This window comes from Tauraco erythrolophus, chromosome 2, assembly GCF_009769465.1.
Source record: "Tauraco erythrolophus isolate bTauEry1 chromosome 2, bTauEry1.pri, whole genome shotgun sequence".
In the NCBI taxonomy this organism is placed as follows: Eukaryota; Metazoa; Chordata; class Aves; order Musophagiformes; family Musophagidae; genus Tauraco; species Tauraco erythrolophus.
This window is the reverse complement of record NC_141466.1, coordinates 25514825-25803182: the sequence shown is the minus strand read 5'-3', so window position 1 is coordinate 25803182 and position 288358 is coordinate 25514825. Positions and strand designations below refer to the sequence as shown.

Genomic DNA, 288358 nt, shown 5'->3' with positions numbered 1-288358 from the left:
TATGTGTCTCCTGACCCTTTTTCTGTGCGTTGCAGTCCAGGGCAGAAATTCACTTCTTCTTCGGTGTGTTGGTAGCCCCTGGAGCGGCTATGTCTCAGCCCGTGTCTGGACCTTCCAGCCACTCGGGTCAGAGCCGTATTACTGATGAAGAGTTTGGATCTCTAGATGTATTTTCCTTTCCATATTTTTCTTTCAGCAATGGGCTGTCAGTAACTCTGAAGAGCGAAATCTTTACGCAGGCTCTGATTATCTCCCATCTTACTGGAGGTAGCTTTTCTACCAACCTTCCAAGTTCTCACCTGAGCTGAATCAAACACAGTTTCTATCTCAGACTTTGCTTTAGTTCAGAGAGATTTGAATTTGGGAATAAGTTAGCATCCACACAGTAAGACTAGAAGATTTCAGCCCATGTTATGTTTTTGCTGCTTATCTGAGGTCTCTGAGCAACCATGGTTTCCATCAGTTTCAAATGTGGATGCTCAGTAACTTTGGAGAAAAGTAGGTCTCTAAATTCAATAAATTTCATTTGAAAAGCTGATATAAAACTGTTCTCTTTAAAAATTCCCAGTAGTTTTTGCTTCTAAAAGTCTAGGTATACTTAAAAGGATGGTCTCTTCCCCCATATTTTAGAGTTGCAGGTGCTGGCAAACACCAAAAAGTGCAGATAGCTGGGACAGGGAAGACAGTGATAGACTGATGCTTTTACAAGTTTGGCAAGGAAAGTGAAAAAGTCGTCACAGTAAAAGGACAGAAAATATACAGTGAGTAGATAAGATATCTCACCAGCCTTACAGCATTCGTAGATAAAGGGTTTGCAATCTAGCCTCATGGTATTCATGTGGGAAGTATTGTGTAAAAGCACTGGCATCCAGCTATAGACATTACTGCACAAGTGTTACTATTAGTACTGTTAAGGCTTGTGTTTATTCTACTGGAGGAAGGTAGCAGCTCCAATAGTTAAGATTGCAAACGCTGCCCACTTTAACCCTTTTTTAAATCTCTTTTCACCATTATTTTTCAGACACCATTTTCCATACTCATTTCAATACCTGATTCCATGCACATACTGGACAAAAATGGTGTTTTGGTCAGCCCATTGCAGTAATCAGTAAGTATGAGAGGGTTAATTTCAATAATTCAATATAAAATATATCTGTAAATCATGCAGCCTTCTTCACTTTAACATTTTTAATCTACGTGCTCAAATATGTAATTCTACATGTAATTTTGTGTGTTTGCAAGTAATTGTCATTCTATTTTAAGGACTGTCCTGGGCTCTCTGCTGTCACAAAGTGTCTCTACTTTGTGGCATCTGGAATCACCTGGCATTTTGCAGTAAAGAAAAGGCAAAGACATAGACACCTTAGAAATAACAAATTCAGAAAACAATTGCAGCCCTAATGAGCCCTGGTGCCCTCATTAATGTTCACTGTGTGCTTTTGCAGGTAGGAGAGATCATCCATGGACAAAGCTTGCTTCTCCATCCGGGGCAATTCCGTGGCACCTGGAGGGCATGGCCGCAGCCCCAGCAGTGCGTGTCGCATGGGGCGGGAGCAGGCTCAGCCTTGTGAAATTTGCACAGTGATCAATGGCTTCAGCATCCTGAATTACTCTGGAGACGGTTTGTTAAGAAGAGGCCTTAGGGAGCAAGAAATAGAAGCAGAGAGTAGACTCACAGTTAAAGAAAGAGTTGTTACAAGGCAATTTATAGGTGAAAATTCAGATCCCCTTCTGAATTTCCTAAAAGCTTGAGGTGTTTGAGTCCAGAGCTTTGCTCAGGGCCCGCCTCTAGAGCTGATGTGCAAGTAAATCAGGCGCTTGTACAAAATCTCTCTAAATGTGTAAGGCACCATCAATCAAAAGGTGTAATCAGCTTTCCCCTGCTCGGTCCCTGCAGAGCTATTCTTGGCGTGCTGCTGGAAGAAAGCAAAGGCAGAGAGATGCTTTTTTTTTCCCCTCCGAACGTGGTCCAGGCGAGATGGCTGCCCCGTGTGAAGGATGCAGCCAACATCCCCTGTCTGTAAGCCGAGTTTCACAGTGTGTCATCGTCGCCTCTGCCAAGGTGATCGATTCCTGGTGTCTGGGATTGTCGGGTCAGTGTCTGGTCCATCCCCATCTACAGATATTTCTACCTCATTTTGACTGTCAAAAGCTTCTTTCTCGTTTCTGGAACAGCATTACCAGACATGCCCTAAAATTTCATGAGGGAACTACAGACCAGCTCCTGCCTCCCCTCTCACGTACCTTCAGCTCCTCAGAGCACCGGAAGCAGGGAGAGAGAAGTCACATCCCCTCACATGTATGGCTGTGGAGCAGGACTTGGGAGCCACCATGTTGGAGTTTTATGTGCCTTCATCCTTAGCAACAATAGAAAAGGTTGGTACATTACTGCCACAGACTTTTGCTGTGGCTCTTCTCCAAAACAGGAGCTTTACACTGGGCATCAGGTAACCTTGCTTATATGCATACACAAATGCAGAGATATTTTGGTTAAAGAAATGGTTTTAAAACAATTTAAAGGATGTTTGTGGAACTAGGAGGAGATATAAAGGCAGTAGAGCCTCTCAGGAAAGCAGATGGGAGAAGGAGGCCTGGGAATCACCATACCTGGGGCTGCAGCGTGAAATCCATCCCCTCCACCCTCCTGGGCACATGGCAGGATTTTATGTCAAGGTTTCCCACACTGACATTAACCCTCAATCCACACATCAATGCCTGTCTCCCTACTGGAACGATTCAGAAGATATACTGACAAACGAAGCCTTTCAGCAAAGAGCACGGTGGGGAAAGCAGATTGACCTCAGAAATTTTCTTCCTTTTTTTTTTTTCTGCTGTTATACAAAAATCTTGCATAAGGGTTACCGCATATTTTGCAATGCCAAGATGCGTATCATTCACACATAAAGGTTACACAGGTGTCACTGGGAGAATGTATCCCTTCAAGAACTGTTCTAATTAGTGACTTGAGCTTTCATTTAATTACACTCTTTAATACACATCTTGGAATTACAGAGGTGGGTGTAATTTAATTAGCCAAAATAAAAAGGCACGTTTATATTCCCTTAAAATATAGGTTACACTTAAGACATGATGGGGATGACACAGATTTTTTCCCCAGGAACTGGGTCCGTACGCCTTCACCTTGAGACATGTTCGGAGGCAGCCCTGGGCACGAGAGAGTGAGCGTGGCTGAGGGCTGACAGCTGCTCATTAGGGTCTGCCGGGGGTCTCGGCCTGGCTCCTGGTGGACAGGTGGCCACATGACAAATGAAACCCCTCACAATTAGCACTAATTGACACTCTTGTGGCCCATCTCCAACCAGAGGTCAGGGAGCGGTTGAGCTCGGCGGCTGAGCATCCCGCCCTGGCAGCCAGGGTGCCGGGAAGGGCACCCTGCCACCGCCGCTGCTGCCACCACCGCATTGCCATGTGCGAGCACGGGACACGGCGCCAGTGTTTTGACAGCCCTGGCACTCACCGGGGCCTCCTGACTTAAACTGTCCCTGCTTTTAGCTCTGCTGCGAACACCTCCGCCTGGCCTCTTTCCTACACCAGCTCTGGGAATCTGCCCCATCCTCCCTCCTCCCTGTCTTTCGTCGCCTCCCCACAGAGGCACCGTCTTTCTGGGGAGCAGATGTGAGAGTCTGAGTTTGCTGCCGTTTCCCACCTTTTCTTTTTTTTTCATTTAGAAACATTTCCACATTAAAAATGTGCAGTAAACTGACCAGCTGCCACCCCTTGATGCTTAATCCTCTCTAATCTGGTCTGGGAACACTGAAACGTACAACTTTCGTTTATTATGCAGCTTCCAAAAATAATTGAACGTAGCAAGCAGAGAGGGTAGCAAGCGAGGAGAAAAGGAAACTGGCCCCTCAGCTGTTTATTTACCGTTTGCTAAGGGTGTGCATGGCACGCTCACAACACCGAGAGCGATGTTCATCTCCTTAGAGGGTACATACACTGCTCAAGTCGTGGACTGAAAAATGCCCCCCATCCAACACAGGCCCTCTCCGCCCAGTAAAAGAGAGCCTGTGCCCCGTAGACCTTGCAGTCTAACAGCAAACAACATGGTCCTCAGGGACGGAATTAATTGGGAGTTTGGCTTTTATACTAGTTGGCTTGATTGGCTTCATCCGAGGCCTCACAAAAGCAGTAAGTCTTTCAGAGGGGCTCCCTATAAATTTATGGCTCACAAGGCAGGAAAAAAAATCTCATGTAAATTATACCCTTTGAAAATGATCATGAGGTATCTAGATGGCCCAGGGGACTGGGGAGGAAGCCTGAAGTTTCATTTCTGGCTCATTTAGCATAGGTAAGTAGCAATAACTCATTGTTATTCTCTTGAAGTGATCTAAAAGCTTAGGAAAAACAAGTTGTTTTATTGGTCTGTTTATACCATGCCCAGTACCCAAATACATTGCTGTCTACAACCAGGTGTCTGCAAGCTTTTCCACATGAAAACCAGCAGGTCTCAGGACTGACTGGTGGGTAGCTGTAGAGTCAGACTGGTCCTCTCCTTTCTCCGTGGATAGCCTCTCCTCCTTTTGATGAGGAGCCTCAGTCATACCTAGATATTTTTCGTGAAATGACAATTAGGAAGCCCTGCCGCATGGGGAGCGGCTGAAACTGCATCTGACATTGCCACTGGCATGTTGTGCCATGTTGCACCACATTGAGCCTAGGTTCACCTGGAGCCCCATCATCTAAGTCTTGCCTTTAACAGCCTCTATGGCTCCGGTCATGATTTCTAATCCAAACATCTGACATGACTTTTTCTTATGGTGCCAATAGCTTTTTCCCCAACATACAGCTCTTTTTCTTGACAGAAATACAAAGCCTTTTCCTTCAGAGAAAGGACTTCTCTCAGAATCTCACTAAGTTGTATAGAAGAGAGTTCCTGGCTAAAGGATCTACAGAAAGCAAAGTATTTAGTAAAATTCAACTTTAAAAAATTATTTTCCAGTCAACTGTACCCACCTCATGTCTCAGCTCTGAGAAACACTGAGCCTTTGCTTCTACTCAGCCTGGGTAAAAGCTTAAAAAAAGCAATATAGAAAGCTCGGGAGGTCAGGGTCCTCTCAGTCATCTGCAAACCGTCTAACAAAGTCATCAGTTCTTAACAAAGTGCTGTATTAAGAGCATATTGTTTCACACATGCTGCTTATCATTTTCCACTTTGAAACAAGCAGCTACAAGCTCTTCTAGAGGGACATTTTATTTCCAGCAAAGACAATCAACTTGGAAAAAGTGACTGATTGCTGTAGTGCTAGTTTGCATTTCATGTCACCTTGCTTTCGAGTTCTCATTAGTTACATTACATTAATTAATTAATCCTGATAGCACACCTGTTGTTAAGAATTATCCACACTTTATAGTTAGCGACACCATAAGAGGGCTATTAAGAGGCTTGCTTAGGGTCTATATTAAAAATAGAAACTCTAGTCTAGTTTTATACTGGACCCAGATATAATCTGGGTAAATATATGCCCTCTCTCTAACCTTTCCAATTGTATCCGAGACTTCCCAACTTCTAAAAATAGAGGCAGCATCAAAGGAATCATGCTCTCCCTTTCAGTATGCAAGAGAAACCTTGATTCATTTATGGGGCTTTACATGTGCAAGAAAATTATTGCAAAAAGGCAATAATTGCAAAAATGCCTTCATTTGCACTCCTTTTCTACTCTGCTCAGCGAGGGCAGATCGAAGTGGCTGGCCCTTGATTTATGCCTGGTGCCTGAGGACCTGCTGGAGGGTACACCAGGTGATGGTTATGGCTGGACCAGCCCTAGGCACAGGTGGAAAAGGCAACTGGTGGAGGCAGCTAATGGCCAAATCCTCACTTGTCCTTTCCTTTTTGCAGTGCAGAGGGTGGCAGCAGTGCCCGTGGTCTCAGGAGTCGGATCATGCTCCCCTCCCCCTCTTACGCTTAGAGTGACAAAGGTGTAGGAGACTCCGGACTGGCCGGAGAGCTGTACTTCCCTCCTCCACCCATCTGCCCAGTGCAGCTCAGCTTTGCCTGTGGCCCGGGAAGTCCTGCCACGAGCTATAGCACTTTGTGCCAGGCGTGTTTCTACGGGACTGCCGTTTCATTCCTAGATAGGATATGATGTCACAGCCAAGCATCAAGCTGATGAGGACACAGCCTACCATGTCCCCATCTCTGCCTGATAAGATGCTTGATAAGGGATTTCCTGGTAACTTCCTTCTGGGAGAATGGTGTGTTAAGTAGACAGTGATGGCTAAAATCCCTTTGAGCTGTGACCCACCTTAATGTCAGAGTCTGTGTCCTCAAAAGGGTCCGCATAGCCCTTCCTCACAAACCAACCAACCAACCCAGGAAAACCAAGACTCCTTGCTCCTAGGCTGGATACTGAAGGGTGTCCTCACATCTCATGAACCTCAAACATCTCAGTTTCTCCTCTTTCCTGATTTCTCCCTCCATCTCATTTTGTTGTACTTGAGGAGGGATTGGGTCACCCTGATCATTCCTGTTGCCCAGGTGACTCCTCAGAGGCAGGACAGAGGTGAGGGGAGGCTAGTGCCAGGCATGGGCTGGATACCACGTCCCTGTGTCCCTCTTCCTCTCCAGCGTTGCTCCGATCCTGGCAACTGAGTACTTCCCAGAGAGTTATGTGTGAAAAGAAACGGTATCAATAAAGGGGTGTGCAGCAGTAATTCTGTCGTTCGGCTTCAGCTCCGCGCAATCACACTTCATTTTTAGTCTCCAAACAATAAATAAAGATAAAATGAACACTGGCTTAAACAGCATTTAGCAGGCACAAGCTCCCAAAGAGCGGCATGAAAGCAGGATCCGTTGCTGCTTTTCCTTATGAGAATCAATAGGAAATGCCGAATGAGTTAAGAAAAGTGAAGAATAAAAAAAAAAAATTACTATTAGAACAGGGGGCTCTCTGCACCGCTTATGCTGTGTATCCATGATCCTTTTGTGTCCCTCTTTATCCTACCCTGGAATGGAATTAGCTTTCAATCTTTCCTTTTTTTTTAAAAAAAAAAAAAGAAAAAATTTGATCTTATTTAAATCAGCCCCTTAGCAGGTTGGCTGAATTCTTGAAAGCCTAACGCAGCCTGCAGATGTCTGTCTGTGCAGCCACATGGCAGAACCAGGCTTTGGGGGTCCCCAGAGCATCACGCGGGACCGGGAACTTCTTGGTGCCGGTTCCAAAAATCCATATCCCTTTCCAGTTCATTACAAACGCCTATTGTTTGCCATATTTATCTGCCATCACTGCTGTTTGTTAGCAAATGGAAAAAGAAATGCCAGGACTAAATTTCAGCCTGCCCTTAGAATAGTGGAAAGGGGCTACAGGAATTGAATGACAGATGGTCTTTGAATGATATACAGAACCTCTGCCCCTGGGCCTGCTTTGGAGGAGCTGTTTTGGATTGTTGCTCAGAAGAGTGGGAGGTTGTTGTGTGATATGTGATTATTCCATAATAATTTTAATTATTTTGCCTGTTTTCAAACAATAGTCTCAGCCTTTTTTAATTTTTACACTCACTGAGTTGTGACACGAGCATTCTTTCCTCTGTGTTAGCAGGGATTAAAATCAAACCCTGTATCCCTTCCCTTTTTTTTTTTTTTCGAATAATCCATGTTTAAATAAATTACCTCAGCCTGGAAAAGTGAGTTATAGGGCATTCTCCTGACGTGCGCGGCGGAGAGAAAAGCGAAGGGCTGGGGAGCAGGGCTGGGGGGATGGGGAAGGCTTTATTGTGTTTTGCAGGATGAGATTGTCACCGTAACAAGTTTCAAGAAGAGGCTGCTCTTTAACTCCTCTTCCTCGGCGCGGAGAGCACAGCTCAGGGAGCCTCATTTACATGCATATGGGTATCTGATTGGATCTGTTCAAAGGTACAGTAGGAGTCAGTCAGATTGCATATGATGTGCATATAAATGAAGTTCCCAAAGTGAGGTGTGATGCTTCGGGAGAGACAGGGAAAATATGCTGCCTCTGCTTCATCCAAAGTCCAATAGAAACTTGGGCATTTCTATTTTTTTTAACTGGCTTGAGCCAAGCAAGGGTGCAAGCCAAAAAAAACACATATATATGCACATATATATATATGTATGTATATATTTCCCCCCTCCCAATTTTCTGAATTTACATTTTAGACCAAACGCAGCTCGTCGCTGAAACCCCATAAATTACGTTAGCTCTGCGTTATCGGAGTGCACGTTTTTTGGTTTCCAGGATGACCGCACATACACTCCTCTGTGCGGGTAAAGGCGCAGGGTCCAGCTCCTCTGCAGAACACGCTCATCCCGGTCGGCACGCCAGCATCGCCTGCGCCTCCGTCCCTCCTCTGACAAGCAGGGATCTGGGGAGAGCTGTTGGGTTTTGCTGGGTTTTGGTCTTTCTGTCAGTACGGCAGATCCTGCCTAGCCAAAGCCACAGCTCCAAGGGTTTTTGGGTAACTGCAGGGGGCACAGGAGCTCATGGCTTTAGCTGAGCTTTGGGTGCAGGTAGCAAACACAGGGAGTGCAGGGGACAGCTAGAAGTGTCGGGCAAAAATGTTGCTCAGGATCACCCTCGAGCTGATGTGCTCTAAAAGGGGTAGGGGTGCTCAGAAAAATGCAGTAAAATTACATGATAAAGGACTGTAGGAAACATTACCCCCAGTCAAATAATCATTAAAGAAAGCTGCATTTTTGGGCAACACTGAATTTTAGTAACACTGTGGTGCTAACCCAGGACAGGAAAAAGAATTGTACCTACAAACCAGGACGTCTTCAGTCTATGGGGTCTCCTGGCTCACATAGTGTGACAGGAGCTGGGATAGGACCCTGTGACACATGGGTGCACGCTGGATCCCTGGGAGAGCTGCTTAGTCCCGCACTCTGTTCCATCCCTGCCAGCATGGCTGGGGTAACAGGAGGGCCCTGCCTCCTCCCCTGAGCCAGCTGTATGGAGGAATACAGAGACAAGGAGGTGTCCAGATGCCGTAAGGATAGGGGTTTTCCCTGAGCCTAACTCCTACCCCAAGATGCTGCACCTAAGGGGGTGGAGAGGGGGCTATGGGGACGACACAAGCTGTAGATGGGGGGATCCTGCACCTCGGTCCAGGGGGACAAACTCTGTAACACCTGCAGTTTCATTTTCCTCAAATCTCAGACTGTCTCTCCACAGAGATGTGTCTCACTGTCTCACTCATCCCCCAGTCAATGCCAAATTGAAATTCAGACTACTCTTGTCCCACCAGAGGAGAGCCTGGGAAGTGTACTCTGCCTTTCTGGGTATACATGCCGGTGGATGAAGCCTAACCAGTCCCTATAGAGCACGCTTGCACCATAGACATCAAACCAAGTAAACACATATCTACTCACGCAAACAAAAGTACTCTGTGTTCCTATCTCCTCAGCATTATAGGGAGACCAGAAGAAGTAGCTTAAATAGTGATGAAGATGATCTGGCAAACATCAAGAGTCCCTTGAAGCTAGATGCCATGGTTTCAGAACCTTAAAACCACAATGCACATCTCTAAGAGAAATGTTTCCAAAGCAGTCTGGGAAAAAACAAACAAACAAACAAACAAACAAACAACTTAAGATCTCTTTTTCTTTTCTTTTTTTTTTTTTTTTTTTAACCTGACAAGACTTGTATTCTGGTCTAGGTGTTTCTCATAAAACATTAGATGATATCAAACACTTCAAGCCATCATTAAAAGGAATTTACTGCACAGCTTTAGGGATACTACCAGACATAAAAGGAGCCAAGCAGAACACTGAGCACAGGTGAATACAACAGAGAGACATTTCCAGTTCTGCAGCTTAAAAAATATTTGTTTCTGTAATTTTGGGCTACTTCCTATTTGCAGTTAAGAATCTAAACAGCTTTGCTTTGCCTTTGCTTTAAAGCTGCGCCTTGAACTCCTTTAGAAAGAAGCTGTGACGAGCAGAGCAGGCATCAGGTCTTAATAACAGGGCTTAAATGCTGGCATTTGCAGGGAAATACGAAGCAGGGTCACTGCAACAAGAGAGGGCTCGCAGGCAGGAGCCCATTTCAATTTTTATCAGCAACCTAGATGATAGAATGGAATCTTGTAAAACTCAGCGATGACACGAAGATTGGTGGAGTGGTAAACAAGGAGAGCAGCTTATTGTTACAGGCTGACAGGAATTGCCTGGCTGGATGGTCGCAAGCCAGCAACATGCATTTTAAGACAGCTGAATGCTGCCTAATTCAGGTAGTACATTGGGGATAGGACAACAGGCTCTGCCTGGGACCACGGGGCCTCAGAAAAGGATTTAGATACGCTAAAGACAAGTGCCTCTACAGAAGCTCTCAGAGCAGTGGTATTGCAGAAGGGAGCGGGGTGGTCTTTGAATGCAAAAGGGAGGATATCTGGTAGAAATCGCAAATTATCTTGTCTCCACAGTCCCAGATACCATTGTCCATCTCCGGGGAAGATTGTGACAGAGTCCATATACATACAAATGAAACACGAAGCAGGGCTGGGAAAGGCTTTTCAGCTTGTTTGGCACGGGCACAGCACGGATGCTGAGCAAGAAGCAAGGCAAAGCGCTGGGACCACAAGTCTGCACGTTAGATGCCAGGAGCCTTTTTGACTATAAGGAAACATAAGGGTGCCCGTGCACAGGGAATTTGTGCGGTTTAAAGGAGTCTTTTACCACATGAAAAGCTGCCCTCAGTCTGACTCGCGGCACTAGCAATTAAAAAGTTACAGTGGCTGCTCAGCACCCTGTTAGTACTTACAGTGAGCCTGGAGATCTAGGTGGTAAACTACCCATTTACCAAAAACCTCCATTAGTCTTCTGATAATAATCCGATGTCGTAGGTAGTGAAGTACAGGGCAGAGGGCCTCTCTCTTAAATTTGCTTCAAGATACGTTGCTGTCTCATATCTTTTCATGCTTCAATCAGGGGGCTGGACTAAATGACCTCCTGAGATCCCTTTCATTCTTGATTATTCAATGTTTCCATCATGATACCTTATAAAAAGTGAAGATCAAGTCACAGATCTCACTTCCAGACCTTGTAAGGCTTTGCTGTCCATCACCCTTGGAAGAAGTTCCCGTTGGACTCTTATCACTGAAACACCGCAATTGCCTCTGTGATACATGGAATACCATGTAAAGGAAATGTGATTTTGGCCAGCTGGGGTTATTTTATAAACCCTTTTAGAAGCCAAAAAAAAAAGTACCTCTGGGAAATAATTTTCATTCTTCATTCATTGTTTAAACCTTCAGAAAAAGCTTTGCAATAGTTATCTACGGTGTTCTTTATAAAACAAAGTTAAACCGTAATACATATATCTATAGTATAGATACATATATGTTGCACGTTATATCATTTCCTTGAATTGGCCAAATATAAGAGAGACTGTAAGGTGAGAATATAAGTGGTTCCTTAAGTCAAAATTCATATTAAAGTTTGGGATGCTGAAATACAGATCTGGCTCCCAGCAGTAATAATAGCAACAACAATGATTAAGTTTGCTTAGGAGGTTTTTCCCAGTCCGTCATATCTAAGGCTTAGATTTTACTGATGTGTAATGCTAATCCACATTGTTTAAATGCCTGCTGCCCTTCAAAGTATAATCCATCTGGAACTACAAGAAAAACAAGAATCAGTATCCAGTGGTGCTATTAATTATCCTTCATGGATTAAATGCCTCGATTTCACCGAGCTATCACCCTGTAACACCACTGCTCGGTAACTTTGCAGTATCTGTCCTCGCCCAAACAAGCTGAATCACATCATTTTTGCATACTGCTGCTAACATAGTTCAAGGCATCGTCTACATAATGCGGTTCCTGGGAGCTGGTGATTGAGAGAGCGCAAAATGTGTGTCCTGAGGGTTTCCACTGAAGGACTTAAATGGAATAGAAAGTCAGAGGTCCTGAGAGGTCTCCTGGTAAGGATTGTTTGCCATGCCTTTGAGCAGAGCCCTAAACTGCAAAAGCAGCAGAATATTGGATTTTTTTTTTCCTGTTTAAGAAGCCCAATCCTCTTGAAGTTACTCAGACAGCTCTGATTTTGAAACAATTTATTCTGGATACTGTAACAGCAGTTTTAACTTCTTACTTGCAATAGTTTTGTTACACTTCACTGACATTTCACTGAGAGGCCATAGAAAAAACAGTGTTCCTCAGTCCGTACCCTGGTCTTGGTCCTACAGATCAAGTCAATAGGGAGGTGCCTCGTGTAAGGACTCCTGGAAAAGGTCCTTAGTGGAATTAATCAGTATTAAATGTGCTAACATTTCTTGCAAGCACTTGTCAGGTTTCCTTGTAAATCAATTCAGAAAACAGCTGCAATGAGATGATGCTCCTGGATCTGCTTTGCTCTTTCTCATTCATGATGGGTGATGTGGGGACACACAGATTGTCCTAGCAGAAAAGAAAGGTATTTTCCTAACACTTTACCAGGCACCCAGGAAGACATTCTTCTCTCCTTCTATCAGGTCCCATCGTCATCCCAGCTCTTAATTTCCTCGGCAAATCCAAGCAGCAAGAGCTGGTACTGTGAGAAAATATATTCTCACTGAATGCTGAAGCTGTTTTCACCACAGAGAAGATACTGGGATACTATTCGGTGAGTAAGGTTTAACTGCAGGATTCAGGGTCTGTCTTCTGCTTCCAGCACAACCTTTTCTCTTCAGTTTTTGCTATTTCAGATATAACTGCTAAAAAAAAAAAAGCTATCTTTTCCCGAGTATTTGCAAGCACATACACATATACACACAGAAATGGAAAAAGTATACAAACAGCCTAATTTAATATAGCATACGTGCTCTTCCTTTATGAAACTGTGCCCAGTCTGTACTTTAAAAATAAGCTTATTAATCAATAGGGACATTAAAATCAAAAAGAAAAAAAAAGTTTAAAAGTCAGTATGTACAAATGGGTTTTTCAGCAATTCCAGGAAGCTACAAAATAAATGGAAACAGTCATTTAATACTTGCTAAGTACAGTATATATCCGGTTAGTCAATGCAAGAATACAAAGGATATGATTAAAATGCAGTTTTTGTTATTAAATAGTACAAAAGGCTAACTCTTGATACCTATGACTCACCTCCACCAGAAGCAGAAATGGTCAGAAAATTTATGGCTTAGGAAAGGGCTGTTTTGACTGTAAATAACTGCAGATGAAGTCATAGCCAGCTCAGTGAAATTGCCTTTAAAAAAAAAATGAGCATTTTGATGTAAGAATGTAATTTGGAATATAAAAATTTTGCTTTGTGTTTATTTGAATTTCATTTAAATGCAAATATTTACTTACTGTATTATATATTTACATGGTCAGAGCATGAATGCATATTTTAATTATTATATTATCTTAATGGCAAATTGACATTTTAAAATGTCACATAAAAGCACAAATTAAAGAGGCTAGCTTAATACAATAAACATGAGGTGTGACTGAGAACAGGTACTTCCAATTTTCTTATGTTAGCCTAGAAATACTTAATTATGCTATTTTGGGGATTAATAAAACAGTTTCAAATCAGTTTATTAAAATACACACGCAGAAGAGAGTTTGATCTGGCAAAAGGAGTTTCAATCCCAGCTAAGTAGCAAAAGCTAATGATTTCTATTAAAACTTTACAAGTTCACTCAATTCGTGGTTTGCTATGTTACTCATTTAAGTAAAGCAAAGAGTATGAAAATCAAAAAAAAATATACAAGCAAAATTCAATAATTTACTTCTCTAGACCCTGCTCCTGCTGCTTTTGTGGGCAGAAAATTCGTCTTCCCAGTATCTAACCTACATCTCCACGACTTCTCATCTCATCTCCAAAGGACACCCAGATCACTTGGATACTTTCCATTTATGCTCACTGTGCATTAAAACTGGCCTATGTCCTTACTTTTTTTTCTTCTTCAGGTGAAACAAAGGTAATCCTGAATTTATTCTGCCAAATGTCGTGTGTGCTGGTGACTTCCTGCTGCCCTTCCCTGGCTCCTCCTCTCTCTGGAATGTAAGGTACATCACACTGGTCTTCAGTGCCGAGCTCCGTGCTATTTGAATATCTGCACACTGACATCTAATACGTAGCTTTAATTATTCTTACGTAATGGCGTGGATGTCCATTCATCATTACAACCTCCGACTCTTCAGCTGCTGAACTGCTCCCTAGACAGTTATTTCTGTTCTTGCATTTCTGCAGTCAATTATGCTACCGAAGTGTAGGAGCTTGCGTTTATCAAAATCTGCCCCAGTTTTGCACATAAATTCCTCAAGTTTTCAGTACAATTCTGAATTCTAGCCCTACCCACCAATGTACTTAAAGTGTTTCCCAGTTTGGTATTTCTTTAAATAAATGTATAAAATTTCTTTCTACCCGAGAGTGTCCAAACCACCAAAGAGAGGCACTTAGTGCAGCCTTGCAGTCTGACGGTGAAGGGTTACCTGCTAGTCTTGGACCAGGTTTCCAGCTAGCCATCTATCCAGCTGAACACAGGTCATGTTTTCCAAATTTGCTCTTGAGACTGTCACGTGAGACACGACATGTAGGAATCAAGATCTAACCTATGTATCATTCTTCCTCCATCCATAAGGTCTGTTGCCCATAAGTCAGTTACCTTGACTTGAGGTATTTTATTCTTGAGGAGGCCATTACTGGCTATTGGACATTTATTTGTTTTTATCCAGATGGTTACAAATTGATGATTCATTGGCATGTATGTCCAAGAACTAAGTTAAAATGAGTCTAATTTCTGGGATCTCCCCTGCTTCTCTTTTTAGGAGAAGACAGAATCTCAAGCTGCCATCACCCACTCTGCTGAAGCTGCACACCCCCTCCCAAAGCTCTGCTAATTCTTCAACTCCTTCAGGCAGCTCCCAAATTCAGTCCTGACATGTCCAGCTGATTTGAAATGTCTCAATTTTTGTATACATTTCTTTCTTATTCTGGCCAGAGTCTTTAGGCATTAGTTACTAGTATTAATTGTTTTAGCCATCTCATTTAATCCTTCATGAAATACAAAGAAATACCAAAAGCTTCACTCTTCTTAGCTTCCTCCTTGTTAGATTTTCCTCACCGTTGAAGACTGGACTGACACTTTTTCTGGTCTTCCTCTTACCAGCAGTATATTTTCAGAATCTTGTATCTCTTATAATTAACTTTGCTTGCTGCGCTTCCACTTAACTCAGTAAACACCTTGTAAAAATCATTTTTATTTTAAGAGGCGCACACAAAAGAAAAATGCAATTGCTTTCCGTAACATAATCAAATAGAGGTTTTTCAAAGTTACCATGTCATTTAAATATCCCGGATCAGTAGTGACATGGTGAATGCCAATGAAATACCACTTTCATATTATACCAGCATCATTCTGCCAGTAAATTTCCCCATGTAGACAAGTCCTTAGCAGTATTCCCCAGTGTTCTCCCATTGTGAGTGACATTTCATAGAGCTGAGAAGAATAACATTGAAATGACCCTAAACCGTGATGGAGCGTGGCAAAATTCTGAAAATGCAGAGGCTTTGAATACGAATTATTTTAGAGTTTAAATACATCTTTCTTTTATTAATCTAGTGGAATTAGGGAGCTATTAAACACAGCAGACCAAACAAAAAGAAGCCAGGAACTGTCGTGCAAAAAAATTATTCCAGTCAAAGTGAGACCACCAGATTAACAAATCTCACTGCGAAATACCTACAAGGTTACAGCTATACAGACCCTAGTCTTACTATTTCATGTAGCGATAAATGCTATGTTTTTTTTTTCTGGGAATCGGCCTTTAATAATTATCGTAATCATATCTGGCTCTAAGTACCGGGTAGTTGCTCCACTCTTGCCAGCCTGTTGCCCTTCTAGCTGACTTCTGTGTTTCCTGTGAAAATCAGTAGCACTGTGGATGTCAAACTGTTCTTGGCAGCTTCACCAGAGAAGCTGGGACTGGCTCTGAGAACATCCCAAATCATCAGGCTTTTCCTCCTCCTCCAAAAGCAATTGCAGAAAGACAGTAAACTTCACGGAGGAGGCAGCAAGTCAAGGTGAGGGTGTCTTTGCATCTACAGGTGTCCTATAGAAGTTGCCCCTCAGCTGCAATGAGGTAGATTGTGTTAGCGTCCACATGTCAGCCATATTCAGGATTACAACAAAACCTCCCTCTTACAACTTTTAGTCACAAAATGGCCAAACTGCCACACACTCTTTAATAAGTTCTCACCAAATGATCATAGAATGATAGAACAGTTTGGACTGGAAGAGTCCCTTAAAAGTCATCTAGTCCAACTCCCCTGCAACAAGCAGGGATATTTTCAACTAGTCCAGGTTGCTCAGAGCCCCTTCCAACCTGACCTTGAATGTTTCCAGGAATGGGGCATCTACTACCTCTCTGGGAAACCTGTTTCAGTGTTTCACCACCCTCATTGTAAAAAATTCTTCCTTATATCTAGTCTAAATCTACCCTTTCAGTTTAAAGTCATTTCCCCCTATGACTACACATCCTTGTAAAAAGTCCCTCTCCAGCTTTCCTGTAGGCCCCCTTTAAGTACTGGAAGACTTCTATAAGATCACAGAATCACAGAATCACAGAATGTTAGGGATTGGAAGGGATCTCAAAGGATCATCTAGTCCAATCCCCCTGCTGGAGCAGGACCACCTAGATCAGATCACACAAGAACGCATCCAGGCGGGTTTTGAACATCTCCATAGAAGACGACTCCACAATCTCTCTGGGCAGCCTGTTCCAGTGTTCTGTTACCCTTACTGGGAAGAAGTTCTTCCTCATGTTTAAGCAGAACCTCCTATGTTCCAGCTTATATCCATTTCCCCTTGTCCTATCATTGGACGCCAGTGAGAGACCCTGGCTCCATCGTCATGACAATCACCCTTTACATATTTATAAACATTAATGAGGTCCCCCCTCAGTCTCCTCTTCTCCAAGCTAAAGAGACCCGGCTCCCTCAGCCTTTCCTCATAAAGGAGATGCTCCACTCCCTTAATCATCTTTGTGGCCCTGCGCTGGACTCTCTCAAGCAGTTGCTTGTCCTTCTTGAACTGAGGGGCCCAGAACTGGACACAATATTCCAGATGCGGCCTCACCACGGCAGACTAGAGGGGGAGGAGAACCTCTCTCGACCTACTAACCACACCCCTTCTCATACACTCCAGGATGCCATTAGCCTTCTTGGCCACAAGGGCACATTGCTGGCTCATGGTCATCCTGCTGTCCACCAGGACCCCCAGGTCCCTTTCCTCTGTGCTGCTCCCCAACAGTTCAGTCCCCAACTTGTACTGGTACATGGGGTTGTTCTTACCCAAATGCAAGACTCTACACTTGCCCTTGTTGTATTTCATTAAATTTCTCACCGCCCAACTCTCCAGCCTGTCCAGGTCTCTCTGAATGGCGGCACAGCCTCCAGGTGTGTCAGCCACTCCTCGCAGTTTAGTGTCATCAGCAAACTTGCTGACCATGCACTCTATTCCCTCATCCAAATCATCGATGAATATGTTGAACAATACAGGTCCCAGTACCGACCCTTGAGGGACTCCACTGGATACAGGCCTCCAACTGGACTCTGTCCCATTGACCACTACTCTCTGGCTTCTATCCTTCAGCCAGTTCACAATCCACCTCACTATCCGATCATCCAGGCTCCAAGATCACCAGGCTCCAAGATCACCCTGGAGCCTTCTCTTCTCCAGGCCGAACAACCCAACTGTCTCGGCCTGTTTTCAGAGGAGAAGTGTTCCATACCTCTGAATATTTTCGTGGCCCTTCTCTGGACCCACTCCAACAGCTCTGTGTCCTTCTTATGTTGGGGCCCCAGAGCGGAACGCAGTATTCCAGGTGGGGTCTCACAAGAGTAGAGTAGAGGGGCAGAATCACCTCCATCGACTTGCTGGCCACACTTCTTTTGGTGCAGCCCAGGATACAGTTGGCTTTCTGGGCTGCAAGCTCACATCGCCAGCTCATATTGAGTTTCTCATCAACCGGTAGCCCCAAGTCCTTCTCCGCCGGGCTACTCTCAACCCCTTCATCCCCCAGCCTATATTGATACCAGGGGTTGCCCCTATCCATGTGCAGGACTTTGCTCTTGGCCTTGTTGAACCTCATGATATTCGCACGGGTCCACTTCTTGAGCTTGTCCAGGTCCATAGAGAGGGAGAGGAAGCTCTCAATCATAAATTAGTCAAGCATCAAAAGACGTCTCATCTTGGAGATCTGTTCACTGGCAAAACTTTCCAATGCAAGTGTTTCTCTCCTAAAAACTGGAAGCCTGTTAGAGTAGGCAATAAGCAAATAATAATAAATCAGTGTGATGGTGCTATCATACTTGTTACACATGGATCTTTCTGACTGAGAGAAAATGCACAAGAACAGCTATGGAGCTGTAGTAGTACAACCACTCACAGAAGTTGCAGAAGGGTATGGCAATCTATTTCAGAACAATGCCGCTCAATGTTTGGGTTGTTTTTTAACATTCCACCCAGCTTTATAGCCTAGAAGGTATGACATGGAAGTAGTTCAGTAGCCCAAGCAGAGGACTTGAGTCAATAGGATTTGGGTTTGCTTTCTGTAATGAGCACTCTCCTGCACTCGATCTTTCAGTAGGCCAGATTTACAGAAATATTCATTTCCATTGCCTAACTTGCATGGCCGGTAGGGTATAACCATCAGAAATGCTTATAAGCTTAATTGAAATAAATAAATGGCCTGAATGAGTGAATACTCACAGAATCATAGACTGATTGAGGTTGGAAGGACCCCTGGAGATCATCTGGTCCAACCTCTTTGCTCAAGCAGGGCCACATCCAGTTAGGTTTTGAATACCTCCAAGGATGGAGACTCCACAACTTCTCTTGGCAGCCTGTGCCAGTGCTAAGTCATCCTCATGGTAAAAAAGTGTCTCCTGGTGTTCAGAGGGAACATCCTGTATTGCAGTTTGTGTCCGTTGCCTCTGGTCCTGCCGTTGCGAACCACTGAAAGGAGCCTGGCTTCTTTACACCCTCTCTTCTTTGCACCCTGCCTCCTATTCAGGATGAATAGTCCCAGATCTAATTCCTGTGTTCAAAAAGTCCATCAACTTAAAATCCCAGTCCTAAAAATAGATTTAACTAGGCACTCACCTGAGATGAGGCCTCTCCAGGATGCCTTTGAGCTATCTCAGCAGACCACTACAGAGAAGACATAGCTGCCATGGGCTCTGCAGTAGCTGTTGAGGGTTTAAATGGGAGGCTTGTAGGTGCAACCCCTTCCATCCAGCAGGGTTTAGAAGTCGTAAAATTCCATTTGTTTGAAAGGTTTGTCACTGTGTTTAATCATGTTCCTTGGTTGCTCTTTGATAATGTTTATTTTGTTCTCACATCTTTTTTGCATGATTTTAAAATGGGCAGGGGGAGATATTTCTCAGGAAAAAAATATATGTATTAGCAAAAGAGAGTTTCATGCAACTATAATTCCATTTAGATCACTGTCAGTGACAGGCGGAATTTACTTAAAGATATTTTCTGTGCTTTACGGTTACTCATTCATGCAAATAAAGATAGCCCTTGAAGCCAAGTCACCTTGCCCTCTCAATCATCCACCTTGCCCTCCAGAGCTCTGGGGGGAATGCTAAATTAAAATCTGTCTGCTCTGGCAGAGGTGGGTTTTTTGATATAAAGCCAGAATAATTATTCAGACATATGTTTACAGCTGCAAGGTTATATTTTGCTGAAGATTTTTTAAAGTGAAAATGTTAACTTTGTTGCTAAAGGGTTTTCTGTTTAATCGCTGCAGAGGTATGGAAACAGGCAAATTTGTGAATTTACCTTCTTTCATCTCTCTCCTTCCAACTTTTGTTTGTTTAGCTCACCTTTTCTTTTTTTTTAATAACCTAAAATTTTGGAGGGTTGAAAACATTTCCAAGTCATATCATTTAAGGAGTTTCGTGACATTTTTGTGCATAGAAAAGAGTTACCGTTTTCCCCCTTTTTTGGCCTCCCGTGATGATAACAAACACTGGTCAGACTGAAGTAAAAGGCAACAGGAAGGTTATATTAGTCCCGTTAAGAACAGTTCAATGGAGGGCTTCAAACAATATTTGAAGTTGTTTTGCAGCACTGAAAATTAGCTTAAAGGATGACAAATGCAAATTAACAAATGCCTAGCTGGAATTTACAAACTTTCCCGTAATGAAAAGAGATCCAGACTTTTAATTTTTCAACTGTAGCAATCCTTGAAGCAACAAGAAGAACAGAAGAAACAGAAGGGGAAAATTCTCAAAAGGAAGACGACTCTGTCTTTGATGTTTTTATGACACTAACGTTGCACAACCCTTGCAGGAACAGGTAATATAACACCAAATAACATTTCCTCAAATGCAGCATGATTCCACTTTGGGTAGTAAACTCTTGAGTAGTGATGCATCTAAAGAAACTGTCACAGGACTAACTTAATGAGAGATCTGAAATACCTCTAGATGTTTCTCCTCGCTTTTTATTTAACCCAGCTTGAGCTTTCAAAACGATGCCGGTTGTGAACCGGGTCTGGCCAGTTTGGCAGGCTCTGCATTTCCACCTCAACAGCTGGAACACATATGCAGTGAATGAGGTACATAGTGCATCCTGATTTTTGTCTCCCTTTTCCATTAGTGTGTTGCCTAGCTGCTCTCAGAAGAAAATCAATTATAGTTAGATCAGTGGTTTTCAGCCATTCACCTGCCTCAAGCTACGAAGTCCCTGGCAGCACTGCCTCATGAAGTGCAAAGCCAGGAAGATGGAGGGCGTGAATGCCGAGGCTCTGAGCAAGTGGAAGTTGGAAACACTGGGAAAAACCTCAAGTCATAGTAAATGTTCAGAAAAATCTCTCATAGTAAAAGACTGCAGAATCTTAGTTATACTATTTAAAACAAAAACAGACTTAAGAAGTGCTTGACTATGGTAAGCAGGCACCTTCATGAGGAAGTGATCTCTGATGCTGCATGTCTTTTTGGTTCAGCAGAAAAAGACATCCAGGAGTTAGAAGACAAAGCTAGAGAAAAAAAGTGGAAACAGAGTTTTTAAAAGGAGAATTATTAACACCTAAAAGAATCATGGGATGACATTCTGTGGATGTCTCAAAGCTTTCATGTTAGGACAGGATAGGTTTCTAAAGATGTAGGAGCTGCCTGAGTGTAGAGACCTGAGGGGAGCCTGGCTTGTGTCCTGAGGGAGGTCACATGAGATGGTCATCAAGGTTCCTCTGGCCCTGCAGTCCCGTGGAAACAGTCAGAGACACCAAGAAAATAGTTTCAAGTTATAAAGCTTGTAGGCAGAGAGAAATTACCTGGAGCCTTCGAACCCTTACTTGCAGCCCACAATCACTTCTGATGAAATCTTGAAATTAGCCCTCACTTTATGGGGTGAGAAAGGGCTGAAGGAGGAAAAAAAATATTGCAATTAATTCAGAGAAATTTTGCTTGTTTGTTTTATTCATCTATCTTTCTCATACATATGTTATACATAGTGGTGTTGAAATCTTTACCGTAATCTAATAATCAAGAGACTTTGGGAACAAATTTATGTATGCAGAGAAACTTTTCCTCAGTTATAGTTGCTAATCCTGGATAATGACATTACATTTTTGAGACACTGAGATCAACATTGTAACTGAGCCCATTCCAAGACCTATCAGCTTTCATTAACACAGCCATTCATCCCTGCTTTAATCTTTCTTCTTAAACTAATCAAACTATGAATCAAAGAAAATGTCTGTGTCCATATAGCTTATGTTTTACCAAAGTCTGATATTTAGCTAAGGGTCTGATTCACAAAAACATCCGCCTGCCAGTCTAGATTTGTACATCAATTTCCAGGTAAGACACTTTTCAAGAAAAGACTGTACTTCATACTGGAAGTTAACACTGAGTGCAGAAAAAAGCATACTGACATTCAGTTCAGGGGCTTAATGAATCAAACCGGAATGATTCAGGCCTTATTAGCCCCAGTTATGTGTCATTTCATCTTATACAGCCATTTTCCCCACCCATTTAATTTAAGAATAATCTTTTGTGGTGGTTATTTTTTTTTAACACTTAGAAATCGGGTGGACTGCCATCAAGGCCACTTCCTGATACAATTTATTCTTCTTTAATGAATCATCAAGATGCTTTCTAGTCTTTCTGAAAGCAGCTCATAAAAGGCACTCTTCTTTTTTTATTTTAAAAGGAGTAGGTTTCTGCTCTTTGTGGATCTTGCAGAGGATTTGGCCTCTTGTTTAATTGAGCAGCAGATGTGTTAGATGGAAAAATTCCAACCTGTGGGTTGACTATTGAACTGGGAAGTAGCAGTCTCCTCTCACTGGCCTTCTGCCTTTAAGGTTTCCAAACATGATGTTGGCTTGACCAGCATTTGCCAATAACAGGATTTTTGAATGCCAGCAAAGGCTCATCAGCTCGCCAACGCTTTCGAGGTATCTAAAATACCAAGTGTTCTGTGTCAGTTGCATTGTATCGTGAAAAGACAAGAAGTTAAATTATCTGTAGCAATTTGGAGAGATAAACACCATCCCCAGCCCTCCTGCATTTCAGGTCAGTGCTGCAATCCTGTAAACAAACACTACTGTTGTTAAACAAAGACCTCTTTTTAGAAAAGTTATTTACAAATAACATGCAAATCCTCAAAGTTTTCTTCCATTGTGTACATCAGAGTAATACTCATTTCCAGGGAGTCTGATGAACTCGTAAGTACTACTCCTTGTGAGCATGCGTTGCTGAAAATGAAGGTAAAGGCAGAGGAACGGGGAAGTAGGATTACACCAAGTTGTACAGAGAATACCGAATCCTTGCCCCTCTTCACCATCAAACTTTAAAGTGGTGTTTGGTGTCAACATGAGGGGTTAAGAGCGAGATCTAATCCCTTTCCTCACTGAGAGTAACTCCTCACTCCCCGAGTAGCCTTGCTGATGAAGAGGTAAGGAAGAGTGGGACACCTTTGGCTGTATAGCAACCTAAGCAGCTTGTGAACCCTCATGGCTCAAATAACTAAGCAAGGTGGCAAGTCCATTGCAAGCACGGTATGCATACATGAGCTGATATACATGCCTATCTATCTACAGGGGTCAGTACTGGGGCTGACGCCATTTAACATCTTTGTTGGAGACATGGACAGTGGGATCGAGTGCACCCTCAACAAGTTTGCTGACACCAAGCTGTGTGGTGTGGTTGATATGCTGGAGGGAAGGGATGCCATCCAGAGAGACCTCAACAGGCTGGAGAGGTGGGACTGTGCAAACCTCATGAAGCTCAACCAGGCCAAGTGCACCCTTGCAATCCCAAGCACAAGTACAGGCTGGGCGGAGAATGGATTGAGAGCAGCCCTGTGGAGAAGGACTTGGGGGTGTTGGTTGATGAGAAACTCAACATGAGGTGGCAATGTGCACTGGCAGCCCAGAAAGCCAACCGTATCCTGGGCTGCATCAAAAGAAACAGGGCCAGCAAGTTGAGGGAGGTGATTCTGCCCCTCTACTCTGCTCTCATGAGACCCCACCTGCAGTACTGTGTTCAGCTCTGGGGTCCCTGACATAAGAAGGACATGGAGCTGTTAGAGCAGGTCCAGAGGAAGGCCACAAAGATGATCCAAGGGCTGGAACACCTCTCCTGTGAAGGAAGGCTGAGAGAGTTGGGGCTGTTCAACCTGAAGAAGAGAAGGCTCCAGAGAGATCTTCTAGCAGCCCTCCACTACCTAAAGGGGGCCTACAAGAAAGCTGGAGAGAGACATTTTACAAGGGCAAGTAGTAATAGGACAAGGAGTAAAGGCTTTAAACTGAAAGAGGGCAGATTTAGATTAGATATAAGGAAGAAATTCTTCATTCTGACGGTGGTGAGGCACTGAACAGGTTGCCCAGAGAAGTTGTGGATGCCCCATCCCTGGAGGTGTTCAAGGCCAGGTTGAATGAGGCTTTGGGTAACCTGGTGTAGTGGAAGGTGTCCCTGCCCATGGCAGGGGAGTTGGAACTAGACGACCTTTAAGGTCTCTTCCAACCCAAATCATTCTATGATTCTATGATTCTACATATATAACATATGTACATATATGTGGCACTTACACTCTTATCAAATCCTTCTGATTGAATGCAATGATAAATATCAAACAAGAATTTTTGCAAATGGCCATCAAAAAATATCCTGCACCAGAAGTCAGATCAAGAAAACAAGAAGGCAGAACAAGTCATAATCTGCTACAAAACCTCTCTCTTCCTCGATCTGAAGTCCTCTTAAACGCATCATGACAACTCTATGCAGAGCTGCAGTTGCGTCTGCATCCAATGAGCCAACCCTCATGTCCTCCACAAGCCACTAGCTACAACATGAAACTCTCCACTGGATCCTGACAGCCATCTGGCTTCATCCCAAGGCCTAGTCCCTCTCCTGCAATGGGATTTCTCTCCCTCCTGAAGGCCTCACAACCAGGATCTCTGTTGCTACCCCCCCATTCCCTCCCACAGCCTCCTACTGCTGATGCCCGGAGAAGAAGAGAGAAGCTGGAGAGCTAAGTAGTGCCACGTAGATAGCTGAGGTATGACCACGAGGAGACACAACCTGGCACAGGTGACATTCATTTCATAGCTGTGCTTTAGAAAGGCAGATTTTGGAGCAGTGTGATGTGTGAAGTTACTTTTCTGTCTCCTGGCACCCTGCTGTATGCTAGCAGGAGAGTTTTCACAGGTATCCAGAGAGAAAGACTCGTGATTTTTTGTCATCTCCCTTGATATGACTGGAGATTTTATGCTCCCTGTGAGCAGGTAATACCTCTACCTCCCTCTGCTGCAACTGGCACTGCAGTGCTTGATAGACTTGTAAAACCATAGGTGACTCAAGTTAATATCATCCCTAGGGAATATGAGACTTGCTTGTAACGGGTGTCATTTAGGTTTTGAAGTTCCTGAAATTGCTCAGAAGTTAGGGGAAAGAGAAGAAATTTGAGCAAAATGTGTTCAAATACTTTTGGGGGTGGAGGAAAAGGAAAGATATCGAAACCAGTGTCATGAAGATAACACTAAAGCATTTACATTTCATCATTTGAAGCTTCAGGTTAGCTGGTTATGGACAAATTTTTCAGTCATAGAAGCTAGGTAATACGCTTTAAATGTGGACTTAGTGCAATCAACTCTTTTCTTTGGAAGCCAAAAACATGTAGTTGTTAGACAACTCATGAAATCAAGTGAATGTGTGTGCTCAGTACTTACAGAATCTAGTATGCTCCTGTGGTTGTAAGAAAGACAGAGTACCTCCTGCTTAGTCACTCATGTCTTATATTATTCTGCAAAGATGCCTCAGGTGAACCCTGTGGTCCTCAGAAGAAAACAAGTAGGATTCAGATCTTAATTTTAAAGGTACATAGGCAATCTGGTGCCCCAAATGAAGTTAAGAGAAACAAGTATTAAACACAAAATTATCTCTCATCAAGTGATACAGTGGTGGTTCATCTAAATGAGAGTTGTAGCAGCCCTTGCAAAGGAAATATGTTTCCTCTGGCAGATTGGAGAGCGAATTTATGTTCTTCAGTGATGAAGCCTAGGTAAAGAAAATCATAACCTGTAGTCAACAAATATGTGGATGAATGAGACAAGACCTGCTTTGAAGAGGAAATTGTTGTAACTACATTAGGGGATACAGATGGACATTATAGCTGACTCCAGTAACTGGGAGCAAATAGAAATTGCAAAATGTGTCTTCATTGTTTGATGAAGAGCCTTCTTAGAAGAGACTGCATACACATTCTCCATACCAAAGCATCACCCAGCCCACATGTTTCCCGAAGCCCATCCGTGAGGATGAAATGTCAGTCAGCTTGCATTAATCTATGTCCTAGTATGCACCAGGCACTGGGAACACACCTTGTCTGGGTAGGACAGAAAGGGCCTTGCAACTGCATAATGGCATTATACATCTCATCATGTCCCCCTGAGACGGTGCAGGATTTTATGATGGTCCCAAGGAAATAAGACACCATTTGGGCAAGGTACAAAACTCCTCAAAGACAAATTCACCCTGGATTCCTGTCCTCCACTTAGACTTGGGTAGGTCAACCAGCAAAACTCATTAAGCTTCAGAACCATGTTTATCTTCAAGATGACAAGAAAAACAAAGGCACCCTAGCCAAGCTTTTTAATAGCTAACACAGTCAGCACAAAACCCTGCCATTTAAAACCTTCAATTGAAAGTCTACATCAAGCTTCTGGATGACTCTTTTACTTTTCCTGATGAAACTTCTCATTCTTGTCTTCACGACTGTGCAGGAATGTAAGTGCCTGGAGTATGTCGATATGCACAGACTCCTCTGTAACTTCTCCTCCTACAGCTCCCTTCCTTAGCAAGTCTTAGGCAAGAAAAGTTTCTTCAACTTTTTCAGCATTTCTGTTACAGCACCTGGCCAAGCCAGCCTGATCACAGAGAAAGAAAGTGACAGCATTCACTGCCTCATCTCCTTTCCTCTCTCCGCATGGTATAACCAGCCTGGATAACACTGGAAGCCACCAGTCTGGTGTGCATCGGTCTGATATGAACCTTTACTGATCATGTTTATCCAGCACCTACTCGGTTTGATCTGCATACCGAGCCACATGAAAGCTGTGAGGCAGAAAGTGCATTTCAAAAATGTGATTTTCCTTTCAGATAAATGCGTTTTACTCAGAGCAAGCTGAATTCTAACTTCTCTCCCAGATTTTGCATTTAAAAATTGCTCTTGAAAGTTGAGCAGCTAAGCGTCCAAATCTATGGGGAAAGTTCCAGCATCAGTCTGTAAGGTAGGAACTATATCCTCTATCCGTGCTTTCTGCTTCAGCTTTTGGCTAGTTATAGTCAGGACAGTTTTGGATGCCTCCAAATGCTCAGAGGACTGCAGGTAGACTAATTGTAGATCCATCCCTAAAATTACCAGAAATAGGAAATTTTTTCATTTTCACTGAAGTTACTTGTGGTTTCTTAGCGGGACCTCTTTAACATATTGTAGCTACATCAAAAGTGAAACTGATGATTAGTAGGCGCCTGCCCAGCTGTCACTGCCCAAAGGTACTGCTATGGCTTACTCACCTGAAATGACTGCTGCTTTTGGGTGAATTTCCTCTATGTAGGACATGATCCTGCATGGGACTACAACGGGGATTGCCTTCAATATTGTGACTGGGGTCTATATTCAGATGAGACTCATTTTTCCTGTGCTTTCTGTGATGTCCCTGTGTGATACTTCAAGGGCAAGGGAGAAAAAGCTGCCTCTATCAAAAACCTTGGAGAGAGTGAATGGTGTCAGGGACTCAAAAAGTTAGGGAGGAATATAAGGCTAAAGCAATAATCGCACTGCAGTGTGCAAAGACCAAGATGGGAAAATGAGCTGAAACAAAAGCTGAGACAGAGTAAGGAGATGGGACTCAGAAACAAGCAGAGTGATGGGGAGAGCTTTGCAAGAAAAGACATTTCAACAGTGACTGTGCATTACATTATAGATGTATATATATTCCCACGGCAGGGGTGCTGGAACTAGATGATCTTTAAGGTCTCTTCCAACCCAAACCATTGTATGGTTCCATGATTCTATATGCTTAAATACAAATACAAGGGGTTTGTATTAATCTATTAATACAGGCATGTCAAACTGACCACCCGAAAGAAGTCTACCTGACACTCTTCCTTGTCTTTGTTCCTCATCTGTAAGACAGCAACAGCACTGTCACAGTCACCACCCTCACTGGAGAGCCATGAAAACAAAACAAGGTTTCTGAAGAACCGCAAAACCCCAGTGATGGACAATACAGCAAAACCTCAAGAAAATGAACAGCTTCTGCCTGCAGAGTCGAGTTTGAATAGTACGTGGAGACCACACACAGAATAGGTCAAAAACAAAGTGCTGAATAGTTGCTTGTTAAATGAGTATTGCCCCTTCCATCTACAGAATAAGGCCACAGCCCCGTGGGAAAAATGTTATGCAATGCTATGACTAAAGCTTGTTATGCAGGGGGTAGATTAAGAGCTGCACAGAAAACTTGAACACTATTGATATAGTTCTTCTCAGTGCTTGTCCACATAATAATTTCCTTTGAAAGCATATTTTAGTGTAATAGATATAAGAGAGGGAAACAAACTTGTTCAGAGCCACGTGAAGGTCCAGAAAGAAATGAAATACTTGTTTTGTGCTTTTGGGTGGATTCTCACATGAGTGTCCCTTAGATGGATTTCTCTGATTTCACCCTTTCTGTGAATTCTCCCAAAGAAAAAAAAAAAAAAAGTAAATTTCTAGGAGTCAAAATAAACAATTGGTTTGCTAAATTCAAGTTTCTTCCATTTTCTTTTTTTGTACATCCTCATAACAAACAGCAAATAAATGTCTCTTTCTGATAGTGTATGCATAAAAAGTAAAAACAGCTGTTTTGGGAGCTTTTTCTTGATTCACCAGATTCAATTCTGAAGAGCTTGTCTGAGAATTTCCACCCAACTTCAGGTTTATAATTATATTATCTCAGATCCTGAGGCATCCCAGCAAAACCTCTTGAAAGAGTAAGCCCAAAAGGTTTAGGATCTGTGTCTACATCTCTGAATCCATGAATCTCTCTATAAATCAATATATAAAACTTATATTTACATTCATATTTCTATTTAGATGTATGCATACATATATACTTACACATGTATATATAACAAATGATATATCCGAGAGCCAGAGAACTGACCATTGACTCTCCCGTGGAAAACGGACTCAGCCTTAGCCTCCAGGGGAAGCAGAAGGGAATGGGAAACCTTTGTGCACTGGTGTGGCCGCAGCCTGGTCCCGTCCCACTGCTGATGGAGGGTTCCTCGACTGCCACCAGCACTCCTGGGGGAGCCAGTGGGGCTGTCACCAGTGGGAACGGTGGGATGGGAGCAGGAACGGGACTGGGATGAGGACCAGGGAGACTACAACATGTGCCCTGCCGGCAGGGTCCCCAGCGATGCCACAGGTATCCCCCGCTGCAACTCAACCTTCCCAGGGAAGGAGGGGCCAGGGGAGAGGAGGAGAGGCTTGGTTCCCCGATTAAATTTTATACATCCCTCCACTGTTTCTCAGGTTGCTTTCAGAATCAGAAAATCCAAGAAATATATTCACAGATGTTCCCTTGTTTATTTGTTGACTCTGTGTAATTTGTTTGCCCTAATTTGTTTTTGTCTATCATGGGACTTCCCTTTTTAATTTCCCTTTCTCTGTTTACCACTCTTTGTGGAGCAGCGGTCTGTTAAGCTGTGAGAGGCACATGCCAAATTAAAAAAAAAAAAAAAAAAAAAAGGAGGGGGGAAAAAAAAAAAGGCGCCGCAGATTGTTTTAAGCATTGGCTGCCCCTTTGGGCCCGAAGGCCGTGCTTGCAGCCTGCACCTGCTCCTCCTCTTGAGACGCAGGGCTCCTGATCTTTATCCCCTGCCTTTAAGCTGCCTGATTCCTATTATCCAAAGTCAAACAGCGTTCTCTACATTCACGCCTCCAGCACTTGGCATGAAATTAATAAGCCTGGCTGATATATTTCCCTGGAAGCCTGCCACTCTTTAACAGTGGTGTTAGATTAAAAATTTTGGCATGGTTAATGAACAGGGAAAAGCTGAAGCCAAAAGTTTCATGCAGCAATGCAAAGATTTGGGGGTTATGAAAAGAATACCAACTTTGTTCGCGTTTTCTGAATGCCGTCCTAATTACAGGGTTAGATAACAGACACAACAAAATAGTCATGGCTAGAAGAAAGGACATGTTCTCATCCTTCCCTCGCATTTGATTTTATCTGTAGCCTTTTCAATCCCATACCATTCTGCTGTATTGTGTAACCTTAAACACAGCAGTGCTCAGTTGGGTTTAAAACTCTGCAGTTCACACAATTAGCAATTAAAGGGGGGCCTAAACCCAGATACTGCCCTGTCCCCCTCTTCCCAGGGCCTTAGAGCAGTGCAGTCGTCCTTCAGCCTTTTCTGGAGAGACTGGAAACCACTACCCTCAAAATAAGCAAAGTCCAATGCGGGTTGCAGCTGTGGCAGCGCTCTCAAGTCGTTCTGGCATTTGGGCATTTCAGATCTTCATCCATCTCTGGTTTTAACGTATTGCGTTTAGAGGATGCTGTCAGCACGGTTAGGCTTTTTTCCTAGAAATAATAATGCTAAAAAAGATATTCCACGTGCTTAAGCATGTACACGCATGTGTTACTAAATGTATATTCATATAAATACTTGGGCCAATGTATGTGTACATGTGCAATACAAGAAAAGGTATCTGAGTCTTTCAGGTGCAAACCTTTTACCCAAATTTGTGTGACACTCAGCATTTGTTCACTGACTTTCTGTTCTCTTTGAAAAGAAATTATCTTAGAGTTTTCCCCTAATAGCCACTTTCTGCCTCCTGGTTACTACATCATACCTATGCCCTTACTACCAAAGCTATAAAAGCACTCTGAAACATACAGTCTGCCAAACTGAAAGAGACAGAAGAGAAGGTAGTGCTAAAGCATCCTTAGCATGTCACCTATGGGTCCGATTTAGTGTTAGGAAGAACACGAGACCTCTTTCCCCGGCTGCCATAGGTCTCGTAGCTGCAAAGTCACGGTGTCTCACCAGCGGCAGAAATGCTCCTACTTTCTGTTCCCTAAAGACTCTGGGCTGTGCTCCTGAAAATCCCTCAAAGTACTTGTTCTGGTTTAGCTCAGCCAGCAGCTCAGGTACCCTGCAGCCGCTCGCTCTCTCCTCCCCCTGGGTGAGGTGGAGAGGAGAAAAATGTAACAAAAGGCTGAGGGTCAAAATAACAGCAGGGAGGGATCACCCACCGACCATGGCCTCCAGCAAAACAGACTTGGCTTGGGGACAAATCAATTTAATTAGTTAACAGTTACTTCAGAGAGGATAACAAGAAACAAAGCCAGATCTCAAAAACACCTTCCCTCCACCCCTCCCTTCTTCCCAGCTCTACCTCCTCCCCCCAAGATGGAGGGGAATGGGGGGTGTTGCAAGTCAGTTCATCAGACACCGTTTCTGCTGCTCCTTCCTCAAGAGGGAGGACTCCTTACCCTCTTCCCCTGCTCCAACGTAGGGCCCCTTCCCACTGGATAGAGTTCTCCATGAACTTCTCCAATGTGAGTCCTTCATACAAGATGCAATCCTTGCCCATCAGATTGCTCCAGCACGGGCTTTTCCCACAGAGTCATGGCTTCTTAGGGTGCAGCCACCCACTCTGGTGTGGGGTTCTCCACTGGCTTAAGATGCTCCTCCACCTCGTCATCAGTCTCTAGCAGCTCACAGAGACCATTCTCTACAAACTTCTTCAGGCACAGGCATCTCTGCTTCAGTGTGGGCTTCTGCACAGGCTGCAGGTGGATCTCTGCTCCACTGTTAATCTCCATAGGCAGCAGGGGGGGCCGCCTGCAGGGGAATCTCAGCTCCGACACACCTCCTCCCACTCCATCTTCACTGTCCTTGTTGTCTGCATGGCCATTTCTCTCAGATCTTAGTCCTCTCTCTGCTGCAGTCGTGCCAGGCCTGACAAACTTCGGCAGTCCTGGCAGGATGAACTCCTCCCAGAGGGTGCCCTGGGAGGCTTCAGAGCTCTCCGAGCCACACTGCTGTAGTCATCTCCAGACAGGTTGTGGTGGCCCAGAGTGGGCAGCTGCCCACCTAGGATTCCGGGGGGCCACCTCCCTCCTCCTCCTCCCTCTCTGAAGTGTAGATCCAGCTTTGGTTCAGGCTCCTTTGTTCCCATCTTAAATAGGGCATTCACAGAGGTGCTGATGGGCTCAGCCCTGGCCTGAGGGGATGGGGTGTCTGACCCGGGCAGAGACCAGTCTGGCCAATTTTGGAGCCAGGGAGAAGCTTCTCGCATCTCCTTAGAGGGGCTGTCTCTGCAGCCCCTCCCCTGCTCCCAAAGCACCACCACACAAACCCAGTACAGTACCTTACCAAGCAGCTGAACTGTATGCAAGTGACCATCCTCTCCTGCAAAGAGGCCAGCTCTGGGGAGATCTCCAGCAGTCATTTTGCTCCTGAGAAGCTATGCAATAGTGCTAATGGCAACAGAAAGAACAACTCCAGTTCTGTGCTCAGGGGAAACTTGGAGGGAACAGGCCTTGTACTGCCCTACCTACATTTTCCTGATCTGCTTTCCCTCCCCTGCCCTTTTTTGCCTCTGTTATAAACACAGATTTGTCACCATGCCTTGAGCAAAGCCATTCTGCATCTCCTGGCTCTTCTGCTGCTCCCAACTTCCTTCTCCCATGACCTCCTACCTCCTGGGACATATTCACTTTGTCTGTCAAGGTACCCTTTGGAGCTATGTTTTCCTGGTCTTTCCATGCAGATTTCCTCCATCAAAAATTCCATTTCCACAGTCTGTAATGACTTCCAGCTGAGTCAAAGGGCCAAACTCCTTTCCCTTTGGAGAAATCTCCTGTCCTCGGTACTATTTTTCTGAAGTGAAATGTGTTGCTCCCTTGAATGATCAACATGAGGTGCACTGGTTGGGCTGGCTGTTAGCTCTTCACCCACCACGCTGTCTGGTTTTGCTCAGAAAGTGCCAGTATCACACAGCAGCTAATGCATTAATGGCTAGCTTACACTACCACGTCAACCGTGGCCTGGGCTGATATTATAGAAAAGTGTGAAATGATGAGGAAATTGCTAATCTGAGTGATAGGGCACAGCTCTCCGCGCAGCTCCTACCTTTCACAGCTGCTCTTTACACATGCGTGCCCTTGGACGGCTTCCCAGGCTGTCTCACTCCAAGGGTCTCCCGTAATGCTCCTCCTCTCCACCTAGGGTCGAGTCGGCTTCTCCTCTGCCAGCACCAACAGCTGGAGGCCAATGACATATGAAGTGCACGCCGAACATAATAAGAGTTTACAATGCTAATAACTTAAGCAGGCAGCATTTGACCGAGGCGTAAGTGCGACATGGCGAAAGGTGACATGGAAGTTTAGACAGCCCAACTTGTCAGACTCTGCATCTTACATCCAGATGAAAGAGGGCATCTGCAAAACATGACCCTTCCTAAGCTGTCCTGCTTGACCTACCGTGGAGCTGTTCCAGGAACCAGGAGGGACAGGCACATGGGGAGTTGATTAGATAGTGGGAATCCAGAATTTTGAAATTTTACTGAGAACCTAGAAACCGTTTTTTTCAATTGTCTCCCAAAAGAAAAGCCGCTCATAGCTTTTAATTTACAAGCAACAATTTCAAGGAAAATGGCTTTTTTTCCGTCAAATTACCAACTTCCCATTTGAAGAAAAACAGGTTGGAAGGAAAGTTTTTGACCAGTCCCTTCCACCAAGCATCGGTTTCTTCCTTCTGCAATCCTACTTTATGAGTCCTTTGTGCACCATCGAGCTTACTCTTCCAGCCTACCTAACAGTACCAGGCACAGTGTTTCTCTGTGCAGCCAAACTAGGCTATACAGAAATGGTATGCACCTCCATTGGATTGTAAGGCAAGGTAGTCTCAGCCATATGCTCTGGATATCGGCAAAGTTGTGATGTTTTGAATGTCCAGCACGCCTCTAATGTTTAGCGGTAAGTTACACATGAGTTTATCATCAGTTAAAGAGAATCAAAATCAGTTGATTATGAAGTCATTATGCATTAATCAGCATTTTCTGCTGCTACTAGAACTAGCAATTAGTCTATATTATTACTGGGAGAAAAGCAGAGGGCTGGTTTAAATATGGGGTAAGTCATTATTTGGTATTAAGCTGCTCCTGCCATTCTAGTCTCTCTATTCTGTGTAAGAACAGCAAAATCAAAAAGATGTAGAGCACAATGATATTACACCAACTACTGCTGATAGAAACAATAATAATACAAAAATTATTTATGTGACATTTTGAAAAGAATGTGACAAAAATGCTAAATATTTCTCTGCATAGTCTCACTACATAAGCTGTTTCTAGCGTCTGAATCAGCCATACTACGTGATACTGCAAACTCTTCAGATTACATGAAGTTTGAGAAGTGCGGATAAACACAAATGTTATAATTGCCAAAATAAAAGAGTGTTAAGGCAGGGAGAATCCAGCTTAAAGCCTAGCTTAAGAGACTGGATCCGTTCTTTTTCTGAAACAGCTTCATCTGAGAGCATTTAGAAATCTCCCTATAAATCTTCATCTTTTATTTCCTCCATTCCCAGCAGGCAGCCTGATGCCTTCACGCCTTGGAAACTCCTCTTTATATTAATTCCCCCTCCCCTTATATTTTAGCTGTTGAGAAACTTTTTTTTCCCTTTAAACTTTATTGTTGTTTATGTTGATGTATGGAAATTAATGATCGTAAGGGAAAAGGACACCCGTATTTAGGATGGGTGGCAGGAATAGTTGTCATAATGAAGAGTGGCTGGGACCTGGTTTGCAGTGTTTTCCCAGTAGATGCTCTCAAGAGGGATATGGACTAGTGATTGCCTCAGCTTAACAATCTGCAAAGACCTGCCACGTCAGTCCCCGTTTCAAACCTGTTCTTCCACATTTGTTTGTCCGTACTCACTGTCCATCTTATCTTCACACCTCTTCCTCAAAGCCTGTGAAAGCAGCTCCCAGGCTGATGCTGGCACGCGACGAGGCACCAACAGAACAACTGATGCATGTCAAAATTTAAGGTTGAATGAGCTGGGGAGGTAAACCCTGGTATAGCGTGGGGGCTGTGGTAAGAAATGGGGCTGTGGGGGTTATCTAGTGAATCAGAGAAGGGGTATAGGAGAAACAGATACTTTGTGTGAGAGATGTGTATGTGTTTTAGACACTTACATGAAACAAAAGTCACAGGGATGACATGCTGGAGAAGATAAACCAGAACTGGACCTGAGGACAGTTGTCTGCTGTCATTCATTCCCCTGGCCTCTCCCAACTGGCACCAGACAGTCAGAAGTCAGCTGTAAAGCAGCAAAGATCACAAACACGTGGCAATGCAGGATCTTGAGAAGGCCATCTGTTCTTTGACCACCTTCCCATCTCCCTATCTTCTGTCTTCGTAAGGGATTGGTTTGACTACTGGTTCTGGTATTTCTCCAGAAATTCCCAAGCTCTTCTTTTTGCCCTCCATGTGTCTCCCCAGATTATGATTGGATTGTACTAATTTCAAGATTTTCTCACGTTATTTTTCCTAGTGAAGGGAGTGCCAGATGTTTCCCATGAGACCTATTCAGCTGCTATACACCTGCTTCACTGCAACACCTTCCACGTGGTGATGCAGGTACTGCACCCCCACCCCTCCCAGTCCCTGGTCCAGGTGATGCTCCTCACCACTGCTCACTCATGGGTGCCAGGGTGATGGGGCATGAGAAGCACGTCTCCTGCAGGGTCCTGCTCCCCTGGCCTGTGACCCGGCCCGTTTAGCAACACAGCTCTTGCGTGATCCCATGCACGTGACTGCATCCATTGTATGATTAAATATGCCAGATTTCCACCCCAACAGGTGACCTAAGAAGTGTCACACTACATTTCATGCTCACCTAATTCCAAGCTATGTCTCAGCAGTTCATATTTCCTGTCTTTCTGTGGGTTTTATTCTCCACTTTTTCCTCTTTTTCTCTTCTTTTTCTTTTTTTTTTTTAAGGCAGTGGATGGTTGTCAAACATGTTATCTGCACAGATCAGTCGCCGTCGAAGCTGGAAGACATCGCTGGAGTTTTTCCCTGGGGTCATCTGGGAACTGCACGCAGTGCTCTGTGGCAAGCTCTCCCTTGCCCTGTAAGCAGCAAAAAGATCTTAAACTACCCCAGGTGCCAGCTGCATCCTGCCAGATGGTCAGGGATTTTTCTCTTTCGGTTTCAGACTGACCCAGCAAAGATGGCACAATCCCACCAACTCTACGTGACCCACTGCAACGCTAAGTCCTTACGCTCAGGCAGCTTCAAATGGCTGCTCTCCCATAAATGTGTTACAATCGCTTTTTTGAGAGATTTGGGAGGGGAGGATCAATCTTCATTAATTTGTGGAACAAGGACCTTGCCATTACCGAATGATTCGTTTCCTCAGTGCCTGGGAGAGCACTGCTACCTTCAGCCCTGGAAAACCCTGGTTCCAGGCACCAGAAGCACCTGGTGCAATACTCCGTGCCACAGACTCACATCTCACCGCATATTTGCTGGAACGCCAAAGGCCAGATACGCTGAAGATGCCGTGCATTATCCTGGGGGCTCTGCTGACACTCTGCCAGAGTCAGGCTGGCAGGAGCTGCCAAGGCAGATGCTTGCCCACGTCTCCCAGCAGAAGCGCAGCCGAGTGGTGACTATCCAGAAAAGGGGAAGAGGTACAAATAAAATCCTCAAAGTAAGAGCATGGTGTGCTCGTGAAATCTGATTCTTTCCTAATTATTTCACTTAGCACTCTTAACGTTGCCAATTATACAAGAGGGTGCAATTATTCATGCTATAGGAATTGCGACATGAGAGCAGGTCAGTGGACTTTTTATTATTAGATAAAGTTCATCTCTCCAGAAATATTCTCATGGGCCAGTCTGTGGCAGCCGAATGAACTCTCACAGGAGTGATGAACCATTGCTAATTCTCCCCTGCTCCATATGCAGAGCACGTTTCACCATCCTCGTCATCTTTAACATTGTCAGCAAGGTACTTTTTAAAAAATCTGAAAGACCCTACAACAGATGCCTCCACAGTTCTCTGTCCCAGGAATAATACGCAATTAAATTTTAAAAAATAGTAAGAAAATATGCACTGCTTAATGTAGCACAGGAGAAGTTTAGAATAGACACACTGAAGTTAGTGTTATTGTGCAGATATATACATATAGAGCAGAACAGGACAGAGCAGAACAGAGCAGAAGCTACTTCTTTGTCCAGATCAATTAACTTATATCCTGGCAATTAGGAGTAGTTAAAATTGATGATGCAGTCACCTACCTCTTTGAATCCTTTTTATTTACAGGCACATATACAATGTCCTGTTCCCTGAGCTGAGCAGGAATCAAGAAGAAAGTTTCTTCAGTCCCAGCTCTACACCATTTCCAGCCCACACTCTGCCCAGAAAGGGAATTCTCTTCCTCTTTCTTGCAGCATTATGTTTCCTGTCCTTTTCTTACTGTCCTTTGGATTTTCTTGGCTGTGTAGTTGGTCAAACTCTTCCTCTCCCTCTTTTAAATAAGTTAGTTTCTAACCAGACTTATAAACAATCTACATTTTATGCAACTGTTGTGTTTATTTTGGTCCTGAATGTCATACAGTTGCCACATTCACCAGTTTTGATCAGGTTTCCCTTAATCTCCATAGTAAAAATAGAATAGCCAAATTGAAGTTTGGTAATGTTCAGTGACAGAAACCTTGAAGAAAGATGCAGGAAATCTTCATACAGGTAATTAAGGAGAAACCTGCCCTTGGAGGGAATGTCTGCTTAATCCCTATCTCTTCAGTGGCTTCTGTATTCACTGAGGAAAAAAAGTTAATGTCCATTCTGCATTTTTCATCCTATCTGACATGACTGTAGACTTCTTAGTTAACTGTAGTTGTCCTAATAGTAAATGTCTAATCTGCTCTTAACCTTGCTAACCACTGGAAGCTCTATGATAAGTAGCCACCATGAGCTTCACAAGTTTATTCTGAGTTGTGTTAAAAAAGCAGTTCTTTGGCTTTTAGGTAGTAATAGTGCTTTTTAGTTTAAATATCAATTTCATCTGGCGTTATCAAAAAGAATATGCAATCTATTTACTTTCTACATTTTCAGTATTTTATATTCTGCCAATATGTTCCCACTTCCTTATCTTCTTTCCGAACTAAGCAGCTTAGTCATTTCGACCATAACTCAGATTGAAGCACCTTCTATTTTTACAACCACCTCTGCTGTCGAGATGGCAGCTTCTGTTTCACACTTCTTTTTGAGACAAAGAAAGCAGAACTTAGACCAGAATTCTAAGTAATATCATATTTTAAGATTTGTGTCTTCATGACATGTCAGTTACGACTGTAGCATTTACGGTATTCAGCCCCAGTGTTCGCACGGCCAACCTTTCAATCCTTTCACCTATAGCTGCATATTGATAAGCCACTTTCACCGAGCTCTTGGGCTACCCCAATTATTTTCTTAGTTATGCTGAACTGAGATCCCAACAATATTTATGAGCAGCTCAAATTATTCCTTACAATGAAGTGTATTAGAAGGAATAATTTAAGCTACCTTGTGTTCACTAAGAACAGAAACCTTAACTTTCCACGTCACAATCTATTAAGTTGTTTATTTTCTTTTTCAAATTCTTTTTTCAAAACTTGACTGTCAACACCCTAGTTTTTGGCATAAGCTCTTCTCTCAGGTCCTTGAACATTTTCCTACTGGTCTTAGTTTTTCAGTGGCTCCCCTGTACTTCCTACCTGAGCTCTGCTCTGTGCCCAAGCTGACACATCCACCATCCTCCAATGGTTCTTGGCGTAAAATAGAGCAGCTAATTTCTATCCCTGCATATCATGGAAATTTACATTCAAACAAAGAAAAGTTTACACCCTTGGTCAGTAACATGTAATTGTGCATGTACTTCCTGGTACTTGGGCCTTGGACTGCTAAGGAGCTATTTTTACCATGCTTCTCCCAGTATGACATACTTAAAACTAGTAGTTCATTATGTCACTCGTTTTGTTTTCTATAAACACAAAGTCCAAAACCACATTTTAAGGCTGGTTTCTTTTGCTTTAAGGCTAAAGTGATGCAGAATGAATTCTAACATTCCCACCAAAGGAGAAAGGGAGAGAGGGAGAGAAGCATGACCTGCTGACACAAGTAAAACTGAATATGGCAATTCTCTGCACTAGGTGGAAGAATTTGTCTTTTTGGTTTTATAACCATAGACACCACAGTCAAGGTACTAAGCCATTCATAATAGCCTGTCTTAAATCTGGCTCTTCCAGAGTGTCAATTGATTATAACTACAGACATACAAGACAAAAACGTGCAATTATGCTTGACGTCAAAGGTCTTAACAATAAAATAATGTCACTGACCCATCTCTGTGACAGAAGAAGTGCAACCTGGACAGTATTAGAGAACAGGATACACTTATGTAACAAGGAAGACCAAGATTTTGAAAGAGGGAATGAAACATGGGAACCTAGCACTCTGACGAAAGGATCCATCTGCCCTAACTTTCAGGGCTGTAAGGTGCCAAAGCCTGACCTTGTTGATTTATGTTTTTTTTAAATTATCAATGGGAGGAAACAGAAGTCTCCAGAGGTGATTCATTGCCACCTGTTGTAGGTGTCTGTCTGAGGATGTTCTGAAATGTTCTCTGGAGATGTTCTGTACATTGGGCTCTGAAGGGAGCCTTCACAGTCTAATTCCAGTGTAGACATCCAGGAGCCATAAAGAAACTAGCTTTGATTTAGACATCTGACTTCAAGACAGTGGAATTAGGTTGGATGTACTTCACCCAATCTTCCTTCTGTTTAATGGCATCTTCTCTTTTCAGAAGACAGAGAAGGAAAAGATTGTGACTCCAGCACATAGTGACCCCAGGTAGACACTTGCAATGGGTAAACACTTGCAATGGACCCAAAGAAATGCTGAACACAGCAGGAGTCTGCAGCATCTGGCATTGCACTAGCCCAAACCTCAGCAGTAGTTTCTCCAGAGATTAGCTTGGCCATTGGCCTTCTTAGCTAGGAAGACTCTTATATATACACTCAACATATACACAGATCTGTCTTCTGCTGTAAACCACAGGAAAACTCAGGCTAACAGCTCATATACCTGTATTTACAAAGAATTGCAAAGAATCAAAATTGCATGCAAATAGGAAAAAAAAAAAACCTGCAAGATTTTCCCCATTATCCCATTAAACCTACACTGAAGAGAAAAAAGAGAAATGTGAGGAGCCATGAGAGGCACACTTACATGACTGGGTGCAGATGGATGTAATCTCACTCCAGTATGAAAAACAGAGAGCTGCATTACTGCATGGATGTGCTTGAGCTGAAAACTCACCCCTATCTCTCCTCAGAACTTAGTTTCCTTGCAGGAGCGCTGGTGGGGATAGCAGTTGTGAATACCTGCTTGACAGAAATGAGTGTGAAACGCAACACTGCTTGTTCAGCTCTTTGACTACGTTAAGTGCCACTAAAACACTGCAAGGGCTACATATATTATTCAACTTTTAAAGGTATAACGGGAACTGGCAATCATTATTGGCTTGGCCAGAGTCTATGTCAGATTTGTTCTGGCTGGAAATAAAAAGCACAGCTATTACAATTTGAGTAGGAAAACTTGATCATTAGCTCACATAATAGCCTCATAATATATAAGGACTGGTTTATCCCTGTGTGATTGGACCAAGGAAATAAGCTCATAATTCTAATAGCCAGTGGCACTAGCTTTACTTTTGGTCATGCACGAGTCGAAAAAGCCAGCTCAAATTCTGCTCTGGCAGACTCCATATAGACCTAGCACAGACAAAAGAGTTGGGTGGGATGTGAATTCTTACAATAACGATAGGAAATGAGAAAAAAAACAGAAAACAAAATAAAGATAGAAGTACACTCCTACCTTAAAACTACAACAATACAAGCCCATCAGTTGCTTCTCTTGCAATCAGACTTCATCAGTCAGACCAAGGCTGTGCACCAGCAGCTGCTTTCTACCGGCACAAGCCCAGCAAGCCCACAGTCACAGCTGGCTGGGCAAGAGATATTGTGTCCAGGAGGTGCTACCGAACATCTGCTCGAGTGTCACCACATTGTCTAGCCCAGAAAACACCTTCTGATGTGTTATCACGATCACTAGCAAGGCCAAAAGCTGTTGCCCCAGTGGCATAAAAAGAGAGCAGGAGACACTCATAGAATCATAAAATCATAGAATGGTTAGGGTTGGAAGGGGCCTCAAAGATCATCTAGTTCCAAACACCCTGTCATGGGCAGGGAAACCCTCCACTACACCAGCTTGCCCAAAGCCTCATCCAGCCTGGCCTTCAACACTTCCAGGGATGGAGCAGCCACAACTTCTCTGGGCAACCTGTTCCACTGCCTCACCACCCTCTGAGTGAAAAATTTCTTCCTTAGATCTAATCTAAATCTGCCCTCTTTCACTTTAAATCCATTGTCCCTTTTTCTATCACTACATGCCCTTCTAAAAAGTCCCTCTCCAGCTTTCCTGTACGCCCCCTTTAAGTACTGGAAGGCTGCAATAAGATCACCCTGGAGCCTTCTCTTCTCCAGGCTGAACAGTCCCAACTCTCTCAGCCTGTCTTCATAGCAGAGGTGTTCCAGTCCTCGGATCATCTTCGTGGCCCTCCTCTAGACCCGCTCCAGCAGCTCCATGTCCTTCTTGTGCTGGGGACTGCAGAGCTGAACACAGTATTCCAGGTGGGGTCTCACGAGAGCAGAGTGGAGGGACAGAATCACCTCCCTCCGCCTGCTGGCCACGCTCCTTTTGATACAGCCCAGGATACAGTTGGCTTTCTGGGTTGCCAGCGCACATTGCCGGCTCATGTTGAGCTTCTCATCCACCAGCACTCCCAAGTCCTTTTCCTCAGGGCTGCTCTCGATCCATTCTCCGCCCAGCCTGTACTTGCGCTTGGGATTGCCCTGACCCACATGCAGGACCATGCACTTGGCCTTGTTGAACTTCATGAGGTTCTCACAGGCCCACCTCTCCAGCCTGTCAAGGTCCCTCTGGATGGCATCCCTTCCCTCCAGCGTGTCCACAACACCACACAACTTGGTGTCATCTGCAAACTTGTTGAGGGTGCACTCGATCCCACTGTCCATGTCACCAACAAAGATGTTAAATAGCACTGGCCCCAGCACTGACCCCTGAGGAACACCACTCGTCACCAGCCTCCACTTGGACATTGAACCATTGACGCCAACTCTTTGAGTGTGACCATCCAGCCAATTCCTTATCCACTGAGTGGTCCATCCATCAAAACCATGTCTTTACAGTTTAGAGACAAGGATGTCGTGTGGGACAGTATCAAATGCTTTGGATAAGTCCAGGTAGACGTCATCAGCAAATAAGCATCCAAACCCATGCCTTTTATATAATTATTATATTAATAAGTAAGAAAGCAAGATAAGTGTTCAGAAGTTAGGAAAAAACAAAATGAATATGACTCTGAAGCTGTCTTGTGTGTACATTTTACAATAAAACCTTTATTTACATTACTGCTGTTTTTTCTCTTTCAGTACCCGAGATACTGGATATTAGACTTACGGCTTTCTCCTTATAATTTACCATTGTAGCACCCAACATTTTCTGTCAATCCCTTACATCCATGTAGCCACACACCCTCCAATGACTGCCCCACACTCATATACTAGAGCTGACACTTCCCAGAGCAGAAGGTTAACTGTAGATATGCAAAGTAGCCCATCATCTGATTTGACAGCTGGATTTAATACACTTGCACACAATCACAAATAGTCCACACTATACTTTTTCTGACCACACTCCATGAACTGATGCTTAGTTTATGGGAGTTGGGAACACCTGCATGTGGAGTGTCATGTCTTCAGTAGGGTATTGCCCTCCGGAGGAACCTTTTCCCTCTCTGATTGTATAGGAGTAACTTCATTCTTAACTTAAGCATTAGCTGTTTATAGTTAGGCAAGACAAATAAGAACCCGTGATGCCTGTTTTGTTGGGTAGCCAGCATTTTTGTAGTAGCTGATGTGTTTGGGGTTCAATCTCCATGTACTTCATTCATTGCTGTGTGTTTTGCTGCTCTGTGAACCAGGGACTGACTGACTCAGGCAGGATGGCCTTAAGAAGGGACCACACATATGTGGCTACTTGTGAATATACAGTCATTTAAATTACTTGTTCAGCATCATTGAAAAACTTGGTCTGGGGCAAGATCCAATTCTCCGGGATGGTGTTAGCCAGCTAAACCTCAGTGTTGTCCTTCTTCTTACTGCAGTTTTCTGTTTTGTTCACTACTCACTTGCCAACTTTTGCAAAAGACAAGCTGTAGAGAGCCTGCAGGCAATAGCCTCTCCCACCACTCAGTCCTGCCACATGTCCTGCACACCCTTCCAGCTGTTCTCTGGGCTCCCGGCAGCTCTCCCGGCCCCAATAACCCCATGGTTTGATGGAGGGCTAATTGAACAAAGAAGTTTACAGAATTCCTAGAGACGTTAGCTCCCCTGCACAGGAAAAAGTGGAAAAAAGATTCACTGAATTCCATTAGAGTGAGAACTATGGCAAATAGGCTCATAAAGATCACTAGACAAAAATTTAAAGCGCTCTTAAACTACACTTACAGATGTCTTTGGCTTGTTTCCTGGAATTACACGCATCATACGTCCGTCTTCCCGAGGAGTGGAGAACATTTTAGGAAGGGTGCAGTCTGATAAGCAAAGGAAAAAAAAAAAAAAGCTAAAGATGAGGCAGCTTTTTCAGGCTAGGCAGTACAAACATGGAACTCACCAAGGTTTAAAAGAACCAAAACTAAGGGATGCAGTGAAGAAGCCTCAAGACTGACTGCACGGTAAGAAGTGAATCTGACAGAGCAGGATGAGAGGATCTACGGGGTGAGAATGTTTTTTGATTTATAATCAAATGGAATGTTACAAAGGGGAGGAGAAACACAGGTAAGGAGAGTAGCTTTTAGATACCACATCAGAGCAAACAGCCCAGAGGAACCTAAGACTGTCCAAATATCTAAATGAAAATTTAAGAGAGCCCTCAGCACCAGAAACGAAGAAATTTTCCTGGAGCTCTGACCTGTCTCCAGTAAACAGTGATGCTTAAGTACTGCGAAGCATACAAAAACTGTTCAAAACCAGGAAGATTAAATGCAGTCTTCATTTGAAATAGGCTTGGTGATGAATCATTGAATCATAGAATCATAGAATGGTTAGGGTTGGAAGGAACCTCAAAGATCATCTAGTTCCAAACACCCTGCCATGGGCAGGGAAACCCTCCACTACACCAGCTTGCCCAAAGCCTCATCCAACCTGGCCTTCAACACTTCCAGGGATGGAGCAGCCACAACTTCTCTGGGCAACCTGTTCCACTGCCTCACCACCCTCTGAGGGAAAAATTTCTTCCTTATACTAATCTAAATCTGCCCTCTTTCACTTTAAATCCATTGTCCCTTGTCCTATCACTACATGCCCTTGTCAAAAGTCCCTCTCCAGCTTTCCTGTACGCCCCCTTTCAGTACTGGAAGGCTGCAATAAGATCACCTCGGAGCCTTCTCTTCTCCAGGCTGAACAGCCCCAACTCTCTCAGCCCGTCTTCATAGCAGAGGTGTTCCAGCCCTCGGATCAGCTTCGTGGCCCTCCTCTGGACCCACTCCAGTAGCTCCATGTCCTTCTTGTGCTGGGGACTGCAGAGCTGAACACAGTATTCCAGGTGGGGTCTCACGAGAGCAGAGTGGAGGGACAGAATCACCTCCCTCCGCCTGCTGGCCACGCTCCTTTTGATACAGCCCAGGATACGATTTGCTTTCTGGGCTGCCAGCGCACATTGCCGGCTCATGTTGAGCTTCCCATCCACCAGCACTCCCAAGTCCTTTTTCTCAGGGCTGCTCTCAATCCATTCTCTGTCCAGCCTGTTATCTTGAATGTCAATTGAAGATAACAGAAAACCTTATGCCTTCTACTCTTCCTCTGCAACTTTCACCTGTAAGCTTATCATCAGGCTCTTGAGACGCATCTGCGTTCAGGGAGTCGTCACAGTCAGCAGAGCCTATTTCTGCGCAAAGATGGTCAGAACCCTCTTTAGATGCAAAGACAAAGAGACTGCAAAGCACCTAGACTTCATTAGCCTTATAAATTTGCTCCATTAAAATGGGGCTTATGTGGAGCAATCGAGTTTGGGAACATCTCAAAAAAACTTTTGAAGGCCCACTGGAAACCAGGTAGCACCACCTTTGTTGGAAGTGGAACTGGGGCTGATGTAGTGGGTAAAAATACTGAATAAATTTGGCCAAATGTATCAGAATTCCACTGGCATGCAGCAGGGATGGACTTGATCTACTCTTTTGACACTATAATTATCTTCTACCTGATTTATCCTCTAACCTTTATAAGCTATGACAGTGTTCACTGATCAAACATAGCTTTTTTCAATCAAAAGGGGTCGAAATCTTTTGTTTTGTGAGCCAGTGCCTGGCTAACCAGATCTCTTTGTATTAATATTCTGACGGTGGCCCAGCAGCAGAGTAGCATGGAGGGGAGCAGTTGTTTTGGTTTGAGTTCACTTTGTGTTTTTTAGCCCCAAGCATTGCCTCCAGCCCTTGCACTTCCTTAAGAGGATTATTTGCTAGTGGTATTTTCTTGAAAAAACACCAACACAATGTGATATTGTTGCCTTTGCTTAGGAAAATAAAAGAAGTTAATGACCAGGCATATGTCCAGGAGGGATTACTGATGTTGTTAATATTTCTTGTTTATTTAGTGGCTTAAAAATAACAACAGCAACAAAACCAGACTTGTCTCAAAACTTTTTTAGTGCTGACTAGCTGGTCTTGGTAACCTCCTGTCTCTCTCTCCCCCTCCAGCACCCACTTCTACTATAGCCTGGGAAAAGCATTTGGCTTTCAGCTCTACAGGTAACAGAAACAGCTCTCAACCAAAATGTTTCGTTCTGGTTGACCCAGATCAATGTTTTTTCAACATTTCTGGTGAATTTAGGCTGCTGGTGGGGTCATCTTGGGTAAAGACTAGATAACTTGGGGGAAGTTCATTGTCAAAACATATCTCCCATGAGGGAAGGTTGTGATGGACAGGACTTTGTGCCCTGGTGCTGAAGCCACTGATGGAGGTTGGGGTTCATTGATATGGGGACAGTTGTGTTTCCATGAGAGCAGAGAGCTGAACTGAAACTCTGCCCTGCTCAGAGCAGTGCCCTAAATCTCCAGTGGTGCTTCTTGACCCTCATTGTCTCTCAGAGAATGGCAGTGGGGGATGCTGTTCTGAGAGGGCAGATGAGCCTGAACACAAACCTGCAATCCATTTTCTTCATTCTCTTCCTGGACTTACAGCTGTTGTGTTGGGGACTGTGGAGAGCACATCCATGCCTCGAACGTGTTTATGGACCTATAGAGCACTTATACAAAGCACAACAGTTTCAAAGGAAGAAAACGGGAACACATCACTGTAGACCACACAGCAATCCAGTGGAAAACACTTGAGTTTGGGTCAGGTTTGAATTAGAGGAGGAATTTGAAGTATTGTCTCCCACAATCCAAGTGACTGTCCTAACTCAGCTGAGATGATTTGGTCTGTAATTGAATGATTTACAGGTAATACTCAAATAGAAAAAGGTTAAAAGTCATTATGGCTTGGGACTACAAGTCAAAATTAACATCCTGCTCTGGAAACAATTTGTCATTTCTATGTACTACTTCCTTCCACCTTCACTTGACACAAACCTACCAGCCATCGGCATTAATTCCCTTTCAGTGCGGCAAAAAACTGTTTCGTATGGGAGAAATGTCAGTACTCCATCAATGGGAACTCTGCAAGTATGTTCCAGGCAGGACCTTTATGCACTGCAGCAGGTTTCCAGCCTTCTACACAGCAACATTTCTCTATGTCCTTACATGTTGCTCCCAAGATAACAACACTCAAAATGAATACTTAAAAAATATCCACCACAGACACTCATATGTCCCTTTTAATCTCAGGACATAGGAAAGTCACAGTTTCCAGTGGACTTTTCCTCAGAAGAGGAAATAATGAGAGAGTATCTTTCCTACTTAATAATAGGGAACTTGGAGGCCAAGCAGGCTGCCAAGAACTCGCAGCAAGCAGCTGAGTTTTCAGAATCTGTGGTTGATATGCTGGGGAAAGCTCCAGATATTAAAATAATAAAAAATAATTTTAAAAAACAACAACAACAACCAAACAAACAAAAACAACAACAAAAAAAGGAAATGCTTACTTATTGGTAGGTAGGTCACAAGAACCAGCTGACAGTATGCAATACTCAGTATTTGAAACAGTCCAAATGGTCACCACCCCCATGCTGCATTTGCTGTTCAGAGAAGGTAAAAACAAACAAGCATCTCTCCAGATATGGTTTCTCAATTCCTTCCTGTGTGTTACAAAAGTCCTTTAGAACTTGCTGTACCAGGAGACATTTCTGTCAACAAACTTATTGCCCTGAATACTGAGGAAACAAACAGAAAAGGGAATGAGATCAAATAACAGAAAGGTTCTCCCTGTCTCCCCCAAAAACCGGTTACTGGTGAGGCTGTATGTGGGTTTGGGCACACACGCCACTGTCAGGTACGAGCCTGGAGGCTCAGTTTGATGTAGGTAAATGGTGAAAGCAATCCAATTACGGAGAAATCCTGCTGCTTGAAGTTTACATGCAATTTTGGTTGTACTGTAATCCAAGCCTTCAGCTGAAAGAAACGTGTTGCAACCCAAGGCCAGTGACAGATCTGGGAGGCCATAGTCCCATGCAAAACAAGCCAGATTTGTAAATCTGTGTAAAACCACTGAGAGATAAATCACATATGTACCTACACAGCGAGTCCAATCCATTCACAGTGGGCATGTGGAGTCTGATCCAGCAAGCATCGGGCTGGCCAAATAGAGATTTTTCATCAGTCACCCCGTGGTTTCTCATCTGCCCTTCACGGTTAAGGGTCAGGCTCCTTTTGCTTTTCCAGTGCCATCTGAGCGTCCTCTCCTGTCAGCATGGGCATGCTGAACCTTGCATCAGGAACTGGTGACCAGCCAACCTGGCAGTTGAAATGATGGGTCAATAACCTACTGGTACACATCTGGCCAGTGCATCTATACACTGCCTGTTACATGGAGTCAAAACAACTTCACCACAAGTCGCAGAGCTCCTACCTTGTCAGCTACTAGGGGATGTTCTTCTATAATTAACCGATGGAGTTTGTACTTGGGGAAATGCAAGTTTTGCCCCCGCTGTGACCTTTTTCTGCTGTGCCTCAACATAAAGACTGGCTACTCTACTGTAAATATCAAAAAGCTCCAAAATGCTTGAGAGCTGGTACTACTTAAATACAAACAGACACCCTCTCTCTAGCACCAAAAAGTTACAAAATCAGCTCCTTGACAGCCGTTTGGAGGTACTTTTGTCATCACTTTGCCATAGGGAAACTGAGGCACGGCAAGCGTGGGTGACTAGCACAAGGTCATACACGCCAGTGGGAGTTCTGGGAATAAAGCCCAGAAGCTTCTGACATATTGAGACACAGACATGTATTTCATCCCGCCTTGGCAGGCTGCGGATGCTCTCCTCTCCTCCCCGCACTCTGCGTGCCACAGAAACAGCCTTTGTTCTCCCTAACTTGCTTCCAAATGTTTCAAACATCACTTCTGCTGTGAACTGTAAAACTCGTATGCAGTCTCTATGGAGCGCTTGTCCAGCCACTATGTGGCTGTTTCTGCTTACTGCTAGGCTGGACTTCCTCTGATCCTGAGTGTTTGCCAACTTCTATACCTTTGATTGGGGTATGGGGTCAGTCTGGAGAGCTTGTCTGGACATTTTCAGTTGTCTTTTGTCCGTGGCCATAAACACTGGTCACTGTTTTCATTTATTTTTACAAAAATGTTTAATTCTAATTATAACTTCTACCCTTTGCTAGCTTATCAAAAAGCTAAGGCAAAAAGATACAACGGCCCATGAGCAAACCACAGGAGGGTCTAGAGCTGTAGTTTTGTTATTAAACTGCATGTTGGCTGAAACCCGTGCTGAACATGGGTCAGGTCTTTCAGTGAAGAAGGAAGACTTCAGAGTGCATCTAGGACAACTGGTGAGCACCACAGATAGTCATTAAACTGTTTGTGGGCTCTCTGATATTTTTTCTTGGAAGGAAGTCCTGACCTTGAAAGTTGTGTAAACACGGGACCCGTACAAACACGTTCCCCCTGGCTCCCCTCGTGCCCTGTGTGCAGTACCAGGGACGGTATCGCACGCTCTCCACACACAGATGATAAGCTGAACTAACAAGAATATGAAGAAAATGTGCCAAACCCGCAGAGGGAAATGAAAATCAAATCCCCTTTCTCACATCAGCGTCAAATTTTTATTTCTTGACAAGATAGGAGCTCGGTGGAAGGGAAACGAAACGATTAAAAAACAGATAAAAACTAGAAAGAAACCGCATATCCAAATCATCCACTGCCCTCCTGTGGCTGTGTGTAAAGCACCTCCAAAGCACTCGGCAGCAGAGAAGTGCCTGGTCTTCAAGTGTATTCAAACCAATTTCCCAAATTAGTAGATGGTCTTTACGTTGTCTTTCCCCAGCATTTAATGCTTGGCTGTTGGCTGAAAGATTGTTTCTAACTTAAATAGTGGTAGGATACTAATCAAAAAAAAAACCCAGCAAGTGTGTTATGTGTGTAATAGTATTATTCTTTGAGATCAACCCTGTATTTTTCCTTAATACAATACAGAAGTCCCTGAAAAATTCCTGGATCGGGTGCAGATAGGATTACAAAGTCTTACTCATTCTCCCATGCCATTGCCAAAGGGGCGGGAGTGTGATTGTTGAGTGTGTTGGAAGCGTTATTTTGTGGGTTTTGATCCAGCAGCATTTTTGGTGAGTGGTATATTTGTTGTCAACACGTATACGATTGAGGTGTAAGAGATGTTCCACAATCCTAAACCGAAAATCGACTACATTTTTCAGAATTTCTGCTGGTTTTTGGGAGCTGCTTCTCACTTTCGCCAATCAGCGATCTACAGATTGCTAAATTACTGCCACGCTGCCGACACCGCACGGGTGCCTCTTGTTCCTACAAAAATGATTGGAAGACGTGCTGTCACCGCAGAGGCGAGTGCTGAAGGTCAGATGAAGGAGAGTTTGCCAACAGAGGCGATGTCAGCACAGATGCGATCGTTAGGGCCAGCTTCTCTGCCGCGGATGTCCCCACAAGGGTGTGGTGCCAGGCTGCTGCCCCATGCAGCGGTGGGGGAACCCAGTGGAGGGATAACCTATGCTGTCCAAACCCACCGTGGCCACCCTGCCCACCGCCCCGCCATGGGCAGGGCAGGCAGACAGCATGGTCAACTCAAGGAAGCTGCTGCTGTCAAAGCTGTTGTGAGGAAATCCCTAAGCAAGGGGATGAAGGGGGAATTTTGAGGGACATACATGAGTCTTCCTATTTAAATACAGCTCCACAGTAAGTAGTTGACATGGAGGAAGAAAGAAGGACCCTGGTTTCCTCTCCACCAGAACACAGAAGAGATGGCTGAGTTGGTGACACACAGTGAAGCCTGACAGCATTTATTTCAGCACAACATAGCATTGCCAGAAAGCAAGTACACTTGGACAGCTATGTCCAGATACCACAAAAGGAAGAGTAGGTAGTCAGGAACTGGAAACAAAAGAAACAAAGGAGGCAGATTTGTCACCACGGGGGGATCCAGGAGTCACCCGAGCATGTCGGCAATACCACACCGCCACCACCACCACATATCCATCAAGACAAGCACAGACCAGGTGTCTGCAGAGGAATGATTCAGGACGGGACAGGGACCTTCCCTGCAGCTGACGGCAATCAATCATCAACAAGGATTCTGCAAAAGGAGAAGAAAGGCACACAAACAATAGAATTACATACGTTTCCCTGAAGTATAAACACAGCAAGATTGGATGGGACATCTTGTGTCTCTCTTCTAGTAACAATACATAACTAAAATCAACAACAGCGCCACACAGGCAACCCCTTGAAGAAAAATGACAGTTGTCTTTGCAGCTTCTTCCAGAAGATCTCTTCAGAGTCTCTTTCATTTTTTCCCTGGGAAAGAAAATAGGAATATTTATGGTCCAAACATTCATTGCTGTATCCTCTCCTAGCGAGACAGCAGACTGTACGAACAGGAGGATGCATATCATCGCGCGGGAGCAGCCAGCTCTGCTGGAGGCTCGTCAGAACAACCAGGAGGAGGTCGAACCGCAGAAGCAAACCGAAGGCAAGTAAGGTGGAAGCCCAACTTTGGTCCTCCACAAAGACGTTTTGCTGAACGCGAAGTGGATGATTCGTTTCTGCTCCCTCATATCCGGCAGCTAAGAGATGACGTAGCAAGTAGGGAGCACTACATCTTTTAGAAACATGGTATGTCTGCGTTAGATGATGTAATGGTGTCGCCGAAAGCTCATGGCATGATTCGCTTGGCTTGAGTGTTAAACTGGCTGACTATACCCCGCTTAGCACGGGGAGGCCAAGGGAGGGGATGGATCAGCACTTTAAATTACAAACATCGTCTCATTTAGAGTTCTGGATAAACAAAAACTAACCATGTTTTGAATACACATGGAACAAAATGCTGGCTCAGCTAGGTGAGGAGCAGGGCATCCGAGGGCTCTGACATCTCCGGTGTCAGTCAATCACTCATATCTATTTCATCTCATTCACATATCAAAGAGAAAAAATATTTACTCACCTAACAAAGCTTAGTTTGCTTATGTTTGCAGTGGCCTGATGACATGAGCTACCCTCAACGCCGGTACGGAGGCGAAGAGGCTTAGATTACAGTTAAAAACAGCACTGCTGTTTGACAGAGATTACACAGGGCGAGAATGAAAGACCAGCCGAACGAGGACTTTCCTTATTTGGGGCATTGTTATACTAGATCAAAATCAGGGTGATTGACACCTAAGTTGTCATTTTAACCCCAGCACAGAAGTTTGGGGGTGTGCAATTAATAACTGGCCCTGGCACCTCCCAGCAGAGAATCAGATAAAGGGCACGGTGTGAGGCTGGCTGCTGCTCGGGCCAGGGCTGCCTCAAACTCATTTCTCTAAGAATATTTTTACTTTGAAGCATCCTCTGTCTTGAATTTGGACGAAAAGAGAAAAGTTTAATAAGATTTGTAAGCAGAAGTGCTGCAGGAGGACTCATTCTTCTTCAGCATTTTTTCTGCCTTATTGAGTGGCACAGTACATATGGAAAGGCTGCCCCAGAGGGCAGCATCTAGCAGGCTTCAGGGAAGTGCTTGAGCCAAAATAAATGACTTGTGCCTGCTCCCAGTCATTCCAACCATGTTTTGATATCCATGAAATTTAATCAGAGATAGTTGTAATCAGAGCTGTACAAATTGTGATTTTATAAACATGTTTACCTGAATGCTAGGTATACTATTTATCATTTCCTTTCTCACTCCAGCTTCCTTTCCCTCTTTCCCTACTAAAAGACAGCAGGGTACAAGATTGTCTGGAGAGCTGAGGAACTGTTTCATTTAGATGATGAAGGAACCTCTTCCAGACTTACAATTCAGTGCAACAAGAATGCACTTAACGTTTGTGCAAGTAAAAGTTGTCACAGAATCAACTAATGTACTCCTCATACTAAAAAACTTCAAACAACAGCAGCAAATCCAGAAGTTTTCCACCTTATTAGCATGGAAAATGCTGATCTTTAAGATAATCTGTTAGAAGCCATTCTGAAGCCTTTGAGATGCAACCAAGCCTTGGAGTCTGGTTTTAGACTGCTAAAAGTTTATCACAAAATCTACCTGGCCTCTTTGCCAGCATCTTCTACTTCAAGACAGACTGAACCAGCACTGCAATAAAGCAAGCTCTTTCATACAGACTTTGTGAACAGGAACTGGCCCATTGCAGGCTCTCAACCTCTGTTCTTGAGTATGTTAGCACTAAATATGATGGAGACACCCTCCTGTGGATCTCATCCCTCTCCTTCTCCATGAGGTTTTAAAATTCTACCTAGTAATAACCATTAGGTTTGCATTTTTTAAATGATTGCTCATCTTCTGTATCCTTCTCCTATGGATAGTGCCTGGTTTACCCCATTTTTTAAAACGTTTGCTCTTTTTTCCCCACCAGCCACAGAATGTATCACATATATGGTCCTTTCTGACATTTTCCTGATGCCGTCTGGCTCAGGCAAGACGTTTCCAAAGCTCTTCAAAATCTATCTATGGATTGAAAAAATATGTAATAGGCAAGGCAAATCATTACTAAGTACTTGACTTTTATCCATCTTGTTCGCCAGCTCCTAAACCACGGAGAGATTAGCTAGCAATCATACCATTCCTTCTTGTTTGTCATATTTTTAGGCTAATAAAAAAAAAGCACTAATATTTTCATGGCTTTCAATGAAAGACTGAAGACTTCTTTAACAGCTTATCAAAGGGATTTGATATTGTGAACCACTTCATCAAGCAGGCTTTAAAAAGATTGCTATTCACTCTGACTCCCTGAGTGGGTTCCAGAATTAGCCATTATACAATTTATTTATTATATAAATGGTGTATCAGATTTAATCACTTTTTTTGCCTCTTCGGTCAAGATTTGCTTTTGGCCTCACAGCAGAAAGCAAATCAATTCACTAACAACAGTGACAGCAGCTAAAAAGTCTTCCTATCATCCTCAAACTTTTATAACCCCTTGGTATTTTGCAGGGTTTTGGTAGCTGGTTATGAGCTGCAATGAAATCCAGACACTTCCCAATTCACTCTCGTTAGGCCATACACATTAAAGTAAACGAAATCTGTTCAATTATTTTAATGGGAATAGCAGGGCTGGCGTTGGCTTTCAGAAGATAGCTGGGAGAATATTTACTATTCGGATGGCACTAAGCCTGAGAATGCAGAATAGCTACAGTCCCACCTTTAAAATGTGTAACAGTACTTTACAGCTGAAATAGCATACGAAAGTTTTCTGGAGCTGTAAGAGGAAAAGCATGGGACAGAGAAAGGAGGCACAAACTTCACCCCCTGCTTTTTCAGGAGTAAAAGGTGCACACATTTGGGAGCCAACTGCTTTCATGGTGATGCTTCCTTCATCAGCAAAGCTTCGCATGTTCCCCTTCTGAATGAATCACTGACGATCTTCGGCGGTGGGATCAAAAGCAGGGCTGGGCACAGAGAAAGGCTGGGGTAGGGGGAACCTTTCCTACGCTCAGCCCCAGGTCTCCCAAGCAACAGCGAGCACATCGCTCCACCTCCGAATGCTTCGGATCCTCCTGGGAGCAATCACCTTTCCCGCTCCGCTGGCTGTTTCTGTGAGGCTGTATTCACAGGTTAAAAGGGGTGCCAAGGAGCCGCGACGACGAGAGGCGCACTAGCACGTGGTGAAGTTTGCACGCTGAATAATTATGGTCTTTGTCACAGTGAATCACTGAACGTGAAATTACGGCAATTTCTCTACGCATCTTTCGTTACTGTCTGTAAGGGCAGCGCATCTCCAGCCGCTGCAGATTTTTACGTGGATGACAGAAAAAGGGCCTCTGCCTGGTGACAGCCCATGCCTCCTTTCTCCAAATCTTATTATTTCTGTGTCACATTTCTCTTTTAAATCACCTCCTTCCCGTTTTGACAAACAAGGCTCTATTTTAGACCCTCATCTTCCATCCTAGAGTAATCAGCTCTTCTCCAAGACCCTCTAACCCACATAAAGTGCATCCACTAAGAATATCTTTGATGTCTATTGCTTGTTTATATCTTTCCTTTCTTTGAGTCCACCCACTGGCTCTTCCTGTATCAGTTTCTTCCACTTAGTTTCAAGGCTCTTGACGACTCTGTCTTTCTAGTCTCCTCTATTACTGCATCTCAACAGGGATGTTGTGAAAATAAACTTGTTAGTATTTTTGAAGCACCCAGAAACCACGGTAATGACTGCCACAGAGAAGCTCGGGAGGAAATTAATCATTCCGTTGCCATTATAGAGCTTGAATCCTGTCCAGTAAATAAGGCTTGGGGGCCACACTTCAAATGAAATCACCACCAGCTCATCAATAATTCACCAGTCTGAACCCCCTGCACTAGATGAGGCAGAGGTCTTCAGGGAAAAAAATTAAATAACAGTAAGAGACCAAAAGAACTGAAATCTGCAATCCAATACTTAAGCAAAAAGAGGTGCCATTAAAACTATAGGGACAACTGGACTCCGATATTTCCTAACCCTGGAGTGCTCAAAGTCAGCCAAATGTCGAAACAATGGACTGTCTCACTCTTCTTGAACCACTTTTTTTTCTGGGATTGTAAACCTCACAGCAGGCAGTCTGAGGCCATGAAGAACACTGCATGCAAGGACTCATGCTGGTCAGATTATTTGGGGTCCTACCATGATATAAACATTGAATAATAGCAGTTGCAACACCACCACCACCACCACCACTTTCTTTCATTTTCCCTTTAAATTGCTTATCCAGGGTGTGATTCTGTTGCCTGAATGCAGCTGTTTAGGCATCATTTTAGATGCCATAACACGGCCTGTCTGGCCTCCAGCTGCCACTCCCGGTCTCAGGTCTCCCCTGGATCCTGCCAGCCAGCTCTGCACAGATGTCCCAGCTCTCCCAGGTCATCTCAGGAGGCACTGGGCACCTACTTTGGGCAACTGAACCCCAGCCTCGCAGCAGACATCGGCATGGGGACAGAGCTGGCACAGGGACTTTTAATGAGCTGCTATTAACAATTTCACTGGAAAATGAGGAATGTTAGAATCAGAGAATAGTTTGGGTTTGAAGGGACCTTTAAAAGTCATCTAATCCAACCACCCTGCAACAAGAAGGAACAATATTTCCACCTAGGATCTGGCCGATGGCTAAAAGGCTTCTCAGGAAACTTATTTGTGCAGTTCTCTTAAGGGTGCTGTCCTGGGGCACTCTCGGACCACCTGCCTCCACCTCCACACATGGAAAACACAGGCACCCTCACCGTTTTGGCAGTGCCTCCAAGGTGAGGGTCAGGCTTACCAACAGTTACTATGACTGGCCAAATTCCTGCCGGCAAGGCTGCAGTAAGCAACTGCATGTGCCCGCATGGCCCAGAACTACACTGTAACATCCAGAATATTTCTCACACGCCATAAAGTTTTTGAGACTGCAGGATGAACAGAGTTTGAGAGTATTTCACCAAGACAGCAGTTCACTGAAATGGAGAGCTGACCTTGATGTGGCTCTCAGCTTTGGCTGCCAGCTCTTCTGAGCTTGCAATATTTAATGTTTCGAGTCCTGTATTTCAGCCTAGGTACATTTTTATGACCTCTGTGTTTATTAAATTCATTGACATTTCTAGCCTTCATGGAGGAAAAGTCTATAAACATCAGCCTCACCGGCCTTAAAACCATAAGGCAATTGAAAGGGGCTGAAAATCTTTTCAGAATGGTACTATAGGGTTGGGCCTGACATGTTTTGGGTTTTTTTAACATTCAGGTAGGTGAAGTGCACCTGCAGCACCGATGTCACCACTTACTAAATGAGATTTGATGTCAAGCCTCTGTGAGGTCTGAAGGCACCCGTGTATAGTCTTGCACCTTTATCACCTGCACACTGTCACCCCGTACTTCTTCCGGCAAGGTCAGGTCTCCTGTCACACAGTCCCTATGCTGTGTTCAGGGCAGCATGCTAAATCTGGCTAAAGGCTGACACTTAACAATTTCCAAAATATTATCATACAATGAAATTAGCCAGCACAGTCCTCTGGGCAAAGATCTGAAAGCTTATGCACTCCTGATGGAGTTCCCTTCAGGATTATTTATTTTCATGCTGGTAGCAGTAGCCATGAAAGAGAGAGGGAGGGGAAGAGCAACCCTTCCTTACACCCAAGTTTAAGGGCAGTCCTTCCTCTTGTGCTGGCCCCCAAAATCCTTCCTGCACTGTCAAAGGGAGAGATGAGCAATGACAGAGTGACCCCATCCAAATAATGCTGGTGGCTAAAGTATCTGCCTGAGGAGATGAGGGTTCAACTCACTGGTCATTAAAGTTTCATGCACTCCTTGCTCTCACGCTTATGAGAATATCGTTACTTCACAGTGCTACCGAAAGCACAGGCACATTAATAATAAGGACACGAACCAGAAAGGTATTTTAGATCCATTAGTTATAATTTACACATCAATGACATAACGGCATAAAGACAAAATATACAGATTTTCATATATATACACACACGGATCATCAACACAGTGCACAATTTAAAGTTATGTTACAATTAAGTGTACAATTTTAAATATGGCTTTATAAACTAGTAGTAATAACAGTGCTAAAACAATGTATGTCTCATGTAAGTTCATAGACAAACACCATAATACAGCTACAGACTTAAGAGTCCTCATTTAGCAATGTGTTGCTTCATTTTGTTAGTTAAACCTCACGCACTGCAGCTAGCTGCATACATCCCTCCCCCCCATACCCATTCACATTTACTTTATTCTTGCTGGATTGCACACCCCAATGATTAAAACTTTGGGACTTGCATTCTTCAAGTATCCTGAACAATAAAAACCTGTACATTCAAGAAAACATTAGTTGTAAAAACAAACTAAGAAGTGAGGGAAGAACACACACCGACATAGTGCCCAGTGAGAATATCAACACAACCAATGAAGCTTAAAAAAAACAGTCTTTTTTTTTGTTTAGAGACCTTAAAAAAAAACAACAGTCACATCTTGTTTACCTTGCTGCCCCAAATAAGGCAAAATTTTAGGTGAGGATAATTAGACAGAAGAATAAGTGGTAAATTCTGGGTCACTTGGAAGCTCGGTCAGAAACTCTGGCCTCAAAGGGGCAGGATTTTATTTGTTCTGCAAAAGTTGAATGCCTTTTGGAAGCATATGCTCCACTTCAGCTTTAGTTTGTTGAGCTGAATGTGGAAACCATTCAGTGAAATCCTAAAATCCTTTGCATGTGCGGGGCAGACTAAATGCCTGTAACGATCTCCTCTGGCCTTAGAAATCTGGAAGTGGGGCAACCAGGACGTGGTACTAATGTTTAGCACTGTAGCGACACACCAAATGTTTTCGTCGACTGAGATTACTGTGCTGTACACAGACATCCCATTTCTTTCCCAAACTCCTCAGGGAGCTGCCGAAACCTCTGCTGAAAAGCACTTCACCTTAGGGTAGTTCCATGGGAAAGGAATGCAAAAGCAGCCCTCTCCAACGGCCATCAAAGAGCGGATTGCCCAAAGCCACCAAGACAGAGCTGATCAGAGTTGCAACACTTCTCTCCGCTAAGGTAAAGCTGTAAAGACTAGGGTCACTGGCCTGAAAATTAAATCCTCCCACCAGCAACCCATGCAGAAGAAGGGAACACCCTCCCTTGACTGGGTGCCCACTGGACATGACAGCCCACGTTCACCAGTTAAGCTCAAAGCTGCGCTTGCTGCAATGCTCTGTGAAGAGGTCAAATCCAATCGGATCCCTGTCCTTGTCCCTTCATCATCAGATGACTCCGCAGCACGGGCAGGGGATGACAGCACACTGGCAGCCTCACCGGAGCCATAGCTACCGGAATGAGTCCCTGCGCCGCCTGCCCGGCACTAACAGACACCTGCAGCACTGACCAACTGCTGAAAACCACTGCGGTCATCCAAAGGCACCTCCAGTCCTCTTGGCCCACGGGATCAGACACCTCTACTTGGGTGCTCCTCCAGATCACAGCCACTGACACGTAAGGCACAAGTCACACCTACATATATATATATATATATATATATATCTCTCTCCAAGTCACACCTACACTATATATATATATATCTCCATTTCCATTTGCCAGCTACCAGGTCGTCCGATGTAATTCTGCATTTAGAGAGCATCATTTGCTTTATTTCAATCACATGGCTAATTAATAACTTTGTGGTATTTGGGGACGGGGGAGGGGCCAGGCTAAATAGCTACTTGTCAGAAAGCAGATTCAAATTCTTATTCAAACATCTAAGGACAAGACCCACTTGAATTCATCCCCTGCCACAGAAATTTCACTTGGTGAGCTGCCCTGCATAAATCTGCACATAACACACTTTTCCAGCAGGCAGTATTTTGTAAGGCTTAGTATCTGACAGATACAGCCCTTTCAATGAAAACAGTACGAAACTGTCACGATTACTTGAGCAGACATCACTGACAAAAGGAAATTTGTGCCTCAACTGTTGCTGCAGAAATATTTCAGGCAATATTTTTTCAAAGAGAATATAGATCTGGAGGGACATTGCCAAGGTTTTAAAGATCAAAACGTGTGACTTGCAGTGTTATAATTGGATGGGAACAGTCCTCCAGATCTGAAACATCGGGTTTGGTTTGTTTTTTAAATCAAGTACCACATTTGTAGGATTTCTGTAGGACCTATACATCCCAGCATCTGTTTCCCCTGCTCGGCAACAGTGAGCTCTGCTGACAGAGCCAGTGAGTCCGACAGGGCTAAACAAATCCCTTCTGACATGACAGAGTGTTACACAGCCAAACGCTGAAACTCACATGAAAAAACAACAGACTGCTTCAAATCTAACTCTTTTGGAAACGCACGCCTTGCTTTAAACTCACATTCGCCAACGAGCAGCAGACCAATTATCCATTCTCCTAAAGCAGCACGACAGAAACAAATGCAGCACGACAGAAACAAACGCAGCACTCGGCCTTTGGCAGTGTTTAAGGTAAAGCAGCGGGAGGAACCGCGCTGTCTCCTCGCCAGGATGAGGGGTCATGCTCCAGCCCATAAGCAGGGCAGGGCTCCAGCCCAGCTGCAGGAACAGCGCTGGCCAGGCTGCCGGTTCAGCCCGTGTCCTCCTGCGGTGACCCACCGCTCGGCATCCTCTCTGTGTCCCACCCTCTCCCCTCCCACCCACTGCCTCCTACCCGACTATCCAAGGGCCCCCTGCCCTATTTCAAGAGGGAACGGATAGTGTGGAGGAGCTTCGAAACAGCTTTCCTCCTGCCAGCATCACATAGTCATCTACCCGAAACCAGCCTGGGACCACAGCTGGGACCACAACCAGCTTTGGCTGTGATGGTCTCAGGGACCCTACAGACATCTGACTCTTGAGACAAGGGTCCTTGAACCCTTCCTGACGTCACCCTGCAATGAGTGTCTGGCCACGGCAGCAGGACCCTCAGCCAGGGAAAAACCTTGCGTGGTCAGTGGCACCTCAGACACGACGCCATGGCCTCCTTCACCCTCCAGCTCCAGCGGCCATCCCAGCTCAGCCACCAGGCAGTCGGCACCGCGCAGCTGTCCCAGGTTTCACTGCTGCAGACACCTGATGTCCCCAGCCCCCACCAGCAGCACCAGGACCTCCAGTATCCCTATAACAGACTTGTTTGCAATTTCCATCAGTGAGGAAGAAAGAAACCAGAGGAAATAAAGGCACGCTCTGACTATTTTCATTTCCCTACAGCCCCTCAGCACTAAGATAAAAAATAAAGATGACTGACGGGAAGAAAACACTGCAAGACTATGAAAATGTTGCTCTTTTAGCAGAATTTTGCGAAGTTAAAAGATCTGTTCTGTTTTTATTGAGGAAAACTCTTGCCTTCTCTTTCTCCATGCAAACCAAAACAAACCACCACTTCTTCAAAGATGTTAAAAAAGCAAGGTTTTTTTAAACATCCTTCTTTTCCCCCCAGGAACATTTTTGCCAAGATGAGCTTCCAAAAGGAAAAAAAAGCTTAGATTAAATCCTTTTAAACAGGTCTAACAGCCAGTATTTGTTTCTGGATGGGATAAACAAACCCAAGGATTTCCTACCAAACCTGGACAAAACACTACACCTATAAATTCCTAAAGAGACACTGTTGCCTAATTTCACTTCTAGTTTGAAACACCACCAAACACAAAAATGCAGACTTTATCTAGAGTAGCTGTCATTATGCAAATGCAGACTTTATCTAGAGAAAGCCAGCTAACCTCTCCCAACTCACTTCTCCTCTAAAGTAACCTGAGTAGTCTCTCAGAAAGGGAAGGCATGTGATGAGCTGCAAAATACAGGCCTCGCTGATCAACACCCTGAAAAACCTTAGCTGACACCAAAAAGCCACTTCCCCTTCTGCAACCCCTTCTGATCCTCTCTTTCTTCAGCCCCCCCAGAGGCAAAGCCCGTTACCTGCCCGGTCAGGGTGAGGTTCAGCCTCTGGTGAGGCACGCCGATTATCAAAAACAGAAGCAAAAAACACCAGATGCAAAGGTAACCGCAACCTGCACAAGGAACCTACATCCTTGACACAGGTCCCCATGCCGTGGCACGGCAGCACCGGCTTTACCTGCCATGTCAGTAGCTCCAGCTGCTGGTGGGCAGACAAGGCTGTGGTGTGACACCAGCTGTGCACTGCATTGGCATCTCCCACCTCTGCACCTGCCACTGCCTTCGGCCAGGAGAAACCCAGATCCGGCTACACACACACGGAGAGTAAAATGACATCACTGACTTCTGGCTGACCTGTATTTCAGGATGTTGCAAGGGCCAATGTCACAGACAGATCTGTTAACCCACCAAAATTACAAAGGTGATACTGTCTGCTGGTCTTTTAACAACTGTGACTCATGGCTGGGACTCATCTGCTGCAAGCACACCATCCCAATGCTGGAAAGATGAAGAAAGCACAGCCTTCAAGGGTAAGTGAATGAGAACATCTCCATCGGAATTTCCAACACAAACGTTTTCAAAGAGCAGTGTTTTGATGTGGATGCCTTTTATCCAGAATACCAATACCTACGTCTTTGCAGGTAGCATCTGCCTTGACTTGGCTATGAAGTTCCACAGGCATTTCAGGCCATCACCTCTGTGCTTTCAAGCTCAAGACTTATCTCCTAGTGCCTTATTACTGTGCTTAGTTTCCTGAGAAGGGTCCCAAGTAACTGGATGATATCTTCCTCCTTCTCAGTTTTGGTTCACTTCACAAACGATACTTGCCCACAACAATGGAGACCACTGACTGGAACATGGCTACAAGGACATGACTGGGGAATTGAGGAAACGGGTGCAAATTCACACCCATCTCAGACCCCACCAAACTTGTCAGCTCTCGCTGCAGTGGCTCCCATGCACGAACAGATCTGGGAACTCACTGCAGACATGTCCCCCCCTGCTTTCAGAGCCATGGCTAGCTCGGTGTTTCCCCAGAGCAAGTGCTTTCCTCTGCAGGAGATGCTCCATGATCCAAGACAGAAATATTCTGTGAAAGCTGGAGTTATTTCAAGTTCCAGACTATTAGGACTACCAACAACTAACATACTAAAGCAGTTGCTTGCCCTGTCTGCTCCCAGAACATACGGCACAACCAACACAATCCGAAAATCTTGCTGAGAGATCAATTCATCTAACTAATTCATTGCGAAAGTCATAAGTAAAGTATTTTTAAACAGGTCACCACCAAAATCTGCAGGCAAATACCCAATTTTATACACATGTTTACAAATACCATGTTCTATACGCTTTATCTCTACTTAAAACCAAACTGTCATGGCTAAGCAACACTGATGTACTTGCTTACCTTCGAAGTGGTGAGTCAATTCAATGGATTGATTCTCATCTTTAAACCGCGTTTAGCGAGACACAAACACGAAGCATGTCAGCACCTGTGCAATCATTCTGTATTTGGGGTTCCAGATTCACGGTTGTGCTACCAAAGGCACCTTAAAATCAATTCCGGTGACTCTCTCAGCACATGGAAATCCCCACAGACAGCGGTGCTGACACAACTGTCCTATCTCAACCACCTCCCGTGCACTGGCTTTAGGGACTGTGCACTGTAAGCTAGCACAGTGCCCAGTACGCACTGAAGCACCGGCCTAGGCAGCTCTAAAGCATTTGACTGCTTGGGCCAACATCTTGCATTCACCCAGCATCTCATGCCTAGAAGTACCCCAAATGGCTCTGCAAGCTTCACGATTTTGACATGTCTGTTGGTAAAGAGCACAAAGTACCCACTGCAGAGATGCACCAGACTTTTAGTAGCAAATACAAATTCTTTAGCCTTGCCTAACAGTAGCAGACAACAGCCAGTGGCAGAAAGTAAAAACATAATAATTTGAAAACACAGAAAAAATCTGGCTAACACACATTCCAGATGAGTGTTTGGGAGATTATACATTAAAACTGACATTTCCCTTCTGAATAAAAATATTCTAGAGTAGCAATTTCAATCTTCTGTAAAGAACAAGAAACACTAAAAAGCTCCCTTCTGTAGGAATATGTTTTCCTTCTGTCTTCCTTGACTGTCTCCGAAAGAACTGGGAGCAGCTCTTTCCCACAGACACTGCAATAACATATGCAGCTGGAGTATGGGTAGCTATCATATAAAATCCTCCCGAAACTCCACCAAATCAATACATCATCAATCATTTTCTTCCACGGGAGAAAGGTGTGCCAGTCAGGCCTCTTCCATTTTTGTCCTCAATCCATTCCTGTAAAGGTAAGATATCAACACAAACCAGCTCTGACAAATGCTCCACTTCTCAGAGGTCTGTCCCACCTGGTTGCAGGATCTGGTTTTGAACTCAAACAAAAACGTAGATTGAAAGGTCCTGTTGCCCTCTGGACCTCCAGTTTGCCCATGTGTGTTTTAAACAACTGTTTACCTTGGTTCCTCCTGAACAGTTACACACAATGAAATAAGGTTGAAATAGTCCAGGTAGCATGTGACAGCTGATCAAGCACAATGGTGTCTTTCAAAGCAGTATGAACTTCTTCCTGACCTGGAGGACAAAACAAATCAGACTGGTCCCAAGAAACAGCTTGTCTGCAAAATGGGAGATGCTTGTACGCATCACTTGCATTGTTCATGATCTCTGTACTCATCCATGTCCACATCTGAATCAAAGAGGGAGTGTCCAGTGTAATCTGTGTCAGGGGTTTGAGAAATACTGTTCCCTTCCTCATCAAATGTTTCTGTCCTTGAATAAAAACTGAAGTCCTGCAAAGGGGAGTAAGTCTTGCTTGCTTCGCTGCTTTCCTCAGACTCATACAGAGTGTTATCATCATCATGGTGCCACTCCGGCCAAAATTTCCTCCTTATTCTTTCACAATACATCGCAAGGTTAATCAGTTCACCTGCAACACAGCAAAACAGACTCCAGTAAATACATCCAACCAATAATGCTCTAACTCACCTGCTGATGCAGAACACATTAGCGCTGTTTGAAAAAAAGTTGTGCAGGTTCCTTCCAAACACGTTCCAAAATGCCACGATCCCATTGATCCTCTTAGTGCTCTGTTTGTAACTTTGATGTAACTTAAAAGATGTGCTATTAACCTACATACAACACGAAGGGTTACACTGGAACAAATATAAATGCATGTAGCAAAATAATTATCTCAAATTCAATCTCTAGAGAAATAAATCAAGACAAGATACTAACACTGTAAGCTTTTGATAGTAAAATCCTTGCTTATTTTGCAGAAACCTGGCTTCTAAACACAGAATTTGATCCTCTTACAGATACACACAACACAGTTGCTACCAAAATACGGTGAATTCGGGTTTTTCACCACCAGATGGCAGCGTTGTCTGCAAGATAAATTCACATTTTAAAGTTTTTATAAGGTCACTGGCTCACCCGTGATGTTCCTAGCCTTAGTACCTTATGCCTTATGTTTATACACACATGTATGCTTAAAGTGTGCTTACAGAAGAAATCACAAAAAACGTCAAAGAATAAAGAAATAATAGCACGTTAAAGGGAATGTGTATGTGAAACTTGCACTCACAATAGCATGAGTAGGTGGATGGGTACAGAGAACATCTGTCCTTGGGTATTTGCATCTATTACTATCTATTTATTTTGAGAGATAGAGACAAACTCATTCAAAAAACATAGTATTCCTTCTTGAAAGCCATGGACCCTTCAGAATTTTATCCATGATTCCCAGACACGAAGGGGAAGAACTGTATAGACAATACTTATGACCTCATCTCAAGTACTTTTTTCCTCAAAGTTTTATTAATAAGCAAGTCTATGCCTCCTAACTGTTGCTTTAGTAGCTCTCTCTTGCACAGAGTACATCCACAGGTTAGATTCATTCCTCTTACAGCTATTTCACATCCTTTTCCTCATTAGCTCCTCCCATTTTTCATACTGCATGGATTTATTCTGAAAAGGGATGCAAAGGTACTTTCATATGTCTATACCACCCCACAAGAAAAAAAAAAAAAAACAAACAAACACGTGGGGAGGGGTATGCTGGCTTCCAATTCAAGCAAAAACACAGTGACTTCAAAGTCAGGCTGGACTTTTTCCTTGTCGAGCATCTTCAATAAGAGAAAAAACTATAATTTCAGTGGGACAATAGCACTTGCAGTTCTACCATCAAAGAAACTACTCGGTTCTGTAGATTTTGGCACATGGCCGTGCTTCTGTCTTCTCGTACTTCACCCAACATTCATTCCTTAGAAGTATTCAGTCTTTGCTATGTTATACAGGGAAAAGATCAAGTACAGGAATAGAAACAATTACTGTGTAGAACATTAAAGAGAAAACAAGAATTTTAAGAGAAAACAACATTACAGGATACAAATGCTACATCAAAGGGAAGAACAGCCTGCGATGCAGCTGAAGTGCTGCAGCAGTCTTCAAACATCCTTACAAGGTGCTCCAAGTTTAAACACACCAAATGCCACCAAGAGTTTTTAATCACAGGTCACTTAAGCTTTCTTACCTTTGATTAGTCTCTCTGGTCGAGTCCCTGGTAGTGTCCACATTGCTTGTGCCAGATGCCCAAAGACAGTGGCATCAACAGTGGAAACCTTTGGTCCCATAATGTACTTCTTGTCACCTGCAAATAAAACAGCAAACATTTCTTGACTGGATGTCCCTTCTCCCCAGTGAAAAAAATTAAAAGTTTCCCTGGTTACATCTTTAGAATTTTTTTTTTTTTTTAACTGAAATCATTTAGCTGGAACAGTTCGCTGGTTCAAAGACAGGGATTTAATGTTGAATATGGTTCAAAAGCTGTTGTTAAGGTTCAGCAGCTGAAATCCATCGCTACAGCTTCCCTCCGTGCTCACCACTTCTATAACTAGGCCAATTACAAGCCACCACTGGGCAAGTAACCTCCTCTGCTCCTCACAGCCGGCAGCGCATACACACTGCACTAGTTCTGCTGCATTAAAAATCCTCTCTGCAGCCAGCAGGGGCCTGAAAGCACGATTTTCTCCTTTGGTGCAAACCCAAAATCATTCAACCACAGTTTGAAATCATGAACGCACCTGCTGAAAGAAGCCAGTCACCCTGTGTCTCTTGTGCACGCGGATCCAGTTTCAGGTTACTCATCTGATCACACAGAGTCATACCCAAAGCTTTCCTCTCCCACCACTTCTTCAGGTTGAAACCGATGCACCAGTCAGACTGGCAGCAACTGCTCAGAAATGACCTGCATCTCCAGGAGGAGGACACAGCCACAGGCAGGATCGAACAGCTCCTCTCACACACCCCCAGTGCGGTACTCACACCCCCAAACAGAGGTTTCTACCTGGCAGGGACCGAACAGAGGCATGTCAGGCAGGCAAGTGAACCAGCAGCTGCTTGGGACCGTCCTGGGTCAGATGAGGGACATTTCTGTTCCACACCACTATTCTGCTTACCTCTCTGGGCACCCCAATGCCGTGATGGTCCTAAGCGGCCACCATAGCACAAACAGACAGATAACTACATAAGATAGAGAAGAAAATCTCATTTCAAAGCCACCAGTTGCAAAGAAACGTAAAGTATAAACTTGTTTCCTCATCACAGGCACAGACCTAGAGCAAAGACCGCACACAGGGCAGGGAGGTGAAGCAGGCGGTATTGCAGAAGTCAGGTTAGACGGTCACACCGTCCCTGCCTTGGCCCAAAGCGCTATAAACATTGTGAAACGTGGTGTGTAATTGAATTCTCCAAATCCAGTTATCCCATCTCCCCAGGACATTCTTCCCCTGCCCAATATAAACTGCCTGTAATTCAGCAGGTTATTAAATGTTAGGGTTATTGAGTGAGTTTAGAAAAACTGTCCAGCAGTAAAATGCATCAAATTCCAGAGCACAGTACAAGAACTGCTGTCATCCCTCTGCACTATAATAGTGTAGCAAAGCAGTGCTCAGGAATAACCAGTAACAATAACCTCCACCAGCCTGTCAGATGTAATTTTAACATGGAGTTAACTCTCCCCAGCTCTTTCACGGTTGCATCAATCTATTGTTTGAAAACTACATGCAGGGTAAACATTGCGCCTTTTCAGTATTTATGTGACGCCAAGCATTCATCGATCTCAAACACCACTCAAAAATTGGTCCCCAAACCACAGTTATACGCCAACTCTAGGAATTTAGCACCGTACAACCGAGTCTGAGACACAATCCATAACGGTGTTGTGCTGGGAAGTAGTACTGTCATTTCCATCTCGCTACAACTAAGGCAGCGAGGGAGGGCTGAACCATCCCACTCTTTTGCAAACAGAGTGGCTCCCCGGGCACACCACCTGCACCTTCAGGTACATGGAAACAAAACAGAAGAGGAGGAAATAGAGCAGTGGTTCCACAAGATGATAAATATGGTTTTAGGTCACCCTGCACCGTGTAACACAGCCTTAATGCGCATCTCCTTCTACCAGTTCCAATCTGTTCCCAAAACTTTCAGTGCAACCGTTTTCCAGAAGACTTTCTAACAGACCAGGTATCATCTCTCAGTGTCTAGCTTTATGCCAGATTACACACACCCTGTCGCACTGAGGCTGCCATCGCGCTAATAATCTCAAACACCTCCCTGCACCCTCTGGCTAATCCAACAGAAATGCAATCATCTGGTCACACTGGACTTGGATCAAATTTGTACTGCCCAGGGATTTGAGAGCACACAGTTCCGCTACTTAAGAACGTGTGCACCAGAGGATTAAAAAGGAGCTACTTCAGCACTGGGGCAAGAAACCTCGGCAAGACACGGATCTACACAACACAGGGCTGGCAGGAGACCTGCACCCTTCCACAGCAGCACGTACAGCCCACACAGGCTGCAGCGGGGCATTTCAACCAGCATGAGAGGCTTGCGTTCGGGTTAGTCCCACCTCTGTGTCCCTGTCCTCCACAAAACATCCAATGCTTTTCAAAAACTGGTTCCCGCAGCTGCTGCCCTGCAACTCCCTGCTCAAAATCCCCATTTAGCCAAAAGCCTGAAGCAGGCAGACAGGTAAGAGGTCACCAACAAACTTATGGGCACTGCTCACTCACTTGCATCTTTTAAGTCGTTACCAAAACGTGTATTTTTATGTATTCCTAGTTCGTACGCCCAGTTCCTCCCACTTTCGTCCACTACTACTACCAGGCAGTAAGAAACTATAGCACAAGGAAATTATGTTTGTGGTTTAAAGACTGCAGGTCAGAGAGCAAGATGATACCAACAGGGCAGGCTGATCCATCACAGGACTAGTTCCGATTTCCACGTTTATGAGAGATCTGGAGGAGTCTGTTACGGAAACAGGTACAGGGGAGAAGGAAAAATGATTCTCAGAAAACGAAAAAGAAAGAAAAGCACCCAACATACGACTGGAAATCGACTGGAAATGTCAAAATGAATGTCACAAGACCTGGCAGCTGACAAGTTATCATTCTCTGGAAGCAGTTCTTGGAATTTAAAAGTTATTCTTGTTCCCATGCGAATGGTCTCTTAAAAAAAGGGGAGCATTACATTAATCTGCTATGCCTGATGACTGACAGCTACAGTTTGGTATACGCGGCTATTCTGCATGACAGGCATCCTTTTCAAGTTCTTAAGATTGTCCTCTAATTAACAGTCAAAATCCCAACTGCTTCCTCTTCTGGGAAAACACACAGGCACATATATGTGGAGGAGAATCTCACAAAGATTTTTGTGCAGGAAACAGGCTGACAGACCACCTTCTCTTTCCCCTTGTGAATCAAGGGAGCCTCCAATCAGGCTGGAAGTCCTCATCTCACTTCCTGTCCACATCCCAGGATATTACCTGGAGGCCACAGCTTCTAAACCCAACCATAAACAGCTGGCTGAAGAACAACTAAGCGTGCTGGTGTTAATGAAAAAATCAAGGCAGTTGTAGAAAAGTAGACAAACACAAAAATAATCAAAAGGGCAAATATTATGATTCACGTAATTGCACACTGACTAATCTGTTGTCTGTTTCAGAGAGGAAGATGAAAAAAATGTACAATATTAAGCTGGTAATTTAGCAAAATAACAGGAATGCAGCAGATGCCTATAAAGGCTTTCCAATGGGCACACAAGGCACAACACTCTCGTCAATAACCTGGAAGTAAAAATAAAACCCCTGCTGATAACATATACATCATACAATTAAAAAAAATTGATAGAGTGAAGAAAACACCTTATCCCTGAGGATTTCCAGCGATTTTTCCCACCAAAAACAGAAGTAAGTAAGAAACTGATTGATTATAGCATTTACCCTCACAAGGAGATGACCCAGGCCACCCAGCGAACAAAGAACTAGGAGGAGCACCTGCGTGCAGGCTGGAATCAACAAACTCTGATTTGAAACAGGTCAGATTTTGAAGAGATTTTGATGGTGCTTAGTATCTGCCACCAATTACGAATGAAAGCGGTGGCACCTCTACCTGCTGAAATCTCGTAATTAAAACTGGATGCCTTTTAGAAAGGCACGCTTCAGTGTGAAAAAAGACACAAGCCTCCAAAGAGCAACCAAGCAGTCCAATTCACAGGGATCTGTCTAGACGATTTAACGATCCCTTTGAAATCAAAACTTTACAAATCTGAGTGTCAGTACAGGCTCCAGAGACAGGAGGATGCAAACTTCAAATAAGCAAACCAAGAGATTTTTACAGGTACTTGGGAAGGTTTCAGTTTTCTCTTGAAGGCTCCATCTACTCTTGGCAGACAGATGACTTTAACATAGACACATCCACTGCTGCTCCGTTCAGCCTGTGAACATTGTCTAGCCAGAACCAGAGGGCTCTTCTGAGCTCCCAAGTCACAGGCTGAATTTGCTCCAGCTCCCATCCCAATCCCACTCCTCTCAGAGCCACGCAGTGTCAACCTCGAATCTATGGCAACAGTAGTCCCACAGTTGAGGGCACCTTGAGATGGCCACAGGTCTGCAGCAGACATACCCAGATCTCTTCTTCTATAATGAGCTGATTCCTCCCTTTGCCCTCGAGAAAGAAAAGAGCTCCAAAAACAGGTTTTCTTTGAAGAGGCATTAGAATAGGTAACTGGTTTTGTTAATAAACAAAATACAGCATGAGAAAGCATTGACACAAGAGGAGCTGTCAACAAATCTCCCTCTTGCCCATTGTGCCTATGCATTACATGTCTTTTTTCCATCTTGCTCCCAACCCACCAACTTTGGCAGGTTTGTTTCAGAAAATAAAGCTACAGAAAACTTTGCACAGCCCCACCTACGTCCTCAGCAAATATCTTCCTTTCCAAAACACCTTGGAAGTTCAGGAGCATCTCTATTCTTTCTCTTTGTCAGCAAGCACTCAGTTTCTGCCTTCTACTGGGCTCTCCTCACCTTGCTCCCTCCATCCACTCCACACTTATCTATTTAGATCATGAGCAATATGTCCTCCCTCTGGAACACAGGGCAGGGAGACATCCCTCCTGCCCTCCACTCAGCTACCTCTTTAAAACAATCGTAACAGAGAACAAAGTAGGCACACAGGTACCATCTCCCTTGGTTCCTTGTGCAAGAGAGACACAAGCTCAAGGGAAGAGACAATCTGCCCCAAACCAATTCCTCAAAAAGCAAGTTTTACACAGAAGGACAATATGGTTTTCCCTCAACAGACTGCAAGGCAAGAAGCACAGTGTAGACAGCTCTGGTGGAGATTTCAGACTGAGCTACACAACAGAAATGATGCTCATGTGGTTTTAGCTAAGTGAGGTCAACCTATGTGTCCTGGTTTTAGTTGGGACCGGGTTAGCTCTTCTTTTTAGCAGCTAGAAGAGCTCCGTGTTTTGGTTTTGCTCGGAGGCTCGCTCTGAGAAGAATGCTGATAGCAAGTCAATGCTTGTGGTTGGATGTGAAACTCCAAGGACTTTTCAGTGTGCCGGAGTGCAGAAGCACAGCAGGATAAGGGGGGAGCACAGCTGGGACAACGGGGACACGACTCCTCTTGTGATTTGTGGTGGAACTTAAGATTGAGGGCTAAACTGGCCAATTAGCATTCCATATCATGCAGCGTCATGCCCAGTATAAAGGTGAGGGTCAGCCGGACAGAAGGGCTTTTGCGCTTTGGCTCTTTCGCCGCTTTTGCTCTTTTGCGCTTGCTGCGCTTTTGCTCTATTGTTTTTCTTTCTTTTTCTCTCTCTCCCAGTACTCCCACTCTCAGAGTACTCTCTCTCTCTCTCTCTGCCCCTCTCTATTTCGGGGCCTCGCATTTGTCTGGGATTGCAGCTTCGGGACAAGACGGGCTGCGGATAAGAGGGGGTGGTGAGCATCTACCCTGTGTATTAAATCATCTGTATTAAATTATTCTTATCTCAACCCACGGGTTTCCCGTTTCTTCTTTAATTCTCTCCCTCATTCCTGGGGGTGGGGGAGGGGGAGTGACCGGCTGTGTGGGAGGGTCAGCCTAACCCATGACACTATGGGATCCACCCATGACAACCAAGAAGCCAAAACCCCCCTACTTTGACAACACGGACCCAACTCCTACTAGCAGCTTTAAATAAAGCTGCTAACACCAACCAAATACAACAAAGTCCAGCTCATCAAAACGACATCTGCAAAAGGTTTTTACACGACAGCCTCATAACGATCTATCAAACAGGCATGAGTCCCATGAAGAAAAATGAGATCCCCCAAAATATAAATAAGAGGTTTCATTTGCAGAACTAAACACTCATGTTTTCCTCAATTCACACAGCAAAATGTTCTTCAAAAATTGCAGGCCATGTTCTGCTCCTCTAGATACACACACCCAGTGCTCAGAGCTGAAAGCCACTTACCCTCTAGAGACGCAATTTGGTAGCAAACAGCGGGGAAAGAAACACTGTACCTGCCAAAGCGAGGGTAGCACTGAATGGCAGCTGCAGTTCCCACTCTACCTACTGACAAAATGACACTGTTTGTGTACGCCATGAAGCTGCCAGAAGCATCTGCAGTCAATTTCACCCTGTGGACAGCGGGCTGCGAAGAAACAGAACACGCGTAACGCTGTACGTTACCCAGGAGGCGTGCTAGAGTCCGCATGTCCTTCTCCATCAGCGTGTACATCTCCTCCTCCGAAAAGCGGCCAATGCCATGGCCGTACATTTCCCGCTTCACAATTCCTTTGGTCAGATGGCAGAGGATCCACTTCAGCAAGTCACTGAAGGGGCCAAAAAGCGAAACCATCTTTCGCGTCTCGTGAAGATTTTCCACCCACTGGCAATACGCTAAAGTCCTAGAAGGATGAGAAAATAAGTTATAGTGGTGCAATACTCAGGCAGCCCATCACCCTGCAAAGGCTCGCACAAACATCGGCCCCCTTAACGCTGAGTGCTCATTGTCCTGATGGAGAGGTAGCTTCTAGTAAAGACGGACCGTGACACAACTCAAGAGTGACAGCAGAGAAAACTGACTTTGCAATACTTACACAGACTGCCCAGTGCTTATTCTCTCAGTAAATCATGACTCACTTCAAGAAAAAATGAGATTTACACTGAAATACAGAAGCTGCAGAATTCTTCTAAACTCACGTAACAAAATGCAGTGCTGAAAGTGCCAAAAGGATTTATTAGCTAAAGACGATTCACTGCGCAGACCTGGGGAAAACAACAGCACAGCCCACAAAGAAAACATCTTTCCCACCAACCTGTTCTCCTTCCTTCCTATACTGCTGAAACTTAGCCAAGCAGTAATTCTGCCCCAACATAAACACCGCAGCTGACGTTTTTCAGAAGATCTCTACTCTCATCAGAAACTAACAATGATACAATCTCTTAAAAATAAAATTTAAAAAAAAAGGAGTGGTGGTTATCAGGTTAGTTTTCTCTCTATTTTTCCCTCTTTTCAAAATGTTGATTTTATGAGAGACATATTTCTAAAGGCCTCTGTTGTATTTCAAGCTTTACTGAATGGTAAATACATTATTTTGAAAGGTCTTTTTATAAAAATTTGTTGTACCAGCTGAAATTTTTGCTTCCTACATAAATTTTTGGTCTTTACTAATATTGTAGGCAAACAAAAAATTGATTTGCTGCCATCACTTCTCAAGAAACTTACAGAAAAAGAAGCACTAACTTTTTTTGTATCCATCATCTTCTGACATTTGAAGAAACCAAAAAGACTATACAACTTTTGTCACCAAGTTTAAGGGTTGTTGGAAAAAGGACTAAAGGCATCTCAAAGTAGGCATGACAAACCCACTTAAAGCTCAAATTTAAAATACGAAGTCAACAGGGTCTCAGAAACACTGGGAGCTGATATCTATATTCCGTTTGTAGTAATTTCCAAACTGAAAAATCTAAAAGTGGATTTACATATTTGAGATCATATGAAATCAGGCTTATAGAGACAGGATAAACTAGTGAAGCTAAATTGAAAAGTTGAAATATCAAAAGTCGCAAGTTCATGTATGCAATTATATTAAATATTAACTTAATAATTACATGTTTCCATTTCACATATGATCAGAGCTCAATTTTTTTTAGTTTGGAATATGACTTCAGATTTATCATTGCACATATTTCTAATTGCGCATAATTTGCTTAGTGCTGATATGGATCGCCTAATTCAAGAAAGAAAAAAAAAAAACCACAAAGCAGTAACTCCTGAAGAACTTCTGTGAATTTTTTTTTAAATATAAGTTTCATCAAACTCCTGTATGTCACAAACGGAAGCTGAATTCAGCACTAACATCAGGGAACGGCTACATTTACACGATGAAAATGTTATAATCTTTATGTTTATACAGATTCTTTACTTGAGTTACTAAGAACATGAAGTAAAGGAGAATGTTTGGCATAACAGCTGAAAAAAAAAAAACCACTTAAAGCTCAAATTTAAAATGTTTCCCACAGAGTGTGTGAAAGACAATTTAATTGTATTAAAAATTGTCCACCGCAGGACAATGCCTTCTGCTCAAATTGATTTCATTAAAGTCAGTAACAGTTTTTGCTGAAAATGCATCAACAGTGAGGAACAAAAATGCACCTGCTATGTTTCTGATGGCTTTTATCCTCAACAGGTTTCTCCACAACCCTTTCTGTATCACTGTGACAAAAACATCACATCCCACTGATGTTTCACATGCTTCAGTACCGCTCTTTGAATGGGGGCGTTCTGCACAATCCTTGTTTTTCAAAATGGATGGATCAACTCAAGTCATCGGGTTGGCTTCAGCACAGCGGAGTTTGAAACACAGCCAGATTTAGCGAGAGGCATCAGTGCAAGAGGGGGAACGTGAAGCCAGCAAGCACAGGAGTAAACAGCTACTGAAACTCCAGAAGTATTAACTCTGGCTCGAAGATGTGGTGCAAGACTGCCTTGATCCGGGAACAAAGGTAAAACTGGATTTAAAAAGGATGGAAAGAAAACTAGGCTGAAAGCATATGGGCGCTCCATAGAGCAGAACGTTTCAGTAGTTGTGTTTCATGGGCCTGGGAAAAGACAAGGTCCCTTGGGCAGGCACAGCTCTCAATAGGAATCATAGAATGGAAGAAAAGTTCTTCTTGATGCTAACACTGGAAAATAATTACAACTACTATCTATATCTAAGTTATTCAAGTAAATAACACAAATATAAGCTAAGAAAAACCTGCTCTCTGAAAGCACTGCTGTGTGCCCCACTGCAAGGACCCTCCTTCTCCAGCATGGAGCTGACCCGCTGCACTCAGCAACTCTGCAACACAACTTAGTTGCTTTCGGACAACAGGCCTGGCCACAGAGAAGGACAAGAAGAAAAAGAAGCCCAAACAAAATAGAAAAAAAAAGGAAGAGAGAAGACTCCGCTACAGCATTTTTTAAGTCATCCCAATCGCACAAGACTAACTCAGCCCTATGGACTTGCCATCACCACTGCTGACTCTAAACACACCAGTGAGCTGGCACCACACCAAGAATGATCGACCACATCCAGGGTGGCTTTAATTTCATGAGACAGGACGAACAAGGTTTCTCACAAAGCTAATTAGCCGTACTTTAAAGCAAAAATACACTTTCCTAGCGCTCACTTGCATGCTCTGGGGGAGCAGGACTTTGGGCCTGGAAGAGGCAGAGATCAGATGAAGAGCAACCTGGTGTAGTGGAAGGTTTCCCTGCCCATGGCAGGGGGGTTGGAAGTAGATGATCTTTGAGGTCCTTTCCAACCCTAACCATTCTATGATTCTATGAAGTGTTTAATGATCAAGACAGCAATGGTGGAAGAGCAGAACTGGCACAGGATTAGGTAATCCTGCCTTGGCTAGACACTCAAGCACAATCTTAGACATCTGCTTGTCACTTTGAATGAGTAAAGTTGTCCCATGTCCCAAATCTCAAATTTACATGGGCAATGAAGGCAGCTAAATACGCAACCAGAGTTTACTTCTAAGATTCTACGGTTCTGAACACACAAAAAGCAAAGAAAAATAGTAGGCTCAGATTCAGAGAGATAGCTAAAAGCACTTTTAAAACTGGCTTTTACAAGCATTTTCTTAAAAGAATTCTATTCAAAGATTCATTGTGCCTCCTACCAAAACATGCTACTCCACATTCAAGCCCACCCATCCTCCCTTTGCTCAGACTACACTACCAGAGTATTATCAACACTACAAAAGGTTAGAAAATGCCAGAAATCAGGTAGTCTAAATAACCTACTTCAGCATAACTATAGATTTTAAACTACAATTAGTACTTACAGGATGACATAATTATTGGCCTGAACTGAGCATTTTGAGAAACATTAACATTCCCATTTGTGCCAGCACATCTGTACAAATCTTAAGAGTATAAATAAAACAATAATGTGTTAAAGAGCAATGCTGTGGGGGTAAAGCAAATCTGAAGTCTAAATGTAACAGCAGCTTTGGCCTCAATACATAAATCAGGAGAGGAGATGGAGAAAGTGACTCACCAACAGCAGCTTGCCCGATTATCCCCAAACTGTCTGAACATCAAGGCAAGGGGGAGGTGCTCACAAGGATGTGAACTGGGCATTATTTTTCCTATCTGAACCTGTGCAGACTGGAATTTCTTGATATACAAAAGAATTATAATGAATTCATTCCACAATCAGCTGTGGAAACCCCACCTGCTGTGTGACTTCCCAGAGCAACTGGCTTTCAAGCCACCAGCAGCGTTCAAGCCTCATCCTTGTTAATAGCAGAAGAGACATCACTTTTATAATTGGCTTGATGTATTTAAACATATTTATATTATAAACCTATCTTATGCTTAATACATGGCAAGTCTGAATACCTACCAAAGTCAGATTAATTTGTATTCTCATACTATGCTTTTCCTGTACTTCAAGCACTCATCATGTATGTGACGTTCACACGGTCTTCTTGAAGGACAAAGCAAGAAATTAGTTAAAAATGTATGTGTGTGTATATATATATACACACATACACTTACTTATAAATCACTAAGGTTGTATTTGATAATACAGCTAAACCAATCTAACAGGTTAGTTTGGTTAAGTTGCATATTCAAGGCTTTAGGTTCTCACTAAGCACATTAGTGTCACCAACCTGAGATCCCTCTCCTAAGACTGAAACGCCAGAAGGCATCTCGCAGCAACTGCCAGCCCTCCAGGCACCAGGAGCCGTCTGGTCTGAATGCCGGCAGTACCGCCGAGCCCAGCCTGCCAGTGCCAGAAGGATGTGAGAATCTGACATCCTCCAGCCCATCTTACAGAGAGGTCCAATCCCATGAACGTGCTGCAGATACACCAAAACCTCAACACCATCCTGAAGGTGGCTGTGGGTGCCTTGGTGGTTTCTGAGGGCCCACAGGTCGCTGCAGGCAGTGGACATGATCCAAGGCAAGCCTTCAGCAGATGACAGAGGTCTGCACCAGATCCAGGACATGGGGCAAGAGACCCAAAATCAGTCCGTTCCAATCTCTTCCCTGCTGTCTCAGCCCAACACCCATTCAGGTTAGCAGGCTTTTTTTCTTTTGTCCATTTAAACACAGCAAAAGCCTAATAGTTACGGCATTCCCCAGGGACAGGAGCTCCAGTGTCAGCTCCATATCGGTCCAGTGCATCTTGGAGATATGCTCTAATCTAGGCACGAAAATAGGTACACTCACTCGCTTGCTGTCTTCCTGCCCGATCCCTGCCAGGCATCGCAGCCCAGGGCAGAGGCAGGGTGTCTAGAGGCTGAGGTTCACATTAGCCCTGCATTGCTCTCAACTCCAGCCAGAGCAGCAATTTCCACCTGTAAGAGGCACTAATTGATGAACATGAGCAATTACTGCAGCAAAAGCAAAACGTTTCAGGAGGAGATGCTGAGGACCCACCAGGATTAGCTCCATCCAGAGACAGCACACCACAGGATGTACTTTCCTTCTTTGTTCGATAAATGTACTACAGTATTACTTATTGATGATGAAGCGACTTTGCATGCTGCAGGCAATGAAACAGGATGAATCACATTCTATATCATTGCTTTGGAGGCTTGATTTTATAAACCTTACTCTGCAGAAAGGCATTCACTGTTACAAATTCCTCACTGTGGGACTTCAGGACACCATGAACAAACCCTAAGCTTCTGGGGGGCAAACTGGGCAGGGTCAAGCATCTCATAACCACAGATGCAATGCTGCCAGGGTGAAAGGCCATCCCACACAGCTAAAGCCTGATTTTATTTTGATGTAACTACAGGATGGTCAACATTGTTATCCAAGGATTACAGTGGTACAACTGTGATGCCTCATAGCTCAGGCTTTGCCTGCTACAGAGAACTGGCATGGTGTAACCTCATCAACATAGCAAGCCTCTGGTACAGCCACACAGCAGGGACATATAACAAGACTTACAGTTGGATGTTTTACTACACTGCAGCAAAAATACATGCCTTAGGGAAAGTCAACTGTGTAACTAAACAGGAAATGCAACAGGGTTATATAGCCAGGCATGCACATCTCTATTCTCACTTGGTCTAGCTTTGCCCACCCATTGCAATGCCACCTCCCTGGGTCAGCGCCTGAATTTGCAGTTATCCGTCCCCCACGCTCCCCTATGTCATGCCCAGCAGTGCCGAGTCAGTTCAGAGGGAACCTGGATGGACAGACAACAGCTTCACAGAGGAAAGCACAATTTGTAATAGAGACACAACAGCAGTGTAAGGTTGTCATCAGTAATGTTACATTTAAAGCAGTTAAGTCTAAGGACCAGGAAACAACTGATACTGAGGCAAGGAGATGGAGCATAAAAGGCCTCATCTTCTCTTTGGTAGCTGTAATAAATGAGGGGGGAAAAATTAACAACAACAACAAAGCAGCTACATTTGCAGGCTACTTGAGTCGGATTTTTGAGGCTATGGCACTGCAGATGGGTATAACTGGTGAAGGTCACACTTCTCAGAAGACAAAGATTACACTTCTAAACTGTATCATGTAAGTCTGTCTACTGAATGCTAAAATTGTTCCCAGGAAACACTAAAAATCATTTGAAGAACTATATGTACACATGTTGCTGCTCATCTTCGACCACGAGGCAGAAAGGGCACTTAAAAAGCCTGACATGTAAAGTGGGGGTGGGAAATCACAGGTGTTCCTTTCAAAGGTGTCAGTAAAATGCATAAAGTACCAGCAAAGTTATATTACATTTATGTTTTCCATTCATATACATACTTCAGCTTCTCAGGAGACTGTGACTAATACTGCATCCTACCAACTGGCAGTATTGCCAACAATACATATTAACAGGAGTATCATCTGTCACAGGAAAGGCAATAATCCATATTGTAATCTCACACAGAGATAATTAAAGTCAGTAACTGCAAGAACACAATATTCTGGATTCATGTCGAATGCTGGATTTGTCATCGTGTCGTCTCCAACCCAACCCACAGATGTATTCAGCCATCTTGACTTTTAGCTCTTTATTAACAAGGCTGTTTACATATGGAGGCCATATGAAACAGGATGGAGGAACAGCCCACTGCTGCTCCCTTGGGCAAAGCTGCAGGCAAAGGGCCTGACTCCTTACCTTGCCCGCACAGCACTACAACTCTCAGGTTGCTATCCCCAGCTCTTACTAGTGTCTTCTAGGGTGAAGAGAGTTGTGAAATTAATAATTGGGTACCCAAGCTTTCTGCAAGAGAAAATAAGCATCCACGTCCAGGCAGATCCGATAGCACAAGAGCGAGCCAGCTTTGCCACGCAAGCTTACCAGTACAAGTGCTCCTCCACCATTTTTGTTATGGCTCTGGAAACGGCTCTTTCATGCGGACCAAGGTGTTTATTTAAATTCACTCCAAGTTTCTCTTCCAAAAAGTCAATAATGAACTCAGTGCCAGATACTTTCTTGTGATTGTACTCAATCCAAGGCATTTTCCCTTGAGGTGAAAGTTTTCCATCAAAATAGTTCTACGAAAAAAAACCCAAGTAAACAAACAAGCATATAGACAAAAAAAGGCCCTTCAGGTTCTGTTTCAATGAGAATAAAGGTTTTTAAATATTTTTCTGTGTTTTTAACAGCAACATTATCCAACAAACTACTTATTTTTTTTTTCCAATTAATACTTAAGATTAGTGGTAGCTGTTCAATTAGCGCAATGGCTTTACCCTATATATGACAATTCAGATAAAGTTATTTCCAGGTCCTGCAAGGTGTTATACGTTTTTATGTTGGATGCCACGTGACGTAATGTTATTTAAGTACCCAGGTTATTTAAGGGTTGGAGATGCTCAGATCTCCCAGAAGATCAGGTCCGTTATTCTAAACACGTTTTTAATCACAGGACTCACAACTAAATTCGGCTCTTACACAGAGCAGCACTTTTCATGTTAAAAGTACTTCACAAAGATTAATTCACTACCTATCTCAGATAGCTGCTTCATCTCCAAGGATAAAACACACACAATCATGGCATATAATGAAAGGTGTATCATTCCTTCACTAGACAGGAGCGAAATCTGCCTTTACATAGGCTTCTGCAACTGCGTAACTTCGAAATCTCATACATTTACAGACACGCTTGTTACAGTGGGGTCTCCAAGAGCCCAGCACCAGTACAGCACTAGCACATTGCTGAATACTGGTACATTGCTCAGTGTAGCACTCACACAAGTGGCAATGTGTTTTCCCCATTTTACAGTTGGAGAAGGTGAAACAGAGATGAGAGAATTTATGTCTCATCTGACAAACACACGAGGAATTACTGGCTTTCAAAACGTGATCAGACATTTGACTTAAATTGCCTCTTACTTCTGAAGGCAGAGACACAAGGCAGAACTTTCTTCCTTTCTTGTGATTCCCATCCTCACATCTTGTTATTTAATGAACAAAAAATCCTACCTCAGAAAGGTGAGTCGTAAAGGCTCACAATAAAGGCTCTGCACTCAGTCTTTGGCAGTCATCCTAAGGATTTCAGGATGTAGCTCCTAATTGCTGGAGGTTTAGGGTTAGCAGTTCTGGACTGACCTGCCTGGGTCTCAAGTATCTACCCTTCTTGGATCCACTAAGGATGGACTAAGGTCCTCTGACAGCAAGGAGCCTACAGCACAACACACCTCCAGCTCAGTCTGAGAGCACAGCATCCTGGCTACCGCTCAGCAGGCGGATGTGCAACGCACTATGAAGGCACCGCCATTCCCGGAGGCTCTTCCCTTATGGATGACAACAGACGACATGGGTAACGCTGATGGGAAAACAATGCCTTCTGGCTGTAGCTTTTGCTGGGATTTCTGCCCAAACAAATAGCACGGTAGGGACAACGGATTATGCAATGTCTCATCTACTGCATCCCTGCATGGGTGAGTAAAATAACTCCACTCCACTTGTATGTGTGGGTGACACAAGGGTTATTACTCTGGACCATGGGAGAAACTCTAAAACTGCCGAACACCTGAAACAAAGAACAGCACTGCCCCATCCCTCCACCTTCCAGACCTTTCCTCCATCAAAAAGGCTCTTTCAGCACTCAGACTGACTGATAGGTTTCCATAATTTTTCATTATTAATATACTACAGAATAAAAAGCTTTTTCTGGAACTACATAGTGTATCTATATGGCACTAAGCATTGTTGGCTCAATCGTTGTTAAGCCCTTTCAGCAAGAGATTTCCTTTCTTGTGCACAAACACTGACGTTTTGCAGAAGCTACTAGACTTGAAGATGTGTTTATTACATATTGCAGTTATTGTAGTTCATATCATTTGCAACCCAGAAGAAAAAGCAAGTTATTATTATTCAACTGCACATTTCTTCAAGCACGTATATACAATATATATATAAATAGTGCATGAAAACATGTTAATACTGTATTAATATTACACTGTCAAAAAAAAAAAGAGAGTTAAAGCTCTTATAGGAAGGTTGGTTTACTTAAACTTAAAAAAGCCTTCTCAGGATTTTCATGTTTCATTACATAGTTTATCAAACAAAATAGGAAACATCTTTCAATGACCTGAGAAAACCTTAGTCTCTTGACAAATCTGTTATACTGTTCTTGCGTCTGCTGTTCTCAAACGGGTATTTTTAGGCTTGAAACCTCGGTATCCTTATGGCTGCTACTAATTGCCATCAAATATTTATCAATTTTTCACTTAAAAACTGTTCCAGCTGTAAAGCAGGGAAAAGCTATGGTATTATCATTAAAAAAAAAACACAGAACAATAAAACAAAATATCCTTTCATATCTCATAGTACATTTAACTGAACTGCAGCCTGCAAAGCAACAATAACAAGAGCTCCCCAGAACCTCGTTCATAGAGGAATTTATAAACAGAACGGCATAGGGCACTTCTGGGGTAATTTTATGGTACTATCCAGAAGAAATCAGGTTCCATATCTTCAATTACTGCTGCTTATGCTTTTACTTTTACTCATGCCTCTTCCCACAGAGGCTACAATCTTTACAGACCTGGCATGAAAACAGCATGTTTCTGCTGTGCTAATTACATATCAGATTTCATAAATGCTCAGCTCTTCGTATTCATGAAGGAATCAAGGAACATCCAAAAGATCTCCACAAGCACCCAGAATAGGCTCTTTCAAAGGAAGCTTTATCAAGAAAAGCATCAAACATTTTGAAAAAACAGCTAGGTACCATGACAGCCCAGCCGAGGTGGGGCTACTCGAATTATTTTTGATGGAAAACTCGCACCTAGAAAGGCAGCTTCAAGAAAACATAAGCACGTTTACTGTTGGGAGAAATTCAGATGAGAGTAAAGTAGGAACGTGTCACACAATTCCACTACTCACATGCCATTAAAGCATGTTGTGTAACACACAGCACAGAATCACAGAATCACAGAATATCAGGGATTGGAAGGGACCTCAAAGGATCAGCTAGTCCAATCCCCCTGTCGGAGCAGGACCACCTAGATCAGATCACACAAGAACACTATTCAATAGTCTGATGCACTACAATAAAGTATAAACACAAGGAGTCAAAAGAGTGAAAGCAGCCTGACCCATGCTGCTGCCTTTTCTTCACCCCATTTCACAATCTTCCCTTTGAACCAGCCTCTCCCCAGGAAGGTGACAACTACAGTAAGTCTCCAGAGGCGAGCCCCAGCACCAACTGCCACACGGAATGCCATTGCTTCTCCTCACGGCCCCTACCAGCATGCAGGGAAGCAAGGTGTTTCCTCCTGTATCTGGCTGTACCCCCATTAGACACCCACCCTGCTGCCCACCGCAGGGGCCATCGGATGTCTGTGTCACCTATAGTGTCCTACAGGTAACGCAATCACAAGGGAACAAAATAAGTCTCCGGGTAGTTCAAGTATAAGAAATTTCATAACTCCAGCTGAGAACGGCACTGCCTGCCTGCCGGCTCCCCTCCTGCTGCCTCCTGCTTCCCTGCTGCTTAATCCCACAGCGGCATCCACATCTTCCTCCACCCATCGGAGCCGAGGCGAAAGCCAAATGCAGCACCATGCTCCTAACACAAGGACAGAAACAGAATCTGCCTCTTCCGGAAAAAAGCTACATCCTCAGCTCGTAAGCTTAGCTCCACCAAACTTACCTCTAAAACCCTACACAGGGTTGGAAACCCCACAAACACTTTAAGCCCCTTTAAGTTGGCATGGCTAAAAGAAGCAACCTGGCTTTCCCAGCACCCACAGGACCCATTCCTGCTCCTGCAGCATGGCACATGGAGCATGTGGGGAACCGAGCTGGATTAAAACCAAATAAACCAAACCTTCACAGCTCCAGCTAGGCTACCTCTGGCCCAGCCTGATCTGGCACACGAAAGCATGTGCAGGAAGAGACAAGAGGGTGGTCCTGCTGATCTACACCTCACGATCTACACAGCTAGCAAGCAGGGATAGAGAGAAATGCAACACCGAAAAGTAATGCTGACCTTCAGTACAGAAGATATGGAAGATAAAGAGGAGAGCATAACCCTCTGTAAATCCCTCTCTTTCCAAAAAGCTGGATGACTCACTTCTACCCAGCATTAGCTGTCTAAACGACTCCATCCTGAATCACACAAATGCCCAGTGTTATCTTTTAGAAGTGACCATATCCCGTGACAACCACCTTTTAGACTGCAGCTTTCCTTTAACTACTCTCCATCAGAGCAACTTCAATCACCACAAACCTCTGAACCACATCAACTGCCATTAGAAAGAAAAGAGATCTCATCAAAATACATCAAGCAATTTCTACCCAAATTACTCTGGGTGGAGAAGATCTGCTCCAATGTCATGTTCAAATTTCAGTATCCTGCAGATTCTGTAAACCTAAATAAGGAAAACACATCCCGCAAGATGGAAATCTCCCCCTTTAATGCTCTGAAGTATGTGATTCAAGTACCATTAAATCTCAAGATAATGAACATTAAATTCAGGCTTTTAAAGACTTAAGGAAAATGTACTAATCAGGTCTTACTTCACTTCCGAGGTAAAGGAGTTTAACCGCATACAAAGCTGAATGAGTATCAACCACAAATGTGTAAAAAAAAGGTTGTAATATGGTTGATTTTCCTCTGTGAAACACTGGACATAAACAAAACATCCTTTCTAACACCTTGGTATGCAGCAGTAAAAAGTGATTTGAACCCATGTGGGGTGTGCAAGCAACTTACCCACAGCTCAGCCTCTTTGAAACAAAGTAAGATGCCAAATTTACATCAGTTAGGGGAAAAAAAAAAAAAAAGCCATTTCTTCTACCCAAGATCTCCATTATACTTATCACCACTGTTGTATCATCCTAAATGCATGCAATGCTTCACACAAACAGAAAAGAAACCCATTCCATGTTTCAAAGAGTTTGCACGCTGCTTGCCGACACTGCCACAAGGCACGCGCCAGACTCGCAGCGTCACAGCGAAACCTCGATGCTAACAGGCTAGACTATCAGATTCAAATTTCTGCTCTCTGGGCTTTCATTCACCAGAGTAGCTCGGGCTACATCCCCTGTGGGAAGATGGCAAGGGATGCACCCAGCCACAACTAAGGAGCAGTACTGACAACTTCTAAAGATAATCCTGTCTTCCTTAACTGGAGGGGAAGCACCCACAATGGGAGGTGAAGAAAAAGGCAAGCACATCTTCCCAGAAGAGCTCGAGAGAGAAACTCTCCAGGAAAATATGAAGCTGCAGCTGCCTAATCTTGATCTCTTTAGCACACTGAAATTCAAAGACCAAATAATGTTAGAGTTTAGTTTTGGGGTGTTATTTAGTGTTACTTAAACTCCAGACTACTCTCCCACTTCAGCATTTTCAGCCAAGTTAGCTTCTAACATTAATTTACCTTTGCCAGTTAAATCTAGAGCTGTTCCAGACAAATGTTATTCAAGTCGTATCTTTAAAGGTTATAGACCAAATTTAACTGGAGATATAAAAGTGTCGGTGTACCCACACTTGTGAGTGTAGGTGTATGTTTATATCTCCCTGAGTGAGACAGACTGGGGGGAGGAGAGACAGGACGCCTATTTGCCATTTCACGCAATTATAGCAAGCCGCAATGTAAAGGAAAACTGCACAACGTACCTGGTAGGGTAAATCAGCCATCCTCAAGTAGGTTTCCATTTTCAGACAGAACGGAGATAAGCTTGGAACACCATTGGTAGGCCTTGAAAACTGATGCAGTATGATAGCATCTTTTGAATCAAGCTCTTGCTCTTTCCTGTCAAAAACAAAATAGAATTGGAGGAAAAAAAAAACACCACCAAAAAAAAAAAAAAAAACAAAACACAACAAACCAAAAAAGACTAACAGGTGCACAATACATCAGTACATTAAATACACAAAGCAGAAATCCTGGCTGAGGCAACACACACATCCTCCCCGTAACGGACCACTGCAGGTTTCTGATTCATGGGATCCGGAGGCAGCGGGAAGCACTCGGACCGCCGTGGCGGGCAGGGGGCTCGGCTCCCCCTGCCCCAGGGACAGCCGAGCGCAGGCCGCGCCCCGCGCCGCGCCAGCAGCGGGGCTGCCGGAGGCCAGCACCGGGGCTCCCCGGGCCACCTGCGGAGGCGAGCGGGGGGCAGCCCTTCGGACCGCCGCCCGCACTGCTGCACAAGGTGAAGGCAGAAAAAAAAAAGGGGGGGGGGGGGGGGAAGTGGGGTTTTTTATAATAAAAAAAAAAAGGTAAATGGTAGGAACACGGAGAGGCAGAGAAACCAGCCCCCCAGGGACGCGCCCCGCCGGCCCCGCGGCGGGAGCGCCCGTCGCTGCCCCCCCTTCTCGCCAGCGCGCTGCGCCCGGCCCCGGCCGGCCCCGCCGCCGCAGACCCCCCCGCCGGCCGCCGCCGCGGCCGGGAGCCCCCCGCGGCCTCACCGTATGGCCAGCAGTTCGTGGAGCAGGTAGGCGGCGGCGGCCAGCAGGGCGCCGCCCGTCAGGTACAGCGTCTTCTTCCACCAGGAGTCGGAGCCCAGCGCCGCCATGGTGCCGCCCGCGCCCCCGCCCGCCAGCGGGAAGGCGACGATCTCGCCCCCATAGAAGGCGGGCGGCGGCTCCTCGGGCCCCGCGCACCAGCCCAGCGACAGGCTGCGGTTGCGGCTCAGGTCCGCCACGCAGGAGCGGGGCGCCGCCAGGCCCACTCCCCACAGCATGCTGCGCCCGGGCCCCGCATCCCCCGCCGCACCGCGGAGCCCCCCACCCGCCCTGCCGTGGCGTGGCCCGGCCCGGCCCAGCCACGGCAGCGGGAAGGGAACGGCCGCGCCGCGCCGGGCGCCTCCGCGGCTCCCTCAGCCGTCGCTGCGCGGCTGCGCACGGCGGCGGGGAGGGGACGGGAGGTGGGAGAGGAGGGGAGAGGAGGGGAGAGGAGGGGAGGGGAGGGGAGGGGAGGGGAGGGGGCGGGCCGGGCCTGCCCTTGCGGAGGCGCCCCGCGTACCCCCGCCGCGCCCGGGGCAGGAGGGCGGGACGGGGCCGCGGGGGCCTGCGGCGCCGCCCGGCAGCGGTTCTCCAAAATTCAGGGCCGAGAGGCGTGCTGCTGGCCGCGCTTCACGGCTGCGAAAATATCGGTCCTGTTAAAACATCGGTGGTCTGCTGCTGCCAGCATCGCCGTGCTTGCGGTGCACCACCGAACAGAGGCCTCGGGTTCTGTCCTGGGGATTGTCCTGGGCCTCAGGATTCTGTCCCTGTCCGTATTCGGGACAAAAGACGCCGTGCCGTCGCACCCCGGTGCCCGGCTGCAGCTGGACGCTGCCGCACGCATCTCCAGGCACCCGACATCCCACAGCAGTTGGCTTTCTGTTGCTGTGATCCTCGGTGAGGTGACTGAGGAGGACACCTCTGCACGCAGAAAGGTACAAAGAAAGGGAAGCAACGTGACCCTAGAGCAAAACCCTTGAGATTTATTTGGCACTGAGTGACCCAGTGCTCCCTTGCCTGCAGCCACCCTGCTTGGGTGCCCCGTGATGGTGTGAGCAGGACTTCACGTTACTTTCTGCCAAATACCCACGGCTCTGCGCATCACATTGACCCCCCCTAAAACGCTGACAACACCCTTTGTTTTCTGATTAATACCACTGCCCAAATACTTAGTCCTTCATTAAATGCTGAGGTGTGTACACAGCTGCTCCAAAAAGCTCTCACAAGTCAGGTATTCGATTACGCCGTCAGGGGCAATAGAAGTGACCCAATTCTTCACACAAATGGACCAACTTTCAGTGTTCAGTAGGGGACAGACGAGGTCAATGACCAGGGCTTTGTAGACGTTTTACCTCGGGGTATGGGACAGATTAGGCAAAGGAGGAAGATGAGGAAGTGAAGAGCCACGAGCAAAGCCATGGAGTTCAGATCTGTGTGCCAACTTCTCCAAATGCCAGCAGTGGCCAGTTTTCTTTTTAGTTTTGCTGTGCAACGTCAATGAGGGCAACGGTCTCTGCCACCTGCCTGCACTCACTGGGAAGGCTGCTGTGCTCTGACTCTTTCCTGCGGTAACTCCTTGCAGCGTTTTGTTTTATTCCTCACTTTTAACTAATACTTGTTGTTTACAGGTATTCAGTAACCACAGGCTACAGCCCAAGACCCCCGTGTTTGATACATACCATGTTTTTGATACTGTGCTGACGCTCTGCTCGCAGGAATTAATGGGATCAGAAAGATCCCAAGGACCCAGTTCCACAAACAGGGCACTCCATCCAAAACCTGCTGCACTCCTTTGCCCTCATCCTTAGCGAGGTACTGGCTAAGCACCTTCTTCAGAGCTTTTGGGCTACTCCATGCTACAGATGATGCACAGGTAATGAAGTAAGAGTGGAAAGTGAGAGCAGCAGCCGTTTCATGCCACAGCGGATCATTTGCAGCATGAAGTTTAGTTAAATTCTTATGACAGAGCAGTGAAGAGACAAAGAAGAAAAGTACTTTTTCTCCACTACAGCACCTGCAAATCTCAGGCTGAAGATTTGTTTCAAGTGGCAGACAGCCTAATAAATCTGGACTGTCACAGCCTGGTAGCTGCTCTCAGCTTTTGCTACTGCAGGAGAATTGCTTGCTGTGTTACAGATAAGAGGGATCCAGTTACAGATGGGATCTAGGCTTCTGTGAGGGCAGAGAAAGGTTCTGGGCATCTGCATCCCAGCTGCTGCCACTGTTTGACTTTCAGAGGCAAATGAGCTATCATAAAACCTGTGTTTTGAATCAGTGGCCAGCACAAACAGGGAAGACGTGTGAGGGAGAGGAGAGAGGTAAGGAGGGAGTAAATCCTTCACCTCCTAGTGCTGTCCCAGACAAGGCAGGCAAATCTGGTGTTTTGAAGGAAGCATTACTGCAATTTGTGGTCCAAAAGTCAATGCTGTGTTTTGGTAGTCCAGCTCGTACAGCCTTTAAGATGCTGTGCTGATACAAGGGACACTGTAAGGCAAAATGGTTGCCCCTGGATTACTAGAGGAGATATCAAGTTAGATATTTAACATCTGTTCAGCAAGGAGACTGCCACCCTCATTTTGGTCAAGGACCTCACACTGTGTTACTCCTGTTCCAGGTGCGGTCTTACCTGGAGACTGCAAGGGTCCAGCACACAGCAGTGCCTCCCAGGATGCTGTGTGGGAAGCCTCAGCAGCAGAGCCCATGTGCCTCATGGTATGTCAGGTGTAGATCCCCACAGACACCCCAGCAGCCTTGTTGTCCTGCTCATAAACCAGATTTTAAGAGGTTGGTTGTGACCTGCATGGCACTGGCTGGACTTGAGCATTTAAAAGGTGCAGGTCTGAATGTCATGTCTTGGTAGCCAGAGTTTAACACCAACAAATAAAGAACACGGATAAAACACGAATTCTGTACCCTCGTACCTGTCCCACACACTTGACTTGCTAGCAGTGCTCTGCCAGCCTCTCTTCCTTACGCTTTCAAAGTCTCCTGCCAGCAGGTACTGAATCCATTTGGCCTGGCAATCGGGCAGCCAAGCTTATTTGTGGGCAAAACAGCAAAGAGCGTGTGCTTAGCCCACTTTTTCCCAAGCTGTGGAAGAAGGCGGTGTCCATTTCTCCAGGGAAGGTGCACAGCCTTACAAGGCAGCACTGTTGCTTGTGACCAGTGACTTGTATTAATGAGGGAGGCTTATTAGATGGCAGTAGTGCCCAGGAACCCAAGCCACAGTGCTTCACCCAGATGCTTCTGTACATTGCTGGTGCTGCAGTCTCGGACTGGTTCCTGACATATGGACTGGTTTTCCTACCTTCACCTCAGAGAACCTCACAGGTGATGCCCACTGGACTGACAGCCACCTCGCTCTCTGGGGTGGGAATCCAGCTGTGCATCTTTGCTGAATTACCACTTTTCATTTTTTGGAGAGGGGAAAATCAGAGCCAACAGTGATACACCCACGTGCCTGGCTGGCTGCAAACACACACCGAGCATGGCACAGTCTGGAGCAGTGATCCCTTAGATACATTGTGCAGAGCAGAACAAGATCTAAGACATTAAAGTACACATCTATCTGTAATCTGTTCTAGTGCAGCTGCCTCAAGGAAGAGAGAATAACTGAATAAAATAAGTAGACTTTTCCAGTTAACATAAATCTAAGCCTACTTTCTTAAGTAGCAAGTAAAAGTTTTTCTTCCGAAGTCTGCAGTTTGATTTGAGGGCAAGGAGGCACTAATAAACTCATTAGTGTTGCTAGACTCTGTATGTTGGTATAAAGTTTCTTGATCTTCATTACATTAATCTATTTTTTTTTTCTGTAAGGTCTTTGGGTTCATAGCACCTCTTTAAAAAAAGCTTGCGGTTAGCATAGCGGGCTGCCCACGGTGCTGGTGGCACATGTTGAAACCAGTCCGAGCCCAGTGGTTGTGATGGGTCTTTGCAGAATGTCCCATTGGTGTTTTCGGCTGAAAACTAACTGAACGTTTTAAAACTCAGGGCTCATGCCGAATGCTTCACCTTGAGTTTTGCTTTCTTGTACTGCTGCCAACGGGGTTTGAACGGCGAAGCTTCGCTCGCCAAATGGGGCAATTCGGGCTTCAGGAAATAGGGCCACCACTTTTCCACTCATCTCCTGCACTGGTATCACCCAAGGCTCCTACTTGTTCCTCCATTCTCTTCCAACTGGCTGCAGTTTGGGCAGCACAGAGCTTTTAACAGCTCCATTAATCGGTGCTGGTTGTTTTTATGGGTTGCTCTACCTGAAGCAAAAGCACCTCCCTGTCCCCATGTGCAGTGACTGGCTGTCCCCAGCCTAAGTGACACCCCTGCTCAGATGGGGCTCTCGCTTCGTGTGCTGGCAGGGCATCCACCGGTAGTACAGAAATGCCTTCTTTCTCTTTGAAATAGCCTAAACTTGCTGAGCCCTAGTCTGCAGAAGACATAATCTAGTAGGGTTTTGTGGTGAGGACTGAGTTTATGAGAGGGTGAAAAAAGGCTTTTTCATCTCTGGCAGGCTCTCCAAGATCTGTCTGAAATAATCGCTGACTGCTGCCAGATGAGTTTTGTTGTAATATTAATGATCTCTCTGGGCAGCTCGAGTTTCATATGCATGTCTTTTTAATTATTCAGATAAAAATAGCCACGGCATAGCTGCAAAACAGGCATGCTGCCTTTCGGTTTGGATTTAGAAAAGGGGTTAAGGATAACTTTAATGACATACAAAGGTACGAATACATAGGGAATGCAAAACATCCAGAATCCAAACGACATTTTTCTGTGCTGTACAGAAGTACCCGTATCTAAGTCCACATTATGTGCAATTCCGGCACTTCCCCAGAGTTTACCTTGCACTTTCTGGTAAACAAATCCACTTTCTGAGGTGACGCACACCCTGAGGCTGCCCCAAATGATGTAAATAACTCAGGGGTCTTTGCTTTCGCCCCCCAAAAATGGCTTTGCGTGACATCTCCTGCTTTCTGCCGGTGGAAATATTCAGGCTGGCAGCTTGCTGCTGAGTTGGTCACATCCATAAGTTATTAATAGAGAGCCGGATGAACAGAAAAAGGTACTCAGCTGATAGACCTACACTCTCACGATCCTTTAGTTGTTTTTAATTTTATTACACTCTTTTACAAGCTGTTTAATGCATCTGCCTTAGATTAGCTAGCAACTAGCATAAGGTGGCCATGACAGAGATAAAGGCACTAGCTGCCGCAGACGCTGCAAAACGGGGCAGTGTACCATTAGTGAGCTCAAACCCTGTCAATCCAGGGCAGTAGGACCACAAAATGTAAAGAGGAGATCACTCCAGCACAACACGTTTGTCTGCAAATCAACTCCCAGATGAATGCAGTGGAAGGAGAACAAGAAGGGATGGAAATGGGGAGGAGGAGAGCCCCTTCCAGACCCCGTGTCCCTGAGGCCGAGGATGTGCTTTTGTCTCCCAGGAGCTCTGGAAATAAAGAGAAATGGGAGAGACAGCAGCAGAACTGATGGCCTGCTGTCTACGTCCTCTGAGAAGGCAAACAGGCCAGGTTGGATGAGGCTTTGAGCAATCTGGTGTAGTGGAGGGGTGTCCCTGCCCATGGCAGAGGGGTTGGAACTAGGTGATCTTTGAGGTCCCTTCCAACCCAAACCACTCTAGGCTTCTATGAAACTGATGACCACTGTAGCAGATAGCAGGATTTTGGTTTATTGTGAATTTGCTTCTGGAAAAAGCTACTTTTCAAATAGCCTTGTAGACAGAAGCTTTTTTCTTACCTACAGTTAGGATTCAATAAGGGACAGATGCTGAACAAGCCACATGGGAATGACGCCCTGTCTAGACAGGCCATTCGAGGTTTCTTCTGTTACCCACCATGAAGTCCTTCAGCCCATGTAGCTTCCTCCCTTTCCTGTCCTTTCATGGGGTATCATCTTACCTGACTACAGCTTTAGAAACTTTGGCATCTAGGTTCTTCTGGGGTCTCACACTTCCTCTGGAGAAAGTAAAAACAAGGTGTCTCCAGAGTATTTGGTCAGCAGCCATAGCAGGGTAAGCCAGATCTCCTCCTCCCCACACACATTCCTCCTTAGCACACACCTCAGTCGGCAACTTTGGCAGGACGTTTCTTACTGTGGTGTACTGAGAAATGCTGTTCTGGTGATTCAAAATTCAAAGGGTCGTGTGTGTGTCAGAGGCCTCTGGGCAAGCCCATGGTCAGGGAACTGTCCCAGTGCTCAAAAGCTTTGCGCTCTCAAGGAGTTAGATGGTCTCACTATTAGGATTTGAGAGGGTGGGAATTAATGAACATGGGGACACCTTTGACATTCAAAGGAAATCTGGTACTGCTTTGTTTAGAAAGAACAACATTGCGATTTACAATTTTTTAACATCCCTGGGCATGGCAGAGACACAAAACTCAGATGTTGAGGAGGCAGCCTTTCCAGATGCCACAGCTATACTTGCACGTTACTTGCCTGTGGATTCTCCTTTACCTGCACACATCACCGCCTTCTGAGGTCTGTGTTTGTGTCTTATAATGCATTTTGTGCCTGACTGACTTCTGCACAACTTCACTGGTGCATATCTAACCACCCACCTGCCATATATGCCTCCATTCCTGCAGCAATGGCAGGCACTCTGTGGCTGTGGACATCCAGGTTAGGACCACTCCAGTTATAGCTGGGCAGCCGGGCACGGAGCGCCCTTCAGGGAAGATCCCCCAGTGTGGCCAGGTCCCTTTTGTTTTGTATAGCGTAACTTCAAGGTGGATCAAGGGAGGTGAGGCACTGAGCTGCTGCTTCTCTGACAGCAGGAAAGCAAAGCTGGGAATCATAGAATGGTTTGGGTTGGAAGCGACCTTAAAGATCATCTAGTTCCAACCTCCCTGCCATGGGCAGAGACACCTTCCACTACACCAGGTTGCTCAAAGCCTCATCCAGCCTGGCCTTGAACACTTCCAGGGACGGGGCATCCACAACTTCTCTGGGCAACCTGTTCCCCTGCCTCACGACCCACATTGTGAAGAATTTCCTCCTTACATCTAATTGAAGTCAACCCTCTTTCAGTTTAAATCCATTGCCCCTTGTCCTATCACTACACACCCTTGTAAAAAGTCCCTCTCCAGCTTTCCTGTAGGCCCCCTTTAAGTACTGGAAGGCTGCAATAAGATCATCTCGGAGCCTTCTCTTCTCCAGGCTAAGCAGTCCCAACTCTCTCATCCTGTCTTCATAGCAGAGGTGTTCCAGCCCTCGGATCATCTTGTTGGCCCTCCTCTGGACCCACTCCAACAGCTCCATGTCCTTCTTGTGCTGGGGCCTCAAGAGCTGAACGCAGTATTCCAGGTGGGGTCTCACAAGAGCAGAGGGGCAAAATCATCTCCCTCGACCTGCTGGCCACGCTTCTTTGGATGTATGATTCTTTTTGAATTAAAATCCAAGTTTCAGTTCTGGAGCTATGCTTTATCAGAGGGCGTTCAGGGTGAATCTGCTAACTTTGACAGTTATTTATCTGAGCTGGATACATTCTTCCGAGGTCTCCTTTTTATTGTATATTTTGTTTACTTTCATTTTTATATGTCTTCAGATTATATGTGTTTATTCAAATTCAGGAAAATAAACACCAGATCTTTTTCTGTATCTTCTATTATTACAAGTTTTTATAAGACAGCTACTGTACAAGGCAACATTAGCAGTTTAATCTCCAAATTGTTTCAGGGTTGTTTGGGTTTTTTTAAGTTAACACATCTCATGAGGACTCAACAGAGGTTTTGGATTTATTAATGGAACACTAATGGTCTTCGCAATCCTTTTAAGCAGAAAACAATTTTATTTTTTAGAAAAAATGAATATTGATTATATCTCTGGAGTGATTCCATGTGGGAATAAAAGCACAATAAAATGCAGATCAAAGTATATATCCTGAATTCCTAATGGACTGAGAGGTGGTTGTGCAATCAAGGCATGTGTAAGTGAAGACAAGTCAGGTGATTTTACATCCTATGTGAAATCCCAGCCCCTGGCTAGAATAAAACATGACATCATTTTGTATTGCTTCAAGAAAACGAGGCATGTGTCAATACAAATAAAGTCTACTGTTAGCACAAACATTAAGTGACTAGAATTTTATCCTCTAACCTGCAGGAAGCAGGGGAAATACAGGCTGATTTTTATCACAAAAACATCATCTGAAAATAATGTTCTTTTTTATTCAAATTTATAGTACTGTTCAATCTAAGCAGAATCAATCGATTTTGAAAGGGTTATAAAAGCAGCATTCTACTTTCAATTGGAGAAAGGGCTGGGAAAAAAATAGGTGATTATGATGGCAAGACAGTGCATTACCTAAAAAGAACTATTTTTCAGTCACTTGTCACGAAGCAGAAGACAAAGCAACAAAATTCACCCCGAGTTGGAAAACAGAAAGTTATTCTGAGGGAGCGCAGAGCCAAGTAAACCACAAAACTTGCCTCAGGGGTACCGAAGGATGGTCGTACACTCAGTGTCACTATCCTACACTCAGTGTCACTACTCCCTCGCGGGCTCAGCGGAGCCCAGCAGAGTCAGGAAGGGAAAGGCAGTGCTGCCGAGCGGCTTGAGGACCTCCAAGGGGAGGTGATGGGGAAGGGAAGTTATGCATTCAGGCTTCTCCATTTTTCCCCTTTAACAGCTTAATGTTAGTAATTTTATTAAATAAATATTGACTGAAGTCAACAGTGTTGCACTTTTAGGATACAGTTCCTACCTGTGGGCATCTTGGGATAGAGAGGGAAGAAGTTGTGCTCCAGCTTATGTTCCCGATAAAGGGAATTAAAAGCAAAGTGCAGTGGGAATACATCTGCAAGCAGCAGAGTAAGAGATCCGCTACACAAACATGGGAAGCACCATGACTGAGGGAGCTGGCAGCTAGCCATGAGTACTAACTGGCCAATGTTCAGTTTGAACGGAGAGGAGCCCACCTTTCCTCTGCAGGACATCGGCGAGGGGCTAGGCTTTTGGAACAAGGCACTGGAGGTAAACACGTAAAAACAAGCAGGAGGCTGTGAATACCTGAACTCCTATGCTTCCATCTGACAGAGAGCCACTCTCCCAACCATCAGCAGTTCCGCTTTGGAGGCACACTTGAACCTGACTGCCCTGTATACCATTATTCCACACTTCTCTCCATGGGAATCACGTTTGTCTTCTAGGCATCGCTCTTCTTCCTTTTACAATTTCAATGCTGTCCCCCATTCCGGGTACTCCTGGGTGCCTCTCAAATCCCTGCACCTACGGTATCAACACTCACATGGCAATTCATGTTCTGTCTCACTTTTTCTCCCCCAACCTGCTTCACATCAGGCTGGCTCATTACAGAAACTGAGCCTTTTGGCTTCTGAACATCTAGACTGAATGTGATCATCTTTCAAGATTTTCTTGCAAGTGTGTGGAAAATAAGCTGCTTTTTTTTTTTTTAATTAAAGCTGAGATTTCAACATAATGAAAGAACTTCAGAAGTCATTTTCAGAAAAACTTTCTACAAGATAGTCTTTCTTCTTATCTCTACTCACAGCCACTACACATTTCCTTTTCCTACTACTATCTCCCTCCTTTTTTTCCATTCCCCAGAAATGTGACACAGGGTGTCTGTGGAAACATATGTAAAGAAATTGTAAAGTCCTGCAAGAATGGCCATGAAATGTCACTTGATGTCCAGGGAACCATGGGTAACAAGACAGTGTAACAGGACATCATGGAAACTTCAAGTTCTGTTTTTATTTAAAAAGGAAATTAAATGCAAATCTCCTCTGAGGCTCTCACACTACTAAAACTGGGCTTAAGTGCAACTAATGTTTCAATTATTATTTGAAAGTGCTGTTCCACAAGGTAGGTTGAGCCAACCTAAAAGCCTACTGCCCCTCAAGGGGCTGTTCTGCCCCACCTTCTCCTTGGCCCTGTGCTCCCACTGCTTACCTCCGGGCTGGCACTAGTCCTTGACAGCAGGAAATTTCAGCTCCCTGAACAGCACAACCAACACCACCACCTCAAGGAGAAGAAGGGAAAAAAAAAAAAAATTTAAAACTCAAACAAGCAGCAGTTTCTGCAAAGGGAGGGCGGGGACTGGGACCATGTGGAATGATGGGGGAAGAGATCAGACATGAGCAGCCACATCAGAGATGAATAGCTGAGACCACCCAAAACAACATCGTTTGCTCTGTTGGATTTTTTTTGCCAGATCAGCTCCTTGCTCCGATTTGTTGTGCTGCAGAAACAAATGGCTGGCAACAGGAGAGTCAAGGGTCTGCAACCAGAAATAAACACAGAGGCTGAAAAAGAGCAAGCCCCAAATAGGACTTTTTCCCAGTCTCACGGTAAGGAATCACCTCTTGCCTCACCCTTAGTCCCAGGTGGGTGCCTGTGCTACAACACTACTTCTTTTACCTCCTACCACCACTATTCCTGTAAGCATCAAAGCTACTGCTCCATACTCATGAACAACTCACAACAGGAAAGCCAAAAGATTTGCAAATTTGACTTAAATTCTGCCCGTTTCAGTAGCACCTATTAAATTTCCACAGCAACTGGGCTAAGAGAAACACAGATTTTAAGAAAAAAAGTTTCTGCAACACAGATACGTAGTACGTATTCAGTGCACAGTACTGAACTTGATTACACTGTGCCAGACATGCACATTTATGAATAATGCAAGAATTAAAAAAAAAAAAAACAGCCACAAAGCAAGGTGTAGGATGTTCTTGCACTGTTTGTTCCCTCACTAAAATGATCTCTAGCTTAAAAAGAGGTTGTTTTAACCAGAGGGATGAAATACAGACAGAATAATTAGGATAATTCACCAGGAGAGGAAAACTGAGGGCTAGGGACTGAGGACGGGGAAGCACATGGGGACCTCTGGAGATGTGCCATGGGTACAAGGACCTGTTCAAGCAGTCCCCACTCCTTTCCACAACACTCTCTAAACCCTCCCAGATTGACAGGGCTCCTATATGCATGTAGGAGTGGGAGGTCAGGTGCTTGCAATAAGGTTTTTGTCAAAAACAGGGGTATCCATGGACAATCAGGTCCATGTGCTAGTTCCTTAAATACCAGCCATTGTTAATTTGGTACATGATCCCTCTTGTTGGCCTGGACAGAGAACCCAAGCAGCATCAAAGGCTTTTTGTGCTCAGTGCAACAGAAACAGCAGTGAAAAAAACCAGTTCCTTCCCCAGGCAGCTCACAGTTTAATAAAAAATACAAGCAAGCAACAAGCAAGTGGGAAGAAAGGAAAGAATGAGAAAGCCAGGATAACAGCTCGTCACACAAACATCTGGATTTAGGGCTTTTAGAGCAAAGAAAAATCAGATGTTCTATTACAGTTTTATCTACATTAGTTTTATTTCACTTGACAGGTCTCAAAACAAATAGGTAAGGGAGGACTGTTCCCCTTGGGGGATGTTTCCAGTGGGCTACCCCAGGAATCTGTCCAGGTCTCAGTGCTTTTCAGATGCTGCTGCTTTCAATTCACTGTTGGCAAAATCTGAGCGAGTCATACAGTTGTAATCACTTGGATTGAAGTTTCTGACGTGGTCAGGGAAACTCACTCAAGCTGCACGGTTTACCGTTCCTAAACACAGTTAGGAGCAAAGACCAGTGGTGACCTGCGCTGGCTCCAAATTCTTCCCAGTGTCATTCCTCTCCTGAATGCTACATGACACATTGCATGCATGACCAATGGAGCAGAGACTCCCTGCAGAAGATGACCGTCAGGCAGAAAGAGAACGATGGTGTTCCTCCCGCAGACAGCATTAGTGAGACCATTACTGAAATGGTGCACCCATTTCCACTGTCCTGCTGCAGAAAGGATGTTTGCCACAAAATTCCATAGGAATTTGAAAATTTACAGTGTGGCAGCAATAGGTGTAGAGATAATCTCAGTCCATTTATCTAAGAGATAGAGTGGATAGAGAGGTCCTAAACCTAAAACCTGAAGATGTTAAGAAATCACTGGTTGGGATCTGAGGTTAGATCGCTTCAACTGATGAACTTTTGGAAAAATTTTCTTATTGACGTAGGGACTTCTCATCGTTGAGCTCTGCAAGATTAATCTTCTCTCAAAGCCAAGCTATAGCCCAAATATTACGAAGCAGAACTTACTGTCATGGAAATGATCACACTAGAAAATAATTTTTAGTCTTAATTTAGTCTATCAATTACTATTATTTCCATTATAAATTAACTATATTCTTCCAGACATCATCAGATCCATCATGAAACTTGAATCCCAAGGCAACATGCAGATACAGCAAAGCAGCAAGAATGCAAACATGCAAAACAGCAATTTAGCCCACCAAACCTCTACAGCAGGAGAAATGCACAAGCAACAACAGAAAAAAAAAAAAAAGAGAAAGAAAATAAAAGAACAAAGAAGTGTCATTTTCGTCCCTGCAAACACAGCCAGGCCACCTCTCTACCTGTACAGAAGCTGAAAGAAAAAGAAGAGAGAAGGAAAGAGAGCGAGCCATGGGCACACAGAAGACATTTTATTTACCAAGTCCTGTTTCACTGTAGAACAACACTTTTCCGTAACCTGGCACTAGGACTTTGAGACTGAGCAGATACGGCACTTCAATTCTAGGACAGACTGCTAACGTATCATCCTTCTAGCATAAAGCTCTGGTTGCTTCGTAAAATTTTACCTGCAACTTTACTTCCGTTTATTTGGGCAGAGGGAGAAAACTGAACTAACAGGCACAGCTACCAGTACCTTTATGGTGAGGGGGCTTCTGACAGCTGAGGCACTCTGGTCTAGGAGAATCTTCTTCCACCACCCAGTTAGCTCACGTCAGCTGTAGAAATAGCATGACGTGACAGTAAAGGTTTCCTGCTCTTTTTTTTTCTTTCCTCCTCTCAGGAGAAGGCACAATATAGAAACAAGTGTTTGTGGGTTTTAAGTGTTTCATATATTTTAACTGAGTTGAGTAACTGAAATACCTAAGGCATTTTATTTATCATACATCATCGTGGTTTTTAACTCATTCTACATTTAAGCTATTATTCTATGGAGATTTGAGTTTTCCTGGTAGGACTGAAAAATGGCATCACATATAAGAGCTTCCTCCAAGCTACCGACAGAGTAATTTGCATTTCTCTGTCTAACAATTTGAAACTACTTTCTTATAAAAACACCTTTAAAAGCTTTGCTTATTTCAATCTTAAAAGATTCCTGAGGTAATGGGTACTTGTTTTTCACTGAGACTGCCCCAAAATATTTGGCCAAAATAGCATAAGCACTATGAATGCAAACAGCGAGCTTGTTGTTACAAAAGGTTTTATTATGTCCACCTGGGTAAAATCTTCTTTTCTGTTCCTGGTAGCAGTCCCTCACCACACATCCATCACACGGCAGTGCCAGGGGTGGCTGAGGGCTGTTCACTCTCCACCTCTGACTGGGCATTTGTCAGGCTCGGCTGCCCCCGCGCCCCAGATTTCACAGCGTGCATTGCGTAGTTAACACTCGTGCTTCCCATCCAGCTCCACGATCCCGAAAGGGGATTATACAACATCCCATTCACAGTCTTGACTGAAAAGCCATCTAGAAAAGAAAGAAGCCATAAATCAACTGATGTTCTTAAATACTTTAAGTCTCCACAACATCAAACCCTTTAGAACAGCAGGTCTGAAACACGCTTCCTCCTCCATGCCAGGGAGCAGGGCCTCACGAGCCGGCCTCTGCCAGACACCACCACGAGCAGCGGGAACTGGCATCGCTGGTGACAGCAGGTCCTGCTGTTGGCAGCAGCAGCCACAGCTCTGTGCCAGGCCACGTACCGCGAGCGTGCTGCGTGTACCGTGAGCCACTTGCAAAGCGGTACGCTAGACACCTCAGCTTCACACCACCACATCTGGGTGACTGGTAGGTGGAGACGCTCTTCAGACTGACACCACATACTTCAAAATCAAAATCTAAGCATGTCTTTGTAATTAGATTCCCCTTAGGAATGGAAAATGTAAGAGGCAGAAGAATGCCATCAAGGACTCAGTGCAAGCGAAGAGTGATCTAGCATCCTTGCTGAGCAGCACACAGTTTGCTGCATGGCCCTGCCGTGTCCCAGCAGGATTCAGGAGGGAAGTCAGAAAACAAACACTCTACCAAAACACATCACTCCACTGCACCTGCTTCTCGTTTTGAAGGGAGAACAGAAACCAGCATGTGAACTGGTGTTAGCCGTGTTCCTTACGCAAGCATTGCAAAGTGCCAGGAAAAGACCTTGCCCAGAGAACAGCTCAACTCATACTTCGGCTTCTTTAACAGTGAACTAAAACAAAGTGAAATATTTAGTAAGAAGGTTTTACAACATCTGCAGGGAAGGAGGGCAATGGGCAAAACTCTTCCCAGCTCAGTGCTCTGTCTATTTTAAAAGTAATCAAAGTAGGGCAATTCACTTATTTCTTCAAATCAGCATTATATAGTTTCTCAAGAACTGACTAATGAATTTGTGGTAGGTTTCATCTTTGCGTTTTTGAAGAAATCTTTTAGTAACATAGTATGAATAAAGAACATGGAGTAGCAACCAACAATAAGAACGCCTTCTCCCAGGGGGAAGATGACAAACAATGCAGTGGCAGCAGTGCAGCTCTGGAGTGCCAATGCAGTTATTTTCTCAAATCTGACCTAGAGCATATGAACCACTTCAGAGTGTACATTCTGACACCAGAACAGGATGGAAAACCTTGGAATTTTCATTTAGGCTATCAAACAGAGGGTAACTGTAACAGTGATTTTGTTTGAGTAATCGCTGCGTTTCCAGGACTCCACGTAGTTTATTTTATGCAAAATCCAGTCAGCAGTCATGTCTTTAAATCAGAAATTATAATATATGACTGGTAACTCACACGGAAAGGCTGTGTATTGTTGCTAGCATTCACCCCACCTAGCTCATCCCCTTGACGTTTCTACAGGGAGAACTGGATCTCTCTCTGCATTCCCATCATCTGGCCTGGAACTTACTTGATTCCAGAAGGCGCTCCAGCTCTTCGGGGGTAACAAACTTCTCCCACTCATGTGTTCCTTCTGGTACAATGCCTATTATTTTTTCTGCAACCACAATTCCCAGGACATAGGACAACTGCGTTCTATTGATTGTAGTAATGAATAAAGAACCTTCAGGCTAATTAAAAAGATCAAAATGTTCAATTAAAAGAATAGTTATTTTTTAAAAAAAATTCTGAATTTAATTGCATTAAAATACATAATTTGTCTATCTACAAGTCTATGTGCTGCAAGAGCAAGAACTAATTTCATCCCAGGATAGGTATTTACAAGTTTACCGTTTAAAGACAATAAAGAATATAATGTTCTAACAGTACGACTCATCAGTCCTCAAAGAATCTACATAATCAAAGTCTTGGAGGTCTGAAAACCATTTCCGTGCCCAAAAAACATCTAACCAAGTCACTTACAATGCAACATTGCTCAGGAAATGGATAAATAAAAGGTATTAAGGTATATACAATACCTATTGTAAAAAGAAACACTTTTTTTTAAATTAAAACTGAAGTAAAATGTGCAATACTGCTTCATTTTTGAGACTGTTGAATGCCATACTTTTTGTAATGATTACAGGGTCAAAAAAGAAAGCCAGAATGAATTCTAAGTACTTAAAGAGACTGTTTGGTAGAAACAAAGGATTATTTCCGTGTCCCTAAAAGGCTGAAAATTAACCAGGTTCCATTCAAATAATCTATATTCCTTCGGAGGACCAGAATAATAAATCAAGAGATTAACGGAGAGCTGTGGCTTGTGTACTGGGCCTACCATCCTTCTTTGCAAATGAAATAACATCAAGAGGAACAAAACAACACCCAGTTCTCTCCAAGCATAACTATGATTGCTTTGAAAGCAATCCAGGAGAACGTCTAATACGATGCTAGAGCTGCAACAAAATCTTGTGAATCAGAAACATCACTGCAGTCAGTTCCAAGGCAGTGTGAGCCACAGCCATCCATCTACAGCAGCACTGCCACGTTTTCTCTCACCTGGGTGGTATCAGATGCAACCAGATTTCTTAAGGGCTTGATGCAAAGCAACACTGCAATGCTAGGGGATGCCATTAACGCTCTCCTAAGGCAGAGTTGGGGAAATAAACCTCCTCTTTAGTTACTGAAGTTGGGAAGATGTACTTGCATTGTGGAGGAGAACAGAAGGCACCTCAGGAGTATGATTCAGATCTCAAGCACTTCAAGGCGGAGGAACGAATGCAAATTTAGATGTTTTCACCTGCCTTCCAATGAAAGCCTTAATAATAACAGAGAATAAACATTCCCAATAACGAAGGCAAAAACTCTCTTACCTTTAACACCTGAGAGCAACACTTGATAAACATTTCAAGGTCAGCCACATGCTCCACTACTTCAGAAGCTACAATTACATCAAAGGTTTCCATAGACTCTTCTACAATCTCCTCCAGTGAACTGGTCTTGTACTGTATTCTCTTGGCCAGGACTGGATCAAATGACTTGTGCTGATCTGCTGTTCTAATGTTGTCCTCCAGAGGATCGATTCCAGTAACTGAAGCTCCCAGTCTACCTAGAGGCTAATAATACAGAGTATAATTTATTGTCTGCATGAAAACAATTTACTTAAAAGTTTCTGCAACTTTGCAAGGTCCACAGATGATGCAGAAAACACCTACCAGAGAATAAGACAAAAAACAGTAAATGATGAGTTTGGATCCAGTGGTTTTATTTTAAATGTTTATTAAAGCAATAAAATCCTTAGATTTGAGGGAGGTGGTGCTAATTTTCTTAGAAAATTGTACACTCGAATGTACACATTTAAATTGTCTTTTAGAATAAATTGTTCTGGAACCATTTTGTTATACCAAATAAAGATTTCCTCCACTATTACCCTCCGATAGAGGAAAAACAAAAGGGGGGAAAACAATGCCATATTTAATTACTGTCATTACTTTCTTCAACATCCACCTGTAATGGTAAATCCTCATATCTTTTTAATGGTTACTTAATACGTGATTATCTCGGGGACTTTCTCACTGCTGAGAACTAAACACTGATGTTTACCAGGATAGCATCAGGCTTGGCTGTCACTCAAGTTTCTCCAGTGTCTTCTTACTCATAGGTTAACACCTCAGCCATCACCTCTTCTGAAACTGAAACAGGCTGCAGAACATGACCACTTGTGTGTTATTCCAACCTGAAATTCACCAGTTGTTCAGCCTGAGAAGGTGACACAGCACACCAGTTTTGCCAGCCTGGCCTGAGAACAGGCTCTCACAAGACTACAGGATTTTGCTCAGAATAAAATAAAACAAAACAAAAAAACAGAACACCCACACGGGGAGGGATTCAGGCCCCTTTGTAACACCTCGTTTCAGATGCTGATGAAGTTCCCAGAGTAAGTCAGCCAGATCTGTAATCCTAAATTCACAAACCATCCTTAGTCTGTTAACAGGATACAGCACTGTTCGGAGCCTGTGCGGCCAAAGGGTTCCACCACAAATAGCTACTTCTCAGTCCCAAGTTCGTGCAGACTCCTCGGGAAGCAGCTGTAACATCAGCCCTTGTACCAGGAGAGTCTCCTCGACAGATGAGAGGTATGTCTCAGGTGTTTGACATTATTCCATGCTTTTCCCATGAGATCAAAGCAAAGGTGTGAATCCCCACCCCAGATATAAAAAAAATGAAGATAAGCAATTCAAATAAATGAACCTGTAAGAACAAGTTTATAACAGAAAACACTTCTTTGGTAACGAGGATTGTCTGATTAAAGTATTCTTGCCTAGGCTCTTAAATTAAACAAAGAAAAAAAAAAAAAAGAAAGAAAATGTTGTTACACTGTGACTGCCCAGAGCAATACTCAAAGGCTTTTACATCATTTTTCCCCTCTCCTTTTCTTTACAGTGTTTGAAGTCTTACTTTTCTGATGAACCTCAGAATTTTGGAATTTCTCCTTACCAAATCCCTCCTTTATGTAAACCACCACCGCTACGCTAACCTAACATCCCATGTGGTTTGTAGAACGCACTGCGCTCCAAAACATTCAGTAACTACTAGATCATAGAAGAGAAAAGCTCCTGCTTGGAGGATCAGAAATTAAGCAATGTAAAAGTAAAGCAATTCCAGTACTTTGTACACTTTTTAACAAGAGAAACCGGAGCACACTCTTTCTTACCTCACTTAGCAGTCCACCGCCACAGCCAACGTCGAGAATCTTCACTCCAGAAAGTGGGTTTCCCAGATGATAATTGCTACTCATGCTCAGTAGAGTATCTCTGAAAGAGAAGGGACGTGATGAAGGGCAAACACTTGAGGTGATTTAGAAGATGCGATACGCAGTGATCTTAAGTGCTGGTAATTGTTTTTCTTTTACAGTGTTTTCTCAGGCTGCGCAGAAACAGTACCTATAGAAAAATCCATGTTCAAAGCCATACCTAATAAACGGCACTCTAATATCATTCATAGAATGAAGGGCTGAATATTCTCCTTCTTCATCCCACCACTTATCCGCAAAGAGCTGGAATTTTTTCATTTCCTTGGAATCCACTGATGAGTGTGAAGTGCTGGAAAGTCTCTTCGCAGTGAGCCTGAATAACAAAAGTTGAATGTCATGAAACTAATACCAATATTTCATGTCAGCTGAAATAAGGGAAAAAACAAATTCTGCAAGGTCAGAAAATAAACAGAGATAAATCTCATAGAATCATAGAACGGTTAGAGTTGGAAGGGACCTCAAAGATCATCTAGTTCCAACCCCCCTGCCATGGGCAGGGAAACCCTCCGCTACACCAGCTTGCCCAAAGCCTCATCCAACCTGGCCTTGAACACTTCCAGGGATGGGGCATCTACAACTTCTCTGGGCAACCTGTTCCACTGCCTCACCACCCTCTGAGGGAAAAATTTCTTCCTTATATTTAATCTAAATCTGCCCTCTTTCAATTTAAATCCATTGCTCCTTGTCCTATCACTAAATGCCCTTGTAAAAAGTCCCTCTCCAGCTTTCCTGTAGGCCCTCTTCTTTAGGTACTGGAAAGCTGCTATAAGATCACCCCGGAACCTTCTCTTCTCCAGGCTGAACAGCCCCAACTCTCTCAGCCTGTCTTCATAGCAGAGGTGTTCCAGCCCTCTGATCATCTTCGTGGCCCTCCTCTGGACCCGCTCCAGCAGCTCCATGTCCTTCTTGTGCTGGGGCCTCAAGAGCTGAACACAGTATTCCAGGTGGGGTCTCACGAGAGCAGAGCAGAGGGGCAGAATCACCTCCATCGACCTGCTGGCCATGCTTCTTTTGATGCAGCCCAGGATACGGCTGGCTTTCTGGGCTGCCAGCGCACATTGGTGGCTCATGTTGAGCCCTCATGTTCCTTTAGAGATTCTAGTTATACTTGATTAAAAACAGATTTTATGCACTGTACGTGCAACATATCTTCCAGAATAGACGGCTGGATGCTCGCAATTTTTAAGTTCACCATTAGTAAAACAAAAATAGGCCATAGCAAACATTTAAATACTTGAAGATTTAAAAATTACTTCATGTGACACTGTCACAAAGTAAAATTAAATTGCTAGAGAAGACGATAGTCCTCGTCACATAGGATTATTTTAGATACAATACTTACGTGCTGCTTTTTATTTCAGTCAGAGAGACAGGTAGGGTACTACTGGATTTCAGCTGCATTTTCCAGCTGTAGTTCCAACAGGCACCTCTCAGGCCTGTCTGAAAAGACAGATCAGCATGGTCATCTGCATAAATAAGAGAAAGGCGACCGAACAGAGAACATCAGCTTTATGAGAGCTCACAGGCAAAAGACCTAGTTTAACAACGCTGCTCTAGACCACCACCACTAACCATGCAGATCTTTAGATGTTTACTCCCTATGGTACTTTGGGAGTGCATGGGGATTAAACATAACAGCATATGCTAGTTCATCACCCCAGTACTTCCCACATTACGTACGATGACATTTTTCAGAGCCTGAATGAAAAGGCACTTTTCATGCAGCTGAAATGGTTGTTAGTGAGAATTTCACCAAAACGTTTACTCTGATCACAAGTTTGCCCGAAGAAGTTGTAGATGCCCCATCCCTGAAAGTGTTCAAGGCCAGGCTGGATGAGCCTTTGGGCAACCTGGTGTAGTGGAGGGTGTCTCTGCCCATCTGTTCCATGGGGTTGGAACTAGATGATCTTTGAGGTCCTTTCCAACTCAAACCACTCTATGATTCTAAATTGTGCATACACACACACACACAGAGTTATCAACACAGGGCTCCCATTCCTGTTTCCTTACACACTGAAATAAGGAATACATAGCTGCACACTCATTTTGTACCGTATGAATTGGTAAGGAAACAAGTAAGAAAACCTGACCAGACGGTGCGGAGACAGGCGAAGGACAGGGCCTTAAGGGAACGCCGTTCTCCCGGCCTGCTTCGCCAGCACAGGGCTCGGCTCTCCGGGCGCTAGCACAAGCTCTCCGCCACCCGGCCGCTGCCCGGTCACCAGCAGCCCCACACCACAGCAGCACCTCGCCGCGACCACGGTAACGGCCCCCCGACGGTGGCTTTAGGCCACAGCGAGCGACGGAGGGACTTGCAGGCGCCTCTGGGCTGAGGGGCTGCGAAGGAGGTGGCGGGGGGCGGGGGGGAGGAGGACACCTCCCGTGGGAGAGCTCCGCTGGAGGCGTGGAAAGCCCACCCGGAGCTGCCGCACACACACAAGGCCTGGCGGGCGGCGGGCGGCTGGCGTGGCGCTACCGGCGCCGCTGCGAGCACGAACGCCGCGCACCCGGGTGGGGAAGGCCGAGGCTGCCGCGCCCCTGCCGCGCCGGCAGCGGAACGGAGGCAGGCCGCCGCCGGGACGCCGAGCCCGGGACGCTGCCAGGAACAACCTGGCGTTGGCCGCCTCAGCCGCGGGGTCGACGCGGGCCGGCCGGGCCTCGCCGCCTGCAGGCACCGGGCCGGGCTGGGCCCGAAGCCCTTTCCTCCCTCCCTCCCTCCCTCCCTCCCGCTCGCCCGCCGCCTCCGCCCGCCTGCTCACCGCCCGCAGCCCCCGGCAGCGCGGCCACTGCCCGCCGGCGCCCGAGGGCGCGGGTGAGGGCGCGGGTGCGGGCCGCCCCGCCGCCGCCCCACATCGCCGCGGCCGCCACCGCCGCCGCGCCGCGCTCGCCCCGCCCCGCTCCCGGCGCCGGGCGTGCGGTGGCGACGCGGTGCCGGTTGCCCCTCGGGGCGGGCGGCGGGAAGGCTGGTTCCGCCTCAGGCGGTGTGGGGGCTCCGGGGGCTCGGGCGAGGCGCTGCAGCCCCGCGGGGCCGCTCTGCGCCGGGCCTGGCCGTGGGCAACGCCCCCGTTTAGAATATTTTGTAAAATTTATTTGTAGATGCTTATTATCAAAATTTTATGAACATTTATTTTATATAATGTAAGGGAAGCGAAACAAAACGCTGGCCAGACCATTTTTTTTTTTAAATAAAAAGGATTCCAGCTTACTAAGTCATAGTACAATGGTCAAGAAAACTCACTTTTTTACCCTGCCCTCGCCATGGCTTCACCTGGAAGCTCTGCTGAAAATGAACACAGTGATTTTATTTAAATTTATGCCCCCTTACTCCTGCATACGGACCTGATCCTTGCATGCCTTGGAACAAGAAACAGTCCTGCAGCGGAAGCTTTTTTTGGATAACGCAGTGATTAGCCATCAGCTCTCCGTCTCTTTTATTACCAAGTGACGCTGGACTTGCAGGGGAGGGCCCAAATTACAAGACTCCTCACTTCTGGGAGAAGAGAAGCACAGGAGAGAAGCGATACCCAACAGCCCGCGCTACCTGTCTGTGGCGTGGAGCAGAGCTCTTGGGGCCCCAAAACGGTTGGGCTTGAGGCAAACTCCTGAGCGCGTCCTCTTGGGAACCATCCAGGCTGGTTTGCTGCTGCCTGTTGCAGATGCCGCTGCCACAATTTACGAAGTCCGGGCTGTGGCCCAGGAGGGACAGGGCTGCCTTCCCCCTTCCTTGCGCTGCTTCCCAGAGCCCCAGACTGAGCTTCGGTTGAGGAGTTTGAACCGTAAGCCACCGCCAGCACCTCTGGCTGTTCAGGGCTGATGTAGACGCAAGGAGCTCTTCTTCCCCTCCTCTTTCCCCTTGGCTGGCTTTGGCATTTTCAGATCCTCGTGGTGACCCAGTTTAACATGCTTAAATGGTAAAGAATTACACCAGTTTTAAAAAACGATTGTTTTCTGACACTGTTGAGCTGCAGGTCTCAAGAGAAAGTCCCATGAAACCCAAAGCTGCTGGAAGGGAATGGTGGGGAGCACCACCGATCTTACCCCAAGGCAAAGTTTAGCCACGAGAGCAGCAGCTGGCAGCAGTCCTGTGCTTACCAGGGAGATGATGGCAGTGGCCAGGTTCCCTGCCCAGCCGTGTAGACGCCGGCATCGGCAGGCGGGAGGCACGACCTGCACAAAGCCAGGGCCAGGAGCACCCTCCAGGCAGCAGGAGGTTTGGAGTAGTGTGACATGTCCTGGTTCGCTCACTCTTCCCTCTCATGACAGTCCGTGTTGTGAACTGACCTTGCTCAGTGCTACAACCCTCACTGCTTGAAACCTGCCCATTTACAGGCCTCCTGTAAATACACTGTAATTCATCTCATACTTAAAGTTTGGACTTTTTTTTTGTTAAAAAAAGCTAAATAAGGGCTACTAAAAGGCCTCAAAAGCAGCTTGTCTCGGCAGCAATTAAATACAGGGCAAACCTGCTGAGCGTGTATGTGCACTGCTTCTCCGCTCACCTATGCTCCACCTGGGAAAGCTCACGATGCAGTGGACTTCGGAGTCATTAATAACACCTCAAAGCTACTGAAAAAACAAGAGCTCAAAGAAATCCTTTATGCTAACACTCACAGTCTCCCTAAGACACAAAACTAAGCCCTCCTTCAAAGTGTGCTTCTGCATATTACTTATGCAAATTAATTACTTTTCATTTATTTAGCAAAGCCAAGGCAAAATCTGGAGAGAGCGAGCCAATCCTCACGTTGCCATTGCTTCTATATTTGTGATTTAAAAAAAACGTAGTGACAAGCAATTAAATATGTGCACACTGGCAAGTATTTTACTTAATGGGTTAACTGGTTTTAAACCAGAGGTAGCTATTCCATTTTTCTATTATTAAACACAGATTTTATGATAACAGGAGTTAAAAGCAGCAGCCTAGGCTCTAACCTCTCCTGCAAGACAGGGCCTCAATGACACAAATGACAACAGATTTTTTTTTCCCAAACCAGTTATTATGCCATATTTCAAAAAGTGTGTAGTTGCTCAGTCTTCAAAATTAGAATGTTTTACCCAACTACTCTTTATTGGTCTATCCATGGCCACAGCTGGTTCCTGTTCTTAGATGGTGTAACGGGTACCTCGGTGGTATTGCATTCATCTTCAAAACAATTTGCATGGAAACCATTTTTCACTTGATTCCACACCATCCCTTATTTATTAAAAAATAATTTCATTCGAAATTGTTTGTCTTGCTTTCCTGCGGTGCACTGAAATAAATATTTTTTCAGTGTTTATTTTAAAATGTAAAAGAATGGAGCAATAACCCAATTTAGACTTTTCCAAAAAGATACATTCCCATTTTTGTATATATTTGCACATGTTGTAATTTAAGATCATTTCATATGTATGGAATTAAAGCCTGGATGTTATTTTAGCCTTTGCCATCAGAAAACATTCATAAGGGAGTTACTAAGACATGAAGAAGCCTAATGTCTGTGGAGCTGACGTAGTACCAATGCATTTTTCATTACTGGTGTGCTGAGTATGCCGTTTAGTAAGATTTCTGAAACAGTTAAATACAGAGATCGTATGCTCTTTTTATTGGCATACAGTCACTACCCATGTAAGTGCATTTGTGTCAGAAAAATAATCTTCATATTTACAGGAAGTGACAGAATTCCAGTTGTTGGCAGAGTAGATAAAGCTTTTCATACACAATCTTTTTTATTATTAGACAGAGAATATAAAATCTGAACTGAAAATCAAAGTTCAATGCATCATGGAAACTGTATTCCTCAATAGCTTTTCTTCAACTTAACTCTAGTTTCTTTCTCTCAAAAGACATCCTTCTAAGGCACCTGAACTGTTACGCTACCTCCTTTTTGAAAAGTCCTCACTTTTACCAAGAGCCAGTAGTGTACTGAGGTTGGACCAACAATTCGTTACTTATATCCACACAAATGGAAGTAAAAGTAGTGTGTTGCAAATTATGCCTTATTTCGCTAACAGGTACGACAGCTTACTCTAGGTAAAAGGATTTATGGGGGGGTACGTTATTTGTAACTGATAAATTATTTCTCTCTAACGGTGTTTTGATAAACATGCATGTATTCACCAGCCATTAGCTTGCTTAATAAACATGTAGTTAAAATGTGATTCTTTGCACTGAAGCGGTTTACTTCTGCATCTAATTTATGAAAAAAAATTACAGTGGCGAAAATGCTGCATAGCTGAATTCTGATTTTAGTTAAACAGATTAATCTGTTCGTGAAGACATGCTTTGCGAGTTGCCTGTACTAGCGTATTTTTTTCTTGGAAGATACAGCCATCAAAGAGATCTCACTTTGATGTTAAGCCTTTTATCTTTTTCGCAATTGGCATCATACCAGACCTTCTAGGCACAGATCTCCAATCTTTTTCTGAATTAACCTTCTTCTGTAACAGTCACTGGCCTAGGGATGTGTAGTGTTGTTTTGTTTTACCAAGTATTATTTCACACTTATGTTGCTAACAGCAATGGTCAATTTCCTGAAGGAGGAGGTAATCAGTGACCTCTTTCACTTTATGGTGATTATTAAAAACAAAACTTCAGTTACATTGCTGTCTAATCAATGTATTAGCTTTACAGGAATCACAATTCTCATAACACTAACAAAAATAACCAGCTTTAATGTTTACTACACATTTAATGCATGTGCCAAAATGTAAAGTTAACCTAGTGTCAGTTTTCTAATGTGTATTGAGTGCCATTCATAAATATATTCCATAAAAACATCTAAAATACTGCGTCTTGTTCCTGTAATCATCTTGTTCCTGAACATCCAGAAAGTTCTCTCTGAAAACTGGGTGAGGAATATAGTTCCAGAGCTTAACACTGCCACACAAGATCAGTTAGTCGCACATACTCCTAATGGGGTTCAGTCTGTTTAGGTACAGCTTGTATTACAGTGACCCATATTTTACACACAGCATATATTACTTGCTAGTCCAAATAAAAGGTTATTAAAAAAAACCCTATTACACAGATCTAAAGAAAAAATAAGATGTCTTTTCTCTGTTCTTCCACACCCCCCAATAGATTAATCTCATTATGTCCATGGATTACATATTTTGACAAGTGTTTTACGTTAAAATTTTTTTCAAGTACTTTAAAAATTTCTTTACTGAAAAAGCTGCCTTTTCCTTTTTTTTTTTTTTAAAAAGTACTTTCTACAATTTAACACAAAATTCAGGTGCAAGAATTTTAAACAAAAAATGAACTAAAGAGCTTTATTGACATCACAGTACATTCAATAGTAATTTTAAGAACATTACAGCTGAAAGAGAATGGCCTGTTTTATATTCTGAATAAGCACTACCGTTCTTGAAAAAATGTAATACAAAGAAATCCTATTAGGTATTTAATTCTGAGCAGCATTTGGAAAAAATACACCTATTTACAGATAAAAAAAGGATTCTGGTTTCACCTACATAGCCACAATGTGCCTCTATAATGAGACAAGCCTTTTATAACTCATGGAATTTTTAAACGTCATAGCACTGGTGCCATAAATTCCTCAGCGTTTACGACGAAGAGGAGTCGTTGATCTGAAAAATAAAGGAAAAGGGGGAAAAAGTTAATTGGAAAAAATAAAAGACCCCCAAACCCACACACACTTCAGGCTTAGTAATTAATAGTTTTAAAAGATTTTCCAAAGTTACTTTTGCCTAAGACAAAAAATTTAATAAATACCATACTTTATTAAAAAAAAAGTTCATATGCCGTACACATGAAGACGAATATCAAAAAATAAAAAAAAAAGTCAGACAAAATACTTAAAAAGTATACTACCTTGATCGTGACTTAGACTTGTGTTTGCGGCTTGCCTTCTTACCAGACCTTTGAGATTTCTCCATGGAGCATGACCGAATATGCTTCGATTTCTTGGCCTTCTTTTCTTTACTGCTTCCTGGAGATTCGGAACTACTCCTTGCACTAGATTCGGAGCCTGACTGTTTTTTGCTATCTTTGGTACAAATTTTTTGCTTCTTGTCTGGAATCCTGTCTTATTATTTTCACACATATTGAATCACCGCGAGAGAAAGTTCTTTCGCTGTCTCGTTTTCTCTTTAACCTACTGTCGTCATGATTGCCAGCCTTACTTTCTTTTTCCTCTTTTTTGGGCTTATCTTTCCTTTTTTCCTGATCTCTCTCCCTTTCTCTGTTCTTTTTCCTGTCTTTATCGACCCCTCCGCCCTGCTCCTTCTTCCTCTCTTGATCTTTACCCTCGCTTTTATGTTTGTGCCTATTTCCAGTAGGGCTCCTACGCTGGTCTTCAGTTTTACGCCTATCCCTGCTCCTGCTGCGGCTCGCACGGTTAGCGCGCCTGTCTCTGGAACGGCTACTACTTCTACGCCTGTCCCAGCTTCTCTCTCTCGAAGGACTCTGGTTTCTTCGCCTCTCCCCTCTTTCAGCACTGCGATTTCTACTGCATCTTCTCCTTTCCCTTATTTTCTCCCTGCTCCTACTCCTCTCTCTCCTGTTTCTGTGGGAGTAACTCCTGCTTCTGCTGCGCCTAACTTTATGCGAAGGCGTCCTACTGCGGCTGTGTCTCTTCTTCCTTTTAGGAGAGGAGGAACGCGAAGAGCTGCGACTGCTACCTGAGCTACTGCTATAGGACGAGCTAGACACAGTGCTGCTGCTGCTACTGCTTCTGCTATTGCTGCTCGTGCTACCGCTGCTCGAGCTTCTCGACCCACTCCTTCCTGTCCTCTCTTTACCCTCTTTTTTGAGTTCTACGTCAGGTGCGATTGCATTTGGAGATCTTTTCTTTTCATGACCCATATCTGCTTCAATTTCTTTTGCCTCCTGCGATGCCAAGTTACTGTTTTGTTCTTTGTTGATAAACTCATTCATGTCTTTTGAAACTTTTTCATTTTGTAGCTTTTCTTCTGAAAAAAAAGGTATACAAAAGAAAAATGCAATTAATTTGCAGTAATATGTCAATAGTTTCCATAGCGTTTCTTTTGGCAAAGCCAAATTTCCAAGCACCTTTCATAATACTTACAATTAATACACTGTCTGCCATCATACCAACTACCTACCAAACAACTTATTTTCTTTTTTTATAAGTCTAGAAAAGTTGTCCTCCTCGTTTAGAAAAAGTGCACAACCCAGACACTTTTAGAAGTCCCTGATGTTATTTCATGTTTCAGTGGTTTGAGACTAAGTTCTCAAACTAATATCGTGGAGCACCAGAACTCCCAAATTTATCTACACACACATACTTTTTCCTCCTGCAACCCTTCTACACACCTGATTCTCCCTGCTCCTTCCTCAACACTCCTCTAGCTGTACCTATGCTTCCTGCCTTCCTTCCAGCCCCGTTCATCTGAGTTCGAGTAATCACTGGCTGGTCTGAAGACCTCATTACCCAAAAAAGTCTGCGAGAAGTACCTTCTGCTGTAGTGACGCATCTTGGTTTTTTGAAGGAAAATTTGGCTTTGTGGTGTTTTCCAAGGATAGCATTTAGGACTAATCTAAGTTAACTAGTACAAGCAATTTACATTTTTCCTTGGTTTTAACAGGTTTTACAGCCAATGAATTCCAAGGAAGGGAGGAACAGCATAAAAAGGAGACTTGTAGATAATTCTTTGCTTAAGACTCAACTCAAAAGTTAAGACCACAGCATTTAATGCAGATAGATGGTGACGCTCTTACAAAACAAAAAGTGAACGTCAGTTGAGATTATATCTAAGCTTGGTAGTCAGCAAATGCTATAAGCATGGTAAGAAGACAACAGAAGAATTAAAAATACATTTCTTGAAAGTAACATAATGAGTATCCTGTCAAGATTTTCATACAGCAAATTAAAGAAATTCAGATCCTCAGAGCATTTTCCAGTGGTTTCCAACTTTAAAGTTTTACTTATTTCTATTCAACCTAGGATCCTTTGCATCACTGGCCAAGTTTATCTCCCTTTCCCATTTTAAATTTAACTCAGAAATAAGCAATCAACATGAAACATTTTTAGCCACAAAATGGCCTTTTGATGTGGGCCATCAGTTCCTGAATTAACTTAGGGAATAAAACTGCATCCGGAAACCCAGACTGATCCAAATGGCAACTGATGGTCAAATCTAACCCAGAAAACAATTCCATCTGGTCCCCAAGTTATTAGGTAATAAGGCAGAAGCCAGTGTATGTTTGAAGATATTGTGTTGTATATTAGAAATTTTCGACCTTTCCTAGATGCCACAACAAAAGAGAGCCTGTGGTTAGTATTCTTCGGTACTTTGGATGTACAGAATCAGCTCCTTTACTCTAGATTTGTATTTTTTTAAATAGCCCCATGGAGATGTCCCCAGACTGACATCCGGCTTCTGCACTAGGAAGACAGAGGTCATAGGCCACCACTCAGCCACTCTCCATACCGCTATCTTTTTAGACATAAATCTTAAAACACTCAGAGAGAGACAGGAATATCAAGGAAAACAGAACGTTGGCTAGTTCAGCCTTTTATTAAGGGATCCATACGTCTCCTAGACCTTTAAGCTAAAAAGTAAAAGGAGGAAATCATCCATCTTCAAATAAGAAAAAAGTATGCTATCGTAACAGCACTTTCTTTCTCCTCCAGCTTATGAACTTAGATCATGACTTGTTACCATCGTATTCATCTGTTGATCTAGACTCTCTTCAGCATGGCAAGGTGACTGCGATACCCTTTTGACCTCATTAATGGTACAAAAGGACAAACCTCACCTTGTACGGAGAAGCAGAAGTAAATCACAGATTTATTTCTATTTTTTTTAAATCAAGTCTGCCACCTTCTCAGGGACTAAGCGTGAACTGACTCGGTTCAATAATCTTACCCTGGTATTAGGTATAAAATCCAGTTATGAAGCTGCGGCACATGGAAGCAAACCTTAACTACAGCTGAGAATAGCGAGTTCAAAGGAACTGCAGCCTTCCAATGTACATCCTGAAAGGCGCACTGCACAAGATTATGTAACAGAAAAGCAAGTTCTTCAGATGACGCGAGATGTGCTTCGCATATTTAGAGTATACAACTTTACGGAACCAAGTTTATATAAACTGCAGTCTAGTGCAGAAAGGTGAATCTAGTACAGAAAGGTGAAATTTATCCCCCAGTCACAACCAATACTGATAATTTTTAAAACATACATTATACACACACATGCATTTTTATAAAGTAATACTATTATTGGTATAGTAGTACAATACCTATAGCATATAGATATATACGTGTCACATCTGCTCTTTCAACACTGAAGTAGAATAGCTTATGGAAAACACTATATGGATTTTTTTTCTTATTAGAAAGAAAAGAAGCAAACCCCATTTTGATCAAGTAGCTCAAACACCTTTTTGTTAAAACTTTTTAATGAAAGAACACTGTTCCTCAATTTGGCTTCATTTTTGGCTTAAAATGCATTTTCCCTCCCACCAATTCACATATATGTCCTGGTTTCGGCTGGGACAGAGGTAGTTTTCTTTTTAGTAGCTAGAACAGTGCTGTGTTTTGGATTTAGTATGGGATTTGTTATCAGAAGAATGCTGATAGCGCGCTGATGTTTATAGTTGTTGCTAAGATATCAAAGACTTTTCAGCTTCTCATATTTTTCCAGGGTACAGGTGCACAACCAGTTGGGAGGGAGCACAGCGGAACAAAGGACCCACAACTAGTTTAGATTTAAGATTGAGGTCCAAATTGGCCACTGGAACATTCCATATCATGCCATGTCATGCCCAGTATATAGATGAGGGTTGGCCAGGAAGCCTGGGCTCTCTCTCTCTCTCAGGATCTCTTTTCAGTGCTCTCGCTCTTCCAGGATTGCGGTTTCAGGACTTCTTTGTTTCAGGATCATTACCCAGGACTTGTTGGGCATTGGTCAGTGGGTGGTGAGCAATTACACTGTGCTTCACTTGTTTGAATATATTATTATCATTTTCATATACTATCGTATATTATTATTCATTTTTATCATTATTATTTTTAATTTTGTTGTATTATTCTTATTAATTTGTTCTTAACCCACAAGTCTCCTTCCCTTTTCCCCTTTGATTCTCTTCCCCATTCCCTGGGGGTGAGGGAGGACGAGTGAGCAGCTGCGTGGTTTTTGGTTGCTGGCTGGGTTAAACCACGACACTATACCAAGTAGTAAGCTCCATATACAGCTGCATAGTAAGAAGATATTCTATGACTTACCTTCTAGCTGTTTTTCTAGTAGTAGTTGCTGTTCTCTCTCTTTTCTCCAAAAGGCTTCCTGTTTTTGCCTGATTCTGTGTCGTAATTCCTCATCATCAGTATCAGACGATTCAGAGCCTCTGTCACTCCTCTCATCTTCACTGTCTCCTGATCCATAACCACCCAGTCCACCTGCGTGCATAAAGTCCAGTCTATCACGAGGAAAGGTTAAGCTTTGTTCTTAATATTTCTGTGGGGCAAAGAGGAGAGCAACATTGCCCTTCCTTCACTTCCTCTTCTCTGAAGAAGTCACTTTATTCTGGTAAGTGCCAGTGTTGTTTGACTGGTGTGATCAAGGCCCCCATATCTGCATTGATGCTCACTGTCTGGTCCTACTTCTCCTGGAACAGCTCGTCTATTTTCGTCAAGCAACCACTGCGGTCACGGTACTTTTTCCATTGTATGGAAGGCCAAAAAAGCTCCCTGCAGAGATCGTAACAGTGCCTGCCTCTGTAGCAGCAACCAGACAGAAAATGCCTGGGACCTTTCCCAGAAGACATCTCTGAAATGACTTTAGCCGCCTCCATAGTCCAACGCTACAGAAATTCTGAATGCCATATCAATTTTTTCTACATTGAATTAGAAAACACTGCACTTTGACAGGTACAGAGATGGAACAGAAATGGACTTTCTTCTCTCCTAGAAATATTAGAACTACTGGACTGATTAGAAAGATAAAGTCAATTTAAACATCCGAGCTGGAGAAATTTTTACTTTCTTTCAGTCTGAGACTCTTATGGTCTTCACTGAGTTAGCTTTAAAACATGTGAATACTTGTGATGATAACATTCAATCCAATTCATCAGAATTCCACGTAACGAGCACATAACTGATCACTGACACTGCTGTAGTATGTTTTAGATGACAAAAAGCATGTTAGAAAAGATCTTTTGCTGTTGCATCTCAAGCTGGAATTTCAATCTCTTTTTCCTGTGTTGTATCTCGCAATATAGGATATGGGAGCCTCTGTGCTTATGTAGCTTTTCAATAACACAGTAATTCCAAAGATCATAGTATTTTTATTTATTGACTTTCACATTTCTCCTCTATCAACTTTCCCTTCTTGTTTGGATGGATCAAAATAGGAGAAAAACATAAAACTCTATTCTCTGAAGACTGCAGTGTGCTTCTGAAACAATCATACTTGGAAAAGTAAATTTATCTAAAGTTTTTATGTGTTTTCAAAATAAGGGCAAGATTCTTATACACTAACTCACACTGATTTACTCCAAAAACCATCCCACTTATATCAGTAGGCTCTCCTGTGGAACAAAGCTGCTGATAATGATGAAGTTATTAAAAAGTGATCCATACTCCTGGACAATTAAAATCTAGTTTCAAAATGCAATTTCTAGAAATGCAAGGCAAGAGTGAAACTCCCCCTTTAAGCCCTCTCAAAAATAAGGAACATACTTACCGAGTCCAGTGAGGGAAGCCAGTGCACTGGACTGTGCCAGCTGTTTTGCAGGAGCTTTGTATCACATCAACAACAGGAACAACATGTTAACACAAATAGCCACGATTTCATAGTCATGAGTCTATGGTATTGTTAAATCTACTACTATTGCTGTTCTTTGGAGGGAGAGAAGAAACATTAAAAACGCATCATCCATTTAAAACCACTTCTAGATTTTTCTGACCATGAAGATTTAGAATTTAACTGCAAATTAATAGTGAACATAAAAAAACCAAACATAAATCACTTTCCAAGTTACAGCATCTGCACATAATTTTCAAGTTTCAGGAATTACATATTTAGATTAACTCAGTTATGTTAAAAAAATGTTATGTAAGTACAATACATGTTAATAGTGAAAGCAAATAAATTACTAATTGAGAACTCAAAGTTTGTCTCTTTTCACTTCTGAACAGCTAAGAACTTGAGATAAAGATGACAGCATTGAAAAACAGCTACAACTCAAAAGTCATTGACACACAGGTACCGCTTTAACTAAAATGAATTCTATGAAAGAAATGGAATAACTGAAGTAACTCACAATACACTGCACAGGACAAAAGTACATGATTACTGGATTTGAACTCTACCAAACTGGATGCATTATACTGGAATTGTTCTTGGGGGATAACTATGGAGGTTAAATGTTCTAGAACATGCAAATATACAATATTCACCGAAGAAACTAAAATAAAATAATAATAAAAAAAGAACCGGCATACCTTTAGTTGCTTTTCGGTGAACATCTTTGGCCACGTAATAAATCTCTTCGTTTGTAACATCCAAGAGAATCTCTGTCAGCAGCATTTTTGTCAGCATCATCTGAAGAAAATTGTATATACAATTACTAGTCAAAAATTTTTGAATAAATGCTCCATTAAAATTATATCCATAGAGATTCACTTCTTTCGATGGCTATGAAAGTATTCTCCTGCACATTTTATTCAATGACTTCTTTCAACAGATACGACTTAAAAACATAAACCTGAAACTGTTTAAATTTGACTTGATTTCAGAACTTTCAGAACAGTTTGTATTTTGACTGTGAACTGTATCCACATGTATTACACACGGCTATCCAGGGCACAGATTCCTAATGTCAAAGATGATACAACAAATGAATATGCAAATCAGAAATGTACTTATACTGATATCATTTATTCTTTCAAAAAATAAAGAGCACATTTCTATCCGGTATGCTGTCTCACTGACCCAAATCCGGGAGAAAAAAAAAAAAAAAAAAAAAAAAAAAAAAAAATCATCGGAGCTTACTTACATAGGACTTTATTATTACATATTTACTACAAAAATTGAAATGTTGGTAGCTAGTTCTCCAGCTGCTCAGTCTGACCAGGTGCTTTACAAATTCCTCAAACCTTTTAAAATTCAGGGCCTTCATTAACAAGGTTTCAGTTGCACAATTAACATACAACTGTGATTTCAAAGCACAAAGTTTCTGCAGATAGTGAAATTGTTGCTGGTCTAGGACTTAGGTTTCTAGTGCCTTCTCGCAAGAATACATTCCCTTTCACAGGAACTGAGGCTGAGGCATAGACTTCAGACAGGTACATTTAATCATTAAAAGTTTTCAGAAACTTAACAAGTTAAGCAAAACCATAGAATTAGTAAGGATCAACATGAAGACTACAGTCATTACATTCTTTCACTGTTGTGCTCAGCAAGAGTTATATAACCTATATCCTTGTCTAGATGAGAAAGACACCATTATAAAGTGACATGCAAATATAACCCTGCTTTACTGTACTATACCTCTTATTGACAGTATCAGGCAGAGAAAAAGTGTTTTACTTTGCTATGCCTGAAACATATGAGCAAACAACTAGAAATACTTAGTGAGAACTATATCATTAATACCATTTGATACTCCTTTTCTTCTTCTGTCATTTCTGGTTCACTTTGCTCCTCTTGAGGAGCTGGGGATGGACTCCTGCTGATTTTCCCAATGCTTACAGCTTCTGTGTTTTCAGCATCTTCATCTTCCTCATCACTGTCCTACAAGAACAGCATCATACATTTCAGGAAAAACTTAAGATGTCAAACGCATTACTTTCTATTTATGATAGTCAACTTGATCTACTTTATACCGAAATCTGTATCACAGTTATAATAAAACTCTTTTCTCCCCTGCTAATAAACATGCAGGTACCTCTCTGCCTACACAAGATAAGGAAATACCTAGCAGCCAGGTCACTGCCACACAGGTACTTCAAACTGTGAACAAATGACGTAACTCCTAAAGTGAAGACAACACAAGGCTGCCTAAATGGGCTCAGTTTAGCAAATACAGGTATATTTGAATTTGTTCAGCTACTGATTTATTTCAAAAAAGAATTCAAACCTTTGAAGACTATTTATATTCCCAAAATACAGAAAAGAAAAAAGCCCAATTTCATTGTTTCTTTGCTACTACAGATCACATGATATGCTTGTACCTCTCAGACACTGACAACTTCAAAATATGAAGCATCAACAAAGCGGCAGCTTAACCTTACTTTAAGCAGCAGAAACAAAGAGATAACCAGAAATACACAGTCTCTCTTTTGAAGAGACCAAAAAGTTGATACCTTTCAGGAAATACAAACCTGAGCAAAAAGTAAACTCTTCTACTTACAAATTTACTTTTCTGAGGTAACCGTGGGCCATCCCCTTCTTCAGCTTCCTCACTTTCCTTTTTTTCTTTTTTAGACATTTGTGAACGTTGCTGCTCCATCCTCTCTTTTTCCAATTTTTTCTGTTTTTCTCGTTCCATCTTTTCCAGGCCCTCACGTATCCAGGCAGGCAGAGTTCTACGCTTCACAGCATCTACATAAGCAAAGTTTACAGTTTTGTGGGATGAAAAAAACCTTCCCCCCACCCCCCAAATGAAAAAAAAAGCAAACCTAAAACAAAAGAAGCAAACCCTCCACCCCAATCCAAACAAACCACACATCTTATTGTGGGGAAAAAAACATAATAACTTTCCCCTCCTCTTCTTTTTTAATTTATTAAAAAAAATAAAATAAAATTTGCAATTCTTTTTAAAACACAGATTTTCTGGTTTTTTTCATTAAGGAGTGGTTAACATGTACCAATCTGTGGAGGTTCCTGCTTCACAGGCATCGCAATAGGTGAACGCTGTCGGTCTCTGAATGAGGGTCTTTCCCTTCGATTTTGAGGAGGTGCAGGAGGTGCTGGTGGACCTGGTGGCCCTGGTGGTCCTGGCTGCCAATAAGGTGGATGAAATCCACCTTGAGGTGGACCAAAAGCAGCCCCATGCTGAAAGAGTAATGCAGTTTATTTTTCTTCACATGGTAACACTAAACACAGCATGTGCGCAAGTCGGTCTACAGAAATCCATGCAAGTAGGAATCCACGATTTCTAGGGTACTGAGATCTCTCAATCTCTTTTTCTGTGGTCCCCAAGAAAAAAGTTTTCCTTAAATATTTAATGAGTAAACTTAGATTTAAGCAGGGATACTAAGGAAGCTGAAAGAGCTTCAACCAATCTCCTTTCATATTGTGGCAAACATTAAGCCCTATAATCACCATCGATCTCCGGCAGTTCCTTGCCAGCTTATCATCAGAGCATGCAGATAAATGAAGAGTATACAAAATTAAGGTGTAAAAATCTAGCTATGTTAGCAGTCTTTCCTTGTGACTATAACATGAGGACAAAAATGAAAAGTTAAAGCTTTTATTACAAGAGAATTTTGCACTGTGCACTTTCCAGTAATCATTCACTAATGTGATTAGTTTAGCTGATTATGGCTGATTAAAATATTAAATGCATAAATATGTAAGTTTAGTACAGACCCTGGGTTCTGAGCAAGCTGTATACAATCCAAAAGTCACAAGTCTTGAGGCATACATGAGGGGGTTTTTGTTTTAATATTTGCTGGCCAGAAATGCCTAATTAAACTATTTAAGAGGAGACTGTTTAGGAAGAAAGTTGTAGTATCTGTTCGGGTTTTTTTTATTATATTCTATTGACTATTTAAGTCACTACTGGGAAAAGTACTCTTCCACTACAATTTCAGGTCAAGCATCCCTCTGTTATTCACTGCAAAACAAGTTTCTGTAGTATTTAGAGAAATTAATTTTAAGAGTTGGCCCCATAATAGTAAACAAAAGGAAATTATAATAAACTAGTGTATTTGAAAATTATCGGTTCACTTCCTAATAATATTGCTCAACAAGAGAATTTAATAATAGAGAAAAGTAGGTCAGAAGACAGAAACACATTTCTGCTCATCTTCCCTTGGGTGTTTATGAACAGCGGACAGGTGTTTTAACAGGTACAGTTTGTCATTTACATCAAGAGTTTTCAAAGAAAAATACTGAAAATCGGGGGAAGATCCAAAACTTCTTTGTGTTTAAGATTCGTGTAATGCCCTCTGCTATTATTAGTGCTAAAACCACCTACACATTTATTATGCTATGCAATTTATATGTTGGAATGAAGAAAAAAAAATGGATGTGGGTTTTTTAGAAATACCGTTGTTTATTCAAAGAATCACAGTAGACTGATATGGAAAAGATCAATGGATCATCCAGTCTATCTCCCTGCCAATACAGGACTGTTCCCTGTGGTACATTATCTAGTGTATTTAAGTATATATTTCTGAATTTTATTTTAATTTCCTCCTCCTCTTTTTTTTTTTTAAACACAAAACTACATAATGTTAATTTATATCCTGGAACACAGTGATTCATTTTAATATCGCAGACAACAGCCATTTCTCATTACTAGTATAGAAAAAAACCTTTCAGCCCTCTGAACAGAACTGAAAACTCTAAAGTCTCTTTTGTAAAGTATCTGGTAAAAATGTATCTTAGCAGATAACAGATTCTGTAGATGTTTGTAGAACTGAAGAATGAAAGTCGCCGCTAGATGATATTAGAGGAACACATCCACGGAAGGGACTCTGCGCGTCTACAATATTAAAGCAACAAATATGTTTCACCTGATAGTCAAACTGGTTCACTGGCCCCATTGCAAAGTTATCGGGAGGTCCCCCAAAGTTGTGATTGTTCTGGTTAAATATATGCCTGTTGTCAGAAGCAAATTCCCCACTGTCCTGACTGTTGCTGTCTTCAGATGGAGGAACAGCTTCCATTTGACCCGGGGTTGGAGTCATCCACTGCTGATCTGGAGGTGGGTGAGGGGGTTGGTGAGGCATTCCCCATTCTGTTTAGGATTTAGAATACAATTCAATACCAAGTTAGTACAATTTATGTGAGTCACCAATCATTCAATGGTCTTGTATTTACGTTCCTCAAAGCAATACAGATGATAAAAGTTATGACGAATTATTCATCTACAGACTGTATTATACTGCCTCAATAACTTCTTCAGCCAAATGAAGGAAATACAAATAGCTGTAGCTGAACTAAAACACCAGGTGGGCAGAACTGGACTGACACATAAACAGTGTAAATTTGTTTTTATAAATTTCCAGTGATATTGAGTCTACCATAGGACTTACAAATCGTGTAAACTGTTGAAGAACCGCTCCTACTTCTCTATTTCTATGTTGTTTCAACTTTCAAAGCAATGAGCTATTTCATTCCTTTGTACAATAAAGACCTATTATGGAAAGCAAATGGTTTTGTGAGCAGCAGAACCACTGAAACCTGCTTTCCGAAGCCTTGTGTCTTGCTAAAGGATGATTCCCTGGATTCTTCAATATCTAGCTGAGGTGCCAGCACAAGCTACAGTCATAAGCCCTCAAACATAAGTTACAATTGGCTAACAGAGAAAAGATTTTAAGGAATGAATTCATACTTCATGCGGCTGTAAGCTTTGCCTTCTTAGGAAATCGGTCTAAAAATTATGTCCACTATGCAGATATTTATAGACTGTGACAGAAGTACCTTGTAACTTTAACCAGTAACAGAATTAATACCTAATCTCTCAGGTTAACTCCTACCTTCCATCCAGTCCTACCTTTCATCCAGTTATTTAATAATTCTTTCCATTTTTCTAATTTTTACTGTCGTTCCCAACTGCATGATAATTGGATCCATTACTATAGCAATTAAAAAGGGTTAATATGGCTTTTCTACTTGGTGGGGTTTTTGTTTTTTTTTTCGTATGTTCAAAGATTGTATCATTCCTTTCACTCTCACTGTCATCCTGGTAGGTCACGGTTAGCTGATTAATCCAATTTTTTCCCAGAGTCAATACTCCTAAAGTATTCTAGGGGACAGAATCCTTTAAGTACAGCTTACAAGAGTTACTGTTCATAAATGTATGTGTTAAAATTTGACACTATTTAAAAACCCAGTTTACTTCGAGTCAACTGACCTGACAGCTTGCAAGTCGCATACAAGAGACGCTGTTTTCACTTGTGGAACATGAATGCTTTCAAAACTAATTGTCTGCTAGTTATGCAGTTGGCTTTGACTGCCATTTTGCTTTTTTATTAGTAGTGTGTAAAGGTTTTTGGATCCAAAAAGAAACTTGAGAGGAGATAAAGATGAAGCTTTGTAGAAACAGTAAATAGGTGAAGAGAACTTTGGCTAACCGTACATGCTGTGATTTAGTTTGTCTGCTGTGACTACTTCTACTCATTAAGGATGACATTGCCTAAATTAAGGGAAGCTGGGTCATATCTGCATCAGCATGGTCTTTATCAGCGTCCCCAAAAAAAGGAAAACAGTATATTCTTTGATTGATATAGCCAATGATAACAAAATGCAGTGTACATTGTTTCCCTTTAACAAAAGGTGCTACATTATTCTCATTCCTAGATCTAAATGTATTCTTGTTCTGGATTTTCCAGGTGAGCTTGGGCTCCTAACATTTATAAACATGTTCTCACTTTTACTATTCTGTGACTATTTGCAAAAGCCACCTTTTAAGGCACTAATCTCTTTCACCTCACCTGTGAAACCCTCTACTTACTATACAGAAACACAGGTAAAATACACTCTATGTACTGCCACACAGTAAAGTTAAATTTCTTACATGTGGCTACAACACCACATAGCCCAGGGCAGGTAGGTTACACTTAAGAGAAACCTGACACCCACCTCCCTTTTGCTATGCCAATGACATTTTAAGCCCACCTTTATTAAACATTGCACTTAGATAAATTTGAATAGTCACTGTGAAAATTGGAGGTGTTATTCTTTCAACCACTAACAGAATCAAGCACGAAATGCAGTTTTCACCAAGACAACAGAAGGCATGCACGCAGGCTTACTTACCTTGCTCACACGTTTCAAACTGCATTATAGCATGGTGACATAACAAACTTTTCAGAGGACTTTAAGAATACAATTCCAGAAAAATTCTTAGCAGAAAATGCCCAATCTCTACCCCACGCTTATGGTCAGTGTTATTTTATGAAGTTTTAAAAAGAAAACTAATTTTTGGCCAAACCAAAAGTTTTGAGGAATTATAAAGAACTGAAAATAATCAATACTAAGAGAAGCATTCAACCACTTTAACTTATGATAACTGAAAAATTACACGGATGACAATTAGATACATAAGTCAAAAAGGGCAAATACTAAGTATATGAAGCATAATAAAAATATATTTTACACACAGAATATTGCACATCTCCTTTTGCAAGATTTTAAGACACCTGAAGCCAGCATCTGCTAGCTGCATTGTCAACTCATTCTACATGTCAAGATCATGCCAGAAGCAGGTGTTATACTACAGGAGAGGGCAACAGATCATAGAATCATATGGTTGGAAGAGACCCTCAAGATCATTGAGCCCAACCATTCACCCTGAACTGTCAGGGTCCCTAAACCATGTTGCTCAACACCAAATCCACACGGTTTTTAAGCATCTCCAGGGATGGGGACTCCACCGCCTCCCTGGGCAGCCTGTTCCAATAATTCTGTAAAGAAATTCTTCCTGATATCTAACCTAAATTTCCCCTGGTGCAACTTGAGGCCATTCCCTCTCGTCCTGTCATTCATAACGTGGGAGAAGAGACTGACGCCCCTCTCCCTACAACTTCCTTTCAGGTAATTGTAGACAGTGATAAGGTCCCCCCTGAGCCTCCTCTTCTCCAGGCTAAACAGTCCCAGCTCCCTCAGCCGCTCCTCATAGGACAAGTTCTCTAAACCCTTCACTAGTTTTGTTGCCCTTCTCTGAACCCGCTCCAGCACCTCAACGTCCCCTTTGAAGTGAGGGGCCCAAAACTGGACACAGTACTCAAGGTGTGGCCTCACCAGTGCTGAGTATAGGGGGACAATCACTTCCCTGCTCCTGCTGGCCACACTGTTTCTGATACATGCCAGGATTCCGTTGGCTTTCTTGGCTGCTTGGGCACACTGCTGGCTCATGTTCAATCAGCTGTCAACCAGCACCCCCAGGTCCTTCTCTGCTGTGCAGCTTTCCAGCCACACTTCCCCAAGCCTGTAACGCTGCAGGGGGTTGTTGTGGCCCAAGTGCAGGACTTGGCACTTGGTATTGTTGAATTTCATACAGTTAGCCTTGGCCCATCGATCCAGTCTGTCCAGGTCCCTCTGTAGAGCCTCTTGACCCTCAGGCAGATCAACACTACTTCCCAATTTAGTGTCATCTGCAAACTTGCTGAGGGTGCACTCGATCCCCTCATCCAGATCATTGATAAAGATGTTAAAGAGAACAGGCCCCAACACTGAGCCCTGCTCTTTAATTCTGAGGCATCCTGTTGCCTTCAGTGCTGCTGTTCCTAGTGCAGTGCTACAAGCAACAAAACACCTAAGATGTAAGAATAAGATCCAGGGAAGAAAACATATAACTGCAATTCACACTTTATCTTTCTACAACGTTCAGGCACAGAACAAATCTTTTGCATATGTGTATTATAAAACCAATTTATTTATTTAATATAGAGATTACCGCGTTGTCTTATCAGACCTTTGTGCCTCTACTGTTACCCATTTTGTGGAACACTTGACTGGAAAGTAGCAGTTGTGATACCCAGTTAACTAGTTGACGCTACTGGTAGTTTTGCATCTTGAAACTCGAGAGACCGGGCACATCCACACCTAAAAACGTCTGACAAAAGTAAATTTTCATTACATGAAAAAAAAAGGAATGAATGCGAAAGAAAACAAACCTGGCTGCCACATTCTGTTGAAGTTGGGATCCCCCTGAAAATTACTGTGGTTGTTTGGACCAGATTCTATTCCTGAAATATCCTGTCCGTTTGGCATCATTCCTTGTTGTTCCACTACACTCTGTTGCCCTGAGGCTTCTCGCTGAGCAATCCATGCTTGAGCTAATGCAGCCCAGTCAATCTGGCCTAAAATAAGCAGAGGAAATTTAAAAGGTTACTATTCTCAAGTCTGAAGTTTAACACTGTTTCTCAATTACATGTCTCATTGCTCAAGAAAAATGGGCAATGTTTACCTTCAGCAAGTACCAAGAGCACCATTAAAACTTATTCACAGTGTACAGTAAAACACACTGAAGGCAAACATCAAAGTGTACATACTTGCTGAAGCAGAGTTTCTCTGCATATGTTCAAAATGCATACGGTAGATTAGTTTAGGTTCACATTAGCACTGAATGAGTACTAGTAATACACTTGTTTTGTAAGTGAAGTAGTTTTGATATCGGAAAGAAATATATATAGCCTTAAATTCTAAATTAATGACTCAAGTGTAAGAAAGATACACAGAAAAACACATTTTCCAATGTATACTCTCTGTACAACCCCTGAATTCTGGAATGCTACTTTGTGTTACAGTTATCTCTTCCTTTTTTAATTTACTACCATCCCTAACAGTAGGTAAATGAATTGCACTCACAGATGAGGACATCAGTATGTCTTTTGCTCAAGTCAGGAAATCTCTCTAGTGAAGTTACGGAAATTGAAGTCACAGAAAGCAATGTAAAACCAGCGTCCCTGATCACTCTGCCCCAGTATTAAATACACTCCTCCACTCTCTTTATTCATTTCTGCATTTCTCTTGACACTTTGAATTGTTGTCACCCCACATACGATTTGTGGTCAATTATGTTCTATTGTTTCATTTATTTCTTTTTTTTCTATTTTTTCTAGTTGTTCAGAAAATCATCATAAATGTATTATCTTGAGAGCATCTACAAAAAAGCAACTAACAGTCATGCTCTGTAACAAAGACTCAAAAATTCAAATGACTATAGGTTAAAAAAAAAATTTAATCCACAAAGCTTTCTATATACTTACTCGGATCTTGCTGGTGCTGAAATGACTGCATCCACTGCTGTTGGTTCAAAGGCCATTGCTGCCAAGGTTGTCCACCTTGATCCCACATCTTTTAAGTCTTTATATAGTCTATATTTCAACTAAAAATAATAGTTGTATGTTTAAATAGATGCCCATGAAATATCACATAACTGAAACTTACATAACTGCAGATACAGTTAAGCCTTGCAAAGCAAGCTGAAGCAATGCTGGCTTATTTAAGCTGGAGGAAATGGTTCATCCTTTAGGGTAATATCTGAAAATATTACTGTGAGATTTCAGAAGACTAGTATGCTTTCTCTGCATTTTCGCAAGGAAATTAACTACAAAATGACGTTCAAGGAGAGACATGACAAATTTGTAAGACAAAAACTCATCTGACAATAAACGCAATTTAAAGTAAGTCAAAATTCAAATGACATTACTTAAATTATATCCTTGCCTGTTTCTTAGGGAAGAGAAGTGTATTTTTCTACACAAGTGTCATGCAAGGCTGTTAAGCAAGAGAAAGGAAAGTCACTGAATGGTAAAACACATCATTAACAATTGCACTGGAGAAACCGCAGGGGAACCAGACAGTGTCCACATGCGTTTTATGCATTGTACAGGCTCATTATAATTTCTAAATAACAAATGCCTTCAAATCTGATAAAGAAGAAAAGAAAGAAAAAAATAATCACTGCATAACTGCACATTTACCACACGGTCCCTTCAAATCAGGATAAACATTTTTGGTGCCGTGTTGTATATCCTCACTGAGCAGGCAGCAGCAGCCTGAGGACCTGATGGCACGGGAGCTCCACAACCGGCTAAGTGAAGCTCCAGGACCAGCTGTGCAAGAATGTGATGAGGCTCAGCAGTCTACCAGGTAGGTAGGCCTGTAACGGCACACTGGTTCCTGCCAGTCACCTCCTGCGCACACCCAACCCGCTACACGGGGAGGACCAGAGAGCAGACACCTACACTGCTCCAAACGGCTTTTCTGAAGACAAAGCCTGGGCAGAGTTTCGGGAACACTTCATTCCAGGAACTGTTCCCAAATACCAGTATGGGTAAGGTGGCACTGAGTCTGACTCCCTCTGTCCTACCCAGTCTGTTAATGACTTCTCAACAGGCTTTCCACTTTCAGTGAATATATCCCCACCCTGTTCAACATACAATCTTATATCACGCTATAAAAACATCACCCGTGTAGGCTGTTTCAAACACTCCAAAGCTAAAAAGAAACAGAGAAAAATTCATTCCCTGAGGTCAGAGGAGCAGCGGACGAGACCCAGTCGTGGCTCACAGCCAAGTGCGATACAGAATAGATGAATACAGCCTGTCCACTTTGGAGGAAACTAGCTGAAAGCAGCCGGTGCCGCTCGGGTGGCCAGCCAGGAACACAACCCCAACCCTGATTGCTGAGCAGGACGCACGCAGCCCCACAGACAGAGCCAGCTTTCGGCAGAAGAGCAATTAGAGTGGATCCTGCTTGCAAAGGGATCTCGCCCTTAGTGCTTACACATTCACACAGATAACTGCACAACTGCATAGGAAGAGAGCATCACGCTACAAAAACGCACAACAAAAAATCCTGTACATAACATCGTGGGGTGCTGGGTCATGCAGAGACGAATGCGGGCTGATATTTTGCATACTTCCGTCAAACTTCATTTTTAATCTGAAAAACTGTAGACCACCTTTGTTTTGAGACCACTTACACTCAAGCCAGTAAAAAGATTACACGCGTATGGCTCAGAAAAATTCAGTTGCAAATGCCTTTTTCGGGGGGGCTTTAAACAAGACCAGATAAACTTTGGGAAAAGGGGGGAGTATTGAGCAAAACCTACTTTACTATTTTCACTCTCTTTTCTTGTCAAATTAAGTATGGGCTTTTTTCCATTTCAATGATATCTTTACGATATTCAAATCTTTAGTACGTGAAGACAGTGTCCTTTTTTGGTTTGTTTGGGTTTTATGGGGTTTTTTTGTTTGGGGTTTTTGTTTTGTTTTGATTTACGTTTTGATCTGTACCTAGGAAGTTAACTTTCTTACACCAGTTGAGTGTAAGAGTGGCTAATAATGCACTTAACACAACATTTAAGCTAGCCCTGCCACACTTAGCTGAGTATTCATATACACATATTTCATACACTGAGTATGAAGAAGTAACCTCATATACTATTTTCACCCTAAAGTAAGAAAAAAAGTAACTGTTTCTTCCTCCCCTCAGTTCATCTTTCCATCCAGAATCCAAATTCTTTCAACTGTGAAAATAAACTTACTTACATTTTAAAACAAAGTTGTAACAACTGTGGTTCAAGATAACCACTAGCCTTCAAAGCCTCATGGTGCCACTCTCTTTGTTTCCAGCTGTTAAATCAAGTTGGCAATAATAAAAGTGTATTTCAGTAATTCTGGTAGTACTTTTTAACTTAAATACACAATACCTTGGGAAAAGTTTGTGAAATTTCACTAAAATAAGCTCAACAAAAGCTTTAGAAGATTAAATTGTTTCACCGATAATGTAAGAGGCAGGTTTGCATATAACTGAATGCAAAAAAAAAAAACCAAACCAACCCCAAATTTTCAAACAGTTAAAGAAATAATTTCTCTTATGGGAGCGTAACAGTATTAAAAGCACCTCTACAAATCCAACTGAATTGAAACCTCCTACACACAGTTTTTACTTGATTGGATCAGATTAGATTTATTTTTATTAGACTGGCTATATCTCTGTCCTTAAATCTTGGACATTCCGGATTTTTTTTACACATTTCAGCTAACACAGTTAGCTTGTAATAAACTTTTGTACCTGTTAAAATGCTTATCAGTTCTCTGTTTCTCATGGATTCTGCACTGAAAGGCATGTTTAGTATTCTAGCCTTTTTTTCCTTTATTCTCAGGCCTTGATCCTCACTATGGACAAACTGAACCGCTAGTTTGGAGCGTAAGGTCTAAGGCAACAAACCCCTCCAGATCTCCTCTGTATAACCTTTCCCCGAGATAGCAACTACCTCGCTATTTTACAAGGTGTTCTAAGAAATCAATTCAACTTTTTTTGTGAGGGAGACATTATTCTGCAGCTATATCAATTGACATCTGAACAGGTGACCCAGAGACACAGAAGACAGGCAGTGACTTTAGGCAGCAGCAGCAGCATTCATTCCTCCCCTGGCTTCCCACTCGGCAAGTTATCAGGCCCTCCTATACTGAGGCCAAGCCGGTCCTCCTAAGGGAAGCGGTGCCGAAGGACTCCACCATCTCCCCATTGAGAGCAGCACTGACCCAGGCCACCTAGCCCTCCTCCAGGCTGCTTCCAAGCACGTTCCAGGAGTCAGCGTGGACCTGGGACCCAGGGGGCAGTTAGGACGTGTCCATTCTGGTTTGGAAGGTCAGAGAATTTCACGCAGTGCCAGCTGGCTTCAGGGCCAGAGTAAAAAACCCAGATGGGTTTTAGTTGTTAGCATACATGGCTGCTTCTCCATCACTCTGCAATATAATATGGCCTAGAGTCTTCCACTTTCCCCAGAGAGATTATTTCACCTCAGTATTGCTATTTTGAGGAGAGAAATCAGGCGGGGAAGAGCAAAGCAAGAGGTCAAGACATGGAGCCAATTTCTATTTTGATGCACAACAGTATGACAAGACAGCAACAACTGTGTAAAACCTTGAAGAACTTCAACATTTGGTTAATTGACTTTATGCAGACTGATTTAAAATCACTGTCATTTGAAACTGCTAATTTTAGTTTGTGAACTGTATGTGAAAGCTTTTAATGCTGTATTGCATTAGTACTTTCACTGTTTTCCTGAAGAAATGTTGATTTTCATAGGTTGGCAACTACAAAACCTGCTGGCTTTCAAGTACACAGATTTATTACCAAACACAGTGTAAAAACTTTCTTTACTAATCAGAAGAATAACTATGCAAATACTTAAGGAATTACATCACTTCCTTTATGCAACTGTACATGCAAAAACCCTTTTTCAAATATCATGTGAAAATTGGCCATAACTATTTCTAATTTTCTATTTATTTCAACTCATCTTCTCTGTTGTGCTATTTTCTGGACAGAAACAGGAATCTGATATGGAAGGAACAAAATTAGCATCTTAAAATGTTTATAAAACTAACTTTATGATATACTGGCTAAAAGAGACGACCACATGCATTCTAATTCTTTTAGTATTGAAAATTAAATGATGTATTTTAATATGCAGTACTCACAGCCAGTGAACAGAACAGATTTGTTCTAAGGCCTCCATTTACACAGTGACCTGAAACAGCAAGTCACCACTTTCTGAGAAACAGACTCCCCTGCTTTTTTGCTCTCCACTTGGTTTCCTGCTCTTTTTCCAAGTTTTCACTAACTGGTATAAGGTAAACATGAAAAACGTACTTGATGCAAAATTTTCTGATTTACATAGGGAGGCTACAGGCATTTAAAGGTGGTTTATTGACTTCACAAATTGTTTTGCTAAGCATTGCAGTGGTTAATGGTTTCATCTGCTTTTACATTTCAGAGGCAAAAAAATGGCTTTAGCTCTTCAAGTTATTGCATTCTAGAAGATAACTAAATATATCTTATATACAGACACATCTATTAAATTACATACATGCAGGCTATTTGATGTTACTCTTTTTTACAGAAAAGTAATGAAACTTTGTAGAATACTTGTGAAACATTACTGAGAAGAGTATAAAAGAACTTTTCAACAGAATCTCAGTATCTTCCCATCAGACATCACTGACATTTTGCTTTGCTAGTGGTGCTATTTTAAAGATGTCAAAAATAAAAAACAGATATGAAAGTTACCAAAACAACACTTTTGAATCTTGGTGCCATAAACTGGAAAGGGCACAAAGCTCTTCTAAAAGAACTCACAAAACACAATGAAGAAAACGTAGCCTGTTCTCAGTAATTTTAGCTTTACTGCAAGGGATTCATTCAAAACCAAAAAACAATGCCTCTCTCCCAACAAATCTGTAACATAAAGGCTTGAAACAGCTGAAACCTCTTGTACTAATGTATCTGACAAGAAGCAAACATTGTTTTCCTGAGACACATCAAGTAGTAATAATGGAAAAAAGAGAAACGAAGTTCTCTCCCACCTAACTAAAATCTGCATTGTCAAAACTAACTTAGGATGCTGCCACATTAATTATAAGCAAGTTTTAATTTCTTACAAAAGTTCCCAAAACAGGATCACCAGAAGGAAAGAGCCTTCACCTAACACAATGGACAGCTCTAAGCCTACTTCCCACTAGTGACACAAGGCCAAATGCACAGTAGAGCAACCATAATCACACTGAAACAAACTTTATTTTCCACTGAAAGCCAGGGGAAGACGAATACTGGCTAAAACCTACTAAAGTCAAACACTAGCAAGACACTCACGTACTAACAGAGGGGTACAATAACTGAGAAGTCATTAAGTCACTTTAGTTCTGATGTCATCAGTGTGTACAACAGGTTTTGAAAAGCAAATAGGTTCAAAGAATGGATCCATTTTACAGGTACCTACTTGCAAAGGAAAATGCAGATACTACCCTCCCTTATGGTGATGGGTTAAGGTTCTTTTACTTAGCTGTTGTACGCTCCAATTCAATTGGATATAGTCTTTCTGCTTTCTCTCTCTCTAGCAAACATCAATAAACAAAAGAACATTTATTGGTGCTTCAAGAGCCGTTCCCTGATGCCGGATCACAGAACAGGAACCTGAATCTACTGAAAATCTGTTTACCAATGAAGAAACAGAAGCCAATTCAGGATTCTTTTTGTTTTATACAGAAATACAATCACATGGGAAAAACACCCCATCAATTCACATTTAATTTCAGTTGTATGTACCTAACAGATTACGAAAAGTTCATGCAATATCTCAAAATTTTGCCAGAGTTGTTAAGAGCAGACATGTTCTGAAATATGTTCTGTTTAAAAAAAAAAAAAAACAACAACAACAAAATCCACACGGATTCCTATGCAAAGGCCAAACCTACTGGAACTTTACTCAAAGACAAGACCTGCTGAAGTTTTATTATGGCAAATTAGTGGTACAAAAACGTGCCACCTTTGAGAGGATTGCTGGTGAAAGCTCCCCTGCTAGCAATAAAAGCTGACATAGTGGCACAGATCAGACTTACCTTGATCCCCAGCAGATACCCGCCACTGAGAGCCAAGAGCATCCAGAAAAATTTAAAGTCGGTGTCAAACTCTCTACTATAGTTCAGTATTTTACCCAACAAAAAGCTAGGTTAAGACAGAGCAAGAGCAGGTATTTTAAAAGGCACTTTTCCACTCCTCTCGCCGACTGTGACGTGCAGCTCAGCTACAGATTACACTTTAGCATTAACTCGTTCTTTTAGGAAAAAAAGCATCTCCTTCAACCTGCTTATTTGTCCACAAAATAAGATATTTTTTGATACGGTTGTATGATGTGTCCAGACACACCACACAGACTGAAAAGTATACAATTAGAAGCTACTTACCGGTAACCAGAGTTTCAAGTGACATTTGTATGCTCACCTTTAACTCTGGGAGACTCCTCCCAGCACTCCCCACAAAACACAGTTACCTTGAAGCAAATTACAGACTTCCACATTCACGGGAACGCCATCTTGTCAAGTAGAGGACAGTTCTCTGATGACTTCCCAACGGCACAGTGCTTGGTGAAGGCCCTCATAGCTGCCCACTGATGTCAAAGATGGGCCTGTTTTTTAGACAGGGCCACCAACAGAACTTGAGCTCTAACAGACTCGCTCAGATTCCTTGGACAACTCTACCTCGGCAGTTTCATAGTGCAAGCTCATAAAATCTGCTATCCAGGTCAACAGTGCTTGTGAAGAGGTAACTATGCTCATATCTCTCAGCAATAGAGAGGAGCAGCCTTAGGGAGTGAGGCTCAGACCTGTCAATGTCAGAAGACAAAGCCCACTCGTCATCCTGGAGATGCTATCTTCCTTTGATGCCTTATTAGGCTGGCTGCAGCAGAACAGAAAAACATCAAGAAATTTCCCCTGGAAAGATAAGCAAGATCTGCCCCTAAATAAAATGTAATAGAGCTAATGGATAATCTGAATTGCTTGAATTCATGCAAATAGTCCAAGACAAGAAGCCCAGAGACTTAAGAAGTTAGCTCAGCTCCAGAAGAGCATCAGGAAGATAACTAACCATACCTAGTTGGCCAGATGAATACATCCAGCAGACTCATTCTTGCTCCTTCTAAGAACCTCCCATCATTGTGGCAATATGCTTCTCCCCAGTATGAACGTTACATGGCATCCGAAATATGCAGAACACCTTACACATCAACAGCCGCTGCAGAAGAAGAGATCTGGAGATTCTGAGTGGCTTGTCCCAGGAAATTCACAGGAATTAAGTATCTTGGCAATGAAAACAAATATTCTTTGGAAGATGAAATTAAATAGGATATTTGTTAAAAGCAAGATTACCTCAACTCCAAGAAATAAGGAAACAGTCTAGGACTCAGGCTGACCCTAGAAGGAAAGTAGCAGGCACCTTCTGCTGTGTCATACGCTGAAGAGATCAAGGTTATGAACTCCTGCATCGGACATCAACATCAATTGACCAGATCTCCAGGACACAATCTGGCAGTCTGGTTTATTCAACCTTGTAGACAGACTAACGACAGATTATTCTGGAGCCTACAGAACCAGAACAAATAATCAAGTGCTTTCAGATGCAGAAGAGAGGCTGCTGCATCACCTTTCTGATAATGTTACTCATCATTCCTGAACGGCAGGTCCGTATGCGATGTGATATGGCCTGACAAGTTTTACTTGCAATCTGAGCTCTAATACATAGCTGCAGAAGTTCTGGTGACTAAAGATCTTGTCTTACAGGCCTTCCAAACTGACGTTTCATTTTAGCAAAGAAGTATCCATTAGCTAAACAAACAAAGAAGCGGAAACTGCAGGCCATCATGCATACTTTGAGAAGCCCTACACAGCTAGTCTTTGGACCCCAGGGTTTAAACACAACACATTCTTTTTGATATTCCACTCACAAGTCAGATATCTAGGAAAAAAAGCAGATGTTCCAACTCCTCAAAGACAACCTGTCATTGCAGTCATGACTTTTTGACTAGAGTACCTGAAGGGAAGGACTCCAAGAGGTAAGAGTCCTGGTTTGTAATAAACTGCTGTCTACATTTAGCCCATATCCAGGGCTAAACAATAGCCAGCTGTTCTAATACCCAGTGATCTCTACCCACTCAAGGAGGGGAATCAGGAAAAGGAAGGAAGACTCATGGGTTGAGACATGAACTATTCAATATTTAAAATAAAATAAAATAGAAAATAGCAATGACAGTAATAATAATTATATATACAGACAAGTGATGTATGGTGCAATTGCTCACCAACCCTTGACCAACGTCCAGCACATTCCTGGCTGGTGATTCCAGAGCAGGAAAATCCCCAAACCACAATCCCAGAAGAGACAGAGTAGGCCTCGGGAGCAGAAGGACAGGCAAGACCCTCCAGGGACAGCGACCATTGACAAAGAGAGCCTGTCCCCAACAAACTTTCCAATTTATAGTGAGTGTGACATTACATGGTATGGAATACCCACTTGCCTATTTAGGTGTCAATCACCCTGGCCACGCTCCCCCAGGTTCTTGCACACCTGGGTCACTAGCAAAAACAAGTTGTAAAGTCTTTAATCACTATGGATACCTGCATAGCACAGCTTGCTACGAACTAAACCAAAGTGTCTTATAAACCTTGTTCTCACCAAATCAGGTGCTGCAGTCTTCTCAAAAATGCAGCTTACTTTAGAAATGTAGCTTTTCTGAGCAGATTATTGATTCTGTAATTCTATCCCTGTGAAACCAGGACAATTGCAAGTACTGTTTTAAAATCAAATTAAATATTAAATAATTAGTGTCCTTAGCTAGGAAATCTTTTGGCATGAGCTCAAGACAACACAAGCAGCAAAGGTACATCAATCTCTGATACTCTTTATGGAATTCCTGGGGTGCAGGGAGGCATCCACATCACACCTTGAGAAGGATCTCAAAAGCACCACATACTCTGTGGGCAGAGCTTCTCTGTCCCATACAGACTTAGACTCCAGAGATGGACCTAGATGAAAATGGAGACATCTCAGAAGCAGAGGTTCTTGAAATCAACAGCTTGATCTCCCGATCTTTTGTGCGAGCATCTTGTTCTAATGTAAGGTCTTTTCCTTTCATTCAAGGTAGCTGATATGGACTCCATGAAGTTTTGGCACAGTGACTGAAGGTTTATGGTGAACTTTCATTATGAATTTTATGGAACCGTTTAGTTGCTAACAAGATAAATCCTACCATAAACTCACAGCACCTGGAGCAAAGCAGTTAGTAGAAAGATGGGAATCAGATCAATGTCACCAAGAGTTCAAGCTGAACAGCATTGCTTGAAAGCTGTTTCCCTCCTGCCTTTCTCCCACCGTGCTATTGCTTCATCAGGGTCACGAGAGCATAACATCACTGATGAGGCTGGAAGGACCAGTGAATAAATACTCCAGGGATACAACCCCAACAATTCACATGTTTCTCCCAAGGAATTACATAGAGCAGCTCATCCGTGGTATTACAGACCTCCAGCAGAGCTGGAGTCTAAAGTCAGTAAAAGGTCATGGATTGTATAAACCCTAAGATTATCTATCTATGTCAATGTACTCCAGATTGGAAGGAAACATAAACTGAGCATTTCTTCCATGACTGTGTCACTGGAATAAAGAATACTTTACTGTACGAATTTGTACACAACCGGTGTGACTGAAAAGAGAGATGCAAAGGAAAAATGGCCTTGCACACCCAGAGGAGCCTGTCTACCGCGAAGAAAAATTTAATGCAGAAAGGGTATCACAAGAATCATCAGCTGGTGGTCTTAATGTGGGAGACACAGGTAAATCAGAACATCTCTGAAGCTGAAAAGATCTGGGAGTATGGAAAAGCGCTGCACCCTATGCACCTGCGTAGGAACAAAGTCTAGGATTTACTACAGAAGGGCTGCAGATGCACATTCACCCAGAGTCAGAACGGAAGCATAACATCACTCAGACAAAAACATACCAGCTTCCATTTTATTTGGGCAAACGCATGTCTACTACTATATTATAATCAGCTGCTGATTAGAAAATGAAACATTTATGCGGTGAGTTAAGTTTGCAATAAATCAGAAAAAAAAAAGTTAAAATAATTATCTTGACTGCTACTCTGTTTCACCCATCCCACTTCTAGTTGGCCAAAGACTTCTCCACAGCACCTAGGGCATCACTCTAAGTTGTTTCAGGTATTTAATGCCCAGATAATATGCATCTTTTCTCTTCCTGAGAACCAGAAGCTACACCCATGTGCATGCTGGGATTTGTTAGCAAGATGTCCAGTCAAAAACCATGTAAAATTCTTCCAGCCCATTTACTAGTGTGTATCACTAGAATGCTGGAAGTCAACTTGAGTCATTCCACTGCATTTTTTAACATCAGAACTATTCTTTCGCAGACTGAAGAACAGAGGCTTTCCAAATGTGTTAACAAGATCCAAAACACAGAACCAGAAAAAGAACCAAAGAAAACAGCTTCTTCGGCATCTACAAAGTTTTCCAGAATCTGGTTCACACGTCAGCATGTCTGACTAATATTTACAGTGCTACCAAGACAAAGTAGGCTGAACAAAGGCCAAAATAAAAATAAAAAAGTACTACGAAAACTTCTTCAGTGAGTCATTCAAGCAGCATAGCTTCCAAGGTCTTATTTTAAACTTAAATCCACATATCCACTGAGCTGAAGACAACCCTTTTAAAGAACCAAAGGAACAGACTGGCAACACAGATATTATTTATTTATCTTTTGTATTTTTAAGATATAAAGACAAACAGATGCTTTGATTATTGTAAAGCACCAAAACCACTGCTAAAACATTCACAATCACAGAAACATCACAGTAATGTAAGTAGTTTGAATCAAAATTCTATTGGGCTTGGGGGAGAAAAAAAAGACTGATCTGTTTTTTTTTTTTGCACAAATCATTCCACTGAAGATGTGATGCTAGATTTTCAATTAGCCATGTAACACAGAACTTTTTTTTTTTCCTGAAGTGAATTGTCCATCTGCAACTTCCTCCTTGATGAACACGCTCTGTACAAAAAATGAATAGTACCGGTAGCTAAATAAGTGAACAACTACTCCTCGCTGCTCATAAGCAGATATTATCCTTAATGATAAATACAGTTTTACCACCTAAGGAAGAGAGATCAGCTAGCGATAAAAGTAAGAACATCTAATAAAACCTACCCACAATATTATTTGTTGCCAGAGGCAGACTTAGGATCATCGTGTACTTCAGTCACGAAAAGAAGGGAGACTGGACATTCCTGTCTCCCTAACATCTTTGCATAATCCTGCACCTAACTGAAAAAAATCAAACATGGTTAAGATTCCTTTCTACCACTATAGGTCACATGGAGAGTTGTCCACTAAAAATTTGTGGAACTGTGATAAATTTGAGGACTCTTAAGCCCTGCAATATCTCTGAGCCCAAACGTGGAGAACTCAAGAGTCTGCATGTCACATGTGACAAAGACAAGACAGGAAGTCTCGTAATGGCATAATAGCACAGATGACACAAGGCTTGCTGCTGCCCCAGACAAACTGAAAATCAGCAGATTGTCTTCCCATTTGTCACTGAATGTAGGAACGCTAGTGACTTGTCCCTGGACAAAGATGAGGCTCCCAGTTCCTTCTGTGTTCTAAGAGCAGGAGGAGTCGCAGCATTTGTCACCTCCATAAGAGGAACCACCTCTCAGCGCGGCCTGACCTAAGAACTCGAAAAGTGTTTCTTACTCCTATGCATGATACAGCTATTCAGCTGGACTGGACTGTTATTTGTAACCCTGTCTTTGTAAAATGATGCCTGAATATTGTCTGCTGGTAGACATGCCTTATGCTTTGAACACTGCCATTCCTCATCTTTAAGAAGTGGCTGACCTTTTGCCTTAAAACAAATCCTTTAGAGCATCCCTGGCTCCCTGTGTCCCACATCTTTCAATAAAGATGGTTTGCACACAAACGTTTACAGGTATGACTTGGTACAACCAAGGTAGCTGAACACTCTATATAGTTCTTGTTTCAGAAACTTGGTAAGTTTCAGCTGGAGTAGCACATCATAGAACGTCCAATAGTTTGGGTTGGAAGGGACCTTCAAAGATCATCCAATCCAACCCCCCCTGCCGTGGCCAGGGACATCTTTCACTAGAGCAGGTGGCTGTTGCTCAAAGCCCCATCCAACGTGGCCTCAAACACTTCCAGGGATGGGGCATCCACAACTTCTCTGGGCAACATGTTCCAGGGTCTCACCAGCCTTATCATAAAAAATATCTTCCTTATGTCCAGCCTAAAGCTATCCTCTTTCAGTTTAAAACCACTGCCCCTTGTCCTGTTACTACAGGCCCTGGTAACGAGTCTCTCTCCAGCTTTCCTATAAGTCCCCTTTATATACTGAAAGGCTGCAATAAAGTCTCCTGGGAGCCTTCTCTTCTTCACACTGTAACCCCCCCAATTCTCTCAGACTTTCTTCAGAGGAGAGATGTTCCAGCCCACTGACCGTTTTTGTGGCCCCACCCTTAACTGCAAAGCCTAGCACATCCCATCCAAGTCTAGTTCACCACTGAACTTTGTGGGATTGTCTAAAAAAGTACCGAGAATCTGTGTGGATGAGTGCTTACTGCAAAAAGGCTTGCAAATATGCGGTCTAAGGATCGATTTAGAACCACTCTGCCTTTGCCAAGCTACTGAACCAGGTTCAGGTCTCTCACCGACGCTACTGCCTGCGATGACATTGTTAACTTCAGTTCTCTGGAGCCCTCCAGTGGAACAAACTCAGGAGAATAGCCACGAAACCCATGAAACAGCACAAATATTCCACGGAGAGATTTCACCTGCAGGAGCCAGGCTGCTGACACAGCCGACTACCAAATGCTGGTGCAGGTGTTGCCTCCTAACCAGGTTACTGGCTAAACACGTAGATATCCCCCCCCTGCGCACCGAGGGGCGTTCGTTACTTCCCGAGCCACCACCACCCGCGCTCCTGCGGCGCGCCCGGGGCCAGCCGCGCGCTCCCCCCGCCGGCCTGCTTACGTGCGCGCCTCCGGGGCCTCTCCCGGTCACTCCGCAGGGCCGGCAGCGCCCACGGCGGCTGCACCCCCGGCAGCGGCGGCGCCGGGCGGCCCCGGGCCCCCCGCGCGGCCCCGGGACATGCGCACTGGCGGGTAACGGGACCCGTCGCCGGCGGCCACCGGGGACACCCCCACACACCACCCCGAGGGGCGGCGGCGCATGCGCGCTGCGCCGGACGGGGTCCCGAGGGCTCCCCGGCGCCGGCCGCCCCTCGTCTCCGCGCGCCGCCGCCGCGCATGCGCACAGACCCCCGGGGCGGCAGGGGAGGGCGAAGAGCTGGAGTCTTCCCTTCTCGTCCGGGCCGGCGGTTTCCGCTCGGGGCAGCGCGGCGCGGCGCCGCCGGCTCCTCACGCCCCGCGAGGTGCTGCCGCCACGGCGCGCGGCACCCTCCAACGCCTCCCGGTCCGGCTAGGGGAGGAGGAGGAACGAAGGGGGAAGATCGGGTCAGCTCGACACCCGCCGGCCCCCCGGGAGCGCTGGCGAGCGCAGCCTGCCTCACTACTTACACTCTCCCCCGCCTCCCGCCGCAGCCGTTGCCGCTACTACCGCTCCGCGGCCGCTTTCTCCTCTCTTTCGCTCCTCGTCTTCACGAACAAGACAATATGGCGCCTACTGGCGCTCACCCGGAAGTAAAACGCGTCACTGTGCTGACCCTTGCCTGGGACGCTCGAACGCCTCTCGCCACCATCTTTGCTAAGGGCGGGCGGGCGGCACCTCCTTTCCCCCATCCCTCGGCGGGAAGAGGCCGGCCGCGGGCAACGCCCCGTCGCCGCCATCTTTACTGTGGGCAGCCACACAAGTTCCTGTCGCTCGCCGCTCACCATGGCAGCCGCCGCGGGGGAGGAAGGCGGGGCCGCGCTCTTGGCAGCCTCCCCTGCAAGGGGAGAGAGACTCCGGCCGGCACCGCCGCCCGCCAGGAACCGCCGCTGAGAGGCACCGGCGCGGCCCAGCCTGGCAGCCGTGTGCCGCCGGGAGGGCGCTCCCTCGGCCCACATCACCTTGTCAGCGCAGAACTCCCCGGAGGCCTCCCGCGGCCGGGCTGCGGGGCTGGAGCGTAGCTGGGAGCGGTGGGAAGCAACCGGGATTCTTCCCCTTTCCGCCTGTATGCGTTAGTGTGAGGAGATCCATGGGAAGCCCATCAGCTCTGTGGCCTCCACAGGTAACTGCTAGCCAGAGAACTGGATCACAGGCTCCAGTGCGGGGGGTGGAGCTTACATTAAGTATATAAAGCTACTTCGTTAAGTGGATATAACTCTGGGCAATGATACTGCATTGAAATATACAAGTGATTTACATGTTGCGTAGCTGCAGGGTGTCGGCATTCTAAGTAAGTCAGGTCAGCGTATGCACATCTGGAGCGTTCGTGGAGCAGGACAATTCTTTAAGCAGTTTATTCAGAATATCCAAATTAACTTTTAAGCTATCATGAGATTTACCTTGTTGAAATTATCGTCGTATTCTAATGTATGAGGATAAACCAAAATCATCCTTGGTAAATAGCTCTTCTTGTATCAACACTGGGGTGGATGCTCTAGGCCAGGACTCGGTGGTTGCGTTCCTTTCTGCAGAACAGAAGTTTTCATTAGCTAGCACATGACTTACCACTGTGATCACTTCCTTTAGTGTCATCTGATGTACATGCCTAAACCATCTATAATCTCTTTGACCATTGGATAAAGTAACATTAATACCCAATTGGACTAACAATAAATAAAATTTTACAAATCTATAGAAAACGGAAAGCTTCAAGAAACTTGTGCTTTACTTCATGTAATGATTTCATTGTAAGATTTGTTGATGCCATTTACGCTACATATTTCTGTTAACTGAAGTGTTCTAGGCTTTTTCGTTTTTGTGTCACAAGGAATGGCTGAACTGAGAATGCTTTCCATGGACAGAAGTGTTCTGGAACTTTTAAGTCTGTTCAGTGTCCATTGACACTGGAACCCTGGAGTGGTACTTGATGGATGTGCAAGCTTTAAGCTACTACTGAAACCGTTCTTGTAAAGGGAACAAACTGTCTCTTCATCTATGACCCATGCCACAGATGGTAAGGCAGGGGAAACAAGCGGAGTAGCTTAAGCATTGAAGGATATAGACTCATCTCTGGGTAGCTCTTCCAAGTGCATTGAGTTTGTGACACAAGATAAAGGAAAAAATATTCCCTCCTTAGTTGGGGGAAAAAATGGAAGCTTTGTGAACTCAACTGCACAACATACAGCTTATATTTAAACGATACAGTTTTCCAAATAGCTGGATGTTTTATTTATACATTTGTCAAATAATATATTTCACAGATGCAGAGACAAACTGAATAGAAGACAAATACCAGCTTTATTCTGAGAAACTTGTGAAAGCACGTGGGATAGATTGGAAAACTGATCAGACTTTGGTTTCTAAATACAGTTTGTGCTTAAGGCCCTGTTTACTTAGTAATGGAATTAGAAATCTACAAATAGTGTGTACAATATATCAGTACTGTAATAAAATTCTAAAAATATTATTTGTTATTTAATACCTGCAGAGTAAAGAGTTAGACTATGAGTTCCAACAGATGAAGAAAGTAAACAAATGAAAACAAGATGAAACTTTTAACATGCTTGATTTATTCCTCACAAGTATTTCGGACTTAGCAACAGTTTTTCTGATTACTTGGCATGTCTTTTGTGTAAGTGCAAGCACATGTGAACGTGTTGAGGATTATCCCTCCGCATAAATGACAGTAGAATCAGAACTTTGTAAAATGGCCAAACAGAGACTGGCTGCCATTGACGCGTGGTGGTTTCATTACAGAGTTCACTGTAACAATCCCCAGGTTACGCAGCTCAAAACCAAAAAACGAACTTAGCAAAGCAATGAGGGAAGTGTTACAGTGATAAACCTACTCAAATAAATACTGTTCTGTTTTCTTTTAAAAGCAGTACTACACCTTTATATTTTGTACTAGAAAAATACTGGACGCTGCAATAGATGTAAGAAACATTCTTGACACTTAAAAAAATAGTTTTTCTATTAATACCAATGAAGACAGAAGTATTTATAACTTTATATAAATGGAATGTATACCAAGTAGTCTTAAAGTAGTTACAGTGCATTGCAATTGTTTTATTGTAACAAATAAATTCACTTATATAGAACGTTGTTGCACAGGAAGGGTTTTGACTTGCACTAACAGACTTCTGGCTGAAAATATATTTTATAATCTCAGCTTACAAAAATTAGATTTTGAATCATTTTGAATAATCAATTTCCCAGTGTTTCTGCAGTTTCTTTATACGCTAACAGGAGAGGTACAAACAGCTAAAACAGCTGGCAGAATGACTTCCTAAGACACAGTAAATAGATACAGAAGCAAAAATAATCTGTTCTAAAATAAACAAACTGAAATGGTTCTACTGAAAATCAGTGGCATCTCTTTCACACAGATATATAAATCTTTGTACAAACACATAAACGTGTACAGGGCACAGCAGAAAAGCTTCTAGATGATAAAAACTGAGGGATATCAACGTTTTGCTTAATCAGGGCTGCTGTAAACTTTTGTGAAGTATGCTGTCACTTTTTAATTAAAAACTTGGATTTGCTAGTTTTTGCTAACATAAAAGTTGTATTCAAATGCTTTCTCTGTCCCCATTTTAATACATCTTAAAGTTTCTCCTCAGTAAATTACTCCTTTCAAAGCTTAGTTTGTTACTAATATGCTCAAATAAGAATTTTATAATGGGTTAATTTGAGAGCATAGATGCATTAATTTCATGTCTCTCCATTTGCGTTAGAATAAAAAAGAAGTCCAAAGAGACGCAAATGGCAAAGTTAAGACATTTCAGCCTTTTAATGAATTTATAAACCACTCTCACCTGCTACCACTTGAAATCGTGAGCAAGAGCACTTCATTGATACACACAGGGAGTGCAGATGGGAATAGGGGAGGAGGGTTTGGCAGACTGCATGGATTTCATTTTCTAAACAAAGATGTTGCGTACGTTTTGGGCAGAGGGGTTCTGGGTTTGGTTTTCCTTCACCACTATTTTAGCCCGCTCTTAGGACAACAGGCTCAGACAAACATGATGTCTGTACATATACTGGTGTAGACAGGTTAATGTAATAATTCTCCCTGTCACTTTTTGCCATATTTAGCATAAATGGTGTATAAAACCAAAGATAACAAAGTTCTTTCTGAGGAGACTGTATAGTCTGGACTCGCTCTTTAGCTGATAGAACCATCTTCGTTGATGCCTCTGCCCTGGGGAAGCTCTTGTATGGGGTTCCAGCTGTCCATATGCAAATCAAGTACTTCTCATAAATTAGGTTTACTTACTGAAGGAACGATTTGCTTTGCTTTCTTTCTCATTGTTTTAAAGGCACTGTCTTACGACTAGTCAGCAAAGAGCTGCTCAGGAGTCACAGCTTTTCAGATTCCTGTATTGCCATCTGTACGTAGAGCCAGTGTGGTGGTAGGGAGAGGCAAGACCGTCGTTACAGTAGCTCTTCTGTTAAAAGTTGTGCTAGTTCACAGAACACAAATGTCGAGACTGGGAAACGTTATGTTATGGTTAAGGATGGATGAAAGAAAAGGCATTGACACAGACGCTTATGGAGACCCCAAAACATAAAGAACAGACAAGGCTGATGAAAACCCTTGTGACAAGAGAAGGGTGGGACAAAGATGTTTCTAAGCAATTCCAAATGAAGAAGCAGGCTACTGTGCTTTCTGTGGAAAAAAAAAAAAAAAAAAAACCACAACAAAAAAACCCAAACAAACAAACAAAACCAAAACCAAATACCACCCCCAAAAAAAACACCAAAAAAAAAAAAACAACAAGGTATGGTGTGGTTCTATGAAGAGTAGATGCTGTAGGCCTGAAAAGATTTTTTTTGAGCTGGTAACAGAACATATTTTAAGGAGAGTCTTAAACTTTGGAACCTTTCAGTTAAATTCTGAAAACCTACAGCTTTTCAACAGTGTGCGTTCATCAGGAAATGAGAGTTCCTAGATGCTGCAAACAGCCTCTAGAATCACATTTAAAGTTTCAGCAAATATGGGATGTATACCCCTGTTTTCCTGGAACACTCTGACCCTCTCTTGCAGCTCCTGATAAGGAACCATAACATGTCTTCGTTATGCACATTTATGTACCATCACTTGCTTTGGAGTTGAACTTTGCCACAAAAAAAAAACCTATGTCTTGAAGGACACACCAAGTGTGACTTGCATCTAAAATTATGTATGACATCTTGCGCTAGAGTCATCAGTTCTTCATTCTAAAGCCATAAATTCTCCTGTTGCCCTCATTTTTACAGAATGTTTCCTTCTCTAGTATTTTCATACCTGTTCCTGACTCTGAACTTACTGGAGTTGCTGCTTGCGCTGCTTTTTTATTTCAACTCAGGAAGCCTCATCCAGGAGCAACGGTGATGGCTATCTCAGATAAAGGCATTGGCTCTTTTTTTCACACCCTTTTCTCTCCACGTTCTATAAAATACCTTAATAGCAAGGAAATGTTCCCTGACTGTTAATGAGAAAATAATCCTGCCAGCATCTTTCATGGCATCCTGGTCAGTATGTCCACTTGGAAAGATTTTAGCGGTCCAAACAGTGTGTTAAAGAGAAGCAAATACCACCTCAAGAGTTTCCTGAAAATAGCTTTAAAACCAAGAAAATAGGTGTTAAGAACCTTGTTCTGTTTGTCTACTAGTTTTGTACTCTAGGGAGGTAGTTCTGTGCTAAAAAGGAGATAAATATAGGTATTTTAAGTTCGTCATTTTACAGAAGTCAGCAAACTGGGAACTTCAGGCCCCACCTGCTCAGTCTGTCTGCTTTCGGGTGGATCGAACGCATTTCCTCGGTGGCCTCCTAGCAAGGTTGTGTCACAGAAGTGAAACTTGGTTGGTATTTGCTGCAATTCTTGCCTAGAACTAATTTTGAGTTTTGACCAGCTGTATATACAAAGAGGAGGGTGTGTGTAGGTGGATGATGGGTATGGAAAAATAAGGAGGTAAAAGAGAATTAACATATTAACCAACTCTAGTCTACACATTTTTTTCTTTGTTTCTTTCTTAGCATAGACTCCGGTTAAGATGTGTTTAGATGGCTAAAATTAACTGCTTGGTTCCTCTGAGTTTTACTACTTTGGGGTAGACTGAGACAATTTTAACCTGTGGAGGAAAAAAAATGATTGCATTGGTCAAAATGCATAGCCTAATTTTGACGTTAACAGAGTTTCCCTGTGGAAAATAAAACCCTGTGCAACCAAGGGCTCACTCTGTCATGACAATCCTTAGCACCTGCACAAGTATGTGCAAGTAATGTGGCTACAAAGTACACCTCAGCAGTCTGAGCAAATGCAACTATGGCAAGCGTTGGTGTTTCCTTCTGCAGAAGAGTGAATGCAGGTGGGACGAAGCTCTGACACAGAACCAGAGAAGAAGAAAGACGTGCAAGTCGGTGTGACAACACACGGTAGAGACAGTAATAGGGACCGCATGTTTTTTCACCAAAAATCTATTTTTGTAAATGAAAATAGAAAGCAGAAATAAACATAGTCTTTTCTCCACCAAAGAGCAAGTTGGGCAGGGTGGGACTGTTACGGAAGTAATTTGTGTGTAAGTGACTGCTTATTAAATAACTGAATTACCACATAGCTTCAAAGCAGTCACCAGATTTTGACCTTAAAACGTATCTATTACTCCCTGGGTTGGAAATGAGAAATTACCAACAGAAGTAACAACTCAAAACAGAGCAGTCAAACAGGACACAGAAACAAGTTCTGCCACCAGGTCAGGTGCTGTCCACCACTGATGACAAAGGGGAGTCCAGACATGCATCAGAGCACAGAAGTCATCATTTACTGTCCAACTCACACACACAGTGCAAAAATAATTTATAGTTTATTACTCCTGTGGGAAAAGTATTCAGGAACAGATAAACAAATTCATGTTTAGAACCCAAAGTAACAGCATTACCCAGTTACACTCAAACCCCATACATGTTCATACACAAGCTTATATGCTGTACATTGTCATAATTATGACATTGAAAATTTACTAAATACAGAAGTATTTGTAATTCTCTTTCCTAGTAGGTAAAATGACAATATATAGTGATGGATTTATGGTGTGCACGTATATATACACACACAGACGTCTGTGTGTATATATGTATCCGAGGATATACATGTGCACACCCGAGTATATATTTATATTAAAACAGGAGTACATTGCTATACCAGTGCCAGCTGGAGACAGCTGAAAGGATACTGGGTATCTGAGGATTCACTATCCCTTTGTAGAAGCCACATTTTCCCAAGCTATTCCCACTGCAGCATTATCCAGAGACAGCTGTTGTTACTCCTTTCTGGAAGCACTGTGCTTTCCAGCTACTACATGTGGAGGCGACGCGATTTGACAGGTTCTTGTTTGCAGAAATTTTAACAGCTGACATCCAACCCAGTGACAGGAAGGATCTGGACTAGATCACAAAAAGCTGAAATACTTTATACTGTTACTGTACACCAGCAAATCCAGGCACTTAATGCTACTGGAATTTTTATTCTCAACTGTTCTAGAACTACAGGTGTAAGCTTATCTTTATTAAAATAGAGAACAAACTTTCCAGAGACCTCAGTAGGACAGGACATCATCTTACATTCTAATGGTACTGTATTTTAATGAATCCAGGAATTTTAAATGTTTGGCAAAGTGCATACTTTAAAAGAACCATTCAGATATTTATAATAGCTTGACTGAACTTCAGAGTCAACATATGATAAATTCTCTACAAGATAAAGGCACGGTATTTACAGGTACTCTTACCACTGCAGCTTTAAATAAGATAAACTAAATAACCACTACCATTTTCTAAATTAAACTGTTGAGAATTATGGTAATAATCTTTCATAGAAAAGTAGATATGCTTGTGCATTTAGTACTCTTGATTCTGGAACCATCTGAACATGGGCATCGCTAACATACACCCACTGTCCTCCTGATGCTCCCATGGCTTCTTTTAAACCTGAAATGCAAAAGCAAAAGAAGTTCTTTCTTGTCTTTCACTGTCATCATCAAACAAATACAGTGGATGTTTCAAAAAGCAAGAGAAGCTTCTAACCCACAACAACAACTCATGACTCAGATGCAGTCCAGTATTTGTAGTTTGACATTTACATGTCAGAGAGTACTGTAAGAGAAACTGGTGGAAGACAGTGCTTACATATGTACACTGCCGTCGCTTTTTTCGTATTTTTTCAAAAAGCCTAAGACATTTCAAGCAGAGCTTACCAAGTTCTAACAGTAAGTTAAACTAGCACACAACCAGTTCTGACATAGAAAAAGATCGTATTTCAAAAGCTGACCAGTGTGAAATTAAGAACACAAAAAGATCTAATCTGTTCTAATCATCATTGCAAGGGAAGCATAAGACTGAGGGAGACTTCAGTTTCAAAAATTACACAAAATTGTCCTCCTGGGAAATAAGCTTCAAAGTCAAAGTGGTTCTAGACAGGCTAGTGCTTGGTTCTCACTCCCACCATGAAGGGAAACAGTAAATATATTTACCTTACTCTGACAGCCCAACATTTTTGCCTCTACAAATCATTCACTAACAGATTCTATCCTGGAATCCTATTTCATTCTGCATATCCAAAACATATTACTAAGAACTACTGTGCTGTTCTCAAAATACCAACAGAAACCCTACAGCAAACCTCGTGTCCTCCATGAAAAATTTTCTTGCTGTTCACCTTAAATCAGAGTATTCCAGATTTTTAAGCATCAAAAAATTTCCAATGCTAAGATAGGTAAAATGCTCAAATATACAGAAAATTAAATTTAGATTGTCATGGATTTGGCTCTTGCCCTAGAACATTTTCAAATACCAAATATGCCGAATAATTACGTTTTACCAGGCACAACTATTCATCTGGACATATTATCTGGACTAGGAAAGAGAGGAGAGTTTTCCATCAATTCTCTGTTTAATGACTGAAGCAAAATTCCATTATTCACTCAGCTCTATGTGGGGTTAATAGAGTAGTAGGTCATTAACTGAGTGTAACAGAATTGTTACAAATAATTTATTTATGTGGTCCTAAAAATAACAGGACATTATGAGCTAAAACAATTATTTGCTGTAAATCCCCTTAAGGATAAGGAGCTGTAGCCAGTGGTTGCTTTTGGTTTTACTCACAGAGAAAGAAGGCTCTGTTTGTACATACCCAGAACATTTTTAGTGGTAGAAATATGTTCTAGCAATCTCTTGGACTGTGTCCTGACTTTCACATACGCCGCATAATGACCACCTCTCATTGACCCACTGTGCTCCACTATTCCATAAAGACTATACAGCACTCTTGCACCATCCGTAACGTTCTGCATTCCCAGAAACACAGGAAACAAAGGTAAATTATTGCACGATTAATTTTACAGATATCTTAACTAGGTATCAACAGTATTACTTCAAAAGAAGCAAACTGACATCTACGGCATTTCCAATGCTGAAATACATCTATCAAAAATAATAGTCTACTATTTGAATGCAGTTACCACGGAAGCAGTAATACCTGTCCTTAATGCTGTTAGATACACTAACACCATCAGAGCACCATAGCTTAACTAAGCCTAGTTAACATGCGTGATAATCTTGATATGAATGGAATTTCAAATAGTTACAGTTCTGATCTCGGGAGACTATCTGAAAACATTCACCATATAATTTCTCTAGGAAAGGAAGGAATAATAAACATCACCTCCTTCATCATCATCAATCCAGTTTAACTTGTGCTCAGGACAACAACTGTTGAAGTACAATAAAACTAAAGATTTGAAATGTGTACCTTGCAAGATGCAGAACAAAATGGTGCTAAGTCTAAAATCAGTGGGAAATCCACATGCCTATTTACTTTCCGTAGACTCAAACCAGCCTTCAAAAGAAAAGAAAAAAAAAGATTGTAAGATAAATATTTTTACTAGGAAGCTTTTTAAAGCTAAAGTGTATTACTATACTAGTAAAATAAACCAAAACCAAGAATAAGATTGTAACTGATTTAAACACCTTTTGTTGTGTTTTCAATGCGGTGCCTGCTACACATAAGCATGATGGACACGTAAGAGGTTTCCCTGGATACATATGAATGGCTAAATGCACTCTGAAGGTATTAGTCAAAAAACCATCAGCATTTTTCAGAACAGAAATGAATAGTGGTTCTACCAGTTGTCCATATGAAAAGCAAATATCGGTGTGCACGATGACAGTTAAAGAACTGCTTGTCCACCAGTGGGGCAGAGGAATATACAAGAAGGTTTTGGCCTTTTACCTGGTGAAATCTTTTCAGATGGAGAATAAGAATAGCAGGAACTGAAGAAATCAGCAGCTGTTTCCGAGCGTTTGTGTAGACACCTTCCATTTTCTTTTCTGTATTTATGAATATCAAAATAATTTGTAAAGTGAAGGCAGTCACACAGAATTTAAGTATTTTTTTAACATCTGACAGAATAGATCTACATTACAATGATTCTGTACATGTTACAACAAAATCCAAGGGGAATTTTGTGGAGTAACAGAAGAACATTCTCTCAAATTTCTTATTTTTAATAAACATCACCTGCCAAATCTGAACGTTATTTTAGCCCATCCTGCAAATCAGATCAAAAGTTGCAAACATGTAGACTATCTAGGTCAGCTTGCACACATGCATTGTCTGTTACTATAACACCCAACTTTCCTGTTAAAACTATTTCGTGTAAAATAAATGGATGATCACTAGAAGAAGAAATGGAAGGCACAGGTCTCTTCACCCATGCTAATTGACCTAACCACTAAGATAGAGATTAATTTTCCAATCTTCAGTTCTTTCTGAATGATTACATACTTTGTGCTTATTTAAGAGAAGGACTTGAGGGGAGGTGTCTACTTCAGGATGCCTCATAACCTGCTGGCTTTAGCACATGGGACTGGGAAACGCGGACTCCAGTCCCACTACGGTGCAGAGGGAATTGAACCCGAGGCTCTTACTGAAAATAGCGCAGTGGTTAGCTATACAGTAAGAGGGAACAAGCCACCAGCATTTTGTTTGCTGAATAATTAATTAATGTACTGAGTTTACACACGTTCAAAGGAAAATACTTCATTTGAGGTGGAATGGAGCATTTCAAGTAAAAGCAGGTGACTGCTTATCTCTTTTGTTTTAAAAGGAAAAAAAATAATGATTAATTGTGAAGTGATTTTCCTTGTCCATTTTTCACCGTGCCTATGGAACCAAAGTATTATTTATATAGCACTTACTGTCAGTCCAATAATGAAAAATGAATGACTATAAAATACTTTTTTAGATTAATTTTTCTGAATTTCCTCAGGTTTAACTTTTATCTCTCCAGGTATCACAAAAAAAACGCAATTTTTTGTTACTGTAAGAGTTCCCTTTATATTTTATTTACAAATAATCAGAAGAGCTTATTTTTTTTATCTTTCTGAACTACTATACATCAAAAAAATCCTCCAGTCCTTTTTAAAAGTTTATTTTTCATTACGTTTAAATTATTTTTCTTACTCAGTGAACCCTAATAGTCTGCTTAGGCTATACAAACATCGAGGAAAACATCGTCACAGGAAAGTAATTCTCTCATCTGCATTCTCACAAAGCTTTTTAAGTTTTTTTTTCCTCATCATTACAAGTGTCTTTTTTTGCCCTTCTTTCATATTTAATTACATGACTTCCTTGGGTATATAAGTTGCTAGAGCTGAATATTACAGCATTTACTGCAAATCTTCTGGGACTGTAAAGAACAGAAATAGCAGCAAAGATTAATATTGAGTGATAAGGCTATTCAGTTTATGGTCATCTTTAAATTACGTATCTTGGATAAAATAAAGAAAAGATGCAAAAAAAAGTCTAAGTTACATCTACGATTATGTTCTGATATAAAGTTTAGTCTGGATGCCTTCACAGGATGAAGTTTTAAGTTGTTACGAGCAAGTTCTGCTTGGGGAAACATTAGCTATTTAGCCACGAGGGGGAGGCCCGCGCCGGAGCAATGACACAGCGCAGGTTTCCAGAGGTGGTTTTGTAGTGTCCAGACAGACACAAGCACTTTACCTGTGGTGTTGGTTTTCTTCTGATACTTCTGTTTCCTTTCCGTGCAGCTCTCACATAAAAGCTTGTTGTTCCCCATTAGGAGCTCTACAGAGGTGAACTGGTAAAGGCAGGACTGAACAGAACATTCCTTTGAGCTAGTTATGTAGCTCTGGGAAAGCGTCTGGAAAGCATTTTGAGGGTTGTGGGATAGCGGGGATTTGTCTACGGAGAACATGGAATTATTCGATAAACCTAAAGCTGGATCTCCACGGCTCGATTTTTTATCTTCATTTTTCGTGTCGCAGAAGCTGAGTTTGGCTATGGCACTGGAAATCACCTCGTCGTTACTGTCACTCGGCTTGCTGCGCGGCATTTTCACATTTACGTGGTTGACGTGCACAGCAGCCGTGCTGCTGGGCGGGCTGAAAGCTGTTTGCTTCGAAGCGCTTTCACTTTCTGAGGCTTCGCTGTCTGCATCGAAGCTGCTCTCGGAGCGGCTGGCGTCCTTCTCGCTGCCCTCTGTCTGACTCCCATTGACTGTGGAGTCAGCAGTCGGGTCTTTGGGGTACAGGACGCCAGAGCTACCTTCCAGCTCAAGCTTTTTGTTTTTTTCCTGCATGATAACAGGACTTCTTTCTTCTTCATTAGAGGAAGGTTTTCTGGCAAGCCTTCTCTCCTGGTTCAGTTGATTCTGTAAATTATAGTATCATAGAATGGTTAGGCTTGGAAGGGACCTCAAAGATCATCTAGTTCCAACCCCTCTGCCATGGGCAGGGAAACCCTCCACTACACCAGGCTGCCCAAAGCCTCATCCAGCCTGGCCTTGAATACCTCCAGGGATGGGGCATCCAAAACTTCTCTAGGCAATCTGTTCCAGTGCCTCACCACCCTCTGAGGGAAAAATTTCTTCCTTAGATCTAATCTAAATCTGCCCTCTTTCAGTTTAAATCCATTGCCCCTTGTCCTATCACTACATGTCCTTGTCAAAAGTCCCTCTCCAGCTTTCCTGTAGGCCCTCTTTAAGCACTGGAAGGCTGCGATAACATCACCCCAGAGCCTTCTCTTCTCCAGGCTGAACAGCCCCAACTCTCTCAGCCTGTCTTCATAGCACTATTTCAGTAATATGGAGGAAAAAACAGATCTGTGATCTAACACAGCTTTTGAACCATGACAAATTCAAAGCAAGTTAAACCCATTGTTTTATATTCTCCATCTCTCATGTGTTTAAGCTACTTGATCTCCTTAAGATCTTTTTAAACCAATTTAGGATTAGAAGCCTACACCCCAGTCAGCTAAGAGCATTATACTTACTGAGAGATCAATACTTCCCACAACTAATTACATTCACTTTGTGACAGCTGTGGATGGCACGTTTGAAGTGGCATTCACTTAATCTAACTTAAGCTTCTAAAAGGTTCTCAAGTTTAAGCTAGTCCCCTCGCCTCCCATCAGAGGCCTTAGCTGATGAGCACCTCCAGAAGAAAATTCAACTCACCTTGTAGGCACTTGTTGTAGAATTAAGTAAAGCATCCCTAGTAGTATGTTTGCTAATTTGTCTATTATCTAAAGTTGACTTTGTTTTATCAAGATTGCAAGAAGAAGAAAAACTTTTGCTGCCACAGAAAACTATAGATTAAAAAAAAACCCAAAGCTGCCATAATTTTAGCTGATTTTTAAACATTGATGATTCTTTTCTTTCTTTCTTTTGTTTGGCTGCTTTCTGAAAGAAATGAGCAGCTTTTCTTCCCCTTTGCTTTCTCCTTTATCTGAGTGGAATCAAATTCCGGTGATGCCAGTGGGAATCCTTCCATTCACTTTTTAGGCCTCTTCTCCTATAACAATCAGTATCTGCACCTTCTTCTTTCTATCCTTTCCTTTGTTTCTGCCACATGTCCTTTTTCTACTTCTGTCTCATTCTGTCCTCCTAGCAGTCTTTTATATGGTTATCCTGTTATATATTTTCTTCACAAGTATTTAGCGTGTTAGGACCCGATTCAGGAGAGTTTTTATGGTCCCAAACAGGGCACAGACCCTTTCACAGACCCTATCGCTCACATACCAGGTACAAGAATCTAAAATTGCCATGGCCTCATAACCTGTAGTCTAGGCACGTTCCTAAAATAAGGCTTGCAATTCCTTCTGAGCATCAGGAGCCCTGCACTTGCATCTTCCTGGCATTAATAAAGTACCTTTAAACTAACAAAGTGACACACAGCATGAGTTAAGCTCACGAGTGCTTTTGCAGAGCAAACTACAGAAACTAACTAACAGAAAATTCTTAAAATTGTGAAGTTTCCCATTTCAGGAGAAAAGCCTAATAAGGAGTGTTCAGGTACTCTGTTACCTACAAAACCATCCACAGGACACTCCCCATTTTCACAAGCAAAGTTACAAACTGATGAACTGAAGTCACAGAACATCAGCAAACACTGACTGAATTCAACACTTGCTTGTTTTGGATTAGATGTTCTACTGTAGAACAGATATATGACACTGAAAATAATAATAACAATAAAAAAAAGACTAAATTATAAATATATGTGTGAAAAGATGGAGGGGGAGTGGAGAATCACAAGGCCTAACCGATTAGACAGACATACTTCACAGGTCACTTGATCCATTCTTGCTGAAAGCAGAGTTGTTGCTTGCTTTGTATTTGTCTAGTCTAGTTTATTGAATCCATACTATTTTATTTTCTTAAATTTGAAAACATTTCATGTATGTATAAGTATTAACGCTATTATCTGCACTATTTTGGATTTTTTCATGTGTCTTCTAGTATAAATTCTCTTTGGCCACATAACCCTATACGGATGATAAGGCTCATTAAAATAAAGAATGCTAATGACTGAGAGCCTTTGTCACGTTTCATTAACAATAATATATGTGCACAATAGTTATTACATATTCCTTTTAATCTTTAAACACTAATACATACAAACAATCAATTCTGCTAGGCTGGCGTATTTGCAGAACCCTTCTGCTACCATCAGAAAGAACCGGACTGGGAGGCTGCACTGGAGAGGGGCTGCACTGAGCTCCCCAGCCCTCGGGCTGCTGAAGGCCCAGCGGATCACGGAAATCCTGTTCTCAGTCTCCAAGAGTCTCTGCTGGCTGTGCTATTTTTGCTGTACCCACTGCCAGCTAATCCCTCGGGTGGCACTAACGCCAGCTTGCCTGCTCTCTTAGCCAGCATTACAGTTCTTGTGGTTGCAACCAGAAACAAACCGTGAGGACGCCAACAGAAAAGCAGTCAACAAAACCAAAAGCAACATGAATTGAAACTAACTTGCAGATTATTTTTTTTTCCTTACAAACGAAACCCTGTAACTGAAAACTAAATGGTTCCTGATGGCTGTCATTTCTCACACTTCTAATAATGACCTAAATATTTTAAAACAAGTCTGTATCAGCTATATGTATAGGAAACCAGCCCCACTGATAGGTGTCAAAATTCCCACCCTGTAGCCCTAGAAACTTCAGATTAAACTCAAGATGATTGGCTAGTGCAAGTATTTAAATTCTTACCTTATCTTTTGTTAAAGCATGTTTCTTGACAATTTTGGGTTGATTATTCAGTGTAGTGATAGAAGAACAGTTATACTGACCAAGATCTGCCTCTTGTACACTTTTACCTTTACCTGTTCTTCCCAAAGGCACAGGTTTTGCAACCTAAGAAATCAGACAGGCAATTAGGAAAGAAAATATGCCAATTTTTTATTCCTTTGCGACCTACAGAAAAGGTGAAGGTAGGTGGGTGTTTTACTTTATTTTAAAAAATAGTAACCTACACAAATCGGATTAACTGGCCCCTGAATTTTGATACAGCACTACTTTCTAATTTTGTTTATCATAAGCACACTGTCAAGATCTTTGAAGGATCAACTGAAAGTCATAAGAAATAGGAATGATACAAAATTCCTTTACAGAATACATACCAAATAATCTATTCTAGTGTTGTAGAAGCACATGTGTAGCTAATATGAGATGTGAATTTACCAAAGGGAACACAGTTTCCCGTAAGTCAGTCTGTGGTGCAGCCTACCACCTTACAACGTGATGGAGGAGCTGCAGCACATAACCCACCACATTAACTGCAGCAGCGTATCTGGACTACAGAGGAAAGAAACCACCATAAAGTAAAGCACATCCTGAAGTAAGTGCAGTGACTGCTAAAAGCCAGCAGATCTCTCTCTCAAACAAAACCCATGAAGTTCCCATGTTACACATGTGAGCCAGGAAGCACGGGGGCCCAGATACTCAAAATGCCCTAAAATGCTCTTCAGCTCCCACAGACAACTGCATTCAATGCAGCAACAAAGATGAAGAATTTATTATGAACAGAACTGGTGTGTGGAGACAAGTACGTTTTATACAGGTTTAAATATTACATTAAATACTCTCCCTTAAATATACCTGAATATACACAAAGTGGGGGAAGAACCACTCCCAACCCATCCCCTCATTCCCAAATCAAAACCCCAAGTCCTGCCAAACCACAGCAAACACAGTTCCTCTGCAGCTAATGGAGGCGTTCTGTGAACTATTTATGCCAAAAACACCAGAATAAATACCTTCAAAGCCTACTCATTTTTACACTGTCTCATGCCGTAGGTACACTTCAGTCCAAAGGGACTCAGTTCTCCAGATGCAAGCCAATAGGCTAGAATCTAACTTTCTAGTCCTTCAAAAAAAGCCTATAATCATTCTATTCATATTAGTATATACTCAAAATACTACTAAATTAAGCTAATCTCAGACCTACATATACTGTAAATTACAATGGTCGTTTGTTCAAAGTTTGGACTAATTTAAAAATCTATGTACTTATGACACTGTATATAGAATCATAGAATCATAGAATGGTTAGGGTTGGAAGGGACCTCAAAGATCATCTAGTTCCAACCCCCCTGCCATGGGCAGGGAAAATACATATCTAAACATATCTATATATATATGTATGTATACACACATAAAATCATATAATGAACACACAGTAGGACAGTACATATATTTATGGACAAGCATACATTTTGAGGCTTGAAATCAAAACTGTGCATATACATAACCATCTTCATAAAGGTATGTAAAAACAGTCCACTGGAAGCAATAGTTAGTTACTACATATTCTGTTTCTTACCCTCTCCTCTATTATAGGAAGTGAAAGATCAATGAAAGGTTCTTTTACTGTTGAAATCTTGAAGAAAAAGAGAAAATGCATGTTAAATGCAAAGAATAATATATGGATTTAGCATATAGCTCCCGTTTTAAATCAAATTATCAGAAACTATATAAAAAGCTAAGTAGTTACACGATATATGAAACTACAATGAAGAACTTCCCAAAAAACATTTGTCCTGTTTTTTAAAAATTTTGAAATAGTTCCAATTTTCTTTCTAACACTGCACAAAATTTCAGCATACAGATGTAAAGGCTAAGGCCGTTCATCTGGGCATGAACTGGACCTAGAAGCGGTATGGTGCTCAGTTTGTCTGAGCTCCAGTTAGATTCAAGTCATGTGGGCCTTCTAGATGGTAGAATTCTGCAGAAAGCTAAATTCTAGAGTTTCCTGATCCTGGACACTCTTGCACAGGCGTTTGACCTCGTACACTGTTAAGCAGCAAGGACTGGTTAATGACAGTTAGATGACAGGTTCTAACCTGATGCTCTCAGAAAAGATTAAGTCCGACTTACTGGTTACAGCCAAAAGCTTTATTAGAAATTTTCACACCATAACATACACTAGTAACTGTTAAAATAAATCCAGTTACTGGGGAAAAGGGGATTGAAAAAAAAACCACAACCCAACCTTCTTTTCTTTACTGGTTTATTTTGCCATCTATAAACCATATAAAATCTAAGCTGAAACTGGAAATATCTGGCAAATCATACCTAAAGACATTCTCTCTCAGCACTATCCATCTGCTTTTATAGCTAGAACATCCCTTCCAAGCCTGGTCCTTAAGTTCTCTCCCTTGTCATTCTCAAATTCCTTCCAAAAACTACTTATTTTATGAGGCCTTAGTAAACCATTAAAGTCATGTCGTACATGTGAGTTAACACAGTCACGCCCTCAACTGCTGTCATCCTTGCCCTTCTCATATACTTGTGACCCTGTCTTCCACCTGCCACGTTTGATATGGACTGCAGGCTCATTTTCACCTGTTGTGCGAGGGACTCGGCACGGTTTAGGTTCCAGCGAAGCAATAAATGGGATCAAAGCTATTGTAACTACGAGGACAGCCTGCCTGATGAGCCATGCTCAAACAGAGCTTCCTCTAAGGAGTGAGTTTGCGTGAGCAAACATGAATCAAAAATATCTTTGCCAATGCAGGCGAAGGAAAGCAAACACTAAACTCTCCCTCCAAGGGCTACAGCTAGCAAAGCCCCGAGTCCTGTGCAGGCAGAATGTAAGAATCCAGCAAAAATAAATGAGAGACACAAACCACACAGAACCTCTGCTTTGTATGTAGTCGAAGTTCTTCATTGATACTCGCAGAACATTGAAGTGTAATCTGCACACCACACACAGGGAACTTTACCTGGCACTGCAGGACTGTGCTTAATTATTCAGACTGATTGATTTACTTAATCTCTATAATATGAAATATAATGTTTTAAACCAAGCACAAATGTAACATTCAATTAGAAAAGTCATGCAAGTAAGATTTTCTTCTCTTCCAAAGTTAAAGAAAATTATAAGGATCATGGAAAGCATTTATGATGAAATGTTCAGTAATATTAATTATGAAAGGAATATGCTGTTCATTAGAGTTATTACATTAATTATCAAAAATATTTCAAGAAAGAAAAAAGTAATTTTAGCATTTCCCCACTCATGCTAATTCAAAGTAAGTAGTTCCCAATTTTCAGGTATATCTCAGAAGAGCAGGCAGGAGGATTTACGTTTTAAGATAGGTAAGTGTTTTAAAAATATCAAATAAAATTGGGGTGCACACAGATAATTACAGAATTTGGAACCTCCAGCCTTAAGTTAGATGTAAAATCAAGCCCAGTACTTGAATCCTTTTTAAATTCAAAGGATCCCTCTTCTTAGGTTTGCAGAGGATAATGCTTTAAAGAAGGAATAAATCATTTTAAATGAGAACTCTTCAATAAGGTCTTGCTTTTACAAACAAACAAACAAGTATAAAATTGGCAATACAATTTTATACTTTCAAGACAACGTAATCAAACCAGTATGTGATCTATTCCACATCAAACCAAATTCCAGAATACCTACATTTTCACATTCCTCACACATGACAGTGCTAGTCAATTCACCAACAAAGATCCTATCTATGAAGTTCATCTTCACACCCTCTCTTCCATATGCTGAAAAAACATTGCCTTTTTTAAATGTGAAAAATAACAGATCCAATGCCACACTATAAGTACAACAAAATTCTTTCTAAGTTTTATCGTGAAAGCACAATTTTAAAATATATTCAAAATGTTTTGAACACAATACAATAACTAATACAACATATACTGTATTATCCCAACATTTAAAAATACTTTAATGATACGATTCCCTTTTATCCTTCCCGTCCCCATCTACTATAACAGACGAATAATACTGTATCTCTCAAGAAGCAGCAGCCTTTTAAAGAAAATCTCTGTTTTCTTTTGAATACATAATATTGTATTGCCTTGATACAGACACTAGGGTAGCAGACAGGTTGTCACCCTAAGTGGCTGTTGAAACTATAAAACTCTAAAAAATGAGACAAAAGGCTGTTCTAATGCATCTCTATGCCTTAATGGTTACAGATTTGGGAAGGGTGACTTTCAAAACAGCTTAAGTATTATTAAGACTTTAATTAAAGCAAAATCCCCCAAATTAGAATTTTTGCATAAACACACACACACAAAACTTAATGAAAAACCTCTTGTTTTGAAAAAACATACGTTCTTTTGAAACAGCTTCCTGTCTTGGCTTCCTATCTTTGTAATCATGTTTACAGCACTCGCAGTATCAGTCAACTGACAGAATTTCGTTTTATTTATGGAAAGTGGCCTCTCTGAGCGATACAGTAATAGCAGCTATATAACAAACATAAAGATGTAGCAGGCAATTTTAGAAAACAGTATTAAATTCTACTTATCATTAAAAGAGACATTATTAATACTGTGGAAGCCTTTATCCTGGATATAAAGATGCAAGTCAGCACATACTAAGCTCTCTATCCTTTAGATATGCACTAGGTGGCACTAGAATAATGCATAATAAAAGTCTTGTAACTACAGTACTTTGGGATTGCTGTTCACAAGTCAGTTTTGAAGAAAATGGCATTTAAAAACTTGTGTATTTTTAAAAGTATTCAATAAAGAGTTGCATACCTTTGACTTTTCTTCTAGTTTCTTCATCTGCCGTCTTAGTAGTCGGATTATTAAATGCTTTTAAGATACCAGTTTGTATACGCTATAATTTAAAAAAAAAAACCAAAAAACAACCACAACATTTAGCAAGTATTTTAAGTGTAAACATTCTAAGAACCATTAATATATGATTAGATTTTATCCACTCTTATTTCCATAAAATAAGCATAATTTAATATTTTAAAGCTACTGTTGTTATTCACTAAGTGTCAAATCTACATGAGCTTAACTTTAGCAGGTAACCATGCAAAAATTTCCGCCCCTTAAAAAGGGACCTGCTGTAGAGCACTCGGGAGGTTATCAAGAAACTATGAGATTTTCAGTGACAAATACTTTCCATTTCTTCCACTGTTGGGAGGAAAAAAACATACTGAAGAACGGACTATTAGTGATTGACTAGGATACAAAATACTTGAAGGCAGCTAAGTATCTTTTACTAGCCAGACTTCAATGACTGTCTTGGGGCAGTATTTTTATTACTTCTGTTTACTTTCTAACTCTACATATTTCAAAGTTATGCTAGAAAACCTTAGGAGAGAGATAAAACTTTTTATGCATCTATACAAGTGTCATCAATATTTGCTCAAAAAATCCTAAAAATTATATTATTGAAAGAATCAGAAAGAAACAAAAATTCATACACGTGAGCTGTAGCTGCACCTCAAAACAGGGAGTGCTTCCCCTGCACTCAGTTGCCCTGGGATAAGGAGATGCTGTATTCCTGAGCAGAACTGCACAGGCTGGTACAAAAGGCGACTCAGCCCAGCCTCTGACACGCTGCGGAGAGGGAAGCCAGAGGATGAATCAGGTCCGTGGCCAGACAACACTGCAGCCTGCATGACCCGTGCTTCCCTTTTTCCTGGCAAACGTACTGGCTCTCTAATCCACAAATTCCAGTCTCACGACGGTGTGCGAAAGGCATTTACAATTACGTGTCTCACTGAAGTCACGCTTAGAGCTAAGCACCGCTCTAGAGACAAACGGCGACACCAAACCCTCTGCAAGTAACGCAAACCCTACGTCCTAACAGGAAAGGAATAATAAACAACTCTGGCTTGCAGGCAGCAAATAACCATGTACTACAAACGCGTTACGATGACAGACAGCGTCGGAGGTTCGATTTCCAGTTCAAGCACCCATCAGACCAAGTCATACTCCTACCTTCTGAGTATGTGACCTGGCTTGCAAATTAACTCCCGCTGCCCCGAGCTCAGCTTTGTTCATCTTAGAGCCAACAATATACTAAAAGGACTAATCAATAGGTAATTCATGAAGTTGAGCGCCATAAATGGGTTTAGGGCCATAAGCAACCCTTTTGTAGGGATTAGCGCGTTGAACCATTTATTTAGGTCAAAGAAAGACATAGTCTTTGAATGGGCAGGGTGCTGCGGACAATGGCAGCAGACATTAATCAATTAGCAGCAGGGTTCAGCCACCTCGGGCCCCGGTGTGAAACCATCTCCAGCCCACATTGCTGGAAACGGCAGACGCTATGTCATCTTTATCGCAGTATCAACAAGCTTTTATCTTAAAAATCCACTTGTGTACATAACGCACGTTCTAACTTTTTATTAACAGGGATAGGAAAAAGTTCAACGCTGGTGTCGGATACAAGATACAAAACCTCAGAGAAGAGGCAAAAGCATAATGTGATTTTGTCTTGGTTCCTATAACTAGTGCCACGTTATGTATCACACGTATTTCTCATCAAAACTCTTGGGGTTTAGGAACGATTGATCCCGGTAGGGAGAGGGAGGTGTTCAGCTCTCTCGCAGGTGGACGGCAAAGCAGCCGCTGCCCTTTCAGAAGGGCTGTTCCCTCTTCCGAAAGTTTAAAAGGGGCGTGAAAAGAGAAGGGTTAGTGGCTGTAGTCCCTGCTACAGGATCCTGGTGGCAGACACCGTGCTGCAGGCTGTCCCCAGCCAGAGCCCATGTGGTGGGGAGGCCATGGGAGCAGCTGCCGGGCTCCCGTGGCAGGCAGAGCTGCTCCCACCTGCGGCTGGCCGGCACGGCCGCCGGCACTCACCGTGCGCCTGCCGCTCGCTGTGTGTCACACCATCTACAGACCCGAAAACACGGGATAATGAAATAAATCCAAACCAAACGATTCAAAAGGCAAGTGCGAACGCGGGTTATCGTAACGACAGCACAGTCACTGGTGAAAGGGAAGGCTGACTCGTGGGGAAAGCGCCATTGCCCAGCGGAGAAGCTGCTCGGTTGTTGTAATAATCCCACTCTTGGTGAACCCTCATCTGTGAAGCAAATATAGTTTCCACGTCTCGTTATGTGAAAATCAACAAACAACCAAACAGAGTTTCCCTCTACTGCAAAAACATGCCAACTGTTTAACTGAGGTCAGCTGCTTCTGCCGCATGCCCTGTTCAACACCTACTTTTGTAAGCGTGACAAAGTCAAAATTCGGCTGTTCCTCCCTGTAGCTCAGTTCTGCTTATGATCAAGTGTACTGCTGACAAGACCAGCATATATTAATGTTCTGGCAGGACAGGGATTCGTTCAGTGCTACTCTAGTGCCAGGAACTGGGCTCAGACACAGTCTTATGTCTCATCTCCAAGATAATTCAGCTTGGGATCATGACATTCATCACATTACTAAACGAGAAGGAAGTGGAAGTACGCTGGTCAGTACGAGATTTAAGGCCTTCCTTTGGATAAGACTTAGAAAACACTATTTTCCAAAATATCATCCGAAAAGAAGTGTCCAAGACCAAGTCAGGCAGATGAAATCTGATATGGTCAAAATAGTCTGAGCACGCCAACACACACTTCCTCGTATTTGACAACGCAAGAGGCAGAAATAACGAAGGAAAAAGAAGCATGAGAAAAAACACACAAGGACATTTTTAATATAACAGGTTATATACTTAGCATACTTGGATGTACATTTTAAATAATGAAAAGCAGCACCCTATTTATAAAACAAGTAGTTCTTCACACTTTCAAGAGCTATAAGAAACTTTGCAATATTTTATTTTTGTCCTAATTTTTTCACTTAAATAGATTTCAGTGACAATTATGGGCAGGCTAACAGCTAGGAGCTGCTAATTTCTGTCCCAAAGCTTTACCCTAAAATGCACTTTGTCAGCTACATCAGAGGTTCTACTTCTACTTCCTTGACCACCCCAAAGTACTTTTTTTGCCCTTTTAGTTTTTTAATAAAGGTAAATAATTCAGATTCCTAAAGTTATCATGACCTACTTACCATATTCTTTCTGAAACTGAAATTTTTATTCCAGTCAGCAGTTTTAACATATCAACATGAACATAATTAAATCCTCTTTCAAAAAAGTCATCCTTTTTCTTGAGGTAACAAAACCAGCCACTGCTACTCCATTAAGTTCATCTTCAAAACATGTGGAACATGACGAACATTGAAGCAATGACTAGTAGTTTACCATACAGTCAAATAAATTCTTTAAAAACACACAAAGATGTTACCTTTGTTTCTTCAATCCTCATTGCATCCAACAGATAGTGCAGAAGCTCCTGGCTGTCCTGCTGCTGGAACCCCTTAAATCGAGGAGCCCTAGAAAAGAAGCAGTAAGGAATTTAAATTTACATTGGGAGGTTCTGAATGAGACAAAGTCTACATCAGACTCTTGTTGGGTACCAAAGGTATCAATCGGTGCCATCCCTGCTGGACCTAATGGGGCTTTAGGAAGCTCCTGGTGTGGTTGTAATTACACTGACAAGGCTGCACTTTCATCTAGGTACCATTTTGACCCTATTGGGGATGGCTTGACTAAAATACAGCTTTGCCAGTAGTTGCATCCATGTTCACAGCACTTTGCTGACAGACTACACCAGTATTCCTGTATCGCCAAACATTCCCAATGTCATGGAGGAGAGGGAAAGAAGATTTTCAAGGTGCCTAACCTCCCCTGCTAACTCACCCTTCTTTCTTTGAAGAAGAAATCTCAAACGTGTATAAACCAGACCATACACAGTAAAAAAGAAACAGCATTATCACCTGAACTGGAAAAAGATGATCTTGAAATGGAAGGGAAGTCACAAGGCTCTACACCAAACAAACAGAAACTGCGGGTCAAAATCCACATGAGAATTTAACTTAAACAAAAGTATGCGTAACCATCTCTTCCAAATGGCTCCTCAGTCAATCAATCCAGTAATCTGCAGCTTACTGAACTGAGTGAACAGTCAATGAGTAAGATGGCAAATATGCTAAAATTAAGTAGCATGACTTAAGCACATGAATTTCAAATGCTATTAAGAGAAAATTGTAATATGACATACTGATAAATGTAATTTATGTTGTATTCAATTAGTCTTTTATTAATACTGAATTTCTTCAATTAATATTACAGATATTGGAGATAAATGCTCTAAACATAGGATTTCCATTCTAAGAGTACTGCTAATGAGAAAAGCCAGGGTTTGGGGTGGGCTTTTGCAGTAGAAAGAGTTAATTACTCTTCCATTATCAGGTAAGAGTTGCTCTTATACTTGCTTCACAGAAGTTTTAAAAGGACATTTTAGGATCCTGATTTATCACCTCACACCATAACCACACCCAACCTCCTGTTCAACAGCCTAACAAACTGGAATACTTCACATCTGAAATTCATAATAAAACATACAGTATTACCACAAGCAAGCGAAACGCAGCTTGATAGCTAAAATTGAAAGAGCCCAAAACTAATGAGACAATCTCTTCACAGTTGTTTTAATTCAGACAATACATTTGAATCCAGATTCCAAAACCTATCAAGTCTGCAAAAGCAGGTAATAAATTTGCTATATATAATCTGATTTTTTTTTCCTCCAAAGCTGGTCATGGGAATTGTATACCCAACTGGTTTGGAGAGAAAAAAAAAAAATCTGGGATGACAGAGGTTGAAATTTCACAAGTCGTCTGCACTAATTCAAAGAAATCTTTCTCACCCATCATAACAACCAAGTGTATCAAGTATTTTGTTCCCACTGCATTTGGAATACAAAAATATTACAAATTTTAGCTTTTTTGCAATTTCGGAGTGCAGCAAAACAAGTTATCTGGACAACTCATGGAAGATCATAAAGTGTCCACACTGTTACTGTGATTTAATATCACTACATTTTCTATCAGCGTTAGTTTACTAATCTGAACAGCCAACACTACAAAGAAAATCCTGATTCAATGCTCTTTTCTCACACTACACAGTTTTAGAAGACAGGGGGTAGTGTGGTCCATTCTAGGCACAAATACAAACTGGGCACAGAGTGGGTTGAGAGTAGCCCTGAAGAGAAGGATTTGGGGGTGTTTATAGATGAGAAGCTCTACATGAGCCGGCAGTGCGCTCATGCGGCCCAGAAGGCCAACCGCATCCTGGGATGTACCAAGAGAAGTGTAGTCAGCAGGTCAAGAGAGGTGATTCTCCTCCTTTACACTGCTCTTGTGAGACCCCACCTTGAATACTGTGTCCAGTTCTGGTGTCCCCATCATAAGAGAGACATAGATCTGTTGGAGCATGTTCAGAGGAGGGCCACAAAGATGATCCAGAGGCTGGAGCACCTCTGCTACGAGGACAGGTTGTGGGAGCTGGGATTGTTCAGCCTTGAAAAGAGAAGACTTCAGGGGGACCTAATAGCTGCCTTCCAATACCTGAAGGGAACCTACAGGAAGGCTGGGGAGGGACGTTTTACAAGAGTGTCCACTGATAGGACAAGGGGAAATGGGTTTAAGTTGAAGGAGAACAGATTTAGATTAGATCTTAGGAAGAAATTCTTCAGTACGAGGGTGGTGAGACTTTGGAATAAATTGCCCAGAGAGGTTGTGGATGCCCCCTCCCTGGAGGTGTTCAAGGCCAGGCTGGACGGAGCCTTGAGTAGCCTGATCTAGTTGAGAGGCGTCCCTGCCCATGACAGGGAGGTTGGATTAGATGATCTCTGAGGTCCCTTCCAGCCTATGCCATTCTATGATTCTAGGATTCCATCCAAACTTTATAACCCTTGGTAAAACTTTTTGAAGTGTCATTCATTTCCATGCTGCATCTGTAAGCACGGGTGGCAGATAAACCTGCCCCAATCCCAGCAGCATTGGTTCCTGCACGGCAGCCCCCTGCGGGGATTTCCCCGGCCATCCCCAAAACGGCGGCGAGCAGCATCTCGGGCTGAGCGTGGGAAGTGGCCTGCTTGAGAAAGTCACAAGGCTGCAGCTCTCCAGCTGATTCTGTTCATGAAGTGAGAGATAAGCACTTGTTGTATAACTGTTTGCCACCGCCATCCTTTTTACCATAAAGTTGAATGAAGGGGTTTTTTTTTGTTTTGCTTTGGTTTTGAGACCCCCAACGAGCTAAAAAGCAGTAGAGCTGCAACTGAAAAAGGGACTGCTTCTGCATAAATAACAACAGCGCTGCCTTTTGGATGCACAACATTGAATGACTGTCCGAAATTCCCAAATTACAAGCCCACGCTCTAGAATAACATATACTGCCTACCCAGGTTAAACAGAGATCTAAGTCACCACAGACTGCAACAGCTTCTTAAAAAAAAAAATTAAAAAATCTGTATACTTTCCAACTTTTTATCTCTAGAAACTTAGAAGTCTTGAAGGAAAGGCTCTACATGCCTTGGAAAAACATACATCTGGTGTCACCCTTGTCCTCCCAGACGACACCGTCCTTCGAGCTGTCCTCCTCTGTGGTGTCTGGCCACGGCGCCAGCAGAGACGAGCCAGCTCTTGAGCCAGCCGAGGACGCAGAAGGGACACTGGCACTGGCTGCCTTTGTACCGTTAACGCTTTACTGCGCAGGACAAACGAAAACGAAAGGCTCCACAGGAAAGGCAATTCTTGTAAAAAGGCCACCAGCAGCACCTGCGTGATGGTCATAAACCAGAAGAGGAAAAACCTCTGTTTCGGGCTACGCTGCCATTCACACCAGCGATGTTTTAGCCAGCTGCACAGGGGTAACGTTGCATCCGTTCATAAGACAGCCCTTCAGTAGTCTCAGACACTGCTATTAGAAAACTGTAGATTCCTTTTTTACTACTCATAGCATCTAAATATACTCTAAATATCATATTTTGCAGCTATAGATTAAATAGAAATTCCAAAATACACTTATGAATATGCAGATAGATCCTTAAGGTGTTATCCTTACTAAGACAACCATAGTCAGAAGGCTTCTCATAAACAATTTGTTTCTCCAGCTTCTTGCAATCCCAAATTTGACTGTATAAATATTCATTATTAACATATCTCTATTCACATTAACTATAACTTACTGGCCAAACCATACCCGTCTTTCCAGGCAAGATACCCTTAAAGATCTTTACTTACAGCCTTGGACCAATTCATCTAAAATGGGATTTGAAAGGGTGTTCTTTTGCATTTCCAGCAAAGCCACCAAACGGCAGCTGGGACTCTCACTGCACACTGGGAAGAGCACATGCAGGCATGACCATGTGCACGCCTTCCAAAATCTAGCACAGGAGACAACTGGCTGAGCACAGCTCAAACAGGAATTTTATCAAACTGTCAGAGAGGCCAGAAAAAACAACTACTTACTCGGTTACTCAATTTTATTAAACACACGTTGAGCCAGCTTTCATTTCCAGCCTCAGATCGCGTGCTCTGGCTAACCAGTGCATCGAGCCGTAAATACGTATCCGTATTTTCTCAAGGCACAATAATCTTCCTTGCCTAGCCACGCTCTTCAGCTGTTCCAGGGTTCCTGAAGGTGAGGTTTCTTCCCTACTCGTTCACTAAAGCTGCTCACGTTCGCCTCAGAAGTTTGTGCTCACGGAGAGGAGAAATTAAAGGCGACCAGAAAACGCATCAGAGGCGCAGCGTGCCTCCGACAGCGAGACTTAAAGCTGGGCAAGATGTCGAGATGCCGAGTTGGGGCGCAGCAGCCCTGAGCGAGACACGGGCCTCGCTCTTGAGCTGCTCGCTGCAGGCACGTTGGGATGTAACCGGAGAAGGATCTAAGGTGATGAGGCATCTAAGGTCAGTGCCTAAAATTAAGTGGAATAAATTGGGACCTGCATATGCAAAACAACATGTTCACGTGTACAAATATGATACTTTCACATTTGTACTTTGTATCTACTTTTCGACACAAAGTTGACAATAACCCCAGTTAAAAATGATTTAATGATGCTGCTCTACGATGAGGCTTACTATAAAATCTGGAATCAGCACAGTGGGTGATTTTTTTAAGCATTCTTTTTAAAGTCAATTCTTTTTTTTCATGTGCAGGTCAACCTAAAAACTTAATTTCAAATTTTTTAAACAAAATCAATTAATTCAAACTTGAAATACTCCTCTTAAAAATTAAATGTTTTGGTTTAATATTAATAAAGTGCAATTTTTTGCTTCTATTAAAATCAAATATTTTATTTCCAATTGATTTGATTATAAAAAAATACATTCTGAAAAGCACTGAACCTTTATTTTGGATCCAATAAAGCACTCAATATACATTTTTTAAAAAATTATATATGTACCTGCATGCACATGTTTGCATGCATGCACAGTTTCACTTTCTAATTTGCTAAAACAGTTCTCTCATAGTTTCTTTCACTGAATAGCCAGGAATCTGAAAGTTGTTTTTTTTTTCATCCAGATGCCAAAATCTGTTCAGTTCTGAGAAACTTAGTCAGCCACAGTGCTAACATTAATTTTATTGATGAAAAATTTCTTGTTTTCTTGAGGCAGTGAGAATCAATGGGCATACTCAGCTTATCTCCTCCAATATATGCACATTCATAGCTCCAGTGTATAGTGAGAAAACAAAATCTTGCATTTACACAAGCTGGATCCTGGTGCTAATAGGAATTTATCTATTTTTTTTTTTTTGGCCACAGAAGCAGGGTAACTGCAAGAGACGTTATAGTAAGAAGGAAGAAAAACAAGTAATTACTTGACAAAGAAGCAAGAAAAAATTCCATCGCCATTATAGGAGAGTTTTTTCATTGTAGGCATGCCTCACAGAGCTAGATCTTCAATGCAAGTCAGAAAAACAGCCCTGCACATACCTTTCATTATGTTTGTTTTAGGCAGCGTAACTTCCCATCATTGAACGTACAATAATCATTTCAGATGAAAATTAATTTACTAAACGATATTTCAAGGGAAAATAGTCTACTCATATGTTCCACACAGTTTTATTAGCTTAAATGAAAGGTGGATAAAATGACGCAGCCATGGCAGTTTTTTATTTCTTTGTCTTTTATTTTATTAGCACATAGTGCATCTACGAGGACAAGATTATTTAGGTTTCTCTGTGCTTGTACTAAACCCTCTTCCAACCTCACATAAATCTACATGCTTGAATTTTAATGGCAACAAGGATGATGGGAATGTAACAGATACCACTTTAAAAGTGAAGTGGCAGGGAAAGTGACTTGTAAAGATGCTATGAAGAGTTTGACCCATTTACCTTGACAAATGATGTCATTGTTAACACTGCTTAACATACAGTTAATCTGTCATTCATGTACTTAGCCTGCTATGTAATGTTGTATATAATTCTAACTAGCTGATGTTCTGTGGAAAAACATTTGAGATTAGTGCATTGGTTTTCAGGGGGAAGCCACAAAAGTAAAACAAAAAACAACAATAAAAAAGAGGAGGGAAGGAGAGAATTTCACACCACAATGTATTTACTAGAAACTTCCTACGCTTATAAACCAGTGTTCGGGGAAAAAAAAAACAACAACCACCAAAGGAATTAATCCATGGTGATACACAGAAATCTGACAACTAAAAGATGTGTGCTCTTGTCTCCTTGAAAATATGCTTCAAGCAAGATCCTTGGCAAAAGTGGGGGACTTGAAGACGGTTGGTTGAGTTGACCGCTCACAGATGTGCTGACATATGGAAGCCAGTGCCAATGCGATACAACCTGTTGTACAGTGTCAGCAGGATAATGACAGAACAGGTTGAACTCCTGCTAATGGCCAGAAGTGGTGAAGGACAACTGTGACATCTACATGGATACTACTTATCTAGCCTCTCGTTACTCATCTGGAGACCAGTTATACTTGCTTGACTGTCAGTTAAAGAAATATTTTTCATGATGATCTGCTTCCTACAATGTTCTAATAACAAAAACTACATAATAACATGAAATTTTAAAGGAAAATAAAAAACAGTCCTATAAGCATTAATACTTTCAATTCTTATCTTATATTGATTTGTGGGAAATTAAGCTATCCTTCAAAAGCAGAACTGGGATACAATCACAGTCATTCAGCCATACTACACAGAACTGCCATACTTTTACTGTCTCTAGCAAAAATCCTCTACAAAATTATCCTTTCAATTACTGTCTTTGAGCAGAATATATCCTAATAGCTTGGAAAACTTCAGAAATAATATTAAGTGCTTGAAAATAGAAAACAGAACATGCTATTTCATTTTTCCAGTAGTGCAAAATGCAGAGGAACCCCGTTAATACTGCAGCACTCTACAAAGAAGCAAAGCAAAAAGTTTACCTAAAGTTAGCCTGAGAGAAGAAATTTTCTTATCTGCAGATGAAGACGTTAATCTCTCAAGGCTGATCAGTTACCAATGAAAGTTACAGAAAAAGCATGAGAAGGGCCATTTTATAAAAGTTACCACAATTCATAAGACTTACCTTTCCCAGTGACGTTACCAAATACCTGTCCACCATCATTATAGAATAGCTATAATGAAAAGGTTTGTTCCTCCTAAAGTAATTGGTCTCATAAGTGATCCCAAGTTATATGCAGCACTATGACAAAAAGTAGAGCAAAATCTTACAATGTGATTAATCCTCATGGCTAATTTTATCTCAAATCTGCCCCACAGACACAAGAGTTCTGCTACCACGAGATACTTGGCAGGAAAAAACCTAACCAAACATGGGCTTGCCCCTACATGCAACTCTAGTAAACAACACCAGACATGCCTGACCTATCGCAATGGCATGGATAGACAGCACTTAGCTCTCCTTTGGATGTGCTGGCTGATTTCTTTCATCTTTTTCTGCCTCACCTTCCCCAAACAGAGAAAATAAGGCATCATCACTTTGTTGTGATGCACCAGATCTCCGGTACCTGAGCAAAAAGCACTTCATAGAAGTAGCTCTGAATGGACATAATAGCTGACACGTTACAACAGAGCCATTTCCCACTTGACTATCACAGGGAAAATGCATCTCTCTCTACTGAATAATGGAAATATCTGTCTGGGGAAATTTCTTCCTGACTACCGCTGGTAGCCAAGTGAAGGCCTTTATGCATGAGGTCTTGTGTCCATATAAAAAAAGTTTTCTCTCTACACGGACTTCTAATTCTTCTCTCTTCCTGTAAGTCCTGCAAATGTTTTCAAGAGTGCTTTGTGACAGCAAGTTCCACAGCTTAGCTCTACAAAATGTTAAAAAAATCTTTTTTTTTTTTCCCCTGGCTCTATATCTGTTGCCTTTCAGTTTCACTGACAGCTCCTTGAACTCTTATGAGGGCAGTTAAATAAGCACAGCTAATTTATCGTCTATGACTTATTGTATTCTCTTGCTGTCATGCCCCCTTTTCATGTCCTCTCCCCTCTAAACTCTGAATATTCAAGTCCCTCTTGACATGAAGGCTTCCTATTTCTGTTACTCCTCCCTAAAGCTCTACACCAGCTTTATCTAGTAATAGTCTACTCTGGTTCACATGAGCTTTGCTACTGAGGATACACCTCCAATGTACCTAATGAAATTACTGTTTTCCTCCTTTATCATATCTACGAGCATTGCTGACATAGCTCATCAATACCACACACATTGCAAACACTTGTGTTGCCCAAAACCCTGCACAGGTCTTCCTCCTGAGCAGAAGAAGCGAACACAAAACTCAGGAACAAGTGCAGATGATTCCTGACAACGCACACTGCTTATATATGTAATGAATCTACTTGGCACTCATAAACCTCATCCACCCAGCCCTTCTACCTTGTTCCTAAAATTACAGAAACTCTGACAAAGTTAAATGAAATAAAGACGTGCAATCTCTCAAGTGCTGCTGCACAGAGAAGGAGATTCAAGCTCCTCTGTCGGAGAGCTCCTGAACATGGCGCAGCATCACCAGCAAAGCACGGGGAGGCACGACAGGGACCCAAAATAATCCTTCACAATTGGTCAAGGAAATATCAACCATGTGTTTTGCTGCTATTGTCTTTAAATGGTAAAAGTCAAATGAGAAAAATAAGCCAGCTGGAAATCTTTTCTTAAAAGAGATTTTTCTCCATGGCAATGTTATTTTAAAAGAAAAGCATCAGGCTCCTAATTAATGAGAAAAATCCTGTTTCCTTCACCCCTTAAATCTTGTACAACATTAACTCCGTTTCCTTTAGCGTTTCCTCTCAGGAGTGATAAATGTGAAATGCTCCAAGCGTTGTTTAGATTTCCCTCCAAAACTAATCAATAGCCCTAACTGCGCATGATCTCTGTTCTGTCAGCCCCACAGAAACCTCTGTCTTGAGCTCTACATTCTGCACCTGAGAAGGAAGGATGAATACTCCAGGAAGAGGAGGAAAGACCTGTATGTATTTTGTGATCACCAATAAAATCTTTGCTAAGCAAATATTTTTTCCTGCATGTTAATGTAGCAATATAGTATCCCTACAAAGATTTTTTGGTGGAGATTTGAAGCAGCTTTTCTAAAATTCTGTTAACTACTTTTTGGACTAATCACTTATATGCTATAACATTTACTTACTACAGAAATCTAAGCTTTCTCCCACTGATAAAATTATTCAATCATAAGAAATAGAGAAAATAAAATGTATGTCCTCTTAATAAATACATCAGTGTTGCGTTAGTCACTAAGTCTCCAGATAAGTCAGAAGTCTGCAGTCCTGATATTCAGCATAGTGGAAAACCAACAGAAGGGCCCCGTAGCTATGCTCACAATCTGTCCTCGCAAAACATCTGACAGCTGCAACACTAACAAAATTAACAGTGGATGAATTAGTACCAGACGCTAAACAGTTGCTATAGAAAGACTCATCCATTTCTTTTCTTCTTCTCCCCTTCTTCAACCTGGCTGCCCCACCACTTGATAAAATTAACACTCGGTATCATTTTTTTCTTTTGTTATTTAAAAAAAAAAGCACCATAAATACCCTTTCATACACAAGACGATGAACTTCACGCCATGATCTCCCTAGACTCTTAAAGATGCAGTTTGCAGCTGAAAGGACTGTGTCCCAGTTCTCTGACTGCTTTTGAGCAGCAAAGGTGCATCGACTTGCAGAGTTTCTCACTTGGACGTTTTGGGATCCCACCTGGTGCCATGACAGAGCTGCAGCTGGACAAGGCAGCGCCTGCTCCCTTTCTTTACAGGCTCTTTGTCCACATCTAACCACCCTCCTACATGCTTTCACCCGCTCCTTTTTAGCTCTTCCTTCCTTCCTTCCTTTCTTGCCTTCTTAGCTCTTCTTGCACTGAGCACTTTTCAATTTTTTAAGTAAGGATGCCCAGTTCAAATGTGAGCATTCAAACTCATACTGCAACATCTGAAGCAGGTGGAGTCCTGAAGTCATAGAATCATAGAATAGTTAGGGTTGGAAGGGACCTCAAAGATCATCTAGTTCCAACCCTCCTTGCCATGGGCAGGGACATCCTCCACTACATCACATTGTTCAACGCCTCACAAGGACATCAAAAAAAGCAACTCCAGACATCAAATTCAGAAGTGTTATTCCAGCACTGAACTGGAAATGAGGTCAATAGTCAGGTGTTAAATTATACAGCTACCTTTACCATATCTTGCATCAACTGATTCAACATGAAAATATATCACCGTTTGGCTAGGAAATTAAAAAACAAAAAGACACTCAAACACATCAATACCAATTTAATCAAAATTTATATGTATTTTTATATATATAATTCACAATTGTGACATCAGGAAAGAGTAACCATTTTGTCTATGTTTAGCCCATATCTGGGCTGTTCTATTACCCAATGACCCCTCCCCACTCAAGGAAGGGAATCAGGAAAAGGAAGGAAGACCTGTGGGTTGAGATGTGAACTATTTAATAATGGAAATAAAATAAAATGGAAAATAATAATGGCAATAATAATAATTATATATATATATACACAAGTCATGTATGGTGCAATTGCTCACCACCCATTGACCAATATCCAGCCTGTTCCCAGCTGGCAATCCCAGAGCAGGAAAATTCCAAAACCACAATCCCAGAAGAGACAGAGTAGGCCTCAGGAGCAGAAGGACAGGCAAGACCCTCCAGGGACAGCGACCATTGACAAAGACAGCCTGTCCCCAACAAACTTTCCAATTTATAGTGAGTGTGACGTTACATGGTATGGAATACCCACTTGTCAATTCACGTGTCAATCACCCTGGCCACGCTCCCCCCAGGTTCTTGCACAGGTGGGTCCTTGGCAAAAACAAGTTGTAAAATCTTTGATCACTATGGATACCTACATATCACAGCTGGCTACAAACTAAAACAAAGTGTCTTACAAATCAGGTGCTGCAGTCTTCTCAAAAAATGCAGCTTACTTTAGAAATGTAGCTTTTCTGAACAGAAAATTGATTCTATGATTCCACCTCAGCCAAATGAGGATACATTTTTAAGGATCAGCCTTCCACTACACACAAGAAAAACGTTATTAGGAAGTTGCTGTGTTACTTTTTGGCTAGACAGTATACTATAACAGCCCTGACAAGTAGACAGACCTAAGTATATGAAGAACAGCAGCATACCATCACCTGCTGACAGCTTCAGCATTTCAACCATTCTTGTTTGTAAGAAGCGTAGTAGGATTTGGAAGTGACTATACTAAGTATTAAGTAAAACACCTACATTCTGCACGACTGCTCATGGTGCCCATCTCTGTTTTGCAATCTACAAGCAACCATCCAAAATCACATTATGGTACAGACTGGGGCTGGGAAGACAATTGCTGAGTCCAACTCGTGGTATCTCAGACAAGCACATCGTATACTATCTGTACAATCTGCTTCATAAATTCTTTACTGAAAGAAAGGTATGGTCATATACTGTAGTCTGGGTCTGGGACAGCAAGATCCGTGGTTGAGAAAGAATAAATTTAAAAAAGAAAACCGAGGTTGCAACTGGAGTCAGCAAACTTTTATGTAAAATATATAAATCAAACATTATTACTAGAAGACTTTCCCCATGTCCCTCTCCCCAGTAGCTAACTGACTTGTCTTTCTCTGACTTATCTCTCTGAAGTATGAACTTTTTTTTCAGTGTAGTTCCTCCTTTTACACATTTATGTTGTCATCTCTTTAGGAAAGATGCTGTTTGAACTTTACTTGCTAAGTAAAAAGAGTTTGTGCTAATGTATGTGAAGATCATAAGTAGTGCATGCCTTTAAAATTACTTCATTAACACGACTTCTTGGCAGGATTCAAAAAGCAGTTTACGGAGAATGCAGCAGCAACACCGACTTCTTCCTAGCTGGGACTCCTGCAATCTTGCCATGCTCCCTCTTTCATTGCAGCTTTGCTAAAGAGTAGAAAGCCAACTTCAAAAGATGAAGAAAGGCTTTGTAAAAATGGCATGACAGAACACTACATTCATATTGTCTAAGTTAATATACTGTAAATGTATTCAGTTTGCAAAGATAAAAGATTTCCCGTTCTCCTACTTCCACTGCTGCAGACTGTTGACTTTGCCGAAATTCTCTCTTTCTTGCTTACATCACCATCAATAACAAAATAATCGAAAGACAAAAACATCCCATCATACCTGTGCAGCCACTTACCCCTCCTGAACGCCTAATTTCTTCCTAACAGGATGTGGCTGAAACTTTTGTCATTGATACTAGAACTAGTAAATTAAGCTGTGTTCTGCAAGGCTAACAAAAGGAAGAAGTAGGGATGAAGGCAAGACGTGGCAGAAGCTGACAGATGCATGTCAAAAGTCTGCTACCCACATTAAAATATGTTTCAATTTTAGCTGGTAGTTCAAGTATATGCCCATCTTAAAGATCAAAAAACAACAACAAAACAAGAGCAACTAGATATCTGAGATTTAATACCAATATACTGTGTAGCCATTGCTTGATGACTACACAAACATACACATAGAGCAGATATGAAATAGCTATCACTGCAAAAATACAACGCCATCTCAAGTGCACTGCACTGTGATTATTTTATGATGAGTTTGCTAAGGTGGGCTTCAAAACATGTTTTACATCATATTTTCCCTTCTATCCTTAATACTTACAGAGAAAAAAAAATATGATTCTTATTTAATTATTTCCCTTTCATTTCTTGACCACATTCTGTTCTTATAATCACGTTTTTGAGTCAGCCTCGAAATAGAAGAAAGGAAACAACATATTTTTCTTCCTATGTATTTTTCTTCCAGGTAGATAATGCTACACAGAGAAGACTGCTGTTTGACTCAAAATCACTATAAGGACACTTTATATACATTTCCTTTTACAGCTCAAAAGGATCAAAAGGAAGTCAAATACAACAGAGAAATATATTAAGTTTCGGAAGCTGAATTTTGAGGGTAAAGGAAAAGTAGGAACTGATTTCTGTATCAGAATTAAATTGTCCCTCTAGTAGTCTACAAGCTTTTGTTTCTTTATACCATATTTTAAACCCATGCTTGCACAGTGAGATTGCCCTGGAACGCCATGGTAGCAGGCTGCAACTTTCCTCCTAACTCTCCTACTGCAGAACACTTAAAATTCCATACAATAACACTGTAGCAAATAAATTAACATGCATTATTAATCTTTTAAAATTTGAGATTCAGCTATATCATCCTCTGCTTCTATAGCTTCTTTTACTTGTAAAGTCAATATTTAAATATTTGTACCAACTTTTAAATAGGTTTTCTACAGGTGTTTTAAAAAGCAAGATTGTTTGCATCATAATTGAAGGCACCTACAAAGCACCACTGTAAATATTTTCCACACCAAGAAACAGGAGTTTCTTTAGGGCTTGTAAGCTCTTTGCAATCTGGAGCCATATGCCATTTCAGTACTGCTTCAAGTCCTTACTTGTTAGACCCTTTTAATTTTGAATTGATGCCAAGGTCAGACATCATAGCAGAGGTTTCCCATTTAAAAGCTTACCCCTTTTTTCCAAAATACCTACATATACTTCACAGTATTAGCACAGCTTTATGCTAATATACAACAAAACCTGAAAGGTAATTCTATTTTCTTCAGTTTTACCAAGCCCTCTTCTGCCCCCTCACACTCAGTTCAAAGCCCATTGAAAGTCAGCAGTTATGGTCATGCATTTCATGAAGAGCAGGTACAACCCTGGAGTGCAACAAGGAGCCCTGCAACTTTAAAACATGAAGACGACATTTTCTGGACTGCCCCATAAAAATCTAATGGCACCTTAGAAAAGACAACAGACACGGCACGCTTAGAAACATATTACTGGAAATTAAAAACAAATAAATGAGTAAAAGATACTGACAATACATACTTTTGACAAAGCTGGCTGAACAACACTTTGGGAGAAAGAGGTCCTTTTCCAGCCTCCCTCATGCTGTGAAGGAACAAGAACATCGCTGAAGTCAAAGGGCCTGGGCTGGAGAGGTTTACCACCAAAGGATCCTTCAAAACAAAGGTAAACTGCACATCAGATTTCAAAGTTAAAGACACACAAGACTCATTTCAAGTTAGAACATTTATAACAAAGTACAATGTAACTTTTAGTCTTAGAATGTTTTGTGGTTTTTTTTTTTTTTTTAAAGTGTTGATGTCACCTACATGATTGAAATAGTTGAAGAGAAAGCTTGGTATTTGAGCAGTAATTGTTGCAAAACCAAACAATTCTGGTCGAGCAAATTGGTTGGTAACCAATAGTTTTGGAAACAATCATGTCAAAGAGCCAGTCTGACTCTCACAAAAACAGACTACCTCCTATATTACTTGCTTTCCTCTTACCCTCACGTGCTCTGAAATTCAGCTGGAGAGACAATGCGGACAACCCCCTCCATGGGCCAGTATAAGACAGAGCTCAGCTCTGTCTACCCAGTCTTAGGAAAGGGGTGGCCAGCTTCTCCGACCTTGAGTCACACCCCAAAATTTTTACACATCCAACAGCCAGAGAAACATACCCTGTTCCTCCAGGGAAGGCACCAGCAGTGGTTCGCAGCAGGAGCTGACGACAGACTCCACAGGTCTGCCGTGGTGGCAGGGGACAGGCTTGATGGGAGGCATCCCGCACAGCCCCTCCTGGTGTGATATGCACCCCAGCAAGGAGGTCCTGCGGCTAGAAGGAGCCGGCCAGCAGCCACTGGAGCTGGGCTTAGAGCAGGAGACGCTCCCACACTGCTTACAAGCCACACACGTCTCAGCAGCCATGGACCGCCAGCTCTCCCTAACCAGCTCCCAGGTTCATGTGTGATCACAACACTTCCTGCTAAACTCTCACAAAAACTGATTACAACTGCCGGACGAACAATTAGAGAGGCTGCCTTGTCCAGAAAGCAGATCCACACAAAACATAAGTGCTACAGATCTACACAAATAGAAAGTATTTGCGTTATATACACTATCAAAAGATGGAAAAATGCCCTTTACCAAGCGGGAAGCTGGGAGTTTCTACATTACTGTTAGTCAGACACTGCAGCCCTATAATTCTGCGTTGACCTACAAAGACCAGAAACACAGTTTTTGCTCCGAAGATCTTATTTACATTGTAAGCATTGTCGTGAAACAAAAAATAATTCTTTCAACCTTATGGCTGTGCAAGTTTTGCATCAAGCATAAGCCAATGTACCACTGGCTTTCTAAGCCTCCAGGCACAAACAAGCTCCAGACCTCCGTCGTGGCTCAGGATAACATAGTGAAACATGTTACTGCTCAGAACTGCCACAGGAGGTAATACAGACAGCAAGGCAGTGAATTTCACACTGTTCTTGCCTCGAGAAGCTATGAACATCACCAACAGCAACACACAGAACGATTTCAGAGGTATCTGAAACAGAATCCCACCCCTCAGCCCTCACTGACACCAGAAAGCTCCCAGCAAACAGCAGAAAAATTAAAAAAAAAAAGAAAAAAATTTATCTGTAAACTACTTTCTTTAGCTAGCAGAGGGAAAGGGGCTATCTTTATTGCCAACATATTATGCATCTCTATGACATGACTGGGAACGGCAGCATATTCTTTTGATAATCACCACAGGAGTCTCTTTCTCATATGCCTGCAATGAGCTTGAGGACAAGAAATTTGGTCCTCACTGAAATTTTGCTTCTCTCATTTTAACCCTCTGGCCTGCGAAGCATGTAATAAATTTTACAAGCCTTATCAATGAAAGGCTGGGACAGACTGGAATAAAATACTTCATGGACACTTTCTAGAGCCAAATATACTATCTCCCATATCACACATTCATACTGAAGAAATGAAACGGGAAACAAAAATAAGCCAGCCAATCTTTCTTAAGCTCAGGCATTATTTGCTGCTTCAGTGTCACAAAATATGAAAGAAAGTGATTATTCCTCCTCCTCCAGGGCTGAATAACTAGTTTTGTAAAAGAAGTGAGTTCACAGATACCATAAACTCATAAAAAAATAAAATCAGAAAGTATTAAAAGGCAAAAGAAATGAGAGAGTAAGAGTGTGTTTTTAAGAGAGATGCGGTTTCCCATCCTCCAGTTTCTTCCCACATTGCCCCAAATTTGTATTTCTCACTGCATACTTACCAATTGGGAGTCTGAAGCATGACAGATTTTTAACTTTGTTCCTTTCTCCTTCATCTCATACATCAGTTCATTTAGTACATGAGTCTGTGCCAAGTTCTGAAAGAAAAAAAAGATAAACCCAAGAAACACATGCTGATCTTTCAACTAAACATTTTTCTTCAGTTATAAATTCTAGCTTCAGGGATAGACAAAACAGATATATTTCATAATGTACGACTGAGGCTTAAATCAGACCACTAGGAAAAGCAGGTATCACTCTTCTAAGAGCCAAGATCATTGATCTCAGACTACTTCTAAAATTGTATCTACTTCTGTTTCTGTAATTCTAAAATAGTTTCCTAGTAATAACTTTGTTACTTTTGATGAACAACAAGATTTTTTTTTTGGTTGGGTTTTTTTATTATTATTTTTTCCTATGGTGACAACATTAGTATCAGAAATCGTTTGTTTCTTTTAAACTCTGCAGTCACCCTCATCATGCCTCAAGAAGCACAAAGGCTTTGGCACACTGAAAAGCATTACCTTTCTGAATTTAAGAGAGAAACCAACTCAATGTGTCTCAGCTTTTTTTTCTTTATTTTTGGTTAACTTTGCCTGCAGATCACTAAGGTTTCTACAATGCCCTAAGGATGGGCAGAGAACAGTTGGCAGCAGTTCTACTCCTTACAAATCTACTATCTGCTTGACGAGTTTTGTAATCACCACCACAAACACAAGGTAAAGAGTGCCAGTTCAGAACACCTTGTAGCAGTTTTCTCTCTTTTGTTCACTCCTGTCTGCAGACATACAGATGTCTCTGCTCAACTGACAAGTGATAGGATGGTCCAATATAAAAACCATTAAGGCTGCTGATTTTTTGAGGATGTTGGGTTAGTTCCACACTCAACATCGATAGAAGTGTATTAGTATAGCTCATTCCTCTTCTTCTGGTCAGAAAAAAAACATGGTCAATAAAAGTACTTTTATAGCTGCATCCATTGTAGGGGCTTAAAATCACCACACCGCACTGCACAGACACTTACACTGTGGATCAAGCACCACTTTTCACACCCACCAGCACGGTAAACACTGCGCATTACTCATGACTGCCTAATGCCGAACCCCAAATAAAACCATATGCCAGAGTACAACCCACACACATATGCAGTGGGTAAAACACTTGACATTTTCATTTGTCTCATTACTGCGAAAAATGCTACTGATCCAGGAATTCTTTTTTGTTATAGCAGGAAATATTGCTTGGATAGCATGGAGTAAAAAGAATTTGAAAAGGATCTTCAGGGAGCAGAATAAGGACTGGTAACAGTCAGAACCTTTTCTGAAGCCCACAGTTTATACAGATCAAGTATTTCTGAAATCAATTATTAACAGAAAGCTGTGTGATCTTTCCATCTTACCTGCATGACAGCATTAAAAAAGCACGTATTTCCTAAATTATTTATTCCTTTAACTGGAACTGATGCACCATTACCAGAACTTTTTCCTTTCAGTATTTCACTTGTTTCATTGTTTTCTTCACGGAGTCGTATGATTTTTGATGAACCTATAATTAAACTATAGATTAATATTACTACATAATTGCATAGCTTCATCAATCCAGTCCTTCCATGGACTGTTATAGCGGTCTTCCAGTACCTCAAGGGGGCCTACAAGAAAGATGGGGAGAGGCTGTTCAGGAGGGCCAGTTGTGATAGGACAAGGGGTAATGGTTTTAAAATAGAGGGAGGTAGATTCAGGTTGGATATTAGGAAAAAATTTTTTACCATAAGAGTTGTAGAACACTGGAACAGGTTGCCCAGAGAGGTGGTGGATGCTCCATCCCTGGAGACGTTCAAGGCCCGGTTGGATGAGGCCCTGAGCAACCTGATCTAGTTGGAGATATCCCTGTTCCTTGCAGGGGGGTTGGACTAGATGACCTTTGAAGGTCCCTTCCAGCCCTAACCATTCTATGATTCTATGATTCCATGGATTACGTTTATCATTTTTAACATATGCGGAAAGATACCGCGATGGTACCCTAAGCTGCTTTGCATAATCTTCAAAAAAAGAAACATCAGCAGTTAAACCTTTGGGGAAAAAAATCCCCCCAACAACTACATACACCTAACAAAACCTTCCACAATAACCATGGTGTCCCATAAGATTGTAACTTCTTCAATTACCCAAGCAACAAATAAAATAAAATGAGCTCTGTTGGTTTATTAACAATATGCATTTAACATGTACGTTCATTAGACACACTAGAAATACCGTGCAAAGGCTAATTTTTGCTGCGTTTGAAGAGAGGTAACCCAAGTTACCACCTGAATGCTGCGAGTGTCTATCAATTACCGTGCTCTGTTTGAATTGCCTTGTACAACCTGGTCAACATCCACATCCGAGTTGTTGTCAGTTTCCCCAAACGCTACATTTGCTCCTCCACCCGCCTCCTCTTGTCACAGCCTGAGGAATCGCTAACACAACCCAAATGCATACAACGCTGCTGGTTTAATTTTGAACAACAAAAATTTGATAAAACTGTAAGGGAATATGCTACCGGTATTACTTTCGTGTATTTCCCTATTTGCCTTATTATTTAAATAGATGATGGGCAGTAAAGTTAGATAGTCATTAACTTGTAGCCTAGAGGTAATGGAAAGACTTGAGATAACAATATTTAGCCTCAAATTCTACTAGCAACTTTCATATCATCATGGTTGCAGGACTAAATATGAACATTACTGACATCTGCAGTGTCTTAAATATTGATTAACAATGCATGTCAATGTAAACGAGTTATGGACTTAATAGATGCCAAGAACTGTGATGCTGCAATCTCTGTCTTGACATATGAATTCATATATTTGTTCTAATGAGTTTCACATTGAAGTCTCATTAAAGTGTTCTCCAGAAATAACTAACAAGACCTATTTACGTTAATGAAATGCTCATGCCAAAAGGTTCTTTTATGTACACTCCTAGATAGTTTCTTGCTTAGAAGATGAAAAAATATAATTAAATAAAAAATAAGTCATTAAAGTATCTATTGTATCTGGTACCAAGCTTCTGACGCAGTCCGTCTGCACCCTATAGTGCCACCAAGGTATAATTATTTTTCCAAATTGTATCCAAGTTTGTCAAAATGCTGTTAGAGGTGCTTTGCTGTTTAAAAACATTTTTAAATGTTCTTGGTAATACTGCTTACACAGCTTTAAAATATTCTCCTTTCCACTCGTGTGGAAAATTAAGACAGTACAAGGGCAAAGTAAGACACCAAGTTCTCCTTGAAAAAGCAAACAAAGTGGTTTTGAATGCAACGAATGACAAACAGCTTGAGAGCTGCTCACACCCTGAAACAGTCTCTGTTTTATGGGCCATGTGCAGCAACACCTTTTAATCAACACATTTACAAGGGGCACGCTGCACTGTCTGAGACCCGTCCATCCACGCAGAGCTCCAAAAGAATCATAGCAGGGGAATGGGAGCTCCGAGTGTCTGCAACTCAAAGGCACTGCTCACTCTCACAAATTTAATAATGTAAGTGGAGACTTCTTCCTCTCAGAAAAATATGCCACACAGAGAAGCACTGGGGAGAAGAGATGGTTAAAAAGGAAAAAAGAAAAAAAAAAAAGCCAAAATTGTGTAAATAATTTGTATATTAGTATACCACAGTTGTTGCATTTATCCATCGGCATTCAAAAACATCTGGGACAGCATCTTAAAGTAAACAATGTTCACAAGGCCATCTGGACAAAACTGCAGGCAAAAATTAAAGCATAAGCATATGGAAAAGCAGATTTTTCTCTTCCCTTTAGCAGTACGGGATGACAAATGTCAAACCTAGATCTGTCCACGCTTCACTGTGCTATGCTTTGCAGCACCACCTGGCTCTCCTTGCACAGCCACCAAATATGGACAGCACTGCCACAGCGGACCATATCTGCAGGGCAAACTCGATAAAAGCATTTCACTTCATGGTTAAATGGCAGCTTCACACAAGTAGCAAGGTTCCATTTGCTGAACCTTACATATGAATTGTTTAAGGGAGGGAAAACAAAGCCAAAGCATCCAGCTTTGCAATGAGAGCTGGGTGAATACGCAATTACAAAACACAATAAATGAGAACCAGGCATCCGATGGCCACAAAGCTGGATGATTAGCACAAGGATAAGGAGAAGCAGTAGTAAATTAAGAAAAGGCCTGTATGTTGTTACTGAAGTCTAGGAACCTCCTTCCATTCAGAAGGTTTTAATCACGGCCTCTTGATTTTTCAATAGTTTTACAGACACAATCCACGTGACATTTTACTAAGTTTTTTGTATCTGTGAAAAAGCCTTGACAGAAAAGTGTTGCTTTGCAATTACAAACGTAATCTGCTGCCTCGCTTGTTTCACAGATACTTTTAAGGTCATACACAGAGCCAGAGGAGGGACAGCAGTTTCTAATTTAACTCTGCTCAGTGTCCCCAGCTCGGTGACAAATGACAGACAGGCCTGAAGCTGAATGTTTAGTTGACATGTGAAGAGTTGGTCACTCTTAATAGAAGATGCTGGTAATGACTGTGATAGCTAATCCTTCTACAGATTGGGGCTGGAGGGTCCTTCTGCAACATTAACCCAAGGCTACAAGCACGTTATTAATCAAAAGGGTAATATGCAATTTTTTAAAGTGAATTTGCACTGAACTGCTCCATAGGCTCTTGCCAGCACAATCTTGCAATCCTGTAATGTTTTAACAGGCATGCTTTTGGATATGAAAAGTGACTTTTATGCCAGTGTAGACACAAGAAGGACCCCAGCAGAAGGATTCCACTGAAATGGCTGTCATCTGCTGCAGCCCACAAGGCACAGGGAAAACTCTCACTCAAGTTGTGCCTTGATCACCACAACCTCCTCTTCCCTTGACAAAGCATCTCTGGCTGCAGAGACACCCTACCAGAGCACTCTGCCAAGACCCCTTGCCCACGTCTCCGTCCAACTCGTCACACTCTACTGACGACCTCTTTCCTGGCACCAGGTCAGTGCCTGCCTCTGGTCCCACCATGACGTTTGTGCTAGCAAGCCCCGTTCCCACCAGACCCACAGGAAAGAGGATAGAAGTCAGAGACTGCTCCTCTGCTCCAGCTCTTCTTGCCTGCAACGCACCCTTTTCATGCCGCTCTCTTCTCCAGCTTTTTTCTACCTACTTCTGCTCACCTGTAGTCTTGTCTCCTAAGCTCTCTGGAGGCAAAGAACATTGTTTTGTCCCACAGCTGCACAGCACCCGTCTCATGGGTCCGTGACTGAGATTCCTAAGCCCGACGTTAACATAGACAACGATTCAATCCAGGAATCAGAGCAAGTCACCAGACCAGGTGTACAAACAAGCTGACACATCCACTTGCAAAAGACGTTCAGAAAACTTATCACAGGTTCCCTACCGATTTGTTTCGCCAGTATTTCAAACGTTTGCAGCGCACACGGACTTCTGTACTGCCCTTGCAGAAACTGAGCTGTGCCTGGGGGTGCAGATGGTACGCAAGCAAAAAGATAAATGACATCCAATTTTTCTTTCAGCCAGGGGAGTAGGCATTTTTGCTCAGCTTTTCAATGCAACTTTTTTTTTTTTTTAATTAAAAATAAGGGTTCCAGGAATATGCACTTTTATTCCAAGGTCAAGCCTTTTCTATTGAATACAACTCTGGTACTTCAGCTGAAGGTCTTCACAGTAAAAGCAAGGTTAATAGATTGCCTTTCTTTTACCAAGTTCTCATCATGTTGCATTATGAAATGCTACTAAATTGTCTATCCTTTTTTATTTAAAAAATTTAGATTTTTTTTTTTTCAACACTGTGCAACAATGAGAATCTAGCCCTTAGAAAGACAGCACGGTTCTCTTCTGAATTGATCACTAGCTTTACGTTTTAAAAGCCCAATTTCTCTTGCAGTGTTACAATCCTACCAAATTAAAGAGTACAAACTGCAATTTTATTTCTCTGATTCTGACAGAATGTTATAAACGAAAAACCACATCTACACAGTGTGAAAGAGCAACCTATTCAAGCACCAGTTTTGATCCTCTATGCTCAGATGACTTGTGCTACATCTCAGAAGTAAGTATGTGGATAGGAAAGGGAAGAATCTGTGGATAAAAATGACAGAATGTCTAAAAAATTTTTTGTCAATGATTCAGTTTTCATTTCTTTGCAACATGTATAATTAATAGTGGCCTCTAACAAGTAAGTAAACTTGAAAGAAAATTTATGACCAACTACAGAAAAGTCTTTTTGCTAAGTATATCTCAGATTTGCAGAATCAACATATTCTGCTTTATTTTGTCAGTTGATTTTCTTTTTAAGTAGATAGAAGGGACTTACATGACTTCAAGCTCCAAACCACACGTAGTGAAAATCAGTTATGAAAGAATACGATTATTTTTTTCAGTGCAATCCTTTGTCAACTGCTAATATCCAGACGAACGCAAATCTGAAAAGTTATTCATCATATTATGTGTTTTTCCACACAAGTTAACATCTATTACTTGTACTGTAAAATTACGTACTTTTTAATCTTTGTTTTACAACAGATACACTCACTAAAACAGAAATCAAGTTTCTAACTTTCACCTATTGGCAAATCTAGGCAGCTGCACTTACTAGCAAAATCTCATTCCTCTGCTTCACTTTCCCAATGATAAATTTAACTACAAAATTTGAGAATAAATATTTTTCTTCCCATTCTATTGCCACACAAACAAATTTAATTAACTGCTCTATAAAAAAAAATCAGTATGCAATCTTATGTCTCCACCAAGGTCTAATTCGGCTTTTGTGAAGGAAAATACGCGTAATATTCACTTTTAAGACTGCAAAACAATTTATTTTCTCCATTAAATGAGCAGACACGCAGATCGCAATGTCTCAGCATGGTTTCTGTGTACTACATGTGCATTATGTCCATGTGAAGCTCACAAGTGTGCCACACGGACAATACTGCACCTGCCTTTCTGTGAAAATCATCATGGCCTGCTAACCTTTTCCACAAAACAAATTTCTGGGTGGTACACCCTAGAAAGCAATCTTGCTTTATTCTTCCATCTTGTGCCCAACATGACCTCTTAACCAAACAGACTCCTTTAAAAAAAAAAAAAAAAAAAAAGCGGGAGGAGGGGGAAGCAGGCATTGCTGGGTACAACAAACCATAGGATCAGATGCGAAAATCACACAGCTGCAAGCATTCTTTTGGGAACCCAGCACTGGGATTTATCTCAATCGCTTAATGTAATTACAAAAGTCAGTCATGTAGTAGTAATGTAATTTGCACATTTTTACAGCTGAAGTGAAGTTGAATCTTTATGAGAGGCTGAGTGAAAAGCAGGGATCCTGCTGCCACACTATTCCACCACATTAGTACCAAATGACAAGCATTTTGCTTTTGTTTATTTTCCAAGATGCTTTAATTAGGAAATCTATATAACCCTCCCTTACATGTTTAAGCTGATTATTTTATCTTTAAATGACTCCTGCATATTTGAGAACAAAAAAAACCTACCCTAGCAGCCCTCATCTCTTACTTATATCCATGTACATACTGCATTTCTGCAGAAATTGCTACACAATGCTGTTTGAATTTTAATGACGCACCATGCCAACCAGTTGTTACAACAGAAAGAAATCCAGACACACATAAGATGAATTGCTGTTACAGTGCCACATTCTGATATGAAAATTAAGTGTCTTCCCTTGGGCTGCTCTTTTACGAAGAAACAGAAAAGCAATGGGAAGAAAGCACAAAATTGATTTTTAAGTGGGAAATATGAATTATTAATTCTCAGTTCTACACTAGTTGTTTCTTAGAAGTTATTTTCCAGTGAATGTACAAAATGAATAAAAAAAATCTAAGCCAACTCGGAGTTTGAAGGATGACAGTTACACTGAAAATATCACTGTAATATGAAATAAAATGCTGCACTCAAAAGACTAAAAGATGACTTGTCAATAGCAGAGTTAATTTTCACTGTTAACACTTTGCATCCTTTGTTTTCTGGACAACAGCATGAATTACACTTTGATTTTAGATTTTATTTTTTAAAAAAATCCTTAAAGGCAGTCTAACTTAAAAAAAAAAATAATCTTACTTAAGTTACATTTCTTCAGGGGAAGTACCAAGTGTGTCAGGCTAAGTATTTGACATAAAAAAGAAAAGGCATTGCCGTTACATTTATCAAACAAGAACGACAACTCTGGTTGGGAATTCCCTGTCACGCATACTACTTATTTATCAATACATGGCTGTTTCCTAGTCTTTTCCAGTGAGGAGCCCAGCCCAAAGCAACAGACCATGCCCAGTGAACAGCTTTTTCCTCTTTTCCTTGCCACTTAAGAAAACTCAGCAAATCACCTTTGGGCCAATGTTCCCAGAGCTCTCAAGAACGGGATCCAAACTGCTCAGCACAGCCATACTCTGCCATGTGGAGAGGGTCACACACTTCCACTTTTCAAACATTACTGGAAGTACACACACACGCTTTTGGCAGGAATTCCAAGCTCGCACTTGAGCCTCAGCCCTTTCCCAGCATGGAGCGGGAGACACGACTGCCCTGCAAGAGCGACCTCCACGTGCCGAGACCTCTTGCTGCCGAGGCGGCCACCCCGCCAGGCTTGGGCACAACTTTCTCAGCTTGGAAGGAGCCAGCGCGGCTGCTGGCACGCTCAAAACCAGGCGCGCGTGTGAATTCGAAGGACGAAGCGTACCTGTGCAGAGCGGTGGCACGCGGTCTGAGACGCTGGGAAAACAGACCCCTTGGTCCGCCACCGACTGGAAACTGCCCCGCACCTCCCACCGCCTTGCAGCAGGACCCTCGCGCTGCCCGCAGCACCGCTCGCCTGATGTCACCGCTGGGACTTGACTCTAACTTTTACATCTTTCCGCGAACCTCCTTTTCCAAGGCACCAAATCAATGTACCACTACCGAAAAACGTGCTACTGCAAACTGAAGCTGGATGATAGCTGGTTTTTCACTGCAATGCCTGATTTCAGAAACTGAAGGGAAAACAGGTTTAAATAAAACCAAGGGGGAAAAAAAAAAAGGAAAAAAAAAGGAAAAGAAACGTTTATGCCCTAAACAAAAACAAAAACAATACAATTTTGTTTTCATTTATAGAAAAGAGTTTTCAGCTACACTGGGCAAATACGTAAATGAAATATACCCGTTTTCAAAATAAAACATCAAAATGAAACATAAATACGTATATGGCAGAAACACATTCTGCTCTGGTTTGCTACGAACACTTGACCTGAAGGGGGCCTACAGGAAAGCTGGAGAGGGACTTTTGACAAGGGCATGTAGTGATAAGACAAGGGGCAATAGCTTTAAACTGAAAGAGGCAAGATTTCAATTAGATATAAGGAAGAAATTCTTCACTTGAGGGTGTGAGGTACTGGAACAGGTTGCCCAGAGAAGTTGTGGATGCCCCATCCCTGGAAGTGTTCAAGGCCAGGTTGGATGAGGCTTTGGGCAACCTGGTGTAGTGGAGGGTGTCCCTACCCATGGCAGGGGGGTTGGAACTAGATGATCTTTAAGGTCCCTTCCAACCCTAACCATTCTATGATTCTATGATTTTTACGAAAACTTGAGGAGCCTAATTCAAGCTTACTTTTCCTGCGGTAGCTTGGAATTTCAGTTGCTTAATTTAAGACATTTCGCAGAAAACTTCTAAGTGCCATACTCTGAAAACTTTAGATATTTGGAAGTTTCACAAATTAAGAATCTAAACCATGAAGCACAGAGTCATATCACTCAGAAATTGTTATCCAGCAGTACAAAAACCAGAATGAAGTTATTTCCATTATATTAACTGAAACAAACATGACAGCATTTTCATCTGCAAGCAAGCTGCAACATCCATTTATTATAAGCAAACTTGAAACTGAAGCTGTGAACAGAAATGAAACCACATACTGTATTTTCATTGCTCCAACTGAAAATATGCATAAAAGTGGCAATTTATCAATTTATTACAACTGAATAACTTACATACAACTCGTGACTAGATCAAAACATAAAATACGTATTTCTGAGTGGCCCTTCACTTTTTTCCCCTCAAAAAGCATGTAACGCCTCTTAAAACCAGTAGGTATACCTAGTCTAATTCAGTAAGTCAATCCTCCATTCTTACTTCTAACCAGTTGATTATCTCTGCTAAAAGCTACAGCCAATTGTTTCAAAAGTTTACCGAGGCTGTTTTTTGTGAAGAAAATCTGGAATCCAATACACTCTCTAAGTCACAAACCAGAAATGCTGCTGAGCACGTTACGGTAGAGATGAATAACATCAACATTATCAAGAGCAGACAGTTGAGGGCCACACATACAAAGTTCTACCTACTATTACATATACTGAGAATATATAGATATAGTAGGCTCCTAACGTAATAAAACAATTTAATACTATCTTCTAATAACAGAAAAGAGCATTCTATCGATTACAACTCATAAATGAACAGAAAGCATTACATCCAGCAAAAGAGTACTAGAAAATCCACTTAAATTTAATTAACTGTGGAAAACAAATTTAAATCAGAAAAAATTTAAGATGTGACAGATCCACACTAGGAAAATTCAATTCATTTATGCTTCTACATAGTTTTTGTGTATTAATTTATATATGGCATCTTATTTAACATCACAACTTCTCTACGATAAACTTTCTTCACTAAAGACAAAATTTGGAAAAATTGTCCTTCAGTGCCCAAAATATTTTTAAAATGTAATCATACTGTAGAAAAAAAAAAAAAGTTACGTTTTGACAGGCATTACTAGCCCAAGTAATTGTGCAATTAGAAACTGTATTATATTCGCATCATACATAATTTTTCAATTGTATGTTTAACATTGACTCAAAATCTGAAATGCTCATTTTTAGAGACAGCACATTATAGATGTCTCCAGATGAAACTATTTGCATAAACTTACTTGGTTCAGCCCTGGAACCGTGTTTTTGAAGAAAGTCAACTATCTGAGCCAAAACCTTTTTGTTGCAATGTGTTGACAGCTCTTCATCACATTCATAACACCTAAACAAAAGAAGAAACAAACTGGAATTCAGGATATCTGGATGTACCTCCCAGCTTTAACAAAACTCTCAAACAACCTTACACAAATTACTTAAGCTCTAGGTTTCAATTTTTCATACTAAAAAGAAAAATAAAACTGAATTCTCTCATCTCATTTATGCTCTTCTATAGTTCAGTCTCAATTCACTGTGATACTTACAGATTTAAATAATCTCAGTTTATAGTTCTTCAAATAATCATATAGAAACAAGCAGGAAGGACACACTCCTACAACCTCTACAGAACTGAATGGACTCAAACTTATATTTTAGTACTGATTTGTGACCCCCTCTGAAGATCCTAAGGACAAACTAATTTTCTCTCCAGTATTCTGCGTTCAGCTCTGGAGTCCCCAACACAAGAAGGACATGGTGCTGCTGGAGCGGGTCCAGAGGAGGGCCACAAAGATGATCCGAGGGCTGAAGCACCTCTCCTGTGAAGACAGGATGAGAGAGTTGGGGCTGTTCAGCCTGAAGAAGAGAAGGTTCCGGGGTGATCTTATTGCAGCCTTCCAGTGCTTAAAGGGGGCCTACAGGAAAGCTGGAGAGGGACTTTTGACAAGGGCGTGTAGTGATAGGACAAGGAGTAATGGCTTTAAACTGAAAGACGGGAGATTTAGATTAGATCTAAGGAAGAAATTTTTCACTCAGAGGGTGGCGAGGTACTGGAACAGGTTGCCCAGAGAGGCTGTGGATGCCTCATCCCTGGAAGTGTTCAAGGCCAGGTTGGATGAGGCTTTGGGCAACTTGGTGTAGTGGAGGGTTTCCCTGCCCATGGCAGGGGGGTTGGAACTAGATGATCTTTGAGGTCCCTTCCAACTCGAACCATTCTATGATTCTATTTATCTGTCAGGATCATTCTTTACTCTGAAAAGACATTGCTTTAAGTTATGCCTAGTCCTTATACACAAGCATACACCAACACCTGCAAACTCATTCTTACCATATGATCCATGTGCTGAGGTTGATAACAATGCAATGAGGTTCTGTGTGTGCTGTTTGGAAGTGTTTCAGAGAATGCTGGCCTTCCGAGTTCTTACTACATCCCTAAAAACAGAAACATCAACACAGTAAGGGGAAAAAAGGGAAGCAGGAAAAGACTATATTATTAGCAAATAAACTACAAAAACTTCACTTTTCAAAATTAGACAGAAAGCTATAGTACCCTAAATACTCATTTAGCATTCTTAAGGATTGAGAGCATTTAACGTTCTTAATATTCCAGTATTATAAAGATATCTTTTTTTTTTCCAAATGAATACATTTTCTTTTTACAAATAAATGAACATCAATGACAACACAAAACCTAAATCTCATCTTTTTCACCCGGAAAAATCAGTTAAAAGTATAGAAAATTATTAAGTTTGTTTTAACTTAATAGAAGTAGTTCCTAGCTTTTGAATATGTATTGAATAAGAAGCAATAGACAGAAAATTATGCCATTCACAAAAGAAAGAATTGTCTAAAAAAAAAGTGAATGAAATTACTATGTAACATATTTGTTCCACAGAATATGAAGGAAAGGACAGCATAGCTAACCCTCACTCCTCAAGAATGCTAAATGCATTCCAGACAGTAAATGCAAAAGATACATAAATTGGTTTGTAGTAAAAAGCTACTCAGAACACACTATTTGTGTACAGTAACTTCGAGAGAAAGCATTTGCAATTTTTCAAGTATCCATAGAGTGGGACTTGGAAGATTCAGGACTGGTCTCTGAATGAGACATGAGTTTTGGAGGCTATTAACAGCATAAACATGAAAAAGCACACAGAGTTAACTCCTTTTAAAAGTCCTCCTTAACTACAAGTTTTCAGAGACAAGACATACAAGTCCTCCTCAAATCTTGTTAACTGTGTTCTGAAGCCTGCAAATAGCACGTTTCTTTGCAAAATTAAATCTGTTTAGGTAATACTGGTAGGAGCTGGCTTCTGTCCTTACTATAGTAAGATCTACTGAAAGTCTAAGGAAGTGTGAAATGCTTTGTTCAGGCAACTATTAGCTGAACCAAGTGTGACACTGCCTGTATACTGAGTTTTTATGTATCAGTCTTTACTTCACTTTGTCACTCTGACATTGTAGCTGATCCAATCTAAGGGCTAGCTGCCACAAAAAGCAGCATTCTCACTCCGGCAGAGTCCTTTCTCCCTAGTTTCAGTCAAATCTAGCAATTGAGTGTCCAAAGTTGATTCAGCAATATACGTATTTGTTTTTCATTCATTTGTATTTGCAGGATCTTCTGCCAGATGAGCCAGCTGAACGGATGCATTTTGCAGCCACACAGTTCCTGGAGCAAATTCTCTGTAAGTGGCCAGAGCCAGCAAATGAAGAACAGAGAAAAGGCAGGACCATTACTTACTACTTCTGATGCCAAACTGCACCACAACACGTAAAGCGAACCGAATAACACTGCCAAAAATGGGACAAGAAGAATGTAAGGCCACATCCCTCTCCACTGAAGAAGCTGAAGCATGGGCTCTCACAACTAAGCACTAACGTCACGCTGTTTCAGTGAAGGTAATGAGATGCCAAAAAGACAAGGATCCGCACCAGTTGTATCCTTTAGAAAACCAGGGCCGATCCACCTCAGTAAATTTACAGCATATGCTTACCTGAGAGCCACATTTGAGACACAGCCATATGTCCGAAGGTGCCACGGGCTCACCGTCACTCATCCGCCTCTCCTTCAGGCATTCTGCACATATTGACCAGACGCTCTGAGCTACCGCTCTCTTCACATGATGCACGTCCACTGCTTGGCTCACGTGCTGGCAGGTTAAGCCTGGAGAAAACAACACATGCTCACTTTCATCCATCGAAATAATAGCTATGAAAGGGAGCACGTGTACGCTAAAAGAGCAGAGTCTTCAATGAATTCAGCATTAGAAAAAAAAATAGCAAAGAACTAAAATAGGAAAAAATCAGCCAGCTGCTCCTCATATACTGAATTTTATGAAGGATTATTTCAGTCTTTCTGTAATTCCTTCTCAAGTCAATAAATGCCACCTCTTAAAAACAGATAAACTACTTTGTACAAAAGTACAAGGATTACTTTTGTACAAAATTCATTTCTCTGGTTTTTGGTTTGGTTTTTTTTTTTGTCAACAGCAAATTACTACATAAATCAATTTTTGCATATAACAATACATGCGGCTGATCTTTCAAATATCCATGCATCCCTACTACAAGTGCCCATTCTGAACATGAACATCAACCACCATTCTTCTCTGTCGTATTTTTTGCACAAATTCTACTATAACATCAGAGAGCAACGAAGATTTGAAGGAACCTCTGAAGGCCATCTTGTTCAAATCCTCATTCAAAGCAGGGCCAAATACACATTTAGATCTGGTTGCTGATGGCATTGTTCAGCTAAGTGTTCAATGTCTTCAAGGACAGAGGGTTCACCAACTCACTAGAAAATCAGTTTTCTGCCCAATCATTCTCAAGGAGAAAATAAAATAAATTTCCTTATGCATAGCCACATTTTCTTTGCCCTAACTATTTTCTGTTGCCTTTAGTCCTTCCATTGTGGACCTCCTAGAAGAGTCTGGCTCTGCCTTCTCTATAACCACCTATCAGGCAATCAAAGAAAGAAACTATACTTTCACTCCTTTGGCTAAACACCACCATTCCCTTCAGTCCCTCCTCACGCATCATGTTCTCAATCTCCTTAGAACATGGAGGGGATGACCCACTGTTGGACTCACTCCGACAAGTCAATGCCTTTCTTGTAACAGGGAGCCCACAAGAAGACATAGTACTCCGGATGAGGTCTCACAACTGCTGAAAAGATGGGAATAATCACATATCTTGCCCTGCACTCTAGTTAATATGGTCCAGCATACAGGAGGCACAAGCCACACCGCTTGCTCTTATTCAGTGTGTGCACTAGGACCTCCAGGACCTTTTCCACAAAGCTGCTTTCAAGCCGTTGATTCCCACTCTGTAATTGCATGTGGTTATTTTGGCCCAGGTGTCAAACTCTCTGCTTGCCTTTGTTGAACTCAGAAGTTTCTGCCAGCCCACTTCTCCAGCCGGCCCAGGTCACTTTGAACGGCAGACCTACCCTCCTGCCTATCAACTACTCTCCTCAATTTGTTGTCATGAAGATGACAGAGCGTAGCCTCACAATGACATCACCCATCCCTCTGAGCACCTTCAGATGCATGCCATCTGATCCTATGGACTTGTGCAGGTCCAATTTGCTTAACAGCTCTCAATGTTCTTCTATTCTGAACAATGCTTAAATCCCAGAGTCTGCCGCCAGGCTCAGGGACAGGGAGGACCAAGTGCAGAGCTTACATGTGAAGACAGAGGCAAATGAAGGATTGAGCTCCTCAGCCTTTTCTCCTGTCCCGTGTGGCTAGGTCCCTCGTCTCCCCAGGCAGCAGGTTTGCACTTGCCTTAGCCTTCATTTTATTTTATCACAGTATCCATATAAGCCATCTTACTCTTCACACCCCTCATCAGATTCAACTCTAATTGAGCGTGGTTCACCTAATCCCATCCCTGTACACTGAGTGCCCTTCCAAGGACAGCCCAAACCTGCCTCCACCCTCTCTGCCCTTCCTTTTTGCCTCTGAGCCTCGCTGGAAGCTCTCTGTTCAGCCAAGCAGCCTGCTGCCACACGTGGTTGACCTTCCATGCACAGGAAAGGACCGTTCTCCTGCTTTGAAGGAGTTGTCATCGAAGATCAACCAGCTCTCCAGTCCTTCAGGGCAGTCATGTAGTGTAACAACCGATCATGCCACAAACACTTGACTGGGGATATCTCTGTTATAAATTCAAACAAGAAAAGCATTTCATGGTACTGCTGATTAGTGGTTTTCATCAGTCAACACGGAAGTTATTAGCCCTCAACCTCAGGGCCAAACATCACCCAATGTATTTACCTGAAATATCATCGGAAGAGTCCTCATCCTGCGGCCTGTTAGGCCTTTTGCTTCTCTTCGATTTCTCGGGGTTGGCTCTTGATGGATCTTTCACCCGCATCTGTTACTTACTAGGAAAGAGAAACGGAAGTTGCTTTATTCTCTAGTGCTTCATCAAATGTAGTGAGTTTGAACTCTAAAAGCATGAGATCGAATCACACATTCACACCTCATGAACGTAGTTTCAGGCTTTGACTAATATCAGCTATTGTGTAACAAAGAATATGAACCTGTCAGGAATGAACCACCCTTAGGAATGCCGCAAGATCCGTCAGCTACACTACCTGACATCACGAACTGTATCTGTAGCTACAGAGGACACATATTTCCAGACAGTGGTGTTAAATATTTGAGATACCAAGATTTTATTTATTTTTGCTATTGTAAACTACTGCAGAGCTCCAGCCATACCTTACCAGAAAAACTTCATCAAAGTAAAAGCTTTTCTCCCTTAACATATCTCCCTTAGGAAAGGTTTCAGTCAACATTTACCCTTGCACATTCAAAAAAAACTTTTGAGCAATTTCAAACACTTTAATAAATTTTCCAAATCTCATTAAAGTGTCCTCTCCTATGAGTGAGGATAGACTGGAAGTGTAAGCTGACTCCCCTATTAAACATCAGTGAATCTATATGGATGAAGTCTCTCATAGGAAATTTGGGCCATTAATAAAGGAGCCCTATGAGGAACAGAACTAAAGGATAAATATTTGCCACTAAACTTTAAAAAAAATCCTCAGAGATTTCAGCACACCGGTCACTCAGTCAAAATCCAAATGTGAATTCACTGAAGGAGTGCAGCTGTGCATCACACAAACAGCTTCTGAGGCTTAGTTTACAGGTTGTCTTTTAACAATGTGCTTCATAAAAACAAACTTATGTTTTCATATAAAAAGCATATGAATGTAAGCCAGTCAAATATTCATACATTGCAAACCTGTGAGCCATTCTGTTTAGAAAAAAAAAAAAGTCTCGTGTACCACAAACAGGTGAATAATGTCACCTGAGCCACCAGGGACCAAACGTTTTCAACTGTGCTACCTCATTTATGTATAGGAAACCTCTAAAATGCCCCACATTTGGGAATAGCAAAAGATATATCCTTGCTACTGATCAAGTAGGTAAGTTTGGCAAAGTTTAAAAAGTTTGTCCGTCTACGTTTTTTAATCTTTTCCATATACGCATTTAGACCTTTGTCCTGCTGAAGCTCTGTGAGACAAAGGAATTGACCTGTATATTGAACTCAATATTCCCTCTCTTTTCTTATACATTAAGTCAACCAGCAGAAAAGTCATCGATCTCGGTACTAGAGCACCACCATCACTGGTATCTGAACAGCCTTCACTGAAGTGAAGGCAATCTGCACCTCAAAGCTCCTGTTCCAGGTTCCTAGAGGTCTGGACAGACATCTCTGCATCTGCCACACGTATTGTTAGTGCTGGAGTTTTTCTGCATGAACATATCAATTAGAGATTTACTTTGGCCAAGCCAAATTTTTGTAGAGTATGAAAGAAACCTTTACTCTCTGCATCAACGGCTTCACGTCTCCTCAACCTTTCAAAATGCACTTCATTTTTTGCAGAGTGCTACATTTACACAGCAATCAGTTTATGCTATACTAAATACCATGATGTTCTTAAATTATAGATTTCAAAATTTCCTGTACTTAAGGGTATAAAGCTTCAAATGCTTAGACACCCAAGTGAACAATGCCACTGAATTCAGCTTTGCTGATTTTGTAGGTTCACAATTTATGTTCATACAGTAAGAAAGATCTGACTTCCAGCTCTTTATATTCAACAAATGTTAGCATACCTAATGTACATCAACAGCCACGCATCACGGCCTCCCTAGAACAGGAAAAGGTGCTTCAGACCTAAACAACTTCAACTGTGTATTTCTGCCTTGGCACCTCATCATATATATCCAATCTTCGGGTGAAACTACCCATCACCACTTGTCACACTGCCACTTAACTGAGCACAAGATTCATGGAGACATTCATGAAACAGTAAGGCCAATATAGCTACTATTAGAAAAAACATGATTTTACACTAAATTATGTAAAGAGTCAATAGCAAAAGCAGCAAAAATGTCCTCCCTAAAGGAACATAGTTGTGTTTAGGTTATTCAAGACTGACATAAACGATCTACGAGTTTATATCAGCATAACAGTTCTTATCTCTTTGGACAGATTATGTAAGACTGTCCAAACCACAGATTCCACCCAAATGAAAGTCAAGTTTGTATCAGTAGATTCCAAGAGCTCAAAGAACTTCACGAAAGAACAATTATGGGCCCGACCAGATGAAATCCAAGCAAATCTTTACCACCGGTGAAATCCTGTGGTCCATAGGCCAGGAGATACAATCCAGATTGGGGCACACACAGCTTACCGTTGAACTCACTCTCTAGGGTCCTTCAGGACATGTGGAAAAGACAGAGTGTCAGCTGGTACCACAATGACTGAAAACCTGGCATTTCTAGCCCAACATAATCAACATGGCATTAGAAACAAATACTGGCATAAGAAGCCGGCGTTCACACTGCAGGTTTGGGAACTCACCGAGCAATTCAGAGACTTTCCAGTCTTCTTTCAGTAAGAGCAGGCAGAACAAAAGATAACACGGACCATTAGATTAACCACTTTTCATGAACACACATATAGACAGGCACCCATCAGACAATGTTTACTGACCTGTGAGCTCTTGGAAAAGCCACAGCATATCAAGGAGCTAGCCAGCCAGGGTTTGTGCTCGATTTTGAAAAGCAAGTAAGTCGGATAAAAGAGCAAGAGCAACAAGCTACTCAGCACATACCTATGATGCAAGTAGCACAGTATATATGCAGTACTATCTGCCCTTTCCAGTATATTTGGGCACAGAAAAAGTTACAAGTAAAAGATCTCATTTAACAATTAAAAACATGATCTACATTTCAAAATCAAAACGTTTACACCACGAATTTGATTATTATATTTAATTGAGATAAACAAGGAAGAAACTTAAGGTACAGATAAACAACTTCAGAAACTACTTCTCAGAAATATTTCCGTTTATAGGAAATAAAAGATTGAGATTTTATTGGAATGAAAATCCTGAACAAACATAGAAATATAGAAAACATAAAATATAGGTAAGAAAAAAGTAAGAGAGAAATTCTCAAGGTTTCTGTTAACTGTAGTCACAAGCCATTCAGGACAAGCAGGATGAGGGAAAACAAACAATTTACACAAAATTAACTTGATACACTAAAGATTAAAAACAGTGGCAATATTCCCATGTTTTGCCTTTTTCCAACCCATTCTTATTTTTTGAATATGTTCCACGAGTAATTTGTGGCTACAGCCGCAGTGGAGTGTCCTAAAGGAGATAGACTCTCGCTCTTTCCCTATGCAGAAAGAAGTCTCCATAAATCCTTTCTTGGAAATTTCTTTTGGTGATGGAAAAACAAATACAGGAAGTTTTCCATTTTGTATACACACAATCAAGTCACAGTGCAACTGATATTTGACTAATGAATCTGACAAATAAAAAACCCCTGATTTTTGTGGTAGAAAAAGCTGAGTTCAGAGAGTATGTTAGCTCCATCTTGATCTCTATTTGACACATAGTAAAAATCTTAAGTAGAAATTATGCAGTTTCATGGGGAAAAAAATAAAAATTGAAAGAGCTAAACCTCTCCCTTTTAAACAATCATTTCATACAAAACTAAGAACTAGTCCTTACCAAATGTGTTCAGATTCTTTGAGCTTAGCATACAAGAGTTTGAAGTGCAATCGTCATCACTTGCTATTCTCCGTTTACTTTTTACTTCTTAAAAGACTCCTAACGGCAGTCTGCCTATCAAAAGCTGATTGAGATCAGAACCTCCTCACTATGACTGCTCATTTCCATCTTTCTAGAAAGATCAAACCACTTCAAAAGCAGCAGACTGGTCTGCCTACTTAATTTTAAAAGCTTCAAATTTGACAGTGCCAAAAATCACTGTGCTATATTTGTTAGGTTAAATCTAAGGTCTGTCTAGACTATTTTAAATGTAAGGTACACCTGAAATAGTCTGTATTTAACAGCATTAATATTTCCCTACTTAGAAAGGCACCTTCTTTGTAAAGTATATATTTTGAAACTAAAAAGAGATGGACGTAGTTCCTAAAATAAACAATTGTTATTTTTTGAAGTTTTGTATTTTACTGTAACTCAGCTTTTCTTTTGGAAAAACAAAACAAAATCAAACAGGTTGCTCCTCTTCACAGCATGTTTATGCAAGAGATGTGGAGAAGCAAACTGTGTCTTCACTGTCCAGACTCCCCAAAACCTATTCCTGTTTTACTTTCACTCCTTACTTAAAGGTTGAGTCCCTCCTCCTACCATGTCTACAGCTCACTTCCTAAATTTTGAAATGTGCCACCTTCGTGAGTTTTCCCATGCTGTACCTTCACTATGAAGCTTGTAAGAAACCTGATCCAGATCATCAGTGTGTTAGAGAAACAACCTGCTGTACTGACTACTACCGTATCACTGCTTCCATCTGCCAAGATCCACTTTTTCTCTCCTCTTGTAGTTAGGGTGCCAGCTCTTTCAGGCAAGTACCACATTTTTCTTATTATCTGTGTGATACCTACCGTAACATTTTTCCTGATTCTTGATTAACTAGGAGGATTACACTTGCATTACTACAACACAAACAAGATAAAAATGGTGTAATAACCACCAGCTCGTCTAAGCGTGCTTACCCTATGAAATACAGCCAAGTGAATCTTCAGATTGTCTCCAGGTACTATTCTGGATACAGGTTAAGACTCTCCCAGCAGGACTGCCCACCGACTGTGAAACCAGTATTGTTAATTATTTCACCAGTGAGCACCTGAATTCAAAGACGCTGAGGCAAATACATTTACCTCAATCTCTCAATTCCTCTGAGGTATCCTAAATTCCAGCTGTCTCACCACTCCTATTCAAACTTTCAAGTTAGAATAGATACCACTTTATGTCGCTAATGCAAAAAACCCTCTGCATCACACTGCAAAGGCACAGCACGCACTGAATACAGTGAAAAATTAGCACTTTCAAGTAACTTAACAGAACTGCCCAGCTGTCAACAGCAGCCTAGCACCAAAGCAAGAGGCTGAGGAACAGGGCAGATGTGCAGATTAAGTCCAAAGGCCAAGACGCTCCGTAGCACGTCTCTGAAGGGCCTTTATGAGCTTCCACGTACAGAAAGAAGAGCCTTGTACCGGTCAGTAACACCAGCTCCTCTGCAGAATTGCTACATGTTTTGATGTAAGCTGCAAGTTGATATATTTTCGACGTCTGTTCCGAGCGTTACCTGTGGCATTTTGGCTTGCTCGCCGCTAGATCAAATGTCACCCAATCAGAGCAAGAACCGCATCCATCACGGTTGGCAACCGGGCAGTGTCACCCATCAGCGGGCCAGGAGGCTCAGCGCTCTGACAGCCACCGAAACCTTTGCGGCAAACAAGCCCCCGCCGCCTGTTAGAGCAGTAAAAGGACCAGAACTGCTGACTGGTAGTGGCAGCAACACTTCTTCCCCTGGAAAATGTCATCTGAAATTCTGAAAGTGTCATCTCCAAGATTTCCTAGCCCAAAGGCACATCACACATCCTACACCATCACCGGAGCTCAAACGCCAATCCTGACATTATATTACAGTCCTAAAAGGGTGAGACACTGACGTACTTCTTGCACAAGGAGTGAGACGGAGCCTTTGGAACACTAGATACAACATTCCTGTTTGCATCCTGCACAATCCTCCTCAGATTTCCTACTGAAACCCACTTGCCACAGAAAAATTGCTTCTAAAGATGAACAGAAACCAGACGTGTCCAGAAACGAATGAAAAGACCCTGTATCTGGGTTTATAACTAAAGTAATTTAAAGGACTGAGTGGGCAGAAGAAGTAACGTTTTGATGACATATTTTTGATAGTATCTTATGGCAAAGGTCTTATTGAAAATTTCAGAGATACCTGTCAATATTCAACCTGAATAGTGCAACCAGCAGGAATAGGGAAGTGATCCTGCCCCTGTACTCGGCACTGGTGAGGCCGCACCTGGAATATTGTGTCCAGTTTTGGGCCCCTCGCTTTAAGAGAGATATTGAGCTCCTGGAGCGAGTCCAAAGAAGGGCAACTAAACTGGTCAAGGGGCTGGAAAATAAAACTTATGAGGAGCGGCTGAGGGAGTTGGGGCTGTTTAGCCTGGAGAAGAGAAGGCTGAGGGGAGACCTGATTACAGCCTACAAATACTTGAGAAGGGATGGTGGGGAGGTAGGGGAAGGGCTCTTTACATTAGTGATGGGAGATAGAACAAGAGGAAATGGGTATAAGCTTAGTCAGGGGAGATTCAGGTTGGATGTTAGGAAGTATTTCTTCTCTGAAAGGGTTGTCAGCCACTGGAATAGGCTGCCCAGGGAGGTGGTTGAGTCCCCATCCCTGGATGTGTTTAAGAATAGGGTGGATGATCTACTTAGCAATATGGTTTAATGGGGATTAGGGACAGTTGGACTGGATGATCTCTAAGGTCTTTTCCAACCTAGAAATCTATGAATCTATGAACCTCACAAAGCAAACTGCAACTTTCACTTATGTTCTCTATCCCACCTTAAATGTATTTTAAAAAAATATGAACATATCAAGAGGGAAAAACATCTGGGTAGATGCATTCATGGTCTAACACAGATTTTCCTAAAAATTCATACTTTAAAAAGCAAAACACATAAGTACCATAAAAAGAGCCATGGTTTATAACGAATGATGTTGGCCAGGAGGTGAAAACTTTGTATGTGAAAAGGCAGTCAGATGACAGAGCCAACAAACTATGCACTCACGCGACACAAACACCGACGTAACAGTGCCATCATGACGGAAAATCTGAGGGCATTAACAACTGAAACAGCTGGAGAACAGTCAGTGAACTCACAGTACCTTGGCAGGATAACCACGTGGACAGAAACTGGGAAAAGAGTGGTCCAAGACGTCATGAGAGAACATGAAGGGCAACGCGAGCAAAGGATGCACTTCAGAGAAATGTTAATTCTGTGAAGTCTAAAAAAAACAAGGAACCGTGGTTGCAGCACAGTACGTGAGACAGCAGGCTGAAGCCCCCACAAAATAATGCGCTGAGACTCGCACTGTACTCCTGCCAAAAGGGCTGAGTCAGAGCAGGTGAAGGAAGATAACGGCTGCGCATAACTTCCCATCCACTCTGGAAGGGTGTTGTGGGAGTCAGCTAATTAATGGGGGTAAAACAGATAAAACCGTAAAGGACTAAGAAAAACTAGTCTGAGCTCTTTGAAAATCAAACTCTTGCCACCGAGAGCAAAAAATTTCATTCCGTTTTCTTCCTCCACACAAACTGCCCCAGTTTGTTTTGATGACACGTCTAAAGTGGAACAACTTGTCCTTGATCTACGATTGAGGCTCACAGCAGAACCCGTGAGATGCTAGCTGCATTTCTGTGAATCTCACAGAAGCAAAACTACAGAGCATCAGTTCTTCAATATTTCATGAAGAAATCTGACAAAACATTTACAACCGTAGTAAACTGCAGAGCAATTTCACAAAGGCATACTCTGCAATGGGTTTGGCACGTGCTGCCGCCACTAAGCTTCCATTTAAAAGCTAGAAAATGAGAGCAGAAAGAATTCTTTAAACACAACTCTCTTTCATATGCTTGTATGAGAAGATTATTTAACAGAATTGGGAAATACTTGTAGTTAAAGACGACACACAACAAGAACACAGTGCTACACCTGGAGTTATTGCCATCTGATTCTACTACGTTCTTGACGTCTTACTTTTATTCTCCTGCAGCTGTATGCCGTTGTGCGTATCCTGTTTAACCGTGCGAGTTGCAACATTATCTATAGAAAGAGCAGGATAACGTCCTAAAGGACACGACATCAACAGCAAAAGACTGAATGAAGTTTAAAAAAAAAAATAATCCAGGAACCAGAGAATTAAAACACTAACCCAAATACAACGTGCAGAGTTGCAGCCATGGGTCTAAAACACCAGGCCTCTGATTAATCGAGAGGACCGTCACCAGGCTGTCATCTGATCACCAGCCACGTACCAGTCTACAGTCACCGAAAACTCTACTTCGTGCATCAGCGCGCCAGTGCCACGGGCACACGCGCTGCCTGCTAGAGCGCTTGGCGTGGGCAGCCCGCGGCCAGCGTGGGCAGCCTGCGGCCAGCGTGGGCAGCCCGCGGCCAGCGTTGGCGCAGCACACAGCCGTGGCAGCAGGCCGGCGGTGGCATCACCAGGCCGGCATATGCCGTGCTGTCAGCACGGGGCAGGAATAACCACGCCAGCCTCATGACACGGAACGGCGAGACCATTTTACAACTGCGCTCGCCTGCGAACCTGCCCAACGCAAAGCGAACTGCGCTTACGTTCGCACCCGGCCACAGGCGATGCTGCCCACTCTCTCCAATTTAACAGACCGAGAAACTTACCGCAGGTCACGGGGACGGCCCGGTGCTGCCGTTTTCATGTCACGGTAGGGTTAACCCCGTAGCCGCCTACCCAAAACGACCCCGCGCGAGCCGCACTTGGCCACCAGCTCTGAGCACCGCGAGAAGCCTCGGGCAGGGCAGCAGCGGGGAGGGCGGCCCGGGGCCCCGGCGGGACAGTGCCCCCCGCCTCCAGCTCGCCACAAGCGTCGCGCCCCCTCCCCACGCCCCGCCCGGCTGCACCCGCGTCGCGGGATGCGGCTCCGCAGGCCGCGGGCCCGGCCGCCGCCATGGCGGGCCGGAGCGGAGCGGCCCGGCCCGGCCCGGCTCTCCAGCCACGGCCGCCGCGCGTCGGCGCCGAGGCTCCGCGGCCCCCCGGCGGAGAAGCCCGCCGCGGCCACGGCGCCCCCGCGCTGGGCCCGCGGCCTCCCCCCCTCCCCGCCCCGAGCGCCCCGCACTCACGGAGCGGCAGGCCGGCAGGCGCGGCGGCAGGAAGCAGCAGAGGAAGCTGGGCCGCAGCCAAGGCCGCTCCGCTCCGCCCGGCGCGGCCCGCCCCCGGCCTCGCCGCGGCGCTCCCCGCCCCAGCCTCAGCCCGGACGGTTCCCCGCGGGCCCCGGCGCAGCGGGCGGGCTGCCCCCGGCGCCGTACGCGCTGGCAAGGAGCGGGCGGCCGGGAGCAGATAGTGGCGCCGGTTGGAGGGCAAAATGCGTCTCCCGGGTAGGAAGGGCGGTGGGGAAGCGGGGCTGCCCGGGGCTGCCGGCTCGCGGGGAGCGCACCTGGCCCCGCTGAGAGGCAACAGGTAGCGGCAGGTCCGGCTGCGGGGCACCTTCGAAATCCAAGGCAAAGGAGGGAAAGGGGTGCGAAGGAAGGGAGAGGTGGTGGGGTTACCTTCGCGTCTGAACTTGGCAGGGTCTTCTTGCTAAAAGACCTGGAGATACTGCACTGGATTTGCGCTTGTGGGGAGCGAGCTAACAGGTGTGCCTGTGCGCAGGGGTGTGGGTAGTCATACCCGGAGGTTATGCAGAAGGGTCTGGGCCCTGCGTAGGTTTTTCAAGGTAGCCCCCGCGGGAGGGACTGGAGGGAGGTCGAAATCAAAGGTACACAGAATATATATTTCATACCTACAAAGGTAGAGCCACAAAAATAATCCGAGGGCTGGAGCACCTCTCCTGTGAAGACAGGCTGAGAGAGTTGGGGCTGTTCAGCATGGAGAAGAGAAGGCTCCGGGGTGATCTTATTGCAGCCTTCCAGTGCTTAAAGGGGGCCTACAGGAAAGCTGGAGAGGGACTTTTTACAAGGGCGTGTAATGACAGGACAAGGGGCAATGGCTTTAAACTGAAAGAGGGCAGATTTAGATTAGATACAAGGAAGAAATTTTTTACATTGAGGGTGGTGAGGCAGTGGAACAGGTTGCCCAGAGAAGTTGTGGATGCCCCATCCCTGGAAGTGTTCAAGGTCAGGTCGGATGAGGCTTTAAGCAACCTGCTTTAGTGGAAGGTGTCCCTGCCCGTGGCAGAGGGGTTGGAACTAGATGATCATTAAGGTCCCTTCCAACCCAAACCATTCTATGATTCTATATCCCAGCTGATGGACAGACAGAGTAAAGGGTGTCTAGCACACGAGGGAGGAGCTAGTAGAAACTGGAATTGAGATTGAGATTAAACTCACCATGTGGCTGGACAGCAAGAGGGGCTTTAGTTGGACAGAAGGCAAATCTGAATTAAAGACTGAGAGATAGTAGTTTTATTGGAATAAGATTATCCAGTGATCAGGCATAGAGAAAAAAGCGGAATAGGGTGAAGTTGCTGTGATATCCCTCGAAAATCAAGGATGGAGAACCTGTAGCGGATCTGCTGACAAACAGGCTGAAAGAATGATTCGAGAAGCTTGTTGAAGTCATTGGACAAAGCAAAGACAAGATGTCAAGAAGAATGTTGTTGAAAGAGGTTGACAGGGTAAGCGAGATTTGATTTAGATAGAGGCATTTTGATGGCGGTGGTGACAACTGAGCATAAAGATCTGCAGGCAGAGTGCAGACCGTGTAAAGAGGAGCCCCAGACCTTGGTTGTGAACACCGTGTTCATGGAGTCTCTACGTAAAAGAAAGAAATAATCTGAAACAAATTGGATCAAAAAGTGGGTTCTTCTTCTTCCACACAGGAGATATAGAATTCTTGCACTGCAAGAGCAATAACTATATTAAAAGGTTAAAGAAAAGGAAAGAAAAGTGAACATGTGTGAAAGGGGGACAGTGTGATGTGAAGGGAAATATGTTCATTTAGCATAGGAGAGGAAAACAGAAATATCTGGAAGAGGTAGAATATCAGGGCACTGGCAGAAGGAGAAGGCAAGTGAAGGAGGTGGAAAAGATGAGGTGAGAAAATGTTCTCCAAAGAAAATGGTTTGAATTCTGTGCAGAGAGTGAGGACAGCGGGTTTTATGCGTAGGTTCCCATTGTATTGGGAGAAATGGGATATAAATTAGAGTTGCATGTTAGCAAAACAGATTTGTCACAGAAATCAGCCAGATCCTCAGCTTTCCTCCAGAAGCATTCAATGACACAAAAGCAGAGGCAAAGTCAGTGTTGAGATTGAATCATGTCTGGAGTTTGGTAATGAGAGAAAATGAAGGGTCAAGGGCAAAGAAGAAAGAAACACAAAGAGCATCAGCAATCAGAGGCGTGAAAGAAAGAAAAGAGAAAGCAAGGAGGAAAGGCCAAAAGGAATTACTAAAGCATGGTGAAGAATGCTATAGGAAGGTTGAGAAGTCCGGGGGAAAAAGAAACAGATGATAGAATAAGAAGATGCAGTAACAAAAACATCAGACAAGGACTAAGACTTGATGAAAGCCTAGGTCTGTGAACCATGTTTTTGATCAACGAAGACTCTGTCAAATGAGAAGACGAGGATAAAGAATGTGCAAGGGTGAACGTGGCTGGATAATCAGCTGGGAAATGACACCACTGGGGATGAGCATGGGAGGCTGGACAGAAATGGAGAGAGAGTGAAATGAAGAAGAGATTAAATGGAGAGAGAGTCTCAAGAGGTGAAATGAAGAAAACTGCTGAGAAGGGGTTGAGTGGGTGCTGGATGACAGTGCCATGAAGGCGAGAGGAGACCTGAATGTGCTGCTTCCCACCCTTTCACTGACCTGGGGAGTTTGCCTGCTTCGATCTCCTCTGACTTCAAAGTCTCAGTCTTTCACAAGATGGCTAGTGGGTCATTACTATTTCTGCAGGCAAGCTAGTGTGTTCACTCTTTGTGTGCATGATCCAGGGTCAAATTAAAACCATACATTTACTTATAAAAATACAACTTCATGTGAATGTGCACTTCATACCACAAGTATCCTGATGCTCCACATCTCATGCTTTATGGTCCTTATAGCAATATATGCAATAAATGGAGAGTAACTGTGGTTGTTATTTTACCACAGATAAAATTTACAGTAAATTATACTTCAAAAGAGAATTTCCAGAAGTAGCACATTCTACCCATACCTTCCTGAAAATGGAAAATGCTTGAAGCTTCGACTCATATATGGATACAGAGCTTCAGAGAGAGAATTTGCAAGTGCCTGTCAAGGGGGCCATATGGAGAGGCTGGCAGAAGGGCAGCTAGTGAACCAGTTATACGTGCCAGGTTCAATTTGTCACACGTTACAGGACTACGAAATAGTTTATTCTTGTTTTCAGAAGGAAGACTCTCATTAGTGAAGATTCGACAATGCGCTCCTCAAAATGCATCTTTTATGAAGGGAAAAGATCCGGCACGCCTGCCTTTAAAGAGTGGAACCGCTGGTAATACACCTGCAAAGGTGTGTGGTAATGCGGAGCACTGGTTTAAAGCACGTTGAGCGGAGAGACCGTATTTGTGCACTTAAAACATGTCTTGGCCATCAGTCGTTGGGGCGGGAAGACTGATAGCTCTCAAAACTAAAGCTTATGGAAACTAGGGATGAGGTTGTTTCCCTGGGGCCACAGCTCCTGTGGCTGTGAGGGGACAGCCAGGGGTGAAAGTGGGGCGGGCTGCTCCTCAGGTGTAACACTGAGAGGTCTCTTGGAATTACCCTGAGTGGATTCACAAGGTAAAAAAAAAGAGGAAAAAATGATTTTTTTAAGCCAACCTGGCTACTCTGGGGGTGTTTCCTGGTCCCCAGCGCCGCACCGAGGCCTCCGGCCCCCACCGCCGAGGAGGAGGCGGTGCCGCCCGCGGAGCCGCCTCCTCCCCCGCCGGCGGGGGCGGGCGGCTGGCGGCAGGGACGGCCCGGCCCGGACGGCCGCCCGCCATGGTCGGGGGCGGGCTGATGGGGCTGGGGGGCCGGGGCTGGTGGCGGGCGGCGCGGAGCCTGTGGGCGGCGAGCGGCGGCTGGTGGCGGGCGGCGGCGCCCGGTGAGGCGGGGGGCGGGGTGGCGGCTCGGCCTCTCCGAAGGCGGGCGGCGGGGTGAGGGTTGCCGGCGCCCGGCGGAAGCCCCTTGCGAATGTGTTAACGCTATCGGGGCGATGGCCGCCCCGAGAAGCCGGGAGAGCGGGGGCCCGCCCTGGGCTCACGGGCTGCGCCTCCCCGGCAGGTCCCGGGGCGGCGGGTGCCGCCCGCCGCAGCCTCTGTGCCAGCGGGCGGCCCAGCCTTTCCTACCAAGAGCTCAAAGACTTGAAGAAGACCAACGTCCTCCACATAGACGTGCGGGAGAGGTGGGAGATCGACAGATTTGGAAAAATCCCAGCGTCCATCAACATACCGCGTAAGTTACGAACACTGCTAGGCGGAGGCGGGTGTTCTCCTTGGCTTGGTGGCCAAGTCTGCGGACAAGTGGCGGTGACTGAGCAAAGAGGAGCTGTGCTAGACAGCTGCTAATATGTTGTGAGGCTGAACTTTTCCCCCAGAGGAATTAGAAGCCTTCTGGTGTAAGCCTGTCTGTGGATGGAAAATAAATGAGACTTTTGTTCTGTATTTCCCAGTGGGTGAATTAGTGCAAACTCTACAAATGGACCCAATGGAGTTCGAGGAGCAGTACAATCAAAAGATGCCATCCAAGTCGGACCCTGTGGTTTTCTCATGTTTGGCAGGAACAAGAAGTAAACAAGCACTTGCTTTTGCCATGTCCTTGGGTTTCAGCAGGTATGGCTTGTGTGTGTAAGGATGGGATTGATGCTGCCTCCCCCCATGAAGCAGAACTTGTATTCAGCTTCTCGGGAGCTAGAGCAAAAACATACATGTGGAAAATGAACAAAACTACTGGTATTTGAGTTAGACACCACGTCTTGTCTCCGCTGAACCCTGAAAGACACTGTTGGGTGCTCCAGAAAAGTGAGGCGTATTGACCTGTGAAACAACCCCTCAGGAGGCCTACGCATGTGCTGCAGGTGACACAATCTGCTGCAACACCATGCTGCCACTGAAGGGTCCATCCACCTCTTAGGGCTCCCTCGCCAAGATGTTGCATCCTTATACAGCTTCATAAGCACGAGTCCTGAGATGCAGGATGATCAGAAAGGTGGAGAACTGCTCACTTCGGTAGAAGTACAATCTTAAATTAGATTAAATAGTCTACAAAACCACACTCTTTGTTAAATTGCGGTTCTATCTGAACAGTTCACTGTTGACGAAGTATGCCTTCGCTTTCAGTAAAGCACTGGATTGTTTGCCAGGAGTTAAGCAGTGAAAGCAATAGATAAAAAGACAATGAGATTGATAGAGTGAAAGCAAAAGCAGCGTTTGGTTGGCAGAATTGCGACCCCTGTGCCAGAAGGTGCCTCACTGGCTTGAAGACTGCAGATATAATTTTAAAAATTTGTTTGTTTGTTGATGTTTTCGCTGAACTGCAATTCATGAACTGGAATATCCCTGCTAATTCTAGTCAAAAGTATGGAACCATGTTCTTGCTTTATAAATATATTGTTTTAATAAGTGCAAAATATCATACATTACCTGTTTTTCATGCTGCCTAATTGAAGGACTCAGTATTGTTTTGCATGGTGGATTTTTGTTTTCCAGAGTTCAGTTTTGTGCAGGCTTATGTCAGATCTACAGAGCATATAGGTTTGCAAGGAAGTAAAGATCAGTGTGCCACGTTTATTTGATGGCATCTGAAATATTAGACGTTAATAACATATAAACCTCTCACCACAGTGAGTCTGTTCTTTTTTAAAAAAAAAAAGTGGCAAACTGTTTCACTGATCTGTCTGCTACTACTTGCTTGATGTTTCATCTCCAGCATTGTGTCATTTGTAAGAAAAGTTACAGAATGCACTGCATGGAGGCAGGCAGTATTAGAGTACAAGGAATGTTGATCTGGCTTGTTGAAGCTAGGTGCAAGTGTATTTAATTGCAGAGAATTTCTGTATGTTTTTTTTCTGATTTTTTTTTTGTTTGGTTTGGGTTTTTTTTGCCACATTCATGCTTCTTTGCACGTATCATGCTTAGATACTTTTTTCAAGAGTCCTCCTTAACATTGTATTTTCTCATATTTTCAGAGTTCAGCAATATGCTGGTGGCCTTGAGGATTGGGTAAAACATGAACCTCCAGAGAAAAAATGAAGATGGCTACCCCAACCCTTGCCCATCAAGGCTTCAGGATGGTTAGTAGGTTTCATAATTCAAACTACATGCATTCCACTTCCAGAATACAGCCCACTCCTGTTTTCTTGTGTAAATGGACATTCACCTTCAAATAGCTGCGTGTATCAACTTCTTGGTTTAAATTATATCTAAAGACTATGACATAAGCAGAGGATGTTAAATTCGTTCAGCCTTTCCCTTGGGCTATGTTTTTTGGTGAAAGTATGTGAAGAGAACCTAAGTGCTTATTATGTTTACCAAGATTTTTGTATGACGTGGGTTATGACTGTTTAAACTAAGGATGATAGGAAAAATAAAATCATCTTTTTCCAAATAACTGTGTTGGGTAGTTTGTTTAGAATAGTTAAACTGCAGATATTCTAATGGAATTGGGGTAACTGCGCTAAGCACTACTTCATGTGTAGCTAGAGTTTTAAAATATTTGCTTTGTTATCAAAGGGTACAAGTAGAGTACAAATTTTTAGGTTTGTACTATGTGATCATAAGGCCAAAACTTCACTACTGATCAGAAAATACAAAGGGAAACTGACCTGATGCTAGAATACTTGCTGTTCAAAATGTTATGTGATTCCTTATTTTAAAAGCATATCCATTTTTATACGCAGATCTGCTTCTGAGCACAAAATGCTATAGCATTCAGTCAACAACTTCTGTTCCCTCAGCAGCTCAGTATCAAGTAAGAACTTGCCTATATTTGAAGTTATTATTACAGAGATGTAATCATTTTAGGCTGGAAAATTTGAAGTGTCCAAGGAAGATACTAAACTCCCTTCCTTCTTGTATGTACGTTAATTTGCATGTCTTAAACTTTAAAAAAACAAACCAACCCATCCTATCCCCACCTATAAATTTCCATAGTCGTAATTTTAAGGATTTTTTTGTTTGTTTTTTTAATGCTATTGACAGCTCAGGGGAACTAGCAAAGGTGAATTGCCTTGGCACCTAAAAAAATTTAAGTCCTAGGACAGAAGTTCAGGACTCTGCAGGCTGGAAAAAGGAATTAAAATTTCTGTTTCTCCTCTAATCAGTATAGCAGGCAATGTGCACTTATCCTACAGCTCTTCCGTTCTGACAGTGCAGCCTGTATGGTGAGAAGTGCAATTCTCACTATCTTACTCCTGAAAGGTCTTTTTCAGACTGGATCAGGAGTAGTAACAGATGCCAATAGTTTTGTTTGATTTAGCCAAATCTTACGATCTACTATTTTGCCTGTTTAACATGACCTAAGCTGTCAGTTTCACAATGCTCTGGGCCTATAGTCAAAGGGGCAACTGAAGCCCGTTGTTGGCTGTGTTGTGCCAGTCCTCACCAGGACTACTGATGCCTTTTGATCTAGATCATTAAGGCCAGCTTGTACAGAAAATTTGAGACACACTGAAAATATTTAGCTAAATGTGCAATTAATAATGCCTAGCCGTATTGACCAAGCCACCAAACTTCAGTATACAGATGAACAAAGCAAGGAGATCTAATCAACCAAACTTCATCACAATTTAGTAGTTAAGTGGCCAATGCTTCCTTTTGTAGCTATGTTAAAGCTGTTGGGAACATCTAAAACTACATAGCCACAAAAAATGAAGAACAAACAATTATATTGGGTCACAACAAGATCTGTCTAGCTCAGTATTTTCTGTTTGGCAACAACTAGTAATGAACACCTGAGGAAAAGCATAAAACAGGATAGGTCCAGAGAGATGCAATCCCCAGATTATTCTCATTTACAACTTAGGGTGCTTTGATACTTCCTTCAGGCTTTGCAAGTCTTGGTGTACTTGGGTATTTGTAAATTTTCAACACAAACTCACAGCAGGCTGCACTGGGTTTAACAATGCATTGTGAGGAGAAGTCTTTCCCTCTACTGCTTCTCAACTTGCCTTGTACTGTTTTCATTGGATGGTCTTCTTCTGTCACAAGTGATGAACAGTTGTCACATCATCAGTCTTCACACCACTCATAAATTTTCTAGACATCTGCTATCTTTTCTGAGCTGAAGAGTTGTGGATTTAATTTCTTTTTTTAATAGGAAAGCCACTGTATACCTCTTTTTTTATTTTCATTAGTTTTTATTAGGCTTGGTAGATTTAGTGTTATGAGTCTTGGTAGTTTTTTGCAAGGTGTTTCTCAAACTATTTGTAGCTTGTCAAAGTTAAGGATCTTTTCTGTTCCTGCCTCAGTATCTTCTTTATGTGGATTTAACTGGCTTTTCTTTCAAATGGTGCTTTTTTAATTAAATAACTTGTCTGATCAGTTCAGTTTGCTTCCTCTTAGATTTTTCCTTGAGTCTTTTTGGCACAGGTGGCCCGTGTTTGCTTTGACACTCTGCTGTCACCTCTGACCATGTCATCTGTGACGACTTGCAGCTGCTACTTCTTTTAATGAAATACCTCATTTTTATGCATTTCTCTCCTTTGAAATGAAGCACAGTAAAGGTGTTTGTTTTTTTCTGCCTGGTTGGTAGCAAAGCTGTTGAATTCACATTATGCTCCATTTCCTGTTGTTCCAATTGACATCTTTCTTTTTACAATCGTCATCACTGAATGCAGTTACCTTGACTGCACTTTATTGCTTTTCACTGTTTACACTGGAATCGGAGCTCCTAAAACTATCCTCACCTCCCTAGTAGAGAAATCACTTAAGATACTTCTATTTACTATCAAGAAGTGCCTGGTATTTTAGCTCTGAGGTTTGGGTCACATAGGCAATTTAGGTGTGAAGTAAAATCTGGAAAGGCTCTTGAGCAGCAAGAAAACTTTGAATCACTCCAGCCAGAATCCTTCATTAATTAATAGTGTGAAAGCCCTAATTTCAAAACATTAGCTTTCTTAGCAGATTACATGGTATATGCGAGAAGCCGGATGTTTACCTGAAGAACAGTTCCTGTTTAAGAACTCCACAGTGGTCAAGTTGCATTGATTTATTTCTACTCCCCAAGTCCACGTTACAAATAGCACATTTTAGACTTCAAGAAACAAAGGCAAATAGCCAAAATCCACTTCATCAATCAAGTGTCTAAAAAAGGTATGGATCAAATGGCAACAAAAGTAGCAAAGACCGAAATGTATATATTTTCTTTCTGGCCAAAGTGGTCGGGGCTTGTTTACCTAATGTTTTCCGAAAATAACCTGAACAGAAATAAATGCTAGTAGCCTACTGGGCTACATACAAACACACTTCTGTTTCACTGAATGACCAGCCAATTACAAAGACAGATATTTGCAAAACCAGGGGTTTTTTTAAGGGGCCAGGTTTTTTTAACCCAAGACACATCATAGAGGAAGGGTTTTCAAGAACTTCCCTCCAATATTTCAGACAAGTGAAATGTGTTGCTTTAGGAAGAAAAAATAGAGAACAATGTTACTGCACTTTAGTTTACAGTTCAGTTTTTGTACTTGGGCAAGTCTGCATGATCCTTCAAAATGAAGTTGTACAGAACTTAATTAGAAACAAAGTTATCTAAAAATCGAATGATTCGATTTAGGCCAATTCCTGACTTCAGTGGGACATCTGCCTGAGTAAGGAACGCAGGATATGGCCTTCTGTTTCAAGGAATCTCATTTTCTCCAGCACATAGTTAACCAAGGAATCCCATTTCAGTTATTCTAAAGAGTTGCTCCTAACATCACAATTAAAATTAGCCAGTATGAAGCTCACCGAAAGCTTGATCCTCTTAAATAAACTCTCTAATGAACCACACAAATACACACTAACAATGAAGGCAGACTAACAGTGTATACCTTTTGTACAAAAAAAAATCCTCCATAAAGAATAGCAATCATATCCAGATTTGTACTTGATTGTGAAATATTCCAATTGTACTATACAGTACGTTTACTTGCAAAAAAAAAATCATAATATGTTGGTTTTTTTTAATTCCTAACACTTGAAACGTCTAAGAAAACTGCAGAATCACTATATATATTGCACTTCTCTGGTAAGCCGGGCTACTATGCTTCATGGCAAAAACATCCAAGTACATCTACTGAGTAAAACAGCGTTTTTCCAATTCAAAAACGGAACTGAATTTCTTTCCCACAGCTTTCATTAAAACTGTAACAATATTCTTTGCAGGCTCTCCTAGGCTTTGTTTCTGAAGGATTGCCGTGTTACTTGTTACAGAATCCATATTTATTTTTTAAAAAAAATCAACAAAACTCAAGGTAATGAAGAGATTTAACACACAGTGCACCGTCTTCCTTCAGTCACAAACAAAATGAAGACAACACAAGTCATTAATACAGTTACACTTAGGCTTCGGGTTACTGTTGCTTTAAAAATAGTTCACTTCAATGGCAAGTTACAGTATTCTCCAAGCAAACAGAACCAATAATGAACTCTTTGTTTTGAGTGGATAGTGTTAATCTTTTGCAGCTTGGTTTAACGTCAGATTCCTTACATTGAAAAAGATCTTCGTACATTTGCTCCAGCGTCAGAGAAAATGATGCAGTTTTAAAGAAAAAGCTTTCAAAATGCTTGACACAAACAAGCTATTTATTCTTCAAGTTCTTTGTCAAAGATGTTACTAAAACCTTCTGTCCATTTCATGAACACAGGAAAGATCCCAGGATGTCTTGATTCAAAGTGGTCCATAAAGAATTTCTTTGGAATGTCTTAAGACTGGCTATAACTAGAGTTCTGGCTACCATTTGGACCCTGTTCTCCTTCACTGTTTGGAAGAAAAAAACAAAAACATGTGTCTTCAAAAAGAAGCATCGTATTACATTTTTGTCTTTTTTTTTTTTTAATTAAAAAATACGGTATTCTGAAAGTAGTAAAAACCTTTTGAAGGAAAATACTTCAACGTACACGCAAATAGGTTAAGATATTCTGCTCAGTTTCATAAAAAATGCAAAGGTTATTCTCAGCATGCATAAATAACTTCAGCGTATTTATTTGAATAATAATTTCAATGTATCCCCATGCAGCTGCCTGCTGAAACTACTTCTGAAGTCGACATTTCAAAGTTCACATTACACAAACATGCACAGGAATTTGCATGTGCAGATTCCCAACAGTGATATTTAATCACGGTAATTAAAATACGACATCAAGCAGGCCCACTTCCAACGAACCAGGCCCAGCCACGGCGCCTCACACCGCCGTTCCTTCCATGTGCTGAGCTGTATTGATCACATTCTAACCACGTTAACGTTCTCCATAAAACAACGCACGTTCCGCTTCTCGCTCGCTCCCGAACAATCAGACTGGCTATTTATAATAAAAGTCTCCACTGTAAAAACACACGCTATCCCTCAAACGGAACATTTACTCATGCTTAAGATAGTAGCCCAGTTTTTCCATATGAAAGGTGGATTAAGGAGGTACAGTACCTGTTTGGAGGTGGTTTTGGTTTAGGCATTTTACTAAGAATAGTAGCCATCTCTTTCCTCTCATCAAAGTTCTTCCACTGCTCATACAGCTTCAGAATAACCCTGATTATTTCTAAAATCTGATTAAAAAGAAAAGAGATCCTGAGGTCAGACAGAATAGCGATTTTATCTTTGTCATAGTCAGTTTAAGTGTGTAATTAATTAAACATGCCCCAAACTGAAACTCAGCAGCACAATTTTCATATTATAAAACAGAGCTGTCTCACATTTAATCTGGTCTGGCAATCAACCATTTCTATAATTAGGGTTTTTTTATTTAATTGTGAATGGAAGCCCGAAGAGAACACTTTCCCTCCCATTCAACTGTATATACACCACTTCTGCCCTGGAAGCCGAACAGCTTTTTATTTATTTATTTGCTTATACTTGTGCCACTGGGAAAATACAGACTCCCGGTAGCAGGACTGCAGCTAGATGACCATGGATAAGAAATACAGTAACTGATGATTATCAATGTTCTATACACATCAGAGGCACAGTGTAGGGGAAAAAAAAAAAGAGCCCCAAACAACAAAACATTGGTCTGAATGCCTTCCCTCCAAGAAATAAAGAACCAAGGAGTATCTAAATGCTTCTTATTATATTCTCATTATTGCTATTCTTATTATACAAATATAATATTCTTATTATATACATATAATATATTCTTATTATATACATATAATTATATACATATTCTTATTATATACATATAATTATATACATATAATAAGAATGTAGAACTCTCATATACCACTTCTGGAAGCATAAGCAGACTCTAACAGTTTAAAGGTTTTCTATCTACTGCACCTCAGCTACCTTCATTTCCTATTAAATTTCTGTCCTAATATCCTATACAAAAGGTGGATAATGCTTGGTTTATAAATTGTTTCACCATTCACTAAATTAATAAAGTAGACTTCTCTTTTAATAAATGGACTTTGATTAGAAGTCTAGAACAATCTGTATCCTTGAAACAAAAGGCATAGTTGGCTAAGAGATCCACGGTGTTAGTGTGAAAAATCAAGCTTAAATTGTATTGCTGGTATGAGAACAAGGACACTTGAACACTCAAACATCTTCAGTATCAAGCTCGTGGTAACGTTATCTGTCAAATACAGGCTGGTTCTCCTGTGCTGCCCATTTATTGTCACTCTGCTTTTGCATGCATGACAGCATAATAAACAGAGCTCTTGATTCACCATAGCATCCACACTGTGCTTAAATCTGAAGGTGAATCCTGGAACACAAATACGATGCCAGGATATCATCAGTGGGACAAAGGGCAATAACGAGAGCACAGAGGGCAATGGTATGTCTCATTAAATATACTATTTAATTCCAGATACTCAGTTTCAAAAAAGACAGACTGAAAAATATGTGCAGAGTTAAATAGCATGACAAGGGGAATGAGTACTAGTTTGGCTTGCTTGCTTGAGCTAAACAAAGGTTAAAAAAGTCAACCTAAAAAGTAAAAGAACTAGTGAAGCTGAAGAACATTATTGGTATGAGAACAACCGCACCTTAGAATCTGATAAATTTATGAAGGGGATTATTGGACATGGAATATGCAACAGAAGGGAACTCATCTGAGTGATCTCAGTGTCCCCCTGTTTAACACTCACTGAAGTCATAGCCCTAGTTTCACTGGGACAGAATCAATTTTCTGTTCAGAAAAGCTACCCTTCTAAAGTAAGCTGCATTTTAAGAAAACTGCAGCACCAGATTCCGTGAGAACAAAGTTGCTAAGACACTTTGTTTTCGTTTGTAGCCAGCTGTGATATGCAGGTATCCATAGTGATCAAAGACTTTCCAGCTTGTTTTTGCTAGTGACCCAGGTGTCCAAGAATTAGAAGGGGAAGGGGCATATTCCATACCCTGTAATGTCACGCCTACTATAACAGGAAAGTCTGTTGGGGACGGTCTCTCTTTCTCAATGGTCGCTGTCCCTGGAAGGTCTCGTCCATCATTCTGCTCCCAATGCCTACTCTGTCTCTCTTCTGGGATTGCAGTTTCGGGATTTTCCTGCTCTGAGACCGCCAGCCAGGAATGGGCTGGACATTGGTCAAGGGTTGGCGAGCAACTGCACTGTATATCACCTGTCTGCATATATTATTATTATCACTATTATTTTCCATTTGATTTCATTTCAATTATTAGATAGTTCTATCTCAGCCCACGGGTCCTCTTTCCTTTTCCCAGTTCCCCTCCTTGAGTGGGCAGGGGTCATTGGGTAACAGCTGGATATTGTTTAGCCCCAGATATGTGCTAAACGTAGACACCTGGTCATCCTGAAAGCATCAAGAATGCTTTACAATCTGCTATACTGCTTACATCTATAGAGAAAATAAGAACAGTATGTAGGCATGATGCTGAAAGGTGAATCAGAAAGTCACATGCACTAGAATTTAAAAGTCAAATTCGTGCTGGCAATATTGAATGACAAAACACACTGGGAATTCTTTTTCTGGCAAAGAATATTGGTTTTATATTTCTATCTGAAAAATGGCAACACCAGCAACACTTTGCCGCTATGCAATGGTTCTGTCTTGCCTTTCAGAGCAGAGTGGTAACTGAATGACCTGACATTGTCTCCCTCCCCAACAGATCTACCTAATTTCAACAGCACCTAACATATGACCACTGAATGAAGTTCAAATCAGTACTGCAGACATGCAAGACAGTAGTTTTAAAACCATGACCACCATTTCTGCTTAGTTTGTAACAGGTGGTAGGAGGAAAAAACAGAGTACCTTTTCCATATCAACAGATAGCTCAGCAAACCACTGCCTTGCATCCTTCTGCTGGACAACACAGGCCACGTGTAGGCAAGCTGCAAAGATCAGGTGACACAGATACTGAAGGAAGATCTACTCTCGATACAGTTAGAAACATTCTTACTTTTTGTAAATCAGATAAAACACTATGCAGTTCAACAGAGAAAACTCCAGATTAGTTATCTGATTTTTTCTTTAAGACTTGTTAAATTGCAAGCTCCACTGTCAGTGCTGTATGAAACGCAAACTGAAGCATCTTATGACAGCACTGTAAAGAACACTTGTCGATAGGACAGTGCTCGGAATACATCCATTGAAACACGACAAGACACATTACTTGTGTTACTTACCTAGAGCTATCATAAAAGGAGGGTACAGCAGACAAAGATCAGTTCTATATGTGTCATTCACTATCCTCCTGTGCAAAAAAGAACTTGTAAGCATCATCCTATTCACCTTTAGACTATATGACTTTAAAAACTGCTGTCAGTTTATAAATATTTTGCCAGTTGCCCAGACGGCAGAAGCAGTGAGGCTGCAGGGCAAAACAGCAAGGGAAGAAATCTCTTCCCTCGTAAAAATTCTTAGAGCCTTTGATGCATACCATGAAATAATTATCCCTGTTTCACAAATAAGTAAGGGCGAGCATAAAAGTAGTATTTTCACTGTCTTTCTGTATTTGAGAAACAGTTCAAGAATAAGAGTTCTGCTAACATAGCTAAAAAACCCTATATACTGCTTCTACCTCCTATTACAAGATACAATAAAAAGCCAACATTGACAGACAAAGATTACCTCTACTCAGTCACCGTTCCGTAGTGTAAAAAAAAATGTGCAATTAGAGTTAGCTTAAAAACAAAAATTAGATCACTACAAAGTAAAATCGTTACAGGGTTAAAGACAGAACAAGCTAAGTCAGGGACATGTACCTGCACAGGTTAACTAGGGCACCCTTTGTATTCAAATACGGCTAAGCCTGCTTTGACTTAATCACCTTTGAAGCATAACTGTTAAATACTTGCTTTCTTGATGAAAGGAGGCACTTCTGTTACCCATTGTCTTCCTTACCATGCGAGAGGTAGCAGCATGTCTTCTTGGCCCATATCTTGCACATATTGGAGCAAAGGTCTATAAGGATGATATACTATCAAACAGCAGTCCTAGGAAAAATGTCAACAGGATAAAAGTTAGATTACAATGCAGAATGTGTTGTCAGTTCACATTAAAAACATTTGGTTTACAAGTCAATTACTGATTTTTTATTTTTTTTTAAGTAGCATTCTAACACCTAACCCTGCTCTAATGAGGGCAGTGCTCTCTCTAGAATACCGTTACATTGCATGGTTGCCAGTCTGTCAATGTCCTTCCCCTAAGAGACAGAAAAAGCCACATCTGCAGCACACTGAAACCTCATTTGCTTACAAACCCGTAATTCCCACTTGGAAATACAAAACACTGCCAGAAAACAGTCTGTCACTAAATACCATACATGGAAAGCACGTCAAAATAATGGACACTGGTTTGGAAAGAAAGACAGAAAAAAGGACGGAAAGACGGAAAGACAAAGACGGGGGAAAAAAAGACGGGGGAAAAAAAGACGGGGGAAAAAAAAGACGGGGAAAAAAAAGACGGGGAAAAAAAAGACGGGGGAAAAAAAAGACGGGGAAAAAAAAGACGGGGAAAAAAAAGACGGGGAAAAAAAAGACGGGGAAAAAAAAGACGGGGAAAAAAAAGACGGGGAAAAAAAAGACGGGGAAAAAAAAGACGGGGAAAAAAAAGACGGGGAAAAAAAAGACGGAGGAAAGACGGAGGAAAGAAAGACGGAGGAAAGACAGACGGAGGAAAGACAGACGGAGGAAAGACAGACGGAGGAAAGACAGACGGAGGAAAGACAGACGGAGGAAAGACAGACGGAGGAAAGACAGACGGAGGAAAGACAGACGGAGGAAAGACAGACGGAGGAAGACAGACGGAGGAAAGACAGACGGAGGAAAGACAGACGGAGGAAAGACAGACGGAGGAAAGACAGACGGAGGAAAGACAGACGGAGGAAAGACAGACGGAGGAAAGAAAGACGGAGGAAAGAAAGACGGAGGAAAGAAAGACGGAGGAAAGAAAGACGGAGGAAAGAAAGACGGAGGAAAGAAAGACGGAGGAAAGAAAGACGGAGGAAAGAAAGACGGAGGAAAGAAAGACGGAGGAAAGAAAGACGGAGGAAAGAAAGACGGAGGAAAGAAAGACGGAGGAAAGAAAGACGGAGGAAAGAAAGACGGAGGAAAGAAAGACGGAGGAAAGAAGACGGAGGAAAGAAAGACGGAGGAAAGAAAGACGGAGGAAAGAAAGACGGAGGAAAGAAAGACGGAGGAAAGAAAGACGGAGGAAAGAAAGACGGAGGAAAGAAAGACGGAGGAAAGAAAGACGGAGGAAAGAAAGACGGAGGAAAGAAAGACGGAGGAAAGAAAGACGGAGGAAAGAAAGACGGAGGAAAGAAAGACGGAGGAAAGAAAGACGGAGGAAAGAAAGACGGAGGAAAGAAAGACGGAGGAAAGAAAGACGGAGGAAAGAAAGACGGAGGAAAGAAAGACGGAGGAAAGAAAGACGGAGGAAAGAAAGACGGAGGAAAGAAAGACGGAGGAAAGAAAGACGGAGGAAAGAAAGACGGAGGAAAGAAAGACGGAGGAAAGAAAGACGGAGGAAAGAAAGACGGAGGAAAGAAAGACGGAGGAAAGAAAGACGGAGGAAAGAAAGACGGAGGAAAGAAAGACGGAGGAAAGAAAGACGGAGGAAAGAAAGACGGAGGAAAGAAAGACGGAGGAAAGAAAGACGGAGGAAAGAAAGACGGAGGAAAGACAGACGGAGGAAAGACAGACGGAGGAAAGACAGACGGAGGAAAGACAGACGGAGGAAAGACAGACGGAGGAAAGACAGACGGAGGAAAGACAGACGGAGGAAAGACAGACGGAGGAAAGACAGACGGAGGAAAGACAGACGGAGGAAAGACAGACGGAGGAAAGACAGACGGAGGAAAGACAGACGGAGGAAAGACAGACGGAGGAAAGACAGACGGAGGAAAGACGGAGGAAAGACGGAGGAAAGACGGAGGAAAGACGGAGGAAAGACAGACGGAGGAAAGACAGACGGAGGAAAGAAAGACGGAGGAAAGAAAGACGGAGGAAAGAAAGACGGAGGAAAGAAAGACGGAGGAAAGAAAGACGGAGGAAAGAAAGACGGAGGAAAGACAGACGGAGGAAAGACAGACGGAGGAAAGACAGACGGAGGAAAGACAGACGGAGGAAAGACAGACGGAGGAAAGACAGACGGAGGAAAGACAGACGGAGGAAAGACAGACGGAGGAAAGACAGACGGAGGAAAGACAGACGGAGGAAAGACAGACGGAGGAAAGACAGACGGAGGAAAGACAGACGGAGGAAAGACAGACGGAGGAAAGACAGACGGAGAAAGCAGACGGAGGAAAGACGGAGGAAAGACAGACGGAGGAAAGACAGACGGAGGAAAGACAGACGGAGGAAAGACAGACGGAGGAAAGACAGACGGAGGAAAGACAGACGGAGGAAAGACAGACGGAGGAAAGACAGACGGAGGAAAGACAGACGGAGGAAGACAGACGGAGGAAAGACAGACGGAGGAAAGACAGACGGAGGAAAGACAGACGGAGGAAAGACAGACGGAGGAAAGACAGACGGAGGAAAGACAGACGGAGGAAAGACAGACGGAGGAAAGACAGACGGAGGAAAGACAGACGGAGGAAAGACAGACGGAGGAAAGACAGACGGAGGAAAGACGGAGGAAAGACGGAGGAAAGACGGAGGAAAGACGGAGGAAAGACGGAGGAAAGACGGAGGAAAGACGGAGGAAAGACGGAGGAAAGACGGAGGAAAGACGGAGGAAAGACGGAGGAAAGACGGAGGAAAGACGGAGGAAAGACGGAGGAAAGACGGAGGAAAGACAGAGGAAAGACAGAGGAAAGACGGAGGAAAGACGGAGGAAAGACGGAGGAAAGACGGAGGAAAGACGGAAAACAGACGGAAAACAGACGGAAAACAGACGGAAAACAGACGGAAAACAGACGGAAAACAGACGGAAAACAGACGGAAAACAGACGGAAAACAGACGGAAAAAAGACGGAAAAAAGACGGAAAGACGGAAAAAAGACGGAAAGACGGAAAAAAGACGGAAAGATGGATGAAAAAAATCCACTGGTCTCAAGTCTCCTCTTTTCAGCCCCAGGTTGGTATAAACAAGAAGGAATAACCCTCTCACTGAAAAGCAGCCAGCTGCATGGATACTACAGGGCAAAGCCATATTAAGTTACGTGTGCTGAACCCTGAAGTGAGAGAGAGTTATTATACATATTATATATTGCACAGTGTACTGGAAAAATAATTTAATTCCCAAAACGTTAACTTCTTGTAAATGCAGTTACTTGTGATAAAACGCCTGTACACAAAACTCAAGAGTTACTGCCAGAGTATAGCAGAGGTATCAAGGGCTAAATCTAAACAGAATATCTAAAAAGGGATTATAACAACTGCAGGCACAAACAAAAACTTTGATCCGACCTCCTCTGTGTCCTCTTCCCAAAACATATCCTTTCTCAGTTGCTGCCCAACTCACTAGGCTCCTCCCTGGCTTCTCTCTCCTCTTCTCTGCACTTGAGCAGAACTACTCTAGTACAGCGAGCTCGGTGTCTAACCCATCCAAGTCCAACCAATATGCAGAAATTAGGCACCACTTTCCCTAAGACCCCTAAAATCCCTAAGAAGCCTGGGCTGCATCCTTTCAGCTGCCTGAGAAAACAGCAATGGGATAGCAATCCTTACAAAAAGCAGGTACAGCTCCTTTCTTTGAAAGCATCTAGAAGAAAATGTCACGTTGCACTTCTTTCATCCAACAGCCTAATGGTTACAGCACCAGCTCAGAAAACAGGAGGCCCAGGATTCAAACCCACATTTCACTTCTTAGAAGATTACTCTAATTATCAGGTAATAGACTAGCCTGAGTGGGATACTACCCACACCTTCTGCTGAAGCTGGAACATGTATGTACAGCTCCAGATTCTTCCAGGCAAGAAGACGACAGAATAGAAAGAATACAACTCCTTATGCTCTTGGCTGGCCATTCATATGGGGAAATAAGGACACTGACATCCTAGTCTTAATATACAGTTACCTTTCTTTTAAAAACAGAAGCAGTTCTGGAAACAGAACTTAGGCTTTACCCTCCCCAACAGTGCTCTAACCACTAGGATGCAGAGCCACACACACTCCTCCTGTCCCCACCGCTCCAGCAATCTGCCCTGTTTCTGTTGAGAAGTCCAGCTTCAACACAAGGAGATGAGAACGCCCTCACTCAGCCTAGATGACAGCACAGTAATGACGGCATTCTGCTGAAAATGTAAATGTTAGACCTGCGTGGACATCATTCTAAAATTGGAGTGGGGGAAAAAAAAAAGACAGCATAATGCGTATTTCATAGCACAAAATTTAAAATATTCTTCATCAATAAAAAGGAAACTGAAGAAACAGTTAAAAAAAAAAAAAGCAAACCACAAAAAAAAACCACCTACCATTAATTCTAAGAGATAGAATTCACATTCTAGTATCTGCAAAGAAGTAAAATCACAGTTAAACAACAGCATGCTTCAGGCAGCAGAAAGAATTAACTGGGATCCAGTTTAACATCATGAATGCACAGGAATTCTCAACACATATTTCCAACAGTCCTAAATGCATTTCATCTGAAACTACAAAACCAAACAAAAATCAAACTATTATTAGCCATTGCCTTACCACCATCATAACTTAACTCCAGTTAGAATAACAATGCCTTTACACATTTTGGATCGAGTTTTCTTTGAAAGACTATTTCACTGGCAGTACTCGTCTGATTTGTTTCAACACCTGGCAGGAGCAAATTCTTCCCAGTGTATAAGCACTTAACAGCAATAGAGAAGGCCTTTTGTAGAATTAGAGCCCCTTCATCAGGCCACTAACATGCCAAACAGCCTTTTAAAGTATTTTCAGATTTAATTTCATATGAAATATTCTGTCCAGTTGTAGCAATTAAATCAGCTCTCATTTTCCATAGAGATAGTGACATATGAGTGATATCAAGGAAAAGACGCGACTACTTTTGCTACAGGAAAGCAGTTCTCTGAAAAACATTTCCATTTGCCTTTCTCTGTAAATTAGTAGCGCAGTTTTATTGCAAGGTCTTAGATATTTTATATCATTTGGCTTTCTAGATCACGTGAAAAGCAAACCAACAAAAAAGTATTATTTGTCACAGTCAATTTAAAAATAATTAGCTCTGTTTAACTTTCGAAATACTACAGCACAGGTCAAAATGGGTTTCAAGAAGAAATACAAAATTTCTCAGCGTTGGGACTGAGAACGGCTTGAAAACCACTGGTACACCTAAATTTTAAATAATAAATTCTTTTTCAAAAGCCATTACATTTTACAGGCAAAAATACACTGCTTTCTGTAAGCCAACTGCTCCTGTGTGCAAGCTTGGAAGCATGCCAGGTGCAAGGGCTATTTACCTTCCCTGGAGCAATGTATTTGTAAACAAGAACATTCAAAAAAAGCTTAATCTCTTTTATCATCATACTACATAAACATTACTATTTCAGTCACCCAGACTCATCGCTTCTCTTTATGGCATTCCTATCAACAATTTAAAGAAAGGAGGTTATATAAGATTTATTACTTTTAAAAGTAACTGGCCCAATAATCTATCCAAAATTAATCATAAGCAACCTGACAAAAAGTATGAAAATATTTCTTTCTTAGAATTTAAAAGACAGAATTTCCTGCTAACAATTATTTGTCTTTTCATTTATTTGATCAAGTTGTATTTTGAACAGCATACTTACATGGTTCATCCTATAAGGAAACTCCTTCGGAAAGGCATACGAAAACCTAGTTTTCACTACAGTAAAGAGAAATCAGTATGTTAAAAATTATGTGATACTTTTACTTTTTTCCCTTTCTATTATTTCATCTGCACATAGCCCTTCAAATCCATTTGGCAGCACAATTACTTCCAGCACAAAAAGGTTTGTGTTTGAAAGAGAAAAGTTAAATGTTAAGATTTAAGACTCTGAAAGGGAAAGAAAAATACATTTGAAACCCAGATTTGCACAGGTACTCAGCCAGACACTTGTCTGCTGCTTTGAGCACCACTAAATCTTCTGGTTAACTACCAACTAGCTTATGGGCACCTAACTTTCCACAAGTTATCTTTCACAGAGCTATCTACCTACTGATGTCATTCCAAATCTGGTGATCTCTTCAGGATCTCAGTTCCATCAGTAAATACAAATGGAATTTTCACATGGGATTTTTTACATAGGCTTGATCCTTCAACACCCAAGATTTTAAATCATGTCATTAAGTCTTAGGTAAGCAAGACTGAGGGAGCTCAGCCAAAAGATATTTTATGTCCACCATGTAAAGATTCTGGATACACAAAAAACAGAGTCAAATTCAAAGCAAGAAGCCAAATCACCACACTACAGATAAATGTCCTAGGCACTGCATTATCAGACATTTCAAGAGTGTTTCTCTCCTTGAGAGAGACACCTAAGGATCAAGACACTTGCCTCCAAGAGAATGTTCAAATATATCCTCAGTTTTCCAGCTTATGAGGATCTCCGATTTAGATACTGAGCAAAGAAAAACTTAAGTACACTTGAAGATGTGGATTTGAGATTTTTCTAAGTGAAACATTTAAAAATCTATTTTAAGTCCCTGTCCTCCAAGGAAAACAGGTAAAATTTAACATCCTGGAAGCAGACAATATTCCTTATATTAATGGCTGTTCAGGAGGGCCTGTTGTGATAGGACAAGGGGTAATGGTTTTAAAATAGAGGGAGGTAGATTCAGATTGGATATTAGGAAAAAATTTTTTACCATGAGAGTTGTAGAACACTGGAACAGGTTGCCCAGAGAGGTGGTGGATGCTCCATCCCTGGAGACGTTCAAGGCCCGGTTGGATGAGGCCCTGAGCAACCTGATCTAGTTGGTGATATCCCTGTTCCTTGCAGGGGGGTTGGACTAGATGACCTTTGAAGGTCCCTTCCAGCCCTAACCATTCTATGATTCTATGATTCTATGAAGGTAGGGAAACAAAGTATTTTTCCCACAAAGCAAGCTCCATATGGAGCTGTCCTTTCAGCAAGCTCTGGAAACAGCAAAAAGCTTTTGAAGAGGTTGCCAGAAACCAATCTGAGATTATCTTCCTTGCAAAAGAAGCACATTTTCCTAACTTCATGGTTCTACCTAAGTAAATCAAGCAAACTTTTTCAACTGACCACTACTACACTAGTCATCTCTCTTGTTAGCTTTCTTTTACTTGTCTCGCCTCATCTTTTTTCCTCTTTTGTATGAAGACCTACAAAAAAATGGCTGTGTGCTACTGAAGCAACTCTGGTAAAGGAAGACCAGGCAGAATGAAAGACACAAACACTAGGAGAGAGTCTGTTGCTTCTTGCCTCCATTTCCTCCAAATGCACAGCACTTATCAGGGCAGGTAGGGCTTCCAGGTCTGAAGGAAGAACTGTGGAGGAAATCTTCTGAGGGATGCTGAGAATTGGGGTTTTCCGAAACAACACAACTCAAGATGAGAAGTCCAAGTAAAGCCAGCTACTGCATATTTACCAAAGTCCATCTAACTTTCTCACTGATGCATCAAAACTGTCACACAGATCTGTGCTTTGAGATGCTACTGATGTAAAAATAGCTACTCTTAATGCTAAATGCAGTACTGGTCTCGGTCATGCTGGCACTGAAGATGCGTGTCAGTTCCTGGTGGTGGAACTGTCATACGGCCAGCGCCATGGACTGATACACTTACTGCATGTGGGGGCTACAGCTGCAGCCAGTCACCTGTCCCCTCAACGGCTAGGAGGGATTTTGAAAGCGCTGACCTACATTTTGAAGAGCACAGCCAGGAATTCTCTACTGAAAGCAGCTGGACCTTCTGGGTCAAATTATAGCATTCAGTTAAGGAAGCCATCCCTTTAAGACCTTGATGGATGAGATGCAAGCTACAGGAACTGGGAAATATAAGGCAAGTGGGAAAGATAGAGAACTCAGTAACTACAGTGTGATTTTATTGCATTTATTTGTGAACAATATAAGGTTATAAAGTGTATTTTTAGAAATAAATATCATGTGCCAAGACTAACTTTACAATGGGGGAAAAAAGGATTTTAAAAAATTAGAAGGTATACAGTCTACCAAAAATTCTGAAAACAGAGACATTTGTGGAGCCATATCTTTTATAAAAAAGATCAAGAAAAGCCCAAGGTTTCCAATTCTATCTTTGAGTAGTTCATAATTCAATTTACTACTTGAGACTGTTTATAAACCTCAACAGCTTAATGTTATTACTTTCTTTTAATTTATGCTTAGCCCAAGTTCCAACCAGAATCAACCAAAACTAATACCGAAAGGACCCTTCTGTTTCTCTATTTAGAAATAGAAGTTATTTATTCTAAACGGCTTTAACTAGCTCCTAGCAGTCAACACACAAGCCCTCCCATGACTTGATAAAAAGCTACCTTTTAAAAATAAGCAAACAAAAAAACTACAAAGAAAACGTCTGATCTCCCTATAAAGATACCTAACTACAATACAATGAAAATCACCAATACTTACATACAGAAGTAGCAGCAGAAATCAACCTTGTATTTGAAACAACACCAAATTCCTGAAGAAGAAGAATGGTAAATGAGGTGAACCACCTGAAATATCATATAGTCACATTGTTATCAAATTAAAATAACAGCTTCTTACTAAACTGGGCTTCTTTATGCAGTATTTTTTTTTTTCCCCCACCCCTTTTTCTTTCCATTTTTTTGTCTTAAGGTGAACGGGGTAAACTCTTAGGTAAAGAGTTTTTTCATTTATTAGTTAGTTTGTTGTTTGAGTTGTGAGGTATCGTAAACATTTATGAAAGGTACTAAAGCCACAAAAGCTCAGTTGGTTAACACTCTAAATATAAAATAGGTAAGAGGGATTCAAGAAGGTATGTTGTTTTTCCTTAACCCACTTGGAAAGAAAATTGCCTTTAGAAACTTATCATTAACTACCTTTTTTTATTATGTTTCCATGAAGCCTTAGCTCCTCTGCTGAGACAGTCAGCAAGCTGAAAATTTTCTGTATACAGTGTTCTTTCAGAGAAGTGCATAGCTGAATCATTACTGCTATAGCTGCCCTCTAAAGCTGCAGAAGCTTTAGCGTAAGGAAGGCTGCACAGACTTCTAGTATTTGTTCTAAAATATGAGATACATCTGTACATACACACTCTATGTCTGCACTTTCTTAAAGGCTTAATTAATAGGCTGATTAAGAAACACTCTCTCCAATACTCTTCGTCTTTCTCCTTTCCTTCATCTCTTCCAAACACTGAAAGGTATCACAGTATTTGTACAGACATAGTATCACATGTAGACACTGGTTTAGCAGGACTGCTTCTACCATCCACTAGGTATTTGAGTTCCTCCTGTAAAATTCATCAGTGCTGACATATTACAAATTTGCCAATTTTATTTTTTTCCCATTACGCAGACACTTCTCAAACAGCTCAAAAACTTCTTGCATTACAGAGGACTAAAAGCAGAGCGCAGCTGATGCCAACTCTTGGCCACATTCAAAGTGGACTTCTAATGGTGGAGACACGGAGCCTTCTCACCACTATCCCTAATGGGTCAGTTCCTTATGATAATTTCTCAAAGACAGTGAATGAGCTACAACATACTTTTAATTCAAGTAATGAAAGTGTGGTCAACTCTGAGGATCCCTAACTATATGAAAGGGAAAAGAATAATTATGAAAAAATTTCAAATTACGTTTTAAAGTTTGAGAAAACATAAAGAAGGAAAAACACACCAGAAAGGAGACACTGCACAATTGAAGATATAGGGAATGTAAATATGTAAACACTGTATCGCAGTGAAACAGCCATTTAAAATACTCTTTCCAATTCTGAGAGGCCCTTCAGGGTTAGTAATTTAGACAAAATTGTGAAAGATCAAATACTACATAACATGTTTGAAGGCCTTCTCTGTCTCCTTTTCTTAAATGCTATACAAATCTATACAAAAAAGAGAAGGTTTCAACCCCCAAAGAATGAAGAATGACAAAAAAATTTAAAAGTCCTAAACGTTTTCTTTCTCTCATACATCACATAATTTTACATTAAAAAATTGTAATACTTCATACCTCTACTTTGGATGCCAAAAACACACACGTAGGAGCCATTAATACTGGATCTATACTTTTTAGGGAATATCTGAAATGTTATAACAAAATTATAATATGTTGTTTCATACACGTAGAACGATTAATCTATTAAGAGCACCACACTTCCTTTTGAAAAAGCAAAGCTTAAGTTAACTTTATTAGCATAAAAGCTTTACACCATCCAGAAAACAAAAGTGGCACTGTTTTTAATACAGAACTGCATTTTAAAAGGGTTACCAAAATGTGCCTAGCAAATGTTTTATTCTTGTACCATCGTAGTAAACAGTCCTACCTGGCATAGAATCTCTTGAAGTAGACTGTAGCAGTGGCAATAACTTGTTGTCTTAATTTAAGATGTTCACCTAAAGCCTGGATAACTTAATCAAAAAGAAGAAAAAAAGCTTGAGTTTTTACACAACTTGACACCAAATAGCAAAGATCTCAAAGCCTGATTGGTGCTGGGGACTCTAAAGAGGAGCAGCACAGTCTTCTCCCTCAGTTCAGATATGTTCTTCTGGTGAGACAACATGTTGCTGTAAACCTACAGACCTGCAGGTGAAGAAGCAGCACTGCATCCTGAAGCTCGTGGACACCTTCAAAAAGGGAAAGGTAACTTGACTTCATTGTGTACAAAGTGAGTATGACCTTTAAGAAGATGACAACACAAATCTCAGAAGACTAAAGCTTGGATATTCCATTTTAGAGCAAAACAAATGCAAACACTTAAAATGTAAGTCTGTGCCTTTTCCGTGCCATGCAAAATGGATGGGTTTTTTCTCAAACAACTAAAGCTGCCAACACGAACATGGTCATTAAATTTGGTAGAGGCAGCAGGTGTTAAAAAAATGACATATTTAGTCTAGGGAGGGGTGGGAGACCAGAGGATGCAGTCAGCTGCTCCATCACGGTGGTCCTCTGCCAGTTGGCCAAGAAACAACCCTGGTGTCATCTGTGCAGGTAGCTCTTGTTTGCCCTCCCAGGCAAAGGAAAGGTGCCAAGCAAATTAGACGCATCGAGCTGGGATTAAGAGCAGGGGTTGGATACAGAGAATGGCACAGTGAAACATAAGGTTGTTACTTGTTATTTTTCCCATACTTCTTCGCGGCCAGTATTCTGAGCAATGCTTGGCTGTGTTAAGACTTCCTCTTCTTTTTTTCCTCCCTCACCAGAAATGTCCAAAATAACAATTTAAAATACAATTAAGTATATATTTAAAACATGTACAGCAAGATCAAGACAGTGACCACTGATGAGAAAGGCAAAGCAATTCTGTTATCAGCAAATCACTAAATTCTTAGTCTCTACTTAAGCACACAAGTCCAGACTTTTCCCCCATGCTCTTATCCCATATCCCTCGGGAATAGTCAGGATACACCCTACTCTCACTTTTAATAAGCATCACAGCATTTTAACACATGCACATATCAAGGATGTTGTTGGCTAGAAAAGGGCTGAACATAAGAGAAAAGTATAAAACCACACTGAACTGCACCGATGATTGACAACTATTTCCCCCCCCTCCCCCCGAAGAAAAGGTAACTAATTTGTCACCCACTATGATTACTCAAAGCAACATTAAGTCCCTGTCCATGTCATATCACTCTTTTCCTAAAGAGAAGAATGCTAAATTGAGACTACCTTGTCAGTGACAGTACGTGACACTACCAGGAAGAGAGTTAAGCCCCATATGCAATGTCTGTACAAATACTAAAATATTTATCAGCACACCTTGGGAGGTTTGAAAGGGTTCTTCCCCTTTGATTTGACCATGGGGCTACAAAGCTGTCCTACTACTAGGGCATCAGAAAAATTCAAATATTAAGCTAAACAGAATTCTCTAAATATGTTTCTCTCTCCCATGGGATTTTCAGGAATGGTTCAGCCATCTGTTGTCAGAGAAAAATCAAGTGTGGTTTAGGGAAAAAAAATGGAAAAGAGCCTAGAGAGACTTAATGAAATGGAAGCTTGTATATGCTGGGAAAAAGTCCAATACTTGTAATTAATTTTTTAAATATTTTAAAAGAAACTATTGGATTATTTATTCCTTTATGTTGACAAAATAAGTGGTTTCTGTGATTTTTTTTTTAATAAAAATTGTTTTAAATCTTAATATCTTGAGTAGCCTGTAACAAAAACATTACAGCTTCTGCCCTAAACCAAAAAGGGAATTAATGCACTTTCCAACCAAAAACTCTATTAAGACTTGGTGATCCAAAGAGAGAAATCAACATCGATTTCCTTTTCCAAACTATTTTAGATGATGATAGTTTTCCTTTCCTACAGTATTAACACTCTGATGGTTGCGTACGGCCATACAATCAGTTGGTGATCTATTGCACTTCTTTTCCAATGAGGAGGCCACAGGAAACTGCCTCTCTCCAGGCAATTTTCTGGTTGCTTTAGGGAGCAACCACCTCCTGAGCAGACATGTGCTGATTGCGACAAGCCATGGCCAAGACTCATATCCCTACGAAGGTAATGCAGGAGGTGGGAGAGAAGAGGAGGCGGTTCTATGAACCCAAAGCAGGGTCCCTATTCAAAGGCAGGTGATGACACAACACATATCAACAACAAACTCTCCCTGAGCTCCCACCAGCACAGAGCAGCCCCTGACTGTCCTCCCCATAAAGATGCCTCTCTTTGCTACAGAAGTCGTGAAAGCCCAGCACCACTCTCTCCTCCGGGGTAGGCACAGTTTGTACGTGCACAAAGGAGACACTGTCAGAGCTGTTCTCCAGCTGCCACAGGTCACACACTGTACCTTCAGGGGAGGCATGGACTGCCAAGGAAAGGGAGCCTGAGAACCACAAACTGAAACTACCTTGTCTGCTTTGTAAATCTTTGCTCACTCAAGAAAAATACTGAATGAAACATTAAAAAAAGAATATTTCATCATTCAAATTAATACTAGTGAAAATTAGCATAGAAACACAGCTTTGGAAATACCAGTACCTCGTTTTCTCTTTTTGTGTTATGAAGCTATGACACTTTGTTTTAACCTCAAAGAATTTCAGGAATTGATCGAACAGGTAAACCACCACTAGCTTGATTTCCTGGTGCCATATAAGTGATAACATAGATGTATTCACAACAATCAGATCTGCAGCATACGCAATTATTATAAAAATAGCTAAGAGAGAAGCTGGGATAAGTATCTTTCACAGATATCATTCCAGCATTGACATAAGATCTTCCAGTGGCCTTGGGAAAGTCACTTGTCTGTCTCAGATCCGGACAGGTAGCTGAAAAAATAAGCCTTCTGTACTTTAAAGGACTGTTGTGAAAATTTAAAGAGCTTCCTGCAAACAAATTACTACTTAGCGACATCCTAGAGAGATTTTTTTTAAAACGCTGAACAATTTAACAGAAGGGAGTTTGAGTGTCTGCATAATCTGATATGCTTCAGTATGGCCATTCATATGGTTAAATGCTTTGCAGGATCAAATAAGCCTTAGATAACTTCACAGACAAGCTCCAAACTTGGAGCTCTCTCCTGTTCAGGGAGAACAGGCTGCCTGCCAACAGCTCTCAGAAACTTGTGGACAATTTGAGAGCCACCTGGTGCTGGGAAATCAGTCTCAAGGCACGAGACAGGCTGTGGTGCAGGTTTCCAAGAATATAACTGAACACAAGCAACAAGTTTCCAAGCTTTGCTGTTTAACAGGACTGCACAGGTCAGCTAAAATACTTACCACAGCCTAAGAGTCCAACAAAAGCCCAGTTTAATGCTTGACACTGAGCCTTTAATACGCTAGCTTAGCAGTTTCTGCTTGCTTCTCCTCCTTTTCTTTTTGGTAGGAACCTCTTCAAAATAAGAAAATGTAGTACGTTTTGTCCCATCGCAAGTTAAAATGTTATATATGCAACTAATTTGCCTGTAAGTTTTCCTAAAACTGTGTTAATACAATTAACAAATGACAACGTTATTGATCTTTCAGTTCGTTAAAACAGGTTTTGAAAGTACATGTCGTACCGCAATGAAAACATTACACTCTCTAAGCAATCCAAACTTGCATGTAGACATGGCAAATACCGTACAGATTTTGTGGCAGAAATAAAAACAAAACAGTTTTACCATTAGTAAAAAATATCTGTAGTTTCCAATATTCTTCTTCAGTCAGAAATTTCAAGTCCTTCTGGCGTTCCTTCAACAGATCTTGTTTATCCAAAATCCATTGTAAACTAAAGGGAGGGAAAACTATTTCAGCAACTCTTTGTCAACATTGTGCGGAGTGGCTCCTGCACAGACGAGGGACTGCAGGTCAGGGCTAGCGGGCTACCGACCTCCGACCAAACCACACACAACCTTCTCACGCAAACGTTCGCTGGGGCTTTCCAAGCCGGACACCTGGAAAAAGCCCCAACGAGCAGGGGCTGAGATCAGCCTTCACCCGCGCTGAACTGGACCGGCTGTGCAGCGCTCACGCACCGCCAGCTGCTGCCCAGGTTCGCGTTATATTTAGCGCCATCGCAGGCACCCACTGAGACCGCGACGCGCTCCGCCTCGGCTGCCCGACCGCCGCGGGTAAACATAGCACACCCCGGGGCGGCGCGGCCACGGACGCCGGGACGCGACTCCCCTCCCGCGGAGCCCAAACACTTCCAAAGCGACGGAGGAGCGAGGCCGGCGGGAGCCGGAGCGGCTCCGGCTGCTCCCGCACTCCAGCCCGGCTCCGCTCAGGACTCCGCGGGGAGCAGGCCCCGGCGCCGGCGGCCGCCGGGAGCCGCAGCCCAGCGCCGCGGCGCTGCCCACACCGCCGTCGGGCCTCCCAGCAGAGCCGCGCCCCGCGCCCCCCGGCCCGCCCCGGCAATGAATGGACAAAGCGCGGCGGCGGCCCGCGGCCCCTTCGCCCCCCGCCCCGCGGCTGCGGCACCCACTAGTGCGAGCTCTGCCAGAAGTTCCCGGCCATGGGGAGGAGAGGAGAGGAGAAGGGAGGAGGCGCCCGGGCCCGCGATGCCCCGGCCCCGCCGCGCCAGCGCCACCGCCCCCGCGCCGGCAGCAGGAAGGAGGCGGCAGCCGCCACCGCCCCGCACCCGCCGCCGCCGGCCGGCAACACGCGGCACTGCGAACCGTTCCCATGCGCGCCAGTTCCGCCAGTTCCGCCCGGCCCCGGCACGGCCCGCCGCGGCCAGCAGCGCTCCGGCGGCGCGTCCTGCCAGCCCCGGCACGGCCCGCCGCGGCACCGCCAGCCCCGGCACGGCCCGCCGCGGCACCGCCAGCCGCCGTGGCGGGGAGGCGCGGAGGCGGCGGGTGCGCAGGGCGGTCGCGGCACTGCCGCGGGTGGCGGGAGCCGCTCCGGGTCCCGCTGCCTTTGCGCGGCTGCCCTGCGCGGTGCTCCCTTCGCAGAGACACGGAGCGCGGTTTGGGCTGGAAGGGACCTTCAAAAACCATCCAGCCCAACCTCCTGCCATGTGCAGGGACACTTTTCACTACACCAGGTTGCTCAAAGCCCCGTTCAGCCTGGCCTTGAACACTTCCAATGATGGGGCATCCGCAACCTCTGGGCAACCCGTGCCAGTGTCTCACCGCCCGCACTGTAATAAATTTCCTCGTCATGTCCAATCTAAACCTGCCCTCTTTCAGTGTAAACAGCCACTGCTGCCTAAAGTTGATACCAGTCTCCTCCCAGTAAGTCTGGTCCCAATGTGAACCCCAGACTAGTAGTCCCAATAGGACTACTTCCTTGTCTTGTGCTGACCTTACCTAAATTTCCTTTTACTTTACCCATTCCCAAGGTTTCAGGGCTCAACTTGCTCTGTACTGGAATTCTCCTCAGTGGAGAGAGCTGCTGGAGGTTTTGTTTGTTGGGTTTTTTTCAAGTTTAATAGGAAGAACCTGTTAAATCCTCTGCAGCTTTCTTTTCATGGTCCTTTTCCACTGAAAAGTCCTTGGAGTCTCACGTCCAACCACAAACATCAACTTGCTATCAGCATTCTTCTCAGAGTGAGCCTCTGAGTAAAACCAAAACACGGAGCTCTTCTAGCTGCTAAAAAGAAGAGCTAACCCGGTCCCAGCTAAAACCAGGACACTTGGTTACCTCTAATGAGGACCCTGCTGTGGTAGAACCTAGATTGAGAGGTTATTTCCTTCTCCATCCAAAGATATATATGTGGTCTTATACCTGGATGAGTGTGTGTACTTATACGTCCTGCAAGCCCAATTTTAAGGGCTGAATGTGGGCAGGAAGGGGAAGGCTGCCTGGACACAAGATGGACAGATAGACAGCAGCTGGCAACAGCTGTGGGACAGCTGCAGCCTTCAAGGCCTCCCCATTCCACCATAAACCCAGGCTGGGGTTCAGAGCCATCTCTATGCCCACAAAAGTCAGCAGTGTTTCTGTCAGCAATCACGGTGGCAGCAAGAATCACTCCTACAGGGCAGATCCCCAGTGAGGTGATGTAACTCCTGGTTTATCCTGCTGGGAAAGTTGTGCTTGGTGCTAATGGTTGGCAAGACCTGTGAACATGAGAACTATTTTTTGCATGGTCTGACAAAACCTATTTGTTCTGCACACAGCATTCCATGTGAAGAGCAGCCTTCTTGCTCCCTAGGGGTTCTCCTCACAGTGGGCAAACTATCTCTGTCCACCACTTCAAACATCTCCCTCAGCTTCATTAGCCTGAAATGAGAGGCTGTCTGCAGAGCCAGAAGTAAATAACCTGCGAGACAGCCAACACCATCGTCACCAATAAGCAAGGAAATGGCTCCATTCAGCAAAACTTAATGTAGGAACTTTCTACATATTTGATGACCAAATAATTGAGAATATAATTAATGTAATTCTGAGTATCTTTTGATATATTCATATACACATGAATATATTTGGCACTGCGTTAGGCAAAGATAAGCCTAGAGGTATGTAGGTGTGTATACGTATACATATATGTATACATATACATATACATATACATATACATATACATATACATATACATATACATATACATATACGTATACGTATACGTATATGTAGAGGAACCTGAATGCTATCTTGATTTTTCAATGACAGGAACGGTCTGTGAATGTGCCTCCATCTCCCTGCAGCATACAAGAAGTGCTTAGCTTGTAAAAGCTTGGGCTTTGCCCTGAAACTGGAGGAGGCTGGGGACTGGAAGCAGAAAACCAAGAATTTCTGGGTGGTGGGAGCAGTGAGAAGCACCCAATGGTTGTCCTTAGATGGACCAAATACACTTGAAAGACATTTCAGACCCAGTCCCACAGGACGCTGCAGTGATCTGTTGCTGATGGTGTAGCTAAGACACTGGAGATGCATGAGGACCTACAAAGCAGATAGGGAAGATGCACGGGATAAGATGGAGACAGTGATGTTTCTAAAGGGCTTTGCTGGCAGAAGGAGACGCCTTTCTTGACATACAATCAGAATCATAGAATGGTTTGGGTTGGAAGGGACCTTAAAGATCATCTAGTTCCAACACCCTCTGCCATGGGCAGGGACACTTTCCACTAGACCAGGTTGCTCAAAGCCTCATCTAACCTGGCCTTGAACACTTCCAGGGATGGGGCATCCACAACTTCTCTGGGCAACCTGTTCCAGTGCCTCAGCACCCTCATTGTAAAAAGTTTCTTCCTTATATCTAATCGAAATCTACTCTCTTTCAGTTTAAAGCCGTTAGGCCTTTTCCTATCACTACACACCTTTGTAAAAAGTCCCTCTCCAGCTTTCTTGTAGGGCCCCCTTCAGGTACTGGAAGGCTGCTGTAAGATCACCCCACAGCTTTCTCTTCTCCAGGCTGAACAGCCCCAACTGTCTCAGCCTGTCTTCATAAGAGAGGTGCTCCAGCCCTCGGATTATCTTTGTGGCCCTCCTCTAGACCCGCTCCAACAGCTCCAATGTCAACAGATCCATCTCATGTCAGAGAGAGAATCTAGGTTTGAGACCCTGTTTATAAGTAGGAATGTGAGGATGAGGAGTGAGGTAGGGAAGAAAGAATTTACATACCCTGGCTGTGTTTCCTTTACTTCTCCCTTCTCTGTTCAAGAAGACACGATGGAGACCACAGGCTGAATTCTGTGGGATTTCTGCGAATGCTCTCTGACCTCAAGCCATCCAGACCTTGAAGAACTTGCTGAGCACGTGAAAACTCAAAGGAGAAAGTCCTTACTCCACTAATTCAATGCCACAGCCACAAAAAGGGGAGCCAGATTGCCAGCACATGCCTTTAGATCACAGCTACCCACAGCTGCATCACACCCAGCTTAGCACAGCACCCAGGAGCCAGCAGAGAGAGAAGCTGCTGCGCAACAGAGAAGCCTGTCACTGCCTCGCTGAGCATATTAGAGAAACCAAAATAGATAGCAGGAGACCTCATGCTGCTGCTTATCACATCAAGCAGACATCTTTCTTTGTTTCACCATCCTTCTCTACCTGCTCCCTTGCCTTTTTCTTGCTTTGCTACCTGCGTTTTGTTACCACATGTTGGCGATTTGTGTTTCTGCATGCTGCAGCAGGGCAGAAAATAATTAGTAGGGACTGGGCAGAAGGCTTACCCTAGCTCTGATGAATATCATTGGTTGCTCCACTGCACACTGGGCACAGGGGACAGCTCTGCCTGCACTGCACCTGGCATTGCAAGGGCTACTGGAACAGGAGTGCGTGGCACCACAGGGTCTTGCCAGCCCCTCTCCCAGACCATCTTTTTCTCGGCAGGACAGGCCTCATATCGCATGACCCCATTTCACAGCCCAGCAACAGACCACATCTGTACCAGAGCTGTGGAGGAGGAAACCCTCCTGGTGCCCTCCAAAGGGACATCCTGCCGTGCTGGAAACCCTCCCCACGATGTGGCACTCAGGGGGGTCCCTAGTGCTTCAGGAGGTCCATCTCAGCCCTACAGCATCCCCTGTGCAAAGGGGCAAGGGCTGCTTTCGACCAGGGCAGGCTGGGGATGTCTGTGGCCAGGCCAGGAGTCCCGCAGCTGGTGTGAATTGATGGCCATGTGCGGTTTCCCATGTTTCTTGGAGGACATGGATGCCACTGTGGCTCCATCTCCCTGGAAGCCCAGCCGGGAGGTGCTTTCCTGGGCAGGGGCATGGTAGGGGCAGACAGGGCAGAGCTTTTTCCCCTAGACATTGCTTTGTCGCCTTTCTTTTCCAGGAGCTGTGTGGGGGATCACTTTATTTCCCGTGTTCTTTCTGTGTGTTTCTGTCAACACAGGCAAACGAAGATTTCATGAAACAGATGTGCAGTGCTGCTGTGTGTGCCCATGTCTCCTGCTCAGGCTCAGACCTGGCTGCTGCTCTGAGGGACATCCAGATATAGGATGAAAAAATTGCAGCCAAGAACCTGCAGGTAAAATTATACTTTGTCGTATTTGTGAGATGAAGTTATCTGTCAGCTCGCACTGATCTCTTCCCCCTCTGTCTCCCTGATAAAACCCATCACAAACATATTGAATATCCTTAGTAGTCCATCCCTAGATGTGAATACACATAGGATAATTGGATAGATTCTCTTTTTTTTACAAAATAAATGCTTCTTTCAATCCACATGTTATAAATAGCATTTAAAATGATGGAAGGATGATGCACGTTCTTTTTTTTTTCATGAGTCCTCCTTCACAATTTCAAATACAATATTTCCTTTAGTCCTTTCCCTTAGTCACACACAAAAAACAGTCTCTACTAGTAGTCTCAGGTTTTTTACATGTTTACGTATTCATGTAACAACTGAAAACAGTATGTATCTTCGCAGAGATATGACAATAAGCATTCCTGTTTGCTCTCTTCTGTTTAATATCCCCTCAGGAAATGAGTGAGTGGTACAAAACCAGATTTCCTGACTTTAATCAAGCTTCCACAAAACATGCCGAGAATGTGAGACATTTCAGGGAAGGAATGGGGAAAAGAAGTGTAAGTGGAATTGAAAACCCCTTCCAGCTTATGTTATGTCACTTCTAATGGAAGCCTTTGTTATGATTTCACTAAGTTAGGTAATGTGACAGTTGTCTCATATTTTTCCCAATAATGGTGGTCTTTTAGGCTATATTCTGCAAGGAGGGAGGTGGATTGGAGGAGTGGTGACTCTGGATGTGACCCCATGTCAAACCAGTAGGAAATATCCACAAATAATGTTTATCCACAAACAATGTTTATACATATGAAATAAAAATTCAACTGCTCAGTAGCGCGTATCTGAACATAAGAATCCTGTTATTCTTGATTGGCAATTTCAGGGGCAAAGGATTTGTATTGGAGAATTTTTTATTTGAAGCACCCTCACCCACCCACCCCACGCACACACGCACAGCAAACCATTCAATATTTTATGTAGAAGACATTCAGGATAATTTCATTACGTGAGGGAAAGACTTTAGAATAATGACGGTTCAGTTTACAGCACAAGGATCAATGATAAGAGATAGAGGCATTATTAAAACCATCAGCTCTGTGGTGAGAACTCCTTGGCGAGGGTAGCTGTTTCAGAAAGATGCTCTCAGCCACCTCCTACCAACCTGCACTTAAAATCATTTTTAAAAATCGCCAGTGTTCCCACACAGTAGCCTGTTCTTTCAAAGGGTTTTCCTTTCTGGGTCACAGACGCTCTGGCATTTAACCCCACCTCCTCTCAGTGAAACATACACAGCAGAACATATGCAGGACAGAGTATCAAATCAGTGTTACCTTGGTTTGATTTTTTTTTTTTTTTTTTTTTTTGCTCTGGTCAGCTGGAAAAGCATCCTCCGCCACAATGGCTCAGACTTTTGGTGCAGGGGATTGCCCCAGTGTGTGAGGCCATATCCTGAGCAGCCCACTCGATCCATGCTGAGATGGGGGTTATACTGTCCTTCAAGCCCTGGGAGCCATGTAGGTCAACCTGCAGTCCAGACACCGAGTGGCACTTCACTCACATGGGCCATGGGTCCCATCAGGGAGAACTTTCCCTCCTGGAAAGACCAAGTTCTCAGGGTGAAATGCAGCCCCCCTGAAAGAATATTTTGCTAATTGTTCCCCTTCTTCCTCCTCAAATTCCAACACTGAGCAGGGTCACGGTTTCTCCTTTCCCTGTGTTGGTGCTGCAGAGGGAGGGTGGAGAGGGAGGAACCTCCGTGGGGACACGAGGAGGGGACCGAAGGTCTCGGAGGCAACCTGCACCTCGCAGGGAGAGTTTACCTCTCTCTTAGCTCTTCACAAACGTTCAGTTAAACATCGAGCCGTTGTGGGCCATGAAAGCCGTCCTGAGAAGTCAGGAGGCTGCCCAAGGCTGCCGCCCTGCCCAGGGCAGGAGACCTCTTTACCTGACGCCGCATCCCTGGGTACCTCGGGGGAACCCTCCGCACCCTAAATACCTTCTGGAGAAAGCGAGTCTGACCCGAAGGTGTAGGATTTTGCGCTGAGCCCTTGACCCCTCCGCAGGAAAGGATGCTGCCGTAAAATGGAAATGGCCCGCGGCCACCCCGCAGGGCAACGAGGATGTTCCGGTGCCACCCCAGGCTCTTTTCCCACCTCCCCAGGACCTCTCCTTCGTTTCTCGACGTTCCTCCAGGTTTTTACTCAAAAACCTGCGTTTTCCCCCACCCCCTCGAAAACAGCTCCTCCGCTTTCAGCCCGAGCCGCCCGCATTCGCAAACCTGTTGTGTCGCTTTTATTAACTCGAATAAAATTAGGAACACGTATTTCCTTGCTTGACTCGGTCCCCTGGGACCTCGGGAGACGGATTTTCTGCACGACTTCGCGAAGGTATCGGGTAACCTTGAAGCAACCCGGCAGGCGGGAGGGGGCTGCGGCTCCCCGGTGCGCACGGCGGAGCCTGGCTCGAGGAGAAACCCCCCCTTCCCCGACAAGCCCCTGACATTACCGGAGAGAAATGAGCGGAAAATAGAGAAGCGAGTTAATTAGTTGCATCTTGGACAGATCACGCTTGAGAGACGCTTTTCCGAGGGGAGGCTTCGCTGCCTCGCTCTATCTGGCAGCAAACGGTTTCTGTCCAACCTAGGAGCTCAGAGGGGGATCGTGAAACTATATAAGTGAGGAAAAACTATATAACCGAGGAGATAAAATATACCACTGCCGTTTTATATATTTCCGTGTCTACGTTCCCCCGGGCAGCTTTCATATACGTGCATATATGTATGCACATACTTTTCCACCCAGTTTTGCGGGCTCCCAGAGGGAGTTTGAGAAACTGCCGTCTTCTCGCCCCAGGTTTCAACCACCTCCAACTCAGCCCGCCTTGGGGCCGGCCCGGTGGGGCAGCGAGACGGGGGTGCCACAGCCCGCTCCCCGACGGCACCCCTCAGCCGCTCCGCGCAAGCCTGCGCGGCCGCGCTGCGGAGCCCGCGGGTCTGGGCTGGCTTCTCCCCCAGCGGGCAGAGTGTGGGGCGGGGGGAGCGCCCGTAAGGCTGATATTTATAGGAATTGAGGGACACGGAGAGCGGGGCTCGCTGTGACCGCTGACAAGACTGGGCGGGGTGACAGCTCCAGGTGCGCCGTGATGAAAATCCAGATATTTCTCCTCCTGGGAACTCGTCCCGGGGGATCAGGAGTATTTTTGCTCTCTCTCAATTTCAAAAACGTGGTCGATATTTTTTCTGCCTTTGCTAGGTAAAACGCTAGTGGAAAATCTCGACACACAGTTTATAGGACCTTCAGGATTGCAGGGTCTTCCTGTGGAGCGGACAGGGCAGTGGCGCTCAGCCCGCAAGACCTGTGGGGCCAGCGGGTGCGGACATCTCGGTGCGGCGTTGGGAGCCTGGTACCGGGGGATGCAGGCATCTCGGGGACTGGCCTGAGTCTCAAATTCTCGAGGAAAAACTGCCTGGAAGGCTCGTAAGGGGAAACTGAAAGTCAAGCAATCCCTCCGTATGGGGTTACATTGGTAGAGAGTCCAATCCTGCACCCATTCGAGAGCAGTTTCTGTGCCTGGGGCTGAGCCCTAAAGCCCCGGGGAGTGCTTTGGCTAACACGGGCTAATAAAAACCTCTTCTCAGGCGAAGATGAATGTGCAAACTCGATTTTTTTCTTCAAATACATCGGGACATGGGTTTAAACATAATGATGGCGAGTCATCTTTCTCAGGCAGAAATACCTGTACGGTGGGCATCATAATTTAACTTGAAAACCAGTGACTCAACAGCAGGAGTTAGTTTAACTCTGATATTTTGAGAGCAGCTTAATTCAAATCCGATTTTAAGAAGGGTTCATTCCGCAAATAATTTAAAGATGTCAGTTTATTGAAAAAAAAAAAAAAAAGCAAACAAAAAAAACCAAACACACTTCCCCCGTCACCCCATACCAAGCCAGAATAGAAATATTCGAAGATAAATAGAGGTTTTTTCCTCCTGGTTTTGGAAGAGCTAACCTTTTTGTATGTGTGTGCCCGAAGTGTGCCCTTATTTTTCCGTGTGAAAGACATAGAGTGAAACAGAAACTTTGAGGTTAATCTGTCTTCTTCTTCTAAACGCATATTTGAATATTTAGACTGAAAGATGATGACACTGAGGAAGCTGAGGGCAGCAGTCCACAGGCGATCGGGCAAAAATACTGAATAATTTTATTTAGATTTTATTTTAATAGCACAAACAATAAATAAAAAGAACAACATTAAATCTACAGACTGTAACGAAAAATTATTTCCGACAGATGACGCCTACAAGTTTCTTTGGTTTCGTAACTCCGAAGCTGTCAAAAATGATGCATATTTCAGCATCAAAATATGCAATGCTGAAATGAAGAGGGAAAAAAAGGGCTATACTTCGTGGTGTACTTTAAGTCCTAGATAACGTGGGTTTAACTTCCGTTATTCTGCATATCTAAACCAAATACTTGCTTGTTTCGAATATCTTTACTGGCTTTAAAAAAAAATAAGAAGAAAGAAAAAAAAAAAACAACAAAGAAAAAAGAAGTCAAGTCACTTTAAACAGGAACCAGAGGAAGACCTTTCAGTTTGTCAGATTCATTAATTAGAGAGCTGCGCATACTAGAAGAAGATGCGTTTTCTTGCCCTGCCTTCCTCCCCCACCAACAATTTCACCATGAGGGGATGTTTACCAGAGTGTAATGAACAGTTTCTGATGGCTGCATTTGTGCTAAAGTTGGGGTTTTTTTTTCTTTTTTTTCCCCTTGCTGATAGTCCTATCTTGAAAAGCATAAAACGCTGAAACCGTTACAACATTATTTGCGCTCATTAGGAAGTCAGCTCTCTTACAGCCCTTTCTCCTTGCTGGCAAAACCTATTTCTTTCTCCATTTACATGGTGACCAGCCAGCCAGCAATCTCTGCCCTGCTCTCTGGTGCCACTGCAGAGACAGATCTTCCTCCCAGCAGCTACCATTTTTTCATCCCTTTTTTTCTCTCTCTCTCTCTTCCGTGCCAACGATTTATTTCCCTGCCTCTCCTCACATCAAGTGCTGGATCCAATGGGAACCTAACAGGCGAAATCACGGTCTCTTCATTTCCCCGCTCCTGAACCGAAGGCATTTGCAGCGGGAGCGGGTCGGCGCCTTCCCTCCGCCGCGCCCCGGCTCCCCGCTCCCGTCCCGGCACTGATGGCACTTCACCACCCCGAGGTCCTTGGCATCTACCTAGGAACACCCCTCCCCATAAGCTCCAGCTGTGCCATTGCTGTTACGATACTATAACGCTGTCTGTCCCTCAGGGAAAAGATTTACAGAAATTAAGTGCCTCGGTTTATAGCTGCAACTCTTCTGCAAACACAGGGCTGCTTTTAAAAGAGATGAGCCCCCATGGAAGCTCTTGAGGAAAACACACAGTGTATAAAGAATTTTTTTTCGTCTGGAGCCGAGCTGGGCACGGCAAAGGGGTCCGAAGAGGAGGAGGAGGAGGAAGGGAGCTCTGCAGGACGCGCGCTGTGCCTGCTTCCTCTGGCGCTGCACAATTTCGTCCCTGGAAGAGATTCAGGGTCGGACTTGGATCTATCAAGCTGTCACGACGGAAAAAGACAATCTGTGGAAATGTTTAGAGAAAGGAACTCCCACTGAATTAAAACAAACAAACAAACAAACAAACAAACAAACCCACAACAAAAATCAAATAATTAAAGCCCAGGCTGCAATAAAAAAATCAGTGATAGCTTTCCTGCCTAGAGGTGGAAGGACCATGTGATTTAAGTGGTACAACCACTGCCTTTACAAAGCCCAACTCAGAGGGACCTCAGATAAGAATATGACTCTATGAATTGGATCCCGGGGATGTTTTCGATGCTGGAGAACGAGGAGGGAGGGAAGCCCCTCTGCCGCTCGCTGGAGCCCAGGAGCAACTCGGTCCTCAGCTCCACGTAGACCTTTGCAGATGCTTCTCATCGCACTGGTCCGGTATATATTCGGTACCCTCCGGCTCTGTATGTACAGTATGCTTTTCCATAATTCACAGCCCTGTCTCTCAAGGATCGCAGGGAGGGAGAGGAAGGGCCTTTCTCCCTGCGCTCCTGTCACAAAACCCACGGAAAAAAAGGGATCTCGGTAACTTCAACATGCCGACTTATAAATAAATCTGTATGTGTGCGTACACACACAGACCTACGCGGGTGCGTATGTACGGACACACACACCGCATCCCTCGTGCCTCTGATGTGCCTGGGGATATACGCGTCATAACGTATGGATGCTGTAGCTGCGCTTTGCGCAGCGTTGCCTCTAACTCAAGGAGCAGCCTCCGGGAAGCGGGACCTCCCGGGCACCTCTTCCGCGGGCACCTGGGGTGTGACGGGCAGGCGGGGGCCGTGGACCTGCCCCCACGCCTGGCCTCGCTTCTCTCCTCGGACTGGGACGAGGGCAGAGGTTTGGCTCCGGGGAATAGGGGGACGGCAAACACGGGTCGCCCCGGCTGGGCTCGGGCTGTGCTGACAAACCCGCCGTGTTCCCGCCCTAGAAAAGCCGGGCAGCGCTGCCGGCTGGCGCAGGGATGCTCTTTCCTTTTTGATATTTAAACATCGCAGCCGTCTGGGGGAGGGGGGGGGGGGGAGGTATCTCAGGGCAGCGCATTTCCCCCGGCCCGGAGCCAGCGTGGTTGCGGCGAAATTACGTCAGAGGCTTCTCCCGGGCTCAGCGGCGGGCACCCCGCGCCACCGCCGTGCCCCGAGCCCCGCACGCCGCCACGCACCACCGTGCCCGCCGCTCCTCCCCTCGCCGCTCCCTCCCGCTCTTTGTCTTGCAGAAATACGAACGTCGGGTACCGCGAAGATGCCACCGGCCGTGCCCCCTGCCCGGTGGGACGGGAGGAGACGCAGAGAGCTCCGCTTCCACCGGCTTCATCCTGCCCTGGCCGGGCTGTGCGGCCTCGCCCCGCTCAGGCTCGCTCAGTCTCCTCTAAACCAGACCTCTCACTTCCTGGGGACGAGTCGCAGGGGTAAAGTCACCCACGAGAATGGACTTCAGTCCTTGATCTGAGACTTCAGCAGCATTTGCTGTTAAAGACAGAATCATTCTGCTTCTTCCCAGACCAGCCGGACTTTGCATGTCGCATCCCGAGCCCAGTTCAGAGCCATAAATAGGGCACCGTTCCCGGGACACCGGACACGCTTCGGCTTGGGTCAGCCCCGTTTCCTCTCCCCGCCCGGCCAGACCCACGGGGCGCGGGCAGGACCCTTTCCACCGCTACGGGCCAGCCAACAAACAGTGCCAGGGAATTTACCGTGCGGGGAGGATACCCCGCTCTGTATCGCCGAGGAAAGCTTTGACCGTGTCGCCCCTGGGCTGGGCCCCGCCGGGACTGTGGGTCCCGGAGCCCACGGGGGCAGCGGCTCGGGAACGCCTTCCTCGCCAGGACACGGGCTGTGCCTCCAGCAACATAGGGGTTTGCCGGCGACACCGGCACAAAACCGTCCCGTCGGGACGATAGGTGCTTTGCAGAGGAGCGTAGAGAGAATGAAAGCAGCAGACGGCCACCAGCTCGCGGTCACCTCACTGGGACAAAGTAGCCTCTGCAAACCAAGGCCCTGACAGCCGTACGGGCTCTTCTCCGCCTGGTTATGATGTGATTAAACATCGTCTTTCTGACGGCCTACCAGAGTTATAAAATCACTGACATAAATAGTGTCTTTCTCAACACTTTTTGAGTTGCCCCATCCAAACGACCTCACACCCGGATTAGTCACAGTGTGAAGGCCAGTCCTGAGCTTCGAACGACGAAGGCAGAATCTTCAGCGGCAGGATGCTTCGCCCTGCCAGGGCCGCTTGTGCACAGCTGGCACGCAGATGGATGAACGGGCAGACGGGGGTGGATGGATAAGGAGACGTGAAGCAGCTTTGGGTTAAAAGCTTCACAGACTCACAGAGTGATTTGGGTTGGAAAGGACCTTTAAAGATCATCTAGTCCAAGCCCCAGGCCGTGGGCATCTTTCACTGGATCAGGCCCGGCACAAAGAGTACAGCCGCCGGCCAGTTCCCACTGCAGCAGAGCCTAATTTCCAAAATTTCCTGATAGCAGTGCTGGGCTGGGCTGGGAGCGGCGTCTGCCTGTGACTCACATCTTCCCTCCCTCCCTCCCTGCTTCCCTCCTCCCCTGGAAGCCTATTCCTTAGGCAAGAAACCCCCGAGGAGGTTTTCATTCCCATCCCATATAACCCCCAGCCCTGGGGTTATGGTTTTGCGTTACATTTCCAAGCCCGAATACAAGCCGGGCGTGAGAGAGCCGAGACTTACTTCCCTTCCCTCCGAAGGGAAACCCGGCGCCGGGTCCGCTCCCGGCAGCGCTTGGCCCCGGCCCCGCCGCCTCGCCGGGTCCCGCCGCTGCCCGTTGCTGTCCCCGGCAGTTGCCGCTCTGACAGCCCCGCAGAGAGACATTAGCCCGGTCATTTTCTGCGTCTCCTTTATTTCCTCAATTTCTCCTTGAAATCTTTATAAATCCCCCTTTTCCAGGGGGAGTGTCCAGGCGGGTGGAAGTCTGAGCACAATGAAACCTGAGAATTTCTGTCACTCTCTGCATATGGTCCGAAGTGCTTTAATCCCAATTAGGGGCGGCTGACACACGGTCCTATTCATCCCAATCAGCTCTTGAATACATTTGCCTAGAAATGAACTTCACAAATAGACTCTCTCCTAAATGTGCCCAACAGCAAGGAAAATCGAATTGAGGCAGGGGCTCATTCTGAGGCGATCGAGGGAGAAAAGGTATGAATTTATAAGGTACACCGAAACATTGCAATTCAGCAACAAGTTTACTGACTTTTATTTGCACCATGTCAACCGAAAGAACCAAGAGATACGGTGGGGGCTGCGCAAGGGGGAGAATCCGGTTAAAAGGCAACTTTAGACAGACTTTGAATACTTTATGCGGCAAGTTTCGCCTCCAATTGAAGCTAGGCTAAAAGAAAAAAAAAATCTCAGCCCCTACACTGGCATTTTTAACGAGCACAAAACGTGTTTGAATCCGATCTGGGCTGACGCTCGCGATTAACAATACGAATACCAAATCGAGCTCCTGTCATCTGCCCGGGTTCCCATAGAACCTGAATTACTATTCAAAAGCTGCTTTAATATCCCACCCGCATCTCGTCTGCACCGCACAGCTGGTTGGGGGCCGCCGGCCCGGGCCGCGACCGCCCGGCCCCGCCGAGCGGCACGGCCCTCCCTCAGCACCGGGCACCGGGCACCGGGCACCGGGCACCGGGCACCGGCAGCGCCGCGGCGGGGAGGCGGCGGCGGCTGTTGCTGCTGCGCTGCGGGCGGTGTCACGGGGAATGGATGTGGTCGGAAGGAGCAGAGAGGAGGAAAGGGTGGTAAAGGGAAGGGGTTTTGGGAGAGAGTGGCTGAGAGAGCGAAAGTGAGTGAAATCGAGGACGAGATAGAAATTGCAAAAGAAGAGGGGAAGGGGAAGGGAAGGGGAAGGGGAAGGGGAAGGGGAAGGGAAGGGAAGGGGAAGGGAAGGGGAAGGGGAAGGGGAAGGGGAAGGGGAAGGGGAAGGGGAAGGGGAAGGGGAAGGGGAAGGGGAAGGGGAAGGGGAAGGGGAAGGGGAAGGGGAAGGGGAAGGGGAGGAAAGACGTTCAGACCGTATTGGTCTCTTCGGTTTAAAGGGGATTTCGGTGCCTCAGCGTCTCAGCAAGCCTCCGCACCCGCCCTCCGCCCGGTTCCTTGCATCCCCATCCCCTTGCGGCGGGGCCGTGGCGGCGGAGCCCCGGACCGGAGCCCCGGGGCCGGTCCGGACAGGGCGGGGAGCCCCAGGCCGGCCCGTCCCGCAGCCCGGGGAAGGGCCGCCTCGGCGGGGCAAAGCCATTTGGGAAAGAGGTCACCCCGGGAGCCGCCGGCTGGGCTGCCCCGCCGGAGTATGGCCTGCTGAATGAACTTGCAGCATTTTGTTCAAGCCTCCGCTGCGGTGCTCCGCGGCATAATGAGCCGGGCCCTGTATACAGGCATTCATGCTGGTCTGAATGTGGTGTTGAACCTTCTCTGTGCCGGAGCGGTTTGATGGTTTGAATGGAGCTCCCTGGTGGGACATTGCTCTCTGCAACTGTGCCTCTTTGGATGACTGTTGTTCCTTAACATTCATGCCTCATTATGGGGCAACCTGTTAAATCAGGGAGAACAGTGTGCCAAAGTGTTACTCAGGGGCACCGGCAGTTCAGCGGTGGGCATAAATAAGGGCCGCCGAGGAAAATAACTTTCACTGCATCTCTGGGCGAAAGTGATCTCGCTTTAATGGTGCCTCTAGTAGCCCGGTTTAAGTATATAAAGAGCGATAGTGGAATGTTTTGATTGAGTCTAAACATTGTCTTTGAATAAAGCTGAAACCATGTAATTAATGTGTCTTTTTAATAAGGGACAATACGGTCGTTCAAGCTATTTAATTTCATTTAATTTTCCATCCCATTTGCTCCAAAGGCTGCTTTTACTTTTAACACCCGGCCTTTCATGCTGCATCTTGCTCCAGTGGGCACATTAGATCGGTTTCACCCTTCCTTTTTAGGGAAGGAAAAATAAAAGAAAATGTGGTTCCTTTCCTCTTTTGTGGACAATTTATTTCACTTGGGGAACTTCAACTTTGAGCCACAGGACAGAATAAAAATTGGAGAACTGGTGTGAATGCTTCCAGAGCAAGGGCTTTTCTTTTCTGAGTGGATGGGAACCAGTCACAATCGGCTATATTAATAAATAACTTTCCTCACAGTCGGCCTTTACATGGTCCTATTGATAAAATTGTTCGCGTGTCGTTCACGCTTTTTGACTCATTAAGGCCCGGGAGGGAGCGGCTCCCGAGGCGGAGCAGTAGGGTACCTTGGTCGCCTTAAAAGCCCTCTCTCTACCTCTGCGGGTCTCGGAATTTCAACCCGGTCTCATCCTCAAGTGGCCAGGCCAGAGGTTACAGGGACATGTTCATGGCTTAAATTTATTGCCCTCAACTTCTTGTTTATCCTTTTTTCCCCATTCAGACCGCTGATCAAAGGGGTCATCTTCAGTTCCACACATCCTCTCTCCCCCCTCCCTTCCCGTCCCTGAAGTGAAAAAGAAACCCCCAGACGGTCCCTGCCATTGCACCCGGGAGAGATGCGATCGATGATCATTGATGCTGCCGGGGGCAGGCGCGACATTTATCTCGTGCGCGCGCCGATACGTACCATTACTAAAAATACGGCCAGCAGCCCCCGGAGCAGGGGGCGGCATCTCTCCGTCCCCGTCCCGCCCCAGTCCCCCCGGCCGGGGCAGCCCCGCGCCCCACGCCCAGCGCCCGCGGGCAGAGGCGAGGGCGGAACGGGCGGTGGGCTGCCAGCCCTTCCTTCGCTGCCCGCTGCTCTCAGCAGGAATACCGGCGTTTCAGGGCTCGCCCCGACCGTCTGAGTGGACGCCGGTGCCTTGCGGAGGGCAGCCGGCTGGTAGCGGGCGGGCTGGCAGCGAACCGCCTCCGGCGTGGGCAAATGTCACGGCAGCAGCACCGGCGGTAACTCGCCAGGCTGAGGTTTAATCGCTCTCCCGGCGCGGGGCCGGGAGGGGAGACGGGAAAGAGCATCTTTGCCACTGCCAGCTCGTCAGACGCGCCGGTTCCAAATCGTGCGCATCCCTGTGGCCCTTGTTCCCACGGTGCCACTCGTGACGGCGGCAAACAAATCCAGAGTAAAGCCCACGCTAACGATCGCATCGGAAGCGATCCGCCAAGGTTTATCTCTCAGAAAGCGGGAGTGCTTGAGAAGAGCCCGCTCAGTTACCTGGCACCTATTGGCAGGTACACGTCTAAGCGTGGCTTTTCGATTTTTCCTTTGAAATTTATTAGGTATGACTATGAGAAAAACGGCAGGGAAAAAAAAAAAAAAAGAGCTCCATACTTGCCATTGCTTCTGAAAGCAAGGGATAAAATCTGCATGTGCAACTTCTCCGTAGGAGAAAGGTTCGGAATTCCTCTTTTTGGAGAGTTACGAGGTACGGAGCGGAGAAAACTTGCTAGCGGGAATTAAGACAGGATTGTAAAAGCGAAAGTGGAAAATGGAATTTATTCCTGTATTCTTTGGTCTAACAGGCACATCTGGACTGTTAGCTGTGCGTTAGAAAAAAGTCGCACACCTTTGCTTTTCAACTCCTGGAAAATTCTTGGGACATTTACCCAGCCCGAATTATAAACTTATCTCGATTAAAATATTTATGCGAAGAGGAAGGACGTAGACGCGCTCTGTTCGAATCGCATCGTCCTGGCTTTATTTACAAAGTCGCTTTTTGTAGGTTCCCTCTCCGAAAGCAGTCCCGGTGCAAACGGTTTTGCGTGTGGGAGAGGAACCTGTGGATGCGTTAAACGAGGAATCCAGCCGCACGCTGTTCGCTAGACATCTGTGTTATCTGCTGGCCGTGTCCCTCTGTTTCCTGGTGGCTGTATGTCTCTATTTCCTCCTGTCTCTATTTCCTAATGGCACGAATTACGGACACAGCCTCCCCAGCGCTCGCAGATGCAGCGGTTTGTGTTTTACAGGGGCTACAGCGGCTCATATTTTGCGCTATTCATTCTTCTTAAGGATCAAAGCTCTTCTGAACAGATTACTGGCCTGAAACCAACCCACTGAAATGTTAATATGGTCGTTCTTTAAAAAAAAAAAAAAAAAAAGTGTAGGTATTTTCTGGTGTTTTCCCATCAAGTACCTGCCCAATTTCTGTATGGCACACGCCGGGAATCAATAGAAGTTAACAAGTCCTCAAAACATTCCCCATCTCTTTGTTTAATCTCCTTTACAATAAAGCCAAGGGAAGAGAATTAAAAATCTTTGAAGTATATTAAACCTCAAAAGGCTCAGCCAAGTAGACTTAAAATAGTCACTTATTTTCCAAAACTGGTTTGTCGAGGAACAATAAAAGGAAGTAAAATTTATGGAGAAATTATACAGTGGATTTGTCACTTAAAATATCGTAACTGTCTCGGGGACAATACCCCATGCTGAGGATTAATGGTCCCTCCAGACCTTTGATTCACCAGCGCCTTTTCTTTGCCCTTGACAAATTGGATTTTTAGGAATGGGAAGGTCGCCTGGCCCATTGTCTGCCAGCCATTCACTCCGCCTGATTATGCAGGAGGGTTAGGGAAAGGCTCCATGTGACCCTCTTGGATGGGACTCCGCAGCTGCTCGAGGAGCCAAACTCTCTCACCAAACTCCGAGCCCCAGAGCATCCCCCTGCCAAGGGGTACCCCTCCTGCTCCCGTTGAAAAGCCGGCGCCCGCACACCGCCGCGTCACTCTGCGGGCGGAGATACGTCTGTGCTCATCCTCCCGGTCGCCTGCCGCTGTCACTCCGGCCCCCTTAAGTAGTTGGGGTTCCCGAGCGCTCGCACCCAGAGGCAGCGATGCAAAGCGGCAGAGCTCCGGCCATCAGCGTCAGCGCGGAGAGCTGCATCCCGGCCGGGCTGCGCCTGGGTCCTGTGCCGGGCATCTTCAAATTGGGCAAGTACCTGTCAGACCGCAGGGAGCCAGGACCCAAAAAAAAGGTATTTTTCCTACGGTCCCTCCTGCACCGCTGGACCTTGCTTTCTCGTTGGCTCGGGGGAAGCCGGCTCGGGAGAAGAGGCTGCTGCTCTTCCCCCCTCTCTCTTCGATCTTCCCTTCTTAGAGCGAGCCAGGAGAGGAAAGGGAAGCGTTTCCAGAGCGTCCCGAGATGTCTCCTCGTGGCTTTGCCAGGAAAGCCTGCCCGCTCGTGCCCTCTCCCCCTCTTTCCCAGCGCCGGAGCCCCGCTAGCCCGGCGGGCCTCCGCGGCGAGGCCAGGGGACCCGAGGGCTCTCTCGGAGGAGCGGACGCCCGCCGGCCTTGGACATAGAGGGGCTGAAAGCGTCGCCGCAGCCCGGTGCCCGGTGCCGGAGGACGCTGGTCCCGCCGCCCGGCGGGGCTTCGCTCGCTCGGGCATGGCCCCTTCCCCGGCGAGGCCAGGACGTGCCGCGGCTGCCTTCTCGCCCCTGGAGCCCCGGAGAGACGGGGGCATGCGGCTTTCACAGCCCCCGCGTTTTGCCCGGGGAAGGAGCAGGGGGAGAGGCAGATGCACCAATTTATTTCTGCGTTTGGCTCGGGTTTATGTCCCCCCTTCCCCATCACTCTCCTCGGCAGCGAATCCTTTGGCTGGGGCACGAGGGGAGCACGGGGCGAGCTGGCCGGGGCTCCCCCGGGGTGTCGGTCGCAGGTGTCGGGGCAGCCCAGCGCAGCTCGGCCTCCTCGCAAAAACCTCGGGCCAGCAGCTCCTGGCCCCGGAGCAGCAAACAATCCTCACACCCGGAGCGAGAGGTGGTGACGGCCACCCGGCCACCGGCTCCGGGGTCCGTCGATGTCCGAGCTGGGAAGGGGCGAGGAGGAGGCGGTGAAGAGCACTCCTCGCCCCGTCCATCAGGCTCTTCAGGGGGCTGCGGATGAGAGCCCTTCTTCACCCCCCCCGGGCAGCCGCGGCTCACGCGTTCCGCTCGGATTTTTAATGCCCTTTAATTGTTTTTAAACGCTCTGCCAGCCCACTCAAATTTATTTCTCATCTGGCTCCCTTGGTTTCTCGCTTTAGACTGCTTTGTTCCGATGACTTTTATTGCACGGTCATTCAGGGAACGGGCACTTCATTTTCTCTTTGTATGGCCAAGCAGATTATGAAGTATGGGGCTATAGAGACTTTGTAGCTAAACAGAATCCTCTCCCCTTTTCCCCTCCCCGTCTACAGATAAGTCGTGTATGTCGCAATTGTTTTGCACGGACTCAGAGACTGCACAAACCCTTTAAAAAAAAAAAAAAACAAACCCAAAGCTAAACCAAACCAAACCAAAAAACCTCAACATCTTACATGGGCATTTAATACATTTAAGCTAAATGTAGCAGCTACGACTGAACAAGGTGCGTTTGGGCCAGTGCGACCCAAGGGAAAAATCCCATTTTCCCTCACAATGCTGTAGGTCCCCGCCGGGCCCGGGCTCTTCCATCCTTACCCCCGCAGAGCAACAACCTCCCCGCCCAGGCCAGCCGCAGCTCTCCCGAGGCACCTGCGAGTCGAGGAAGGTCCTACCCGAAGGTGGGTGAGGATGGAAGAGTCAAACCGGCGGCAAAACGAGATGCTCTCGCCGCTGCTTCCGAGCTGCGATGCCCAGACACCTGCCTGGTGCGGGAATGAGGTCTGGCCGGGCCAGGCAGAGCGGGCAGGGGGACGAGTAAGCTTTTTGTTTTCTTTCTGTTTCCTCTGGCGTGGAAGTGACAGAGGTGCCGCCTGTCTTCCAGGTGCGGATGGTGAGAGGGGAATTAGTGGATGAAGCCGGGAGCTCTGCTCTGGAGTGGATAGGGTTAATCCGGGCTGCCCGAAACTCCCAAGAGCAGACACTGGAGGCTGTTGCGGATCTGCCAGGAGGACAGGTACCCCACTCGCGACTCCGGGCAGGGCCGGCTCCGCTCTCCTTCACCTGCCTCCCCTCTCAAGCCTCCTGAAGAAGTTTCCTTTCTCCCCCTCCCAGATATTCTACCGGGCGCTGCGAGATGTCCAGCCGGGAGAGGAGCTCACCGTCTGGTATTCCAACCCCCTGGCGCAGTGGTTCGACATCCCCGTCACGGCCACCCCGACGCACGACGAGAAAGGTACAGATGCGGTCATTCATTTCAGAGCAGTCAAATTAAACGAAACAAAACAAACTCTTTAATTGACACCTTTGACGGGAGCTCAAACTGCGGTAGGCAAACGTGGGCACTTCAAACCCGCGCCCTCAGAAAAATTAATGCCAACACGGCTGCAGGGACTTTTAACCTGCCACCCTTTAAACTAAGACTCCATCTGCTTATATTTAAAGGGTGATCTATTAACTCGGTAGCGTATGGAAAGGCCCCCGTGCCTCGAGTCGTTCTGCCATCGGCACAATTTAATGATCTTTTGATAGGCAAATGGGATTTCTACGAAACAACGGTAGTGTTGTTGCGGGAGACAGCTTCGTAGGTTTTCAAAATAGCGCTTTCACCTTGCGTGTTCCTCGGTCAGAGTTTCGGAGGCTCTTTTCAGGTTATCTTGGGGGCAGATTCAGATAGTCAAGAAAAACGGGTACTGGGCAGGCCCTGTAAACTAGGATGCGTTAGGTAAAAAATTAAGTCGGCGTCAAATCACGCTCAGATAAGGATATCCGAGGATATCGGGAAGTGGAAGACACCCGTCTGGGAAGGCTTGTTTCAATCTGCAAGCTGATTCTTAGCTGGAATTACACAAAAATGGTAAGGCGGCAGCACATTAAACGGGGGGAAAGACGACGAAGCCCCTCAGTGTTAAACCGTCGGTTTGCTCCGGCGGCGGGCACAGCCTCCCGCTGATCCCCGGGCCCTCTCGCCGCTGCTCGGCCCGGCGGACGGAGGCCGGGTCCGGCCGCTCCCGGGGACGGCGGCGGCGGCGGCTCGATGCGACTGGGACCACTCGCTCACCTTCGGCTAAACCCTCTCAGCTGGCGGCGAGGGGACCCCCCCGCTCCTGCCCGACGCAGAAGGTCCTTCATCCTGTCAGTGCCCCTGAAAAGGGAGCAAGGGCACCATCCGAGGAAGGGCTGAGGCCTCCTCACCCCTCGAGTCTGGCCGCTCCGCAGGATGTTCAGGACCTGGCCCGGAGCGATCCTTGCCGGAACACCGGGCGCTGGCTGCTCACGTCCCGTCCGACTCGTGTGATGCGCAAGAGCCCAAATCCTTCCTTGTGCTAGAACTATACACGGAAAAGAAACTCTTGGTCACGTCGCTGTCCTCCCCTCATCAATGGCAGTGAGGGACTGGGTCTGCGGAGGGTGACCCCTCGAAAAGCCCGGGCCCTGGCGGAGTTTCGGTTGCAGGAAGGAGGACGTAGTGCTGGGTTCTGCCCACGCCAGCCCAGCTGCCCTTGCCTGTGGATTGGTACCGGTGCTGCTGAGGGGAGATAAGGGTAACAAAGCTCAGGTCTGCGAGAGGCACCCAGCGTGTGGCATCTACCCGAGCCCGTCGAAGCAAGGTTTAGTTGCAGACTGACCCTGTGGATCTGCTGTGTCTCCGGTCCCACAGCTTCCGGACGAATTAATACGGACTCAGAATAAGTGTATGAAAAGCCTAAAGCGCTCTTCTTTTAAGGATAGTAAGCTGAAAAAATCTACCAACCAATCTAGGGTAGAAGAAATTCAGACAGCTTTTTTTTTTTAAAAAAAAAAAAACCAAAACAAAAGAAAACTTTTGAAATCTTTTGTGTTTGACCCCATTTTTGGGGGGTTTACGGTGATGAGAAAGAGGTGTTTTCGTTTTGTGTTTTTTTTTTTTTTTTTTTTTTTTTTCCCCCCCCGAGCAATGGTTGCTGGACTGGACTGGAGCTGAACCGGGGAAAGCACCGGGCCGGGCTCGGTGGCTCTCGGGAGGCAGCCGGTCCCGTCACACTTTGCCCAGGACAACCAGGGCCAAACCGCGAGGCTGGAAAGACCCGCAAAGGCAAACGTAGGCAGTGGGCGAGAGCCCGCGGAGGTGTGCGGCCACACGCCTTTGGCTCCGTACTGCTCTTTTACCCGTTTTCCAATGCAAGGCCGTGGGATTGCGGCTGTGGCTCTGTCTCCCGAGCAGATACTCTCCCACCTCCCTTCCGTCCTCGACGGGGCGAAAAATCACATCCAACGACTTCATAACGCTGCACAACCCGCGGGCCGCCGCTCCGTGCCAAGCGGGACAGGGCTGCGCACGACGGCAAGGACACAGTCGACGGGACGCACGCAACAGCACTGGGTTCTTCCAGCGAATTCGCGCCCGAGTTTCCCCTGGAAAGCGAAGACTTCGTGTTTCACCCGCAGCGGCCACCGGCCGACCCCTGCCCCAGACGCTTCACTAAAAGCCCACTCGGGAGGTCCGCCTCGATGCCCTGCCGCCCACCCGGGTGCCCCCGCTGCCGCGGAGCGCAGAGCAGGGCCGTAGCCCCCCCATTCCCTGTCGCTTGTGCCCACCTCACCCCCATCGCCTCCAAAGGGACCTCTCGAAAGGTGAGGAGATGGCCCCGGGCCTGGAGGGGCTTCTCGTTTCTTTGTGGCCCTTGGTCTCACCTGCGGCGTTTCGGTGCATTAACTCAGGAGTGAGGGTCAGCTGGGGGCGGGCAGCACGGCGGGGGGCGGCGGGGGCTTCTGAAACGTCTTGTGTATTGTAGTGACTGGGGGGAACGAGAGAGAGATATGGATGCACATAGACAGAAAAAGAGAGAAGAAAGGAGAGGAGAGAAGGCAAAGGGAAGGAGAAGGAGAGAAAGAGTTAGAAAGAAAGAGAGAAAAGGAAAGAAAAGGAAGGAAGATAAAGATAAAGATAAAGATAAAGATAAAGATAAAGATAAAGATAAAGATAAAGATAAAGATAAAGATAAAGATAAAGATAAAGATAAAGATAAAGATAAAGATACCCACACAGACAGGTTGCCCTCAGAGGCAGCATTTCAACGCCGGGACTCGGGAGATGCTCCTCCTTGGCGGGACACTCCTGGCAAGCAGTGTGACGAGGGGGAAAGCGAAGCCTGTGCCTCCGCGGTGCCGGGCAGCACCACAGCCGCGGCCACCGAGGTCTGTTCCGCTTGAGAGAAGCCGAAACGTTTAGGGGACGGGGCACAAAGGGCATTGTCCTCTGAAAGGGAACGATTACATATGGCCCATACATATCGGATATTGTCTCGCCGCGTAATGAGAGGCTCACGATCATTAGATTGGCCTTTGTTCGGTGCAGCCGACTCCCTGACATACGCTACCTCCTCTGCAAACGCCAACAGATGGGCCCCCCGACAGACGACTCCCGGCAGCAGCTGCTCCCCCCCGGGGCCGCGGCGCCCCGTCCGCGGGAGCGCAGCCCGGGCCGCACCGCACCGCACCGGGGCACGGCGGGGGCGGGCGGGGGCGCGCGGAGGCGCGAGGATGCGCGGCTGCCACTGACGGGCCCCTCCGCTTGCCTCCGCAGGGGAGGAGCGGTACATCTGCTGGTACTGCTGGAGGACCTTCAAGTACCCCAACAGCCTCAAGGCCCACGTCCACTTCCACTGCGCCCTGAGCCACGGCCGGCCCTTCCTCCATCACGACCACGGCCGGCCCGCCGCCGCCGCCTTCGGCCTCCCCGCCAAGGAGCCGCCGGCCGCCGCGCTGCGCGCCCACCCGCCGCCCGGCTGCGGCCCGCGGGAGGCCGTCAAGCGGGAGGCCGCCGCCGCCTCCCCGCCTCTCGCCAAGCCGGGGCTGCCCAAGCGGGCGGCGGGCAAGGAGGAGCAGGAGCGCGCCCTGGACATGAGTGTGGGGGCCGCCCGCGGGCCGGGGCCGCTGCTGGGGCCGGCGGGGGGCAACGGGCTGGCGCTCTGCCCCGGGGCGCGCTCGGCCTTCCGCCCCGCCGGGCCGCTGCGGGAGGAGGCGCGGGGCGCCGCCGCCCTCGGCTTCTCCAAGCTGCTGGGGGGGCTGAAGGCGGGACGCGCCGCCGCCGAGGCACCGCCCAAGTGCGGGGCGCTGCCGGGCGAGGCCGCCCCGCCGGCGGCGGCGGCAGCGGCAGCGGCAGCGGCGGCAGCGGGGCTGGCGTGCGGCGGCGGCGGTCTGCGCGCCTTCCCGCTGCTCTCGCCCTTGGAGGAGGCCTCGGCCTTCCGGCAGGTGGAGCGGGGGCTGCCCGCCGCCGCCCTGCCGCCCGCCCGCTACCCGCCGCTGCCCGGCGGCGCGCTGGAGCGCTTCGCGCTGCCGCCCTTCGAGGGGCTGAAGGCGTACGCGGGGGAGTGCGGGCTGCCGGTGATGCCGCTCACCGTCTACAACGGGGAGCTGCTCTACGGCGCCGCCCCCTACTACCCGCTGAAGCTGCACCTCGGCGGCCTCCTCAAGTACCCCGAGTCGGTGTCGTACTTCGGGGGGCCGGCGGCGGGGCTGCACGCCGCCGAGCTGGGCTCGCTGGCCAGCATCGACCGGGAGATCGCCATGCACACGCAGCAGCTCTCCGAGCTGGCGGCCGAGAAGGGCCGCGGGCGGCTGGAGGCGCTGCCGGCGGGGGCGGCGGGGGCGGCCGGCGGGAAGCCCAAAACCGGGCACCTGTGCCTCTACTGCGGGAAGCTGTACTCCCGCAAGTACGGGCTGAAGATCCACATGCGGACTCACACCGGCTACAAGCCGCTCAAGTGCAAGGTCTGCCTGCGGCCCTTCGGGGACCCCAGCAACCTCAACAAGCACATCCGCCTGCACGCCGAGGGCAACACGCCCTACCGCTGCGAGTACTGCGGCAAGGTGCTGGTGCGGCGCCGCGACCTGGAGCGGCACGTCAAGTCCCGGCACCCGGGACAGAGCCTCGGCAAGGCGGCCGAGGACAAGAGTGACTCTGGCTACGCGCACCCCGAGCAGGAGCAAAAGACTGACAACGAGAGCGACGTGGACGTCTGCTTCACCGACGACCAGAGCGACCCGGAGAGCGGCAGCAGGAACCGCCAGCAGTGATGCAGGAGGCGGCCGGGGCGGGGCGGGGGGCGCGCTGCAGCCCCCCCCTCCCACTTACTCGGAGCTCCCGGGGCGGTCCCACGGGAAGCCGCGGCGCGGGGGAGCGCGGGCTGGCAGGCACCCGCTGGCGGAGGGCGTCCCCGGGCTCCCGCCGCAGCGTCGCCCCCGGCGCTGCAGCCGTCGCGGTGTCGGGAAAGGGTCGGGAAGGGGAGGGGGGGGCCGAAAGCCTGGCGGGCCCGGGATCCCACCGGAGAAGCACCGCTTCCCCATAGGAGCCCATATTTCAGTGGCCATATATTTTTATTGTACCTTTGTGTCGAGGAAATTGTGCCTTTTGGAAACGATTTTTTTCTATGTGCTCTCCCGTCACTCGTTCCAGCGGTCCGAGCGGCAGTCCCGGGTCTGCAAGCGCCTCTGGCATCTGTACACTTTATTTGACACCTCAGATGTGCTTTCTCGGATCCTAATAAAGCAATATCAACAGCTTTTTGGAAAGAAAGGAAAAAAAAAAAGGCATCAAAAAGCCAAGTTTGCAGCACTGAAGAGGTTCGCGTATGATAACAGGTGCACCATTTGATCAAGTTGCAATTATTTATAACAGATAATATTTGAGTAACAAATGTAAAATAAATATTGAAAAGCATGAATCTAAAAGCACGCACTATATAATTTTAAAGGAAACACACTCTCTGTTTGGTAGAATACAAATGTGGTGTATGTTTGTTTTCTAATGAATGATGTACAGTGGATACAGTATTTTGGTCTTGGTTCCAGTTTGTCATGCGACTTTTTTTTTTTTTTTTTTTAATAAAGTTACTGACAAACTACTGTTTGTCTAGTTGTTCCCTGAAGTGCTGTCAGCAGGATCTCGTGTTTCTCCATAGCGCTTCTGACAATCGTGAGCTTGGCCCGAATCCTGCTGTTATTCAGCGTCTTTGGGTCAAGCTCTAAAGAATTTGCCCCGGAATATTTTATCTGAGTATTTTCCTTCTCTCACTAAGCAAGGCAAACCAGAAAATCCCAAACCAATTCCAATCTGTTCTTCCTTATGCCTATGACTTTTTGAAAAGTTTTTTTTTTTTTTTTTTTTTTTGAACAGGGCTAGTGCGAAAATATTAAAGGCAGCGCATTATTAGTTTGCTTTATCTGTTTGTGTTCTGACAAACGTACCTCTTTTACAAACACTCTTCTTCAGAATCATTGTAACTTTTCTATGACAGAAAAATCTCCTTCTACTGTCGATACGAATGACCTGAAACGTGTTCAATTTAAAAAAAGACTGTCAGAAAATTATCTGTTTTCGCTGGAAAATCCTTCAAGTCACGAGGTGAAAAGATGTAACGCTATAGAGAGTGATCAGGCAGCTGTGCGGCTCTCCCCACTCAGGTCCGAGCTGCTGTTTTCCGTGGGAGTTGGCACCCGGACAGGCACAGGCGACAGGAGGGAGCCCCGCTTTTTGATCTTGCGGAGATCACAGCTCTGATGCAGATGGTAAATCTCTTTGATTGATGCAGATAGTTAGAAGGCCGTGAGTTTCCAGGATCGTGCCCTATTTCAGGGCAGGGTGAAGGTGTCGCACTGTAAAATACAAACGAATTACGTCCAGTGTCTGAAAGAATCTCAGATACAAAACTCGTCCTCTGTTTGCTCACTTAGGCTAAACGAGCTTGACGGGAACAGGAAACGGGAATTCAAATGCCAGGCTTGGATTTCCTTTAAAGGTTTGATTTAAATTCAAAAGTTATAGGATTTAGGATACTTTTTTTGTTTGTTTGTTTGTCTGGGCAAGTGCACTAAATATCCACCTACTCGATTCGCTTTTATCCCAGGACTCGAGTTGTGTTTCTGCGATGAAAGTAAATGGAAAAACTCTCTCCTGCAGAGAGCGGGATCTTGCTCATCTGCTGGTGGAGTCGAAAATCCTGTTGTCATCTATAGCACCGGCAGCGGGACCTGGAATTTAGCCTGCCAGTTCTTTATTTCAATATTTATCTGTTGATTTCCTAAAGGAAGGCACCCACGACGGACCTGCTGCCGGGGACGGGTGAAGCATGTACGCTATGAGGTCGTGGAAAGGGTAGTATGATAAAAATCTGACCCCGAAGTTATTTGCATGTCAGTGGAGTTTGTGTGTTTTAATAGAAGTGTCCCATCAAATCGTAATACTTGGGCTACCTTTACAAAAAAAAAAAGGTACTGTGGGCAGTCAATTTGTGTGAATTAACGGTCTGTACGTCTCAAAACTATTGTAGTCTTTCAGTTAAGAAACAAAACACAAACCCAACTAAATATAACCATCCGCAAACAACCGAAGTCGAGAACAACAACAACAAAAATGCCTATTTTTTTTTTAACCTGCTAGGCAGCGGCTAAATCTAGATGCAAACCACAAGGGTAGACATAGGGAGAAATTCTGCCACCTTTTACTTTCAGGGCCCCATCCCGGCGACGTCCTCAGCGGAGACGCTCACTCCAGCACCGGGTTCACCGGGTGCACGTGCGAGGGCAGAGGGCGAGCTCCGGTGACCCGCAGGGGATGCGCACGGACGCAGCTGCGGCGCCGCTGCCCAAGCCCGGCGGAACTCTCCCGCCGGCACTGCCCGGCCCGAGCTGCCGGTCGAGCTGCCCGCCGCCCCGGGCGGCTCTGGCGGGCGCAGCGGGGCCGGGCAGGCGGGAGCACAGTGCGGCTTCTCCGCGGGGCCACTGCGCTCGGCCGCAGCTTCCGATCTGTCAGCCGCGCGATGCGCTGCGACAGCCCTTTCGTGAGAAGAGCTGGTTGATTATCAGTATTTTTAATTTTTATAATTTTATTTTATTTTATTTTATTTTATTTTATTTTATTTTATTTTATTTTATTTTATTTTATTTTATTTTATTTTATTTTATTTTGTTTTATTTTGTTTTTTTGTTGTTCCGCTTGGGCCCGGGCTGAGGCGACACTATTCTCCCGAAACCTCAGTGTTCTGGGCAGCGTCGGAAGCCCGGGCAGCAGCCGGGGCCAGGGAAAGAAGCATCCCGGGGCGAAAAGTAAGCGCGGATCAGCAGCCGCAGCCCCGGGGCTCCGGCACGCCCCTCGGGCGGCGCAGCCGGGCGCCAGGCGGAGCTCAGGGCTCGCCCTCTGCCCGGCCGCGGGCCCCGGGCGGGCGGCGGCCCCGTGGCGGCGGGTCCCGGGCGCCGCCGGCCGCCTGTCGCTCCTTCTCGCCGCACCGGCTCGGGCCGCCGCCGCGGACGCTGATTGGCTGAGCTCTCCCGCGGCCCGCGCCCCTATTGGCCAGCCCGCGATCCGCCCCGCCGCGGTGCCGGCGCGGTGCGGGAGGCAGCGGGGCGGCGCGGGGGCCGGGGCGGACGGGTCGCGGGCAGGGCCGGCGAGCATCCTGCTGTCGGCTCGGCGGGTTTGCCTGTGGGCCGGTGGCTTGCAGCCCGTGGGGTCGTTAAGTCATGCCAGTCATGGCGGATCCCGCGTCCTTCGCTTTCCCTGGAGAAAAATTTGGGCCTGAAAGGAGATGAAAACCGTGCGGGTCGTAGGTTACGTGCTGAGCCGATCGCAGCCTTGGCACAATACGCTCCGGATTTTGTGTTCTTAGCATCTCTGGGACTACCATTGCTGCTGGCTGGCTGCCAGAGTGGCTGCCCTTTGCAACTAGGAAAAAAACAACAACTGGTTTTAGTTTCTGAATTTGTAACTGTCGATAGCTGCCGTAAAGCAACGATGTCCTCTGCGTTTTGTGTTATGGAGAAAATAACTAACCACGTTTACAGGAAAACAAGAGCTTTCTAGATGAGAAAAACATCTAATTTTTGAGATCTGTGCAAAGTGGAAAGCACAGGCAGAATGATGATGAGGCCGAAGAAAAATTACCTCCTATAAATATTGCTCATTGAGAGGTTTGTTTGCTCAAGGGCCGGAGAGATTAAATGACAAGATTTCCCTATTTCATTTTCTATGGGAGAACTCAGGTTTTCCAAGTAAAGTTGAACACAGAATAATGAAAAGCTGCATTTTGTGGGTGAAGAGTAGAACATTATTTGCTTGCTGGAAGTCAAGAGCAAAGAAGAATACAAACACGGGGATCATTTCTGGACGTGATTAGAAAACTAGTCTAAACATTTTGGAAACTGGTCCTTCAGTTTCCAAAAATTCATGCTCAGCCTCAGGTATTCTTGTAAAAACAATTGATTTGAGTAACCTCCCGGTTTTTAAATTTGAGAAACAGTTTTGATGTCTTTTGACGTGCACTTTATTAACCTGTTCATAGAAACAGCATCAAGAAGTCCGAGTGCATTTGGCAGGAGAAGCAAAGCATTGCCAAGACGCAGATTGTAAGGATCTTGGTGGTAATTTTTGTTTCCAACTGATCTTGGTTTCAGTATGAAACTCTGCCATACATCTTACTAGGTAATGCTGTAATTACCGTTGTGTCCGTAGTCCGAGGATGTACCTGGGAGATCAATGACACTGTGAATGACCAAGCTGCAGGGCAGGGTCTTACAGACCAGGGATCTAGATCTTACTCCTCTAAACTTGCTGAATGGGTTTAAACACAGACTTGAGTTTACAACTTTAAACAACTGATCAAATTACCTGATTTTGCAAAAGCATTGAATACCTGGTATTCCCAGTGAAGCTAGTGAGACTGATTTAAAATTTGCCAAGTTCTCTGACATATAGGTGAGATAGATGTAGTCTGCTGTAACTCAAGTGAGTTTAGCTTTTGGACTGGTTGGTGGTACAATACTCAGGGAGGACCCGATCACTTCTGAGCAAGGCCATGGCTCTATGCACTTAAAGGGATAGAGTTTCAAAGCCTTTTGCATTAAGTTCATATTCTAAATTCACACACTCACAGATGTGACTGGATCAGAAAACTCTGCTACAGGTATGAAAACGTGCATGTTCTTAAGGGTCCCTTTCTACGGCTGCAACTCTGATGTGGCAAATAAATGATTTATTGATTCAGAAAAGCCTGTGAATTCATTTGGGTGCATTCATGCTGAAAATATTTTCAGGGAACTGTTTTTCTATTTTCACTGGAAGTTATGTGCTTGGAAGTACATTTGGAAATAGTCGCTGTATGTGTAAGCTGTATTTTCAACACAAAAAAGAATCCCCAGACCTGCACCTGATGAAGTGAGCAGCAAACCTTGGATTCAAACCTCCTATGTGACAGGGAGATATAAAGATGGGAGAAAATCTAACTGCACTTGGCTTCAGGTCAGGGAATGGTGAAGGTCAAGGATTGTTTCTGATCTTTTTGTTTTCCTCAAAACTGTCTGAAAAGAATGATTTTAAACTTGACTGTGAGCAGTTACTTTCTGAATTATCACCTGAAGGTAAAGAACAACATGTCAAGGTCGGGTTCAAGCTCACTGGAGTTCATTGGACCATAGCATATAAAATCTAGGAGCAAAAAAATGCTTTCAGGTATATTCAAAGTCAATCCAATGAGGAATGATTCCCTACAGCATGTCGGATGTTATAAACTCGTATTTTACAAGACACAAGAGAAAGAAGTTTCTTAGCAGCTGAAAAAATATAGCTGAAGAAATAGATCACTAGATCTGAGGTATATATTCAGCTATGTTTAGGTCTGATGTTCTGAAGTATTATGGAAAACTATAAGCAAAGTTCACAAGGTTTTTCTGTAGGCTTGCAGCTGGGTGTGGTATTTTGATGTTTAATGTTTCATAGTTTTTTATATGTTCTGCCTTGAAATGTATTATCCTGTTTCAAGGGTAATGGAAGTGCTTGTATTTATACTCTTTTTTTAGAAATTGTAGACTGCTTGTTCCTGAGGATGGTGATTTGGCACCAGGTAATTTCAAGTCCTGATCTGAAATGGAGAAGATGTGAGTTAGGAAGACAACATCAGTAAACTAAGGTTCAGAGTGGTAAGGAGTAATTTGTAGCTTTTCTGCTGTTTGCATCACTTTAGCCTCATTGCAGATGAATAAACAGTTACATGGGGAAACATTAGTAAGAATGGGCAGAGGTGAAGCCTTTGTAGTTTGTAAAACCTGCTGGTGAGTCAGAGCAGCTGGAGCCTGTCTTAAACTTTGGAGCATATAACTGGTTCTTATAGCATGAGTAATTTTTTTTAGCTCTATTCAGAAAATTGGAGGACTAAAAATACATTTCAGCTCTGAGTCCTATTTATCTGTGTAGAGCTGCCACTTTTCCCATTTTCCCATACTCTAAACTGTTCAGTAGCTCACAAAAAGAAATGACCAAAAAGGCAGACAGCATATATTTTTTTAATGTATTTATTGAAAAATCAAAGAGGCTGGGTACTCTGGGAGTTTCAGAGGTAGTTCACCAAAGATCCTGCTAGCCACAGCACAGGGCTAAAGCATCCTGTTGAGAATGCACATTTGCAGCTAAGCAGCAACTGAAAATTGTGCCCAGATAGCTATGATGGTTGGCCTACAGTCTGGGCTTTTTATCTGTTGAGAAAGCTCTTCCTTGTAGAAATAAGCGTAACAGACATTTTTGATTGAAACAAAGGACTCTGACGACCATCTTCAGCCTCTGCTCCAAGTTCAAGCAGGATTCTCGCCAGGGCTCACAGCATCCTGTGACCCACAGTGATAGTTGTCTTTGGGTCACTACCCATAAGGAAAACTACATCAGCTTTGCACAGGCCACAATTCACTGCATCAATACACTGAAATTTTGTGGGCTATTCTTTTTTACCTTTTTGTTTTTAAAGCAGAAACTCAATTTAACATCCATTTGGTTTATGTTGCTGACAGACAGCTTGCTGAGACTAGTACCTTTTGGACAAAGCAGAGGGAGGAAGTGAAGCAACTTTTCAGTGCTTTAGTGTGAGACACTTAAGAAATCTGTGAACAAGTTTGTTATTTTAAATGGTTTCAGTGGTTCCGTAACAGGCTGGATGTTAAAGTCAAATGAGGCAACTTTGCTACTGGAGAAATGAAGGACAGTCGAGTTCTTGAAGAAGCTAATTTTAGTGTCATGTGAGGCAACAAAGTTCCTTAAGCTTAAATTTTTGAGGCAGGCTGTATGAATTTTAGAATATGTCTCTATGCGTTGCCACAATCTTCCAGAAACTTTAAAAAGAGATACAGATGCTTAGAATTTCAGAAATATATGTATATTTTAAATTGAGTAATAAATAGGAAGGAAATTTATAACTTTTTTTGCTGAATGAAATTTGTTGGAAATAATATCTCATGATTTTGTCATAGCTAATGAAAAACAATGACCTATTGTAAGGGTATGTATAAACCAGCTGAAAAATATAATTAGCAAATTAAAACACTACACAATGATGCAGGGAATTATTTATCTCAATTATTAAATCCAATGTTTATCTTAAATTAGAAGAATTTATATATAAAACATAACCCTTACCTCTGATTACATGCCGCTCTTCCACAAAGGTCTGATTCACCACACTTCAAACGAGACCTTCCTGCTTCTTGCTCTCAGCTTAACGTTTTGGAAATAAACGTATTTTAACATAGTGCAGAAACTAATAGTAAATGAAAATCCATAGTTAGAAGGGTTTCATCAAATGGTTCTTTTCAAACGCACGTTAATACTTAAAGTCAAGCTACAAGTTTGTAAAAACAGGAATACATTTCACCAATTTAGATGTATTGTGTAAGAAAAGGAACAGATCCTTTTTTGCTCTTAAAATGCCTTCCTCTTTTATGCAGCAGATGGTGCTAGATTGTGAATATATGTCAATTTGATTTATTTATAGTCTGAAGAATATACGGTGAAAGACATGGCATGTACAACGTTCAAATAGACTACACAGCAAAGCGATCTTTATAAGCTCATTTGTTTTGGCACAGTCTTCTGTGGTGTGCATGCTTTTCCTGATGTCTCCTCTGCACCCTTCCAAGACTTTCAGAATTACTTCTATCTATTGTGCTTATGAAAGATGCCAAAACTAACAAGGAATTGAGTGACAGAATTACAGTCAGTTCTAAAAGGTACCATTTATCTAAAAAATATGTATAGCAGAGGTAATAGAGGTTTACACAGAGTACATAGCTCTTTTGTGGTAGAGCCTCTCAGCAGCATCCCAAAAACATAGCAATTTTCTTCATCCAAGTCTGTGTGTCCACACTGCTGGACTTAGCTTTGGCAGGCACAGCCATGCTACTGAAAGGACAAACCAGACTCCAGCTGCCTACAAATCCCATCTACCCTTTTGGTATGTGACAGGGCCCTTTCTAGAGTGGATACTGGAGTGAATGCGTCTGCCACATGCTGGCTGTATGATGCGTTTCCATGAAAAAGGGATATTTGTGTATCCACAGAAGGGTGCACGTTTAGACCTGCACTCAGACTGCCTCTCAGTAGGTATTTGGGCTCACCTAAAGTGCCTATTCGCAGCCTGGCACCTAAAGTTGCCAGAGGTATAAGAGCTGCAGAAGTGACCATGAGCAACTATCAAAGCATGGGTTGCCACATGGCTTCTAATGTTATTCTGCCCTTGTGCTCTCCTGGCCACATCCAGCGTGAGACATTGTTAGAACACAGTCATCTCTAGTCACATCACCTGTACCTCAGCATAATTGAATTTGTTGACTGAAGCATTACTTAAGGAGCTCAGAGTCAGCTTAAGACTCTTGAGGAATTACAGTGGACATTTGGGGCATAACTTTTTGGGGCTCTTTTGAAAATTCTGGATGCAATAGTTTGTGAAATAGGCTGATTTGTCCCTTGACGGTAAGAGCCTTTGTTAGAGTCTGTTAGCTTACATCCTGGAAAGGCACTTCTGCTTTTAGGAAGGCATAGATTAAGAGAGATGCAAAGTTATAGCTCATTTGCCTTATCCAAGACCTAGAGCGTGAAAGAGGCAGTGTCATTGCAGCCTTTCCAGAGGCCTTTTCTGGAATGGAGAAACACCTTTTCGCGTATTCTCCCACCTTTGTGAGGCGGATTTGATATTCAACAGAGATAAAAACCTGCTCAAACACTGAGGGAAACTAGGATCTATTTGCAAAGACATTCTCAAATATCGCCCCAGAAGGCATGTCCTGTGATCAGTGCTGTTTTCTGGTGATCAGTGCATTGGTAACTACGAAGAACTAAATCAGTGAATTATTACAGCAGAGACTAGCTGTCTCAGAGCTGAAAAAACAGAGTTTTCTAAAAGAGTGACAGAATTGTTTAATCCTACCAAAGATGTGGTTACTAAAGCAACTGCAGGAAGTTTAATCACTGAACCACAGTTAATGTCAATATCTCCAGGTGTTGCTGAAGTTCCTCAGAAGTGAGGCCTCAATCACAATAAATGGCATAATTATTTAATGACTCCGCAGATGGAGAAAACAATATGAAGAACAGTCCTGAGTCTTGGATCACCTGAGTCATTCTCTCAGAAAGACAATTAAAGTGTTATCCAAATTCATATCTTGTTAAGGCTTTTAAATATCATTCCCTCAGTGTGAATGTTAATGGAGAAATCTCTTGTCTTTTAGCTTTCCACATACAGTTCACACTCCTTGTTCTTTCCTTCAAGGTCTTGTGCAAATTAGCTCCCATCTGTCTTTATTTTTCCATCTTCTAGCCCATTTCTTGCCTGTCTTGCCTGGCTCAAGCTGCCCCCTTTTCCTACTCCCCACCTCTGATTTCTTTTCTGGTATTTTTTTTTTTTAAATTTGCAAGTTGCTAGTTAAAAACCTTATGGGACCACAAGCATGTTGTTTTTCCTAGTGGAGAAGATCAAAGTGTAACAAGAAAGAAGTCATACAAGAATAACGTGCCAGTTCTATGTGCTCTGTATGAACCTTGCCTGAATCCTGAGAATGAACTGTATGTAAGTCACAACTCTCTACTTGCTAAAATAAAAATGCTCAACTGTGCAACATACTCATGTTAGACCATGTTATATTGTTAATAATGGACATGCATCTTACCCCCTGCTAGACCAAGTCCTTGTTAGGGGCTTGGCCTTTGGGGCTGGGGAAGGTGTCACAGAAACTGAATCAAGCAGAAGAAAACAGAAGTTATGAGAAAAATGGTAAGCAGGAGTGATGTTGATCAAAAGCTTGTTGGTGGAGGTGTTGTAGAGGAGTTACAGCACCATTTGATTAGACTCTGGATGTCATATGTCAAAGATTTCTTAAATCTTAAACAGAAATCACTGATAGCTTACTTCAGTGCTCTATGGCAGAATTAGCTCTTTTGAGCTCTCAACTTTAGTTCTTTAGTAGAGTTTAACTTGAGTTAGCTCGATAGTAGAATTACGTCTTTTGAAGAAGCCAAGCCAGTTTGTAGCCCTCACTTGAGTTACTTGGTCAAGTTTTACATCCTGAGGAGCAGAAGATATTAATTTGGGTCCTTTGTATTGCTAATACACAGATGTTCTTAACCAAAGTCAGCTTGCACTTGCTCCCCTTTGTCTGTTTCCAAACCATTTTTTAAACCATCTTTTTTGTGTCGGATGATCTCTTTCTATGTTTTTATATTGCAAAATAGTCCAGAATGTCTGATGACATCGGCATCGAGCGTTTTGCTCTGGTCTTGGATAGGGTCAAGTAGGGATCTGTATTGCACTCTCCAGCTTTTGTAAACATTTTTTAGTTTAAACAATTTTAGCACTGTTTCTACAAAATTGTTATATTCCCACAAGAATTTATCCACAACCTGACTGCAATAACCACTTTTTTTGGTCATAATTCTAGTTTTCTCAGATGCCTTCAAAATTAGCCTATTCAGGAAGATGTCTTAAGTGTGCAGAATAATGAAGATTTCTATACTTGAATGATTAATTTTCAGTTCTGCCCTTCTGCAGCTCCAAGCTTTGCTTTATGCCTATTCCTGCTTCTCGCTGTAAGAGATGCCCATGCTCCTTTGTAGATTCAGTTAGAGAAAACATCCCAAAGTTCTTAGGAAAAGTTTGAGGAAAATTATTTTTTCAAGGTTTTAGTGTAAGTGGGCAGATTGACCGAGGTTGTTCTAATAGTTGTGTTTTTTTTTTTTCTTTCCTGGCTGCTTAGGCAATTAGTCCTCGGTTTTAATGACTCAGAAGGAGAGATCTGGGTTTTGTGAGATCTGTTTCCTTTGAGAGATGTCTCCGGACATTGCTGTCTTTCCCTGAGTCTCCTTCCCTCAGCTCAGTGGATTAAGCCTGACTCTGTCTGTAAGTGGTCGACTTCAGGGTGTTGGAAACCGAGAGGCAGATCACTCTCTATGAAATGAGTTAGATAATCACGGAGTATTAAGGGGGTGTTAAGAGGGCCTGCCCTTTGCCCATGATCTCTTTGAGTAGGAATTATGGTATCAGACTGCAGTAGAGGCTTCTGGCAAAAATAAAACGCGTCTTATTTGTTGACATGTGTCTTGTCTCTTGAATCAGTGCCCTGGGGAGGGACCTTACCTTCAGGATTCAACTGAACATACGCTAATCAGAGGAGGCCCTTGATTCCCCACCAGCCTTGGCCATGTCCCTGGGTAACAGTGAGTGCTACTGATGCTGAGCCAGGCTCACGGGCTCCCTCCGAGGAGAGGGAGCCCAGGCTTGAGGACACATGCTGGGGAGATGACACATGAACATCATGAGATGTGACAGTGTGCTGCTTCCCTGCAGGAGCCTCCTGCGTTGGGATGAGCTGGTCCTACAGAGCAGATGTTCTCTGCTCTGTATATCTTGTCCATAATTCAAAACATGGGAAGAGCACAGAAAAGGCTGATAACCCACTGAACTGTCCTGTTTCTGATGGTCCTCTTTCCTAGCCCCTGGTTTATAACAAAAAGTAATGACAATGTTATAACAGCTGTGAAGGACACACATGGTACAGCAATGAGTATGGAGAGCCCAGGAGAAGAAGGCTTGCCAAGCATGCAGTTAGACCTGCCAGGACAGGTGAGATATGTTTGGGGCAGTATGGATGTGATGGGGAGCCTACAAAAGTGCCATGCAGTGTAGATGGAGAAGGATGATTTAGTCCTGGATGAGCTCACATGTGCAACTCAGATTAACAACCTCATGACAATATTAAAGTGACCAACAGGATTTAACATCTGGTATACTTTCAACCTGCAAGTGCGTGCTCTGTTTCCCAGAACTCTTACAAACGTTATCTTTTTGAGGTTTTATTTTACCTTACTGCAGTTAAGGAGTGATTTCTTGACTTCTCCATTATCTCAGTTGTATCTGTCTGTGTTCCACATAACTTAGTCATGTTTACGCAGACTTTCACCTTGATGTCAGAAACTGTCTTAATTTGTTCGCCAGATGCCTAGTTTTGCTATTTACAGTCTCCTCAGGGTAACTTTTTCTCTGCCTTTGCCTTTCAATTCCCTGTGTCATTATTTATATTCCCTTTAAAACGTGCAGTCTGGTTCTGCAACCTTTAGAAATCTAGATGAGAATCACTTAACAGTTACTTTTTCAATTTTCTGTTTCTGATCCTTATTATAAGCGGATTTTGAGTTAATGTTGCCACAGGCATTACAATACTGCCTGTCTGACTCAACAATCTCAGGCTTGTTAAATGGTTAAAAGGAAATCACCAGTTTGAGATTTTTTAAAAAATAAAATCGTATCTTTTAGAAGCATCTTTTTTCTAGGATGTCATATTCTTCAAGTTTCTTTAGCACAGTCTAATAACTGCATTCTTTCCCCACTGCACTGTAGGCTATTGAAAGTCTAGTGTCTCTGAGCAAATAATAGAAAAATATTAGAAAAAACCCACCCTTTTGCACACAGCTAAGTCTGCATGCTCAGCTGTTCTTTTCTTGTTATTCACCTCTTTCTGCCGTTTTTCTTCCAGATTTAATCCTCTGGCTTTACCTTCACTCCTGCAACCAGGAAACATTCTTTGGCAGTCAGAAAGGAGTGCTGTAAGCCAGAGCTCATAATTATCAGGTGGGCTCACCCAGAGCAGCAGACTGCCAAGGCTGACATGAGGGGCTCCCACGCTTGGTGTAGCGGGAGCTGGGCTGGGGCAGTAGCTCAGTGCTGAATGTGGGAAATGACCCCCCCAGCAGCAGCGTTCACTCCTGTCTTCCTTCTGTCCAAGAGGAGAAGCAAGCTTGATGCTTCATGGCGGTTCCCTGGCTTTTCCAGCCCAGCTCGTCTCCATAGCAGGAAGACCCTAACCCTGGGTCCAGTTCTTGGCAGGGAGCAATCCAGCTGTTTTTGCTATAACGAATCATGGAATCATTCAGGAGGCCATCCAGCCCAATCTCCTGCTCACAGCAGGGTCAGTGCAGGGTCATTCAGGCCAGGTTCCTCAGGGCTTGGAAGACTTGGTAAATGCAACGGAGCTATGGCTGATCATAGTTAAAAAAATGAGAACAGAACATCTTGCATAGTTATTTGTTTTGACATTAGCAAGGCATCTGACACCATCTCCTACAACACTCTCACTGACAAATTGATGAAGAATGAACTAGACAGATAAATGGAAAACCTAATGAACCGATGGTCTCAAAAGGTTGTGATCAGCAATGGAGTGTCCAGTCCAACTGGAGGCCAGTCACTAGTGATGCACCCCAGGGGTCAATACTGGGGCCAATAATGTTCATAAATAACATATTCATTAATGACCTGGACGATAGGGTAGAGTGCGCTCTCAGCAAGTTTGCAGGTGATACAATATGAGGAGTGATTATAGATAAGATTGTTGTGCTGAAGTTCAAAAGGACCTCAGCAGGCTCAAGAAATGATTTGAGAGGAGTCTCATGAAGTTCAATAAAATGAAGTTCCAAGACCTGCCACTGGGAAGGAATGACTTCATGGGCCACTACATGCTGGGGACCAACTGTCTGGAAAGCAGTTTTACAGGAAATGACTTGAGAGTCCTGGTGGATTTAATGTGATCTGGCAGTGTGCCCCCACAGCCCAGATGACCAACAATCTCTTGAGTTGGATTAAGCAGAGCATCATCAGCAAGGAGGTGATCCATCCTCTTTACTCAACCCAGGTGAGACACATCTGGTGTACTGGGTCCAGATCTGAGCTTCCCAGTGCCAGAGAGACAGGGACTTCCTGCAGCGAGTCCAGTGAAGTGCTATGAAAATGATTAAGGACTGGAGCATCTATCATACAAGTAGAGGCTAAAAGAGCTGGGGTTGTTCAGCCTGGAGAAGAAAAGGCTCAGGAGGATTTGATCAATGTGTACATATGCCTGATGGGAGCGAGTAAAGAAGGCAATGCCAGGCTCTTCGCAGTGGTGCCCAGTGACAGGACAAGGGGCACTGGGCACAAACTGAACCAGAAAATGGAGTGGTCATGCAAAGGTGTGCTCCGAACACTCATTGGAAAACTGCAGTCTGGCAGTTAGGCTCAAGAGCAGGAATTACCATTTTTCAAAGACAGCCATCACCTCGTGCTTCATATTCATATACACATTATTTTGATTTGCCACCTTTCATGTTTCATTTTTTCTGTGACTTATTGTCTTCAGGCTCCACTTTCATAAAGCTTCTCCCTCTCTCTCTTGGCTATACTCATGGATAAGTGTCTTGTGTCAAATAACAAGTACTAGGTATTACTTATACCAGCGAGAGAAGACTGATAAATACTTCAGTGCAAAATCAGACATGTAAATAAGGTGCATTTTATGATCAAACAAAGAAAAGGTGTGAATTTGTAAATTAATATTGTGTTTGATGTGAACCCGGTGGAACGGTCTTACTGAAAAATCCCTGAGGTCCGTACAAACTTGTGAATACTTTTTCAGGTACGCACATATTTGTAATATTTAGTATGCGTATCACAAAATTTGATCAATAAGTCGTGATTTTTTCCCCTACTAACAGACTGAAAATCCGTAAGACTCACTTCTGTGCACTACAGCAAATACTGAGGACATAGTCACAGGCAAAGGTAAGCTGCTGCACTGAGTTTTAAAATACAAGATTAAAACTGTTCTGATAAATCAGTAAGATGTACAGAATTTTACTCCAAGCTTTTTGGTGACATGACAAATAAGTGATGGTATCACAGAAGGTATCTGAACACAACATATAATCACAAGAGAAAGACCAAGGCTACAAAATTAGGCTAAAACAGGATGTTTAACAATTGGCCACAAAGAAGCCACTTTAATAGTCTGAGTCAGCTAAGGACAAAGCCTCTTCCTTTCATCAGTGCAGCAAGCGGGAGCTGTGAAATTTTCAAAGAGTCAGATGAATTATAAAGTGTTGAAAAAGTTTATTAGTTATAATTAGAAAATAAAAAGGGCATTCTTTTAAAAAAGTAAAAAAGACCTTGCCTTGAAAATTAGGTATCTTGCTCACCCTCTCACCCCAGTAGTGAAACCTTCATTTCTTATCATCATCTCTGATCTAACCTGTGGCTTTCTGCTGGAAGAGAACCATCTTCCACCCCTGGGAGGGAGCCCTCAGCAGGAGGAAGCATCTGGTGGGCCGGAGTGTGGGCTGGGGGGAGATAGGAGTTTAATGGACTGCCATTGGGCCCATGCAATGGGTTTCTCTCTGCTCTCCCACGTTTTGAGTTATGTTATCTTTTTGGTTTGGAGCCTTCTGCTGCCATCATGGCCCATGGTGGCTCAGGACACCAGAGCCCCAAGGCTCTTACAGAGGTGTGAGTTGTTTCACCTTCTGCCAACAGAAAACACCCTGGAGGACTGGATATTTACTTCTGCATTTCTTGTGCTTTCTGACTGTTTTTATGTGTTTGCAGAACACTACCAATAGTAAAAATAATTCACCTTTAGATAAATGAAGTTTCTGGTGAACTGGGTGATGACTTGACGACATTCATATGTCTGAGTCAAATCCTCCTTCTCCCTCAAAATACAGACAAGTCTTTTTCTCTTCTTTGTTCTCTGTATCACTCTTCTTGTTCCTCTATATTAATAACATTTAGTATGGATTTTCAGCCTCCAAGACATATCATCTAACTTACCTGTTTAAAAGCTATCTAGGCTGTGGTTCTTGGAGATATAAATGTCTTCTAAGAGGTGGTTATTCTTTATTTTTATATTCTTTCACTAAGATGTTGCTTACTGGTGCTTACACTCAAACATTTCAGACTTGCACATGAGAATGAGTGCTTGACTAAGTGTCACAAATAACATTTAATTCATGGTGGACTGACATTTTCTGGAAAAGAAGAGTAATGACAGCAGGGAGTAGTTCCTGTTCTTTTAGGAATTTTTGTGATCTTTCTATGTCTTATTTTAGGCTTGCTGCTGGAGGTTAGTAGTTGGTAGACTTTTTCTGAATAAATGAGAAACTGAGAAAAATGGAGAGCTTGAAATAATGTGTCAGAGATAATAGGGATAATTTTTTTATTGATGGTAGAAAGATAGAAACTGATCCTTTTTCAATCAGCAGAAAAAGTTTGTGTTTTTCAAGAAAATATATTTTTCCTGCCACTTGCTTCATGCTGAACAACCAGTTCTAATAAGAAACTTTCAGTACTTGCATCTTTATGATTATTTCAGAAACACCAGCTCATTTGTTCTTAATAATGTTACTGAAAAATACCAGTAATTATATAATGGCTGTAGAAAATCACATTTTAGGTAAATGAAGAGAGAAATGATTTTTTTATTATAACTCTCCAATTTATATGTAATTACCAGCTATAAAAGAACCTTCCTGGTATGCATAATGACCACCTTTTGTCCTTGCATGAAAAGTCGAGGTGTTTTCATTCAAGGTTTTGTTCTCTTCAGCTTATTCCTGGCTGGTTGGGGAGACAGAGGCAGCTGTTTTTATGACAAGTCACACAGCCCTTCCCCAGACTATTGAAAGTGTTGGTTTGAAAACCAGCTGGGTGTATTCTTAGTCTGTCAAGCTCAGGCCATAGAAACAAGAATCCTGGGCAAGCTAGTTGAAATGTGCCATTGTTAAAAAGGAGCTGTTCTTGATGTTGTTTTTTAATGTTAATAGAAACTAGCAATTATTAATTACCTGTAACCGCTATGATTTAAGAGTAATACAATAGAAAACATGCAGACAACATAAAGCAACATACATTGTTTTTCCAGTTACTTCCGGCTCCACTGGAGATTTGATGCTCTACCGTCTTTTGTGTAAGTATATATAAAATTCTAAAATAAAAAGATGCAAGACTGCTCTTGCTGTCTCAGTTGTTATGATCGTTAACTGCAAACCACAGACAGAAGGAAAAAGTTTACTGCCTGTGTAACACCACAGCTACCTTTCTGATAGAAGTGTCTCAGTTAATTGACGGGGGAGGATGATACTTTTGACATTTTGTTTGGACTAGAGGAGTATTGCTAGAGATGGAAAATGTAGAAAAGATGTGGTTGCTGTAGATGATACAGTCACGGACTGTGCCAATACTGTAATTACTGGGACAGAAGGAAAATGCTGGACGTAGATCTTATGGAGACATGAGACACGATGCTTGACAGCAGCCTGGATACACAGTCTCAAAGTGGAAGATCATCGGGTGGTTGAACCTGAATGGCAGGTAGGAGAGTTCCTGAATATCAGTCTTCATAGCCTTCAGCAATTTTATATACTATATCATGTGAGAATGCTCAGAAACAGCAGTCTCTTTATGATCACTTTTGTGATGGCATGATATTATAGGTCCAGTGAATGACTGGTACAAAAAGGACACCTGCATCTGTTGGCCTGTCATGAATCTAACGGCAACTGAGATGAAGTGGCTGCAGAATTTAGTACACGTAGAGCTGGAAGAAACATTGCTGTCAAGAATGCCCCATATTCTCCTTCAAAGAATAGGGAACTGGACAGACGTTTTTCGTGCTTCTGTGTCTATCACAGGTTTGATTCTGTTTTGGCAGAAATATCCCCAAGAAGGGGGTCAAGAGGCAAAAAAGGTCTTGCTGCAGTGTTATTTTTTCCAAACTTTAAATAACTCGTGTTTCTAATTAGGAGCATGGGTAAGTGAATGACTCTGAAGCTTGACTTGGCTCTTCTGCTGTTCTCAGGAAAATTTCCCTAGATTTGGACTCTGAAAATTGCCCTTTGACTTACATAATCTTTTTTGTGCAGTGTGCTTTTGGAATAGTAGGTACAGTGGTAAGTCTGTGCTTTGCCAGTGCAGACTTCTTGCATTATGGCTGACCAGACAAGTGGAATGAGTAGGTCCAAGAAAGTGAGATTTTGGTTGCGTAAGCAGTAATAAATTCTGAATGTTGTAATAATGAACATCTGACTTTGAGTCCTGAACTGTCTTCATACAAGTATAGATTTATAGATTTTGAACTTCTGTTTCAAGGCATTTTTTCCAAATGATTAAATCTTGTCCCAGATCTGAAACACTGAGGACTGAAAGGTGGAATGAAATGTTCGGTAAGCAGCACAACTGGTAGGAGTCTGGTTCCCCATGAATTTGTATGCTCTTCCTTTCTCTGAACATCCTCATGCTCTCAATTCCCCTGCAATATTTTTACTTTCACTTTTATTCCCTAAGGTTCTTTACGATGCCTTCTGCATGTCCCTCGTCGTCCCCCTTCGCACTGAAGCCTTTCCTTTAGCAGAGCCAAGCTGCCCACAGAAGTTTCTGTCCTGGGGGAGTTGATCCAAGCTCTGGTCTCCCCTGACTGTCTTGCCTAAACCTCTGCTGTTGGTAGTGAGATTCAGGGCATAAGTACACACTCATATGTGGGTACCTCCATGTATGTCTCAATCTGGAGCTGAGTCTTTCCAGCAGCTAAAATGAGCTACTGTCAGAGGGAAAGTTAAACCAGTGACCACTTGAGCAGAATGGTGGTTCCTCATAACCGTGGATCCACATTTACATTTTACTACAAAAGCAGTCGCTGCTTCAGACAGCTCCTTTTAGCTCTGAAGTGGGCCCAGTGAGGAATCACAAGTTAGTGCAAGGGTCCGACATGTATTTGGCAAAGGCGTTTTATGTGAAATCAAATTTGTAAGGTATGGAAGTGCGTCAGCTGATGGTACTGGGTTGCTTGTTCTGCAACTAACAAAAGCGCCTTTGTTCAGGCTAAAGCTAAAACCCAGTTCATCAAAATGTATGGGCAAATGGACCTGTCATATCAGATATTGTAATAAGAACCACTAAATCTTTAGCAATCCTACTTCATATCTAATTAAAAATCTCTCCTGTTTTCAGCATGTTTTATCCAGTTATTGCTGAAGAAAGTGGACTATGTAATGATGAAGGGATTTACAAGATGTAATTGATTCCTGGTGCTAATCTAGGAAGTGGCAGAATTTTCTCCTTCCAAATGAACTACATTTATTATCTTGATAAATTTGTAAAGGTGATTATTTGAGGCAACAATGCTTTGCTATGACTGAGCTTGTGACAGCAAAAATGCCACTCGACTTCAATTGGAAAAAAACCTTCAACATTTTCATTTACTTGATTCCAAAATTCAGTGTAAACTCAATTGCTTCTAGCCTGTTCTTGAAAAGATCTGGCCATGTTTTACTACCTTTTGAAGCAATCACATTGCAATGATTTAAACTTCAAGGATATTTACGCCAAGATTAGTTACATGTTTTACTTTCTTTTGAGAAAAGCTGACAACAGTTTTCACTAAGTACTGCCAGATATGTTGTGCTATGGTGATCTAACTCTGTGGACAAAGGCTTTTAAATAATCGAGAGAAATCATACTGCATTTAATCTCATTTTTTTCCACTCACTTTAGATAAGACTGATTCCTGCTTATCTCACAGAAAGATGCATCAATTTCTGTAAGATTTTTTTAATTATCTATAGATAATGGGTAGATATTTATAGATAGATATTTATTATATCTATTAATATTATTTCTATTTATAGCTCATTGCAATGTGTAGAACAAGCTTTTCCACACCTGCTGTGATCGTGCTTTGCTAGAAGAACACCAAGAAATTTGACTGGAGAAATTACATAGGTAAAGACGGGGGCTGGAAAATCAGTCTGGATAAATCTGACATTTTTATGACATCTCTGTGTATATTACTGAGCACGTTATCTAGTCAGTGACTCCTTAACCTCTACTTCTTAAAAATAGAAAGATGTGACTCTCTATTGCTTTCTTTTAGACCCTCTCCAGTGTCTTTTCAGAAAAAGTTGTTTACCTTAAAAGACTTGTGGCCGTTATTGTTAATCAGCACGTGTGTATATTTTTGTGAAGAGCCTTAATGAGAGAAAGCTAACGAAGAAAGCCGAAGAAACTTAAGTGTTATTCTTGTCTTGCAGTCCTGAGTTCTAGGAGCTCTTTCTCTTGCACTACAAGCCTCATGCTCTTAAACGAAAGTTTCACTCTTTAGAAAATATACAGAAAAAGTTTTTTTGTGAAGGAAGAAGCTATATGTGTGAGGCTGGGTTTGGTCTTAACAGTGGGTCTTAGATAGCATGAGGAAGATTTTCTTTCTTTTACAAGCGTGCAATGGTCAGTCTGGGAGGCAATATTTGAGTGGATCACCCTCATAGCCTTGAGGAGTCCAAAAAACTACCAGTTTCCTAGTGAATGCATCACATTGTTGTGATGGATGGTCCAGACAAGACAGACTCTCCATAGTGTTTTTCTGTTCTTAGCACTGTCAGCTCCATCTTGCTGATATTTATATCCTTTGCTTTTCAATTACCTGCAAGGTGTTGAGAAAGCTGAAGAATTGTGTGATTGACACACAATATAAGAGTGATAATGTGTAAATGCATGTGTTGTCTGCCTACTGTAACAGACTGTTGTCTCATCATCTCCCTCAAAGGCTTCATATCGATGCTGCTGCACATGAAAGAGAGCGCCCTGTCCTGAAGGAACCTGCAGGTGTTGCCACCATAGCCTGTAATGACCCTCTGTGCTGAATGTGAGCGGGAAACATGACGATTTCTTTATTCCACCCTGAAGTCTTTGGAGGTGGAACAGAAGTATTTGGTTATCACCAAACACCAAAACCACCGTAACATAACACATCTAAACAGAGTTAAAATAATACTTTATTTTTATTCCACAGAGACACTTTCATTATTGACTGTCAATAGCAAGTGAATGGTGAATTTAATACACAGTAACTCGTGCTAAAGCCTACAGGTAAATTACTCTCTTATTTGTAATAAACGGCTTTCTATTTAATATACTGGAGTTGTTCCAAGGACATCTTTTCACAGGAGAAGCAGATGTAGATGAAGTTTTGCACAATTTAGGCTGTGGTTTTTTTTATAAAACATTTAATTAGCAGGCATGAACACAGCCAGACACTCGAAATGGCACTAAAACAATTGTTTGATATTAAACAGCACACACATTCAACTTGTGAATGCAGTTGTACTGAAAAGCTTGAAAATACCAACAAATTGTGGTGTGTTTAAAAAAGAAGTTTTAATTTTCTTCCAAGGTTTTTTCTTACAGAAGACGAAAGCTGGGGGAAAAGAAGTTCAAATGAACACAAAAAAGATAAAAGAAAAGGAAAGAAAGAGAAAAGATTGTTTCTCTAAATGCCAAGAGTTTATTAATGCTTCTTTCACAGATTAGAAAAAGAATTGTGACCCATATTCTAAATGCTGTATTGAATTGCTGTGCTCTTACCTGGAAAAGTTTGCTCACATCATTGTGGGACAGTAGGGCTCTGAATCATCTTGTTAAAAATTTGAATATGACAAAAGAACAAAGTATTTAAAGCATGAAGGTGGTAAAAAGAACAAGGCAACCCAGCTTTACAGTCATTTTTGCAAGTGGTTGGGTGCTTAGGACCGGTTCCAACAGAGAATTGCAAAAACAACTGCTAACTTTTCTGAACTGTACTATTGATTGCATTGAGAGCATCTGAATGATTAAGACATGAGCATGTCCCAAAGAGTCTTGATGCTTTGGGATAAAACTCAATGTGTCCTTTGAAGATACTTGTTAGTAGTGCCCTGAGGTGTAGCATTCTGGATGAATCAGGGCAAGCATAATTCAGAAGAAAACCTTGATTGCAAATATTGACTTCACAGTTTTCTACCATCAATTAGCCATAATTTCATCAGTCTTTGTCTGCAGTACTCTTATATCCATATACCCTTTATAAACATAATTCATCATCAAGAAAATTATAACGTCATCATGGTTTAGCCCCAGCTGGCAACTGAGCCCCACCCAGCCACTCAGTCACTCTTCTGAGTGGGGTGGGGGAGAGAATCAGAAGAGTGAAAGTGAGACAATTAGTGAGTTGAGATAAAGGCAGTTTCATAGGTAAAGCAAAAGCTGTGTGCCCAAGCAAAGCAAAACAAGAAATTGATTCCCTGCTTCCCATCGGCGGGCAGGTGTTCAGCCATCTCTAGGAAAGCAGGGCTCCATCACGTGTAACAGTTACTTGGGAAGACAAATGCCATCGCTCTGAACATCTCTTCCTTCCTTCTTCCCCTGGCTTTATATGCTGAGCATGATGTCATATAGTACAGAATATGCCTTTGGCCAGTTGGGATCAGCTGTCCCAGCTGTGTCCCCCTCCCAACTTCTTGTGCACCTCCAGCCTACTCACTGATGAGGCAGGGTGAGAAGCATAAAAGGCCTTGACTCTGTGTGAGCACTGCTCAGCGATAACAAAAACATCCCTGTGTTATCAACACTGTTTTCAGCACAAAACCAAAATATAGCCCCATACTAGCTACTGTGAAGAAAATTAACTCTATCCCAGCCAAAACCAGCACACAACATACAGATGACTACATGAAAAATATCACAAACCTACTCCCATGGAACCAAAGTTTTTCCAAAACATGCTGAAAAATTTGTAATTTGCAGCTGAGAACTCAGGTGACATGGTTTGGGCCATAGATTTGCTCTGGAAAAGGTTTTTGTCACCCTTAAAGACTACCTCTGGATGAAGAATTTGGGTCTCTAACCGTGTCAGCTGATTACAACATAAAAAGCACCCTTGCCTTAAGTCAAGTATTCCTAGTAATCATATATGATCACATATGGGATTTCTATAGAAAGTCTATAGAAAGTTTATAGAAAGTTTCTATGGGATTTCTATAGAAAGTCTTTTACACAATTACAGTCAATGCTATGAGAAGACTATGTCCCAATGTTTTCCCATCACCTCCTCTGTTGTCTTTGGCACATCTCGTAATCTCACCAAACTCGTAGTCAAGAACAAACTTCTTGCAAATCAACAAGTGCTGAATGTATCTGTCCATGGCAGAACCACACCATCCAAAATAAGAAATACACATGTACAAGATTTCCATAACTGCCATGGTAAATGTATCTCACAAGGGAATCACCAGAATCCAGGAGCGTATCACTCGTATAACACTCCCATCCAATATGTCAAATACTTCCACAGAAATTAGTCACAACAAACAGGAATTAATTCATACAGAGAGCTGAGAAACAATCAGTTCCTGAGAGAACACTTTCATGAAACAGCAATTGCATCTTTGACATTTTAGTTCTGATATTCAAGGAAGACTTATACAATTCCTTCAAAACACAAGTCTGGAAAAAAATTTTATTTTCTGCTAGATTCTGGACGTCATAGACATGATAAAACCAAGAATTATAGGATAAGTAGATAGTGCAACTTATAGAGTTGGAAAGAATGAAAAAGCTGGAAAGAATGATGACTTGTTGGTGTACAGGTAGTTCTAGAAACACAAAGAGCAAAGACTGCTTGAGAACAATTTGTCTGAGTTTAGCATAATCCTTTTAACCAGCTGGGCAAGTGGACAGGCAATAGAAGTTGTTACCTGCTGAGGAGGGTGGGGATGGTATCAAGAGGAGAGAAAATGAACTTGATGGCCTCTGTGTGAGTCTCATGGACGTGGAAGTAGATAGTTACTTACCACTTGTAAAAGATGAGTGTTAGGCAGTTTATGGGTAAGATTATAAATGCTCTGTAAAACATGACTCTTTCCTAGTATCTTTTTAAATAACTGTGCAATAGAAACAGGAAACAGACAAAAAAAAATTGCATATACCCCAGATGGGTATATAGCTGAACTATGTTTTAAACCAAGTGAAAAATATAATTAGTATTTTACGTAGTAGAGATGACAATCTGAGGTAAAAACAAATAAGGAAAGCAAGACCTTCACTGTCAACTACATATTTTTAAAAACTGCTAGTGAACCATGCTTTCCAGATTCTACTTTTGTAATGTGCATATATGCAACCATAGACTGGTTGTGGCCGTGCATGGAAGGGGAGGCACCAGCCTTGAATGACAGAATGGAGGAGAGCCCAGCAGAGCCTGTGTGAAACCACACAGCGTGGGATTTTCAAAACAAAGCACTCATGTGGCAAAATAAAGGATTTAGAAGAGAATAGTTCATGCACATATTATAGTGAGAAATTAGCATATGTAGTACCATTTTCACACACGACCCATGGGTTTTAGAAAGAGCCAATTACTGCCAGCACCTGCTTTGGATAGCAGTTTTGTTTCAGCTGGCCAAGAGGTCATGCGAAGGAGTCAGAAAACTTATGATTCCCTTTATGCAGCCTGGCCCAATGAGATGGTGGTTGCCCGCTGGCTAAGGTAAGGGATGAAGCAGAAGAGTTTTGGAGAGGCCATTGGGAATGCTTGTTAGTGCATTGCGTGGAGGAGCGAGGAAACGTCAGTTCGATTTGCTGAGCCTGGAGAAGACAGCTCTGGCCAAGGTCAGGGTCGTGTGTTTGCTTGCAGGTGGAGGGAGCAATGCCCCCCTCAGTCTCCAGATGAGAGTTCTTCTTCCACACTTCTTATTTACTAATTTGGTATATAGCTGTACCAGGGCGTTATGCAGCTTGGTTCCAGGCACTGTCAGAGCGCTGCTACATCAGCCTGACCTTTGCTTTTACCCACCTTCATCCCACTTAAGCTGCTGGCTCACGTTCAGGCTGCTCATTTCTTACAACGCAGCAGATCAGTATTGTGTAGAAGCTGTGCCTGAAATGGTGCCTCCTGCTGGCTTCACCAAGAGTGGGGCTGCTTATCAAAAGTGACCTTTACATGAGGCCTTATTTTCACTTCCACAGTGTCCGAACTCTGAATCACATTCCCTTGAGTAAGAATATTTCAGCACAGAAAATTCAGCCGCTGTCCCTCAAGACATCTGTTTTGCTCTCGGTCACATTTTTCCTGTTGCAGAATTTGAGATTGCAAAGGTTTAAAGCAGGAAAAAAAAGGTAATTTGCGTAGACCTTCTGCCCTCAAAAGAAAGACTGCAAATGGGCAACGAGGGAGTAACAACATCCCGATTACAGGAGAAATGTCTTTTGCAATGATAAAGTGGAAAAGATGGGCTATGTCTGCACCAGTAAACCAAACAGGACCAGGGTACGTGGCCAGCTGCTGGGTTGCAACCATCTGTACTGTATTTTTAGCGTGGCTCGTGGCACGGCTGCTCTCTTGTTCCAGACACCCGGAGAGGGGCAAAGAAGTGTCACGCTGAGCAGCCTGCTCTGAATTGCCTGGGCAGGCTTGCTCAGTCTGAGCAGACCCTGACAGCCGTTGTCTCACCGGGCTGCTGTGGAGACACAGGGAAGACCAGTAACTATCAAATATGGGAGAGTTCCTCTGTGTCCAAAGGAGAAGGGAACAATACACACAAGGTGGTATCTGAACACTGGCATGCCCTATAATATCACAACATATATTTGTTCATTTTCAAATACGTACCAGCTCACTAGTTACTTTGAATATGTCTTACTTATTGTAGCTAAGTTTTGGACAAATATTGCCATTTTAAAGTTGCCGTGCCGCTTAGCCCTCTTCATTACCTAACCTTGCTCTGTTCTACCTGAGATCAGTAACTCCATATTGCACAGGAAAGTTGATTTGTCAAATAATTTAATCACCTCTTCGTATAATGACAGAGTAAAATTGGCAGAGGAAGCTTGTTATCAATCTGGGGTACTGGTAAGCAGTAATTATGTGTAATGAGGCTTTTGTCTTGCAGCATTCTGAAGATCATCTTGAACTCCTCCTCGCGCTTCAGCAAAGGGACCGTAATGTTGAATTTTCCTTTAACATTTTCCCCACTCCCTGAAAAGAAATTATAGGTTGTTATATGGAAGCTCATTTGTAGCCTCAATTTTCTTGAGTATCCTGCTCTTGTGGGGAGTACCAGGTGTGCTCAGAGACTGTGGCCTTCAGGTTCAAACTCAACTGGCATTCTACAAGTCTTTGATTTTTTTTCCCTTCTGCTGAAGAGGCAGTGGTTGTCCTGACAGCAGGAACAAAGCTTCATCCTTGTAGTTTGATATGTAGCAAGGTTAAAATAAAACCAAAATAGGCTTTCGAGAAACTGAGTATTTTTTAAGACAAAGGTTGTAGTAAAGGCTCTTGTGCTGATAAGAAATATTAAAAATTGTTGATTGTATTCAGGGCATTTTATTACACTGCTCACTGTAGTGTATGAAGATGCTGCCCATAAAAATATAGGCTCTGCAAGGTGATTTGTGAAGTATAACATGCCCTGAACTCCAGATGATGTTGTTCTCTCAGAATCATATCCCAAAGGAAGATAGAAAAGGACTCAACAAATTAGTTTTGCTGAAGAGGTACAAACATTAAAAAATAACATAATTATATTAAAACCACTAAAAGGAATCCTGGAGCACTGATGAAACAAAACAAGCTATTGAAAGAGAAAATAAGCATTTTGCCTTTCACTGTTTCTTAGAAATTCCTTCATCAATGATTTCTATAAGGTTGGCCAGATTTGCAGGGACTCATGTTCAGCTATTCTGTATTGATAAGGTCAACACAACATTGTAGAAAGCATTAAAAAAACAGTTTATGACACTGGAGTTTTGAGATTTTTAACAAAATAGTAACATGACCTACTGTTTTCTCAATTTAAAACATATTTGACACTATGTTGAAGCTGTATTTGTATATTAAAACTTTTGATGAAAGCAGATGTTAGATATTCCTCAAGTTCCTTTGACACGATGAATTCTTGCTACATTGTATATAAATTACAGTTTTCTGCTTAGCGTAGTAGCATGCATATCTGAGTAATTATTTTAGTAACTGTATCTTTTTTTTTTCCTTTTTTCCACCCATACTATTGTAGGCACTTCAGAAAAATAAAAATACAATAAATGAACTAATAGTGAAAAGAACTAGCCAAGAAGCTCATACACTTCTCAGGTGAACTATTGTGAAAATAAAATAATAATATGTCTGTATTAGACTAATTTCTCTACCATGCAAGTGAAAAATAAATCCAAGAGGTAGAAGACCATATTTACATTCAGATCTGCATCTGTTAGTACTCAATGAATAGCTTTTCTATTATTTATTTAGTTCTATTATATGTACAGAGACTGTACCAAGTCATATCTTAAAAATATGCACCTGATCATTTTTATATTACACCAATTTCAATTACTATGACCTGTATGTGATCTACAAAAAGATATTTGCTTTGCAAGAAAGAATATTAACATTA

The 288358-nt window shown here is 43.3% G+C and overlaps 7 protein-coding genes across 12 annotated transcripts; 2 read left to right on the top strand and 5 right to left on the bottom strand.

The window, feature by feature from the left end:
- Positions 1-63301: 63301 nt before the first annotated feature.
- On the bottom strand, positions 63302-85663 carry FAXC (failed axon connections homolog, metaxin like GST domain containing). The gene is made up of 6 exons (XM_086608168.1): positions 85389-85663; positions 84597-84732; positions 78821-79017; positions 71685-71902; positions 65191-65307; positions 63302-63585 (listed from the first exon to the last, which is right to left on the bottom strand). The coding sequence occupies exons 1-6, from the start codon at positions 85661-85663 to the stop codon at positions 63302-63304; spliced, it is 1227 nt and encodes a 408-aa protein (XP_086464294.1).
- A 13110-nt stretch (positions 85664-98773) lies between these two features.
- On the bottom strand, positions 98774-106521 carry COQ3 (coenzyme Q3, methyltransferase). Of its 2 annotated transcripts, XM_086608166.1 has the most exons (8): positions 106428-106521; positions 106055-106091; positions 105011-105139; positions 103829-103981; positions 103570-103669; positions 101729-101971; positions 100387-100546; positions 98774-98970 (listed from the first exon to the last, which is right to left on the bottom strand). In XM_086608166.1, the coding sequence occupies exons 1-8, from the start codon at positions 106519-106521 to the stop codon at positions 98774-98776; spliced, it is 1113 nt and encodes a 370-aa protein (XP_086464292.1). The 2 variants fall into 2 exon arrangements, with proteins under 2 accessions (XP_086464292.1, XP_086464293.1); XM_086608167.1 differs by lacking the exon at positions 106055-106091 and having other exon boundaries at positions 105011-105134.
- A 2828-nt stretch (positions 106522-109349) lies between these two features.
- PNISR (PNN interacting serine and arginine rich protein) lies at positions 109350-141315 on the bottom strand. The gene is given in 13 exon segments (XM_086631277.1): positions 109350-111237; positions 111482-111667; positions 111669-112581; positions 115860-116030; positions 117316-117369; positions 118077-118176; positions 119230-119367; positions 119987-120177; positions 120444-120630; positions 122319-122542; positions 126426-126611; positions 127521-127639; positions 141210-141315. Coding segments are annotated over 12 exon segments (2469 nt in total). The 5' UTR covers positions 127609-127639; positions 141210-141315; the 3' UTR covers positions 109350-111206.
- Positions 141316-147208: 5893 nt separating this feature from the next.
- On the bottom strand, positions 147209-205787 carry USP45 (ubiquitin specific peptidase 45). 4 transcript variants are annotated; one of them, XM_086631273.1, is made up of 18 exons: positions 205752-205787; positions 196774-196883; positions 194491-194660; positions 192822-192925; positions 191740-191840; positions 182206-182351; positions 180809-180904; positions 178580-178710; positions 164609-164696; positions 161115-161196; positions 160015-160121; positions 157912-157968; positions 156300-156443; positions 152793-153462; positions 151014-151111; positions 150534-150620; positions 149916-150069; positions 147209-148714 (listed from the first exon to the last, which is right to left on the bottom strand). In XM_086631273.1, the coding sequence occupies exons 2-18, from the start codon at positions 196871-196873 to the stop codon at positions 148581-148583; spliced, it is 2469 nt and encodes an 822-aa protein (XP_086487399.1). In that variant the 5' UTR covers positions 196874-196883; positions 205752-205787; the 3' UTR covers positions 147209-148580. The 4 variants fall into 4 exon arrangements, with proteins under 4 accessions (XP_086487399.1, XP_086487400.1, XP_086487401.1 ...); XM_086631274.1 differs by having other exon boundaries at positions 160015-160106; XM_086631275.1 differs by lacking the exons at positions 196774-196883; positions 205752-205787 and adding an exon at positions 196520-196583.
- Positions 205788-209575: 3788 nt separating this feature from the next.
- TSTD1 (thiosulfate sulfurtransferase like domain containing 1) lies at positions 209576-211824 on the top strand. 2 transcript variants are annotated; one of them, XM_086608165.1, is made up of 4 exons: positions 209576-209678; positions 209858-210028; positions 210246-210405; positions 211761-211824. In XM_086608165.1, exons 1-4 carry the CDS (start codon positions 209576-209578, stop codon positions 211822-211824), a joined length of 498 nt encoding a protein of 165 aa, XP_086464291.1. The 2 variants fall into 2 exon arrangements, with proteins under 2 accessions (XP_086464291.1, XP_086464290.1); XM_086608164.1 differs by having other exon boundaries at positions 209576-209706; positions 209814-210028.
- Positions 211825-214906: 3082 nt separating this feature from the next.
- Positions 214907-236222, bottom strand: CCNC (cyclin C). Its single transcript, XM_086608163.1, has 12 exons — positions 236161-236222; positions 235358-235464; positions 231575-231659; positions 231262-231331; positions 229696-229747; positions 226908-226963; positions 225597-225632; positions 221078-221169; positions 220360-220427; positions 219986-220065; positions 217194-217312; positions 214907-216529 (listed from the first exon to the last, which is right to left on the bottom strand). The coding sequence occupies exons 1-12, from the start codon at positions 236190-236192 to the stop codon at positions 216475-216477; spliced, it is 852 nt and encodes a 283-aa protein (XP_086464289.1). The 5' UTR covers positions 236193-236222; the 3' UTR covers positions 214907-216474.
- Positions 236223-254010: 17788 nt separating this feature from the next.
- PRDM13 (PR/SET domain 13) lies at positions 254011-261075 on the top strand. Its single transcript, XM_086608162.1, has 4 exons — positions 254011-254151; positions 255902-256033; positions 256132-256252; positions 259583-261075. The coding sequence occupies exons 1-4, from the start codon at positions 254011-254013 to the stop codon at positions 261073-261075; spliced, it is 1887 nt and encodes a 628-aa protein (XP_086464288.1).
- Positions 261076-288358: the final 27283 nt, after the last annotated feature.

Coding starts and splice junctions, on each gene's coding strand:
- TSTD1 (XM_086608164.1), top strand. CDS start 209,576: ATGGTCGGGGGCGGGCTGATGGGGCTGGGGGGCCGGGGCTGGTGGCGG. Junction 209,707..209,813: donor GGGGGCGGGGTGGCGGCTCG/GCCTCTCCGAAG, acceptor AGAAGCCGGGAG/AGCGGGGGCCCGCCCTGGGC. Junction 210,029..210,245: donor AGCGTCCATCAACATACCGC/GTAAGTTACGAA, acceptor TGTATTTCCCAG/TGGGTGAATTAGTGCAAACT.
- CCNC (XM_086608163.1), bottom strand. CDS start 236,192: ATGGCCGGGAACTTCTGGCAGAGCTCGCACTA. Junction 231,660..235,357: donor ACAGATATTTTTTACTAATG/GTAAAACTGTTT, acceptor TTTTTGATTAAG/TTATCCAGGCTTTAGGTGAA. Junction 220,066..220,359: donor TCCTTTTATGATAGCTCTAG/GTAAGTAACACA, acceptor TGATCTTTGCAG/CTTGCCTACACGTGGCCTGT.
- USP45 (XM_086631273.1), bottom strand. CDS start 196,873: ATGCGGGTGAAAGATCCATCAAGAGCCAACCCCGAGAAATCGAAGAGA. Junction 191,841..192,821: donor CTCAGCACATGGATCATATG/GTAAGAATGAGT, acceptor TCTTTTGTTTAG/GTGTTATGAATGTGATGAAG. Junction 150,070..150,533: donor TTTGTTCTGCATCTTGCAAG/GTACACATTTCA, acceptor CTGGGAATGCAG/AACGTTACGGATGGTGCAAG.
- FAXC (XM_086608168.1), bottom strand. CDS start 85,663: ATGCTGTGGGGAGTGGGCCTGGCGGCGCCCCGCTCCTGCGTGGCGGAC. Junction 79,018..84,596: donor TGGCTGATTTACCCTACCAG/GTACGTTGTGCA, acceptor TTTTTTTCGTAG/AACTATTTTGATGGAAAACT. Junction 63,586..65,190: donor ACCAGAGAGACTAATCAAAG/GTAAGAAAGCTT, acceptor GCTGTGTTGCAG/GTGAACTGATTAACCTTGCG.
- PRDM13 (XM_086608162.1), top strand. CDS start 254,011: ATGCAAAGCGGCAGAGCTCCGGCCATCAGCGTCAGCGCGGAGAGCTGC. Junction 254,152..255,901: donor AGCCAGGACCCAAAAAAAAG/GTATTTTTCCTA, acceptor CCTGTCTTCCAG/GTGCGGATGGTGAGAGGGGA. Junction 256,034..256,131: donor CGGATCTGCCAGGAGGACAG/GTACCCCACTCG, acceptor TCCCCCTCCCAG/ATATTCTACCGGGCGCTGCG.
- COQ3 (XM_086608166.1), bottom strand. CDS start 106,521: ATGTGGGGCGGCGGCGGGGCGGCCCGCACCCGCGCCCTCACCCGCGCC. Junction 105,140..106,054: donor ACGCCTCCAGCGGAGCTCTC/CCACGGGAGGTG, acceptor TTCTCTTATTTA/TGCAGATGACCATGCTGATC. Junction 101,972..103,569: donor GCGGTGGACTGCTAAGTGAG/GTAAGAAAGAGT, acceptor CTGTATTATTAG/CCTCTAGGTAGACTGGGAGC.